This window comes from Pseudonaja textilis, chromosome 2 (assembly GCF_049901715.1).
Source record: "Pseudonaja textilis isolate UNSWEBS1 chromosome 2, rPseTex1.2, whole genome shotgun sequence".
Classification (NCBI taxonomy): Eukaryota; Metazoa; Chordata; class Lepidosauria; order Squamata; family Elapidae; genus Pseudonaja; species Pseudonaja textilis.
In genome coordinates, this window is record NC_141991.1 from 100,108,286 (window position 1) to 100,369,834 (window position 261,549).

Below are 261,549 nucleotides of genomic sequence, written 5' to 3' on the forward strand. Positions count from 1 at the left end.
AACAAAGCTATTTATTTTGTGATATTCCCAAGTCACCAGGCAAAGGCACCTCTGCCCAGGAAGTGATAGATGGTTAGCTTTCCTTTAACCTAAACAACAGCCTTTCAGCTGGCAAGAGTCCATATGGGTTCCTAGGCAATAATGCCAGCTCCTAATTGCTGTTAATTTGCAAATGGACTCGTGGTATTCATCACTGGGCTGCAAGGAAGCCCTGCTCACACAAAGACGGACGGATGGTGCCTCCTTGTCTGCCCATGAGCAGAGCAGAGAGGCAGAAGCAAAGGATCCAGTGCAGATTCTCTTCCGATCCAAATTGGGTTGGGGGGAGGGGCGTTCTACAAGACAACAAAACCATGACACAGAGTTTTAGTCAGGACAACAGGACTTGCAAGTTTTGTGGCACACCCTTCACAAACTTCGGACAAGACGGATTACAATCCTGTAAGTATGCCATCCATCATGCAGGTTATATCAACAGATGTGACACAATTTTTGTCCCGTTCCACATGTTCCTGTCCTGAGTGACACCAGTGGAGTGGCAATCCCAGTGATTCAGCTCTTGAATCACTCCCAAATCTTTGGTCTCTGTTTCCTATAACAATAACTCTGATGCAAGCGCAGAAAATCTTTTTTTCTTTCTTCCCCCAACCAGGTCCAAGCTCTTTAACTGCAGCCTTCTACTAATGATTGGAAGTTCCGTGCAGAGACTGGAGGAAATATCTCATTAAGCAGATGATAAAGGATCTTCTCAGTTGCTTCCTAGTAGGGCAGAAAGCCTGCTGAGCTCCTGCTCAATAATTCAGCAGCTGAGCTGTAAAGTCAAGCCATCTGAGTGCTGCCTAATGGGCCTCTCCAGTGCACCCCCCTGCCACCGATCAAGCAAGCAATCACCCCCAGGCTTCCTGCAATTCCCAAATCTGCCATTGCTAGGCTGTAAGGTAGCACCTTTCTCTCAGTTCCTGGTGCTTTCCATTTCCTTTATCAGCTCCAGTACCTGGTCATTAGCAACATTTTTTCTCCATAGCTGTCGATGGCTAGATTGTGTTCATGGCTATAGTTCTGCAAAATACAGGGCAGAAGTGGATTTGGAAAATTCAGTGTACATAAGCCCTTTGCCCCCCAAAATAATTCCGATCTTACCCCCTGACTAATGAATTATTGGACCCAGGATGGAAGAGGGAGTGGAAACTAGATTGGGAGGAAGGACAAATAATGGGGAACTTGATAGAATCTATGCAATCGCAGAGGGAAAAACAAGTGTCCTTTTCCCACAGAACATTGGAATATTCACATCATTAGGAATCAGTAAGGTTAACTGTCAGAAAATTTGGGACAAAGTGTACATCTTTATATGTTGCAGAATTAAATGATGGTGTTCGTTGTCCCAATTCGTGGCTATATGTTAGTATAAATAATGTTAAAGGGGGGGTATTAAACAACTAATAAATAAGATTATCAATGGCTTATCCATTTTTATTTCTACTCCAGTATCCTTCATCCTTCTTCTTTTTTCACCAAAAGAGTTATTTTCCCCATGCTTTTTTTCAACAGTATCCTTCATCCTCATATATGCGTATTCGTCTCGTCTCTTCTTATCTGTCTTTTCCTTTCACAGTGGTGAATGCAATTAGTTCTTCACATGCAAGGGACTCTTTCTCCTAACCTATACAATCACGGTAAAGTGCAGTGTCCCTTGGAAAGGGACTGTATTTGGAAGAGCGGCAAACTTGCCATGCAGATGCAACAAGGGAAATTTTGAATCATTAATCCAAACATTCAAGGTTGCTTGTATCCGAATGCAGAGAGGTGCCCAAGTGAGCAGAATTCTGCTGAGGGGTCAGCAGAGACAGCTTGTACAGCTGATGGAAGATAATCCAATCAGTCTGGCTGACTAGGAGAGGCAATTACCGGAACAGCAATGACAGTGCTGCGCTAAGCTGGTTTTTCATCGATTGAATTATAGGCTATGAATTGGCCTTAAGGAGATTAGGTCTTTTCTTGAGATGAACAATTTATCAGCCCATGGTGCTGAGGATATTGATCTTAAGAGTCATATTATACACGTATGCATGAGCTCTTTAGATCGCGGATTCATATGACACACGCTAAAATGACAGACTAGAAAGCAACATGGTGTTTAAGGTGGGCTTAGCACAAAGGTTCACTAATTGCCTGCTTGTGTAAGATGCATTCCTAAATTTGCTACTCTTTTGTTTCTTCACTCTAAACCAGAGTGGGACCTTGTGTTAACTTTTCGCCAACATATTGTAGCTACTTGTAGGAATGCCTAGAGTCATTTCCTCAGCTTCTCAAACATTCCTCCATTATTAAGCAAGCATTGATTATGTATTTAATGTCAATTAGAAGAAGAAGAGATTATGATCAAAATATCCATTTTTCTCTCCCTATGCCCTCCACCCGCTTAAATCCGAGTTGTGGTTATTGTAACAATACACTAGCACCACCTTGTGGCTTCAGAGACTGCTGGCAGATATTGTATATTGGTGTAGTTCAGATAAGAATAAGCTACAGAGATGTGTATCTATATAGTATGACTATGGCTAAAGTGTGATAACATTGTGGAATCTGAAAATCAGAGGAGACAGTGGACTGCCAGAAGATAGATAATGGCAATTGTGAGATGGCTAAGACAACACTATACAGTTTTGTTTGCTGATTTTAGAGTCCACGTTGACTTTGATAGCATGTAATTGATTACTTGTCCAGTAATTAAATTATATGATTTGATGAACAGAACAAGGTCATTCAGCATTCAGATGTCACTTAATTCAGGAATAACAAAATAACTTGGAACAAGAGCTGCTGAAGAAGACTTGTTTAAAATCCAAGACTAGAACCAAATGTGTGTGGAGGGCGGGAGAGAGAAATGAGTCTCACCTTTGCCATTCTCTCAGGGTCTTTTCTCTGAAGGGGCACTTTCCTGAAGAAATCATGCAATCCTTTCTGTCACGTGGACAAACAGGAGGCAAGAGCTACTTTACAGCAGAGAAGAATCCTCTCTAACTATAGACCATGACCTTTCCGATATATGCCAGAAGTACCAAAGCATTTCCATGGCAAGCAAAGTGGCTCTGTACCCATAAAAATCTCTGTGGGCTATTAGGAAGATAAAAACAAACAGATGAATAGCCCCCCGCATAGTTCAGAGTCAAGTGTTCCTTGACTCCAGAGTCAATCCCCAGGTAAGGTTTGAAAGGCAATGCTGCTCATTTGTCTTCAGTCATTTTATACTTTGGATGTGAGTCCACTTCTGTGCAATCTTTAGCAACCGTGAAAATGTTCTTCTTCTTCTGGTGGTCCTTGCAACTATCACAAGTAATTAGACACCATGCATGTGTGTGGGAGAGCTATCTCTTGTTACCTAGCACTGAAAAAATGACAACAAACAGCCGGTCCATTTCATTAGTTCCAGACCTTTACTGTGCAACCAGTTTTTATGAAATAAACCCATGTACAGAATGTCTATGCTTGATGTAAATGTCCTACAGTTGGAAAGCACACAGTACCCATTTTAAATAAACAAGGAAGATTTTTTTTCCTTCCCTTTCTTTATTAAACTTCTTCTGCAGTCAGAGAAAGTCAGAAATCCAGCTGGCCAGTGGTGTGATTCAACCAGTGTAACAACCGCTTCGGTGATCACACACTTTGAGCGCGTGCACACCATTTTAAAAACTCCATTTTCAGCTAGAATACTTACCTTCTACTGCAGCCCCGGTGAGTAAAACAGCTGATGCACGGCAAAACTGCTCTGCTGCGTGAATCAGCTGTACTCCAAAACAAGGAAAGAAAGCACAGGAAAGAGCGGGGTGGGGTGGGGGGGGTGGGCAGGACCAAATGATTACTGGAACTACTGGTTTGCCTGAACTGGTCCGAACTGGTAGAATACCACCCCTGCAGCTGGCCTCCTAGAAGAAAGCCACTTCCCTAGCATTATTTGGAGGTGGGATTCTGTTTTGCTGATGCTGAATAAGATATAGCATATACTTTATGTCAGGGGTGTCAAGCTCGCATTGTCACAGCATCATCACGTGACATTTTTCCCCTTCACTAAACCGGGTGGGGGCAGGGCCAGCACATGACCCATCTGGTTCACAGCCCACGAGTTTGACACTCCTGCTTTATGTTATTGAAACACCCTTACCAAGACTGGTATTCTTGCAGCATTATTCTCATTGGCTGGCACAGACAGCACTTCTGGAAGGCAGCAGGTTGGGGAAGTCAACACTCTAGACCAGGCGTGTCAAACTTACATCGTCACAGCGGCATCACGTGACGTATCGGAACTTTTTTTTCCCCTTTGCTAAACCGGGCATGGGCATGGCCAGAGCGTGATGCATCCAGCCTGTAAGCTGGGAGTTTGACAGCCCTGCTCTAGATCTGGGGTGGGGAGAACTATGGCCCATTTATGAATGTGTGGACTTCAACTCCCAGAAATCCTTGACTCAGGAATTCTGGGAGTTGAAGTCCAGAAGTCATTAAGGGGCCATAGTTCCCTAGCTCTGATCTAGACAGTATTTAAAATCACTGAGCAATTTAGCTTTATGCTGAGTAAAATGCTATCAAAATGCATCTTAAAGAATGTATTTAACAAATGTAGGTGGCCACCCAATTCATCCATGGTTTACAGCATTAAAAATCCACAACATCAAACCTTGCCTCCCCACCTCCTCCCCAAGGCAGCAGCCTGTATAATCACACCAGCCACTTGACCACTCCATGGTAGTCTGGGCTCCACAGACCTGCTGACAGAACAACATCTTCAGGTCCTTCCAGAAAAGTAGCGTGGTGGAGACCAATCTTCTCTTGGAGGGAATGATATTTCACAGGGAGGGAGCCACCACTAAGAAGGCCTTTTTTCTTGGTCCCACGAGATGTACATTTCCAATAGATGGGACTTGCAACATAGCTTGTTTTTCCTGGTAGATGTAACTAGAGAGAGGCAGTCCTTCAGATAACTTGGCTCCAAGCCATGTAAGGCATTAAAGGGGATAACCAGCACCTCAAATTGTAGCCAGAAGCAAACCAGCAACCAATGCATCTCTGGCAACAAAGATGACACATTCAGATGACACAGGCTCTTTGAAGAGAAATGTAAACATTGCTTTTATCCAGGATTAGAGAGAGAGGAGAATTATGATCCAAGGCAGTGGTAGCATTTAAATTGTTTTACTACCAGTTCTGTGGGTGTGGCTTGGTGAGTGTGGCTTGGTGGACGTGGCAGGGGAAGGATACTGTAAAATCCCCATTTCTACCCCACTTCACTGGAAGGATACTGCAAAATCTCCATTCCCTCCCCACCCCACTAACCTGCTTTCCAGCTCTGTTCTCCTGTGCAGGGCAACAAAAGAAGAGCCAGCCGATCAGCTGGGACACGGGAGGCAGAGATGGGTCATGGCCAATCAGAGGTAGTATTTATCAGTTCTCTGAACTACTCAAAATTTCTGCTACTAGTTCTCCAGAACTGGTCAGAACCTGCTGAATACCATCTCTGATCCAAGGTTGATTTCTCATAGAGTTCATTTCAAAACCAAGTTTTGTACAAGGTACATTAAATGGAGAGGGGAATGGACGAATTAGGCCTCTGTGTTGTAAGGTCAGATCAGAATTTCTAAGAGCAGCACGTGAATAAGTGCAGATGCCCTTGAACTTTGGTGCAGCATAGTAAAAAAAAAATGAAAACATCTTCCGCCAGCTTGACAACAGGCAATGGAATAAAACAACCACTCCAAAACCACAATATATCTGCTATCCCAGGGCCCCTTCTAAACTTAGCATTTAGTGGCTTGTGCTTTTAAAGTGCCTGCCATATCTAGCATCATTTCAATGATCACCTTGGAATTCTTTGAAGAGTTGTGTTTCTTTGCAGATTGGGGGGAAAAAACCTAATCTGAATGCAATACTTTCTGAACCATGCAGTATCAACAAGAAAACTTGATTAATACATAGTAGTGCCCATGGCTTTTTGAACACTTATAAAATCTCCATGTGCAACCTCGCTTTTTTTAGGCCCAGCTTAATTTCTTAGTGCTTTCATAAGTACTTTGGCCAAAGGATTATTCCTATATTATTATTCTTGTGAATCTTCAGCAAAATCTTACAGTTTTCATCGCAGTACAGGAAATTTTCAGGACTATGATTTGCAGGCTAATTGCTGTTACAGTTGATGTCAAAGGTATATATTTTACTTGTCAAATCAGAGGAGTTGGTGTTGAATGGCAATTGGAGAGCACAGCAAGAAGGAACACGATGTAGCTCCCTTCTCTTGGCTTGTGAATTTCTCAGGCAGCCATTGCAGGGGTGGGATTCTACAGGTTCGCATCTATTCTCTAGAACCGGTTGTTAACATTCTAAGCAGTTCAGAGAACTGGTAGTTAGAAGAAATTACTGGCCTAATCCTGTAAGGAAGGCAGGAAGGAAACATTCTGGTGTTGCTTACAGAAACTGCCTCTCCGTTAACCCTTATTACATTCTTGGCAGGACTAGAGTTCCTGTCTCAGGAACGGCTCAGGAGTTTTTTCCCCCTCCTTTGCTGGTACTTTGCTTGTGTGGAGTGACCATTCAAAGTTACAATGGCACTGAAAAAAGTGACTTATGACCATTTTTCACACTTACGGCTGTTGCAGCATCCCCACAGTCATAAGAGGCCAGGCGAGGAGATGCATGCCTTGATGTGAGTGATATTGAGTTGACCATGTCCCGCCAATAACATGACCACCAAGCCATGTCCACCCAGTCACATGACTACCAAGCCATGGCCACCAACTAAGCCATGCCCACAGAACCAGTTGTTAAAAAATTTGAATCCCACCCCTGAGCCATTGCCTAACATGAGAAACAAAATGTTGAACTAAAAATGTTGATCAGTTCTTGTAGGACTCTCCTGATAGTCATACTACTGTATATCTTGCTGGTTTCTAGTCCTATATCAAACAGAGGAATAAAGAAGTATGGAGAAGTCATTCCTGGATCCCATTCTTAGATTTTAGGAACCTTTGTCAAGAATCCTTTGCTATCTATAGACCAAGTATTTTGACTTGGCTATTTGCTATGCTTCCAAGTGGCAACAGCCTGCACTTATGTTATACGGAATCCAAGCACCTTCTCCAGTATGGAGTTAGCCCTCTCCTATTAAAAGTGGAACATTTAGAAATTGTACCCAATTGTCTGTATGGTGCTTATCTCCACTTCTTTTCCCCCTCTTAAAAAAAATGGTGTAGCAGGATTTTGCTCCCTATGGAGCTCATAGTATTTATGGATATACAGGACCATGTTATTGCTGAAAAAACATCTTTTCAGAATTTCCTCATTCTCTCAGAAGCCATTTGGGGGTGCATGTTCCTTCTTCAATTCTTTTTAAAGTCCTGGAAGATCCCATTTATACCTTTCCCACCCCAGCTCTAGTTTAGTTCTTGGCAACCATTTGACATCCAGGTTACATATTCTGATTCATCAAATGATAACTTGTAACTTACCAAATGTGAAAACTTTAGCGTTTCTAAAGGTATTTTTCATGTTCGTTTTAAGATGAAGCCCAGGATTTGCTGGGTAACTCATATTTACAGTACTCTTTACAGAATGTCTGAACTACTAGCCTTTAAAAATACTGCATTGTTTTTAAAAGGACATGTATGGTATTAGGGAATCAGTGTAAGATATTTGACTTGGGATAACAGTTGTGTATGTTCTATGAACTCCTCAATTTGTTTTTACTTTATTTTGCAATTGAATATTTGCAATTCTAACCACAACTGAACAATTCCTTAGATCACCACGGCGACTTCGTTTCAACATACACCACAAATATCACATGCATGTAAAAAGGAGGGGGGGGCTTCAATTGCCTGGTGGCACCTGCCATTATGATGGCAACACACATGCACAGTGCAGTTCCCCAGCAGACTTCCCAAATTTGGTACTTTCTAACATACTAGGACTACAACTCCCAGGATTCCTAGCTAGTCTGGAGTTTGCCTGGGTGGGGAAAGCTGACTTTGGAAATTATACATGTGTTGTTCTCTTTACTGCCCATAAGGGGCGCTTATTGACTATATATTCAACAGTGAGATTCACAAGAAGGAATTCCCATCTAGGCAGGTTAGGAAAGACTTTGACAATAATAGGCTTTGGAATAAAGAAAAGACAATTTGGTAAAACTGCTCTTGAAAACTAAAGTAGACCATCTGCTAAAGCTGCAGCCAAAATGGAATTATTTTATTAATCTTAGTTGTAACAATTATCAAAAGTAGAAAACAAAACTCAGAAGCTACAAAAATAATATAAATCTAGCTTTAAAATATCACAATGACTGATACTTTACACATGTAGTACAGCAGTAGGTAGCCCACCACAGCATAAGAAGTGATCATTGGCAATACAGCATTGTACAGAAGGCATATCTTGCTCAGACCTGGCTCAACAGCAGCCCAACTAGTCACATCTGCACTGTGCTTTTGCCTTGAGAACAGAATAAGCAATTTCTATGCTGGTAACATAATGAAACATCTCAAAACATCATTTCTGCCCAATTATATTTGTAGATTATATAGGCTTTGCTGGTCTACAGGATAAAAATCCCTTTGAGTTAATATTGCAGAACCATCTGATGGGAGAGTTAGAATTTGAATGGAATAAGCCCATATTTTGCATTACTGCCTAGGCTGCCATAAACTTCTGTTGAACAGGATAGTTTATTTAATTACAGTGGACACTCAAATGAAAGGTGGAATTAAGTAGGCCGGAACTGTTTGTGAAGACCATCTCCCTGTGCACAGGATTCAAGGTGACCTCTAGAGGCAAATGACATATAAAGACTGTTGACAGGAAAGATTCTGGAACAGCAAGGAATGTTATTAGATAAACTTGAGAAATATTTCTATCTCCAATCTGATCTGACCTCATTGGGAATTGGAGAACTTTCATAAAGCTTTGAGCAACTCAGAGGAAGGGCAGATAAGCAGTTACCATATAACTAAGATCATGAATAATTGCCTTCCTATATCCTCCCTCACCTCAGCACTGTCCAAATAGATCAGATTACAATATCAATAATCACTAGCACAGCCATTAACCTGTTGCCTGGATGTCATGGAGTTGAAGACCAATACAATCAAACAAGAGGATGCAATAGTAATGGAAGTTACTCAGTATAAGGATCAACCATTTCTCTTGGTGGTCTTCCTTGCATCTCTGAAGGAAGGATACTGTTAACTCTGACAAGGGAAGAATAACACTAATACCATTTTCTGCAATTTTCAGTTCCTTCATAGACTTCCCATCCATCTGGACCCTGAAAACATTTGGGCATCCATACTTGTACAGGTAGCGACGAGCAATCTTCATCATGGAATAGTCCCAGCTTGGAAATGGAAGGATTCACCCAACGTGTTCATTCATTATTTCTCACCAGCAAAAGCCAGGGAAGTACAGCTCCCAACAGAGCAACAGCAGAGATAAGGAAAACGGCCATCATAATAGGTGACTGGAAGCAGCCCATTCCAGGACATGTTTGTGATTCCTCTGATTCAGGAGCAGCGTGATCCTGAGCTATGGTAATATAGTCCTCTTCAATTAGCGGCATTCCACACTGAGTAATAATGAAGATATGAGATTCATGTTCCAGGCCACTGGGCCGTACAACGGAGTCCACAGTAGGATACCTCTGCAAACTTTGGCATCTGTCAAAATTGTGCAGTGGCAAGAGGAAATGGCCAGGAACCACCAAAGTATTTGCAGAGCCGGGTAGCACTCTACAGGGGAGTGGCAACGAGGAAGGGGAGAGAGGCAACTCCAAAGAGGATGGACTCAGGGCTGTCTTGGAAGGCCAGCAGTCCTTTTTATTGCAGAGAAAGGTCACAAAGCGACAGATGGGACACGTAAGGGTGTTTTGCAGGTGGCCTTCTTCTTGGGACAGCAGACACTTGACCAAGCAGTCATGGCAAAATGTGTGGCCGCAGCTCAGCATCCGGCGGGACACTTTTGGAGGCTGAAATGTTTCGTAACACACAGGGCACTCCCCCAGGGTGGCAGCAGCAGGAGCTTCTTTGCTAGTGTTATTCTGAGACATCCCTGCCCTCTTTGATCACTTCTGAGAACCAAGCTGGATGAAAAGCAAAGCAAACAGTTTTGTAATCAAACAGCTACAGAGTGAGGAAGAATATGGAACGCCCTACCCAACTCCATTGTTACAGCCTCAACCCCTTACAGCTTCAATCTCAAACTGTCTACCCTGGACCTCACCCCATTCCTAAGAGGTCCTTAAAGGGGGCGTGCGTAAGTACACCTGCGTGCCTACCGTCCCTGTCTTACTGTCCCCATTTATCTGTATTTACTCCCTTTGTTCATGTTTATGTTCATATCTATACTTGTTATCTTGTACATTTGACAAACAAACAAACAAATAAATAAAATGTGAATGTAAGACAAGACTTCATTCCAAGCAGTTGGGAGGAACTGCTGTCCCAAACCCAGAGGCTTCCTGTTCTACCCATGTGTGGATCCACAGAGGTGCTATTTAGACAAGGCTGTACAACCTAATGTAACCTGGGACAGTATTTGGTCCCACAAAGCCTTGTACGTAGCCCTTACAGCCCTACCAAACTGGCAAAACAGGGAAGTCATTAAATTCATGGGTAGGAGTCACATCAACCGTATTTCATTAATCTAATTTTAAAACCTTTCTGTTTGTGATTGTTATACACACACACACACACACACACACACACACAATTTTCTAACTCACTTGCCAGCCAAAATAGTTTCACGTAACCCATCTCTTCCTATATCCAAGTTAGCTAACAATCAACAACATAACAATATAATATAAATTACCAGCACCACCTTTCAAACTGCAACATTTTTTAAAAAAAATGCAGGATAAAATACACATTAGCTACCCCCAATATAGTACTGCATTATTTGGTTGGTGTGACACCAATGTGTTACATAGTAACATACATACATATCAAAAGATGCTCAGCTATGCTTCATCCATGAAGATCATTTAAAGGAGATCGTTTTTTGAGGCTCCAGTGATGTCCCATGAAGAATGTCCTCAGAAATATATTCTTCCCAGGCACCAAGCCATCCCTAAGCACCTTTCCATGGACTCAACCGTTCTAGGTCTGATCTTCCCAGGCAGCACCCTAGAAATCAGCTTGCCTATATAACTAGAGAGGGTTGCTGGGTGGCACACATTAGAACTGTGTTGCGTCTTGCACCAGATCTTTAAGAAGAGCAAGTGACCTGAAGGGAGGTTCCCAAGGAGTGAATGTGGAGGAACTTGTTTGTGAACTGAAGTTTTCTCCTTCTCTGTTTGGGACTTGGGGAGGAGGAGTCAGCAGGATGATACCATTTTTGGGGACCTGCTGTACCATGCCCATTAGCTGTAATACAGTATACTAAAACTAACTTACTTAGATCCATTGTACCTTAAACTTGCTTATTTCTGACTTATTGGAGAGCTATAAAAAAAAGGAAAGTCTACACAGAGTAAGATCTCTGGGGTGCAAAAACTCAGATGGAAGCAGTTATCGTTAATTTAATTAATCAACATTAGTAATCTTGGGGTTGGTTAGTGCCTTGATGTCCCTCCTCCCACTTTTTAGTTTCTAACTTTAATTATTCTATTCCTGTTTTAATTGCCTTCTAGAAGAATATAATATTTATACGATCTTTATCTTTTAATTGTACCCTGGCCAGAGTTGCTCTGTTGAGTGAGATGGGCAGCCTCCAAATTTGATATATAAATACATAAATTTTCAGGATCTTAGTCCTGAAAGACTAAGATGTATTGACCATAGAAAGGTTAGTTTGATATTTGGGGAAGCATGAAGAAGAGCCCAGATACAAAATCACAGATTTTTTTTAGTAGAGTTTGAAAAACTGCATGAATCCTCTGAAAGTAAATGACTTCTGATGTCACTGATTTGGGGTTCAATACAAAGCAGATTACTGCATCAGGTATATTGCCTGCAACAGTTCTAAAGACATGGATGAAGTTCATATGTAATGTGTTGGACCTGACTTGGTGGGATGTTCCAAAAGAATAGATGATCTATAGATCAGGGTTGACCTATGAAGTTCTTGGCACTCTCTGAGCTTGGTTGTTTACTTCCAGTCTTTTCATTATCCAATCAGGTAATAAGACCAGTGCTGGGCTGATGTTATCTAGAGAAGTTAATGAAATGTCTGCAAGCAAATAACCAAGCTTAGTGGAATATGTATGAACGTGTGTGTGTGTGTGTTTGTGTGTGTGTGTGTGTGTGTGTGTGTGTAAATCATAGGTTTGGCTGGCTTACTATTAGATGATAAATGTAGCCAGTTATGACTGTTCAGTATATCATGATGGTTAAATAAACCATAGTTTATCATGATGTACTAAATTGTATATACAGTTCAGGAACTTCAATTGCTCTAGAATGCAGCAGGTCTTTGCCCAATGGATTGACCAATTGGCTCAAGTTACTGTATTTATATAAGTAAAATAATTGCTTGAACTTTTGTGCCTTAATTAAATCCTCCTAAGTTAAGGAAGAATTACTGATTGGGAAACTTGGAAAACATTTCATATTCAAAACAATAAATGAAATTATTGAAGATTAGGAGGTATCTCCTCCCATCTTGACATTAAATGAGACCTGGTTTCAGGTACTTGGTCATCCACATTTAGATTGGCATGTTCTAAGATGTGGTAAAAACTGCCATTTTTTTGCCAAGGCCAATGGATGAATTTGGACAGTCCTTTGAACAGGATTTTGGAAAGAACATGGAATCTTTGTCAAATAAGTGGAGGGAATTTTTACACAGCACCGCTCCATGTACTTTATATTCCTAAATTTGGTTCTTTGGACATCGTAATAAACAAAAATTAACAGGACTTTTTCTGCTTGATAGTTAGTCTCCAGCCCATAATACATACGCTTCACCAGATGTAGGGTTAAGATAATTTGGGGACTAAATCCTTTTAAACAGGAAAGAGAGCCTTTTCAAGCCCAACCTTTTAATCCAACATGGTACTGAAACAAACAAACATAAAGAAAAAGCAGCAGCAAATTAAAAACATCACTTCCATTCCTACCCAACACTTTGATATATTTTATATCTGGAAACATATTTAATGCAAAGGAAGATTGCATACATTTGAAATATGAATTTTAATATTTTTATCCAGAATGGCATTTGTAAAAGCAATCTATTAGAAAAGACTGACAATATACCTTATGAATCATTGTAGTAAGCTTGTTGACTTTTTTGATGGGGGGGGGGGACTATTAGGTTAATTTTTCAGCCAAAATGAAATCTCATATATTTAAATACTTCTAAGCCAACGAAAAATTAGTTTTCCAGGTTTCTGCAGCAACTGACAACAGGAATTGAATCAATTATTTGTATTGCATTAATTTTTATACTTGGGAAAATTAATCATAAAGCAACAGCAGGATTGATTGTGAAAGTCTGTTGAGTGATTTTTCTTGATTTCTTCATGAAGGATTTACCAAAAGAATGATTAACTGGGCATTGTGACCAAAGATGACAATAAGTATTCATATGTTTACAATCCCGCCAACACAATCTAGCCATGATCTTCTTGATAGTATTGTGACACTGCTAGGATTTTATAAATATGATTCATAAATGAACAATGGTGAAGTAATTCATATGCTACAACTGTCACTCTTTTTTGTTTCTTGTCACTACTGAAAACAAACACTGTCCCAATTTTAGCCATCTAGGAAGATTTTTAAAGTGGGACAATAGTTTCTATTCTTTGTGTTGCAATATTACTAAAATCTAAACCCAGGAAAAGTCAAAACACAGCAACACTTTAGATAATAAAGGAAATCAAAGTTGAATGAAGTCTTAGCAAGTGTCATTCTGACTCTTTTATGTCAATAAGAAGTTGCACAATGACAACAACTGTTGTGTGGTGGTGCCATCCTTCATGGAAGAACCAAAGTGTATGGCTTGACTCAAGAAAAGATCCATAGATATTTTTCTAGCTGATCTATTTTGATTTGTTAATTTTAATTAAATATGGGTTGGGATTACCATGGCATTTGTGGAAAATATGTGTTCCCTGTGCTACTTTTTACAGGTCTCATTTTAATCCTATTGAATAAAATACTGTATCCATTTCCCCAAACCATAAACTGAACATTGTGTACGCAGTATAAATCTGTTTTATTCTCTCAATGCTTGCAGGAATAATTTTCAGTGTTCCCTTAACCGATTTGCTATGAAAATATATTTCAAGAACCTTAATGCAGCAATTTATAGGTCTGGAATATGACCACAATGTAGTTTACCATTCTCACATAGAGCAGATGAGAAGAATTTCACATTACAAATGCTCACAAAGTATCCTTGACATCTAATAATGTTTTAATATGTGCCAAATGTACACTATCCAATCATATTTCCACCCAGTCTCATGCCCATTCCTTCATGTCTATTATTTGCTATGGAAACAAAGACATTATATTCATACAGTGTATATAATTGGTTTAAGGTGTATATGTTGGGAGGGTGGCGGCAAGAGTGATGTGTCATCCAAATACATAATTCAGCACCTAGGATTAGAGAGACAAAGTTATTATTCAAAATATTGATGAGTTTGTGTTGATTTAATCTTACCCAAACTGATGTCACCTTGCAGTGGAGTTCCAAGAGTTGAAGTGCACACGTCTTAAAATTGCCCATTGGGGAGGGGGGGGGACTGGTTTAAACTAACCTCCTTGGGGAAAGGTGTTCTCCAAATATAGGAGGAAAGAGAATGAATCCTCTCTTTCTGCTGTCAGTATGAGATAAGTTGTCTAGAGGATTCCCACAAAATCTGTATTTTTCTCGGGACTCTCTCAAAGGAAATGTGCTTAAAAATGAAAACTCTTTCATTTTTATACACACTCCCTATAGCTGCAGCTGGGAGATGAATGTAGGATAGAAAGAAGTGGGGATGAACATTCCTTCCCAACTCCACTGTAGCTCTGATCCCAATTGTGCCATCACAGGAAATGACAACTTCCCGGGGCTCTTTGTGGTGGTTAGACTTCCTGTAAAGATGAGCACTCCACATCAGAGAGTCACATCACCTTACAATGATTACTTTGGAATAATGACAAGCAAGGTCAACTCTGGAGTGTGAGCGCATTTATTCATGTTTTGATGTCAATGAGTCATGGGCCAAATATAACTTTTTGGACCAGACTGGATCTGCTACTATGAGGAAACTCTTTCTGGCTGTTTCTCAGCAGGGCCACGAGATGAGTTGCTCTGAAAAATAAGCTTCCTTAGCATCTCCCACTTGAGAGCATACGTGAAGCATTTTAGCTTTAAATGCAGCCCACGTAACATCATCCTAAAAGCTAATGTCTGAAAAGGAAGGGCAATGTGTAAATCTAGTATGGATTTTCTTTCTCTTCACACAACTCTATGTAGGATGTATGTATTAAACAAATTTATAAGGCTGGCCAACTCATACAGGTGAAACTCGAAAAATTAGAATATTGTGCAAAAGTTCATTTATTTCAGCAATGCAACTTAAAAGGTGAAACTAATATATGAGATAGACTCATTACATGCAAAGCAAGATAGTTCAAGCTGTGATTTGGCATAATTGTGATGATTATGGCTTACAGCTCATGAAAACCCCAAATCCACAATCTCAGAAAATTAGAATATTACATGCAATCAATAAAACAAGGACTGTACATAAAACAATATCGCACCTCTGAAAAGTATAAGCATGCATATGTACTCAAGACTTGCTTTGGGCCCCTTTTGTAGCAATTACTGCCTCAATGTGGTGTGGCATGGAAGCTATCAGCCTGTGGCACTGCTGAGGTGTTATGGAAGACCAGGATGCTTCAATAACTCTTCTGCATTGTTCGGTCTCATGTCTCTCATCTTTCTCTTGGCAATGCCCCATAGATTCTCTATGGGGTTCAGGTCAGGAGAGTTTGCTGGCCAATCAAGCACAGTAATCCCACCGTCATTGAACCAGGTTTTGGTACTTTTGGCAGTGTGGGCAGATGCCAAGTCCTGCTGGAAAATGAAGTCAGCACCCCCACAAAGCTCGTCTTCAGAAGGAAGCATGAAATGCTCCAAAATCTCCTGGTAGACAGCTGTGTTGACCCTGGACTTAATGAAGCCCAGTGGACCAACACCAGCAGATGACATGGCTCCCCAAATCAACACAGACTGTGGAAACTTCACACTGGACTTCAAGCATCTTGCAGTGTATGCCTCTCCATTCTTCCTCCAGACTCTGGGTCTTTGGTTTCCAAATGAGATGCAAAAGTTGCTCTCATCAGAAAAGAGGACTTTGGACCACTGAGCAACAGACCAGTTCTGGGTTTTTTTAGCCCAGGTAAGACGCTTCTGACGTTGTTTTGTTGTTCAGGAGGGGCTTGACATTTGAAGCCCATGTCCAGGATCCGTCTGTGTGTGGTGGCTCTTGATGCACTGACTCCAGCCTCAGTCCACTCCTTGTGAAAGTCCCCAACACTTTTGAATGGCCTTTTCCTGATAATTCTGTCCCCTGCTGCTTGTGCACCTTTTTCTTCCACACTTTTCCCTTCCACATAATTTTCTATTTTTGTGCTTTGATACAGCACTTTGGGAACATCCAACTTCTTTTGTAATTAGCTTTTGAGGCTTTCCCTCCTTATTGAGGGTGTCAATGATGGTTTTCTGCACAACTGTCAGGTCAGCAGTCTTTCCCATGATTGTGATTCCTCCTGAACCAGACTGAGAGACCATTTAAAGGCTCAGGAACCCTTTGCAGGTGTTATGGCTTAATTAGCTGATTAGAGTGGGACACTTTGAGCCTAGAATATTGAACCTTTTCACAATATTCTAATTTTCTGATATTGTGGATTTGGGGTTTTCATGAGCTGTAAGCCATAATCATCTCAATTATGACACATCACAGCTTGAACTATCTTGCTTTGCATGTAATGAGTCTATCTCATATATTAGTTTCACCTTTTAAGTTGCATTACTGAAATAAATGAACTTTTGCACGATATTCTAATTTTTTGAGTTTCATCTGTACATAGGTGACTCTGGGCAGCTTACAACATTTAAAAACCAACCACATGAAAATACGCAGTCTCCCATGGCAGCAACAACACAATCAAATCAGCCATTTGAACGATTCCTTCTCCATTTGTGATTCCCCGGCCCACTGACAAAACTATGTTTTTAGGCCTTGTCATGCCCTGGTGGAGACTGACTCTGAGCAGTCAGAGGAGGATCCAGGCCCATTCCCTATCCACCCTAGGGCACGCAGGGAGGAGAGGATCAGGGTAAAATGTGGTCTACTCAGGTATGAGATCTGCATAAGAGTTTGGACCTGAGTGCTAACAGACGCTAGAGACTATTTAGTGTTTTATTCAGGGGTGGGATTCAATTTTTTTAACAACTGGATCTGTGGGTGTGGCTTAGTTGGTAGGCATGGCTTGGTGGTCATGTGACTGTCTGGGTGTGGCCAACTCAACATCACTCACATTGAGGCACGCATATCCTCGCTTGGCCTCTCATGATTGTGGGGATGCCGCAACAGTCGTAAGCATGAAAAATGGTCATGTTACTTTTTTCAGTGCCATTGTAACTTTGAATGGTCACTCCACACAAGCAAAGTACCAGCAAAGGAGAAAAAAAAACCTCCAGAGAAGTTCCTGAGACAGGAAGTCTAGTCTTGCCAAGAATGTAACAAGGGTTAACGGAGAGGAAGTTTCTGTAAGCAACACCAGAATGTTTCCTTCCTGCCTTCCTTACAGGATTAGGCCAGTAATTTCTTCTAACTACCAGTTCTCTGAACTGCTTAGAATGTTAACAACCGGTTCTAGAGAATAGGTGCGAACCTGTAGAATCCCACCCCTGGTTTTATTCCTAAAGAAGGTTTACCTTGGTTGGTGTTCTTCCAACGGACTTTACCTGGTTATCTTCCTGAAGTTGGCAATTATCTATCCTGGTCTGTCATGGAACTTTATTCAGTGCGGTTTGTTTTTGGTTTTTGCTTTGTTATTGGTTCTTTGAATTTAAACTGTGTTTCTTTCCTTTGAAATGTTATTTTGAAAATAGTTTACTCCTCCACTGTGAATAATTAAACAGTGAAGCCAAGTTGAAGGCATTAAAGGACTTTTATTTAATTATGTTTTGGTTTTTGTTATATTTCTGATATACTCTGGGTCATCACGGGCCTTTCGATAAAGCAACAGGGTGAGGGCCAACCATGCTTAGGGGAAATGTTGTTTCATAGAGAAATAGCAACCACTGAGAAGTCCCTTTCTTGGGGTCCTGCCAAATGTACATCATGTTTAAATGCATCTGACATTTTTATATGAAAAATAACAGGCTATCTCTCATCAATTGCTTGAAGTAGTAACATCCAGAAATGCCAGTGCCCATTTTGTAGAATTAATATTTGGGAGGTACTAGAAGAGATACTGCATCATTGTCGACTCCATTTTATGGGAAAAACTAAAATGAGCAAAAAGAAAAAAACTGTCCTAGGCCAACTATCCTTAGGTGAGAAATTGGATCTATCACGGCCTACTAAAATTTCAAATTATGTACAGAGCCACGAAAAAGACATATTCTACCCTAGTAAGAGCTACATTGCTAAGTCATCTCATATTATGAACGTGTGATTCTTAGGCACCACCTACTTTTACTTTAAGTGCCACTCAGTTAATAATCCAACTTTCAGCCACCTACAGTACTTCCAACTTTAATCCTAAAAATTAGCAACCATGGCAACAGGGTTTTCTGGAAACTGTAGACCGACACATCTAAGGAACACATTGTAGTTTTCACTGAAAGTACAAGCAACTGTGTGAATTGTCCTAAGTTATAGGTTCAGAAATGAAAATGTGTTTTCATAGGGTGAAACTTTTTATATGCCAGACCACTAGAGTCAAGAGAGAACAGAGGTTGGACCTTCTTCTCTTTCATTTTAAATTTGAAAGTAACTGGGAAGAGGTTAAAAATGTTTCTCCCATGACCTCCTTTCTATATAAATTCCTTCCAAACTTGCCCAGTCTCCCAATTTGTGCCACTAGAAAAATCTACATACATGCACACATACATATATACATACACATTCATAATTTAGCTCATACAGAACAAGCATGTTAAGGAAGAGATTAAATTAGAAACATCCTCCTGACATACCAATTTTATGTATCACTGGAATTTTTTTATGTGGGCAGGGCCAATGGCCTTTTTGTTTTGTAAATATCACCTGCAGTCCAAAATGGTGCAGTCCAGCCAGAGAACTACAACTCCAGTGAGAACTGGGTCATTTTGAAATGATGAACTCACCTTCCCATCTATATATAAATTCTGGCCAAACAGGCCAGTCAGCTCCTGCTACTCTAGTAACAGTGGAAACCTGATGCTTTAGCAGGTCAAGCATGTACCTTGATTCAACTGCCTAGATTGGATTATGTTTCCATCCTCCAAAGTGTGAATGCATAGACTCCACCTCATTGCTGGCTAGCACACTTGCAACTTTGAGGGACACAATTAAATCAGACAAACAAGTTACTAACAATTCACCAGCTGATGTTATATGAAGATGTTTGCTCCAGCTGTCCCAGCCTGATTTTTTTTTCTCAGATATGTTGGGAGCACAAGACCCCAAATCTGTAGCCAGCAAGAAATGGGGATGATAGGACCTGTAATAGAAATACCCCTAGGAGAAGCAGGTTAGGAAAACCTCAAAATACCGTGCCTTGACAGGCACATTGTCTCATGTCACTGCACTTAGCACATTTTTATGAGAGAGTTTGAATCTTCTTCTTCAAGTCTTAGGTATCGATAAAATAGTGAGAAACATTCTGTAGATGAAGGGATCCCTCAGGTAACAGTGAAACCTACTTTGCATATATGATCTTTTATAGTAAGCTCTGATAGTCAGTGGTTCTCCAAATATTCCTGAATTCCTGGGCAGTCAAACCAAGAATGGATTGTGATGTGACATACTGGGAGCCTAACAACATATGGAGAGTCACCATTTCTCCAACCAATTTACAAATTCAAATTATATATGTTATATAAACAGGGCCCTCAGCCAAGTATCCTATCTCTGATCATGGTTGATCTTAGTTCAGTGGTTCTCAACCTGTGGTCCACAGACCTCTAGGGGAGGAATGATGTCATCACAGGGGGGGGTCCGCACCATGATCTGTGACCACAAAAGTTATTTAATGGGGGTCTGTGGTGCATAAAATGTTGAGAAGCACTACCCTAGTTTACTTTAGTCAGACCTTAACATAAATTTGGATCACTTTACAGGATGATTCTTTTATCAATATACCAAGTCTCCCCCAAATTAAGACCAGTCTTATTTTCTTTTTGGCCCCCAAATAAGCACCACGTCTTATTTTGGGAGGAATGTCTTACCTGATTACCTTATGACCACCACAGCCATGCCCCCCATACCCTGACACCTGTCGTGCTGCTGCCCAACTTTTTCTGTGACCATTCACAGCCAGATACAACATGGCTTGTCGCATCAGTGCCACAACTCGTGGCAGGAGGCTGCATGGCGTGTTGTGCTGTTGTGCATGCGAGTAGAGGCTCTGATGTGATGAGCCTCACCACGTTCTGCCATGAGCGGCACCACCAGCATGATGCATCACTTGGCTTCAGGCCATGAGTAGCCACAAATGGCTGCAGAAGAAGTCGGGCAGCAGCGTGACAGGTGTCAGGGCATGGGAGGCCTGGTTACCACAGTCCTAAGGTATGTGGGTGTGGGGTGCATGAGCAGCTCCACACCCCCACCCCACCCTAGCTTGATTTTTATGCCTGCACCTCACTCCATCTGATGGTGGGTGGGGCTTAACTAGGGTTTATTTTGGGGGTAGGGCTTATAAGGTGCAGGTGTGAAAATCGGGCTAGGGCTTGTTTTGGGGGTAGGTCATATTTTCAAGTAGTAAGGTTCAGATGATTCTTAAGGCAATACAAAATAAGACTGTGGGCCATTTTTGTGTCGGTCACACTGACCATCATCCCCATCTAGCTTTGTGGCTGAGAGACCAAAGAAATGTCAGGGTGAAGATGATGCACTGTAAGAAAACACAACTTGTAAACACTAACATTAGTCATTGTTATATGATTATGGGATACATTTATTAAGGGAGTTAGCCTTAGCTTCTCATATTCTGGCATATAAAACCTGAGAAAAAATTAACCAGTCTTAACATTGGTCTTAAGTCAGTGAAGGTTTTTGATTATTATTGAGTATTTGAATTTCTCTAAGTCTGTCCCATCTGGATGGCAAAAATCCCATCCATCCCTATGGGAGATATATACTGTAAGCAACTACAAATTATTTTCTTCCATCAAATGGTCATTATAGTTATTGTGGTTTTAATTACACTTATAATGCTTATTATAGCTAGATCTGATAGCTGTAATTTTTCTAGGTCAAAGTTGAGAAGTGTGATTCTCTAGAGATACTGCTGAATGGCAAATTACCAACTTACCTCACCATTAGTCTAGGGAAGAATCCTAGACTGTAGCAGCTAAGTGGTAAAATCTAACAGCAGAAGTGTTACACCTAAGCACCATTTAATCTTTCTAAATTCTATCCAGTGAAATCCATCCACATTTTTGAACAAGTAATGTTCCAACCAGATTATTTATTTATGTGGTAAATTCAACCATTTGGTGAATTTATATAGTCTGCCCACCCATTTCTACAGAGCTGCAAAGGAGACCCTTAGATATCAGCAAAATATTTTTTCCCCTAATCTTTTCTGCCTTCTACTTGTCTTCCAAATTTTAACAACATAGATATGGTAGCCTTAAGTAATGGCCATATTGAAAATCACCTCTAATCTTTTGTGATACCTCTTCCTTTTGCTTCCCACCATGGCATATAAAATTACCTTTTGGAAAAAAAGTGGATTATTTTGATCCGTGATACCTAGTTATATCTGTGATTTCCTAGTTTATGATTTCCAAAACAGCTCAAAGTTAGGCTTCATTTTCTAACTGGCACTGCTCCTTACTAATACACTGTCTGGGCAGATTATGACTGTCTATATTACCTTGATATACTTGATCATGCTAGTAGTGTGTTGATTGTGCCAATAGACAGTTATATCCATCAGCAAGGACCTCATTGTAAAGACTATAATAAGACTTTTCTTCCTACATTTTTCTTCTTGGTTTTTAGTCTTTTGCCACAGATAGAATAGAAAATGCATTGAACTGAGAGCAAAACTCAGGTTGGTTCACATTGTTAAACCACAGGTGTCAAACTCACCACATCACATTGCCATCACATGATGTATCATGACATTTTTCCTTTCATGGAGCTGGGATGGGCATGGCCTACATATGACACATCCAGCTCATGGGCCGCCAAGTTTGACATACCTCTGTTAAACAAAAAGGGCAGATTTGACCCTAGCCTGCCTAGTGTGCTTTAAACTACAGGTAGTCCTCTACTTACAAACATAAGTGAGCCTGGAATTACAGTTGTAAGTTATGTGGGTCATTAAGTGGGTTGCCACATGACCACACCAGTGTTTATGACCTTTTTTGCAAACATCCATTAAGTGAACGAGGCAGTTGTTAAGGAAAATCATTTTAACCAATAGGGTTGTTTTTTTGCTGGAAACCAGAAATAAATAAATAAACCAGCATGCATCATAAAGTACAATCACATGACTCAGGATGCTGCAAACAGCCATAAAAGCAGGCTGGTTGCCAAGCATCCAGAATGAGATCACAGGACCGATGGCGAGAGGGGTGGCTATCAGAACTGCAAAACTGAATTGTAAGTAGGTCTGGGAAAATCCACCATCATTTTGAATAGGCACTAAGTGACAGGTTACAAGTTGAGGACTACTTGTATAACACTCTGAATTCCCAGGCAGCATAGCCAATAGCCACTTTACTGGACATTTTAAGCTCAGGGTCAAGGTTCCCCTTGCACATATGTGCTAGTTGTTCCCAACTCTAGGGGCCGGTGCAATAGGTAAATGTAAAGGTTCCCCTCACACCTACGTGCTAGTCGTTTCTGGCTCTATGGGGCAGTGCTCATCTCCGTTACAAAGCCGAAGAGCCAGCGCTGTCCAAAGACGTCTCCGTGGTCATGTGGCTGGCATGACTAAATGCTGAAGGTGCACGGAACACTGTTACGTTCCCACCAAAAGTGATCTCTATTTTTCTACTTGCCTTTTTTACACGCTTTCGAACTGCTAGGTTGGCAGAAGCTGGGACAAGTAATGGGAACTCACTCTGTTACGCGGCACAAGGGATATGAACCGCTGAACTGCCGACCTTTCTGATGGATGAGCTAAATGTCTTAGCCACTGAGCCACCACATCCCTTTATTTCGCTGGACACTTCAGGAGTTTGTTAAAGATTTGGCACCAACTGCTCCATTTCTATGAGTGATTTTGATGTAAGGCAGCATGCATGCAATATTTTAACTTACTGTGTACTAAGATAAAATTAAGTCTACATTTCTGGATAAATATAACCAAAAAGTATTGTCTTTTTTTAAAAAGGCAGCTTACAGAATTATTTTAAAGACTCAGTTTAATATATCAGGCTACCTACAGTATATCTGGGTATTCTGGGGTGGGTGGGGGGAATTCCCAGCTCTGTTAAGCCTTCCTAGGCTATGTCTGGTTAGTCATAATGCATACCGATATAGCAAGAGGCAAAACAAGTCAACACCAGAACTGACGTTATGACTGAATCCAAAAAAAAAAAAAATCCTCTTGTGTATTCTTACAAAATGGGCTGCAAGCCAACAACAGTTGTTTCAGTTTTGAAATGAAATCCTTTCTCATTACAGAAGCTCCGTGGAATGCTCTTGGTCACCTGCTTTGTTTCTAGCTTCCCTTTCTCAATGTTTGGCACTTCCTTTGTTCCACAGGAACCCAATTTTTTACATGAATATAGAACCAGCCTGACTTGGGACAGAACATAGAACACAGAAGACTAGAGTTGGAAGGGGCCTTGGAGGCCTTCTAGTCCAGCCCCCTGCTTGAGCAGAAGACCCTGTACCATTTCAGATAAAACGACTTGCTTTAATTGTCTTTAAGAGAATTTCTTCTGGTCTCTTTGATCCACAAAACCACATGCAGCAGTTTTAAAATTGTATTCATTGAGAACAAGAAAACTGGCATTGGGTTATTACATGATTTCACAATCACACTGTTTTCACAATTCACTGAATAAACACCTTACTTCCATGATGATATTAGTGTTTATTCATGCATTTTTGCATGAATAAATCTTACATATTGCCCCCATTTTCTTAAACAGGTAAATAGAAAATAGTAAAAGAAAAGTATTCACTTTCTCTAGCCAAATGTCAGATTTAGTAAAGCAAAACACTGGAAAATTAAAATATACATTTCACTGGATTTTGTTATTTGGTTTACCACACCATTAAACTGTACTACCTTTAGAGTTCAGTGTTTATACCCCCTTAATATTATAATCAAGCCAAGAGGTCAAAGACACAGATTAACTCTTTTCTTCTAAATCAAACTGACATCTTAAGCACTAAAACAAACCTATCAGGCATGTCTAATTGGAAAAAGGATCCCAGTTTGAGGCAATCAAGGCATCTTCAATAGCCACTGTATAGCAATTCTAATATAGCAACAGGAAATTTAAAAAAGATGAAAGAAAATAATATTAGAAACAACCCAAGGATGATCTTAATTAAGATTGGGCAGATATCTGTCTCAAGCTGCACTGCTGCTGACTGGGAGAGCAAAGGTCTGATGCAGCAAAATGATACTTGTGTAAGTAACATTGCCAAAACCATGAACCCTGAGTCACTTAATTTATAGTCAGAACAATTGCCATATGCTATTCCAGGATTCATCCAATCTTTCACTAATTCAAACAAAGCTTGGAAAGTTCTCACAGCACTATCAACTTTTTGGCCACACTTTTACCAGAAAGAAAAGTAATATTTGAATGCAGTTACCTGGCTCCAGCCTTTCCCTCCTTTTTAAAATCTCTTTCAGACTCTCTCAGTCTTGATTAATGCCGTGTCCCCAGTATTTCCAATTTGTCTCCAAAGTAGGTCTGCTTGGATTAGCAATATGTTTGCCTCAGGGAAGAAATCTCCTATAGAAAAAGGATGACCCAACCTCATGTTGGAGGTTGAGTCTTGGGTGTGGACGTCAGCATACCTGAAAGTGGGAAGCTGACCTGAGCGATAATTAGTGAAGCAAGTTTTATAATTATGACATAAAGGGTATTTATTTACAGGAGTGCACAATAGGCAAAGCCTTGCACCTAATGACGTTGTAGAAGAGAGTCAAAAGATATGTACTCTGAATGCAAATGCCAGAGAAGAAAAGCAGAAGGAAGAAATATCAATTAGCAGTTTCTTAGAAACTAGCAGAGCGTGTGATGGACTAAGAAAGACACAGAATATATCCTTTACTCTCTCAACACCTCACTGCCCCCTTGTGGTTGGAAGATCATGAAGTGCTGGAGAATCAGTGTCTTTGCATCCACCCCTCCAGGGTTCTCCTCTTTTTCTCTCGATCAGTAGCCAAATTCCCTCAGGATATTTACAGAGAGGAACTGAGCTTTATCCCTCATTTACAAGTCTTTTGGTTATCCCAAAGAGAAAATCTTTTGACCTGTTTGAAGCCAGCCCTACCCACTCCATCGCAGGTGAGTCTAGGACAACTCGATCCTGTTAACTCACCATGGACAACTCACCACAGGACAACTCACTACGGGATAAGAGTTACACTAATATGGAAGGGATGGTGAAATAGAATCATTTAAAAAGGTTGCTGAAGGCAGGGCAAATGGAAACATGAATGACAAAAAAATAAAATGTTTTAATTATTTTAAATAATTAAATTGAATTGTTGAATTATCCTGTGTCGAGTTCTCCCATGGCAAAATGTCCATGGCAAGTTGGCACTAGCATGTTCACTTTCATTTTCTAGGCACACACCCAGTGTAAAAGGAACAATGCCTCTTAACCTTTCTCTCACCACTGCAGCAGAATGCAGAGATGGCCTTAAAGAATAAATTTGATGACTGTTATGTAAACATAAACTTAGCTTGACAGCAGGAGGGGTAAGAAAAAACACCTCCAAGACTGTCCTGCTTTGATTCTTTTTAGTATAAGGGTGTGTGTGGGTGGGGGGGTAGGTATGTGTGTGTGTGTGTGATTCTCTTAGTATAAAAGGACATTGGGGGCGGGGAGAAAACTGTCAGGCTTTCAAGATTCTCTTGCTAACCCCGTAACAATAGAATTCCACTAGTTCATGTGGTGTCTGTTTCCTGACCTGATCTCCTCAAAGGGTTGAAAGCTACTCTCTTAATTCCTTGCCTTCCTCTCATTGAACTCATTGTATTCAATAATCCATGCGTTATGCAGAGGCAGGGAAAGGAATGGAAAAAAGATAGCAGCAGGCACATCAGCTGACAGCTTATCTAAAAAAAAAAAATGACAACTTGGGCCAAAAATAATTCCTTATACTTAAAAAGTTCCACCTTAAATAATTCATTATAAATTATTTTTAGTAAGCAAAAGTCAAGAACCCAGGGGCGTAACCTTAAACTGACAGGGGAAGGGAAGTTCAAAAGTAACGTTAGAAAGGATTACTTGACAGAAAGAACAATGGAAACTTGAAGCCAACTTCCAGCGGAGGTAGTCAGTCAGTCATCAATAACTGAGTTTAAACATGCCTGGGATAAACACATGTCCATCATCCAACAAAAATTTAAAAATAAAATAAAGTTAAAAAAGAGAGTCAAAGGGTAGGCTCAATAGGCCACTAGGTTTTTTCTGCCATCAGTTTTCTATGTTTCTAGGAAACTGGGAAATTCCTATTATGGTGTCCAAGATTCTGTGTTTATCTCTGCCATCATGCGGCTATATCCACCTTGGGAGCAGATTATTAATTACAGTATACACCTAGTTTATAGGAGATGACATTTACTACATTTATTGCTGTAATAAGATGCTATATTTCTACTGTTTGTAATATTATTTTTGATTTGGTGATACTGTATTGTCTTATGCTGTATTACTATGTGAAAAGCATTGTGGGAGGGAAAACGTGGACTACAGGTAAATGCTGGGACCATTACAGGTCCTCGACGTACAAGAATTCATTTAGTGTCCATTCAATGTTACAATGGCACTGAAAAAAGTGACTTAAAATCATTTTTCACATTTACAATCACTGCGATCCCCATAGTCATGTGATCCAAATTTGGACACTTGGCAATTGGCTCAAATTTATGACGGTTGCAGTGTCCCGAAGTAATGTGATCTCTTTTTATGACCTTTGGACAAGCAAAGTCCATGGGGAGGAAAGATTCACTTAACAACTATGCCACTAACATAACAACTGCAGTGATTTACGTACAAAGTGTGGCAAAAAAAAAGGTTGTTAAAATGGGGCAAAATTCATTTAACAAATGTTTCACTTAGCAACAGAAATGTTGGGCTCATTTCTGGTCATAAGCTGAGGATTACCTATATTAACCTCCAGGGTTAACGATGGGCATACAAAGTGTACTTTGCAACACCCCTCCAAAACTGGCATGAATGCAACCCTAGGAGATGGATTACACTGAAAGGCAGAAATTGGCCTAAACTTTTCATAAGAGTTTTTGGATGGAAAGGATGTTAATTCGGATCTTTTAGTATTGGAGCATCCTGACATCTAAGACTGAATTTCAGTGGGTTGGCAAGCTACTTTTAAATAGGCACTTCTAGTGGTTAAAAATATTAATTTCTGCTTGCCCATCAGTCTATTTGCCCTTGGAACAGAGGTGGGCTGCACATAATGTAACAACCGGTTCACCTAGTGCAGAACCGAAAATGTGAGCGTGATTTCATGTGTGTGGCAGCCATGGTGAGTAGAGCTGGCGAGGCACAAAAATCAACTGGGCTGCATGGGCTGGGCGAGCGAGCCAGAGAGTGAGATATATAGGACGGGGATAGCACCAGGGCAGGTGGGTGGGCCCAGCCAGGGTCAGAACTACTGGTACAGGCAAACCGGTCTGAAGCAGCTCCCACTACTGCCTTGGAAAACTTTGGGAGCATAATTAAGAGATAAGGGAGGATGTTCATGATAACTGCATGCTGTCTTCATCAGAATAATTATTTACAGATACAATTTCTTATTTCAATCTCTATTTCACTCCCAGTTCTCAGAAATCTGCCTTTAAACTTTCCAAAATTCATGAAGAAAGGTGAATATACTCTACGTGTCCCAGGATAGTGTTGCAGGATACAATCTGGGTCGGTCAACGGGACTACAGGTTATGTCTTCCGAGCTTTAGGGCTCGTTCCGGAGCCCAGCCTCAGGGATTCAGAAGAAGAATTGGCATCCTTCAGTCTCAAGAGACTATGGTATCGTGCTATAAAACCGGTAACTGCCACTTTTCGTGTTGTTTCAATGCAGTATGCAAAGCTGGAGTGTCCTCTCCAGAGCCCGAGGCCTGGGTAATTTAATATGGAGGATAAACTGTTACCCAAGCAGCAGATTCCCCCTCTCCACATCACTGAAATAGTCTAATGGAATGGCAGAGCTGATACAATTTATTTATTTATTTATTTATTTATTTAGTCAAGCAATTATAAGATAACAGGTATAAGTATAAACATAGTTATGGATACTTGAAATGGATACATATAAGGAAAATAAAAAAGAAACAATTAGTTCCAGCTGCATCGCAGGAGTTACTAGACTGTGATTGTACACAGTCATAAACTGCTTCTGGAATTCTGGCTCCAGATTTTGCCTCGAGGTTAACTCCTGAAGCCTTTTCCAATAATAGATATAGCCACAAGGCAGCGGAGGTTTGAAATCAGAGTTTCCCTTCTCCTAGAAGATGGTTCTACCATTTTATCTGCTGTTGGGGCATAAAGCCCTCTTCCGCCTTCAAAACTGTTGACCATCTTCTCCTGTAACCCTAGAAAGGGGCCCTTACAAAGTGCTACCAGCCAGGCCAGCTGGACCAAGGTTTTTTAAGGAAGTATTACTCCTCCAGACACAGTGATCATTCCCACCATAAATCTCAGTTAAATTAGGGAAGGCACAAATCTTAAGGAACAAACCATGTGGTTACATAGAAGACAGAGAAAGAAACAGGCAGCCAAACAAAACTCCATGTAATCCTGTTTTTATAGTCCCTTTTCTTTTAAGTACCTTTATTTAGTCAAATTGGTCTTCCTGTGTCAGCCTCAGGGAACTTTCTGAAGATTTCCAATATTCTCCTGCACAACCAGATCTGGATTTATTTATCTTGAAAATGGGCTGGTTTGGCCTGGTCTGTTATCTGCTATCACATTTGTAGCTTCAAATACACTGAGGATCTCCTTGGTTTGGAATAGTTCAGGAGCTGAATGGCTGGCCTTGTTCAGTTATAGGTTTCCCGCTTCTTCTGAAGCCCAAGTTTTCCTCTTATTTAACAGACACTTCTTTCTAGGCTTTTTTTACACAAGATCTGTCATTTGGTTTTTGTATGGCAAAGTAATGAATTTAATTATACAAAATGCAAACAAAATAAATCCAAATGTGATTCTTGCTTCATTACACGTAACAGTGATTCATTATTAAATTGGGATTTGTACAAATCCAGTGGTTTTTTTTAATCTGTTCTGTACTACTTTATGAATTTTCAGCCACCGCCTGCTTTCACTTCACTTTATATTGTAGACCACAAGATGGCACTACAGATTATCATTTCTTCATTATCAGTGTACACTTTCCAGCCCTAACAAATCCAGGAGTTGATACTTACCATAAAAACATTTGACATAACAATATTAAAAATAGTCTTTTAGTGATATTTCACAGTAAATAACAGCAGCAAGAATAACAACATTGGCTATATTTGACTCTTCAAGACCACCAGATGTCATAACTACATCCAAAAATGTCAGAAAAAAATAAAAAAGGCTTTCACTTGGTATTTATGGTCTCTTTGAGCGTTCTACAATTGAGACCCCACCAAAAGGAATCTTTTGCCCATATTATAAGGACCACTATAACAAGCCAATCTTGAATATCTTAATTTCTCATTAAGCAGAGTTTTAAGCTGTTTGGACTTTAATTGTCCCAAACTACTTGGGACAAGAAGCAAACATAACAGATTTCAATAACAATCAGTTAGCTGTTTAGTAACTGTTTTCTTAACCATATTTATCAGCTTTCCCACACAGGATAACCAGTATAAAAGTCCCACCCAAGAATCAATAGATAACTAGATTGTGGAAATGTTACACCAGTTTTCGCGGGTACTTACATGTATGGTATTCAGCTTTGTTTGGGTATTTTCCCACGTCATTATAGTTGTGCTTTTAAAGTTGTAGCAACGTTTTGTACTTTTTTTATCTTGATTGGCTGGCAACATTGTGTTTCCTGTATTGGAGGAATGTATTTCCTGTATTTCCTGTGCATCATGCCCTGCCACATACATTGGACAGACCAATAGAAGAATAAGTACCTGCCTAGATGAACACAAAAATGTAGGAAAAAAGCTGTTTGAAAGCCACAGGTCATAGCATCGACTTCAATGGCACCAAAACCCTAGCCACTATAGAAAACCCCAGCTACAGAATTATCAGAGAAGCCATAGAGATTGAAAAAAGACCTGAAAGCATGAATAGAAGAGATGATTCCACCAGACTGTCAATTATCTGGAAGCCTGGAAGACAAAAAAAGCTACAAAACAGACAGAAGATATTAGAAACACCAATCAAGCAGAACACAGCAAACTCCAAAACCAATAAACACAGACCAAGACTCCCAACCAATCACAATGAAGAAAAAACTATTCTGACACAGCAGTAGGCTAGCACCAAATTTAAAACAGAAAAGGCTGTGAAAGTCTGACTCACAGACAAACACAATACAGAAGCCTGATGATGGCAGATGAGATTCTGCCGAAAGGTTGCTACAACTTCAAAAGCACAACTATAATGACGTGGGAAAATACCCGAACAAAGCTGAATACCATATATATAAATACCCACAAAAACTTAAGAAAACAAATATCAGACCTCTACGGGGAGGAAATAAACACCAGACCAAAACTTACGAGAAGCTGGAAGTTAAAAGAGCAGGAATACTATGTGACCTAAAATTCCTACGCAGCTGTAGAGACAACAATGCAACACCGACCTGCTTCAAATTAACATTTCATCACAGTACAGCAGCTACTAAACGTATCCTGAAAAGAACTGAAATGGCTCTACTCAGGAACGAACTCCACAGAAAGAGATTCCAACTCGATCAGCTAAACAAAGATCTTCTAATTCTACACCTGGAATTAAGCAACAAAATCCACCCTCTACTTTGGGACAGGATAAAACAACTTACAACTTGGAGAGCTGAAACTGAAAAAACTTACAAAAATGACAAACTCCTGAAGAAACTAAAGAAATTAGAACATGACAAGAAAGCCCCCCCAAAACTCACAACAACACCTGAAACAATTAGTATACAACGTTTCCAACAGAGAACTCACCAAAACAAAAACAGACATCCTAACCAAAGGATTCAATTATGCTATAGTACCCAAAAAAAATCCCCACAGAATCCATCATATGTGGAGTGGAATCCAGCCTAACTAAATTAAATACAGATGAAGCTGACAGAATAAGACACCAAGTCACTAATATCCTATGCACAAGCAAACCACCCAAAAGCAACTTGCACAAAGAGGAACTAAAAGCCCTGCAAGCCTTAAGGAATGACAGCAGCATAATCATACTTACAGCAGATAAAGGTAGTAGTAGTAATGGACAGTAGTAATGGATAGAAAAGACTATGGAACAAAATTGACAGACCTACTCCAAGACTCCACATACAAACCCATAAACACGGACCCAACCACGTATCTGGAAAAAATAACCAAGAAGAAAATTATAACCAGCCACATGAACAAAGAGATCCAACAGACAATCATCCCAAGAGAAAAATCTTCCAGATGCTCCAAACTATATGGCCTCCCAAAAATACACAAAGAAGGCATACCTCTCAGACCCATAGTCAGCTCCAGAGGAGCACCACTACAAAACCTAGCCAAACACCTAGCAAAGCAGCTACAGCCCCATGCTGAAGCAGCAGCTTCACATGTACAAAACTCATACCACCTCTTGGAAATGATCAAAGATCTACACGTGGAACAAGAAGATCTGCTTGTAAGTTTCAACGTGGTTTCACTATTCACTCAAATCCCAATAAAAGAAACTCTCAAAATCATCAAAAATAAATACCAACCACCCAAACACCTCATGGAACTAACAGAACACTGCTTAACCAACACATATTCCATATACAAAGGACAAAGATACAAGCAAATTGAAGGACCCCCTATGGGATCACCACTGTCACCCGTCATTGCAAACCTGTTCATGGAAGAATCTGCAGAACACAGCAAACTCCAAAACCAATAAACACAGACCAAGACTCCCAACCAATCACAATGAAGAAAAAACCATTCTGGCACAGCGTAGGCTAGCACCAAATTTAAAACAGAAAAGGCTGGGAAAGTCTGACTCACAAACGAACACTATACAGAAGCCTGATGATGGCAGATAGATAGATAGATAGATAGATAGATAGATAGATAGATAGATAGATAGATAGATAGATAGATAGATATATCTGCCATCATCAGGCTTCTGTATAGTGTTCGTTTGTGATATATATATATATATGTTGTGATTGGAAGGATCGGTCCTGTTAAGAGTTTTGAATCTGATGACTGTTAGATCGTGGATTGACGTCAGAACCAGGAAACGTTAATCTGAAGGGCAAGCCAGTTAATTAGCACATTGCCTTAATGGGTATAAAAGGACACAGCTGAGCTGGTGCCTTTTGCCAGAAACAAAATGACTATTTTGAATGAGGACGTTTCTGCAAAGAGATCTCTGTTTGTTTGAATTTTGAAGAGGAGTTCTAACCGTTTCTGCCAGTCGTTATCTTGTTATTTTCCTTCAGTTTGATTTGATTGTGAAACGGCTGCTTTGTGTTTGTTCGTTTGAATCTCCAAGAGGAGACATAACATATATATATATCTGAACTTTTGTTCTTTGCATTTATCTATCCAGGAATGTATTCCAGAATATATATATATTCTGGAATACATTCCTGGATAGATAAATGCAAAGAACAAAAGTTCAGATAATTTGGAATGGAGAATGGGACTACTCTCTGCTTTTAGGATCGTTGTCAGTCAGCAAGTGTGATACAAATACTGCAGGCAAAAGAAAGAATTTAGTTCTGATTTTAAATACAGAATGTATTATTTATTTGTTTGTCAAACATGTACAAGAAAACAAGTATAGTTTTGAACATAAACATGAACAAGGGAAATAAATACAGATCAATGGGGATAGTAGGCACAGTGGTGCATTTTATGCACGCCCCCTTTAAGGACCTCTTAGGAGTGGAGTGAGGTCCACAGTAGAGTTTGAGATTGAAGCTGTGACGGTTTGAGGCTGTAACAATGGAGTCTGGTAGGGCATTCCAGGCATTGACCACTCTGTTATTGAAGTTGTATTTTCTGCAATCAAGTTTGGAGCAGTTTACCTTGAGTTTGTATCGGTTGTTTGCCTGTATTACTGTATTACTGTATTATTGTTTGTATTATTGTGATTGAAGCTGAAGAAGTCATTGACAGGCAATATGTTATAACAAACAACATTGTGAACTATGCTTAGATCGGACCGGCACAGTTCTAGATTGTCCAGGCCCCAAATTCCAAGCCTGGAGGCATAAGGGAATTCTATTGTGAGTGGAGGAGTGGAGGAGTTTTCTTGAGAAATGCCTCTGAACCTTCTCCATGCTGGCTCAGGAATTCTGGGAGTTGAAGTCCACAAGTCATAAAGGAGCCATTGTTTCCCACCTCTGATTTAGAGCACGGGCTAATACTTGCTGCCTTCTCGAAAGTTCTGCAGAGAAAATGGAGGCTGGAACTGGATTGGCAATACCATTAAATGTATAGTCTAACATGGATTTTCAATTTGAGGTGGGGCTTCTGAGGTTCAGCTTCTACGGTTCTGTTTTTGCTCTTCTTAGATTGTTTTTATTTGGCATGAAGGTAGATAGCTGATTGGTTTCTTTTGATGTTGTTTTGTTTCATTTTGGCTTATAGAAGAAATGGGTCTCATGTCCAATTCAGATTCAATTCCAGTTTAGGCATTAACCAAATCTGGTGAGATAACCAGCTGAGCCGCCTCAAATCACTTTTGAACAAGTTTACCAGACATATATTTGACTAAAGAACATAGCTATCTTTTCATAACCACAATGACAAAAGGATTGTAATAGCATTGTGTCAGATGTTCTGCCCTACTATGGTCATGTTGCAATGTTACACACAACTTATGGAAGGCACATAACATTTCATCACCTCTACCTCCACTTGTCCTCTGGGTGCTTGTTGTAAAAGTTCATCTACAATGAAACATATAAATAATAATCCAATACTTATCTGAAAAACTATCTCTACCTGCTTAGGTCTCCACCTAATGGAAACTTAAAATATAGTGATAACACTGGAGGCTATATTAAAGTAGAGGTAAATAGGTCTGTGACACATGATGAGTGACAGCATGTTTCTGCGATGGCAAGGATGAAATAGGACACGGCTACACTATCATGCAAATTGGAGTTGGCAGTCCTAGCAAATTGGATGCTTGTTGAAAAGCCAATTTGACAGGTCTTGTCTTATAGGGCAAGACCATTTTTATCATCTTGTTGTTGCACTGACTATGGGTTTTTATTTCTTGCCTCATGGAATCCTGATTACCAAAGAATAGCTTAAAATCGTAATTTGAAGTTGCCGGCTATTTCTCACTGTAACATTTATCCATTATTTAAATGTGGGTCTCTATATAGGTTTCTAGATCAACACTAGAAAAAGTGCAGTCTGGGTATGTAGCTTACCAGCAACTCTGCTATTGCCTGCCCTCTGAAATATTTGATACCTTTTGGTGGGGGGGCGGGGGGGTATTTGAAGGGGCTTGCTGGGAAGAGGGAGAAAAATACCATAGCTGGCAACATTTCAAGGTACATATTTTACCTCATAAAACTCATGTAACTTTTTTCTCAGGATGGTTCCTGGCCCCCTTCCCTTTTGAAGTATACAATCAAATTACCCTGAAATGATTGATGAGAAGCAGCTAACATGTAGGAGAGGGAGGGAGGGAGGGAGGGAGGGAGAGAAATTCCAGTTCTCCCCACTTTATAAAAAGTGCACATTTCTACTAAATAGTTGGCAACCCATAGTTTGTGGGTATCCGTTTTATGAGGCAGCTGAAGCAAGAAGAACACCCAAAGGTACTAGTTCTACTTTATTGTAAGGTTACACTAACAAACCTTGCAGGTCCGGAAGTGCATTTCTTGCCTGTTACCTTTATCGGCCTCTTCTGAGATGTTAGTCATGCCCACATTCCTGTTGTGGGTTAAACTGGCTCATATCTGACTGTTGTCTAATATGTAGCTCTTCCCTCTATCTCTCAATGTCATTCCCACATATTATTACAGCAGGCCAAATTCATCTCTAGTGAACATGGCCCCATTTGCCACATAGACCTGTATCCCAAGATCATGTTGCTTAAATGTGGTCACAGAAAGGATAATTTCTGAAGGTGCAAAATTGTCTCTTAGCTCACTCAATCTGGCAGTAAAAATATATATTTCTATTTCATGCTTACTCTGAACTGTACAGTAGTATCTGTTCTCCTCCTCTTAAAACTCAATTTCCCTGAGTGCATTTGGCAAAGCCACATTCCTCCAATGGCTTATTCCATTTTTAGAATTCAGTTATTTTTCTTTACCTTCTTTTCTCATATATTAGGGAACTTATTGTCGGAAGTTCGATCTATTTATTTGTTTATTATCTAATTGATGCCTGCTACAATCAACTACATTAGACTCTCAATAGTTTACACTTTACAGAATTAAGAACGTAAAACAAGAATTTCCTACTAACATGTCCAGAATAGATAAGTAAAGTATGTCAATTTTCACCCAATTGACCTATATCATTTAAATCTCTATTCCTTGTCTTTTTCTATTATTGCCAAGTTTCATGGCATTTAGTATCATCTTAGTGTGAAACATAAAGGTCTGTCCTTATCCATTTGAACCTTTTTTCTCTGGAAGCAATAATTTCGATTCCCCAGTACATTAACTTGGCATACTTCAGGCTAATGTAATATTTTTTATATGGATTTATCTAATGAAAACATTTAGGCACTGAAAGCTGTATTCCATCATCTTGGGTGGCCTATAGTTACAAGAATAAATTCACACAAGGAAATTCTATGATACTTTTTCAGACACCAATAACTAAAATGCTCCTTTATTCTTAAATAAATATTCCTTTGTTTACAATTTGATATGTATTGTCTTGAAATTTGAGAGGCCCTGACTCTTTCTTTTTATCTAAAACTCCTTTGCCAGATTATTTCATGCTTTAAAAGAGATTCATGAATACAATTTGAACTTAAGTGTTAAACAAGCTTTGAGTTGGAAAAGACAGTAAATTCTTTACAGAGTAATAGTGCATGCTCTCCAAAACCATCATAATGAAAAGAAAGAATGGATAAAGACAATTTAATATTTAACTAAACAGGAGAGCTTTTATGAAGTTTTAGAGTTTTAAATTAAGCGTGCAAAAATCCTGATATCCTGAGTATATATCTTCTCTGAAGTAGCAACAGAAAATATAAGAATACAAAAATACTAACTCCAGAGCCACAAATCAAGAAGTTGCTCTAAGATCATCTTTGCGTATTGAAACATGACATTGTATTAGATGATATTAGGATGAAATTTAAGTGGCATATTGTTCTTTTCTTCTGAGTAGTAAAAGATAATAGAATTGATATAGAAAGTTTTAAGAGAGTTTCCAAAGTTATCTCAAATCAGGTACTTCTATGGAATTACGATCAAGCTTTAATGGAAATTTCTAACTTACCTGCCTGAAAGCAAAGAGAATGAATCATTTAAGAAAAATGATGGTATCTCACTAAGGATATACCTTATGCCATACAGAGCTTGCCATTGATGCCAGCTGGAATTTAGGGCTGGCAGAAAAAAGGAGCCGCAGGCTATCTTCATGCTACAGCAAATCCCTACAAAGTTAATAATACAGACACCTGTTTCCAGAGGCATCAACAATAGTTGCCCAGTGATTTTCAGATGTGTTCCTGTCTATTGCATGGGGTAGAAACAGCTGAAAGACAAGATTTATGCCAGTTTTTGGCCTGGAACTTTATAGGACTCCATGCAGTGTTGACATGGGCACTTCCATCATTACTCCATGCATGATACTCTTTATATTATGTATCTCTGGGGCTTTTCCTACAAAGAAGTACAAAGAAAGAGCTAATATGGAACAACTGCCAGGGGCTCTAGCTGTCCTTATTGTTTACAGGCAAGCCCATTAAGCAGAGGATTCATTTACTCATTTCCCCAAAGGATGAGGAATGACACAGAGGGTGTATTACACAATCTTTTCTGACTCCTTAGTCACCACTTGACGAGGAATTATTCTGGTTGCCCAGGAAAGATAACTGCCATGTAACCCAATATTTTATTTAGAAGCACTAAAGGTATAAAAAAACATTAGCTAGGTCAAAATTATGCCCAGCTTGGCTGAATTTAAAAAATGCAACATTTTGCATGCAGCCAGAACCATTGCTTATTGTACTTACTGTACATTGCAAGAAGGCAAAGCTTCTGAAACTGTAGAAATGTTAACACTAAGCCTGGTGTTTACATTGGTCAGAGTATGAGTAAGAAAATAGAGTCAGTGAGAGAGCAAGAACTCTAAAAATTTTATCTCAAAAGGCTATCCAACACCACGGTAATTGCATTACACACTTAAATACTTTAGATATTACACAGAGTAGCAAGTCTTTTCTGTTCATTACCATGCAAGGTTTTGGGATATGAATTCCAGTTTCTTATTCTCATTTGGAAAAAGAATGGTAGCACTAGAATAACATTTATAATTTTCACACATTTCAACCCCCCAGCATCTTGAAGTAAAATCAGAAAAAGGTAACTATTCCCTCAAATCAAGCTTCACTCTTAATGATAACATGTACATTTCCATGGAGTTTTTCAGACTATAATATGGTGAAATGTCCAAGATGTTATATAACTTTCCTAAGTTACCCTACGGCTCTGAGATTTCCTAACAGTCTACATACAAAGTAAAACTGAGGTAAAATTCATGGTGGCAAAAGAATTCTGAGAGCTGAAGTTAATTTATCTTGAAGTTCCCAAGGTTGAGAAACACTGGTGTATATAATATTCAGTTAATAATCAAATAATTTGGTTTCCGCTTCTCTCTCTGACTCTGGATCATATGGGGGCTGGTTTCAGAAAAAATTGTAGCTAGTGCTTTAGTAGAAAATTTTGTTTGGCTATGTTAGATTTCAGATTAGAGTAGTTGTAGGATGTAGTTGCATAAGCTACCCAAAACTACTGTAGGTTAGCAGCTGCTGCCTTGATTTAATTCCATATCTGCAAAATAAGACATGAAGAAATGCACTTCAATAGCAGCACTTCATTGCAGCAAATGGAATGAGGCTCTTAGTTTTCAAAATTGTCCAGTGCTTTTTTTTTTCCAGAGACCCTAATATGTTTCACACATCTTCTCTATATCTATAAAATATAACAATATAATTTTTGCACCTAGAATAATAGAATAATAAGTGCCTTACCCATTCAGAATGAATTGTATGGTAGTTGGGATTTATAGGTAGTCTTCAACTTACCATAACTGTAGGGAAACAGTTCCTCCGATAAGGGTTGAGTTAATCTGTAAATCCAGCATGCTAATGGTTACTTTTTGGAGATTGTACAGTCACAGAATTGATGCTTAGTAGGTCTCCTATTCTATGCTGGTCAGAGAAGAAGGCTTAATGCAAAGCGTATCCAATTGTGTGCTTTACTAGCCAGCCCTAGCATATGCTTCAATGGCAGATGCTCCATACTTTTTGCTCTCTGAAATTCATGACATGGAACGACTGAAGTTTACTTATGCTTTACTTTACTTTATGCTATTGGGAGAGAAATCCAGTGCCAGCCATCCCATCCCATCAGGCCATGTTTATGTTTATTGATAATGTAATGAAGTACAATGGAGGCTAGCCCTTCAAAATCAGACCCATTGTGTAAACTTGATAAAAGCACTTATTTCCTCTCTTCCTCTTTGCAAATAACATGTTATTTCTATGATTGTCCTATACTCAATTTATGACAAATAAATTATATCGACCAAAGTGATCAAGCTTGGTTGCTTTTAGGGTTATGAATGCATGTGTGTCTGTATACATAACCACACACATAAAAGTAAAAAAAAATAAAGAATATACCAATCCAATTATTTAATCCATCAGCACCTGCTTTTCCAAACCCTTATGACTTATCCCTGGGCAGCATGCCTGTTGCTGCATGTTGGCTGAACAAGGTGGATAAGAATGTAGCATCTTCCTCCATTTTCTCACCTGTAGTACTTTTTCTGGAGGGACTATAGCAAAAGTGGAGTTGCTTCTGCTGAAGAAATAAAAAGGCCAATGAAATCTAATGTGTGAACCAGCACACTGGAAAACAAAAATAAAAATGGAAATGATTTGGGCCAGCATGAAAAATGGACTGAAAATTAAAAATGAAATTCAATAGGCACAAATAAAAAGTGGGACATTTAGAAAACAGAATTTGAATGTATAGATACAGGATAAGGGATACTTGGCTTAGTAAATGTATTTGTGGCAAGGATTTTGAAACAGTACTTTCTTACAAACTGAGTTCAGCGTGATTGTGAACACATCTTCAGAATTGTGGGAAAATATCAGATCAATTAGATTTTCTATGAAAATCTATGTTCTTTCTACGAAGCAGGACATGTGATTTATTTGGCCCCATAATCTATCCTAGAACTATGTGTCTGCTCAGTAGAACATTCACAAAAATAAAGATTGGGGTTCTGAAAAAACTGGCAACTTGGTTCTCCTTCTTCCTTGTTTCCTTCTGGTCTCTTCTTCTGTACCTTTCTACATCTGTGTATTCATGTACCGTAATTTAACGTGGTCAACAAAATTTTCCCAAGGCTTAGATGGTACTATCCCTGATTATTTAGCCAGAAAAAAATAACTCCAGTTAAATCAGTATCTAGCTGAACACAATTAGGAGTCCCTTCAGAAAATCTAGTTATTTTTGCTACAGGAGCAAATGAGATTATTATTGGTGGCTGCGAAGAAGCTGATTGAACAAGATTCACTCTGGTGGGGTGGGGAGTGCTTCCCTCAGCATCAAATAAATAACCAACATTGTATTAGCCACTTCATAGCAACCCAGCAGCATTTTTTAATACTTGAAGACAGATTATAATAATAGAAGACAGGCTTCAGGGCAGAGATACAGATTCTTAGGATATATTCACCTTGCTATTCCAGTGATCTGGAGAAACTGAGACCTACAATTGTTCTTCTTGGCACTGTTGCATCTTATGAAGGTTCATTTGCTTTCCAAACCTCAAAATAACTTCAGATAAACATAATTGGCATTTCTTCTCTTCTCCCCCTCACCCCCGCCAAATAATTGAAATTTAATTAAGATGCTGTAAAGATTAAGGCTTTGTCCTTATTGTGTTTCCTCTGGAACAAACCATAGCAATCAAACTATTTTAGGGCAATCTTTAATAAACATATACTATATGACTTATAATCTGGGTGGAGTTCAATCTCTTTGCTCTTTAAAAAGTGGAGAAGGTCCTTGGGCTGTGAGCTTGGCTATCTGTCGTTCTGGATCCATGGCTCTCTTCGCTGGTTAAGGCCTCCTAGAAGATGGCATGTAGTTGAGCTCAAAAAATGATTAATGCCTATTTGGAGGTGGAGACAGCACTTCCTACCCTGCGTGCGCCCCACTTCCCTTGGACCCCACAGAATTGGACAGTTTTCATCCGGTATCCAATCTTCCTTTTTAGGGAAAGTTGTTGAGAGGGTTGGTGTACAGCTACAAAGGAGTTTGAATGAAGCAGATTATTTGAACCATTTTCAGTCCAGCCCCAGGCAGAGCACTGAAACAGTGTTGGTTGCACTTGTTGGTGAGTGGGGGGCTTGGGATGGAAGTGGTGCAACTATTCTGGCCCTCCTGGCCCTTTCAATGGCTTTCAAGACCATTGACCAGCTGTCCTTCTGGAACAACTTCAGAGGTTGGGAGTATGAGGCATCATGTTATGGTAATTCTCCTCCTTCCTCCATGGCTAGTCAGTGTCAGTAGGAGATGAGAGGTCAAGTCATAAACCCGTGTAATCCAAAGTATCCCAGGGCTTGAGCCTTTTCCAACTCCTTCTTACCATCTATATTAGGGCTGTCAAACTGGTGGCCTGGGAGTCAGATGCGTCAAGTGCTGGCCACACCCATGCCCAGTTTAGCGAAGGGAGAAAGTTGCAATATGTCACATCACAATGCCGGAACAACACGAGTTTGATACTCTTGATCTACATGAAACTTCTAGGGGAAAACATTAGTCAGTATATGATCTGATATTGTCAATATGTTGATTATACAGTATATATCCACCCAAATCCCAATGAGTGATGCTGTGGCTGTGTTAACCAACTGTCTGGAGGCTGTAAAGGTCTGACTTCGATTCAACCCTGGCAAGACAGAATGCCTATGGGGTCTTTGCCCCTTAGGCCCAATGATATTTCATCTTTGATGCTGGAGAGGATGGCACTTCCCCAGATGGAGCTGATGAGCAATTTGGGGGTCCTCCTGGACTCACAATTCTTGCTTGGGGAACAAATGGCAGCTGTAGCTAGTGGTGTCTTCACACAGATTCCTCTACTCTTCCTGGACCAAGAGGTCTTGCTCATAGTCACGCATGTCTTGGTCACCTCCAATTTGGAATGCTACAGGGGCACTTTACATGGGGCTGCCCTTGAAGACCACTCAAAACTTGGCCCAGAACTTGGCAACATGCACAGTGATGGTGCCCCTTATCTTACCTATATAACACCTCCATTGCATGAACTGCACTGGTTTCCAGCCTCCTTTTGGGTGCAATTTAAGGTGCTAGTCAACACCTTTAAAACCCTATATGGCACACGGTCAGGTTATCTGCAGGACATCCCTTACCAATCCAATCAAATCATGTAGGATAGGCACATTCTGAATTCTTTCCCTTAAATATTGCCATGGATGGGGACTAGGAAGCATGTCTTTTCTGGGGCAGCCCCTGCCCTATGGAATACCTTTCCCCCTGAAGTGTTCAGCAGGCCTCCATCCTTTTAGCCTTCCATAAATATGAAGACTTGGCTGTTTCCCCAAGTCCTGGGATAAGATGAGGTGACTGCATATTGGAAGCTTGACACGGTGCCAGGTATTCAATCGTAATGTGTTTATTTTTTATAGATTTTTTACAAATGTGTTTTAATTTTTGATTAGGAGCTGCTCAGAGTTTGTTGTAGCATGGGTGGCTACATACATGTTTTAAATAAATAAAGTGTAGAAAGACAGCAGAAACAGATTTTAAAAGATACAAAGAATTCTACTATTTGGGCTACCTTTCAAAAATATCCTTCAGCAGAAGTACCAGGAATAATGTTGTCAATTGTCAGAGAGAACCACTGGGGCCGTACTTCAATTATTTTAGTACAACCAAACTAAATACTTCCATTTCTGCTCAGAAAGGACACAAGGACTGTTTTAATCTCTGCCTTTTGGGAATCAGTTGGGTCCTCTGTAGATCTGAAGAGATGGATCCAAACAGATTGGAGACTTAATTGCTGCCCCTCACACCCCCTTCATTGGTGCAAAGAGTGATTGCACTAGCTGTGCATTGCTTACAGACATTGTTGCCCAGCAACAGGGAGGCTCATCTCTCTGGCAAAATCCCACAACCATTCCTGTGAACTGATTTGCATGTGAAAAGTGAGCTTCCTTCCATGGCTAGAATATCAGTGGGTTTTGAATCCATTATGCAAGCTCTGAAATTTCCTTGCCTGGGAACTGGCATTCTATTACTCTGAGTTGGCCTATGCTCATTGGTCTTAGCAATAAGCGGCTCTCGTGCCATATGGTGACACAGGAACCCCACCAGAGGGTACAATTAATTGTTTGTAGGCTTTCCCTTTGTAGCAACGCTTCAGAGAAGCACCCACTGACTTTTATCTCAAGGCCACGTGCTTAGGCACCACATCCAACTGGCATAAAGCCAATGATATTGAGACTTCTGCAGCTTTCCCCTTCTTCACTGGAAACCAGAGAAATTAAAACAGGCTGTGGGAAGTTTTGGTAGAAGCAGTTTCCTGTAGGAAATTGAATCCTATACCTAATCAGAAATGCCACTCCATACAGAGCTAAGCTGTCCAGTAAGATTTACTCTCCTGGGAATAAGAAAACAATTTAATTGTGTCCAGAATTTGCTTTTTATAATATATATTACATTCCAGTTCAGGAACACAAGTATTAAACATATATATGCTTAATTCACAAGAAGTGGCTATTTTAAATAGATTATTGTTTTTCATTTTATGATACATGCAAGCTATAAGGAAAAAAGGAAATGAGAATGTATGCATGTTGCACATGTCTTGATTTCCATACATTTTGCTTAATTAGCAACTCATTAAATATAGTAAACGTTAATATGAATTAGCTATTTCAGTTCAAGCCACATTTCTGAATGTTGCATAAAGAATTTCCAAAAGGGTTAAAAGAGACTTAAAAACACTGAAACCTAAATCATAAAATACGAATAACAGTATTTGTGCTTTTGGAAGTTATAATGTTGAACTTCGTAAACTAGGTCTATCATCAGCAATGCAAAATTAGGCTTCATGTTTTTAAACTATTTATTTGAAAGTAAGCATTCTGATCTGATAATAGTTTTCAAAAGCTTTTTGAAGTTTGGCTCAAGGCTCATGATTAGAGCGATCGCTGGAATCCTGACATTTATATCAAAAGATATTGTTCGTTCTGGCACAAAACCTTTTCATATAATGATCTGTTTATTAGGATTCTTATTTTGTAGGCAAATTAACATTATGGTTTACTACTAATTACGAGTGAGCCCAGAATGGATATGAAAGTCTATGAAAATGCACTGGAAGAATGGAAGGGTTAAAGAACCAATACTTCCACTGCAACAGCAAAACCTACTTCCTGAAACTGGAAAAAGATTGATATTAATATTCCTGTGAATTTTGATATGGAAGTTTTAGTCTGGTTCTTTCTCAGTGGAATTTAGGTCTGATTTGTTTGTGTTTGGTAGATTAACTAACACAAGCAGCCACCCTATAAGTAGCTTCAGATCTTATAAAAATAATAAATATATAATGACAGTATCTTTTATTGAGCTACTTCAAATGCAGAAAGTGGAATTTGGAAACTTTGGCAGGAGGAGCTGTGACGATTTGCTCCAGCTTCCCAAATCTTTTAGAAAACTAGATCAATAACCCACTATCAAAACTGGCCCTGACATAAGATAACATTTCAAACAAACATTTTCTTATCCATTTGGCTCCTGTACAAGAATGAGGGGATGGGCAGGATGTCTGCTCTGAAATAAAACGTTTGGGATTAGTTACATTACATGAAACAGCACAGTAGTGCAGATCCTATTAGATGCATCACTGGAAGACAGGAGTGGGATGCAAATATTTTTACTGCTAGTTCTGTGGGCGTGGCTAGGTGAGTGTGGCCATGTGACTGAGTGGGCGTGGCTTCTTCTTCTTTTTTGCCTTCTGAGCCTCAGGGAAGCCTCCTGACCGAAGTAGTAAGACAGTGAGAGGGATCCCAGCACAGACAGATCATCAGAACTGCTGATTGTCAGTTGGAAAAAAAAGAAAAAGAAATACTGTAAGGAATGACTGAACAGGATGGAGCAGGTGAGGGAGAATGTAGTCAGCGATGCGTGTGATGTCGTGCATGCGTGATAAGGACTGACTGGGTGGGGAGGGGAGGAGCAAGCAGAGAGGGGAAGGGCCAGCCAGGGGCACAATTTGCTGGTTCTCTGAACTGGGCAGAATCGTAACAACTGGTTCTATAGAATGGGTCCAAACCGGTAGAATTCCACCCCTGCTGGAAGACCTGAAGGACTAAGATGGGAACAGTTTGTGATTACTAAGAGTCGACTCTGATTTGAAGACCACATAATCAATCAATCAACCACTGATCTTTATGTCTTTTATATCTTGGAGACTTTATGAAAGCGTTCCTAATATTGGTGCAGTATTCCTACTTCACAGTTGAAATTTATATATCACTGTTCAAAATAATATCTTATGACATAAATATAATATTGTTCTTAGCACTTCTGACAATTCAAGAAAAAGCCAATACAATGCACGTGATAGTGGGAAAGGCAAACTTATATATAACTTCCAAGAATGTTTTTTTTCACATGCTAACTTCAAAGTAGATAGATGATTGTGTGCAAACTACTTGTAGTTACAAGTAGGCAAACGGTTGCTATTTTGCAGCATTCCAATCTCAAGATGCCCACATATTTAAAATCCAGTTTGCGGTTAATGACGTTGAAAGCCAAAAATAAAGTTGTAAAATGAATGCTAAGTAAAAGCATCAAGTGTTTCCTCAAAAGTAAAAAAAAACAACAACTGTAAAACATCCGTGAAAGTGTCAGCAGACTCTGAAGGCATCATTTCCCACCGGGCTCCGTTCTTCATGTAGACATCCATGAGAATGCAACAGAGGGGGGCGGGAAGCTTTGTGAGACTCCTGACCCCAAATTTCATGAGACACTCCTTTATTTCTGCTCTCAGGCCACTCTGCATTCCTGTTCACCCCACCCCATGAGACTGATCTCCCTTCAATACACCCCATTATGTCTCTTTTCTTTGGACTCCTTTTCAGTGACTGACTTGGCTCTGCCTGGGAAGAACAGCCTCACCGTGGCTCCAAGGCAGCACTGGCTGCCTTGTGCAGGAAACAATTAATGCTAAGTGACTGTGTCTTTGTAAGCCCAAGGACTCCAAACCTGTTGGGAAGGCATGGGAACAACCGCAGATTGCAACAGGGGCAAGCAAAAGAAAATAAAAACCTTTCCAAACAAACACCGATTTTAAATCAGTGTTAACCAGACAGGCAGCCTCTATAAAGCCAGTCTGGAAAGAGAGGCCCTAACACTGTCTCTTTGTTAAGTCTATGAAAGCCCTGTCAGTATTGGACAAAGACAGATTTGCAAAGGATGTTGCCATGTGTCAGGTGCAATAGCTAAGTCGGGGGATGCAGGGGGAAAAAAGTGAACGTAACCTCAGAGGAAAGGGACATGTTACATCAGCCCTGCCTTTCCTTAGCCATGGCTCCCTTTACAGCTGGGCACAGGCACAACTGCATTCATGCCATTTCCGATCTGGCAGGGAGAGCTACCAAGCACAGGAATGTAGTTAAATAGAAGGCAGGGATGTTCTTACAAACCTTAGAAACATTGTAAACAATTAATTGGCATTAATTAGGCTGGAGCTTTTCAGATGCTTGGAATTAATTAAGCTCAGATAACTGATCAGCAAGGAGATCACTGAGAATGCATCCCACAGTGACAAGGTTATTAGAAAGTTGCCCAAAGCCTGAAGCCGTTGCTTCCATTAGCTCACAGGTTCCATTGCAGCAGGTATTGATTCCCAAGTAATCCTCCACTTACAGCGGTTCGTGTAGTGACCAAAATTACAGTGGCACTGCAAAACAGTGACTTATGACCATTTTTCACACTTATGACCGTTGCAGCATCCCTATGGTCACGTGATTTACATTCTTGAATGACTGACAACTGGTTCATATTTATGACGGTTGCACTGTCCCAGGGTCATGTGATCATCTTTTGTTATTTACTCAACAACCGTGTTGCTAATTTAACAACTGCAGTGATTCAATTAATGACTGTGGCAAGAAAAGTCATAACATGGGGCAAAACCCACTTAATAAATTTCTCATTTAGCAACGTAAATTTTGGGCTCGATCATGCTCACCAGTCAAGGACTACCTGTACTGCTTTTATTCTACTTGGAATGCAACACCTTATTTTCTGTATCTTGTACAGAGGTGGATTCATAAACTGTACAGATGCAGAGAGATAACTCAACAAGACGTCCATAACAAAGAGCATTTATTGATTCATCAGGTATCTTTATAACTCACGTTTGTAAGGAAGTTATTCTTTAATGACCAATCCCTTTGTATATCTGCCTTGTAGTGAAAGATGGTTATCTCCTAACCCATCTCGTAGCGGTGGAAAAGGTGCTATCAGTTCATGAGTCCAGGCAAGAATGGAGGGAAACCTCCCCCAACCCCTCAAGGGTCAATTTAGTGACCAATCAGGATTACAGATGTGGCCATGTGACATGAACTACATTTCCCAAGATACCTTTAGCTACATTTACCATGATACATTCCCTTAAGGGAACAGCTCACAATTCCTAAGTGACTATCCAATTCCCATAGACTGGCTGGGACAGCACACCTTATCTTTTTACCTTAATTAATGATAGCTGTTCATAGAAAAAAGTAGGATCAGGAGCTCCTCTAGGTAGGCAGTGTCTAGCTTGCAACTGTTTTATCAGCTTTCCCCTTAATCTCCTTCATAACAAACCAGCCTTTGAGCAGGGCTTGGATTGCAAGGGTTCTGTACTTGACTCTGCTGATCTTGACTTTGATCTAGGCCAGATCGGCACAATTCGTAGAAGTTGAAAGGCCACATGATAAATTGCTTGTGGGTCACTAAGAAATAGCTGGTGTTCTAATCACCTGTTCAGCAACCAGCAGAGAGGTGGCAATAATAAAAGCTAGTGACATAGGTGAAGCCTGGAGTAATGGCAGTACATGCTTTGGGGCAGGGCCTCAAATCCTTTCTGGTGGTGTGATGGTTGGTGGTGGTGAATTCATTTAAAAAAGAAAAACACTGGTGGGCCACACAGGAGTGCTTGATGGGCTTCCTACCATCACTATGTTCTACAGGCCTGATCTAGTCAATGGGCTAGATAAAAATCCCAACTGGTTAAGCAGACAATCACAGATAAACCTTAAGACTTTATATCAGCTGGTAGAGGGGTCTTGGGCAGCCAGAGATGATTCTTTTGAACTAAAATAAAATAAAATTATTTTTGCTCCTTGGGCACTTCAGATTTGCCAGTTCAATCTGAACTGGGAGCTCTTCATGGCGAGGCAAATGGGCAGATATTAAAATGTCAGTTGTAGCTGCATTAAATTGAAGCAGCTGCTCTGCCTGAAATGGAAACTCTGCATGGAGGCTCATATGAGTGTGCAAGAAACTCTGGATTTGTTTATGGCAAGACTGCTTTGGGAAGGAAAATATAGGCAGAACAAAATCCAATAGCAATTCTCCTTCATGTGCTTTAACCTCATAACAAGCCTACTGTGATTAAAGAGATTTGGAAGGGGCCTTGTAGGTCTTCTAGTCCAACCCCCTGCCCAAGCAAGAGACCCTACACCATATCTGACAGATGACAGTCCAGTCCAGTCTCTTCTTGAAAGCTTCCAGTGATGGCGCTCCCACAACTTCCTAGGGCAACTTCTGTTCCATTGGTTGATTGTTCTCACTGTCAGAAAATTTCTCCTTATTTCCAGTTTGAATCTCTCCTTTTTCAGTTTCCATCCATTATCCCTTGTCTGGCCTTCAGATGCTTTGGAAAATAGCTTGACCCCCTCCTCTCTGTGGTGCCCCTCAAATATTGGACACTGTTATCATGTCTCCCCTGGTCCTTCTCTTCACTAGACTAGCCATGCCAAGTACTTGCAACCATTCATCCTATGAATGGGATCAGCCACAACTCTTGCACTGGAGCAAGTGTTCCCCTTTTCAGTGTTCTCAGTGCTAAATACTGAAGTCAAGCTGATCAGGCTTGTCTTGGATAAAAGAAATGTATATTGATCCTGAAAGCTGCATTTCCACAGAAAATATTCTAGATGGTTATGGCAGCAAGTCCTTGGAGTCACCAGTCCTATCCAAAAACAGGTTCAGGAGAACAACTGTAGGTTGTTTACTTGATGGTAGACAATGATGTGTGGGAGGAAGAAAAAAAACAGGTATTCTGCCAATTACTGTCCCACATTGCATTACAGTGCAGGATATTCAGACAATAATGCTGAGTGGCCACATTGCCAGAGGGAGGTAAAGACAGGTTGTAGAGACAATACCTTTCATACCAGCATACTTTTCTTTTGATTCAAGAATGGAAAGAAAACCCATTATGCCAGATAAGGTCTGAATAAAACAAATTAAATGGAGGCCTGTATGAATGGAATTTATGCAAAAACATGTGTATAAAGATGTAAAGAGAACGTGAATCATTTATGTGCTTGTGGGATCGATCAGAATGAAATATATAATTATGGGAAAACAAAGTGTACACTGTGTGGAGTTTATATTTGGGAGAAAATGTGTTTTTGAGAAAGAAGAGAGAACATATATGCTACATGTATACCTGGGGGGGGGGAGTATTTTGCAGTGCAATGTCTTCGAAGACATGCAGCCTCCAGCATTTTTCCTCAAAGGAATTCTTATATTTACTCAATTTACTGTGTCGCACAATAATTCTGGACATTTTAAGGCATGAAGCAGCAGTGATTACTGAAGGAAACTACAGGTAATCCTCAACTTACGACAACAATTGAGCCCAAAATTTCTATTGCTACGTGAGACAGTTGTTAAGTGAATTTTGCCCTATTTCATGATCTTTCTTGCCACAATTTAAGTGAATCATTCTAGCTGTTAAGTTAGTAACACGGTTGTCATAAGTCATTTTTTTCTATTTTATTGTAACTTCAAACTGTCACTAAATTGAGGACTACCTCTACAAAATTGGGAAATATTAGCTCTTTGCAATTGAGCAGAGATTCTGCCCATCCATTCTGGAAATCTTCATTCTATGGCAAACACTCTTTGAACAGCTGCACAGTGAAAAGGATTAGAGTAGACAGTAGGATTACATGCCAATAAAGAAAGGCCAAAGAGGAAAATGTTGCAATTGACAAACAGGAGCCACATTTGTGCAATAAAAATCAAATAAAACTACCCTGCTTCTCCAACAATACGGCCTCCCCCAATAAGAAGTCCCAGCATGTTTTATAAGCATGAAATGAAATTAAGCCCCTCCCCCAAATTAAGGCCTATATTAAAACATGCGAAATGGGGGGGAAATGGTGGGGGGGGCTTGCCGTTAGGAAGTACTTTTGTTGCACACCCGGATATGGTACTGCCTGCGTTGACCCTGATACAAAGTGCCCCACCAACGCCGAGGTCAACATCCAAGCCGTCACCGCCCACCTGCCCAAAGATGCAAGGGTGGGGGAATTAAGTCACTCCCGAAAAGACGGCCTAGCCATTTTTTCGGGGCTCAAAAAAAAATAAGACCCGGCCTTATTATATGAGAAACACGGTATGGATCTAACAATATTAGGAACAATCCAGCCCTTGCTTATCAGTGGAGACCAAGTGGAGCAAGTGGCCAGTTTTAAGTTTCTGGGTGTTACCCTAAAAGAGAACCTGACCTGGGGTGCCCACATTGCAGCCTGGTCAAAAGGGCCCAGCAGAGATTATACTACTTGAGACTTCTCAGAAAACAACAACTGAATGAAAAACTGCTGGTGACCTTCTACCGCTGCACCATAAAGAGTATCATAACTTATTGTACCTCTGTATGGTTTACCAATTGCACAGTGGCAGATAGGAAAGCACTCCAGAGGGTTAATGTCATTGCCCATAAGATCATTGGTTGCCCTCTCCCCTCTTTGGAGAGCTTTACAGCTTCCGCTGCCTTAAGAAAATTCAAAACATTCTCAAAGATCCATCTCATCCTGGGAACCCTTTTTTGAACTATTACCATCTGGCAGACAGTACAGAATAATAAAAACAAGGACAAATAGGCTGAAAAACAGCTTCTATCTCAGGGCAGTAGCTCTTTTGAATTCTGTTGTATAGTGCACTGTTGGTGTGGTGTCGAGGGTTTCCGGTTCAATGTGTAGAGGGTGAAGGATGTGTGTTTGTGTTTATTTTCATGGTCATGGTCAGGATGTGCACTGAAGATGGTGTTTGATTTCGTTGTACAAGGTGCAATGACAATAAAAGTAAAAAGTAAACTAAAACTAATGATAATGGAAGAAAAGATAGTAGGTCTTGCATTCAAAAGTATTGTCTTAATTCTCCCAAAATTTAGCCAATTTATCCCACTCTTGCTAAGTCACCTGCCCATTCCAGATGATAACTTAGGTTTGGCTGAACATCCATCAAATCTTTGGGGAAAATCTCAAGGTCTCTTTGGAAACCCATTGGGTCCATCAATCACTTCCGGTGGACTGAACCTTGTGCTGTGGAAGATTGTGGTAAAATGACACATAACCCCCAACACCCATCCATAAAGAACTGAATTAGCATTAAGTCCCCAAATCCAGCTTGTCAGCCATTGTATTTCAACAAATGCCATTTCTTGATTTCTTTTATTTTGGATATGCATAGCATAGCACTTTATCTCACTCACAGGAACACTTTGCTGCATTCAAGAACTCTGGAGATAGACACACTTACAAAATACTTTCTTAGTCTGTTTCCTGTACTCCTTCCGGTCTTCACTTCCTGTGAACAAATCAGCTCTCCCACACAGATAAGCTTGATCCCCTCCCCCCGCCCTTTTTTTTTCTATAGTCACTGCTCTCTACTCATGATGCAGACTCCTTTCACTTTGGAGAGAATTCTCAGACCTACATGGGAAAGCATTATCTTGACATATAGCTAATTCAAAATAATGTGACATTTTAAGGGGCCATTGCTCTTTAGAAAAATCAGAGACATGAGACTTATAGCTATGCATGCTTCGTCCTGTGTTATTTAATACACACAATAAAAGTGCCGAGTATTCATTGCAAGACATCCTCAAACATAAACGCTGTTTACACACATCTGAAAAACAACCAAGGACCAAGCTTAAGAGTTTAAAAAAATATCTAGGCGCCATCACTAAGAACCTGATACAACTACAGGTAGCCTTCGACTTACGACCACAACCGAGCCCAAAATTTATGTTGCTAAATGAGAAATGTGTTGAGTTTTGCCCCGTTTTATGACTTTTCTTGCCACATTTGTTAAGTGAACCACTGCAGCTGTTTTAAGTTAAAAGCAAGGCTGTTAAGTGAACCCAGCTTCCCCATTGACTTTGCTCATTAGAAGGTTGCAAAAGGAGAATCCTATGACTTCGGGAAACTGCAACCGTCATGAGTCAGTTGTCAAGCATCTGAACGTAAATCACATTAACTATGGGGACACTGCAATGGTCATAAGTGTGAAAAATAGTCATAAGTCACTTTTTTCAGTGCTGTTGTAATGGTCACTAAACAAACTGTTGTATCCTCAACTTATAATCATCCATTTAGCAACCATTCAAACAGTAGTGGTATTTAAAATTTTTACACCACGTTTCATGGCTATGGCTTGGTGGGCATGATGTGGCTTGGTGGGCATGGCAGGGGAAGGATACTTCAAAATCCCATTCCCTCTCCACCCCACTAACCTGCTTTCCAGCTCTGTTCTCCTGTGCAGGGCAACAAAAGAAGACCCAGCCAATCAGTTGGGACTTAATGGGAGGCAGAGTATAGATGGGAATGGGGCCAGTCATAGGGGGTATTTGCTGGGTCCCTGAACTAGTCAAAAATTTCCGCTACCGGTTCTCCAGAACTGGTCAGAACCTGCTGAATACCACCACTGCATTGAAAGCACTGAAACAGCATTGGAAAAAAGTGACTTATGGCCAGTCCTCATAAAAGTCACTGGACGAAATGCCAAGTCTGGCTTTCTTTACAAACATGTCACGGGCTCAAGGTTGCCTCAGCCTTCCATCCTTCCGAGGTCTGTAAAATGGGGACCCAGATTTGCTGGGGGCAATATGTTGATTCTGTAAACCGCTTAGAGCACTGTGAAGCGGTATAGAAATACTATTGCTAAAGTAACTATTGCTAAAGTAACACTTTCATTGCGTCCTTAACTTTTTCTCATTACAAAATCTATCAAAAAACTGTAGTTGAACGCGTGCTTTTTGAAGGGCAAACAGGCACAACGAGAAACCACATTTTGCATGCTTATTCAGAATAAAAGCCCATTAATTCATATTTCGCTTCTTCCCAAATATCAGCCCACCGACGACGAATAAGCCTCTCCAAAACAGTCCGCCGAAAAGCATCTCGCGAGAGGCGAAACCGCTGCGCAAACAACACGCGGCGGGTGTCACTCAGCGCCGCCCCGCCTTTAAAGGGGGCTGTTCTCGTCTCCGTTGTGGCCTCGCCCTCTCTGTGACGTGTTTTTGTTTTTTTTCGTTTTTTGCCGGTGAATGCCCGGATGAGGCAGGGTTCGGAGCTGTGTCAGCGAGTAAGGCGATGTGGCTACGTTGGCGGCGGGAGCAGCAGGAGCAGCCGTGACGGAACACACGGGACGGGTAAGGAAGAGCGCGAGGATTATTCCGGGGTGGGTGGGGGGGCATGGCGTCGCTCCATGCACGCGCCCAGTGCGTTCCTAGCTCGAGGGAGACGAGGTACTATAAGGACCAAGTGACTCCCCCCCTCCCCTCCCCTCCCCAACGCAAGCCCACGAGTTCGGCCGCTTCAACTCCCTCACGCCGATTGGCTGCGAGCTGACAACGGGGCAGATTTCGCCCGTCGGCTGGTTTTCCTATTAGCCAGAGCAGGAGTTCTTGAGCGGCGGCGACTGGCTGAGGACTGTGCGTGTCACTCAGCGCGTAAAGGAGCGGCGGGCCGGGCCGGGCTCCCTCTCCCCTCCCCGAAGGAGCGAGGAAGACGCGTTACTTTTCTCCCCACCCCACCGCTCTGTGGTCGTTTGGGCGGGTGAGGAAAACGGCAAGGGATTGTAGGTCTTTTCGGAAGAGGGTCGTTGTCTCCGGGTTCTTTCGGACACCCCACCCCTCAACAACCTCTCGGCCTGCGCCTCCCGGTGAAGGGACACTTTTCGGCGTCTTCTCCGGATCTGCCCTTCTTCAAGAGCTGCATAATCCGCCCTCTAGGTCTCTTGTTAATGCTGAAGATTTCCGGCCGTTGTCCCCGTGACTCGCCTCAGGGCCCAGGTCTGTTTCCCCCCTCCCCTCCATTAGTCCTTAAGCCGGTTTCTCCCCCCCCCCCTTCACGGTGTCTGGAAAGCTGCTTATCCACCTCCTGGGCGAGGCATCCTGCTACCTCTCTCTTCGTGTCGGCATGGTTCCCTGACAGTCAGCTTGCTCCCTTAAACCCGTCCTGTATCGGTTGCAGATTATGGGTTTTCTCTTCACTTCGTCTTTTGCTTCTCCTTGGATCTAACGAAATATATGTATGGTTTTCCTATGAGTAACATGTTAGTTAGCTCTTTTTTTTTTTACAGTTAAGGTGACATGACTACAAAAAGCATGTTATATTATTTATGCTTATTTCATATTTTATATATGTAATTGGAAATAGGCCATGCAAATCAGCATTCTGCTTTCCACAGATACCAACCGGATGTCTGGGTTGGTTTAAGAAGCAGCCCCTGGCTTACAGGTGCTCAAACCACACTTTCCCCACTCATCTGGTTGAAACAGTTCTACCTCTGATGCGGCAGGGTCTGATTTGTAAAGTCATCGTGGCCAGCGTTGCTTCTGATGTTTTCCTTCCTTGGAATGGCTAATTTCAGCTTTGAGCCAGGTCAGATGGGTTATCAGCTGCTTTATGGCACATCCTGTGTAGTAGCTCTCATCTATGCGGATCAAATCTTAGGCGGCTTAAATTCCTTCCGGTATTGAAGCCTGCTTGCATGACTAATTTTGAATGTGGTTTTCCTGTGAGTAACATGTTAGTTTTGTCAGAAAGGAGAAGCTCTTTTTTTTTTTACAGTTAAGGTGACATGACTACAAAAAGCATGTCATATTATTTATGCTTTTTTATTGCAGTTTTAAACTTTGACTTTATATTTTTAGAATCAAACACAATGAGAACACCCTCATTTGTTTGTTTATGAAGGTGCTTTTGGTGTTTGTAACAGATACCAGAACAATAACTTTGTTTTAAATCCCAAGCGCTAAAGATCTAGGTTTTGTTCCACAGAGCTCTTCTGTCTTTTGCTCTGAAATATGGATTTCACTTTCATTGTTCATTATATGTGATTGGGTCAGAGAGCAACAAACATGGCTGCTTCCATCACATTTGATTGAATTCAGAGCATACCATTTTCATCATTCTTACTTGTATCTTCCAATGTCTTTATATTCCTCTCCCAAGTAAAAGGGAAAACAAATGACATGTAAATTAGAATAGGTTTGTATCTTTTCATGACTATCTGCAGGGGAGGGGACACAAGGGGCAGATGAAGAAATGCACATGAGGATAGCATGCAAATGCTATTTATATACTTGTATTAGACGTTGGGACACAATATATTATAGTGGTATTTATTTGATAAAATTGCATTCATATTGTCATTTTGCAGTTTGTGGGCACTTTAAATCTAAAGTGCCATTGCTTCTGATGCCTAATAAAAATTGCTTTCTAGGACCAACTTGTTGATATTTAGAATCCTCATAATATTCTGTCATGTTGGGAAAAGGAAAAGTGTTTTGCTGTCAGTTGGTTGCTAAGATACACAAATATACTGCTGATGTCAGAAGACTTACATTCCCCTGAGTCACTGAAACAATTTGCAATTGCTTAGGAAGTAGTGACAGGTACAATATTGTTCGATACTGAGTTGATGGAAGGTGATTATGAGAAATGCTTATGATGTAAAATATATATCAGCAAAACTAAATTAACCTAAACATTCTCATTATTTAGCATACCCATACTCTAGCTTTCTTCAGTCATTAAATGAGTATTTATCTACTTTTTATTGCCACCCCACTGGTTCTTTTTGTTTCTTAAAGTCTGTGTGAACATGTTTAGCTTTTAGTTGTTTGTGTAGTAGTTTATGGTAGCTATTTCAGGATCTGGTATATTTTTAAAAGTGTAGGGTTTTGTAATATGTACTTTAAAATGTCAGAGGTCATTCCTTTAACTTGCTGCTTGGAAATAATTAGAGCAAGCCGGGAAGAGTGCCTGGCTCATTCTGATGTTTACTCAAGAGGGAATGAGCCTCTGTAGATCTGAGGTCACATGAATTAAACTTGCATCATTCACAGAAAATCTGTTTTGCTGGTATTACTTACATCCATGGAAACCTTGAATACAACCACTACATTTGTAAATGGACACAGTGTTTCTTTGATTAATTATATTAAGCATTACCATTTTGTTAAGGAGGGAAACAACAGAAGTATAATAATCAGATGCTCTTGACATTAATCTGGTCCATACAGTCATAATGTAGTTTCATTTGGTTCTGTGGTTTGTACAAACCCAACCAATTTATAATCCATGGTTTCTCACTATGTGTTTTAGGCTATTATAGTAGTTTGTGAATAGTAGTAAAGTAGAATAACGAGCTGTATCTAATAAACCAGGTGACTTACTGGTATCTGGTGACTTACTAGTTCTAGTTCCTTTAAGAAGATATGTATTAACATGATTGTATTGTTTTGATTAACTTGGCAGTAAGAAACTTTGCTTCTGCTTCTTTTTCACAGAAAACTAAACTTAATCAGTTTTATGATATGATATGTGTATTTATCAAATCTCATAAAAAGCAACTCTAGGTGGCATACAATAAAATAAAACAACACCTATATAAAACAATCCATATAAGATATAATATTCCTTATTAAAAGATAAATATTATAGAAGCATATAGTTTAAGACTAAGTGTACATTTGATATGTTTTAATGCATTCGTGAGTTTTTAATCATTTCATGCTTTAACTGGTTTATATATATATATATATAAAATCAATGAGTTTTTATAAATTTGTTAGGTACTTCCTAACTATAGTAGAGCATAAGGTGATATATTTTTTCCATTTCTCACACTGGGAGGAGTTCAGAAGAAAATTATGAAGGATTCCATACATGTACATTTAATTTTTATGTGAATTTTCTTTTTAGAGAAAAGTCTGCAACAATGGCAATGTTCTTACTGGGCTTTATCAATAGATCCAATTTAGCCATTATTCTTGCCAGTTACAGATATACCCTCTGCTTTCATCTTTTCTTATTAGTGTATTGTTAGCTATTACTATTGTAGCTCTAGTAATCACTAAGCATAGGTAGACTTTAAATCAATACTGAAATTAGAAAAATGTTTTTATTTTCAAATTTAATCATATTAAATAAGGACTATGATTTGCTGATTTAGCATAGGGTAGTTAATGTTAATGTTACCCCAATTCCTAAATCAAGATTTTTGGACTGGGAATAGCAGATGATTAACTCAGTCAAAGACCTATGTAAGCATGTAAAAATAGAACACTGTATTTAAGTACAACTACCTCTGTAGCCAGATGAAATAACAAAGTAAGTAATTTAGTAAATGATTATTAGCAGTGATGAATGAACAAATATGTCTGTCCACTAAAAGGAAAATGCTTTCTTCTTCCAAACTATTACAAAGAGGCAATGTTAGATTTGTCCAAGAAGCTAAATAAAAAAGGGAGCATTAGAATACATGTAAAACATTATCTTTCTGTCTCTGAACAAGACCCATAGGTAGGTGGGGAGATAACATATATCCCTGCTTAATTTGATTTGAGTGAGTTAATATTATCATTGAATCAGACTTGACTTGCAAAAATAACAATAGGGATATGTGATAAACTGTAGGACTCTCAGTAAGATTAACACTATCTGGGAATGTGCATGAGATAATTCTTTTCTGCAGAATATGAATCCCCAATATTTACAACTGCATAGATTCTGAGGATATTGTACCCAAATAATATTTGGAGATCAAGGCCTAATTCAATGCAGCATAGATTTCCTGTTGTTTTGTGCACTAAAGTAATTTTTTCCCCCATAGTAAATACATTTTCAGAAGAGAGATTTAAGTTTAGAAAACAATGGGCGGAGAGTCATATACTCTTATGTAGTTACTTCTGTGTTAGAATATTTTGGGATTGCTATGTGAGAATCCAATACATTATGGACTCTTCTGTTTGAATACTACCGAACTGCACATTACTATCTGTGTTAATTCTGAGCATGAAAAATAGTATAGAAATTGGTTAATTTCTTGTAAATGGAAGTTAGGTTTTTGAGTCAAGAATAGTTTTTCTACTTGGCTGCTTTTCAGCAGCTATTTTCCATGCAAAAGAATGTACGCATGCTAGCTATGGAACAGTGTTAGGTCCAGACTTTATTTAAATAATAAATAGAAATAAGAGATTCAACAAACTAACACAATTAAAAGGTTCTTAAGAGACTACTGGTACATATGTGGGTGTTCTTGGTCAATATTAATTACAGAGGTGAGATGGGCAGTGTAGAAATTTAATAAATATTTTTAGTGTGAAACCACTATAATATTTGAATATTCAGTATTTCCGTTTTCAGTTGTGTTTGATGCTACAGGAAATCTCTGTAGAGAATGAAACATAGTAATAGCTTTTATTTTGTATATCAGTTATATTCTTTACTGTATGTACAATATTTAATAATTCTTTGATACATGTACTTGAAGGGGGGGAGATATTAGATACTTGAATTCTTATTTTGTGACATGCAAAACTCAAGCAATTTTTAGCTGAAGATTGTTTTTTGCCCAGTTGTAGCAAGTGGTTATTTAAAGGGTGAACTTTAGATAAATTATTTTGATAGGTCTTTTAGGTTCTACAAGATTTGCATTTTTCTTTTAATGAACATCCACTGTTATTGTTACACCCTCATGTAGAATGAATCTTTTAAATGGATCCAGATAGTGATTATTCTCTTTGTTTTGCCCTAAACTCATTTCACTATGTTTCAGAAAGCGTAATATATATTCCCTTTGGTTTCTTGTCAGTTTCATGTTACTTTTAAAAAATAATACGAAAAAGCTCTATTTTGTTTGGAATTTTTAATCCAAGCCATTATATTTTTTTGGCTTTTTAACATAAGCAGTGTTAATATGGTTTCAGATTTCATTGTCATATTCATTTCTAGGGTGTAACATTTAACTGTTATTTCCGGACCCTGTGATTGAGTTTATATTTTTTGCTAAGCCATACCTTAGTGAATGAAAACAATTAGTTTCTAATATTTTAATATTTTAGCAAAAATCCACAGCTAAAAATATTAAAATATGACAAATGACTTTATCTAGATTCAAATAATATCCTGTATTGTGGTTTGTTTGTTTTTATTCAGTATACTGTGCAAACCCACTTTTAGATACTTTACTGAAGGCAAATTAATGTTGCGCTGCTTAATTGTATTTTGGATTTTTCTGTTGTTACTGCCTTGGTACTATTTCTTTAAATTGCAAATGCAAGTAAAGACCTTGGGGATAAAAGCAGAGCTGTACTGTAGTGATTTAGAAGCACTGTTTAGAAGGCTGTCAGTAGTTTGTTTTTAGTATGTGCAAAATGCTTTAAATAGCACTTTGACTAAGAAGCACTGATACTACTATGTTAATTAGGAGGTAAGATTTATCAAGTTCAAAGGTTTTACTCAACAATTAGAACTTTCCCTGATATCTGTTTTACCTTCTGTGCCCTCTCAAAGCAAGATTTGTGTTCTAGTTCAGGAAGTTTATATTGATTTGTTTAGACCATGTACAGCATATGTAACTGGAAGGAAAATGGCAAAACACAAACATTCACTACTTCTTTTCACTGTTTACCTGAAAACTATTTACTTATACTGAGTTCAAAAGCTACTAACTATACTGCTTTTTTGCTACAGTTTCAACTTTCCTTTTTTGGTTGTTTTCGGGGAGGGGTTTGGACATTTCCACTGTTCAGTCATGTACAATAAAGTATCTAGTGTTTGTCCTTCATTGCTTAAATAAAAAATGTGGGTCACAGAATTGAAAAGTGCTTTCTGTCTGAAGGGGAAATAGCTTATGATTATCAGAAATCACTGTTCTTTTTTAGCTGAGATCTTTAGCTTTCATGACGATGTGAGATCTGAGGAAGTCTGTAATTCTTCTCTAAAAATTTATGGTGAATCTAATGTATTTTTGTTTATGTTAAAAATTGATAGAATGTTTAGGAAAACAAATACTAGCATTACAGTATAAGATCTGGGCTTTTTATTCCACTGCTAATATTCATTTAGCTAGCCTTGGGATCTGCACAATTCTGTGGAAAGAGGCAATTAGTAATGTACTAATTATTTGACTGATTTATTTTACAAGCTGGTCTGAGTATATAATTGAAGGGCAATGGAACAATTATAATAAATTAAAAGAATAAGCTGCTGCTTAATATCTTTGAAAGTGAGATCAGTGTGTGGGATATCTATGAACATGACCCCCTATTCTTTTTTTCAAAAGGTCATTAGCAATAGGAAATTTTTGGTTCAAAATTGTAGCACACAATAGATTGTAACCCTGCCTCTCCCTCCCATAGCACCCCTAGTTTAAATATCTCTCTAGCTGATACTATATGTCTTGTAAAAGGAAATGTCTGGTAAACATTTTTGTAAAACTAATAGGTGCATGATTGAAACTGAGGAAATAATTGATACCCCTCTTTAGATACAGTGGTTCTGATTTATTTTTTTCAGATATTTCAATGCATGCACCCAGAAAGTTTTTGTTTTAATTTGGCTGGGCATGAGAAAAATATAATACTTCTGGCTGTTATTAAAAGAAAGTTGGATTTGCTTGTTAATTATTTCTGGAGATGGAAATTAGTATAACCATATTATTCCTGTGAGGTCATGAATAGAAGATCTACTTTATAGCTTTGACAAACTGACAAGAGAGCTTACCTGGGACCAAAAGGACATCTCATGATTTTATTAATTAAATAACATGTCCCTTTTTATAGGTAATTCTTATCATGGATTGTGAAAAAATTCCACAGTTTTCAACTTCAGAGGAAGAAGCTGCATACTGGAAAGAGCTGACTTTAAAATATAAACAAAGGTATGATTCTGATACTGGATTATTATGAGTTTTATTCTGATATATGAATGCATTAACAATGTGCTCTTTGTGATCCAGAAGCCTGCAAATAGAAGCCAAGTATCTCAAAAATAGCATTATACTTGAATTGAGTAGACTTAACGCTCTAGGATACATGAATAGAATCTCTATTGGAGGTGACCTTGCCCTATATGGAATCTCTTTTTGCAAACAATGGGGCCTTTATCACTTCTGAAACACTGCTAATTCAGACTGTTGTGACATTTGTCTATCTTAATGGGGGTTTTCTTTTCTAAAAGTTCTGCTTTTATTGAAGTAAGGAAGGCTATCCAAGGCTATCTACTTTTTATAAACCCATTCTTAGAGACTTTGCTTCTATTTTAAAGGCAACTGGGGGGATCAGCGTTATAAAGCACCCCGTGTCTATCTTCTAGTATAGATTTCCACTAAATATCCAAGGTGTGTTCCTCTCCAGCCACTCTTGGGAAAATCTGCTTGGATTTAATTTGTTCAGAATTATCTCTTTTAACCTGACTTTACAAAATTTCAGTAGTGGCAGTTTCTTAGATAAATGGCAAAGGGCATTCCGAAGAACTAATTTTACATTGTATATATCTAAAATTATATATGCAAAGTTCTGATCAGCTTTAATAAAAAACATAATTAACACCTGTACTATCGTTGCAATTGATAGAGAAATGGAGTGCTTAATATATTGACAAGTAGCAATATTGAATCCAAAGTCTAATAGATACTTGGATACATTTGCAGCATCTGTTGATACTGCCATAAAGAACTATGCCTTTTCCTGGCTTGCCAGCAGCCTTGAAAATGTACATTGGAATTAAAAATATAGTATGCCAATAGAATGTGACAAGGTGATTACACCCTCTCACTATTGTCTTTATTCCCTTGCAAGTTCGAAAAAAGATGCACCTTCATTAAGAAGGTGCCAGTAGGTCCAGTGTGGGTGCCTATGTCCCCTCAAAAATATTTTTTCTGCTTTACAACTAAATAGCCTCATATCTGTATTAATAATAAAAACATCTTCCTGGAAAAAAATTCTATTCACTACTATTATTTCTATTATAGTTTTCAAGAAGCCCATGAAGAGCTGGCAGAATTTCAGGAAGGCAGCAGAGAACTGGAAGCAGAGTTAGAGGCCCAACTGGTACAGGCTGAACAAAGAAACCGAGATTTACAAGCAGACAACCAAAGATTAAAACAGGAAGTGGAAACCTTAAAGGTACAGCTTGGGAAGGAAAAATGTCTTTTGCTGTTGTATGATTCTTTGCTGTAGAACAGAACAAAATCCTAAAACGAGTGATATGCGCTTAGATATGCACAATCTAAGTGCATATCACTCTTGTTTTAGGATTTTTGCAGTCTTTGATAACATTGAAAGTCTGCTAATTTCAACTCAAATCAGCAGGTTGTTGAAGAAGTGAAGTTTCCTAGTTCTTGTCTTGTAACCTTAAGAGGTTCAGTTAACTGTTTCCTCTTCAGTTTAACTGTTGTTAACATGAATATTTAATGCTAAGTCCAATAATTGTTTATAGCCTGAGTCTTCCAGAGCAATTTTTTTCTTTGAGATCTAAAGCACTGCATAGCTATATTCAGACAATAGCATAGAAATGTATTTAAACTTCTTGGATTAATTTCAGAGGTATAGAATTTTTCATGTCCTATATTTTCAGGAAAAACTTGAACACCAGTATGCACAAAATTATAAGCAAGTGTCTTTATTGGAAGATGATTTGAGCCAGACTCGAGCAATTAAAGACCAATTGCATAAATATGTAAGGGAGCTAGAACAAGCCAATGACGATCTTGAACGTGCAAAAAGGTAAGTAATATTGGTGATTGCCAGTTATCTGACTGAAGAAAACATGTATTGCTCAGGTTTTTATTTCTTTGGTGCTATAAATGGTTACTTGATATTGATACAGTTCTGCAACTAAAACGAAAGTTTGTCAGACTCCCCAAACCACTTTCTTCTGAAACTGAATTTTGAAATGTTCAAAAAACCATGAATATTAAAAAAAACAAGCATCATTTTCCTTTGATCTTTATTCAAATTTTACTACATAGTTTTTTATTTAACAAAGCTTAATTATTGAGTAGACAGCAATGTTTATGGATGATATTGGAGTACTTTCTCCTAACTAATATTCAGAACATTATGTAAGAAAACTAGTCAATTGGGTTAGTTTTTTAAACTATGGGAGCAGATTTTATATGTACCAAGGCTTTGACTACTTTCCTATCTAAAAGTATCTCGCAAGTAGGTATATATGTGTGTATTTGATATATACTGAGAATAAGACTATTAAGTAAGATAATGGCTTAATTTTTTTAAAGTTCACTGTATACTTATTAGTGGCATGCAGAGCTGCCATCTTGTTCTGCGTTATCTTTATCGACCCAACTAACTCCTGGGATGACTTATATTTTGTTTAGTAATTTTCTGTCTTTGGCAGATATTGAATCCTTTGTTTCTTGATGTTTCATTATCTCCCACAGTTAAATGTCTACCAAAGAGTTTATTTTTTTTATTTCTAGGGCCACAATAGTTTCTTTGGAAGATTTTGAACAAAGGCTGAATCAAGCCATAGAGAGAAATGCTTTTTTGGAAAGCGAACTAGATGACAAGGAATCTCTGCTAGTTTCTGTGCAAAGACTGAAAGATGAAGCTAGAGGTACTACTTAATATATAGCTGCTAATTAATGTTGTAATAATGGTGAACTCTGATTTTCTAGGTTATAAGAAAGTTGCAAGATAATTTTCTAGTTCTGAAGCACAAAGTTCAAACTAATGTATTCATATTTTTATGGCTATTTCATGAACTGTATCAAACAAGCATATATCTGTTTGACACATTCATTTAGGCTTATTTGACATCAGATCCTGAGATCAATCCATCCTCATCCCTGCTTAATCTGTGAAATCAAATCAAGCAACTACAGGCCTCCAATTTGGTGTTGTTGACCTTTTGTGAGGCAGTGTCTCAGGAATGAACAGAATAGTAGAATGAATTGACCGGGGAGAGGGGAAGGGTTTTTATACTCATAGCTAAAATACACAAGTTTGCTAATTTTTTTCTTAAAATTTACAGATTTAAGGCAAGAATTAGCAGTACGAGAAAGACAACAAGAAGTAACTAGGAAATCTGCTCCTAGTTCCCCAACCCTGGATTGTGAAAAGATGGATTCAGCCGTCCAAGCTTCACTGTCACTGCCAGCAACACCTGTTGGGAAAAGCTGTGAAAACAGCTTTCCTTCTCCAAAAGGTAGAATATATAATGTATATTTTCTGAAATACTGAACGATTATATTCCAAGTAGAAATTGAGCCAGGTTTAATTATTTATATCCCCATATATAGCAGTTTTTTTGTTCTCAGAATATTGGGTCAAAGAACAACATTTGAATAACATAAGGAAATAAATCTATTTTATCTATAACTTTTTCCCTTTTCAGCTATAAAATCTGACCTATCTAAGAGCAATATAGGTTAGGAATTTAGAACATGAGCAGTAAGAATTTGGTGACAAAAAAGCCCAGAGAGGCCCACCCTTACAATGTGGCAAATTGTGATCATGTGACCATAGGATGCTGCAAATGGTCCTGAATGTGAGCCAGTTGTTAAGTGCCCAAATTGTGATTACATGAACACAAGATAATTTCACAGTTGTAAGTGTGAATACTGATTGCAATTCATTTTTTCCAAGGCCCTTGTAACTTTGAACTGTCATTAAATATACAGTCATAAGTCAAGAACTACCTGTATTTTTATCCTTGCATTACTGGGTAATATATATGTTCAGCCTTAGAGGAAAATGTGGGAAGTGGTTTTAGGAAAATAAGATTTTATGTAAATCAGTTTTATATATAGCATTGTTTTATTCCTGGCCATCAAACTTCAGACAGAATATATTGCTACTACACTTACTCATTGAAACATAAAGGATCTTGGTGTGGGGTTGCTCTTTGTTCCTTTAGTTATTGTTGTAAATGCTTTAAGTTTTGGACATTGTAATTATGTGATTATTCTGTTGTGTTTGTGGGTTTGTTGCAGCTATTCCCAATGGCTTTGGTACTAGCCCCCTTACTCCGTCTGCCCGAATATCAGCTCTCAACATTGTAGGTGATCTTCTAAGAAAAGTGGGGGTAAGAACTATGCTCTGCATCATGCTATCTTGCTATGGCTGTTTCTAGATGCTATCTATGTGATAAACAGTGCAATTCCTCATATGCATTGAAATCAAATGTTTCTCTACTATTATGATACTAAGGAGAATTGAACTCATTGGGGCTTATTTTAGAGAAATTTAGAATTGTGCTATTTGCACAGTTTGAATGACTACATGAAGCAGAAAATTTGTATATGCAAAGGAAGGAGGGGTTACATATGTTTATTTGGAAAGAACTGGCCTGGGAATCAAGCATGTCCTGCTAGATCAACAACTCTGTAGTTTCATGTAGGGAGAAAGGACAATAAAATCTAGCCTAGGAAGATTAATATTATTTATAGAATTCAGCATCTTGAATCTTAGCTTTTACGAATTCTTTTTTTTAAGTTCATGGCTGTCTTAAAAGATGAACAATAAGTACACAGTGCGTGAAATTTTACAAATCTCATAGCTTACAATCAATAAAGAAGTACATATATTTTCAACATTTCATTCCCAATTCCTGTACTGCAGATATTTGTACAAATACGTCTTGAACTGGCTATTATCATTTTTAATGTTTTCTTAAAGTATGCAAGTTGCAATTTCCACTACTAAAGATAGTGAAACAGTAAATAACTGGTTGCTGTTTTAGATAATTTCTGTGTGGAAAAATATTTGAAAGCCAGTTTCAATTAATGAGCATATTTTTAAACTCAGTTCTTAACCAAAAATGGATGTTAAGAGCACTTGTATTTCTTTGCAAATAATTTTGCCCCATGTGATTCTTTATACTTTTCATTGTGATGTGGTTCCTAATAATTTAACTTTCACTAATCTTTCACCCAGACTGATAATACATTCTGTTTTTTTCATTCCTTCTCAGGCTTTAGAATCCAAATTAGCTGCTTGTAGGAACTTTGCAAAGGACCAGGCATCACGTAAATCATATGTTGCAGGAAACTTAAACAGCAGTATGATCAACAGCAATGGCATGAAGTTCTGTCATCCAGGACACACAACATTTTATGACAAAGCGTAAGTTTTGTTTTTTCATGAGGTTTTAGAGAGTTATTTTGCATAAGGTTTTCCCCACTCTTTGATTCATAAACATCTTTCTTTTTTTCTTTTTTATTCAAATAAATTCTGACTCCTTGTGACTATAGTGACTAGTCCCTGCAGTTTTCCTAACAAGATTTACACTCATGATTTGCAATTGACTCCTTCTTAGGACTGAGAGTGAATGACTGGCCCAAAGTTACCCAGTTGGCCTTTTGCCTAAAGCAGGACTACAACACATGGTCTCCCAGTTTTTAGCCTTATAAGACATCAGGCTACTGCATCAAACTGACTATCTTTATTTTAGCATAGACTGAAACTTTGCTTGCTACACCTTTTCCTTAAGGAATGAAAAATTGGAATTTATATACCTTCCATTTGACTGTATTGCAAGAAAGATGACAAGAGAGCCCACAACAACTTCATATTTTGATTCTGAACATTTTTATGAATGGGAGAAATGTTCCTAACAATAGGAGTCATCTTATTCAAAAAAGAAATCAGAATTGCTTGACTTACACTATACTTTTGGCTTCCAAATATAAGTAATATTTAAAAGTGAAGAACGCTGAAGTCTCAACTGCTGTTCATTGAAATTGTAGAATACTGTTTTTATCTACCCAAGAATTAGCCACAAGATTTAAAAGATTTTGTGGCTGTGTCACTTTCTTTATTTGAATTGACGGTTTCCTATATTTCTTTATTCTTTTCTTTTTTTTCTTACATCAGGATCAGTATTTCTGATATAAGCTTATTGGAAAAAAATGTAACTTTGGATGATTCCAACTATAGCCATCCAAATAATTAGGGATAACTGGAAGCAGTATTGATATCTTATAAATACTGTTTAGGAATAGTGTTAAACATAGCAATAGAACAAGCAAATGATGGAGTGAAGGGAATAAAATGCATATTGGATGAGAGATTCCATTCTCTCAATTATTTTTCAAGGGAGCTTCAGTTTTGATGGTACTGCAAATATGGCTCAGATTGATCCTACTCCTCACAACTATTCTTCAAATTGTGGATTTCAGTACATCTTAAAGACCTAAGTTGCTATTTAAAATTACCTGGGGTAATAATATAGAGAGTTTAAAGCTGAAAGAAGTACTTTACGTCTGACTAAAGACTAGACTAAGAATCAGCCAAGAAAGTTACTTTCTTTTAAAGGTAGTACCTCACAGACTCCATAAAAGCAGTAACATTGGCACGAATACTTACCTAGGACTGATGAATAATAAATCCATATTAAAAATTGAGCTCTTCAAAATATTATAAGGAAGAATTTGGAGAGACGTTTCTGTAGGCTCTTTTTATGCCTGGCCAAATATCCTTGCAGAACAAGGATATGTCTTGGCTATTTGCACATGGGTAGGATAGAAATGATTTATTCATACAATTACTGTTAAAGTCAATTCCAAGTCCAGCAATTCAGACTAGCAGAGTTTCCAATCTTGAATTTGAAGCACAAAATTAATAACAAAAAGGGTTTTTTCCCCTTGAACCATGATATCAACATAAGTGAATTATAAGCTAGGAAAAGCTCACTCTTATCAGTGACTTCTAAAATCTGTTTGCTGGATTGATTTTTTTTCATCAAAATTATACAAGCGGCAATCAATGCATCAGAAGCATTCAAAACATATGTGTATTTCATATTGTTCTTTTGCTGCAGCCTCTTTCTTTAATCATCTTTCCCCTTCATTCTGCATAAAGATCTATTTATTTTCATGACTCTTATACTTTCTACAATGTTGATTAGTCCAGCTTCTTCTAGATCTCTCTGTGCCCTTTGGAAAACCTCTCCCTTAACTTGAAGCATGTATTTCTGCAGCCACTAAACATTTTTCAATCTGTCAGTAGTCAGTCCCTTTTCTTATTCACTCTTGATGTTCTATATGAGAAGTTTGTGCTTATCAATAGTCAGCACACATTTAGAGTAAAAGAAATATATTGTACATTGCAGTAGATAATTGCAGTTCCCTCTTAAACAAATCTCATATGGTAAGCAGAGATTATTTAAATAGATTTAAAGTTAAAACAGCAGCAACTGAATGTTGTAAACATCTTGTTATTTAAGTGATCTGGAAGCATCAACAGCCATTTCTTTGTACTGCTTCTGCTTTTGGTTAGTGTTGAAATGTCCTGGTATTGTGTATCATGTAGCTCTTCCTGTGCTGCTTTCACTTACTGCCTGTCTTACCTGCTGCCTCCACTCCCAGCCCAGAACATGTTCATAAATTTGAGCATCCAAGTATGAATGGATGAAAATCACTGCCTCGGGCTGAACTTCTTACAACAGGCATGCCCGTTCTTCTCCTCCTTCCTTTTCTTTCTTTCTCTCTATAGCCCCTGTAGTGTTCTCCCTGCCCCCAATTGTCGCTGGATCCTGAAACAGCCACGTTTGCTTGTGGACCCAACCCAATCTGCTGCTGCTGCTGCCTTATGAATGGCCTATAGTTGGGTGGTGGGACTGACTGAGGTAATTTGCTCATTGCTGTATTGCAGCCTTTGCTGCTATTGTGTTATTTGCTTTGAATTCTCTGTTGGCTTTCTATAGTTACATGTTAGCTAATTCAGCATGATAAGACGTGTACTAAGCTGATGTCAGAGTTACAAGGAGAATACACTTTGCATAGGAAGTTTATTGAAGTTGATGACAGAGCTGTTGAGGCTTGGAACTAAGAAAATTGAGGAGGAACTTGAGGTGCATGTTTGAATTAATTAATGGATGGTAGCTGAGATACAATGAGCTTGCTTGTTGTAAAAAGAGTAAAAGGACAAAAATATACCTTTTAAACTATTTTTCTATCTCCCCCATATGTTTAGGTCAGATTCCCTACGTATTTCATGGGTAATTGTACCTGGTTTGGTGTGATGAGCTTGTCTTTATGCTTGGAGATTATTGTTTATGTGTATTGTCCATAATGGATTTAGAATTGACATTATTAGTCTAATAGCCTCTCTTTGCATTTAATTTTCTAATATTTATGAGTTTGAGTAATAAGTTCTACCTTTGTCTTGATCCTTTCTATGCATGTTACTTGAATGGAACACAAGGTATATATTCAGTTGAACTGTATATGATATAAAAATTTGGAAGGCATAAAATTTGCTTCTTCAAAAGTGGAAATTCTGTTGCAAAATAAATGCTTCTTACACATTTTAAACTTGGAAAAAATTCACTTCCTATAAATCCACATAATTCATATACATTAGTGCTTAAGCTGGACAAATGTCATATAAATTTATATAGAGTTCAGATAATTGCTACAAATATATCATAAACTGAATAGTGAACTACTGATTCATTGTTTTTAAATATAGGCTTGTTTCTCTTCCGCCTTCTTGATGAAATAAGACAAAAATGAAATTTAAAAGAGAAACCAAGATTTTATGATAAAATATTTTATTACTTGATCTGAAACCATCTCTTTTATACAATCAGTGCTACCAAGAAATTTTCCAAAAAATCAGCACCATGAGGTAACAGTAATTGAATGGTGAACATACCACAAAGAATAATTCCTTTTACAAGCTGATTCAAAATTTTCTTCAAAAGAAAATGTTAGTTGAAGGCTCAGCCATGAATAAGATTATTATTTTATGCTAGCATTGAATTGTATAGTTACGATCATTTATTTATTCATTCAATTTAAGCACAACCTAACTCCAGACTAACACTGGGCAAGTTGCAAATAAAATTAAACAGACAGAATGTATAAGATAAATAAATAAAAGATAAGTACAAGGAAAAATAAAAGAACAAAATGGCAAGCCCAGCCAACAGTATCCACCCATACAAACATCTGACAGGGCCCCAGCTGCTCTAACCCAAGGCCTGGGAGAACAAGTAGGCCTTTAAGGCGTTCTGGAATGCTACCAGCAGAATTTCACTTCGGAGGTCAGATCCTACAACACAGAAGGGACACTTCCTGGGTCCCAATATGTAACACTGTTTAATTGAAGGGATCTGAATCTTGTCAACCTTATCAGCTCTCATCATCCACAGAAGATAGGCAGTCCCTCAGGTAAAACAGGCCCTAGGCCATGTGGGGCCTTATAGATCATAACAGCAGCTTGAATCACTCCCAGAAGCATAATGGTGCTCTTTGTGGACCAAGGATCACATATGGGCATACTGAGGCATGTCCTTCCCTGCCCAAACCACTGGATTCTGCAGCAGTTGAAACTTCCAAGTGGTCTTCAAGGGTGGCCCCATATAGACACATAATTGCCATAGTCAAGCTGCAAGTTAACTAGGGTATAAGTAACTGACTAGCATGTGGAAAGCTCGTGTAATTAATTATTGCAGAAGTTGGAATTGAATGGGCATTTAAGTAAAACATTGGTTTTTTTGCCTTTGCATGTTTTGCTTGTTTCTTGATTTAATTTGTACTTCTAATATACTTTGCTTTGTCACTAGTTGCAAACAATATAGGCATCTAAACAAACTTTTGAGAGATATTTAACTGCTTGCAGCACATTTTTTTTAATAGGTTACTAAATTATAGCAGTAGAAGAGTATAAGGCATGACCAAATCTTTAAAACATTTCATTCATTCTAGAATCAAATTATTCATAAGGATTTCTTTTCAGTTTTCCCCCAAATGACCATAATTTCCACTGAATAAATCGGAGATCTGAGGGATCATTTGTTCTGTCTGTTTTTCTGATACCATACCTTGTGTTGCTAGCAGTCTTTATTAGCATTGTTGCCTGCCATAAATTGATTGGTATGGAATCTACAGTATTAAGTGTATATTGGTAGGTGTTTTCAATTGTAGTTTTTTATTTCAGTTCGTTTCTTTCTTTTTTGTTTGTGTTTCAGTTCTTGGCAATTTGTATTGCTTAACAGTATGGTTTCCTCAATGTTTAATAGTAAGAATGGATCTTTCTACCTTTCTCAGGATAACTTTAGAGTACCAGCAAAATAAAATAAAAAAATCTTCAAGAGTTGTATCACTGTCATTTAGCTTGTTCTGGGAAAACTCAGCTGCTCTTGGATTTCATTATTATTACTTGCTAGATTTGATTATTTATAGTAGGTGAATTAGAGCTGATGAACAACTGACCAATAATAGTTTTAATTCCAATCCAACCTTATTTTATGAATTTCCTTACTTGAGATATAGTTTCTAGCTGCAATCTTGATGAGAATAGGTAGGGTCCAATTAATATAATGTTACTGAGAAAATGTTTTTTGTCAGAATTTAGAGTCTCATTTCAGTGATACATTTATCTTTTTGTTACATAGTTGTGCAATGCATTTTAAAATTTGAAATCTCAGACCTAAAAATAATACCAGATGCAGAAGAATTACACAAACTATTTGTTGTTTGAAATAGGTCAGACTGGGATCCTGGAACTTCATAATATAATCATGCTGGAACTTTGGAATTCATTTTCCAGATAAAATCTCACATCTTTGTTTCTGTTCTTGAAAATACAGTTTAAAAATTAGTCATTCTGAAAAGAAAGAATAAAAAATTAGACAAAAGGCAGTTATGCTGATTTGTTTGAAATATATAAGGGTTAGAAAATGTAATACTTTTTCATAACCCCACAATTTTTTTTCCAAAGGTTTCAATCCATCTTCCTTAGCATAGCTTGCTGCAACTGTATATATCCAAAGTAGTTTTTGTATCAAGTAAACCATTTTACTTACTCTGCAATCCTTCAATCATAGCTTTGATCTACAACTTTGTAAAGGGTCAATTATGAGCATCTTAGTACTCCACTAGTCTTTTTAAATATTCTTTTAATATTGTCAGCCTGAATTGGAGTAAAAAAGGTTGTCACAAGGTAGGCTAGCTTTGGGACTGTGTCACATTTCTGTATCATCTTTAGCAAACTGAATATTGACAAAGCAATGGAAAACAGCTGGTTTGGCTAATAGGAGGCCAAGGTTTCTAAGGAAAATGCTAAACATACTAAAACAAGTTAGCCTATTTCGGTTGTGACTAGATGACCAGACAGCAGTATTTCCTGATGAGCCAAGGATTTATGTATCTCACATGTTCACAGTAAAGCAGCCCCGAACATTGACATTGTTGTTTTTTTAATGGCTTTTCATTTGTGTGGAGTGTTATCCTTTACTGTAGTTATCTCTCTAGAGAACTTGCCATATATGGATGGTTTTGGTTTTTGAGTTCTGGGAGTTAGTTTTCTTTGCTGTCTTCATAGGACTAACGTAATCTTGTTAGAGAGGAAGTATAATTTGTCAGTGCTACTTGTTAACATATTTGTTTTCTTATTTGTCTTGTAGGGCAGTCAACGGGTTTGACCAAGGCCCACCACCAGGTTTAGGAGCATCCAGACCATCATCTGCACCTGGCATGCTTCCTCTGAGCGTATGAATGGATTGCAAAGCTATGATGGGACTTGGGTTTTGTTCTTGAAGGAATAAGAAAAAAAGCTGCTTGTGATAGTTTTCTATTGGCACCCCCTGCTGGAGCTGAGTGGGTGTTGCAGAACGCAGAAACTGCCCAGAAAACCAAGCACATACAGAGCACTCCTTGTTAATACAGTCTATTTTCTTCTATTTCCATCGTGGACATTCTTAAAATGGTCACCACTGATGTCTCTCTCACAGGAGTTGCACTTGCCCAAATTACTTTCTTTTTTCCACCACCTCTGTTTTGTATGTTGGCTAGCTAGGGACTGCTTTGATGCTGGGTATCCTATGTCTTTTGCATTGTACACAGGATCCCTGCTCTCCCCCCCCCTTTTTTTTTTTTTTTTTATTTCTGCCTAAGTCAATACATTTTCAAGGGAAGTTTTAGAAATCCTCTGGCCAGTGGAGGGATTTGGAATGAATTTTTAACAAGTTTCTGTGATGGGTCTTGGCACCTAGTAGCACCCGCCAAAGATCTGGGTCGTGGGTCATGGAGAGTATTTAGATGTGGCATCTCCCTATGGAGCATAATACCTTATGCAGTTATGCCAAAGTTGTTCTTTTCTAAAATGGAGACATACCCTCAGTTCAGCAATTCCTTCGCAGTCAGTTTTATCCTACCAAGTTGGCCTTTCCTATTTTTATTTCAAGAAAACTGTGGATTGGACTTTAGCTGCTTGGTGACAATTGCCCAAAAGCAAAGAAATGAGAAAGGAATTAAAGCCAGGAAAGACTAGGGGCACATTGCTACCCATAGCTTGAATTTTGTCATCCCTTTCTTGTGTTCCCTTTGCTGCATTAACTGTTTACATTTGTTTTATTGTACATAGATTTGTAAACATATTTGCCTAAGATATTTGTATATAACTTGGGCTTTCTAACTTTATTTATTAAGACATCTGAGGCATGTTTCCCCTAGGACAGTATGTCAACTTTATGTGGTGACTACCATCCTGTGGTTTCACAAGAGAGATGGTCCTAAAATAAAGATCTTTTAATGTGGACATATTTGCTTTTCAGAAAAGATGCTTCTCCTTTGCTTTGTTTGTGGTCTAGTATTTTGATTCTTGAAATTTTGTATTGTACCTACACATACACAAATACCTAATTTGTGTCATTATCCTGATGAAAGTTACAAACAGTGGGGCACTGGATATCCACATGTATTTATTTATGTATTGTTGATACATGCTCTTCACAATGTAAAAAAAAAATGAAAAGTTTTCTCCAGATATGACTGGCTGCGGAAGTGATTTAGTGCCAGCTAAATAGGCAGAAAAAAGCTGCATCATACTTGTCATGTTGAAAAAAAAAAAAGGTTGGTCAGGAGAAAATTAATTGTCCTTACCTTAACTAGAGAGCTGCAATTTTAGAGCTAATATTTGTGCTTCATGTTTTGGCACTTATATCACTCTGCTGTATTAAGTAGAAAGTGATTTCAGGACCAGTCATACTGTTTTACTGTTTCCACTGTTTTCACTGCTGTGACTGTTCAGACATTTACTTTATTCTACTCTGATAAGTGCTTCCTGGAAAAATATATCAGGGATGTCACATGACACATTACAACTTTTTTCCCCTTCGCTAAACTGGGTGTGAGCATGATCAGTGCGTGACACATCCGGACTGCGAGTTTTGACAGCCCTCATCTATATACTACTAAAACTCTTTCCTATAACTTTTAACTGGTTAAAATGGTCCACCATAGGGCAAAATATTTTCAACTAAGGTACCTCAAATGGACTAACTTGCAAAAGATGATCAAAATATGGGCTTCATATTAAAATTTGACAAATTGTATACATTTTTATAATACAAAATTACTATAAAGCAGTTTTATGTAATACAATAGGGGTGCTTAAATCTGGCCCATGGGGCCAGCCTGGAAATAGCAGAAGACCAGCCTGTGGTGCTTCTGCTAGTGGAAACCGGCCATGGGGGGGGGGGCACATGCAGCCCCCTTGTGCCACGTATTCGGCCTGGACAGCCTCCTGCCAGCCAAAATGGACTCCTGAAGCACCCCATTTGGCCGGCAAAGTGCTGCAGGAGGCATCTGTCCTGCCTTCCCCCGCGCAGCAGCTGGCCCATGGAGGAGAACTACAATGCTGATCTGGCCCTTAAAGAAATCCAGTTTGATACCCCTGTAATACATTTCACAAAACATTTCCCATGTTAATGTTTGACTGTCTATGCAATTCAGCATGGGCAAATTTTACCTTTGACTGGATCTCAACTTTTCCAGGAAGGACGTACATTAGAAGCTCTCGCTGTTTAAAAGCATTGAGGAATCTGGTAAGGAAATATAGCTGAAAGTATGGCCCAGACAGTCATGGTTGTCCATTAGTCAAAAAAAAACTTGATACAAAGAATGTCTCTCAGGAAGGTGTAGTGGATGGGTAGGAAGCAAAATGGGACTGCTAGCAGGAAGAGAAGAGATAATTAAGACTTTGAACTGGACTTTGGAGAAACAGAAAGGCTGGTTGGCACATCATGTTGGACTTGGCAACTTTAGAACAATTGAATACTTAATGGTTCCAGAGCAGAGTTACCCAGGAGAAGACTGATAAAGAACTTCAGTGTGTCCCAAAGATCACAGATGGAGATGGGAGGAGGTATGTCAAGGGATTATGTTTCAGATGAAAACAGGTATCTGCCAGCATGAGAAATTGCCAGCCAAATGCAATTAATGCCATTTATGTTGGGAGAGGGTTTTTTAAGAAATAGCCATTATCTATATATAGTTTCAAAATTAAGCTATATTGCAAGTAATAATTTGAAAACAACACTGAAATATTGGGAAGGTATATAACAGGGATGTCAAACTCTATTTTATTGAGGGCCGCGTATAGTTGTTTGGCTTCAGGGGACTGGGTCGGCATGGCCAGGGTGGGTGTGGCCAGCACGATGTCACTCATGTCGGGGGCACCTGTGGTGGCTGGGGGAATCCTTTGTCTCCAGCAGAGGACAGTGAGACCAGGAACAGCCAAACCCTTGACCTCCAGAGGAGCCTCGCCATCCCTCAGGCCACACAGAGGACCCCTGGATGGCAGCCACACCATTTTCCTTACCTGTTGTCCATAAAAGGAGAGAAAGATTTGGGTGCTGAGAATCTGATCATTTCATGGGAATCCTAACTCTTGTGACAATTGACTTATTATGAGATGATATTCCTTCCCCTCATTTATTTTGGAAGAAGCATCCAATCCTATTAGGCTGCCATCTAATGGCACTTAGCTCTCGATGTCTGCCTAAACTAGCTGCTGATGGAGAAACTGCATTAACTGCTTGCATTGGGTCCAGTGCTGCCTTACAGATAGGCAGGTAACAGGAATGAATTAATGATCGGACTTCCGGTTTGAGCTTCTTCAGCGACAGACCGAAATCCATGATTGTGTGCGGTTTCAATCCGTGCTTGCCACTGGAGCGCCCCAAGCTGGCTGGTTTCGGGACTAAGCCATCCCGTAGAGGTGGTGAAGAGGGGGGAGACCGCCAGCAGGGTCGAGGAGAGCAGCATCTCTCCTCAGCTGGCCATTACTCCCTTTCCCGAAGGCGGTTGCAGCGGTGGTCAGAAATGGCCACCTCAAAGAAGAACTCGACCAAAAAAGAATGTGCAGGAGGAAGAATGTGCAAGAGGAAGGGAAAGGATTTGGCTTTTTTTTTCTTCCCTTCCTTATATTGACAGCTAAGAGATTTAAGTAAGAAATTGACAAAAATCCACTGACAGTAATAGGCATTTAAGCTGAAAGTAAAATGTCAAAGGGATAATAAAGACTTTTGGATACTCAAAAACCTTTAAAAGCAGGAGAGAAAAGAAAAGAATAAAGGGGCAGGATCTGGAAAAATGGAGGAGACTGCCTGGAACTAAAAGGAACTTATAGTGAAACCTTAACAAGATTCCTAAAAGATACATTCTAACTGAAACTTTGTAACAAAATAATAGAATCCCAGGAAGAGAAAGTAGAAAAAAGAAGCAAGAACAGCTTTGGATTACTTGGTGATTTTTGGATTTTTGGCTATTGGATTTAAATGACTAAAATCAATTGGGTGGTTGTTTAAAAGTATTTAAAATGGCATCACTTTTAGAAGAACTGAAAATGGAACTTAAAAAACAAAGAAGATGCACAAAAAGGAAGAGGTTTTTTTGGCTTCGTATTTCAATTTTTAGAAATGGAGATCTGGAACTATGAGAAACAACAAGAAACGCTTGTAGAACAAGAAGGTTGGGACAAAGAAGAAGCCATCTTTAATGATCAAGTAATTTTATGTGGGTAGGGGGGAAAGGAAAGCGGGGAGAGAGTGAAAAGTTTAAGATTTGAAAAAACAACCAAAAAAAGAATAGTTTGAAAAATAATTACAATATTAGGAAGCAACAGAAGAGAAGATCACAGAAGACAGAATTAGTAGTAGAGAGACAAGGGGGCAAAAAGGAGAGGGAGAAGAAAAGGGGGAAGAAGGAAAGGAAAAGAAGTTATAAAAGACAGAAACAAGATAAAGAGAAACAGGGAAAATGTATAAAAAGTATAAGCCTATTTAGAGATAATGGCTGAAAATTTAATTGAAAAAAGGATTCTGCAAAGGTACATAAGAGAGTATTGTTATATTAGAAATAGAAATAATTTTAGAAAATATGAAACAATGTATGATTAAAATGATGGATAAAATACTTATTGTAATGCAGTATAACGTTTGTTAATAAATAAATGAAGTCAAGTGAATGTCAATGAAATTAGGAAAGGATGGGACATTTTAATTATTGATGATTTATAAAAATATAAGTGAAATATGGAAAAAATTAATTATGGAAAGTTTATAAGTGTTCACAAGGAAGTATGATATTCAATTGAAAAGAAATGTTAGATGTTAAGATTCTATATATAACAATAGTATATATATCAATAGTAAATAAAACACTCATTCCATTCCAATTCAATTCTATCATTAATATTAAAGCTGAATACCATACACACACACACACTCTGTATATGAACATAGTGTGTATTTTAAGAATGTACCAAGCAGAATTGGATTGGAAGTTATGTACTATATTGAATGTTATAATTTTAAAGGCATAAATTGAAATTTAAATAAGAGTTGAATGGATAAGAATTAAAAGATATAAAGGTGTCATACTCCAATTAGCAACTACAGGGGTAAATTTGTTTAATGAGAAAAGATAATATGAAATTGAAACAGGACAGACAAAAGTATAAATATAATGATTAGAAAGACATTGAAACTTAGAAAAAGATATACAATTGAATTTAGATATAATTAAAAATAAAGTGGAGAAAACCAAGGGAGGGGAAAGATTATAGAGAAAATATTAAAATAGTAATAAGATATGGAATAGAACACAAAGATGAATATGAAATTGAGTCTGTGTCTGTATGAAGAAGTGATAACCCGGGATCACGCTATTCTCAAATAAAGATATTTTATTTGTATTGTTTTTGTGAAAACCCAAATAAAATTTATATTTTTTTTAAAAAAGGAATGAATTAATGATCAAAGGGAAGTTGACATAGCTGATTGTCTATGAACACAAAGGTTGGCTACATTGGTAGTCCTTGACTTGTGACCACAATTACAACTGGTATTGCTACTGTTAAGTCAGTGTGGTCATAATGCAAGATGTCATGTGAGCACGATTACAATGCAACCCTCTCTCCCTTCCCCAGGGGTTCATTATTAACCAATTATAAGTTGTTCTGAGTGCTCGCCTCAATCCAAGTTATTTTGGTCTTGGTCATCCCTGGCCCTGAATTTCAATAAGTTAAGGAATTGCCTCCAACTCTGCTCACCTACCCATCTATCCCCTTCTGATCACCCTATACCCTGACCTGCAGGGCAGAAAGCAGCCCCAGAACTGCACAGCTCTGCAGCTACTTGCCATGCCCAAGGAAGCCTCAGCCACCCCAGCAAGTGCCAGCAAGCATTCATTTGCCCAGCCAAGTTAGAAAATGTGTCCAACCCAATCACAATTCAGGTGCTTGGCAGCCCACTGCACTTATGACCATAGGGGCACTTCAACTCCAACCTACTTTATCTCACCTATCTCTGCCCTTTTGGCCAACCTGCATTGCGCTGCCTCTGCCAGCCCTGGGCTTCCCTAGCCTTGCACTCCACTTATCTTATTGCCCTGTACTCTGCCTTCCGCATGCAATTTGGACAAGGCCCTAAGGTGGCCTCAGGAAGAAAGGCTGGCATGCCCCTCACTACCTTTGTGAAGGGCTCGGCTGGATGTACCTTGTCAAGTGGTAGAAAAACAGCAAAGGTTAGCTGAGAGTGGCAGGGCAAGCAGAGGATGGGGTTGCTGAGTGTAGGATTGCCAAAAAGGCAGAGATGGAAGACTTGGGGGTGGGGGTGGGGGGTTGAACAGGAGACAATTTCTTACCTTACCAAGGCTTGGAGATGGAAGGGACCAAACGGGGAATGAGTTCTAACATCCAGTGGGACTTGGTTAACACTGGTGACAGGGACTGCTGGGATAGCCACCACTAAGGAATGTGGTCATATGATGTTGCAGTTTATGATCGCATTGCTTAACAATGAAAACTCCAGCCCCGCCTTATCATAGCAACCTGAGGACTATCTATATTCAAATTATGTGATACTTCAGTCACTTGTATCTCTGCTTAACAGTATTCTGCTGTATATTTATGGCTGTCTCTTCCAGTGTGTTGCTTTACAAATAAATTCACTTTTTTTTTCTAATGTTAATAAATCATTTAGGAATGGAATTATTAAAATAACAGATTTGAGGTAAATTCAGTGTTGGCTAAAACTCACTTTGCTCCATAGTCTTTAGAGAAGATGTCACCTCCGAAGTGCAAGAAACAAACTTCAGAGTGTTTGGTATTGCTCAAGGCCATTTTTATTTTAAAAAAAACAAGCAAACGTTTATGAGTCTCTAGAATGAATAAATTTATTGTCTTTACAAAAAATCATTGTCTAAAAATATGGGGATACAAAGAAACAAGGTATTTGCAGTCAGATGCCTGGTGGTCAACAGCCAGTTTGAATAAGAAATATCCAAATGCACAAAAACAAAAGCTTTGTAACATATGTTAAAGCTTTTAACCAAAGAGAAATAGTGTTTCAAGCATGTTGCAAGAGTTCAAGATTCTGTAGTTAACACTGATTCATTCTTATCACTGGAGATTGATAATACACTTGTACTAGGAGATGCAGCATGATATGATCAAAAATCAATACACTGAATCATTGTTATAGGCAAATTATATAGGAAACATTGTCTTAGTACTGCAGTGTCTAAGGCACTTTCTGTAAATGTCAATTCTTAGCTAGGGCAAAAATGACGCCAGCTAAAGCATTTCACCCAAGTGAAAGCTGAAAATGGGGAGAGGGTGGCTCCACTGGTTATGTTCATTTACAGGCAGTGTCCATTTGCTAACTCTAGCAAATATATACTGATGGGCACCAAGAACGCTGGCAAGAACGTCAGCTAGCACTCCTATCCCCAGCCCTTCAGGAAGAAAACAGTTGCTTCTGGGAGAATTCATTCAACTTCCATGCTGAGGCTATCCAACTTATATGGAATATTATTTCAGACAGAAAATCATCAGCATCCTATCCAGATCAACCGACTATTCATGATGTCCGGAGCAGGAAGACATCAATTTGCCAAGGTGGGCAAAATGCCCCATTAAGTAGACAGAGCAAGCAGTTGGCTTGTTATAATGTGAACTAAAGCTCCTGAGGACATTTTCAAAGTCAGGTGATCTTGGGTCAGCCACAAAAATGACAGGAACAAGGTCTTGCAATAAGTAGGGAAGATAAGGGAATGCCACTGCAAGGTAGCTATGCATGCATAGCAAAAAGGCATAGCCAGCTGCCAGAAGTTTCTGCCTGGGACAGAGGCCGGACCCGCTTATCACTCAGTGCCTTAGAAAAAATGGCTTTACAATGTATACCTTGAAACAAAAAGCACTGAACAGAGATATTTTAATACATATAAGTAGTGGGTACCTATATCCAAAACAGTTTACAATATGGCAAAGCCAGGCAGCAATAATGCTTTGAGACTGACCTGCAATACATGACCTAACGCTATGCCAGTTTTGCCGAAGGCAGATCTAGGCCACGAAAGCAATTTGGTGGCCAGCTTACGTTCTTCTTTCAAAGGTATGGAAAGAAGTCACACTCTGGGAATGTTGGCAGTTTTAACATAAGCGGGGAACACTCTACTCAGTTTGGGCAGCTTGAGGTTCATTGATATCACTCCCCTTACTCTCTGCATCGTCATCTGAAAGCTCCAGGGAAGCTCCTTCAATGTGCAGCTGGCGCCTTCCAGATCGGCTGGAGGAAAAGGTGATTGGGCCGCCTCTCCTGCAAGAGCACAGAGTAAGTGACTGCCGCCACACAAGGTGTCCCCCCCCCTCTTTTTTAAGGGAGAAAAACTCAGAAAAACTGCTGTAAAAATTGACCACACACTTAAGTTCCCATCAGCACAGATCAACCCCCTCCCACAAACATTTTTTTAAAAAAATCACAACATTATGCTCCTGCATAAAGGTACAGCATTAGGGTAAACAATTATTTGGATTGGAAACGGAGCTACAAAACCTTCATCTGCGCTTATAAATAGCTGAGGACATGGGAGTTCTACAAATGCGATGTCACTTAATGAGCGGCCGACTTCCAGCACATGAAGCAGCACAAGCGAATTAACAAATCTTTGGAAGCACGACACTCCCTTCTGGTTTAATAATAGCACTGCATTTTAAGTCATAGGCCAATGAGGACAAAGTATCAAGAGAGGGGACCAACTGGAAATGATTAATATAACCTTTTACTGCCATTGATTTCTGATTTGAGCTTTTCCTGAAGTTACACAGTGGTATATATACCCAAATTCCTTTCTTAGAACTCACCTTAGTCTGTTCTTCAGAGTGCTGACCTCTCGGCTAAGGCCTTCACTGGCTTCCGTAGCATCATCTAATTCACGCTGAAGTTTACGACGTGATGCATTAGCACGTGTGGCTTCCTCCTCTGCTTCTTCTAGTTGGCGCTTGAGCTGTTTCATCCTAGCATTAGCTTTCTCCATCTAGAGAAGATCACCAAAACAAGGGATTAATGAAACACTGAATAGCGTTCCACTTTCACACTGCCATTCAACAAAGTGGCCCAAACGCCTTAAGAGTAGGAACCTTTGGATCTGTAGCCTTCATGTCGTATTCACAGGACTTGTTAGGGAATTTGTCCAGTGAAAGTGACTATTCAGATGCCATGGGCTGCTCATTCAGTAACAGCAGGAAAAGGTTACCTCCACTTCAGGTAATGTTTGGGAGTAGCAGGATATCCCATAACTATTCTGCATAATCTATGCAATGTGATATATTTTACTGCTAATAGGCTTAGTTGTAACACCCACTCATAACCAGATGGAAAAACATTCAGGTGTCTAACCTAGCTCCCTTGCTTTTCAATAAAATTTATTAACAAGTCTCTTGCTTCTGATAAAATTGACTACCAAGCATTTAACATTAGCTTTCCTGCAAATTTCTGCTGAAGAACCAAAGGAAAAAAAACTTATAGCCATGCATACTTTTCCATGTAATATTACAAACAAAGCGTGCTCTATTTTCTTTCCTCCAAATTCTCACTCCTGATCTGTGTTAGATCCACATGAATCAGGCCATTTCCATAGTTCTGGATCAGTTGGCCTCTGGCCATGCCCAAAAAAGGTGCTTCAAACAACTTACTAAATATTTCTTTTTGCATAACAAGAAATGAAATGAAAGGTTTTTTTCAGTAACTGTGGTTCTAAGCAGAGCTGGCAGCCCCTCACCTGTTCCTTGTATTGGTCTGCATGTCGGCGCTCGTCTTCCACCTGCATAAATACCTCCTTCAGCTTCTTCTCTGTGCGGCGTACTAGCTTGTTGGCTGCTGCCCTCTCCCTAAATAAATTAATGAAAGCAGAAATAACGCTTTTAAGATGAACTAAGTTATCGAATTTCATGGCTATCAACAGAAAAGCTTAAATATGAAAACTATAAATTGTATCTTTAGGAAAAAATAAGGATTATGCAACTTTTTGACCACACGTATATTTAATCATTTAGTCTCTCCTTGCACTTATTTAATATTGATTCTTTGCTTTTGTACAATTTTTTAAAAAAATCAAAGGAATTAGTACAGGTACTCCTCGACTTACAATCATTTCTTTAGTGACCGTTCAAAGTTACAATGGCACTGGTAAAAGTGACAAGGCCATTTTTTGTACTTAAGACCACTGTAACATCCCTATGGTCACATGATCAAAATTCGGAGGATTGGCAACTGGCTCACGTTTATCAGTTGTCATCTCCCAGGGTTGTGCAATCCCCTTTTGCGACCTTTTGACCAGCAACGTCAATGGTGATACAAAATACACTTAGCAACCTTGTTACTAACTTTAACAATTGCAGTGATTCATTTAACAACTGTGGCAAGAAAGGCTGTAAAATGGAGTTCATTTAACAACTGTCTCACCTAGCAGCAGAAATTTTGGGCTCAATTGTGGCCATCACAATACCTGTATTAGTAAAGTTATGTGGGAAAGCTTAAGTAAAGGAACAAAGTAACCCTTATATCAAACACCTATGTTCCCTGTGGGAAATTTATTTGTTTTTAATTAATTTGTGAGAAGAGGATGAAATCAGTGTTGATAGATAAAAGTTATCTCAATAATTATATCCCTCTGAAGTGAGAAAGGAAACAACAGGAAGGACTTGTTCTAGGAAGATTTTAATACATTTTAAAAACCTCGTTAGTCTCCCATGTTAAGCAAATAGGGGGTAAAATCCACCTTAAATATTTCCACAAAAATAAAGGAACAAATGTGATTTAAAGACTCTAAAAATTCTTACACCATCCTCAAAGCTTTGACAACCTATCCCCTGCTGAATCATCTAGGTTACCTAAAAATACATTGAGTGGTGGAACCACATATATTTTTGTCCTAATTTGAACAGTTACTTTCTAGAATTCAAGGTTCCTTCTTCTGAAAGCTCTTTTTTTTATAAACACTGCTTACTTTGCCTCCTGCTCCAGCTGTTCTTCTAGCTGCCCGATCTTTGCTTCCAGTGCTGAAATGGTTGCCTTGAACTTGGATTTGACTGAACCCTCCAGCTCCTGAAGCTTCGCTTTCAACTCTTTGTTGTGCCGTTCTAACTGCTGACGGGCATTCTCGCTCTTCTGGGCAGCACTCCGCTCTGCGGCCAACTCAGAATTCAATGTGTCAATCTTCAGGAAGACAAGCACAGCTATTTAGAAATATAGCCTCTTACCTGGAGAAACCAACAAAATGTTTGACCAAGACTTGCCAACCAAAGAGAGCACCTGAAGAGTAGTTTTGCGGAAGCGGTCATTGAGAAGCTCCATATTGCTTTGCTCTTCTTCTAGTTCCTCTTCCAGTTGTGCAATTCGGGCTTCCAAGCGGCGTTTCTCATCAAGCAAGGCAGACCTACAGAGACATGGAAGCGATAGGCGGAACTACAAACTTAAGCCAGGAATTCTCCCACTTTAATCAATTTTTCCAGTGCAACAGGCATCAACACACATCATTTAGGGTCTGTAGTTGCTTCATCTAGTCAACTTACTTTCCAGAGGCACTGTTAGCAATTTCATCAGCCAACTCATCCCGCTCTTGCTCTGCATGTCGCCTGCCTCGTTCTGAAGCAGCAAGTTCCTGAAAAGACAATTATTGGCATCTCAGAAACCTTGGCAAGGAAGGACATTTTCAGGTATTTTGATAGAGCAGGGGTCGCCAACTGTTTGAACCTCAAGGACCACTAAACACATAATTTTAAATCCCGTGGACCAGAGACCCTGGGAAAATCCCCAAAAAACTTTGCAGGAAAATTCCCCACCCCGTTTTCCTACCGATCAATCATTCTTTATTTGACATCACAGGATACTGTCTCCAGCTCTGTTGTCGGGGAAGTGGGGGAGAGAGACTTTTGGCTTCATGCAAGGAAAGCAGCAGAAGTCTTTCTTTCTCTCTGCCAAACTCTGCCAGAAATGAGTCTTTGAGACTTGTTGTGCCGATATAGCCTCTTAGAGCAGGATGTCTTGCAGGGTCCCAAAGACTCATTTCTGATGGAATCTGGGAGAGAGAAAGACTTCTGCTGCTTTCCTTGCGTGCAGCCAAAAGCATAAGAAGAAAGAAGCAAAAAGAAGCAGCCTAGTGGCTAGACGAGGCCATGAGGCAAATTCCCCCCTTCCGCCCTTCCCCCCCTCCCTTCACTACCTCGTGTTGTTCACAATGCAAGCAACACAAGCCTTGTGTTCCTGCAGGCCATGTGGGAGACACAGCCTTGTGTTCCTACACAGCCTGAATTAATTGCTTTGTGGGGTGCTTTGTGGGGTGACATTTCTCTGTGGACCACCAAAATTTTCTCGTGGACTACCAGTGGTCCCCGGCCCACTGGTTGGTGACCACTGTGATAGAGAGCTACTACAGCATGCTCAATGGCTCAGAATCCAATATAATTACTGACATAAATACATTCTTCTCTGGTGCTTAACTATCACAGACATCTTGTGCAATTGGGAACTAGTTCCTTCAAAAATGATCCAATAGCAATAGCAATAGCCTTATTTACCACTTCATAGTGCTTTATAACACTCTCTAAGCATTTTACAGAAACATGTTCCTTTTTCCAGAATTCTATCTTACAGAATAGGGATGCTAAGATTTGGCAATTTTTCCAGAATGAAGCACTTAACCTCATACCTCTTGAAGTTGAAGAATTTCTGCTTCAAGACCTTTGAGCTTCTTTTCATTTTCTTTTGATTGAGCAAAAATTTCATCTCGAGATGCGCGGGCCTCTTCTAGTTCACGCTGATAATCTTTCATTTGAGCCTGGAAGGTTTTTAAAAAAAGTGTTTTTCCCCCTGAATCTTGAGAAGCAAAACTACATTGCCTCAGTCTAATCTATATACCCAGATATATAGTATCTATTGTTATCACAAAATATATTCACATAATCTCACCCTTCTATTAAAAAAGACTAATACATTTTTCAGAGAACATATTCATAAATTTAGAGATTCCCTTGTCCTTTCAGATTTTAAGAGTTGCTTTGTTCACCTGCAGTTTGCGCAACTGCCTGATGGCTTCATCGCGGGCCTTGTTTGCTGCCTCAATCTGAGCTTCCAAGTCTTTCAAATCTGCTTCCATTTTCTTCTTGGATGCCACAGCCAAAGCCCGCTGCTTCCTTTCATCTTCCAATTCTGCTTCCAGTTCCCGAACCTACAAAATTAAGGTCACATGGTAAGATAAACTTCTGAATTCAAGATTAACCATGAGTTGAAACTAATCAAAATGGATGAAGGAAGTTCAAAAAATATATCCCTGAACTTATATAATTGTGCAGTAATATCAACTGTAAGTTCCTTGATGCCCTGTAAGAAACTACATAAAGGGGAAAAATAATTTTTTAAGAAATCAATATTACTTAAGGAAAATAGCCTGCCCAAATAAAAACTTATTAAAAGTGTATTTAAATAAAATGATCAGCCATAATTGTTAAACTTCATAGTGAGGTCAATATAGCATGTGTGTTCATGGTACACCTGTTTTCAAATTAAGATAATAAAGGTTTATGTCATCCTATTCATTCTTCAAAGACAAACTAAATTTATGATCAATTATGCAAAAAACAAAACCCCTAGTCAAGCAATGATAATGGCTTAATAATGTAACTGCAAATAAAGTCTCTGAACAATTTTGAGCCCATAAATGGGCTATTCTAACTTCTCAGAAGCTGAGGGGCCTAATCCAGCAAATTGCTAACCTTAAGAGCCAAAGGGCAATCAACTACTTGAGTCTGTGTACTGAGGTGATTTTGAAGAGCAAGGATGACAATGAGACCAGAGAATGGCAGAGAATGGACATCTGCTGGAAACAACTCACTACCATTAAGCTTGCATTGTTGCATCCCTGCTTCCTGCTCTGGTCCTAGACCCTGAGTAATACTATCTAAGCTGACTTATAGTATTCTTTGGTGTTTATTTCTTACACTACTGCTGACCATGCCTGCCTTTCTTCCACTACTCTTCTCTTTTCCTAAACCTGCACTACACCTAGATATTCCTAAACCCGCACTACACTTTCTTGTCCCACAGCTTGTCTCCCTTGGTATGACTACACTGGACTCTTTGCTGCTGTCCATGCTGTACCCAGTTAACATGTATAACTTTGCTCCCAAATATATATATCGCCTGAGATGCAACTCAACAATAAACCAAATATAACTAACTTCATTGTATTTCTCAAGCTGAAACAGGATAGCCATGGCCAATACATTGCTTATTCAATTCAATTCTGACTTGTTCAGAAAAAGAGTGCAGGTAGCATAAAGATTAAGGTAGATAAACATCTCAAGGCTACTGCAGATGCCTGGACATTCTGAAGCTAAATAGAAAAATACAACTACCTATTTCGGCAATGCTTCATGCAGACTATATAGCTATAGAATCTATATAGATATACAGAATCCCTAGCCTACTTATAGTTTCTGGACTATTTTTCAATTTAAGGGTGTTCACAAATAGCATTCAGACATGTGCTAGATATCATGCTTACAAGTGCCTCACAAGAATATTTTGTGCCAGATACCATGCATATAAGTGTCTCATAAGATATTCTTCCTTAGATTCTTCCATGGAACTTCCTTGGAATCAAAAGGAATTGTCATACATCTGGCTGGGGAGCACATTTTACTTCAGTGATAGGCAAAATATTGTTGGCAAGCACCCCAAATACAGGTGAAACTCGAAAAATTAGAATATTGTGCAAAAGTTCACTTATTTCAGTAATGCGACTTAAAAGGTGAAACTAATATATGAGATAGACTCATGACATGCAAAGCTTTGCATGTCATGAGTCTATCTCATATATTAGTTTCACCTTTTAAGTCGCATTACTGAAATAAGTGAACTTTTGCACAATATTCTAATTTTTCGAGTTTCACCTGTATGTATACCTCCCTCCCTTAAGAAATATCTCACTGTGTCATTGAAATTCATGTTTTAAGACCTATAATATGTGGCATATGTATGACACTCTCTTCTTTTCAGGATTTTTTTCCTGGGTGTCTGATTTTTATAAAGAATGTTATCAGTTCTTTATTTTCTAAATCAAAACAATATAGCTTTTGAGCATTTGCCAGGAGAAACTCAATAGCAATGTGACTTGTAGAAGAAACATGAATCTCTACTTGTTTTACAAATTTAAATAAAATGAACATGTGTTCATGAATTTTTATTCAATTATATCTATCTTAATTCACCTCAGATACAGCTAAGGTATATAGATCTGATAGGATTTGGATGAAAACAGATTATTACAAGCATCCTAACAAGTATACATACATACAATATTTTAAAAAATTAAGATTACATGCCATGCCATCTATTCCATCTCATAGAAATTCTGATACCAAAAGACCATGAAGTGTTGTCCCAGAAGCATTTTTGTAATGGTGTCTCATTAAAACTGATTTCATAGACATTTATAGTTATCGGAATTTCTTGCCAGTTAAGATTTAAGACAAATTAAGATATGGATAAAATAACATGTAAACTGCAAAAGATTTGGAATCTGGAGAAGGTTTTAATTATTGCTAGTTCAAAGGAATGGACTAATGACACATATACATGGGAAACGTTTAACATAAACATTTGTATGATTGAATATAAATGTTAAACTACATGTTGGTAGCAGAGGAACTTTTGGTGCGGGAGTAGAAATGGATTTCCAGAGGAAAAATTGCAAACTATAGGCACCAGGAGACTCAGGTGACCCCGAGGACGCAGATAAACTTCCAAGTGCTTCAATGATCCTCTAAAAGGATGCAAATGACCAGCTGTCTGCAATGAATATAAATCCTTCCATTCCTCACTATCCTGTCACAGCTGAAGAAGCTTCTTGGATGAGAAGTGAAATGACTTCAAAGAAAAAAACAAGAAAGTCCAATTGCCTCCTGAAAAGGCACCCTTGGGAGAGGGGAACTTTGGTTCTAAAAATTAAAAGTTAAAAGATCAATTTTAAGTTTAATAAAGCCTAGGATGATTCAAAAAATCAGAAGGGTACATATAGTTCACCTGAACCTCTGATCAACACCAAATGTATACTTTACTACTGAAAGCCTTACTTGTTTTACTAAGAGTCTCTTCTTCTCCTCATTCTGCTCATCTCTTGCTTGAAGATCCCTCTCAAACTGTGCTTTCATGGCTTGCATGTTCACTTCCAGGCGCAATTTGGCATCTTCTGTGGCTTGCAACTCATCCTCTAGTTCTTCTAACTGTGTTCGCATTTCTTCCACTTGCTGCTCCAATGTACGTTTAGATTTTTCTAACTCATGAACCTGCAAAGTAAAATATATCCCCCTTTGATATTATCTTGATAATGACAACCGAATCAATGAAAATGAGAGAGAAAACACAAATCCTACTCCTAACAATTCAAATTGTGTAGGTTTACTGAAAATGAAATGCAATGCAGCTGCTAAACCACAGTCACAATGCTTTACAATGGCTCCTGCCTCATTTATCTGCCTTCAGTAAGCACACAAACAAAAACACTCAAATGGAAAAGCATCTGAAGGCTATATGAATAAAGTGAGACAAAAAATGTCAAATGCACACATACATACTCAACATCGTCAAGTACTTCTGTTGCAAGCGGTTTACAATGCACATAGTTGACACCTGTTCAGAATTTTTTAATTTTCAATCCAGATTCACATACGTTATTAAAGTACTTCCCCACCCACCCCCAAACCTTCAGTATATAAAAAAATAAGACAACTCACATTTTTGCCAACATCATCTTTGGAGCTCATCAGGTCCTCCATTTCTGTTCGGAGTTGCTTATTTTGTCTCTCAAACTCTTCCTTGGCCTCTAAAGCTTCCTCCAGGGCTCGTGCCAGAGACAGTGCTTTGGTCTCTTTTTCTCGTGCCTCAGCTTCGGCACGGTCTCTTTCTTCTGCATAACGAGCGGATATATTCTTCTCTTCTGCCAGCATCTGTTGATTTCAATAGGCCAAACATGAAAATTTGAATTACTTACAACATCAAATCTTAATCCTGTGGAAATCCAAGCTGTTGTAGAAGGTTGGCATTTTGGCTTTCAGCTCTATTAAGTCCTTTGCTTTGAGGCATCCATGCATAGACAGAAATGCACCTATTCTTAATTTACCATAGTGGTCAATGTTTGGTCAAAGCTATATGTTTTTATGAGTGGCAGTTCCATACTTCACAGGTGGACAATGAAAAATACCCACCTGATAGACAGGTATTTTAAAGAACCCTGTTAATATTTGCAAATATGAAAGGCTTATCAGGAAATAATGAACTGCCAGTTATTACCTTCAGAAGAAAGCAACACCATACCTGATCAAATTTCTTCTGCTTCTTCTCCAAGTTGGAAACAATTTGACGTTGATGATCAAGGTCCACCATTAAATCATCCAGCTCTTGTTGAAGGCGGTTTTTTGTTTTCTCCAACTTATCAAATGCCATTGCTTTTTCTTCTAAACGTTGGCTGATAATTTCCATGTCCTTCAACAGTTTCTTCTTACTCTCCTCCAGCCCTTCAATAGTCCCTAGGTCATCATCAACCTTCTTTTTGGCATCAGCTAGCTATAATGCAAAATCAAGCTTTAATATTTTTTTAATAACATTGGTGAACTAGTTTTATGGCTGCAGAACAGTCAAATTCATTCTAAGTTGGCAGAACCATGTCAAGTTTATTAATGCAGTTGGTGGCCCAGTGATTATTCATCCATACTATACCTCTACTACTATACAGCAAAGAAGGTGTCTAGACTAGAATCATTCCTTCTAATTCCTTTTCAAGATGTGGAAAATATATTTAAAAAATCTATTTTCATGATGCGATAAAGTTCTCAAACACGCAGGTGCTTAAAGAAAGTCTCAAATGATACATACACACATTAACTAAACCAGGTCCAATTTACGTTCACATATATATCACTGATGAGACAAACTTGACTTTCAAGGACAGCCGCATGAAAATTTATTCACAAAAAGTAATTGTCAGGTGAAGCAAAGATTCTTGAAGGCTTTCAGTAGTTTATAGCCCTATCCAAAATTTTACAAGTGATTTGTGCTTGCTACTGTATTGGAAAACAGTAACTATTAGGGAAAAGCAATTGCAGTTTAACTGATCTCACATAAGCCCAGGTCAAAATGAAATGCTGCACAAAATGATGCAAAATGATACCTGTCATGGCTTCTCACCTGAGACTGCAGAGCTATCACATGCTTCTCCAAATTCTTTCTTGCTTCTTCCTCTTCTTCCTGCTGGTCTTGCAGATTGTTCTTCTCTTCTTCCAACTGCCGAATCCTGCTACTCAAATTCAGTTTCTGGCGTGTCTCCTCTTGTAACAGTTCCTGTTATAGAAATAAAAAAGCGTATATGCATTTTACCACTTGTCTGAGGTAAATTTGAACTTAGTCTACTACATCTATTTGTTCAATAGGATATTTGTTTGCTGTGAAGAGTTCTTAAGCATGGTTCATCCAGGCTGACCTAAAGACATTAAGTCATTCTACTATAATTTGATAATGATACATCATACCAGACCTTAAAGCAGTTAATTAAAAACTAGTACTAAAGTCAGAAAGGTCACTTGTCAAATAAAAAATGCCTCAGACAGCAAGTTATTGTGAACGAACAATATGGTATTAATATGTTTAATAGCAGTAATCCCAGAAAAGATGAAAGAGCACCTTAAAATCAGCAGAATTGGTTACAATTTCATTGCCCATCATTGAAAAAGTGGCCATTATTATTACTATTATTAACCAAAGATTTTTTTAAAAAAATCCTTCAAAAGGAGGTTGAAAGTGTGATCATAAAAGCATTATACCAATCTCATGACATAAAGAGCTTTTAAGCATCAGGAATTTTGTGCTCAAACTACTGCCAAAAAAGGAACTTTTTCATGTGTACATTAGAAACATTATCCATTCCTCTTAAAAAAGAGAGAGATAACGATCAGTAATTTCTTCTCTAGAATTAAAATTAAAATTAAGTAAGGTATTAAAATTAAGAAACCACCCAAACAGCAAAAGATTTAATGAAAACCATGTTGGTAGACAAATCTTAGATGAAAACTGTTGATCAAACAGAATAAACAAACTATTACTTGAAACATGAGGCTAATGCCTATAATATGCAGGATTTTAGCTCTGTACTACAGCAATCCTATATAGCCAACAAACATGTAATGGTCAAAAACCTTATGGAGCCTAGACTTGTTCTATTCTTATTAGCTTTCCAACAGACTTTAAAAAACCACTTCTGCTTTGCTGATGCTTTCAATCTAAATTTCTTTCCTAATCTGTGTATTATTTATAAGCATACATTAATTACCTTAATTACCTTAAGGTACCAATGGTGAACTTTAAGTATTTTAAAGCTATATTCCAAAATTGTAGATATACCTGGGTATCTTGTAGTTGAGAGTCTAAATTTGCAGCATCTTTGGCAAATTTTATGCCTTTTTTCTCTGCTTCTTCCAGGAGACTTGAAACATTGTCCAGTTCATTCTGAAATTCAAAGAACCTAGATATCATACCAATACTTAGTTTGTAAGGATGAGTGTTCTTCAGAGATTTGAGCAAAAATTATGATATCCAGAGTAATGTTATGGAACTTCAAGGAAATTTTGAAAGTGTTGTCTATTGCTATTCAGTAATGTCTATACTAATTTATAAGGGACTCAACTTGAGAAAAAAAAAGAGAGTGTAATTTTCAGTTTTTTCCATGGTGTTTCTCAGTATTTAAATTTGCTACATTGTTTTGATCCTTAAAAGTAGGAGCAACAGATCTTTTTATGCTGCTATTTTATAATTATCCAGTTGGAGGCATTCACTTTTCAGGGACATTTGCTTCAGATTCTTGCAAGATTTTCCATTCATAATTCACCACAAAACAGTGTTTATTTATGCATATCATATTTAGGAATGGAAAGATTCCAATTTAATTACATTACAATAAATTGGATTTGGCTAGTGCACAATATTCTAAGTACCTTCTACATAACTGCTATTTATATATTCTATGAGGGTTACAGCTTCAAGCTTAAATTGGCAATGACTTTTCAAAAAAGAAAAAATAATGCATACTAGGAAAAAATAATGCATTCCTTTAGTAACGGGATATATTTATAGGAAAACCTAAAGGTTTTAGGGAAAAATTTGTAAGTTCTCCTCCTATTGTTAGCTTATAGCCTCGATGGCACATTGGTTAGAGTGGAGTACTGCAGGCTACTTCTGCTGACTACCAACTGCCTGCAATTTGGCAGTTCAAATCCCACCAGGCTCAAGGTTGACTTAGCCTTCCATCCTTCTGAGGTGGGTAAAATGAGGACCCAGAATTTGGGGGCAATATGCTGACTCTGTAAAACTGCTTAGAGAGGGCTATAAGGCAGTATATAAGTCTAAGTGCTATTGCTATTATCAATTATACAGATTTGTGTCTGCAGGGTTTCTTGCAATCATGACTTAATTCTGCAATATTCTTATTGGTACTATATTTGCTAATAGAGTATATGATTAAAAGAGGATGCACCATTTGGGATAATTGCAATTCACAGAATAGTATAATCAGCATTATTTGTATGCATTTCTAAACACTCCTTTATTTTAAAAGCATGTATGAACAACAATCTGCATGTCAAAAATAGTGCATATTTTACAAGCATATTTTTATCATTTTAAAGTCAGATAATCCCTAGTATATTTCACCTGGCTCAAGGTTGACTCAGTCTTCTAGTCTCCCGAGATTGGTAAAATGAGGACCCAGATTGCTGGGGACAATATGCTGGCTCTGTAAACTGCTTAGAGAAGGCTGTAAAGCCCTGTGAAGCGGTCGGTATAGAAGTTTAAGTGCTATTGCTATCAGCCAAATGTAACATTATTCTCACTCTAATTCATTGAAATGCTTTTTCAGAACCTCATTGTTGTTTATTTAGTGCAGGAAAGAAGGCAGATTATGACATATTGAGAATGTGGTCTACTACAGTGCTATCCATGAGTCATTTGCTTTCAAGTTTCAAGAACCCTAGTAAGAAGGAACATACATTTGGAAGCCAAAAATCTGCATTAACTCTCTAATATTCCCAATCCAAATTTGCCACTAGCAGCCTGCTTTGTCTTAATTCTGCCACTTCAAAATAAAATACTGTCATTTAAAATATATATGGAGTAACCGAAGAAAATGATTTCAGAAGGATATGCACAGCAATGTACTTTCCAATGAATGTTTAATAAGTTATTACATTATACCAAAGTATTGCAAATTTAAATCTTTACCTGAAGTTTGTTTGCTTTTTCTGCCAGCTCCGTCCTCAGCCTCTCTCCTTCTACAACCTTGGCCTGCAATTCCTGCACCTGACCATCGAGCTTCTTCCTCTTGTGTTCTGCCTCAGATCTAACCTGCTGCAAGACTTTCACCTCACAGGCCAGCTCTTTGTTATCTGTTTCCAAACACTGTTTGTTCTTTTCAAGATTTACTTTGAACTAAAGAAGCAAGAAAGCCAGTTAGTGCATTTCATCAGAGCTACATCAGGAACACAATATGGCAACTAAGCTACAAGAAGTTGCATTCAAAATACCATATATTAAACTTTCATATATTCCGTTCTTACATCTGCTTTAGCTCTTTTCACATACAGACTAAATATGTTTTACAGGGCATTGTAATTTAAGTATAAAATCTATACTAAGAAATGTCAGCAAAAATTATTAGTGCTTCAGGAGATTTATGTGATTAAAGCTACAATATAACACTTACACTATTCTAGAATTATAAATTTGAAAATTATAGTATAACTTTTTCTCAATTAAGAAGTGCACCTAGGCAGTTATGTCAAGTGTTTCCCATTCAAAAGATATTATTTGATGTGAGGGGAGCGGGAGAGAAAATATTTCAATTTAATATGATAAATCATGTGTTTCATAATTTTCTGCTTTTCTACATAAAAAGTTCTATTTTAGTAACTTTCCAATTTAAGAGTCTCTGGAGACTTCACTGGAAGCTTTCATGGGCTGAATGCAGTCCTGAGGCATCCAGCTGTACACCTCCACTGATCTATCCAATCAAAATTAGGTGTTGTTCACAATGACTATAAATCACTATACAAATGCAGAGTAGATTACAAAAAAACTTTCCTTTAGTCAAATAATTTAGAGACACAGTGCTACTGCAGATAAATACGGATGTGCCCTCAACTGTCAATTTCAATTTACCTGTCTATGGTATGAAAATTGTTTCCAAACTATGTAAATTGCCACATTATATTTGATGAAAAATAGCAGAAACTGAACTACACATCAAAATAGCTTGAATTCTATAATAAGGAAACAAAAATGGCAATATGTGTGCCACCTAAGGAAGTATCAGTGTATTGTATTTGTCCTAAGCAAAATAAACTATCAAAAAATGAAAGATTAAAAAGAAAGCAGCAAGATTACTGAAAAATCATTCTGAAAATTTCCTGTAATTAGGAAAATTTCAACTATTTCAAAATCAAAAGTTTGTTTGAAATATGATTTCTGTTTAAAATTCAGGATTTGAAAGTGCTTTCAAAATAAGAAGCGATCAAAACAGTCCGCTTTGAGCACAAATGGGTCCTTCAAACTTCATATGCTTGAATTTGAAATGCTCTGCATACAAGCTAGTTTTAAATTATGCCTTCTTTATACCGATGTCCTGTTTTGCTTCAGTAGATTTTCACACGTAAATAAGATTCATGGAGTTTTTCCCATTCATATGAAATTCCTCATGCTTAAGTGAATGTTCTACTCACTCTTTTGGCCTGTTCAAGCTGTTCTGAGATCTCTTCCAAGGCTGTTGCATGCCTCTGCCTAATATCCTGAATTTGGGCTTCATGATTCTTTGTTTCTTCCTCAAGGGCTTTCTTCAGTTCAGCAACTTCCTGCTCACGCTTTGTCCTAAAGAGGGAGCCAGCAAGACAAAATTAGCTTTCAGCTTTCTATCATTTTTAAATGGAAAATAAAAAACATATAAACCACAGTAACATCCTGAATTAATGGTAGGAAGAACCCTGTTTGGACAAAATATCTGTTTGGCTGTTTCACTATATTCCCTTCCCCAAGACAGTGTTTCATGATAAGGGAGACACTTTTAAATACAACATACGTTTTTCATTAACCTGGGCCGTCCGTCAGCCCTCCGATGGAGAGTCAACAGCCCCCAGGTCTGGAGGAAGAAGAGGAACAGCTGGGTCCAGTGCCTGACATGCAGATGCGCAGAAGGCAGAGGAGAGGAAAGCAGTGGAAATCTTTGGGCCGATCCTTGGGAAGAAAGAACCACGGCTGCTAGCAAAGCCCCACCCTAGCTCTGGAGATAAAAGGCAGGGAGCAGAGATGAATACACGTGGCAGACAACTGTTCATCTCTCTGCCGGATGGACTGGTTAGCGGTGAGAGAAAAACTTTTTGCCGAGACTGTTGGTGCTCCTAATGAAGGAATCTTTGAGTTAACTTCAGAGGGTTTGTCATGTTTGGGGAGCTGGGTCAGAACAGTAGGAAACAATCTAGATTTACTATTGGCTAAGAAATGTTTTCAGCAATTTTTCTTATTTTTTAGAAAATGTAAACTAGTACAGTAATACCTTGGTATTCAACTTCTTTGAAACTCATTGAATTTGGTAGTAAACACGTTTTGTTACAAAATTTTTGTCCTGGTACTCATCGTTTGTTCAGGACTTAATGCACAAGTTAGAACTTATCAGTATCGGCTGCCTTGTGATTCACTTACATTATTCTTTATGGGGAAAATTGTTTTTTGGTACTCATTGCACCTCCCAGAACCAATGAACAACGAATGCCAATGCATCATTGTAATGCTGTTTTGATTCAATGTAAATTTTAAGTACTTTTTTCTTTGATTGCAATTTCCAAGAAGAAGCTAATTTTTTTTAGTTTACCAAGACAGAACATTGCTCATTTTGGAAAATCTGTTGCATCTCTGCTCACTAACCTGAGCTCTTGCTGAGCTGCAGTGGTATCCAAGGTGTCTTCCAACTCTGTCTTCAGTGCTTCTAACTCCTCACTCAGGTCTCTTTTCTGCTTCTCTGCCTTATTGCGTGAAGCCTTTTCTGATTCAAGATCTTCCTGCAGCTCTGCAATTTGGGCTTGCAATTCTCGAATTAGTTTTAGTGCATTGTTTTTTTGCATCACTTCTTCATCTCCTCTGCAAGCAACATAGAGTTTAACAGTGAGAGTGACATAAAAAGTAAAGTGAGTGCAAAAATGCTATTCTTGAAGTAGTGAATGAGACCAAACATTCCGGATATCCATATGTTCACAAAAGTATTAAATAGGACTGGTGATACCTTCATATCAACAATGCAATGTAAATGTGTGAAATCAAATAATCCTAATCTGGAATAATTTGGATTTATAAAACATCACAATGCAACTTCCCGAACAATGAGTAACTAACAAATTAAAACAATTACACAATTAGTATAATTGAATATAGTCGACACCAGAAGATTCCTGGTGTTGCAGAGTCTAGAATTATAGTACTCAAAGCCCAATATCCTAAAGAGTGCAATAATTCTAAACAAATCCAACATTTCAAAACAATATATCTGATGTTTATATATTTGACATCTGCTATGCCTTGGTTATTTTTTCATGTAGTAATTGTATTTCAAACATACATTAATATGATGAAACTGTTCCAAGAACAGTTCAACAGTAGACTCACAAATTACATGGAAAAGCATCATAATTAAAAAGGAAGACAGTGGTATTGTATATCTTATATAACAATATAAACAGTAGCTATAATAGAAATGTTTCATTCCACAGAACTATATATAGGAAAAATAAGTTGGCCATATTAGGTCACATGAAAGGCATTGGACTTATTCTGGTCCACTACGCAAGCCATGTAATCCTTACATTTTTGAAATAAATGCTAAAAGTAAAGTGGAATACAGGTAACAAAATATCCAGAAATCTTAATCGTATCATCTAATACTGTTGACATAATCAGCATAGCAACTTATGACCGTAATGGAGATTGGAATTTCCATCATGTAGCGAATCATAAACAATTGTTAAGGAAATCTAGCTTCCCCAATGGGTGGGAAAAGTCACATATCTTGATTACATGACTGTTGGAGACTGCAACTGTGATAAATGTGAGCTGGTTGCCAAAAACCCAAATTGCTAACCTATGACAAGGGTCCTGTGACAGTCGTAAGTGTGAATGTAGATCATGTCACTTTTTTCCCAAGACCATTGTAACTGTGAACTCTCGTCAAACAATTGGTTATGAGTTGAGGACTAACTGGATGTAATGGTAGTCAGTATTCTACCTGGCAAGGGAAGCCTGCAGTTCTTCCTCTTTCTTGGCAAGTTGGATTTTTAATTCCTCTATTTGGGCTTGCAGTTCTGCAATTTGGTCTTGTAAATCAGTGGTTTCTCCATCAAGCTTCCTTTTCGCTTTTTCTAGCTCTTGGCGAGTCTTTTCTTCTTTTTTCAAGCGCTCTTTAAAGAAACAATAATGATACAGAGGATTTATTTATTAGGTGTACTGTCCTGCTACAATCAACAAAGATTCTTGATGGCACACAATAATAAACATAATGTATCAAGCAGGGAAGAAAAATACATTTTAAAAATCTCAAAACAATACAAAGTGCCATACCCCCAAATGGCCTCTGGAAAAGCTTTTCCAAAAGTCAAATAATATTAAGGAAAACAAACCTCCAGCAGTAGGCCATTTAAGAAGGCTAGCCCCTATTAGACAGACAGACACACTCACAAAACAGTGGTTCTGGGCTTTGACTCCCCCATCTCTCCAAAATGGGGGTCAACCAGCTGTTTCCCTCAGCACAGTATAAGCGATGGGGTCAGGTTTATCAGAGAGATGCCATCCCACAACCAAGTATAAAGAAAATAACACAATGTACAAAACAATGCAATATGTGAAGATAAATGTGCGGTCAACCAACTAAAAATGAAGTAATCAAATTGTTAATTCGACGGAGTAATATCAATTGCAAATGAAGATGTTAATGAATGCTACCTAGGTAGTAATCTAGGAATTGGGATCAAAGTTGAGTCTTTGGTTACTTTAAATAGGCAGAGGGCAAGGATGTGTCCCACAGGGGAAAAACCCTGCAAAAAACCCTGTCCACTTCCTCAGTATACAGAAGATCAAAGGAATGACAAGCAATCTTGAAGGTGGTTACCCCAAATAATGATTTTGTTTTTCCTGCTATCTTTGACAAAAGAGAATTTCACCAGCTTTAAAAAAAATAGTAATTGTTCAGTAGATCATATTCAGTATCCACTCATCTGAAATACTTCTGTTCTAAAATCATGCAGGAAGGGGTTTGGAGTAAAACTTGAATACTTGGCATGCATACAGTGCTGTACCCTCTAAGGCACAATCCTAGTCTTTGAATCCAATTTTATTTCCTCGTGTTAGACTCATGCTTTCAGTTAAACAGCCTATCAAGCATATCGTTCCCTTTTTACCACCCTAAGCATCTTCCTCCCCAAACATAAAAACATTAAAAAAATCCTCTGCTAAATGTATAATGCCTATTCTGTTTCTAGAGAAAAAAAACACTTATTTTTCCCTTGGAAACCTGCCTATCCTGACCCCAGGACTTTCCTGCTTCCCTCACCTCCTGGCATATTTCCTTCTTCAAACTCTTCAAGAATGCAGCAGTTTGTTTCCATGCCTGGTTTATTTTGTTTTCTTCAACACACTATGGCAGGTGACTGAAAAGTATCAGAGTATATTCATGCATCGTTACCTTTTTCCTTTCCAATTAATGGCCAAGTAGAACTTGGATAGTGCTTCTTTGCTTTTTAGTCTCACAAGGTTGTTTTTTTTAATTTCCCTTTTTAAATTGGAGGATTAGGCCCCTGCCAGACATTTTGAAGTGTCTGGATGCAATGTGGTATCCATATATTAAAGGATAGGTATTTACCTAATAAAGCCAAACATGGTGGTATCATATTGGTGTTTAAACCACTAGATTTCAATAAGGGAACTCATAAAAGAAGTTGAAATGGGAATGAGGAAAAGCCCACTGCTTATATAGCTGGAGTAGAATCTGGAAGATAAATTTTAGCATTCCTGATTTTGCTTTTCTTGATACTTCAAAGAAAAACATGATCACATTCTGAAAAATATTGGATTCCCTTCTTATTTTATAAATTGGCAAGGGAATATAATAGTTTATCCCTAGCTTAAGGTCTTTTTATATTTCTGTATTTTTAGAAAGTATGGTTCATGCCAGTTGCTGTTAATCAGTTTTAGCCTATTTGGCCGGAAGTCCTAAACAAACATTTTTATGCAATGAAATCATTTGCTCATAATTCTGGCCAACAGAATAACTATTCCCAAATTAGGAAAAAAAAGTCCGCGAACACATAAAATTAGTAGTTTAACTATTAAATTAGAATTCCAAGTTATATGTTACGTAGACAAAAATTGTGCATCTCAATCCAAAGGGCGGGGGGTGTTACTTGCACAGTTATGATAAACATAACTGTAAATATCTGGATAAATATTTCTTCTCAGAACATGATTTACAGGGGAGTGTCAAGAGCAGCAGGGACTTATTATAAACAATAGAACTAATAAAATGAACTCTATTCAAGAATACATGAATTTTTAATTTTTTTCTGATGTCGAAAAGAACTTTGCATCATTTTGGTATTTTCCGTAAGTATGAGCTACATGACATTTTTTAAATGCCGACTTTGGAGTAGAACAGAGGAAGAGGTTAACACCATATTGGAAGGGACAAATGAGGCAATTTGGGTAACCACCTTCAAGATTGCTTGTCATTCCTTTGATCTTCTGTACACTGAAGCAGTGGACAGGGTTCTTTGCAGCAAGATTTTTGCCCCTGTGGGACAAATCCTTGCCCTCTGGTGTCTAAAGTAACCAAAAATAATGCCTCATTGAGGGAGGGGTCTTTTTCCCCATCCAGACTCAACTTTGATCCCAATTCCTAGATTACCCTCTTTAGGCTTCAGAGGGACAGTTACTTTACTACCTCAGTGCTGGCACATGAGAAAGGCCAAAGGCTGAATAGCAATAATGGGGAAATAAAGTACCCTGATGAACAATTCGTGAGTTTTGAAGATTGTAGGAAAAAAAATAGACAGTGCTACTGCTATAGAGTTTGAAAACAAACTGAAGAAGTTTGATGGACTGGTGATATTGCCACCAATTCTGTAAATTCTAGGATGGCTATGAGAAGACAGAAAAGAAAACAAATGGAATGAAAGTATGTTCCAAGATAACAATAAAATGAAAACTATTCTAGGAACATATTCACTGAAATCTTTTCCAATATTCGTAATTATTGATTACAGTTTTTACAATGCTTACTGTATGGAAAAAAAAGAAGTTATCTAATACATATTTTTGGAAATTAGGATTAGACATTGCTGTTTCGGAGTACAATTTCATAGGAAAAAAATAACCCCCTCTGTGATTGTTAGTTTTGCTCTAAACAGCTAGAGAACTGAGTAATTGAAGTTCATCTTTTTTCATTTAATGTTATTAAGTTATTTTTTGATCACTTAAAACATCAGAATTTAAAAGACTATGCTTGACATATTGGGGCAATCATCTTAAAGCAATTTTCATAAATCTATCATATGAGAGCAAATCAGAGGAATTGATCCAGAATCCACTCCTACTCTGGTAAGGAATTTGACATTCTTAATGAACGCTCAAACTCCTGACCTAAAGGCAGCTTTTCAATTGTGGTATTTTTCAGTGAAAACTGAAGAACATTCTAGGTGCTTGGGAATTCTAATATATTTAGCAGAGCTGATTTTAGGTACATGCTTTATGATCTATATAGGAATCTACTGATTTCTTGCAACCTTTTATCTTTGCAATATTAAATCAAATTTTATTGTATTTGTTATTACTTGAATATGAGTATTTGAATAAAAATATTATCAAGTTAGCATATATTGTGTAGTAAAGGATGATTCTAATGAATTTGTCATCTTAGGAGTACATCTTGTCTAAATGTCCCACAATAAGTTTCAAAAGTGACACTACGGATTTTATCTTTTGATTTGGATAATATGCACTTATTTCTACACTCCATGTAGGAAGTTAAAACTTGCTTCTGTTATTTGGTACCAGGATATTTTTGGCTTGTCCTATGATTAGGCCCATATAGAAATCTTGTAACTGCTAACCTTCCAGATCTGTGATCACCATTTCCTGTTTGTTTCTCAGCTTTGCTAAATTTTTAGCTTTTTCTTCTTCTTCAGCCAGCTGTGAAGTGCATTCTGCAATTCTGTCCTCCATTAATTTCTTTTCCTAATTGAGTAAAAAAGCAAGAATGGAGTAATATATACATGGGAGTCAAAGAATCAGATACAAACTGTATAGCTGTCATTCCAACCAATCCAATTATAAAGAATGGTTATAACAAAGTAAGATTCTCCACTATTTAAAAACGTTTTGAATCTCCTCACCCTTTCTAGAGCAACTTTACAGGTTCACAGCAAATATATTTTACATTTAGTTGTTAACAGACATCTAAATTGTGTTTATGTTCTATGTTTAGCAGATGCAAATTATATCACTAACAAAACTTCTAGCATGTTTTATCTTAATTCAATTGCTATCACTAAAGTGATCCTTTCCAGATGAATTGAGGCTTTGTATCATTCTGGTTAGGAAGCCTAGATTTTTAATCCAATTATATTTGGAGTCTAAGGTTGGAGAGTTTCAGATCAGGGAAATAATGTCCTGGGTTTTCATTAAATGGGCTTATTCCATCAGTAAATTGGTATGTTTGAAGCATTCCAAGCTACAGCTAGCAATCTTGAAGGTTCTAAAATTATCTGCCATAAGTTTTTAATAATCCATAAAGTTTTGGGTAGAATCAGAGGTGGTATCCAGCAGGTTCTGACCAGTTCTGGAGAACCAGTAGCGGAAATTTTGAGTAGTTCAGAGAACCGGCAAATACCACCTCTGACTGGAGATTTTACAGTATCCTTCCCTTGCCACGCAAACCAAACCACGCCCACAGAACTGGTAGTAAAAAAAAAATGAATCCCACTATATAGAATCAGTAATATTAATAAATGACAAAGCCTCAATTCATCTGGAAAAAATCAGGTTAGTGATAGCAATTGGACTGAGATGGTCATTACCATAAGAAGTCCTTAATTCCACATGCTACACCTATGATAAAACTTGGTCAAATTTTTTGTATGGTTTGTGGTACCACCATCTGAAGCATAATGACATTTGAGAATAGCAATAGCACTTAAGACTTATATACTACTTCACAATGCTTTACAGCCTTCTCTAAGGGATTTACAGAGACAGTATATTGCCCCAAACAATCTGGGTCCTCATTTTACCAACCTCAGAAGGATGGAAGGCTGAGTCAACCTTGAGCCTGATGAGACCCGAACTGCTGGCAGTCAGCAGAATTAGCCTGCAATACTATATTCTAGCCACTGTGTCAACATGGGTGGTGACATATGATTCTGAACATCAAATATCAGCAATCAACTATTCATTAAGGCTAAATGCTCAGAGGAAAAAAAACGAAGAGAGAACAGAGCAGAGCAAAACAGAACAAAACAGTTTTATTGGGAAAATGATTGGATACACAAGAAATTTGCCGCCAGTGCATAAGCTCTCCGTGTACCTACAAACAATGAAGTAATTTAATCATAAGATAGCTATAGGAAAAGGTACTAGAAAAAACGAGAAGAACTTATTGTCTAATAAGTCAGTGCCTAATAAGTCAGTGCTTCCTAATATCAGTGGTTTGGGAGATGAGAAAAGATAATGTAATAGTGATAGGATCCTGCAATAGCTTTAGCATTCATTATATTATATTATATTATATTATATTATATTATATTATATTATATTATATTATATTATATTATATTATATTATATTAATTATATTATATTATATTATATTATATTATATTATATTATATTATATTATATTATATTATTATATTATATTATATTATATTAATTATATTATATTATATTATATTATATTATATTATATTATATTATATTATATTATATTATATTATATTATGTTTATTTTATTTATATTGCCGCCTATTCGCCCATGGCGACTCGAGGCGGCTTACACAATATAAAATCATATTTAAAACAAAAAAATAAAAATAAAAACAATAAAAACTAACAAAAAGAATCAAATAAATTAGTAAAGTACAATAGAACAAAATCTGGGAAAACAAAAAACAAAACAAAAGAAAAACAAAAACCAACTCCCACCCCACCCCAATGACAGCAGATCACACGAGCCATTTGATGGGTTCCATCCCTCTCTGGGTTCCCCAGGCCCGCTGGCAAAACCAGGTCTTTAGTGCCTTTCAGAAGAGTATTAGTGAGGGGGCCATTCTAATCTCAGGGGGAATGATATTCCAGAGAGATGGAGCCACCACGGAGAAGGCCCTTCTTCTGGGTCCCACCAGGGGTGGGACCCAGAACATTCCTTGCCTCCTTGCTCTAATGGGTCAGGTAGATGTCACTGGCAAGAGATGTTTCCTCAGATAACCCAAACCCAAGCCATGAAGGGCTTTAAAGGTGACAACTAGCACCTTGAATTGCACCCGGAAGCAAACTGGCAACCAATGCAGCTCCTGCAGGAGAGGTGACACATGTGCACACCGGGGTCTGCACAAAATCATGTGGGCCGCTGCATTTTGCGCTAACTGGAGCTTCCGGATGCTTTTCAAGGGCAGCTCCGTGTAGAGCATGTTGCAATAATCAAGACGGGAAGTGACCAGGGCATGAGTGACGATGAGTAGGGACCGCTGATCCAGAACATATATTTAATGCACAATTCTTTTACTGGAGTAACTTGCTTCTTAAACGTAATGGACAACCAGAAAGAACTTTCTTTCAAAAAACAGAAAGCCACCCATATTTAGCTTGTGAGTTTTGCAGTTCCCTTTAGCTATTAAATACAGTAAACATGCCAGATTCTAATGTTTCAACAGGAGTAGTTAATCTAATACAACAAATTTATGTCTAATCATTGCAGGCTACTTTTCTCAATCTTAAAAACGGCCAGAGATAGCATGTTATCTGTAGTTACCATTGTTCATTTACTACCTAATTTTGGCCACACTCATGCATAGGAGAGGAATAGCCATTTTTTTCTCACCTTAAGAAATTTGGAGTTCTGGTCCTCCAATAACAAGATTTCTTCCTCCATTTTCTTTATTTTTGATTCAGCTGTTACCTTCTCAAGCTGCAGCTTCTGCCGAGCACCTTCTTCCTCATCAAGTTGCTCCTCTAGATCCTGAAAAACAGAAAAATGGTCATAATTGTATTGTGTTAAAGGAAGAGGCTAACACTCCCAATATTTAGGCAGAGTTTCTAATAATCCCAGCATCACTCCATTGAGAAATACCTGTATGTGTGACTGCATTTTTTTCTTTTCATTCTGAAGCACTTGATTCCGTTCTTCCTCCTCTTCTACCCGGGATTCTAAATCATGCAGAATTTCTTCTAACTCTTGCTTCTTGGCAGCCAGGCGAGCTCTCATCTCTTCAGCCTCAGCAAAGAGTTCTGTCTCCGCTTGCAACTGTTCGGCAAGAATGTTCTTCTCTTCTAACAACTACAAAATGACAAAAAAAAAATTTTTTTTACCATGCTGTCAATCTTGAAGGGGTCCTTGGTTCTTTCTGAGCTTGTTTCTTTGCAGACATTTCATTATCCAAACTAGATAACATCACCAGTGCTAGTAGCTGATGTTACCTAGTTTGGGTAATGAAACATCTGCAAGAAAACAAGAAAACTCAGAGAGCACCAAGGACCCCTCATGTCAACCCTGAGCTACAAATATTCTCCTTTATTAGCTCAACAATCTATCAAAATTTACCAGCTACTGGAATTTGATAGTTTGCCATATTGCAAAAGCATTGCTAAATGATATCAATAGCTCTCACAAGCTAGCAAAGGTTTTGAAGCATGTTAGTGGATAAAGTGTTTGTTAAGGTATTGGATGTAGCACTTTCTTGGAATTATTATTAAGGCAGAAAGAAGAGAGGGTAACTTTGGAAATAACTGATAAGAAGGAATATATTCTGCAAGAAATACATTTTAGTCTCCTACTTTCAATATCCATGTTTATTTTAAAATGCTTTGGTTATTTGTGGAAACAGAAGTCATGTGCAAGATGAAAAATGATGATGCACTATAGATTGGGATTGTAGCTGCATTTGTGCATAACACACTATATAGATTGGGATTGTGGAACACTGAAGTCCAAGCTTCCAAGCCCATTTTTCTAACAAGAACAGTAAAATAATTTTGCTGTGTTTATTTAAATATATATATATATATATCATAAAACTGCTTTCTATTGTATACCATCTAAAGTGGTATCTAGTTAACACAGCAAGTTAATATGTCATAATAATTTTGCTTAACTGGACAATCAGCCTATGCAACCAATTAAAATGGTAAAAAGTTATGTGTCACTAAAAGTATTTTCTCTGCTGTAACTTATGTTCAATAAATCACATACGCACGAGATATAGGTCCATTGCATTGTATAAATCAGATTGTGTATAATGACCTGCTGATGCTTTCTTTCCATCTCTTCTAGTTCTCCTTCCACTTTACTCTGTTTCTCCTTCACCTTTACCAGTTCCTCATCTTTAGCCTGAAGTTCTTCCTCCTGACGAGTAACCTGAAGCAGAGGCTTCACCTACACAATTAATAAAACGCCACAAGACCAGCAAGTTAATGTCAGTTCTCTGCTATTAAGAATTCCACTGCATAATTTAGAGAAGAAAAACAACAATCTACCTTTGTGAACACTCTCCACCACTGCCAGTGCCTTAACTTCAAATATGCAGCACAATTTCTTTGTAAAACTTTTAATGCACTCAGCTGCTGCTGCTTCTTAGCAAAGGCTCTAAAGAAAAATAAAGAAATATTTTTATATAAAGCAGTTGAAAATTTTGGCATTTTATCAATTACATTAAAATATTAGTTTTATAACAAAGCCTGATTAAAGTACAAATTGATAATATTTCTATATAGAAGGAACTATAAGCATTTGATGAGTAAATCATGCATATTACTTTAAATGCAATACTTTTGATTAACCAAAATCCTTTAAAAATTTTCTCCAAATCTTGTCCATGAAGATTAAAATAATATTACTACATTAACTTACTTTCTGGCCAAATATCCCCTACAAACAGCTTGGAAGAATATAATGATGTCTGTTATCTTCAAATCTCTTTCTTCTTCCAGATGTGCCAAAACACCAGCTCGGAAAAAAATCTTGCTCTGACCAATTCTGTACAAGTTAGGATCCAATTCCAGTGCTCTGATCTATGCAAGAGCCAAATCCATTTATTTAACACAGAGAATGTCAATGATGAAGCTTTCTAGATGTATTATATTTCTATGTAAAGGCTCACCATTCTCTCACAAGCTTGTTTTCCATCCATAAAACCCTTAGGGATTGCATTTGGAGTCAGGATCTCATACCTAGAAACCAAGCAGAAAACAAGTAGATGTTGGTAAAGTTACAGAGATCTATTCTTCCTGGAAAAAAAGACTAAATGTCCAACAACAAAAATAAAGTTATTTGAACAAAATGATCTCTGAAACATTAAGACCAGCTGTATTAAAGTACCTCTGTCTAAATTCTTGGAACACTATCCTGTTTGGAAATCCCTGTCGACAAATCCGTATTCCTTCAAGAACTCCATTGCAACGGAGCTGGTCTAGAACAAGATGGGGATCCAGCTTTCCAGCCTAAATGCACAGACATTTCTTTTAGCATTTTTTCATTAAAGAAATATTAATTGCTAATCACTCAAAAATCAAAGTGCTCTTCAGTATCCATGTACAACATAAAAACAAAATGTTTCTATATCAGCAAGTAGAGATACATAGTATGACCAAAAGTATCAGTTATTGTATCAAAGTCAAACACCATCCCTGTAACAATACATACCCTCTTTTCATGATTTGGAATGATGCAGCGAACAAAATTTGGGTTAGTATTTCGTAGTGTGGCCATTAGTTTGGTGAGTGATTCTTTGTATAGCTGTCCTACTGTACGGAACATCCCCTTCTTGGTCTTGTAAGTTGAGCCAAATGCAGTCTCTGTAATTCCAGTGACTTGATCTAAGCCCACAATACGGTCCACTGCAGGCAACAAGAATGTACAGTTAATTGGTCCATATAGGATTCATAAATAAAGACAATCAGTATAAATAAAAGATGCAATAAATGTTCTGTAAGACAATATTGAAAGGTGCCATCTGTGCCAAAGCAAATAGGTATGCATGGAAGTAGCCGGACTGAAAGCAATGTGCAAGGCAAAAATACCGTAGCTTTGACAATTATGAACTAGAAAGAACAAAACAAAAGTTACTATTTTGCTTTTAGGAGCACTATAGCCATTCCCTTTGTATAATTAAAATAATTTTTTGACAAGAATCAAGTGCGAGCACAGAATGAATAATGTTGAAAATTTATTATATAGCCAAAGCAAATGACTAAATGAATTAAATTCTGCATTAAAGACAAAATATTACAGTATCTTTGCTTGAAATAAAGTACAGTATTTCCCTATAAAACTGCAACATAAAATATGAGTTTTAAGCTTTTTCATTATATTTTCCTACTACATCCCAAAATACTAGTTATGTGGCTTGTCATATTGTCCTTAATTCAGATGAAATATCAACAATTTTCTATGAAAAATAAAATGTGGAAAAATTGATTTAATCAATCCATTCTAATAAAATTAACCCTAAAGACAACTACTGCTCAGAGGAGAAATATCAAGCAACCAGAGAGCCATATTTTGGGCCAGAAATAAAGCAGAAATGAAATAAAATAGCTGGGGTGGAGACCATCACTCTGTCATTCTAAAGAATTGAACATGCTGTAGCCTAGCTTTTTGTGAATTACACTAGTCAGGGTATTAGCAATCTTTTAACATCTCACTGTCTCAAAAATCTGTGCAGTTAAATAAAAATGTACTTATAAAAATGTACTTAACATGTTTCCTAAATAGAATGAAGAGTTAAGTATCTTTCCTTAATAAATGAAATGCATTTGTTGTACATGGTTAAAAGAAATAGAGGGGGGAGTAAATTACAATTAAAAAAACCTAAAATGTATATATCCTAAAAATAATAGTTGTGCTGACAGGATAGCAATTCATGGTACTAAAGAAATTTATTCTGTAACTTTAAAAATTCTGTCTGATTTCAAATATATTAATGCTATGCTTGATCATGGGAAAAATCAACTCTGCAATGTCAAGTTAATCAAAGCTAAAATTAATTAATAGCTTAAATTTCAAGTTTCATAAAATATTTGATTTGTTTTGCATGTAGATTTCAGAGGCCATAGCAATTTCAAGTACAACACATAAGCAGATGTCATTTTTATCAAGAAGTCACAATTCCATACTTTGGATCTGTCATAATAATTTAATGCAATAATGATACATTCAAGTTCATTTACATTCCCTATAAAATAGATTATAAGACTACTATAAAATATTTCATAAGATTTATAAAGGGTTATAGTACCAAGGCAGTTTTGTTAATACTAATTTTTATTTAAATTTAATATAGGTAAATATAAGTTATAAATATAGAAATCAAGCAGGCTATGAAAGGAAAGGCAAAATATTGCATGGGGGAATTCTAGAGCTAATGGCATGAAATTTTTATTTTCCCTACACTTTCTGTTACTAATCCAGCACACTCTGCCCCACTGCTTTCATACATGCTTATATTTGAATAAGTGTTAATTCACACTCCAGATGGTCTAGCAGAAACATCACTGAAGAAAGGTGTCAATATATCTCTGGTTCTCAAATGTGCTGATTAACTGGACTGTGACTAGCATATTTGTTATAACAAAAGCAATATTTAACTGTGCCTCCCTGTTCTGTTTTGAATCATCGAGGAGAAATATGGGTAGCTAGACTCCATTTTGCTCAGTCCTAAGAAAGATAACTGGTTATTTTATGGATTCTTATTTTGTCTTCATTGAAGCTCTAGTTCAAGAAAAACCTATATTTAGTTAGGTTTGACATATTCTGTATTCCAGAATTCCTCATCCTGTCACTATTTCAATGACGCTAAGATTTTTATGGGATCAGGACTGATATGTATTGGACCTAAAAGCTATGGCCTTTCTCATCTCCCCTAATGTTATAAACAAGGTTCTACTGTCAACCAAGACTGGAATATTAATTTACAGCAGAGCCAAAATTTATTTATTCATTAAAAAACCATGTATAGTGATAGTGTCATGGGCATCAACACATTTGCAATACCCATTGACAATATTTGTAGAAATATTTTTATTAGAACCCGCGCATATAGATATACACACATAATCCAGCGGTTCCCAACCTATGCGGGTTGGTGGCCCCGTGGGGACATGGGGAACTGGCCACATGGGCTGGTGCACATGCAGCTTGACTTATGCAAGTGGCAGGCTGGTGTGCCCATACATGCACGCAGTTCAACTTGCACAAGTCGAGCTGCGCAAGCATGTGTAGGCAAGCATGTGTAGGCACCAGCCCACTGCTCATGCAAAATTGAGCTGCATGCGGATGCATGCACACTGGCCTGCCACTCATATGGCCCAATTCTAAATAGGCCCCGATAGTAGGCCCCAGCAGTTGGGGACCCCTGACCTACACAGATGGCCAAAAATTTACAATATACAGTGAGATTTTGGTATTTTTGCAACAAATCATAGGAGGCATCAGACACGAACATCAAAATCACTTGAAATTATAACTTTCACATTTAAAGTCACATAATATCTTGAGAAGTGAAAGCTAATATTTCATGAGATTTCTTTTGCCAAATCTGAGCCTTCTTCTCCCCACCCCCCACCCTCCGTTTTTCTTCATTGACTCCCCAGATAAAATGCTATTAGCCTCCTGAGTAGAGGTGTTTTTTGTTTTGCATGAATCAGATTTGTTGGTATTCTCCACAGGAACCATTCAGTGATTAAAGACGCCTGCTTATTCACTGTTTTAAAATTAGCAAAATATTTTTCTTCTTTAAAGTAAACAATAAAGAAACTGAAAATATTATTTTAAGCAACGATAAACAGAAAGCTTAATAATTTAAGGAAGAAATAAACATTAAGAAAATATGAGTTAGCAATAGTGTACAAGTGAGGCAGAGACAGAAAAAAATATCTAAGTAGTATCAGATGTAGAGACAAAAATGTAAATCACTAATGCTCAATTCAAATAGAGTACATAATATTTTGCTGCACTTCGGTTAGTGGCCCTTGAACTGTCCTGGCAGGACTGGAAGCCAGCCAGATCGTGTAGCTTTCATTTTAATTTTCCAGAGTACCTCAAAGCAGGGATTCTCACTGTGATTCATAACCCAGAGAGTTATGAGCAATAAGCTACCATTTTTTTAAAAAAAAATCCAGATTTTATTTGTGCAGTTTAAACGCTGTCGAAATGTGCTCTAGCTTTGCCTATGCAAGGCTCAAAAGTTTGACAACTCTGATGATATACACATTAAATTATTAAATTGCTACCTTTGTGAATGGAAGGAGGGATGAGTACGATATCAGGGATCAAAATAGCAAACTTTGACTTAATGGCATGTGAAATTAAAATATTTCTGTTTGCTATACAACTTTTCAGATGTAGCACACCACATAAAGACAAATAATGCTGTTTTATTTGTATAAATATAACATAGGCAAAAAATTAAGCCAACAACACTTCTAAACTGAAATATCCAAAATTATCAAATGTGTCAGAAAAGCAAGCTCATGTTTTAAAATGCAGCTACTCACTTGCCAAGCTTTTTCAAAGTGCAATAGAAAAAAAATGAGACCATTTGATGCAGTAGCAACTGAATAGTATGCACACAAGAACACTTGCCTTGTGCAGGTAACACTTAAGGCTAGGATGAAATGAAAAGTTCATGCTGGCCTATAAGCAAAAGGCAAAAAACAGGATTTTTCCTATAGATTCAAGTCCTGCTTTTAGGAGCCCCGTTCATACATTCACCTGGTGCATCAGGAAAACCAGGAACATTGTCATAGAAAGAGGCTCTCTGAATATTGTGAATGTCTGTGGCACAGAAACAGCAAAAATAAAAAGCAGATATAGAAGATAATCCAGTTAGTAAAAAACCACCACTCAGAACTTCAATGAAGCTTTAACAATATACTGTATATAGTCTATTATAGGTATTAGGAATGGTGTATTCATTTCAGAACTCAAAAGACTAATAGCTGTTGCAGCAACAATTATATATGAGTAAACATTAAATTGTATAAAATGGTCATCTCAGATTTTTTTGATAAAAGGTTTAGTGCAAAATATCAACATATATTCAAAACCAATTCACAGGCCTTCAACATGAAATAGTTAGCACAATGAGGCATTTAGACCAGCATCCTATGCTTATAACATGACATGGCCATACATGAATATACCCAACACTCATGAACTATCAAGGAAATGGAAAGATAACACAAGATGGATGTTATAGAATTCACCATATATTCATGCCAAGTGCAAATATTTTGGCTGTTTCTAACATACAAAATCTTTCCAAATGGCCATTCATATGAAAAATGCTATAATTATTAGATATTCATGAACCTACCTTCTAAAATCCGTGTTTGAAAGCAATCTTGGGTGTATTTTTCTTAATTAGAAAAAAAAACCTGTACCATAATGTTTTAACAAAATATGCTGCATGAGCAGAGTATGTGACACCTATATTCCATTGTTGTCATTACGTCTCAAAAGGATATCACAGAAATGAACACTTTCCTTTTCTGTACCCAGTTATCAAGAGACTAGAATTACCTTAAAAGGAAAGATTGTAACATTTCAACTTTTCATCTTTGGAAGTAAAGGAATCAATATGATAGGCTCTTTTGGAAAGAAACCAAGGAAAGAAATCTCTCCCACAATCATACTAGAACTTGGGGTTATTTCATTAACTTGAATAAGAATGATAAAGGTCTAAGAAAATAAAGTATCTCATATAGCATAGTTGACCTCTGAAACTCAGTACCGCAGAGTGGTTTAACAGTCACTGAGTGGGGATTAGACAAATTCATGAAGGGTAACAAAAGGGATTAGACAAATTCAAGAAGGGTAACAATTTCACACATGATATGCTAAGCTACCCCAAGTACCAGAAGAAGCATGCAATACCCCCTTATGTTCATATCTTGTTTATACCTGGATGCTATATAAGGAGGACAGTAGATAGTGGCTATTATGAGAAGGATATTAGAAAGACTTCTGGTGATACAATAGGATTTTTGTGCTAATAATGTGACATAAAATTAAGTAGCAAAATTATAACTGCTACTCAATCACATTACTTTATAAGTTTGACAAATCTAAAAACTACTGTCAAAGCATGCTTGTGTTAATCATGTACATTACATGTTAGCAATTTATAAAATATCTTAGCATAATATCCTGCACTCCAATGGCTTAGAGAGTTAAATGTAAACACAACTTGCAGCCATCTATTTTACAGCAAAACTAGGTATTTTTAATTAATAGTGACTGAAACAACAGCTTTAATTTTTGTGATTGTCATAAAGGAGCAAAGGTAGTTAATATGTAATGGAATCACTCAGAGATTAATCTAAAATAGTGAGCAATTCTGTTCAAAAACATGGTATCTAACAGTTCAATGCATGAACAAAAAGTGCAGCTAAACATAATGACACAAAGATAAATGAAATAATTTGTATGGTATGAGCAGAGTATCTAATTACAGATAGTCCTTGACTTACAGTGACCATTCAAAGTTACAAAGGCATTGAAAAAAATGACTTATATATGGTCCTTACACTTATGATCATTGAAACATCCCTACAGTCAGATGCTGCAATTTGGAGACTTGGCCAACAGCCTGTATTTATCATGTCACATTACTGCTTGAAATGGGTGGCACATAAATTTAATAAATAAATGATAGTTGCAGTGTCCAGAGGCCACATGATCACCATCTGCAACCTCCCCAGCTGACTTACAACAAGCAATGGGGAAAGCTGGATTTGCTTAATCATTACACAAATCATTCAACCACCTCAGCAAAAAAGACAATACAATTGGGATGGTCCAATGTTGACTCTCTTTAACAGCCACATTGCTTAGTGATGGAAGTCCTGATCCCAACTCTGGTCATAAATAAGGAGTACCTGTACAAATTTTGGTAAGCAATATTTGAGCAATCACTAAGTAGCTTGGCTACATAGAACTGTATCTTTCCTGTGTCTGGAGCAGATTCTTACCATCTTTCCAAAGTTCTGCAACAAATCTGTCAGAAGACTGGTGCAGAAGAGTTGCCACATTATCATTTAGTGGGTCCATATTTTTCATTAGCCATTCATCTGCCTTGTAATCCACCTGGAATGAAGAAAATGGGGAACTAAGTAAACCCCCAGAAAACTAAACTGTTTCTACTTACATCAGTAGCTTCAAATGCCTCTATTCATTGGGGTCATTTTCAATGAAATCATTTTAGGTTAATAATAAATGCTTGGCTATTAACAAGGTCAATGGAGGGAGGTGAGCATCATTCCATTATCACATATTATTAAATACAGTAATTGATATTCTAAGGATTAGTTAGTTTGCTGCAACAGATCTAGAAATCTTGTGCTATTTGTCAACCACATTTTTTTTAAAAAATGTTTTAATTACTTTTTATAATCATGATTATGTAAGCAAATTAGAAGCTGTATTATATCTAAATTCCAACAGTCGCTTCAAAGGGGAAGTCTGAAGAATGGTTAGACTATACAGTGATTATTTCTTACCCTTCCTGCATAATGGATAATGCAGAAATCTGCCTTGTCCTTCAGCTGCCGAGGTTTTTGGAATTTGGAATGAGTACCTTGCTCTTGGACCAGTTTTTCTACAAATGTCTTGTCAGTTGCTTTCGGGAACCAGCATTCTTCATCCAGCAAAGCCAATACACCTGGAGGGTTAGCCTAATTAAAAAAAATTAAAATACATAGACTATTACTAGTTATTTATTTTCTTCTTACATTTATCATATAATGGGGAAAAATACTGCTAAAGCAGAAAAAATTGCATGTATAAAAATCAGAAAGATTTCTATTTTAACAGGTGATAGAGGAAATAAGATTAAAGTAATAAATCCAAAGAGTCCAGTAACAATTTATTGTAACTCTTATTGTAGCTATAAAATTATTTGTTATAGTGTATACTATATAATTAAAACTGTCAGAACATAAATGGTTTCATTAATGCTTCATAAAACACAAGTAGTACATAAAATAAATTATTGTGAAAATCTTAACTTTTTAAACTCAATTTTACAAGTGATGATACTTTGTGAATATGAAACCAAGTACAAAAGGACCACATATTAGAATAGCTACACTTTGGATCACAAGACTGAAATACAGATTTGATATAAGTTTAGTTTATACTATTTCATAAATCATTACGAAAGATTCATTTTGAACTAAACAATCTGAATATGTTAAAACATTGTTGTAGTCTAAGGCAGCAAATCTCAACCTTTCCGGCTTGGTGGACCAGTGGAGGAAGGAGAAGGGATGGTTCCATGTGAGCAGCAGGCATGCGCAGGAGCATCACTGCCCACCGCTTGCATAATGGATCTTTGCACGCACGCACACACATGCACACACGCCTGCCATTTGCGCGGCCCAATTCCGGACAGGCCATGGCCCAGGGATTGGGGACCACTGGTCTAAAAGGCCAGACTGCTAATTTGTTAATCAGGCAATAAGGGAAATGGGGTGATAAAAAAACTATGATGGAAATAACCCATATTTAGCAGTTGAGTACTTACAGGCCGTTCAATTAAATCAATGCAGGGTTGTAGATCCAGTCCAAAGTCAATAAAATTCCATTCTATGCCCTCCCTTTGATATTCTTCTTGTTCCAAGATAAACATGGTATGGTTGAATAACTGCTGCAGTTTCTCATTCGTGTAGTTGATACACAGTTGTTCGAAAGAGTTTAACTGGGAAAATAATCAAGAAAAGTAAATTTTAGTTGTGTAGCTTTAATATTTGCTATATTGTAAGAAAATTTTAGAGAGCATATTATTTATTGTTTTAACCAAACATCAGACGGAGGAGTATGTATAAGGAAAATGACAGATATGTAAGCATGCAAGCCATCTCACTGAAAGTTTCCTAAGTCAGAATAAGAGCCGGATCAAACTTCAAGCCTCTAAGAAATGTAATCACATATGGTATGCAGATTTTAATAGTGTATTGCAGCTCATGTTTAGCATAAAAAACTGTTGCAGAAATTTATAATATGATATACACAACTGATACTACGAATGGATAATGATTGACACAAGTTAACAATAACATTCGATAGGTACTGAAGGAGTTTGGTTTTGCTTTGCTTACCTCAAAGATTTCAAATCCAGCAATATCCAAGATGCCAATGAAAGAAGCTCCCTGCCGTTTAGTTCTATCCAAAGCTTTGTTAATGCGGTGAACAAGCCAACGGAAAAGACGTTCGTATGTAGCTTTTGCCAATGCCTCTACAGCAAAATCTGCCTTTAGAAGGGAACGTGAAGAAATCACAGTTTACAACATATAAAGATGAGAATTAATATTTTACTGCAAAGAAACCTAGCACAATATTTTTTGAATACAAAAGGTAAAAAAGGAATTAAGTTGCATTAAGCAAAAATGATATAAGTATGAACTTTAGGAAAAATGTTATCTAGCTTTGTAATTTATATAGCTCTTATATAAAGTAACTAGCTCTATACCCGTGCTTCGCTACGAAACTATGTGATCGGGCTTAGATTGGGGAAGGAAAATAAAGGGAAAAAACTGTGCCTCTGCCTACCAGCATCCATCGGTATTTATCTGGCTAGCGTCCAGTCAGTGTGTGAGAGAGTTGAGGGCTGGTTGAAAACCGAAACAGTACTTGCTCTGTGAGCAAGAAGAGACAGCAAGGAGCCTGGGCATGGCTTAGCTCAACTGTTCTGTACTAAAGCTGCTTGGTGCTCTGAAACTGAAACTCCTCTCCTCTGCTGGTGTTTTGCAGATTTCTTTTCAGGTGGGGAGGGGGAGTATAACTCCTTAGCATCAGAGCGTGTTAATAATATACGAAAATCTAATGCTCTGATGGTCATTTCGAAAAATCCTTTCTTACTGAGCACCTAGAACCAAATTTCAAATTTTAGGCTTTATGGTTCTGGAGATTTTGTGATGATGTAGGAGTGGTATTTCGCTTTTATATATATAGATTGGTTCGGATAAATTCAGAATCAATACTGGACTATTTTGAAACTGTTCAGAAACACATACAAAGACAAAGTCAACAGATAGGTACTCTTAAGTTTTTGTACTGAAAACTCCAGCATCCAAAGGTGGAAGAAAAAAAAAGCCTCTTACATATTTCCAGTCACAGTGCTTTTAAGAGAGGAAATTGAGAAAAGAAAATTTTGAGTTTTCAATGCACTTTGCGTGGGAGAGGGAGCACAGAAGTAACAAACTGTTTCAGACAGCATGAATTACAGATGCCTGTTACAGGCGGTCATCATTTAATTCCCACTTATTCAGCAATTGTTTCAACTTTATGACAGTACTGAACCAGAGGTAATTACAATCAGTCCTTGTACTTAGTCCTTGTACTTATGGCTGTCGTAGCTTCCCTATGGTTCTGTGAGTGTGATTTGTAACCATCCCTGCCAGCTTTTGACAAGCAAAGTCGATGGAGAAGTTGGCAGGAAGTGGCAAGCCATGATGTCCTCACTTAACAATAACTTAACAAGGATTGATGAAACTGCTGGCTCTAAGCAGCAGTCACATTGCTTTTTTTCTTTTTGCTTGTGCCTGTGTTGCTAAATGATGGAGTTTCTGGTCCCAATTTACACTGTTAGTGAGGACTACCTATTTAGTTCACAGTGCTGCCCAAACATATTCACTTATACGATGTTTTAATGAGTAAACTCTGAAACATTTTGTCACTAGCTGTGGCAAAGGGAGAGGAAGTGTGTTAAAGGTAGCGCCAAACTGAAACATATAAATGGGAAAATGTGTATGAGCTCCAGACAGCAGAGCTGGGGAAACAGAACAGAATAGTTTTGTCACTGTTATGGTATTGGTTAATGTAAATTCCAGTATGCAGTTATATGCTTTTGAAAGAAAGGAAGGCACAATCCCTTTGTTTGAAGTAATTTAAGAAGAACCAGTCTGTGTGAGAGAATGTGTCTGTGAATGTGTATAATGAGTGTATTATGATAAAAATAGCCTCCATCATAGCAGAAGGAAATGATCCAATTCCTATCCTTAAAACGTTAAAATCTCTTTGTGCAACAAACTTTTTGAAAGAGAAGCTATGTGTGAAAATAGATGTACAGGATAGATTTTTAAAACTCAGCCGGAACTATATTCCTTTTCATGCCAATTATAAACATTAGTCATCTGACATAAAATTCCATAATTTATAAATTGGGTTTCTTAGTTCTGCCCAAATGCCTTTTTAAACATTCTCAGCTGAATAAACTTCCATCAATGCTAAATTTAAAGTGCTCTTAAAGGCATGCCTAAGAGCTGCATACATATAAATCTTGCCTCCACTATTCAGTCCCTCTATCCAAAACTGCTTTTGCTGAAGTTACTAAAATTCAACATAGAGGCACTATTTGAGAAGTCGGAGACAGCTACTTCTGGAACACAGAGCAAAACTTTAAAGCTCCACAACAGAAACCTGATACAGTCTTACTATAATGTAAATGTAAATTATATCCATCATCTTCACTCTTGCCCCTGCCTCCCAGGATAAAGGGAAATGCTAAATATGTTAATTGGAAGCAGACGGGTACAATAAGATCTATCATTCTGTATTTTAGCTTACTTGTTCTTTGGTTTGGGCTTTTTGGACATAGTCCCTGCCAACTTTAATGCGTGGAGTGAGTATTGCTCGAGTAAATTCCATTACATTCATTCCCAACAGATGGCAGAGCTTCTGTGCAACTACAAATAAAAGCAATGAAGTCAGTTATCACAATTCTCCTTCAGCAACTGCTTGCACAACGTATAAATACTCTAGTGTTTTCAGATTATCTAGCATCAGGAAAATATTTTCAAGTAAAAATGAAATCCGTATCTCTGCTGTCAAATTTTTGTATATTAAGAGATTATAGGGAATGTTCTTAGCGATCTACATTTGGGCCAACTGTGCATCAATGACAATCTGTATATATCAAGAGGGCACCCTCCATGAACCTAGCATTTCCCTTGAACTATACTTTGCAAATATTCTTTTAGCAGGAATATGTAACCTGACTCTCAGAAAAGCTATTTTTCCCATTACTGACATTCTCAGTGGGATATTAAAACAACTGAGGAATCCCATGATTATCCACCATTTGAAATGTACATCACTAAATTAAGTCCAGAATAACAGTAAATTTTATAGTCCAGCAAGCAAAGATAGACTTGGAAAAAAGTGATAATTTTAACTGCACTCATCCATTAGTATATGTTAACAGTTTCACACATTCCTAATTACCAAATTACTTGCAGAAAAAGTATTTCTGAAAACTGGTGTCATTGGTAGCTTCAACCATGGAAATCAAATAGTAGCATGAGTAAAATGCTTTAATCCCTCTTCCCTACTAATCCCAATGCATACAGACAAGCTGTGCAGAAGCGAATTGTGGAAAACCAAACACATGTTCATGGAAATACTTCTGTGTACTTTTCAGGTAGTCCTCAACTTGTGACCATAACTGAGCCTAACGCTCCCCCACGTTTCTGGCAGCTGGCTCCAAAAGTCTCCTGCTGCAAGTGCCCCATGCAAAATATCTTGCTTGGATTTGGGGACAAATCTTTTTCAACCATCCCCTCAGAACCCAGAGCAGGCAGCTTTCAACCTTCCCTGCTGGTTTCCCTGTTGACTTTCTGAGGAAGTCAGCAGGGAAGATTCCAAATAGCAATTACTGTACATGATGCCAGGCTCTTGGCAACTTGTCGTATGTGTGACTGCAGTTGCCAAGTACCCAGACTGCAATCACATGACCGTAGCGATGCTGTAACGGCCGTAAGTTTGGGCACAGAGAAATAAATCGCTTTGTTCAGCGCTGTTGTAATTTCAAACGATTGCTGAATGAATGATCCTTAAGCGAGGACTACCTGTTCATATGAATTTGTTATGTTTTCCAATCCACTACCAAAGACAATTTTCCCTATGTCCTTTCAGCAGAAACATTTCAACACCATTCATGTCACTGATACTTTCCTTTCTTCTAAGGAAGACCTAAAATCAGGCAGCCAGTACAAAATACAGAACTTTTAAAGTACGCCAGGTGTTTTTGGTACTAGAAATTGAAATAATAATTTAGAAACATGATAAAATTCTTACTATAATTCCAGAGGACTTTCCTTTGATTGAGTTGTTGAACACATACAATCTATCAATTGACCATTATTCACGATCTATAATTTCAATCATCAGTTTAATCCAACATATAGAGACATTATATATATTCTCATTTTTAAAAAAACACTAAGAAACTGGTTAAGAAACTGAAACTCATGCAGTTACACATCACATTTTTCCTTGTATTTTAGAAACCTTGCTAATAAGTCTTCCATGAGATCATAGTTCAAATACTTTTTCAGAGAACTGCCTTGATATCAGAATTCAAAAAAACAATTTTGAAAGCTATAATATGGGCATGCTAACAGAGTATAAGAATTGTACTTTGTATTTAAACACTTAATATTATTGTACCACCAAAATTGCTTCTGTTTATTCTACAAATAAAGCTTAGCAAATTATTTATTTATTAAATTAAATATCAGATATCAGATATAAGATATACACTGCTCAAAAAAATAAAGGGAACACAAAAATAAGACATCCTAGATCTGAATGAATGAAATATTCTTATTAAATACTTTGTTCATTACATAGTTGAATGTGCTGACAACAAAATCACACAAAAATTATCAATGGAAATCAAATTTAGCAACCCATGGAGGTCTGGATTTGGAGTTACACTCAAAATTAAAGTGGAAAAAAACACTACAGGCTGATCCAACTGCGATGTAATGTCCTTAAAACAAGTCAAAATGAGGCTCAGTAGTGTGTGTGGCCTCCACATGCCTGTATAACCTCCCTACAATGCCTGGGCATGCTCCTGATGAGGTGGCGGATGGTCTCCTGAGGGATCTCCTCCCACACCTGGACTAAAGCATCCCCCAACTCCTGAACAGTCTGTGGTGCAATGTGGCATTGGTGGATGGAGTGAGATATGATGTCCCAGATGTGCTCAATTGGATTCAGGCCTGGGGAACAAGAGGGCCAGTCCATAGCATCAATGCCTTCATCTTGCAGGAACTGCTGACACACTCCAGCCACATGAGGTCTAGCATTGTCTTGCATTAGGAGGAACCCAGGGCCAACCGCACCAGCATATGGTCTCACAAGGGGTCTGAGGATCTCATCTCGGTACCTAATGGCAGTCAGGCTACCTCTGGCAAGCACATGGAAAGCTGTGCGGCCCCCTATAGAAATGCCACCCCACAACATTACTGACCCACTGCCAAACTGGTCATGCTGGAGGATGCTGCAGGCAGCAGAACGTTCTCCATGGTGTCTCCAGATCCTGTCACGTCTGTCACACGTGCTCAGTGTGAACCTGCTTTCATCTGTGAAGAGCACAGGGCACTAGTGGCGAATTTGCCAATCTTGGTGTTCGCTGGCAAATGCCAAACATCCTGCACGGTGTTCGACTGTAAGCACAACCCCCACCTGTGGACGTCAGGCCCTCATACCACCCTCATGGAGTCTGTTTCTGACCATTTGAGCAGCCACATGCACATTTGTGGCCCGCTGGAGGTCATTTTGCAGGGCTCTGGCAGTGCTCCTCCTACCCCTCCTTGCACAAAGGCAGAGGTAGCGGTCCTGATGCTGGGTTGTTGCCCTCCTACGGCCTCCTCCACCTCTCCTGATGTACTGGCCTGTCTCCTGGTAGCACCTCCATGCTCTGGACACTACACTGACAGACATAGCAAACCTTCTTGCCACAGCTCGCATTGATGTGCCATCCTGGACGAGCTGCACTACCTGAGCCACTTGTGTGGGTTGTAGACTCCGTCTCATGCTACCACTAGAGTGAAAGCACCGCCAGCATTCAAAAGTGACCAAACCATCAGCCAGAAAGCATAGAACTCAGAAGTGGTCTGTGGTCATCACCTGAAGAACCACTCCTTTATTGGAGATGTCTTGCTAACTGCCTCTGCTTTCCACTTGTTGTCTATTCCATTTGCAAAACAGTATGTGAAATTGATTGTCAATCAGTGTTGCTACCTAAGTGGACAGCTTAATTTCACAGAAGTTTGATTGACTTGGAGTTACATTGTGTTGTTTAACTGTTCCCTTTATTTTTTTGAGCAGTGTATATAATAATAAGACATAAATAATTTAAAGTAAGGATATCCTTTTCCTGTAAATACTTTTACCTGTATTTTCTGGCATAGATGCCTGATCGGTGTTTCTCTCTTTTTTGAAGGAAATATTCCCAAACTGTAGTACTGAGGATACTACTTTCAACATAGCTAAGACATAAAACAAAATATTTAATAAAAAGAATTAAGGTAAATGTTTACTCTTTTAATTAATAGGCAGTCAAGAAAAGACAAAGATGGCTTTAAGAATCAATATGAACTATAGGAACACCTGGATTTATATACAGACTACAAGCCAAACTAACTGAAAGGTTCATATGGCAAATGCATGTATTTCTGGCCAATATATTTATCCCAGTTGCCATATATTCTGTAGTTGGACCAAATTGAAAATATGTAGAAAGATAATGTCAAGCAAGTCCAGGAGTTCAGAGTGTTCAAATGAATATATAGGCTTATTGCAAGCTTAAGCTCGTTACAAGAATCTGAACTACTAAGAGTCAAAGAAAATGTGTGGCAAATAAGAAATAATTCAAGGTGGGCTGGAACTCTAGAAGGGCGAAGGGACTCGAGACTAATGGCATGTTTGACCCCCTCCCTTAGGCTCATCCTGGTCATATCCTACAGATAAGCACATACAAGAACCCAGAGCATGGTACTGGCATGACTAGACCTTTGCGGGGGTAGAATCAACAACAGTCTATCAAAATCTTCAAAAGCTCGTCTTTGGCACCTCATACAAAATTTTGTAAAATTTTAAACTAAAATGCTTAAGATGTTAAATTCAGTATTCAGAATGCCACATACCCCTAGGTATGATAGTTTTATTCTATTTTTATTAGTTAAAAAAATAAAATACAGGTAGTCCTCAACTTATCACCACAACTGAGCCCAACATTTCTGTTGCTAAGGCAGCTGTTAAGTGAGCCACATCCCATTTACAAACTTTTTTGTCACAGTAGTTAAGTGAATTATGTGATCATTAAGCAAATCTGGTTTTCCCCATTCATCTTGCTTGTCAGAAACCTGCTGGAAAGGTTGCAAGTGGTGATTACATGACCCTTTGAACCTTCATAAATACATGCCAGTTGCCAAAAGTCTGAATGTTAATCATATGATCATGATAATGCCACAATAGTTGTTAAGTGTGTGAAGTAGTACAAGTCACTTTTTTCAGTACCATTGTAACTTCAAACAATCACTAAATCAACGGTTGTAAGTCGAGGATGTTGTAAGTCAAGGACTATTTGTATATATTTAGGAATCAGAAAAATAATAGCCTTTTAAAACGTACCTAATATTTCATCATGAGAAAAGCCCATTATATGCATGGCCTCCATTGTCTCCTGGAAGTTGTCTTTATCTTGCTGGCCAGGAATGGGTATGTAGCCATTGGACAGAAATCGGTAGTTGTTAAACCCTTCAAGGAGCAAATCAGCTGTAATGGAAGAAAAATGAAAGTAAATTGTTCATTTCTATCGTAAACAGTCAACTCCTCATTGTTGAAGTTTTCTAAAAATCTTGAAGCATGTTGCTTTAATATCAAACTATGTTTACAGAATAAATTGGAATAAGCAAATAATTTTTAAGAAAGCAATTCTTAGTGAATACATGCATCTTTTTATATATTCAAGTGATGTATTTAAATATTTTACAGTACAATATTGTCAATAAGAGTTGTATCACCATAAAGAAATGCAGATTGGCTATTCAAGACAAACTGAAACAAAGAAAATGTCTGATGGATATTCAAATTTGCATACAGTACATTTGCATGTGGTGTTTCTGTGTATTACTCTCTACATATCTTGAGAAAATTTGTGCCTATTCTACAAAGCAGCTGTCTGTGCTAATCCCAGCTAGACTGATCTTTTTTTTTGTCTAGTGTGGATATAGCAACTGCTGTCCTATTGTGTCAATTGAGTTTTGGTTTAAATGCTACATTAACCATCTAATCTCTATACATATTAACTCACCTTTCAAATGTTCACCGGCCCCGGCTAGAAGCTGATAGAAAATGTGAAAAGTCCGTTCATCTTTGGCTTGACGAACTGCACGTGATTTTTCTAATAAATCTTAGCCAGAGCAGTTAAGAATTTTATGAACTGCATATTTTATCATGTAACTGAAACTGTTTTTGAAAAGAAAAACAGCACCAAATGGCTGTTCCTAATAATTTAACACAAAGTAGAATCAATAAAGTTGTCAAGGGTCCTATAATTTCTTCTACAGACAAGTCTAAGTATCAAAGTAAAAGTAGTCTAAATTCTTTGGGTCTTAAAAAAAATGCTAATATATAAAAGACAAATTCCAGGAGCTATGTCTTAAACTGAAGCTGACAGGAACCAGACAGAAAAACACGTCGTAATTTAATAACTTGTAACACATAACTGATTAAAAAAATAGGGCTAAATGCAACTGGTGAGATTCCTGCCCATAATTCATAACTGCATCAAGTAAAACTAAACTAAAAATGTAATTCTTTTCTGTCAAGATGGCCTGTCATCTTTTTGGAGATCAGTCTACCTTTGGATAAGTACTGTCTAAAGTATTTTAATCAAACTATCATTGTAAATTTCAAATTGGATTAGAGTTTATAATAATTGTTGTTGAAAAAAGGATACATGTTTCAATGTTGGCCCCAACAATATAGCCAGTAACATCAAAATTTATTCTGATGAACTTGCCCTGAAGAGAAAACAAACTAAAATTTAAAATTCATTTTTAGAATATACAAGTTATGCCCAATCTAAAATATTTTAAACTGAACAATTAATACTCCTAGGATATCAAAAAAATTAAACATGTATGTTTAAACAAATATAAATTAACAGTTATTACAATTAGATTCAGGGTAAAATCTTAATTTTAAACTGTTGGAAAAATATAAAGTTCAACCATTGCTGTATTCATTAAATCAATATGTTAATGTATTTTGTGATAGCACTATACTTCAGTCTGATAAAAATTCAGAATACATTAGGGAACAATCCATCTCCTATTTAGTCCAAAAGTTAAAATCCTTACTACTACAGATTACTTTTATGCATAAAGAAACTACCATCTGGATCATATTAAAGTATTCATTACAAAAATACTGCCAAAGCAATTGGAGTGATTGTGTTTACAACATCAGTACAGATTTAAGGAAAAATGTAACAAGAAACAGATGCAAAAGTCTTTAAAAAAATGAATGTTCACATAATTCATATAATAGAATTGAACAAAACCAAATTCTGAACAAAGGACTTATAAAGTTAACAAATAAGCTACTTATTGGAGTTTGAAAAAGTGTGGCTGAGAGCTCCCCAAATTCTTGCCATTCCATTCCACCTATTATTTTGATAGTACTTGGTTTGACCCCCTCTTGTTGAAAACTTGCCCCTCTTTAAAATCCTGCTCAGAAATATTTCAAACTACAGTATATTATTCCTATACTAACTATAAAATAACCCTTTTAAGATTTTCATTTGAATGTGAAACACAGATTAAAATAACTGCAATTGAGATTTTTTGCTCTTTCCCCTACTTTTGTATAGCTAAAAATATTTTGTGCGTGACAGCTGCATTCAAGAAGTTGCCAATCCTCTTTTGAGCAGAAGTGGATCAGAGTAAGAAGAACCAGGTCAAATCTGATTGAGCACAAATAAGAACCTTTATTAGGCATTACCTTGTATTAATAAGAGCAACACAACATACTTATTATTTGCTATTATTGTGTATGCAGACAACCAACCAGCAAATCTATCGCATGCTTGGTCCCTTCTGAAACTAGGAGAAGCTCTGCAGGATCAAAGTATGTATAGTTTGTTTGGTTATCTAGAGAGTTTGAACCTGTTAGTACTGAGAGAGGGTCCTCCAGGGGCTTTAGAGTCCGGCCATCTTTATTTTAGATCCATGTGCCTCCTGATTGTTTAAGACTTCGTGGGAAATTTGATAGGAATCATGTGGTGAATCAGTGGTGGTATTCTACCGGTTTGGTCCGGTTCTACCAAGCCAGTAGCGGCGATGAGCAGTGGAGACCAAACCGTTTCTCTCTGCTGCTCTGCTGTTGGATCCACCTGACTGTCCGGGCTCCCATACTCACCTTTATCCTCTGCTTTTGAAGCGCAGCTGCTTTGCGCGGCACAGCAGAGTGCCGCGCGGAAGCTGCTGAAGCAACTGGGAGAGTGCAGGCTTGCAGGAGGTGAGTTGGAACGCCTCTGCACCTGCGCAAAGTGCACATTTGGCACGAGCACAAAGTGTGTGCATGCATACAAAGTGCGTCCACCAAGCCACGCCCACTGAACCAGTAGTAAAACTTTTTGAATCCCTCTGTGGTGAACGTTTTATTGTGGGAGAGGAAGATACTGCCTACTTTACAAGAAAGCAAATAAATAGTTCCCTCTTCAAAAAGCCAGCACTGGATCCAACAGGACTGGACAATGTTTATGAATACCAATCTTTTGTTCCAACCAACACTCCTTTCAGGGGATGAACTGATTGCATTTGGGGATAACCTCTGATGGCTCAGGACAGCATAATTCTAGCCCTTCTTGGTGTTTCACTGTCCTTCAATAACATCAATTCTGGTACCCTTCTGGACCCATTTATGGATTTAGGAACGGATGCCACAATGTTGCAGTGGTTCCCTTCTTCCTCTGAGTCTGGTTAGAACACTTGATGGGAAAGGGTTGCCTCAGGGCTAAATTCTCTCCCCACTCCTATTTAACACTTATATGAGTTTTGGGGTTGCTTTAATCTGGAGAACTTATATCTTTAACTGTAGATGCAGTACAACTTCCAAGACAGATTTAGTGCACTGCTTGGAGTTCTTGTAAATTCATGGCTCTTGCTCAAGGAACAGGTAGCAGTTGTGGTCATAAAGAACTTTGCATTAATTAATTTGTACACCAGTTGTACCCATTCTTGGGTTAGAAGGTTCTGCTCACAGTCTCTCATGTCTTGATCATTTTCTGGTTGGACTACTTCAATAGGCTTTACATGAGTCTGCCCTTAAAAAGCATGCAGAAGCTGCAGCTGGCATGGAATGTGGTAGTGGATGCAATTTTTGGTCCAGCAAGATACACTCAAGCAGTATCACTGTTGCATGCACAGCCATTGCATGACTTCCAGTAGACTTCATGGTACAATTCAAGTTTCTGATTGCCACATTTATAAGCATGCATGGCCCAAGGCCAGTACTTATGTAATTCTATACTGTCCATGTATTGACTATTAAACATCAATTAAATCATATGCAACTTTCTAAAGTTTATACATATAAATATAAAAGCTTTGGGGAAAAGTTTTTATTGCTTATTTCCTTCAGAACATACATATCCTTTTAAAAAACAGCTTAATTTATTTTTCCCCAGGCCCCCAAATCTATACACCAATTCAAAGGAGAAAAGGCTGATTTAGATTTTAATTGGTACCTGTAAGCACTTAAAAACAGGGAATGGGTTAATGGAAAATCCAGACAACAGTCTAGAGTTTGTATATATGAATCAAAATAATTTAGTTGTACATAAAAGTGATCACTAAAAGCCTCTGAGTTTCAAAATTAATGTTGATTTCAGCAATTTCATCATAAAAATTTATCTATGAATAATGAATTAATAGTTAAATAATTAAACAGACTTACAAAGCGGGAGGAATTATCATTTTTTACAGTTTTCGCATTTCCAAAGGATTCCAAAATAGGATTGGCTTGTAGAAGCTGACGCTCTAGTTCACCCTGAAACATACAGATATGAAGTTATGACAACCTAATTTAAAAGCAGTAGGGATCCCAAATGCAATTTTTAGTTATTCTGACTGTATCTTTCTCTCCAGTACAGTATCTTCAGAAAGGACTTAATGTTGTTCGGCTGAGATTGATGGGCTATGAAAAATAAAGGTAGTTAAAGAATGCCATTGCTACAAAAATAGTAAACATTCATTAAAGTTAGGATTCATGATTAAACAGCAACTGCCACCTTACACATAAAATGCATTTAGTTAATGTAGGCCTTGTTCTTCCACTGCTATCACTGCCCTCAGAAGTTTTATCTGATATTTATCTTATCAGCAACTTGATATGAATCAGAGGTATGCAGAGATAAAGGAAAATACAAAGTGTGAATTTAATATTTTACTTCACAAATGCAAAAAGCAGTATACCTATCAGCAACTCCTGCTGTTAAAGAAAGATTTCTGCTTTCGTATCTAATAAGCCACTCTAACCTTGGTTTGGGTTTAAATGACCAACTTTGTTGAATATTGAGTCTGTCCCTTGCTTAGGTATTATTCTCCAGTTTAGAATCTGCAAATTTTGTAAGCTGATTTTAAAACTTTAAACCTCAGAAAATGTGTCTGAATCATTAGATCAGAGGTCTCCATAGTTCTCAATTCATGGCAGCCTTGTTCCCTCAATAATTTTTGGATTGTATAGAATATTCTGATAGTTATTACATATCCCTCCCTGTAATCACTGAATACCAGGTCTTAAATAGCTCTTAAACTAATGCATGGTATATAGTACATCTAAAGTGCAAAAATCTGCAAGTTCAATTCCCTTTAGAATGTTTGAATCCTTAGAATAGCATCTGGCTATCCTTCTGATGAAGCTCCAAAAGACAAAATCATTTGCGCCATGCATCCTGGTGATCAAAGTAACTGAATTCCTTCATAGCCACTTACTCATTGGATTTCATTCACTGGGATGGAAGTAATTTCAACATTCAAATTGATGGAGCCTAAGAACGTTTAACATTCAACAGACCGTGCTGTTTATAAACAGCTATATAGTAAAAATGTGTACTTTTGAAGTTATCCATCTTAACGCTTACTAGGATTTCAAGCATCTTTGAGTGCAATTTATATAATGCCTTTTTTGTTCTGCTTGAACACTTAAGACAGCACACATCTTAAAACAAACTAAAAAAAACCCTCACAGAATAAAACTTGAAAAAATGTGTTTTCTTACATTGATAAAAAAATTTCACTTAAAAAGCCTTCCAATAAGAAACTCATTATTTCTCTTAGAATTTTAATTATGTGCAGCTTGCTACTAGCTCTAGATTTCTCACAAAGTCTGAAAAAAAAATTATTATGGGTGGAATCAAGCCCTAACCAGTTAGTTTATTCATATGAAAATTTAGACTCAGCTGCATAAAAAGGTCTAATCTAATAAACAGAAGCAATCTTCAATGTTTTACAAACAATATAAAGTGTAATAGTGAATATGGATGCACTACAAGAGTCTAAAGCAGGGGTGTCAAAGTCGCGACCCGTGGGCCGGATGCACCACATGCTGGCCCCGCCCCCATCCGGTTTAGCAAAGGGGGGGAAAGTCCCAATACGTCACATGATGGCGCAAGTTTGACACCCCTGATCTAAGGTATCTAGTCAAGAATAGGAAAGATCTTAGTCTGGATAATTCCGAACCTCTAAAAAGTCCTATCAGAATTATTTGAAAAAGAAACTCATTTGCCCTCCAGATTGTTAAGTATATTACAATTTTATCTACTGATGATTTACTCTATGAAATGATGCCTTGAAATGCATGGAATTAGTTACTTAAATATCCATTAAAATATGTTTGCATTTAATTTCTACTAACAGGGCCCCATGATGTCCAACATATTTTCTTATTTTCTTTGGCATTATATATAGTCCCATTTGTGAAGTATTCTATTCTGTAATATTTCAAGGAAACTTTAAACTGAAGGCAAGATTTACACTAATTTGCATATATTCAAAATTATTTTGAAAAAGGCATCCAAAGTATTGTGAAAGAGTGACAACATGCAATCTATTCATGCAAATCAAGTATGTAATGACAGATTAAGAAGAGAGATAGTGCCCTCCGCATCCCTGTGATTTGGCTCATTGTGAGTCAGCAAGGTGACAAACTACAAGAACTATTGCTACTCACATACAACGAGGATCCACTCTGCAGTTAAAAAATGACAATGAAACAATGTTAATAGTTATGAATTGTGAAATCACCAGAAACACAATGGGATTACAATCAAGGATTTTAAAAATTATTGATTTAATACATCTCATCTTCCTTATAAAGGAAGTGATAATACAGGATAATTCATATATCATTTTGTTAGAACTGGAACAAAGTTATACTCTCAGGTTTATTAAATCAGCCTATTACTTATTACAACAGCAATCTTGACAATTATAAATGCATTGCCCAAGTGCCATAGAGCCAATATCCATCTGTTTTGTTTTGCTTCTGTTTTTGTACCAATGACAGGTAATCCCAATGCTCTGCAGATGTAAGGAATTTCTAACAAGACCACTGGGAAGAAATGTAGGAACATCTGGAAGGTACCAGGTTGTTCTATGCTTCCCAATGCTTTTTGTTGCCTATTGACAGTTAATCTACATCTACCATAATGATCATATATAAAGATTTCCATACCTCCAGAGTTTTCTAAAAAAAATTCTAAAGTAAAAATTGTTGCTCCTCTGTGTGTGTGTGTGTGTGCATATGAATGAAATGGGAAGAAATAATGGTAGAGATAATTGACTTTAGGTCACATGTTGGATTAAAACATGTACACTAATATATCACCTAGAAAATCATGGACTACCCCATCTCTATTTTTTAGCATTCTAGTGCTAAGCCGGTTCACTTTTCCATTATATCAACACAAAAACTGATTAGAAATTAAGAAATATTGGGAAATTCATGAGTCCCTACTTTTCAAATAACTTGAGCAATATGGCCATACGGTTATTTTGTGTTTCTGTGTTAATCCAAAATAAAATTTCATCATTCGTTGCCTGCCTGTACTACCTTTATACAATGTGTTGAGAAAAACCAGATCCATAAAAAAGGCATTGTGCTTCACCAGCTTAGGTGATTGTTGAAATAAATGATAAAATAAATTCACATGTTAGCACATAAGACCTTTCCTCATTTCCACCCATTTCTGTTTCATTCACATTTACGTAATTTTATGATGCTTTGTTTCAAACTTCTCCATGAATTAATATTAAAGCAGGAAGAACAAATTGGAATGGATGCACTACCTTTTATCGCACTGGGGTGGGTGGACACACATGTGCATGAGTAAGCAATATCCAAACAGTGCACTTGAGCCCTGAGGCTCCATCAGTGTCAGTCAAACTGCACATCTTCTGAACCTAGAGTTGTGTTCTGTCTTCAATTTCAACAATGTGCCAACCAAACCCACCTCACAAGATTCTTGTTTTAGGGAAAACTGAAGGTAGGACCATTATGTACATATGTCACCTTGAGATGATGACCAAACATAAAAGGCATGATAAAAACAAAACAATCAATCTGTATATCTGTATCTACGGGGGAGAGAAAATTCTCAAGGAATACTCAAATTTTACATCTGGGTAATGAGAGAATTAAACATTGATTTTATGACCTTCTCATATATGCATCATTTTGTATTAGGTATTCTCTCGCTGAATACAAGCAATAGCATTTAAAAGCTGAGAAAACTCTCCAAATTGGCTGCCATGATTCCTGGTTTGTTATGTCATGCAATCTTCAGAATCCTAGGATCTTGTAACAAAGCTGAAAAGATGATAAAGATTTGAAGAAATTGGGCGTTGGTAAAAGTTACCATGAACGCCCTTTCTATCTATGCTGCAAGAGAGCCCAGGATGGGTTGACTCCTTCCTATGACGTCATTTAGCTGAATCTGTACTAAGATATAAAAGCCAGCCCCCGGGAGAGACCCCAGCTTTGGAGAAGATACTTGACAGACTGAAAGCTGTCTCTGAAAGGGATGACTTAGAGAGATGGAAGGAACGACCCCTGCCCCCCCGAAAGGGCCGTTTACCAAAAGGTTGTTGCCTGCCAGATGCTTCCACACGTTAGTCTTGGCGTTGGGAGTACGGCTTCTGAGAGCGGGGGAAGCGGGATGAGGTCTCTGCTCGGAAGGCAGGAGGGCGATAAGGAGCTGGGTGATAGTCAGCTTTCTTCCCAGAGGAAGAGAGAATTTTACGTTTATCTCTGGTTTCAATGAAATAAGGTTCCAGAGTATCGCCAAAAAGCTTATTGCCTGCGATTGGAACTGAAGCCAGCTTCCATTTTTGGCATGACTGCATCTGCCAATTTCGGAGCCATTAAAATCTTCTTGCTGCTACTAAAGATACCATGGCCCTGGATGCAAATTTGGCAGAATTGAGAGTGACATCCGCAGTGAATTCCGCTGCTGCGATAATCTTATTAAGGTCTTGGTGAGACCGAAGGTCAGAAGCAGGCAATCTATTCTGGAGTTGGCGCAGCCCCTGTAGGTATGCCCTCATGAAAAAGGATGCTGCCGTTGAAGCCCGAATAGCCTATGCAGCGGCCTGGTGATTGCACTTGAGGATCTGTTCAGAATGTTTATCATCCGGTTTCAGGATATCTTCTGGCTCCGTGGGAGTGCCAGAAGATGAGAACGAGGCCAGAACCGGAATGTCAACAGAAGGCATGGCCAGGGCATTGTCCAGAGCTGTGCTGACATTGTAGAAATGCTTATCCAGAGAAGATGGGCGAGGACCTGCCGAAGGAGAAGCGCACTGTTCTTTGACCATGTCCAGGAACAAAGTGGGAGAAGGCAAAACCTCTGCATGCACTACAGGCTTGGAGAAGAGCGAGTCTCCTTGGCTAGAGAGATTTCCTCATGGCTCAGGAGCCACTTCCTCCGGTGACAGCTTGGCAGTGACCAAAGCCTTGCTGAGTCTGAAGAGAGTAGGTTTGAAGACCAGTGCAGAGGATGTCTGCTCTGGGAGAGAATCCTCTTCCTCTGAAAGATTTTGGTCAAAAATCTCATCCTCTTCATATTCTGAACAAGAGGAGTAACTGTGTTCAGATGGTGAAGCCCTTCCTTCCTCATCAACCTCCTCCCATTCTGGTAGAGAAGAATGGACCCTGAGGTCCTGAGGCCTCTTTAAATCAGGGTGATGAGGCAAGGAACTTATAGATTGAGAAGGGAGAAGAGCCTGAACCCTTTCCAGAGGTCGAAGAATTTTCTTGAAGCCTTCAGCCAATCCTTGCCTAATGGCCAATGAGACAACATCGTGAATATCCCCTCGTCTATGCTCAAAAGTAGAGGCAGGAGGCCCAAGGCCCGCTGCTGTGGGAGTGAAGGTGGCTTCAGGCCTAGATTGAAGAGAGGTTCGAGGCCTGGAGGGAGTGGGAGGAACATAGGGCCCTGAAGCCTGTTGGAAATAAGGCCCAGATCTGATGAGATCATCCTCCAATGAGATTGTTCAGCAAAAGCCTCAGGAGACCAGGGTGGAGGATGGAAAGGCTCATAACTTCTTCTCCCCTGGGGGTGCTTGGCTGGGGCTCAGGGGTATCACCTGAAACATGCTGTAGTTGCACTCCCTTCTGTTGAATAATTCTGTTGAATTACCTCTCTAGGGCCGCATGTCTCCACTTCTCTGCCCTCAACTCAGCCTGAGTTGCCTCCTTAGGGGCTAGAGCCTTAGCTCTGATTTTAGCAGCCACCTCCCTCTGGATTGATTGGGTGCATCACCTACATCATTTTCTCTTGTTCGGCTTAAGAGACTGTTCCACTGGGAGGGGGGGAGCTCTGCCTGAGCCTTATCTTGCTCCATTTGTAGAATAAAGGCTCTTGCATTGGAAAGAAGCTGTTTAGAAATTTTTATTAAGTCCTTTAGGGTATAAAATGGCCCCCGGGCTTACAAAATGGCCGCTCACCTCGTGGTGGAAGGCTTCAATCCAAGATGGCCACTAACTAGGGGAAACAGGCTCTGAGATCGAAGAATCGCTTCTTAGGCTATAAAGAGCCCCAAGCGAAGTCAGCAAAGGAAAACACAGCCGCCGGCCACACAATCAGCTGGCTTGCGCTCTTATCGGTTTGCCGATCGTTTTTATGATCACTCAAGACCGTGGGGGAGGTCTACAGACGCTGCCCAGCTTGCCTGCACAGAGCTCTGGTAACGCTGCTCCCAACGTTGCAGGAGAGAGCGCCCTGCTGTCCTGAAAGAGCAGCTGCCCAGATTGCTGGGAGCTGCTTGAAGTGAGGAAAAAGTACTGAAGATCGCGGGTGAGTGCTAACTAACAGAACGCTTTCAGAGACACAGCTACTGACTGAAAGGAGCTGAGTCAAAAGCTGGAGTTTTTCCCGGGGGCTGGTTTTTATATCGTAGTACAGACTCAGCTAAATGATGTCATCCTGGGCTCTCGATGCAGCATGGAGGAGAAGTAATTTCTAACAGATTTTTAAAAATTCTTAGCTGCATTGTTACAAGTTTATACTGATATAGTAGAGTGATGGCTTAAGACATGTAACACAGGATCAGAGGTGGCATTCAGCAGGTTCTGACCAATTCTAGAGAACCGGTAGCAGAAATGTTGAGTAATTTGGAGAACTGGCAAATACCACCTCTGACTAGAGATTTTACAGTATCCTTCCCTTGCCACACCCACTAAGCCACGCCCACAGAACCGGTAGTAAAAAATTTGAATCCCACTGGATCACTTCAAATCTGCTTCTGTATATCACAAGTAATATTTTGCTAATAGAAATATATAATCTGAAGACATAATCAAGAGAATATAAGCATGGGGTAGTGGATTGAAAAGAAAAAAAATATTTCAATAATATGTAGAGCTAACTAGTTTTATACACACAAGCTCTGAATAAAAATTCACATTATCAGGAAGACAAACTGAATTTCACAGAAATATTTTATTATATCGCTATTCTTTTGGGTGTTTGGGATTTCCCAGCAGCACCTCTAATAAGACAAACACAAATGCCTACAAATTATTTCCAAAATTTAGATGACCAATATTTCAACAAGTTTTATATTAAATGATTTAGAGCTGACACTTCGAACAGATTATCATACTTATTTGCAATATCAATAAAAACAGATAATTAAGCATGTTAAATGAGATATTGAAACTTACAGGAATATTATGGTCCTTTCTTCCTTTATGTGAGGAAGCAACATGAGCAAGATACTGAATAACTTTCTTGGTATTTTCTGTTTTCCCAGCACCTGATTCACCTCTGCAAAACATAAATTATTGGAGTTAAATATATTAAAAAAATAATCAAGATATAATAATCATAATTCAATATCAGAAAAATGTGGAATTTGCCATTGGAATAAAAGTTGTACAATAGTCTTTAAAATAGAAGCAATACTAAAATAAATTATTATTTAACATCGTGCTTATAGATTGTGGGGTGTCAGCCGTTAAAGACACTGGGCTTGTCAGCTAGACAGCTGACAGTCTAGGTTTGAGACCCAAGCTCCGTGCCATGGGGTGACCTCCTGTTATTTGCCCCCGTTCCTGCCCACCCAGCAGTTCAAAAGCATGCAAGTAGATTAATAGGTATCACTTTGGTGGGAAGATAACAGCATTCTGTGCGCCTTTGGTGTATAGCTATGCTGGCCACAGGACCAGGACAAAGTTGGCATCATGCTCTAGAGTCAGGCACGACTTAAGGGAAATCTTTACTTTTATCTTTTTTTGCTTGTAGATTAGACCGTCAGAATGATTTTAAATTAAATAAAGAATTTTTACTCTCATCCCATTTAATACAAAAAGCAATGCTTCTATGATTAGTTAGCCCATTAAAATTCCACTTATACAATTTTAGTGCTTTAATATTTCAGTGCTTTAAAATCTTTACTATCTATTCTCATGCTAATCCCTTTAAATAGTTTACAATGGTACATGTCTACTGACTTCTTTAAATAGTTACTATAAAATAATCACTTTCTCAAATCTATTCATTCAGCCAGTGAAATATTGTAATCCCATTTTCAGATCTAAATTTGCAAATCCTGCATAGTATAATCTATGGAGTTGAATATATTAATAATGTAAAGCACGCATATTTCTATCCAATGTTATTTTTCTACTTGTTCTGTTAGATATTTTGGCCAAAGATGGGAAGATAAAACTTACCAAACTCTATTCAGGAGTGCTCAGATTTATACAATCTATTTCAATATATCTTACACAACATTCTTTTTGATTTAAGACAGTTAGGAAAAGGACTAAAACGCAGTTGCACATTTTATTTAGATTTTTCTATTTTTTATATAAACATAATCTCCAGCATTTTACATACTGAAAAACAATCTAAAACTTTACAAAGCTGCTGTCACACAATGCACATGAAATTAAACTGAATCAATAAAAGGTATGACTATATAAAAAAGCTATCCCAAATATTTTACATTCTTAAATATTAGCCTGAGCAAACAAAAAATATTTTTAAGAACTCAATATCAGTCTAATTTTAAAATTGGGGCCTTGAAACCCTTCCTAATTAAATACAGTGAAATAATTTTCCCTGTGGTTATTTTTGGAATCTACCTAACATTTAATGTCACATATGTAGTAATTTGAAACAGGTTAAAAAAACAGATTCAAAACAAACAGCATAAATGTTCTTGACTCCATCAATCTGACTCTAGAAATAGAAGCCAAGATAAATAAAAGAGTTTACATATTCTCATAAACGAGTATATAAGGCTCAGCTTTCAAGTTTTTGGAGAGTATGATTTTTAAAAAAATTGTATCAAGAACAGAATTTTGGATGATATAGAAAAGTTTAATATTGATACATTTTTTTCTGAAGCAAGAGGAAATCTCAATTTGCCCGTATGATGTCTGTTCTGCCAAAAACATTCTCATATTTCAACACTTCTTTCAACCTGCACTTATCAATTTGTTTCTTAGTAAAGAAAAAAAACCCCTCATGTATTCAATTTTAATAGTGTTCACTTATCCAGAGAATAAAATTCTAAACATCCATCTCCTTCAAAGAGTCAATTGCTAGTCCCTTTACTACAGAAAGTCAGTTTAAAAGAGAGAAGCTATTCACCTCTTCAATATCTTCACTATCAAATATTAACACTTGTCCTAAAACATTATTTTGAATGTAAATGTTATTCTGGATATAAATATTGGTGATTGATATATTTCTATATCTTACGATACACACACAAAACTTTCTAGTTTCTCAAAGGATTATTTTTCATTATAATTCTGTTTTAGTGTACATTCATTTTGCAAAATAAACACACATACAAAACACACACAGAGAAATACAAGGTTATGTATGTCTTATAACATTTAGGTAATTTAAAGAGTTTTTTTAGATACAGAGTAACTGACAACATCCAAGGCATATTAGTAATTTTTTTACAACGTGGAGCCATTTAGATAATTGAGTCTAATTTCCCAGGTCAGCTTAAGCTTTAAAACATTTAATGAAGAGATTTCTGCTTATGTGTCCTTTAGCAGTCAAGGTATTTATGTCTTTATGCCCTAACTTCACTGTAATTGGAATTGGCCTTCCTGCAAACTAAGTTTATCATTGTGCCCTACTCTCTGGAATGCCAGAACACTGGCCTTTATGTGAGTCCTGAAAAGTGTTATTGTAGTCACGCTTCTCCTTATCTCTTCTCAAGACTAAATATGGCCACTTCCTTCAATCTCTCCTCATAAGATTCTAGTCTCCTTATCATGCTCATCACCCTGTTTCTAGTTTCTCTAAACCTTTCTTAAATTTTATGTCCAAAACTGAACATATTACTTAAGATGGGTTTGACCAAACCTGAATACAGTGGAATTATTCCCATGATTTTAAAGTTATATTTTTGTTGATAAAGCCTAAAACTACACTTGCTTTTTAAGAGATCTTATCACATAGCTAATTCATATTCACCTTCTGATCAACTATAACTCCAAGATTCCTTGCAACAACCAATACAGATACCTTCCATCCTAAAATGAGATTTCAATTCTTTATCTAAGTGAAGGACTTTCCACTTCTTCTCTTAAACTGCAATATATTCTTTTTAGGTACTTCTCTTGACTATTAAGGTCATTTTGAATTCTACTTCTAGCTTCTAGAGTGTTTACTGTATCTACTACCCAAGCCAGTACTATGTCAGCTGCAAATCTGTAAACTTTTCCTCCAGCTCCTTATCTGTGTCATTAATAAAATGTTCAGGAGCACTGAGCTTAGATTCAAGCTTAATATTCCACCATTCAAGCATGTGTGAATCTAACATAGATTTCATTCAAGCTATACATAACTAGCTTGCTAAGCAAAATGTCATGAGACATTTTGTCAAATATTTTGCTGAAGGCAATGAATATTATCTCCACAGCCCCCACAACCTACTAAGGAAGATAACTTTTTTAAAAAGTGAAGCAAATGTAGGTGATTCATTGCATGCAAACGTAGGCGATTCATTGCATGCAAACGTAGGCAGAGCTCTAATTTGAAAGATCAGTTCTATACACATAAAAGGTGGCTGGATAGCTAAATATGAAATTAATTTCTCCATATAACCTTATTAGTGTCTGATGACTATATGCAAGGTTCCAAGAAAATTAGTATGTGATGAAAGTAACAAGTCTCTCTATATCATTTTATGATTAATCTAGATTTTCACATTTCACACTACTGAATAGATTTAACATGCACTGGAAATTTACAGTTATTCCGACAATTAATTATACATAGAAACAACAGTATTTTTAAAGTTGGAAAAATCTGTCAAATTTGGAAAAATAATAACCTGAAAACACCATTTCCAAATTAATTTTGCACCTCAATTAGAAATTGATTTTGGAATATATTTGCAACCCGTTTTATTTATTCATAAATGTAAATTGAGGAACTTCTCATTAAAATATTAAACTAATTTGTCACACATCCCTATTTTTCTCTAGAACTTTATTATCTGTTTTATTATTAACTAAACTGTCAACCAATCTTTAACTGAAAAATTGCAAGACAAAGAGAAGATAGCAATGATATAAAACAATTGAAAACAGCTTGCCTGAAAAAGCACAGATGTCAGTTGACTTTAATGTGCTGTTTTGTAATTATTAATTTTTTATTATAAATTGTCTTTCTGCTAGACAACGTTGGAGGTTTGAAAATGGGCTGGAGATAAAGCAAACATGGAATAGAGAAGTATGATTTATAGAATCTGATTGTTCTACTATTAATTCTTTTTTGCTGCTATTATTAGTGAAAATAAATATGGGCATTAAAAGTATAACGGAACACTATAGTTCACCAGAATGGGCATTGGTAGAAGTTACCGTGAACGCCCTTTCTATCTATGCTGTGAGAGAGCCCAGGATGGGGTGACTCCTTCCTATGACGTCATAGCTGAGTCTGTACTAAAATATAAAAGCCAGCCCCCGGGAGAGACCCCAGCTTTGGCAAAGATATTGGGAAAATGAAAGGTGTCTCTGAAAGCCCAAAATAAATACAGAAATAAGTCTTACCCTCTCCGGATGAATCAAGGGAGGGGCTGGGCTCTCTCGCAGCATAGATAGAAAGGGAGTTCACGGTAACTTCTACCAACGCCCATTCTCCTCCATGCTGCATCGAGAGCCCAGGATGGGACATACCAAAGCTTGCATGTCCACGGGCGGGTCCTCGTCTGGCTCATCACACTGACTGTGGAACCACTCGTTGAAGCACCTGTCTGCCGAAGGCTGCAGTCGCCAAGGCGAAAGCATCCAGATGGTAGTGTCTAATGAAAGGAGACAGGGATGTCCACGTGGCCGCACGACAAATCTCCTCCAAGGATGCTTGGGTCGCCCAGGCAGCAGAAGTGGCCGCACTTCTGGTAGAGTGCGCCGTCAGATCACGGGGAACTGGAAGGGCCGCAACTTTGTAGGACTGCTCAATGCAAGACCTGACCCACCTGCTAATAGTAGAAGAGGCCTTGTGCCCCAAGTGAGAAGGGAAAAAGGAAACAAACATGGCTTCCGACTTCCTAAAGGAGGAAGTGCGCTTAATGTATATTCTAAGAGCCCTTCTTATGTCTAGCGTGTGCCACTGCCGCTCTAAGTCATGGTGCGGGAGAGGACAGAAGTCAGGCAAAACAATGTCCTGGGACCTGTGAAACCAGGTGTTAGCCTTCGGAATAAATGAGGGATCCAGACGAAGAACAACCCTATCATCGTGAAAGGAACAAAGGTCCTGTCTGATGGAAAGAGCAGCAAGCTCGGAAACCCTCCTGGCAGAAGTGATGGCAACAAGGAACACTACCTTCAGCGTCAGGAAACGGAGAGACACTGTTCTAAGGGGTTCAAAGGGGGGCTTTGTAAGGGCATTAAGGACCAAATGAAGGTCCCAGGAAGGATACCTGTGAACCACCAGAGGATGCAGGTTGGAAGCCCCTTTCAAAAACCTCCTGACTGAAGTGTGATGGGATAAGGAAGGAAGCGAACCCCATGAAAGGACCGAGAGGGCCGCAACCTGCCTGCGAAAGGTGTTAGGGGCCAAACCTTTCTCCAGTCCATGCTGAAGAAAGCTAAGAACTCTGCCAACTGGGCTGAAGCAGGAGAAAGACCTTCCCTGAGGCACCATCGGGGAAAAGCCTTCCAGGTGGCAATCATAGATGCGCCTTGTAGAAGGTTTGCGAGAAGCCAGGATAGTGAGGATGACCCTTTCTGGAAGATCAGCCTCCTCCAGCCACATGGTCAGCTTGAACCACTGGGGCTCTGGGTCGAGCAGGGCCCCCTGCTGAAGGGAGATTAGATGGGCAGGGATCCTCCAAGGAGAAGCTACCAATAGGTTGACCGCAAACCAGGGCCTCCTTGGCCAATAGGGTTCCAGGAGGAGGAGCTCCGCACGTTCCTCCAACATCTTCCGAATTACTGCCGGAATGATGGGAAGCAGGGGAAAGGCGTAGAGGAGACCCTTGGGCCATCTGCACCGAAGAGCATTGCTCCCCTCTGCTCCCTGGCAAGGAAACCTGGTGAAGAATCTGGTGACTTGGGTGTTTTGAGGAGTGGGGAAAAGATCCACCTCCGGTGTTCCGAATCTGAGGGAAAGATCCCTGAATAGAGACGGAGGAATGGACCATTCTGCCTGGTCGACTAGGCTCCTGCTGAGCCAGTCGGCCTGGGAGTTGTCGACCCAAGAGATGTGGTCTGCCGAGATCAACAGGTGTTTCTCTGCCCATAACCCCAACTGTAGAGCCTCTCCCATGAGGGCTTTGGACCTCATCCCCCCTTGCCGGTTGACCTTTCCGGCCATGTTGTCCATAAGGACTAGAACATGAGAGCCAGTCACTGGTTGCCTGAAATGTTTGAGAGCCAGAAAAATGGCACTGAGCTCTAGCCAATTTATGGGAAGGGTCTGCTCTGACCTGGACCAAACGCCCTGAGCTATCTGGCCCTGCATATGGGAACCCCAACCCAGGAGGCTGGCATCGGTGGTTATCACTAGCCTGTCTGGGTCCCTGAACAGGAGTCCCCTCCAGATAGATGGGGAATGCCACCAATTGAGAGATCTCCGGATTTGTGGCGGGAGTAGGACCTTGATGGATGAGTGGCTGGTTCCTGCTCATTGGTAGGGAAGCAGGAACCATGGGAGGGCTCAGGAGTGGAGCCGAGCCCACGGGACAATGCCAATACAGGAAACCATCTTCCCCTGATAGGGTGCGTTGCCTACGTCTTTTTCTCCTATTGGGCTTAAGAGACTGTTCCACTGGGGGGGAAAGCTCTGCCAGAGACTTATCTTGCTCCATTTGTAAAATAAAGGCTCTTGCGTTGGAAAGAAGCTGTTTAGAAATTTTTCTATTAAGCCCCTTTGGGTATAAATGGCCCCTGGGCATACAAAATGGCCGCTCACCTCGTGGTGGAAAGCTTGAATCCAAGATGGTTGCTGACTACAGGAAAACAGGCTCCAAGATTGAAGAATCGCTCCTTAGGCTATACAGAGCCCCGAGTGAAGTCAGCAAGGGAAAAACACAGCAACCAGCTACACGATCAGCTGGCTTGAGCTCTTATCAGTTTGCCGATCATGTTTATGATCCCTCCAAACTGCAGGTGTGGGGGAGGTCTGCAGACGCTGCCCAGCTTGCCTGCACAGAGCTCTGTAAAGCTGCTCCCAACGTTGCAGGAGAGCGAGTCCTGCTCTCCTGAAAGATCAGCTTCCCAGATCCCTGGGAGCTGCTTGAAGAGAGGAAAAAAGTACTGAAGATCGCTGGTAATTGCTATCTAACAGAATGCTTTCAGAGACACAGTTACTGACTGAAAGGAGCTGAGTCAAAAGCTGGGGTCTCTCCCGGGGGCTGGCTTTTATATCTTAGTACAGACTCAGCTAAATGACGTCATAGGAAAGAGTCAACCCATCCTGGGCTCTCGATGCAGCATGGAGGAGAACAAGATTATTAATGTCTGAAAAGCTATTATATGCAAAAGAAGGTAATTCCAAGTGTTACTCATAACTCTGTATCCAAATACCTCTTTGCAATCTGATATATAATCAAGACGACAAGGGTGTCTAAAAGATAATGAACTAATATCAGTGGTTCACTAATTAAGAAAAGGTAAGCAGTTTTTATTTAGGTTAAGCAACCAACTAGATGAATTATGACCTTGAACTGAAAACGATGTAAATCTTAATTTAGGCTTGAACATACTTGAAAACTGCATTTAATTCTATCTACACACTGTTCTGAAAAATGTCTTACATTATGATTTACAAATTTCTACATTTCTCCAGTACAATTAAATATCACAAGCAGCCAGGGCCAGGAAAGCAATAGACACTACAACATCACAATTTAAAATTCTGTTAAGTGGAATCATATAAGTATTGTAATGGGTTAAAGAACAATTGCATATTTATTATAATACTAGACTTAGCCTTAAAAATCAGACTCCCACTTAAAAGAGGAATAAAGCTTTAAAAGTTCTTATTCTAGAACAGCTGAGAGGAAGAGAGTAAAATATTCTGGGAATGAAAAATAGTCTCTACATGTTTCAAGTGATTCTTTGTAAGGGATGAATGTGTCAAACAGGTTTAAATATTTGATTGCGATAATCTGTTCCCAAGACATTTCCTTTATGAACATCAAAATTAAAAAAAATATTTTTCAGAAGCAATATTCCAACTAGTTGAAAAGCTAGTAATAGCCCTTGTCACATGCAATAATTTTAAAAAACTGCACAAATTATATTTACTTACGTGCAAAGAATTGATTGGTCCTCACGATCTGTACAAAAAAAAAAAAGATTTATAGTTCTGCATGTCAGCTACAGAGAAACCAAAATGTCACTCTTTCCATATACTATCTCCTTAAGGTGTCACTTTTTCCAAAGTATCTATTAAGGTTTAAAAAAATCTTCATCTTTAAATAAAACAAGGACACACACATATTGAACTTGTGTTTTCAGATCAAGCTTTTTAAAAATTGAGCTTCATATTTTCCTAGTAGAAAGATACTGAATAAATCTTGTGGGGTTTAATCTAGTTTTCTCTATCTATTCTATTCTATTCTTCTCCAATCATTCAAATGAAATTAATGTCTAGGAACCGAAATATACACTATAAGCTCTACTATAAAATGTTTTGCCTGAAGATTAAGAGCATTTAAAACCATGTGTCTTGGTTTGTTAGTAACTTTTTATCAACAAGAATGAATTAATTAGAGAATGCAAGTGACCAATTGTCTTAATTCGTACACTTTTGCATTTAGCATATGTTGCACAGAAAAAACAAAACAACAGTAAAGCAGTAAGAAATGGGTTTACAGTTCTGCTCACAGAATAACTGCCCTAGGTGAGCTCCATTCTTTTGAATTTTGCAGCTACTTTACCATCTCCTATCCCATATTCCCCTACTACAGGATCCAGTTGGAAAAGGATTATTTCCTCCTCTCCTTCACTGATGTAAAACACACACACAAACAGGACCATGCAATAGTCCTACTAAATTGAGTCAAAATTCACAGACATAAGAGGAAAAAAAGGATTTATACCTAACTGCCTAGATCAAGTCTTCAAGGAATTAGGATTTTCCCATTGCTCACGTGATGACTATTAACACACTTCTTTTAGCTATGATAAAGCACATCCATATTGCTTACATGTAGCCACTTCTGATAGGATTTTCATATTCACAGTCTTCCAAAATGTTTTTTGAAAATAAGGAATTTTTTTATGGATATCAAACAACTGCTTTGGAAATAGTGGGCTAGTTAAATAAACCCAATTCTCTTCTTGTGTCCTACCGCAAAAGAAAGTTCAAGACATTCTACATACATCTAAAGCAGTGCCCCTCAACCTTTTTGGGCACTAGTTACCAGTCCTGTGGAGAGAGGTTTTTCCGTGGAACGGTGGGGCTTGATTTTGTATACTGCCTGCATCCCGTGGATGTAGCCTTGTTTATATGGACCAGGTTTTTAAATGCCGCGGACTGGTGCTGATCCATGGACCAGAGGTTGGGGACCCCTGATCTAAAGTGCTATAAAGAGAGATACTTGAACTCCCTTTTTAAACGTTTCTTTTTTTTTTTTAAGATGTAACAGACAGCATATTGTGCATCTGCTAAAGTTGATAAAAAGCTAGCATTTTGGGGTTTCATAGTTTCTTCTCTTTTAGAACAGAAAGTTGCAACATTCTAGAACAGGGGGGTCCCCAACCCAACAGCCTCAACTCAGTACTGGGCTGCAGCCCATTTGAAACTGGGGCCATAGAACTGGTAGTCAAGTGTGTACATGCAGCTCCTCTTGCGTGATAGGCAGGCGAGTGTGCCCACTGTTTGTGCAAATTGAGCTGCACACGTGCTTGCCTACCATTCATGTGAAACCATCCTCTTTTCCCCCACCAGTCTGCACAGCTGGAAAGGTTGGGGGAACGCTACTCTAGAATATATTACAATGTGCAGAATCGCTGTTAAACCTGTGATCAGACTTCTACGTATCACTAAAAAGTGCTTAATTGGGGCATTATAGCATAGCAGTTACAATGTTTCATTTTGACTTGGATTTAATGCAAGATAACTTTCTATTCAGCAAAGGATGGCCTGATTTTTGGCTATAACGCAAGGCTTAGATTTTTGCCTCCCGTTGAACTCCAGCTTTCCTCTTTTGCCTTCTATAGAAAAAGGTTTTTAATCTCTTGGCTACAATTGGACTGGGGGGGGGGTTTAAAAAAACATAATAGAAACTAAAGTGAATTTTTTAAAAAGCGAAGAGAAATATTGCAATTGTGACTTAAAAATCTCTTTCCTTTCAATAAAAGAGCTCCAGCCACTCAAGAGTTCACAGGGGGCCATCAGGGTATCAGGAAAGAAGAGCTCCTCTGAAAATGCAAATCTGTCCATCCATCTTCTGCTAAAAGTAGAAGGTTCTGCCCACACTACAAGCCCTACAAAAGCCTGCATTGTTAACTGTAGTGGCAGCTCCGCTGAGTGGGCTGTTACAGGAAGGGAGGTGCTTGACAAAGGCTCAGCAAACTGACATACTCCCTGACATATCGGTTGATCCTGTAGACAGTGTAACTCTTTCTCTAAATCACCTCACTTATGAACAGGTGTAATAGCCCTCCAATCTTTCAAAGAATACTCAAGGTAGTTTCTTAGTTTCCTACACTCATCTAACAAGATCTCCTGCATTCAGAATCCAACATACAACCCACCTTATATATTCCTTTTCCTCAACTAGAACGGGTGGGGTAGGGGAAAGTCTGTAAACAAGGAGGAGCTGCCTGCCTAAGGAGAGAACATTGAAAAACTATGTTTACTTTCATTGAAATGGGCAACTGCAAGGAGAAAGCCACCGAACTGAAACCATGTATGACAGAGAAGGAGCCAATAAAAATCAAGTGTAGTTTTATATGGATGTGAGGAAGGTAAAAACTTAGTGGAAAACAATGCCAAGTTCCTTACAGAAATCTTAATGCCTTGTCTTTGTACTCTATATCTGCTATACATTTCCATGCAACTTGGCAAAATCGAACTGTTCTTTCAAGGGGAGCTGTGCCATGTGTCTCTCTCAGAGAAAATCAGGATTTTATAGGACCACAGAAGCAGGGGATTTACAGAACAAAGCAATGCATCTCTAAACTGCTTGAAAGGAAGACGTCGATCAAAAATGCAGAGTTGTTATACACAAATTCTGGACACAAGAACAAATCAAGCCAATTGTCCTGCTGACAGGAAAAACAACAATGCAGCATAGAATTAGTCTAGGACTGCACAACATATGTGAGACCCACCAAATAGCCATGCGCAGCCCACCAGTTTTTTTTGAAAATTCAACAAATTATAGGATCTGCCACTGCCTTTTTACAGCCACCTTTGCCTTGAAAAGTCATGCTGCCAAGAGCCTTCAACACCTCCACATCTTACCAACACTGCCAGCTATATCACTGCTGCCAAGCCAATAGTTACTAAATAGCTGGTTGGCATGCCAGCTATTCCTTTGAGGCCTGTAATTATTTTTAATGTAGTAATGTGGCCTTTCCCCGCTAACATTTGTGCTGGATTGCCTTAGTCTTTTTTTATTCCCCCGTTCAATTTCAGGTGATAAGACAGCAGCAAATAATTATGAATATGTGTTAAATGGAGCATGAACAGAGTCCTAATCTAATCTCTGGTGACTAAACCCCTGTGATGAAAAATGTGATCAAGAGAGAATTTTGCACTGTCCAGAGCAGATGATAGCTCCTTGCATGGAATAAAATGAGGCCTCTGACTGACCTGGTCTGTAACCAACAAAATGGCCATGTAACCTTACACATCTGAAAGAGACGTGTAATAAAATCCAGGGAAACTGTGTCTCATAGTCCAGAGGGAGAGGGGAGTAGTTACAGAAAATCAGCAGCAACAGCTTTGAACTAGCCACAGATATCTTCTGCCACCCTTGACCGCCGTGACTCCCTGAAGAAAAGGTCCAGCTTTTTGAACACCTCCCTATGACTTGTACTTGATATTCATGGCAGAATTGCAATACATCCTTCTTGGAAAGAAGAGGAAGAAATAAGTCACCACTGCAAAACAGCTGTCCTTCAGTCACAAAAGAAAAGAAGTTGTATATGATACTTCCCTGAGGTCATCCATCTGATTTCATTTTAATGCTGTTGTGCATACAGGTAAATGACAATAAGAATCTGCATACAGGTAAAGAACAATAAATGACAATAAAGATTATCTTGTTTTATCTTATTGTAGGTAAATCCAGTTAACAGATTTACTGCCAGGCTCCCTGACAAAATTATCAGATGTCAAGTTCAGGGTAGAGGGGGAATAGACTAGGAATGTCAAATTAGGGCTTGCACAATAAAGCATCTGGAAGTTTATTTTCTGTGCTAGGAACATAGGTGATATAAAAACTGAATTGGGAGAAAAACTTATGTCCCACCTCATCTGATATTAACTATAGGTCAGTGCTTCATGCAGATGCTCCAAATTCTTGCGTCTGTCCACCCTCTCCAAGAAATGTCATTATTGAAATGCTTTATTTTTATGTATTTAACTAATGCATATAGTTCCTTTTTCTTACTCAAGGAACTCTGGATGGTGAATAGAAATAAAATATAATCAAACTATACAACTCCAGTTTTTTAAAAATTGCATTGAGGCCCTCAAACGTTTTATTATCAACATATCAAATAAAATGGGGCCTTGGTCTGACCTATAATTCAAATGTGAACTCTTGCCTCCAGTGAAATCATACCAGAAACTGTACAGATTAAAGCATTTGAAATATAGAATGAAAAGCAAAAGAAGACTCATAAAAATCTAGACAAAACATCTAAAGGCTTTGAATCATTGTAGCTGTATGGTATACGTATGCATCGTGAAGCACTTAAGATATAGTTTTAGCTTTTAAAAGCTTGATGACAGTGGGGATGCATCTGCTTTCTTTGGAATGAAAAAAGCTCCTAATTATCTTGACACTATTTTTGGTTTTGGTAGAAATTATTTTAATTTGTTTCCGCCAAATTCCAAAGGCGTCAAAATTCACACCAAGACATTTGAAAACAGAAGCTTGCTGAAATTTATTGTCTCCAATTTGCTATTCACATTTATAAAATTCTGGTAAGGCTTGAAGACTTCTCCTGAGGCCCATCTATATCAGCAAAAGCATACAGCAGTACTGGCAAATGCCTGTCATTATGCTTAGGAGGAATTCCTTTGCGGTTAAGGCAGCTACAGTGCATTCACATGATTAAAGCAGGGATAGAATGCCATCCTGTTTCTCTCCTTTATGGACTGGAATGTCTGCAGCAAGGTAGCCAGCTCTATTGTATTTCTAACTTGTATGAGTGAATTTTCATATCACCTCCTAATTAGGAAGAACAGCCACAGATCAACAGATGTGTGGAACAGCTTGCATCAGAGTCTGTCCCTTGGAATAGAATCAGATGTAGATTTTAAGCCAATGAAAGCAGTTTTTTCCTGCATGTGCAGCTCTGTATTAGCAACTGTTAGATGGCAGTGATCAATTGTAGATCTGAGGTCTTTAAATCCTGCTGATCAGCCAAGTCTCTTGATTCATCTAGCAATTTGTAAGAAATAGGCATATAATTAACTAGGTACATTTAATAGGCTAACTGGCTGATAGCGTGAAGAGTCTGTGCTGTTGCTGTTTCTTGGGATGGATAGTTAAAATCTGGATCCAGTCAATTGGCACCTGGAGTGCATTTCCCTTCAGTAACTCTGATAATATCAGATCACAACTGCAGGTTTTTCCATCTTTCAGTTTGTTAATTTAAGAATCTCTAAGTGGGAGAGTGATGGCCAGGTAGGGATGCTATACCATGCTAACCTTCTAGTGCAGGTGATCATGTGATCAAAATTCAGATGCTTGGCAATTGGTTCATATTTATAAACGTTGCTGTGCCCCAGGGTCACGTGATCACTTTTTGCAACTTTCTGACAAGCAAAATCAATGGGGAAGCCAGATTCACTTAACAAGCAGGTTACTAACTTATCGACTGTGGTGATTCATTTAGCAACTGAGACAAGACTTAACAAATGTCTCAGTTAACTACAGAAATACTGGGCTCAATCATGGTCATAAATCAAAGACTGTCTGTTCATAGTAAAAGAAACAAAAAAAGTTTCCACTAGTTCTCTCTGTGGAGCACCTGTCCTTCTTAAAGGCACTTCTCCTCCAGTTATAAAAGAGCCTTAAGTCACACTGTAACAATTGTAACTTTTGTCAGATGGTTTTTTTCCACTGCACTTCAGTTCATCAGTGTCCCATAAAACAAAAGATTCTACAAATGGCCAGAAATGTTGGCTTCTCAATCAGAGGAAAAGTATATACTCAAATGAAATGAAGTTTTCAAGTGCAGCACACATTAGAGCACATCTTCTTTAAACACTGGGTGCAGCTGTTTAACATTATGGAAAGATGGTTTGTATGCATTCCTATAAGGAGTTAAGCTGGTGAAAAGAGGGTTTACTTTCCTTAATAAAGTATGCTACATCATTGACTGTCCAGGTGCTTTGTAATATTACAAAGAGACAATTTGCCAGTTCTTTCCTACATATTTAGGAAGCTTCTCTAGTTCCAATCCATATTAATATTTAACTGAATCTTTCAGACAGGTTCATTTACTCCCATAGCAGTCAAAATCCCATCAGTTGAAGTGAATGATAGATAGTCTGGTAATTTGACCGACTAACTGTTGCAACTTACTCTCCTCAAAGGACTGTTCTGGTATAAAAAGCTAAAGAAACATAAAGAGAATAGCTGAAGGATTAAAAGAAAAATAGCACAACCTTTAAGGCTATAGAAAGATATTGGATTGTTTTTTTACTACTATTACATTCTGTAAAAATGAAAAATGCCTGTCTAGCCAAACATCATGTCAAAAAGATGCAATCTAACATCCAACAAAAGTTTCCATTATACTTCCAGATTTCCTGACAATTAACTATACTGGCTGCAGTTTATGGAATTGAGGTGCAAAATATCTGAGAATTCTTCATTTCACAATGGAAGGTCATTTACCATCTAAGAATTTAAACCAGTCTGATTTTTAATGACTGAAGGGTATAGAGATAATGACTTTTATTATGTTACATTCTTTAATGTTAATCTTCTATTTACTTTGTAATTCTAAAATGCTAAACACAATGTCAGTATATGACTTTTAATAAGCAAGAGTCTTACCTTGCAACATGCATCTATATGCAGATTCTGATATTGCATAAATATGTGGAGGCATTTCATGACGTTTCTTTCCCCTGTACATCTCAATGATATTTTCAGAGTAAATTGGAAGGTTCTTGTATGGATTTATAACCACACAGAAGAGTCCAGAGTAGGTCTATAGGAAGAAAAAAAAAAGCTGTTTATAGTCTTCCCGATCCACAATCAAGAGATTGTTTTCTCTGGAAATAATTCCATCAAACTGGAGACTTAAATATTTTAATGTTTGTTTAGAAAACAATATCAATGAGCTGAACAAAATCCTGGTTCAAAAAGGATATACAGATAGGTTCCAAAGGGATATTATAGATAGTAATGGAAATTTTAGCTACAGTAAAACTATTGTCAAAAATCCACTAGGGGTGAGATTTACCTTCATCTATTTTCTTTTAAAAATACTGCTGAGAAGAGTAATTAAAAGAAGATAAAGGTAAAAACAAGTAGTATGTCATTTGCTGTAAATAAGTTCAAATGATCATAAAAATGCTTAAAATAAGCCACCAAGCTTCAAAGTGTAAATCAAGTTTAAAAAGTTCAAAAGACTACAATACCAATGCTTGCTATTTCAATAACATAAAAATAGAGCTAATAAATAAATGAGCATGTAGGATTTCGCTGAACTTTTCTTCCTACCCTTGCTCTTCAAATCTAACATGATTAAATCAAGATGAAATCTGAATGATCAAGGGAAGAAAGTGGCTTGAAAGTAGAAAGACAGAGAAGTTCCTCCTTCTCTGGTCACTGTCTCAAAACCGCTCTTCATTTAAAACAAAAACAAAAAATCTGTAAGCAAAGAACCAGAAGACTCTACCTGTCACATATGGTTTAGCTATTAGAATTCTTGCAATATTGGAAATGCTACCTAAAGTTGTTAATTTTTATACCATGGTAAATTGACAGCACTACATTCCAAACAGAAAAGAGGGTTGGAGTAAAATGTACAATTGTCACCCAAGATTTAAATTTGGATGCCACGGTGGTTGTTTTAGTGTTGAAATGAATAATGATACCATTATCACATCAATCGTCTCCTGCCCTACAATGTGTTTTATACATAGTTTGCTGTGGTGTGAAGTAATCAAGTAATTTTTTCATATTTTGGACTACAAAACAAAAATAGAAATATCCAGGACTTTGCTGTTTTAAAAAGCAGATACTTAGCATTTAATTAAAAATAAAAACCTAGTTTGACACCTATATAATGGTTTTTAAAGCTAAAGAAACCCAATGCAGATAATCTTTGGTTAACAATGTTAACTGACCAAAGCTAAGTGATGCAGTCATAAAGCACAATGTCATGTGATTGTGCACTTAGCAATGGCAATTCTGGCACTCTTCATTTCCTTCATTAAGGGAATGACCATGGATAATTAAGCAAGGATGTCAAATGTTGGTCACCATTTGCAACTTCCTACCATTGATTTTGCTTTTAGAAGCCAGCAAAGGTGATCACAAATGATACATAGAAGTACAAACTATATTGTTTTACAACTCAAATTGGTAGAAGACTCCACATTTTAGCCTATATTACATAAGAGAACATAGCAGTTAATAAATACCAGAAGTTAAAGAATAAAGTAATAGATAGAATGTACTATTTACTAAACAAAATTTCTGAGCCATTCTAGTCCTAATGGATTTCACAATAGCTTTTTTAACTTGATCAATAATTAATAAAAATGGGATCTCCTGAAGATTCTAGTGTTTTAAAATTTGGTCATAAATCATAGTGATTACTGACATAGATAAATTTGTTATAAAATATAATTTAGGATAGCTGCAGCAAAAAAGGACAGTTCCAAACAATCTTTAAACTTGCTGCTAATCTAAGTAGCTGTGAAATTCATTTATAAAATACATATATAAAATATATAAAATACATAATTCATTTATAAAATACATACCTATCTCACATAAAATTACTCTGGTCAGCATACAAAAATTATCTACACTGCTATTTAGATTAAAAATGCAAGGCAAGATAAATGTTTCTAAAATAAAAGTTATGAAGATAAAATAATTAGAAGATAAATTTAGCATTAAGATTAAAATTAAAAATGAAAAGTACTGATAAGATTAAAAAGTTATTTTCTTAGTTCTCATAAGACAACAAAGTCACTAATATGGGGGTAACTCTAAAAAAACAAAGACGTATTATAACTGGGGAGCTATTCAGACCTATTCCAAAATAGTATGCACTTCAGCATGCGCTCTACTTCAGCAGATGTGACAATCGAAGGTATCAAAGCTCAGAGAAATAGCAAATAAAACATAATTTGGTGATCAGAATTAAAATGATAGTATTAATAAACCAGTAAGAACCCAAGCCTACATTTTAAAATCAGTCTACCAACTAAAGCAGCACTTCCTTTTTGAATATTTGCAACCAATAAAGTTGATTTTTTTATTAGGAGATGTCAGTCCAATAAGTATTACTTACATAAATGAGCCCAGAATAGTATCGATCCTTCAAATTATGAAGAACAGAGGCTTCATTTAAGCAGGTCAATTCTGCCATATCTTCCACTTTAGAAAATTTGGGAGGATTCATTTTTTGAATATCATCTTTGTTGACAACTGCTTTCTTTCCATTCTCAGCCAGTTCAACCAACACTTCATCTCCCCTCTCTTCTTTGATGCTGGCAGCTTCAAAGCCATGACGTTCTGATGGAATCCAGACTAATTTTTTAGCAGTCCAGTCAGCCTGGGTAGCAGGGTTGTAGATTACTGCTCTGTCCACAAAAAGGTACCTCTCAGGGTCTTCCTGCAAAGTCCTCTGAGCCATTTTTAGAGAACTATCCCACAACAGGAACCTAGTAAATGTAAAAAATGTATTAGTTACCAATAATTGATTATTTATTAGAATATGAGAACATGATATAAGTAAACATACACACACAAAATCCACATAATTACATACAAAACATTTATGAGGGAGTAGCCTCAAAACCGGATGTCTAATTTAGCTATTCAAGAGATTACTTCTGGCATGATTTTGTGCAAATCATTTTAGGGAACCAGAGAACATATGTTATGGCCAATCTTGCACAATATTTTCATAGTTTGCATACTGGCACCACAACAAGGGGAATCTTTCCATACCCATTGATACAGGGCAGAAGCACTTCTTGCAGTATCACACTTAATTCTGTTCAATTTCAACCAGACAGAGCGAGGCAGGTCAAAACCAGGGGGTTTTGGTAGAGGGATCATGGATAGTCAGGCCACAAGGAGGTTACGTTAGACCATTTCACTCTCTAGGCCCGTGTTGGCAGACCATAGCACACAAAGCCCTTTCTATGGGCATGCAAACCATCACCCCAGATGAACTCTGCTGTGCATGTGCACGCCTCCACTGGCCAGTTGGTCTTCAGGCCTCTGCCACGTATGCAGGGGCAGGGCACATGCACGGGAGATGTGTTTGCGTGCACAGGAGATGCATGGGGGGTACATGCATGGGAATGTGTGCGCATTGCATTTTGGGAATGCACACACACACTTTGGACACTCCCATCACTGCTCTAGGCTTTCCCGAGTTAAATTAAGTAGATGTTAAGTGAATAGCTGTTTCTCATGTTTCCCTACAGGGTTTCAATCTTGTGATGGGCTTCGCTTTGTCCTGGTGAAAAGGAAGGGCCTTCTAGTTCAGCATCCTTGACCACAGCCAAGCAAAAGCTTGTCATCTTTTAATGCAAGGCAGTATCATATTGCTAAGTACTGGTAACCAGTGCACAGGAGTGGGATGCAATGTGGCAAAGATGATATGCATTGCCTGGTGGAGTTGGACAGCAACCATTTGGGTGTGGATGCTGTTAAGCCACACAACAGTCTTGGCTTTGGTTTATTCCACAGCTGAATATTGTGACAGTGTGTGGCTTAACAGCACCCACATCAATAAGTAATAAACAGCAACTATTTAGGGTAAGAATTTTGGACTAGGATCTGGGATCCATAATTTAATCATTTACTCAGCTATTAATTTTCTTGGGTTATTTTTTGCTATATCAGCATTTTTCAGTGCAAGGTTTGGAAGAGGAGTAAAATGCACATCACCTTGAGAACTTACAATAACAACAAAGGTGAAGTAGTAATTAATTCTGAGATTGAAGCTCTTCAACAATTTTGAGGAGCCTAGACAATTCTAATGACTATGGAAAAAAACAGGCTACAGATGAAGTTTTAGAGCGTAATCTATAACTCCTTCCAGAATGCTGTATTGCCCAGATATAATCCTATACCAGTTTCCCTAAAATCTCAGATGTGTTCAACCATCATGCTTAATCTCATTTAAACACAACTATATCTTCTACATCCAAAAATAATTGTTTCTGTACAGAATTTTACTTTATATATGAAATACATTTTCTATTAAGGAATCTGCACTTTTTTCAGTAAAAAAATAGCTGTGAAATTATTTTAGCTTCTTGCCCAATTATAATTGTAATACCCACTGAGAGCCCTAGAATACTCTTCATAATGCATGTTATTATTAAGAAAGTAGATTCACAATTGCTTTTGAATTTGTGGAATACAATTTTTTACAATCAAGTGGCTCCGTATGCTAGTCTAGACCTAACCACTTCTCAGGAAAAAGGCATTAAAGCTGAAATGCCACAAAAAATACTAGAAATATTTGTCCCATTTGCCTGTTCCTATTAAGTGCAAATGTTTTTGTTACTTAAAGCTATAGCTTGAACACAGTAAAAATATTTAAGACTATTATAACCTCATTCTTAAGGATATGATTAGTGGTTCACAGTGACAAATATATTTTTATAAATATGGCTGCAATTTAATGTATGCACAAAGTTTGTGGTATAAGAGGACATACTTAACAAAAAAATATTGACAAAACAGCATTTTTGCAATTATTTAAAGTCTTACTAATGTAAATTCCCAATTAAAAATACATTCCAGAAAGGTATCACTTTAAGTAGTGTAAAGCATAAGTATTCAACTCTTTTGTTAAATTAGTTTTAAAGTACCTTTAAAAACTAAAGTCTAAAACTAAACTATTAGTACATCAAATTCATCAAGTCTGTAAAATGACCAGGAATGAGCCCAGGAATTTAATTAGTTTTTGAATACTACTTTCTGTGATGAACAATTGGTTATATCCTAAGCATTTATTTAAAAAAAATTAACTTCTTTCATTGGGTAACTTTTATTCAGCCCCACTCAAAAGTTAGTCAAGTTAAAATAAGAAAGTTTTTTCTTTTCAAAGATAAATTATACTGTGAATGTATAATTATGGGACAATTTCTATATTCAGCAGTTTGCTAAGATATTGTCATACAAAAGCATTTTATTATAGGAAAATGAGATTATAAAATATTAATTTTCATACTGGTAATTTTTTAGAACAATGTTGATTTTACTGCTGCTGAACACTTAAATAAGTAGATTACTGTTCCAGCACCATTTTCTGTAGATTTTTTAGAAAATAACACCTGATCCAGGCATTCAGAGTACTACTTGAATCATTATGTGACAGACTAGTTATCAGCCTGCCAGAATATTACCCACCTATCCAGATAATGAACAATTCTTAATATATGTAGGGATACAAATTACTCACATATGGGACATTTTAAGAACTATGCATTTCAATGACTACCGTCTTTCAAACTATCATTCAGTATGTTATAGTATCTACATTGATATGCTAGCCCAATAATTAAAGCTTAACAAATATAAAGCAAGTATGAAGTCATTCATTCCACCAGAGGGCCATAAAGCAGCCTGCTTCACTTATTTCAGACTATAGTAACTAAATTCACATTACAGCATTCATTAGAGCATGGGTTGGCTACAGAAAGCACAGCTAAAACAGACTAGGAACCAAGGAAGAGAAGTAACATGTATGAAGTTTTTCCCCTTCAACTAAATACAATATTTCAGGCAATAATGAGAAATATGAGAGAGTTTTATTCTAAGACACAAATCTGGAACCAAGGTAAAATCTTCAAGACTAAGGATCATTTCAGCAACATTTTATTGTCATGTATTTCAAACATTGTAGTTGTCTAGCATATGTTTGTTATTTATAACAGTTATTAGGATTTCTCTTTCCCTTTATCCCCAAGTGTTATTCTGATGCAAAATTCCCAGAATGCTAGATCTGCAACAAAAGCAACAATGTTGAGAAATATGTATAGGCCCAGTATTAAGGCCTGGAAGAACGTAAGTAGGTGGTTTCAATTTCCCCCTCACTAAATTATCTAATTTAATTCAGACACATTGCTCCTAAGGGAATCTGCATTTAGTTAGACATCGTTCCCCCAATCAAAGAAAAATCATGTATCAAGGTGCGTTTTTCATTTCCTATTCCCGAAGCAACTGGAATGCAAAAAATGCAACGCTAACAATATTTGAGAGGCCCTTCCCTACCCACTGCAATAACACGCAGCACACCACATATACCCAGATATCCCCACATGGAAGGAGAGGGAGCCACGCGATGACAACCGGTCGAAAGGTGAACGTTTCTCTCACGGTTTAAGAGGAACAGGCCAGTAGTAGATCCGGCGCGACCGCCAAGTTTGGAACCGGTTTTTAACCCAAGCGAAAGGCAAGAGAAATGCATCACAGTGAATCGGGAGGCAACTTTCAATGCTCGTGGTTTAAGAGAGGAACCGTGATAGAAAAACGCCAACATCTTCCTTACGGCGGGGAGACGGTCGCTGGGAGGATGGGACCAAGCAGATCCTGGCGATCCCGCACAAAGAGCAGCTCCAACGCAGGCTTCCGCGGGGCTATCGGTTACACACACACCCCCTTCCCCAGGCGAGTCAAAAGGGCGCCTCTGCTTCCTTCGCTCGCTTCCCCCACCTCCCCATTCATCCGACCACCTCACCCCTTAAACAAAGAGACACGTGCGCTTGTTTAACCCGGCCACAGGACCCTCCGTCCCATCCCCGTCACACACCCCCTCCCCCGCGGGAATAGACCACGTTTAGGGCGCCTATCCCCGCGAGGCGGAGACCGCAGCAACAACGACCCCGCTTCGCCCAGCCGAAGGAGGCGGCGCTCCTTTCACGCCTTTCGCACGGCTCTCTTTAAGGGAAGGGAGGTGTGTGTGGAAGCACCAACATGGGGGGACAGGTGGAGGAGACGGCCGAGGGTCCAAGGGAGACTCCAGCCCGACTCGAGGCCCTGCGACCTTCCTTCGCCCACCCGCCTTCTTCCCCAGATAAGGCGGGAAATAGTAGGCGGGTGGGGGGGGGGCTGTGGGGGCGCAGAAGCAGAGCCCCCGCCTCTTCCCCCACGTCTCACCTGAATCCAGCCAGCGCTGGATAAACTGCCTCGATAAACCTCCCGGCTGCCGCCGCCGCTGCTGCTGTTGGGCGCCGTGCTGCTTCCCCCAGCACGCGCTCGCACTGAATCCGCACTAGCCGCCCCGCCCCCGCTTGCGGCGCCTTTAGCGCCACACCGAGCACTCCCCGCTGGTCCCGCCTTCCCCTCCCCAAAACCCTGCCAGGCTTCCACTGGTTGTTCAGCCGACCCATCGGGGTCCTCTCTCTCCACCTATTGGCCCTTTATCGCTCCGCCCCAAGCCAGCCTCATAGCAACCTTCTCAAGCTTCGCCGCCGAAAACGCCCCCCCTTGCCTTTTCCCCCCCACCCCCACTTTTGCCGTCCCGGCTGGGATTGCCATTGGCTGGCTGCGCCTGCCTGTCTAGCGAAGGCTCTCCTTTCAATGGCGTTTTCGTGACGTCCGGAGAGTGAGGCGGGAGAGAGAACGAGAGGGGTGAAGGTGCACGGCTGCGGTCCTTCTGCTCCCTTTCTTTCCCCCTCCCCCGAGCTTTCCCGTGGGGAGGAGTGGGCGTGGAAGGTAGCCCGGGGGTCAACGGTGGGGCGTGAATTCCAGGAGAGCGTTCGGGGAGGGGGGAGTTATAAAAACAGCGTTGGGGTACATCGAAATGCGTTGGGGTCTCTGGTGTGCAGCCTGCAATACCCCGCCCATTTTACACGGCGTGTAACTGAACTGCGGTAGTCGTAGCGCGCTCCTCTTCTCTGTTGCGTGGTAACCTAATTGGGACGTTTACTGCTATTTAGTTTGACACGGGAGATGCATCTACCGCTGGGGCCGAATAAACCTTGCTTAAATTGGGTGTGCCGAGTGCTGCATCCCTCTGCAGGGACCCTTTTGACACCCTTACTTGCTCTCTTCATAGAGTGCATGTACTCTTAATCTATTCCATTGCTAATACAAATACTTTTAATATAAATATTTCATTGTGTTCTATATATATTGCACTCTTCTCTCCTTACAACTTATTTGCTTTTATATAGGGCATGAGTCGTGATACTGGATAGAAGAATTTTAAATTACAAAGTTCAATTTACCATCCACACTGTGGTCTCCAATGTGTCTTTGGTTATTGTTCAGTTGAACAATTTTATTTAGAGCTACTATCTATACTAGTAAAACTCATTGTCATGACCTTTAGGTGGGCAAAACAGTGCATTGTAGGGCAACAATTTTGAACCAAGGCACTTCATACAGTCTAAGTTACAGAATATTAAAAAAAAACTGTAGGAAGTACTGAAACCACAAGTACTGGTTGGGTGCCGGCCATTGTCACTGTTGTATGAACATTCTGTAACAGTGTCCCAGGCACTCTTGCAATTCCTTGCTCCCTTCCCCACTCAACAGCAGATATTTATCCTGTTGGCAAGGAAAGAGATCCCCATATATGCTACCCGACTTGCTACTACCCATTCCCCTTGACCTTCACCACCTCTGAACTGCATCACCCTGACCATGTCTTGCTCATTCATACATGCTCACTTTAATCCACATCCCTTCCCCAACCCATGTGACCCCTCTTGCATCCTCCCAAGCACTCTTCCATGCACCATCCTATCTGGTGAATCTTTTGACTTGCATTTATATTGACTTGTGGTCCTCATGCAGCCTACTTGACCAACAAGCTGTCTCTTAAATACCTTCATGACCCAACCCCCACATACTATCCTTTATCCCTACACCCACTCTTGTCACACATTCCTCCCTACCCACTCATACACCCTCCCCAAGCCATATGGCATCTCTGACACATACTTACACACCTTTCCTAACAAACATGGCACTTATTATGGACCTCCACATAACATTACTGACTCAACCCATACAACCCTTCAATCCTTCCCCCACCCAGCTGCTGCCTCTTACCTGCCTGCTAGTCCTGGCCTTCAATTTCCTATTAGCTTCTCTAAAGGCCTTCTCCCTTCCTGCTTCCAACAAGCAAGTTAAATAGGAGACCAGGCGGGAATTGGAGAGCTGGAGGGAGGAGCAGTGAAGCGGGTGGGAGAAGGTGGGGGGAGGAAAGGAAGGAAGAAAAGTCATAAAATATTAAGAAGACAATCTTTGGAATCTTCACCAGAAGCTCTCAATCTTGCATTCTAAATTTCTCACACATTTTCACATTTGCTTTTGCAAATATGTTTGTGGATTTGAGGAAAGAGCCATTCCCTTTGTAGGGGTAGATAATTTGAAGAAAGAATGAAAAGCCCAACTTCTCATTACTGTATAGCAGTCCTAATCTTCTGATTAGGATTATTCAAGATACTGTAAAAACAAACATTTGCAGTTTCAGAGCAACCCTAACCCTAACCCTCTCCAACAGAAGATACTTATGCTAATCATAGTATATACTACCTTTTCCCCAAGCTATCAAATGTAACTTGTAATTTAAACACTGAAACTTGATTTCTGCATTAGCTGGTTTGGCAAACAAACAAACAAAAACTTTATGTGAACCTTAAACATTATGTTGTTGAAATCTTAGCCCCTAGAGAACTGATGAGAAAGAATCAGTCAAGGCATGTTGAAGAAAACAAACTTAGCCAGATCACAAAAACCTATCTAATCTGTGAACTGGTAGTGTGGAATAGCCAAAGCATCAATCTAAAACACACATTTATTGGTGATGAAAGCGGGTGGATTTTGGTTGCTTGGAAGATATAGGCAGTTTCAGAAGAATTGCTAATTGGAGAGAGAGGGTGAGAGCAGAATGATACTTAATACTGCCAGAAGCTCCACCTTAGATTTACACATCTTCAGGTGAAGGTGTCCCAGGAACAGGTGAAGAAACAAGATGTATTGAGAATTATATGTGCAAGTAATCAAGAATGCATACCTTTAAAACATTCAGAAAACAGCCAAACCACACCAGCCTTGTTACAAGGGCTAATAACTTCTACTAGAAACAAAGTTAGCCAAGAAGCTTTTCCATACTCATTGACTGCACTGAATCAGTAGAAAGAGCAACAAAGCACTAGTTTCTCCTAATCAAATACACACCAGAGTTACTCAGCTAGGAAGGTAATAAGGAAATTCCTGCTTTTAATGAAGATTTGACATAATTGATTAGAGGTAATGAATTGATACCCCCCTACATGCCACAACTCCCAGCATGGTCAGAGGTGAGCAATATTTGGATTCATACTGTAGTTCGGCAGTGATCTTAAGGATAAAATACAGTATGGCTAAGTGTACATTTTAAAATTTAAGCCAGATTGTTCTTGTATGGCATATTACATTAACTTCACATATCATTCTAATATGCCAATAAACCAAACTGTAGCTTACGATGCTGTTTAAATTGACCAATATACTCCCCTTTTTACAACATGGTCATAATGCTGATTACAGTATAGTCTGTTGCAAGAATTACACTATGAGCATTATGCTTAATAATTCTGTTAATATACCTCCTGAGGTTTCTTTGCATTTCTATAAATCTCAGCATGATTTTTGATGGAAATGATTGTTATTGATAGAGCTAGTGGTTTGAACAGGAAAGAAAATGGACAATGCAAGGGCTCTGCTTTTCCATTTTTATTTGCTTTTGACATATTTTTTTGATTTTTGAAGTAGTTTCTCTCTTTTCCAGTTGGAAAAGAAGCCAGCTGAATTAAGTAGATCAATCAGGATTAAACAGAAGAGGCAGAATGGATTTATTATTTCCTTGTAGAAATGGATTTGGGTTATATTTATATAACATTACCATGGATTTAATTTTAGGCAGGATGAAATAATTTTCTCAGACCACTTCTTTTGACTGGATCCACATTTTGTGGTAAGCTATCATTTCTTTAAGCCTAGTTGTTGAAATAAAAATCAATAGATTTGCATTTAAGTTTTTAGGTATAAAAGTGATGATGTAAAATATTACTTATGGACTGAGTTTTGATTTTCCATTTCCCCCAGAAAGTATTTATTTTTAATTTTAATTGTCTAAACTCTACTGAGGAAATAATTTTGTCAACTATATTACTAAATTTTGGAGAGGATTTTTGAAACCTGCCCCCTTTTTATATAAACCATGATTTATAAATTTCAACAGCTGACATCACTAAATGTGCTTGGTTAAGCCCAAAGAGATCATATATTGGTTCAGTTGGATATGCAAATCATTTCTTGAATGGAATTTTCTCTGTTGGATGGCAAATTAACTTAAGCACCAAGCTATTTTGGTGCTTGGAGAAAGAATGTTTGCTTGTCCTCTGCAAACAACTTGTTTTGGCTAGCCATCCCAGAAAAATGTTTATGAGGAAATTAACCAAATAACTTTTCCAATTTACTAGTGGATACACAATTCCGTCTTATCACTTTTAGTGTCAAAACATCCTGGAATATATTGGAGATAAAGGACTTAGAAAAGCATGAGGTTGCCAAGTTTTATTAAATGTCTTGTGTTGAATTATAATAATACTGTTTTGCAAAATTTGCTTTATGGAGCGGCCAAAACTCAGCCGATAAACACTGCAGCACTATTCCCATCTGCTTCTACTGTGCTTTGTCCATAATTTTTTCCAAATGCTTAATCCAGGGCTGTCAAACTCATGGCCTATGGGCTGGATGTGTCACACGCTGGTCACGTCCACACCCAGTTTAGCGAAGGGGGGGAAGTTGTGATACGTCACATGACACTGCCATGACGATGCGAATTTGACACACCTGGCTTAAGGAAACACAAATGCCACAAATAGTGGTATCAAGATCTCCCAGAAAGGAATAGACGTTATAGAAGAAGAGCCATGTGGTGTATAGTATCAAAAACCACTTGTATGTGCTGAGACCTGAGATTGCCTGAAATCTTTTAATGTATGTGAGTTCACCAATTTTTCAGTCAGTGGTGCTGTTTAATTCATGATAATGATGATGGTGATGATGATGATGATGTCACTTTGAAGTCTGCTTTGAAGTGTCCCTGGGAGGTTGAAATTCATTCATACTACTTTGTTCTTCTTTTGAGTCCTGATGCCAAGCTTGTTAATTTCACTAATATATGATGCAACACATTACATTGTATACAAGTGGACATCTGCCAGCAATTCTCCTCTGGATTCTACATAGGACAAATGGAATGAACTTTGCACAAAAGAATTAATGAATATAAATTGGTGTAGATTTTAACATATCACAGTTGTTAATTGTTAAGGGGCTGGTCATGTGTCTTGCTTGTAAACTACACCTGCATAATCAACTCAGAATAGAGTAGAGCTGGAAGAGACCTTGGAAGTCTTCTAATCCAAACCCCCGCTCAAGCAGGAGACCCTATACAATTTGAGACAAGTGGCTGTCCATTTCTTAAAAATCTCCAGTTATAAAGTACCCACAACCTCTGAAGGCAAGCTGTTCCAATGGTTAATTGTTCTCACTGTCAGGAAGTTAATTCCAGGTTGCTTCTCTCCTTGATTACCATATTTTTCAGACTATAAGACGCTCCGGACTCTAAGAGGCACATCAACTTTAGAGGAGGAAAACAAGAGAAAAAAATCTGCTTCTGCCTCCCAGCATCCATCCGGTATTCATCCGACTAGTGTCCTTGCAGCAAACAGAAAACAGCCTGGCCAGCTTCGGCATGTTATCGCAGCCCCAGTATGTGGCTCGTCAGGGCTCCGCTCCATTGCACCCACCATTGGTCAACTGAGCTGAGTTGCTGCCACCAGCGGGGAACTCTGGAGTCTTCACTGCTGAGCAGCTGATTGGCGATTGGATTTGCCTCCCAGAATACCGCCAATCAGCTGTTCTAGGTGGTGGGGATCACCACGGGCCATTCACCATTTGCCGCCACCTGTTTGCTGCTGAGGCCCGTTCACCCCCGTTGCCGCCATTGCTGCCCGTTCTCCGCCACCCATTCACCGCTGCCTCCCATTCACCACCGATCGCTGCAAATGGGCAGCAGCAAACAGGCAGCAGCAGCGATCCCCACAATCTAGAACAGCTGATCAGCGCCGCACCAACCCCCTCCCCCCCCCCCGCCACCATATTTGCTCTATAAGACACACAAACATTTCCATCCACTTTTGGGCATGGGGGAAGTGCATCTTATAGTCAAAAAAAATATGGTAGTTTCCACCCATAGTTTCTTGTCTTGCCTTCTGGGGCTTTGGAAAATAAATTTACCCCCTCTTCTTTGTGACAGCCCCCTAGATACTGGAATACTGTGATTGTGTCACCCCTAGTCCTTTTCTCTAGGCTAGCCATATTTCAACTGTTCTTTATATGTTTTAGTCTCCAGGTCTTTAATCATCCTAGTTGCTCTTCTCTGCACTTTTTCCAAAATCTCAACATCAACATGTTAAGAGATGTTATTCAAAAATGTTCCACACCACCTTTTCTTTCTATTCTAAAGTATAGTGCCATTTAATGATTTAGTAGCTTAGGAGTTTCTGAATTTTTTTTTCTAAATAAATCATTATTAAAGTCCCAGATTTGGCAAGAAGACAACAATCATAAAAACAATTATAACAACAATGCAATATATAATAGATTAAATATCAATGAAAACCTGAAAAAGCTAATTGGTTTGTAAAAGGGACCAAATAGAGGTAAAAATCATTGTTCAAAAACAGCATCAAAATGATATCTTTGTTTTCCTATCCTAATTTTTCCTGAAAAATAAGTAATAGACCAAGATTTGAACAAGCAGTCAATTCTCTTCCTTACCTCCTCCTTTTCAACCATTGCCACAATATCTAAATCCAGAGAACAATTCTGCCTACTAAGAAAGACAAGCTTTATAAACTCAGAGTTCCTGCTGACTTATGCCACTATATTCTGGCTTGTTTACAGTGGGTTTCCATAGTCAGTGTCAATCAAGCTGTGATGAGCTTTCAGACTAAATTATCAGGGTGCAGTTTTTCATCAGGAGCTTCGGCTGCCATCTTCAGAGCGCAATTTTTATAGTTAAATTTGTTTTGTGAAAAAGCTACTCCTCCAGGGAGCAAGGCCTGCTGTTTTTCTTTCTTAATATGAACAGTAGCTCATGACAGAAATGTTTCCCCTAACATCATATGCAAAGCCATGCAGAGTCATGCTCTTCAGACCTTGTCAAACAAGCTAAAATAACCCAGTGGAAATAACTCTGGAACTCAACAGGCATGGACTGTCAATAGTGCATTGTAGTCGAGGCTTCTGTGGAGGTTACAAATAGAACTGAGGGAGTCAGGATCCTTAGCTGTAGCCTTACACCTTGTCTACATGAGTCTATACGAGTCATCTCATATGTCTGTCCCAGAGCAACTCTCTCTTCCTGGGATACTGAATCATGAGTGTTAATTCAATACTATGCACAAAGTATTGGAATGTTTCCTTGATAGTGATTCTATTTTTAATGATTAAACACTTCACGGTCGTGCTCATTCTAGGCAAAGTCTGAATGGCCATTTTTGGCTTCTGAAGTACACTGGTTACCAAAAGGTGATAGAGAGGCTGGACACTAATGTTTGTGGTATTTGTAAAAGCATATATATACACATATAACGGCATGTAGATACATTGGGGTAAAAAAGAGAGAATGGCTGGGTTTATGTTAATTTATGACTTTTTAAGAAAGATTTTTTTCTTATTGCGTTATTACAAATCTTGATACATTATGTTATTTCGATATACTGTTACTTATTTGGTGTAATTAAATTCTCGATATTCTGTTATTTAGATACCTCAAAGTATTGGAAATGAAGAACAAAAGTATATATTCTGGCAATATTAATTACAATTTATGAGCATTATAATTTTTTAAATACAAATTTAAATATAGTACTGGAAAGACAGAGATAACCTGCTAGGACATACATTGGGGTATTTGTTATGTAATAACGGTTTCAGTCTTAAGCTAAATTACTTGATATTGAAATCTCCATTGCATTGTTCCTTGGTATATTTGTTGGTATGTATAAATCTGTATGTATTGTTTGCCCAACATCAAACAATGTGATCATTTATCATACTATGGGAACCAAACTGTATGTGTTCCTAGCCCATGTTAAATCATAATGTAACTTAGTTTAGTTTGATATGTTTTGGGAATTTAGGCTGCATGTATCTGTGTGGAACAAAAAACAGAAACATAATTTAAAATCATAGGTTTGGAAAGAATGAAATGCAGCAAAAAATGTCCCACCTCACCAAATAAAAGGTTCCCAAGTTAAACCTAAAAACTATGAACTCTCTTGTGGATGAATGTCTGGCATCACATGTTATATTAAAGTAAATTACTCTTGGATATCATTAACTTAATTCCATAAATTGCACCTACTGAGTTTAGCTTTAGGCTATGTATCAAGACATACATATATTTTTTAGTTGACCTCCTAGGTCTTATAGGACAATGTATCTGTCTGAAAAGATTGCTTCAGCTGCTGAAAGTTTGTACAGTACTACAGCTCCAGCAAGCGTGAATGCTGTTATTCTCATTTAATCCAGAACTTGCACAATAGCGGCTGAGGAAAACTGAGGTCAGATCAGCAAAAATAGCTGGCGGTGCAAGTGGAGAATGAGTCAGGATAGAAGCAGCAGGGGCCAGAGCTAGGAATTTCATTGGAGTTATTTCGTCTGTGGCAAAAGCAGTCGCCCAATGTTGGAGATCAGCTGCCCAGAGTTGAAGATAAATGCCCAGTTGGAGCCAATTCCTAGTGATACATTCACAACTAATGAAATATGCTACTAGCATGCCTGTACAACTTTGAAACTCTCCTTCTTCTCATGCTGTCACGGGCAAGATAAATGGCCACCAGCTCCTTATCCATAGAAGTCCCCCTCGCTCCCTCCCTCCATCCCTGAAACACTGGGTTGTCAGTTCAATAATGTGAACTGATTAGATAAGGACTCCCCAGATAGCGCTGACAAAGATAAGCCAGCCAATTTTAAATTTAATATAGGTTACATAATTGATTCATGGGTAGTCACTTGCCCCCAAAGCCTTATTAAAGGGTCAGTATAGATCATTTGTTCTGAAATAGCAGTATTACTGCTAGGTTAACCTTGCTTAGATTTACAGTATTAGGTCACTGATACACTTTTGCTGTGTCTGAGCTGGTCTCTGTCCTGATATGTCTTCCCAATATATAGATTGATCAATATTATTTTATAAAGCCGGGTTTAATGAAAAATTAAGCTGAATGATTTTCTATCATTTTCTAGTATGTTTTATTCTTTTTTTGTACCAAATCTGTTGGGACTTTGTGTTTTTTCTTATTTTAATATTTTATAATGTGGTGACCAAAACTGGATGCAGTATTCCAGGTGTGGTCTTCCTATGGCGTTGTAAAGCTGTCCTAGTACTCCACATGATCTTGGTTCTGTTCCTTTGTTAATGCATCCTAGGATTGCATTAGCTTTTTTTGCTGCTGTGGCACACTGCTGGCTCATATTTAAATGATTGTCCCCTAGGACCCCCAAATCCCTATCACAGTTATGGCTATTGAGTTAGGTTTCCCCTAATCTGTAGCTGTCCTTTTGGTTTTTCTTGCCTGAGTATAAGACCTTACACTGAATTTCATTTTGTTGGATATTTATGTTGGTTTCTAAGGTATCTGTCAATATTTTTAATCATTTGACAAATTTCAGGTCAAATTAGTCGATTTATGTGATCACATATCACAACATAGGTGATAATGGCGATATATACTTATAGATTGATCTGATTTTGGGGGACAATATTCATCTTCATTATGTAAAAGCTTTATGCAATGAATTAACTGTTATATTACTGTAATAAAACTGTATCGATCAAGGACAGAGATTTTCCTCTCTCCTTCCAAGCATTCCTGATTTCTGTTCTAGGAAACATAGGGGACACTCTGGAGCAAATTTGGAGTGCTTGCAGGAAAAAATGAAGCAAAGAGTCAGGGAAAAAGCCCCTGGAAATCTCCTTGCATAAAATTCCATGAGGCCAATCTTTTCATGCTGTTAATCTTTCTAAAACCATCTTTTTAAAAAGAAGACAGCTGTATAAACAAGAATATTATTTTGAAAACAGGTTTTAAATATGAGATAATATTTCAGAGAGATGAACATTCTAAAAAGAAATTAATTTTGAGAATCATTTGTGTAAAAAGGAATGATTCTTTAATTAAAAAATAATTAAAATGGAATGACGTTAAATTTTAAAAAGCTATTGCCATCGGCTTTAAAAACCAAACAACGTAACATATTTTTTTAAAGTGTTGCAGCCTAAAATATTATACTGTCTGCATTTCCAGCTAAGAAATGGACTTCTTATTTCTAGCTAAAATGGGGAAAGGACAGGAAAGGGAAGGGAAGGAGAAAGGGAAGGGAAGGGGATGGTGGGGGATTGTGACAGAAGGATAATCCCCAATAGGCAAGAATACTTGTGTTATAGATATTTGAATCATATATGTGGAATTTGTTTGTATCTGCCAGCTAGAACCCTTTTATGATGTTATCAGTCAAAACACACTACATGGAATAAAATATAGCAAGTGTTTATTTTTCTATTCCTATACAAATGATTTGTACCTATTTGTACGTACCTATACAAATGAGTAGCCAACACCTCAGAAGACAGGCTCAAGATCCAGAATGAGCTTGATAGACTAGTTCGCTGAGCCCTATCCAGCAAAATGAAATTCAACATAGATAAAAGCAAGGTTTTATACTTAGGCAAGAAAAATCAAAAGTACAAGTACAGACCAGGTGAAACCAAAAAAGCCAGTGTAATCCTTGGTTGCATTAACACAGGGATAGAATCAAGATCCCATGAAGTATTAGTACCATTGTACAAAGCCTTGGTAAGACCACACTTAGAATACCATCCAGTTTTGGTCATCCTGATACAAAAAAGATGTTGAGATTTTGGAAAGGGTTCAGAGAAGAAGAAGAAACCAAAAGAGCTCAAAAATGATTATCAGCCTATGAGCTAAAACAAATGAAGAATGATGGCAGGGACTAGGTATACCTAGTCTAGTGAAAAGATGGACCAGAAATGACATGACAGCAGTCTTCCAATTCTTAAAGGGCTGCCACAAGGAAGAGGGGGCTGACTTATTTACCAAAGCACCTATAGGCAGGACAAGAAACAATGAATGGAAATAAACCAAGGAGAGAAGCAACCTAGAACTAAGGAGAAAATTACGAACAATGAGAACAATTAACCAATGGAACAAATTGCCTTCTAAAGTTCTGAGTGCCCTGTTAATGGATCGCCATTTATCAGAACTAGCATTGTATAGGTCTCCTACTAGAAGAGGGAGGTTGGAGTAGATGACTTTCAAGGTCCCTTCCAATTCTATTACTGTTACTGATTTTCCTCAAAACTATATATAAGAGTTCTCATGGAGTCCTTAAATAGGTAACTAGTCATTTACTTTACCCACCAGTTCTTCCGTACCAAATTCAATGGTTGCAGCGGATGGTCCATCATAACTACAAACCGGAGTTAAGCATCCCAGAAATAATGACATAATAATATTTTTCTTATTTGTTTTCATTTAAATAATTATTTTAAAGTTGGAAATTGGCATGCACTGGCCTCTTCACACACACACACACACACACAACACACACACACACACCGAGAATGGCCATATTACTGAACTCAAGCACAATGCTGGAACATAACTTTAAACTCCTAAATAGCACAAGAGCCAAATTTATGAAGGAAATGTTTTCTTCCCTATTAGCCTGTCTGTGCCTTAAAATAGGCTAGGGAAGCCCTATACTTAGTTTCATTGTCATGAGTTCTGCATTCATGGAGGACAGGGCCTTTTCTGGGAAGCCTACTGTACAGAGAGCTACAACTGGCATCCATTGGTTTTTGCTCAGACATGTTAAATTCTTTATAGCTGGATGAAAAATCTTTGGTTTTTCTCTCTGGATTACAATATATTGTGATCAGTAAACCTTGATCCAATTTACAGTATTAAATTACTGCAAATTACATAAAATAATTATTTGTTAGATTTCTTTTACCACCTTATCAAGACACTTAAGATGGCACTGTTTGTTTTAAATGTTATTTTAATATTATTTGATTTTAATGTTTATCTCCCTGAAATCCATTTTGGATAAAGGCACAGCATAGCGGTAAGTAAAGTTAATAATTGATCCTTTTTTATTTTTCCTTTTCTTCTCAGCCATTGCTAGAAGGATTAATGCATACTTAAACTGGGTGATCTTTTTAGTCATTTGCCAGGTCCTTTTTTTAAAAACACAACAAGTCCATCCCAGGATAAAAATCCAGCTAAGTCTAAGAGATAGTACATAGGACCTTCTCAAGCTGTACAGTAGAAGTCTTTTACAAATTCAATATAATTACAGAATTTCAATTATTTAACCTGATGTGTTGAGACATTTTTAAGGCCATTCATATGAGGCAAACCTGAACATTCAGAAGCTTTAACTGGGCTATTTGAAATGTGAGATTTCCTTTAATTCAGTTTAATTATTTACTGGAAACAAATCTATTAATTTTTAGCTAACCAGTATTTGGCTCTCAGCTGTTCATTGGCTACAGCATAGTTTAGATCAATAATAGCAACTGAGAAACAGAATCAAACTTTATTTTACCAACTAAGAACAGTTACACTGCAGAATTCAACCTCAAACATTTGAGCCTGCACATTTTTCTTTCAGACTGAACTATTAAAGGGCTGGCCATAAAGCAAAAATTCTTAGTTTAGGTCAAGACCTCTTGCTAAATGAGCTAAGAGCAAAGAAAGTGATTTGTACATCAAAATATGTAATGAGTGTGAACAGTTTTGCCACAAAGGAGAAATATAAACTTAGTGGCTTTATCATGTTACCTTACAGTCTTATTTTTTAAAATTCTTTGTCATTAGAAATACAAACACAAATACTGGAGTTAAGTTGAATTACTGGCAGGTTTTGATTAGTGTAGTAAATGAATCTCCCAAAATGGTTGAATTTGCATTATTCATAGTGATACTTCTATGGAAAATATGATAATTGGTTCCAGTTCAATGTAAAAAGAAAATGAAAAAATTTAAACGTAAATTTTTATATAGATATTAATGAAATATTGCAGTAAAGGATGGAAAGAATACACCTACACTTTAAATGCATGGTTAACTAAGTCAGAGAATAGTTATAGAAAATAAATAAATAAATCAGGCATTCCAACATCTTGTCCTGTTTTAAGGTAGCTGTGACCCTATTTATATTGTCCAATTACATCAAATTTTTGCTCTAAGGTAATATTGACCCTCCTCTTTTTCAAACTTACACAATTTTCCTCTGAACATCCTCTAAATCTTATTTTTCATCATTTAGTACGCACTGAAATTACACACATATTTCCTTTTCTCCATTTTGTACACAGCAGAGTCTAAAACTGCAACTGCAACTGCACACTTGACAGCCTCAATTCTACACAAGCTAGCCCTACATTAACTGAATTTGGGGTTGCATTAAATGCAACCTGGTATCAGTTTCAAATTCATGCTAACTCAAATATTGCATTCAAATGTGCACTAATCACATTCCATCTGTGATAAAGTTTTGTTTTACTTTTATTTTATTTCATTCAACTTCTGACAACTTTGGGTGATTCACAACATCACCCAGATGAAAAGAGGTAAACAATAAATCTACGAACAACATGTAACAATAGTATAGCAAGATAACAGAAGCACTCAACAAGACAACATGTCATATACACACAAGGGGCTCAAACCCCTTTAGCCCAAGGCGTGGGAGAAGAACCAAGTCTTTAAGGCAGGGTTGGGATTTTACTGGTTCGGACCAGTTCTATAGAACTGGTTGTTATGATTCTGCGCAGTTTGGAGAACCAGCAAATCATGCCCCTGGCTGGCCCCACCCCTCTCCGCCCACCCCTTCCCTCCCCACCCAGTCAGTCCTTATTGTGCATGCACGACATCGCTGACTGCATTTCCCCCCGCCCTGTCACTTCTTAAGATATTTCCTTTTCCTCCTCCCTTGTATTGTTTTCTATTTGTGTTGTTTTTAACTGTGTAAAACTTATTTAAAAAATATTTTTTTAAAAAATTGAACCCCACCCCTGTTTTAAGGTCCTCTGGAACATCATTGGGGCAAGAACCACCTGGATCTCAGGAGGAACCTTATACTGGACGGCAGGTTCTGCAACAGCAAAGGCACATTTCCAGGATCCTAATAGATGGCACTGCTTGATCAAAGGAAGGCAGAGCACCCCAACCCTTCTAGATTGAATTGGCCAGGCTGATACCATAGGAAATGGCCCCTCAGGTAACCAGCATCTATGCCATGTAGGGCTTTATAGACCAGAATCAGGAGTGTTAATAAAAAAGCAAAGGGAGATGAGATGGGGTTTTAAGTCATCAGATTTCCAATATATCAGGTTTCTAGTTTCCACAAAGAATTGGAAAGGAGTCTAGAGGCTTGGTGAGTCAAGAATGAAATTTTCCATTTTCCTATTACCCATCCCAGCCCTGCTTTTCGAGGCAGAGTCCAGTCATCCTATTGATCAGCTATCTTAGTGTTAGGTTTTGACAGATGGCTAAATCCATAGCTCCAACCATCTGTCAAAGCGTGCATCCTCCCCCATCCCCATCCCATGTTAAGAAGTGATTGGTGTTCCGTGACGGGAGGGGAGCCAGGGGGGATCGACTAATCCCTTCCTGTAGGTTGACTAGCATACAGCAGGTAAGGAAGTGAAAAGAACTGGTGCACAATCCTGAATATGTCTCCTGTTCAAAGAGCCGGTAGCAGCCATGACAAGAGGGCTTTTGCAGAACATTTTGTGTACCAGTTATACTCCTTCCTGGACTATGGAGCATTGCTCATGGTGGGTCACATCTTAGTCACCTCCTGAGTTGAATGGTGCTAGGTGCTCCACATAGGGATATTCTTGAAGACCATCCAGAAGCTGCAACTGGTCCAAAATGTGACACTATAGGCAGTTATTAGCCCCACCTTTGCTCTGTGAGCTGCAGTGGCTTCAAGTGTGCTTCTGGGTGGATTTCAGATTGCTGGCTGTATCTTTAAATTCCTCCTTCCCATGGGGCCAGGTTGCATGACTGCCTCTTTTTGGTTGTTTCTACACATCACACCATGTTTGATGGGAGGGCTGACCCCACTTAATGAGGGAGCTGGTCTTTTCTGTTACTATATCTGAACATTGGGACATCATAACCCTCAAGACCAGATTGGCCTCGACTCTGCTGGCTTTTTATAAAACACTGAAAACATGGAAGTGTCCAGAGTATGAGGTTTAAGAGTTAAATGGCCTGTGCCTAGGTGTCATTTTGCTGATTGCTTTGGGTTTTATTCTTGAGGTAGGTTCATTATGTTTCGTGGATATTTTAAAATTTGTTTTTAAGGAATTGTGAGCTCCCCATCTATGAGATGGGCAGCTATATAAAGCAAATAAATAAATACATGTTGAAATGGTTGTTGTCACACAATAACATAGTCATTGTGGATAGGTAATGGGTTCAGTAAATATTAAGCTAAAGTAGCTTTCTATCCGAATGGGTGCTTGGAAGAGCTCAGTGAGATGCATACCACCATGGCTTTTTCCATGTTGTTTTCAAAGCTGTTAATGCTTCTTTATCATCCAATTGTTTACTACATTAGTGGGGTTGTTGTCATTGTTGTTGTCAGAAAAAGGTAGCATGATGAAGACAGTTGCTTTGTGGTAAGATGGGCGGTAAACAAATTTAATGAATAAAAAATAAACCATCAGCAGGAAGTACCCAGTTCTGCAACAGACCTTGTCCTACCTTAGCATAACATTTATCATTATAGCTGAGTACCAAAAAACAGAACTATTGATCTTTGTTAGAAGAAATGAGTGGCATTTCTTTTCAATAACCTCCGGTGTCTCAAGAATGTTATTTTCCCAGTTTTATGAAATTTAATTTAAATTCTCTGTGAGAGTCCTGAAAAGCCATCCTTAACTGAACATAAATGAGATCTGCAATGAATTACTACTGAAAACTATAGCTAACCATTTTCTGGTAACTTTAGAGCTTGGCTGTAGTCCAGATCTTGACTCCTAGACAGGGACAGCTAAGTTCTGACAGGCGTTTAAGATACAACAAGAGATGGTTGAGACTGAAACAAGTTTGTGGGGCTACCACAGCAGCAACATCTGTGCCCAGGAGTCAGGTTATCCTCCCCCAGGAAAGATCCATGTGAAGACAACCCCAAAAAAGAAAGATTGTGTTTTGCCAATGTTGTGGCAAAGCCTGAAGGGGCATCAAGCAGTAATCATCCATAGTCCATAGCCATCTTTGTCTCTGAGTCAAGCTTTCGCATGTAAGAATTTCTTTTTCAGACTTTCTCTCTCTCTCTTTTTGTGTGTGTGTAAATTTGAATGATGAGCACCCCTTCCTTCTCTATAAGTACTACAAAAGCAGAAAAATGTTGTAAGTAGATGAATCCAACTTTACACAGTGATGGGCAAACTGCCACACACGGAGCTCCTTTTCTACAATATCCCCACCTCCCCCAACCATGTTCCATTGACAAAATTGGACAGCAAAAATGCTAAAAATTAATTTAGGAATTACTTTCTCTGGAGGGTTTTTCTATGCAAAAAAAACGTGAATTAAACGTGCACAGAATGAGATTACGTTTCGTGTAGTGGTTAAGGCACCAGGGTAGAAAAGCATGAAACTGCCTTAAGCACAAGGCCAGCTGGATGACTTTGGGCCAGTCGCTCTCTCGCTCTCTCTCTCTCATCCCTAGGAAGAAAGCAAGGCAAACCACTTGTTGCCAAGAAGACTGAATAGACTTGTCCAGGCAGTTGCCTGGAGTTAAGACTGAAACTAAGACACATACTCAAGTCTAAAAAGGCTGAAGACATCTATTTTGCTTTAAAATAAATTCAGTACAATAAGCCAACTTGAATTCCCCAAAGATATCAGCATCTCAACACTATTTGTCCTGTGCTGCTAAGATAAATAAGATAGATGGATACAGGAGTGGGCTGCTACCAATTCACCTCAGTTCGGGCAAACCCATAGCTAGTTTTATGGCCAGTTCGATGAACCGGCAAATCCCACCCTGGCTGGCCCCACCCACCCACCATGCCCTGCCCCTCCCAGGAGTCCCCATGCAGCCTGTTTGGATGCCAGGTAAGTGCAGGGCCTGCACAAAGGCTTGGGGAGGGTGAAAAATGGCCCCCCTGGAGGCTCTGGAAGGCCAGAAATGGGCCCTGTTTCCAGCGTCCCCAGGGCCTCTGGAGCCCAGGAAAGGCCGTTTTCACCTTCCCAGAGACTCAAGGAAAGCCTCCATAGGATGGGGAGGGCAAAAACGGGGCCCTCGCCATGGTGCAGGAGGCCGACTAGGCCACACCCACCATAGCCATGCTCACCCAGCAACCAGGCAGAGAACCGGTTGCTGAAATATTTGAAGCCCACTCCCAGAGAGAGAGAAGAGAGAGGTTGCAGAGGGGTTGCCCTTTCCTGTTTTTAAAACTAGGATATTTATGTTGGATATTGAACTTTGGAAGTTCTATTTGAAATCAACTGCTGGCAGTTCCACAGAGCAGGTTATGTGATTTCACAAAAGGACCGAATAACTATAGTTCTGCATGAAACAAGAACTAATAGACTAAACCAGCTGGTTGAGGAATTCTGGGAGCTGAAGCTCTTAAAAATCTTAAAATTGCTAAGTTTGAAAAACCGTGGACTGGGCAATCCCATTCATGTTACTGCCCAGTTTCGTTCTCTGCATGCCAAGGAAAGGGTGAGATTAAGGCCACTCTTACGGTGCTCAGTTCCTCTCTGAATGGAAGGAATTTTTAATGCAAAGAAACAGAATGTGTGCAGACTTCTTTGTGGCTGTGCAAGCGTGTTCAGAGGGCATGATCAAAAAGGTCAGAATGGCAGCTCTAGGGATGCCCTGGAAGTTCTGCCTGTTTTTTATATGCATCACACATTAGAATTGGAGTCTTGATTGGACCATCACAATTGCCATCTTGATTATTTTTTTTTACTACTGTATACTCTGCTGACACACCTGTAGCTATGTGTCTCATTCTACCAGGCAGATTGAAATGTGAACTTCTTGGTACAAAAAAAATGGCATAAAAGTACATTTTAGCAAATGAACTTTAGCAAGCTGCACAATTTTGCCAGAATTTCTATATGAACTGGCACAAATCCTTTGGTTTCTTTGACCTCTAATTTTCTTTTCAAACAAATGGAATGCTATGAAGCCTCATCTTAATAAGTAATGGAAAATGAGACTATCAAATCTGTACATCCAAAGCCCTGCTAAATTCATAGTAAGAGCCTGAAATGCTCCACCAATCACACAGTACATGCAATATTATTCCATGTCATCCACAGAGATCCACAAAATATTTGTCACAGAATCATTTAAAAGTTATTGGGGCAGGTTGTGCAAAACAACCATGATTTGCACACATTGCAGGCTTTGCTATATTTGCAACCACGGCTTGCTTGGTTACACAACTCTCCCTTTCTTGAACAGTGACAGACCATTGTCGGTCATCTTATTTTCAAATAACCCTGTTATCACATTTCCCATCTGGATGCAGCCGCTTTTCTTTACCTGTTAGTTAAGACAGCACCCAGGAAGCACTGCATAGCTCCTAACTCTCTTAACGTGATAGCAAGGACCAGGTCTACTGCTATGTGAATAAATATTTGCCATTTCACATCCCTGTTCAAGGTCAGCAGCCATCAAGCTCCTCTGTCAACGTGCAATTACTCCAAATTCCAGCCTGATTAACGGCTGGTCTCCTTTGTCTTGGGAAAAGGCAGCTGCTTAACCCTTCAGAGGTCAGCTCTAGCAAAGCCTGCAAAGCGCTGGTCCTAAGAAGGGTTACAGGGAAGGGTACAATATTGAAGGGGTTAACCCTTAAGGAAGCATCTGAAGCTGATTTGTCAGTAAGAATGAATCGAGGACTTTCCATTTATTACAGGGAAACATTACAGAGCCAGGTACAGCCCCAGACCAGTGTAGAGCAGGCGGCACTAAGTCTGGGGCAAGGGAGGATCCTACCAAATTCTTTTTGCTATACTGAAAAGCCTTCACCTACAGACAGGATGCCCTTCAGTTTTCCAAGATCAAGGCCTTATTTGAGAAAGCAAAGCAGACGATTTTAACTGTCCCAAGTCACTCTACTTGTTCAACAGGAGCTTCCAGTTTGCCTAGTTTTTGTTGTTAGAGGAATTTCATGCAGTTTATTTACATAACATCGGAGATGGACTTAAAAAGAACAAAGAAACAGCCCTGGGATTTTTATGCTCTGCCAACTTGGTTTAAATTTACAAAGATGGACTGCATATTCAGGATGCCTCAGTAGTTTAGGAATATCTGGTCTAGGTCTCATCATCATACCCTCTTCCTTAAGAAACCAAGAATTGCCACTTTGAATCCCTCTAAAATCTACCAGATATTAAGAGGTCGATTGATATTAATCATTGGTCTAATTTACCCTCTGCTAACCTGACCTGAAGCGCTTGTGCTGCTGCTAAACATCTTAGTGTAAGAATGTTCTCCCAGGGAAAACTTGACCGGTGCTTATGTTGCCTTCCTTTTGGTGCCAGGGTGGGAATATTTTTGTTCTCCCACGCCTGTTTAATGCTTGCTCTTTCAATAAAATGAATGATGGTTTTTAGGACTACTTTTGAAAGAAAAGGTTTGCTCCTTTTATTGCAATGGTATTCTTTTTTTTAATCCGTGTTTTATAATGCCTAAGGGTTTTATATGGGGTTCTGATTGGTAATAAAAATAGTAATACTAGATATCATACCAGACAATTTTATCAGGATAATTTGAACATGAATTAGAACAATAATTGGATTGTGTTAGTACGCATACCTTTGAGATTTCCTGGTTTTAAGAATGTTTTAAAAATACAGTTGGTTGAAGCAGGTTAAATTTTAACAGCTGCCTAATGGTATTTTTTTTCAGTGTAAGTATTATGGTCTTGCAGTATTATTGTTTTTCCAATGCAACATTAGGAAATAGTAGCCAGAAATATAAATCTTATCTTTCTAGCCAGCTTCATGCCATGTACGTCTATGTACATGACAATATGAAGTGTTTGAGCTGCAAAAAGACATGGCAGCAAAAGGATACAGAAAAATCTAGCTCTTTGCAATCATCCAGTAGTTGTCTAGATTTCTGCATTCCATGTATGATTGCCTTATCCTGTATGATCATGTATGTTAAAAGGCATGGGGAAAGGAGTGAGCAGCATGGGATATCTTGTGCTTGCAGATTTAAGGCAATTTGCCTCCCTTGCCTTCACTATATTTATGACACACTTCAAGGAGTCACATATAATACCCACAACTGAAAAGATATTTGTTCTGTACACTACAGTCTTACAGGTATACATTATTTTATTTATTTATTTATTTATTGTTTGTTTGTTTGTTTGTTTGTTTGTTTTGGTGTCTTTGTATTGAGCTGTCTTGATTTCGGGCAATTGCTTCAACTAGTTCTTGCAGTTTTCTTGACAAGGTTTTCCAGAAGTAATTTGCCCTGTCTGCTTCCTAGGGCTATGAGAGGGAGAGCTAGCCCAATATTAATGCACTAACTATTAACTCATAAACACCATATATTGGGGGTGGGGAGAAAATCATGATGTGGTTTTATATTTGTTGTGCAATTACCTGCCAACTGAGGTCCATCTCCATTTGGATTATTATGAGTCATAGTCTCCTAAGTCTATCGATTGTGTCTTTATTAATCTGAATTTTTATACATACATTCTTGGATTTCTTAAAGGCTTATTGCTGAGCTACTGAATCTAGGATCACTTTCTTAGGAATCTCTGGTCAGTCCAGCAGAATGCAGACCAGACTGATACCTCTTTTATTTTGCTATGGTTCCAAAGTTCATTTTTTTTCACCTCCTCTTGTGTTTTGGAGTATTTTTATTTGTGAGGGAAAAAGAGACCAAAGTGTTGCTTTGCCTTGGGCAACATAACACAGAAACTTGGAGTATTCTCTATCTCTTTTATGTACTCTTCCAGGTATTTGTTCACTGCTTTAACATCTCAAACTTAGAACATAGAATAATAGGGTTGGATGGGACTTGGAGGTTTAGTCCAACCCCTATTCAAGGATGTGAGTAGGGGTTGGACTGACAAACAGCTGTCCAGTTTCTTCTTGAAAACCTTCAGTGATGGAGCACCAACAACTTCTGAAGTAAGCTGTTCTGCTGATTAACTGTTCTCATTGTCAAGAAATTTCTCCTTAGTTCTAGATTTGATCTCTCTTTAATGATCTGCCACCTGTTTTGTCATGCCCTCAGGTGCTTTGGAGAATAGGTTGACCACTTCTCTGTGGTGGTCCTAAAGTACTAGAAGACCGCTATCATATTATCCCTAATCTTTGTCTTCATTAAACTAGACATATCTAGTTCCCTCAATCATTCATCATTTGGTTTAGTCTCCAGACCTCTTATCATTTTTGTTGCTCTTCTCTGCACTCTTTTCTTGTTCTATTTGAGAGCACTGGGGATTAGACCTAGCAGATTCTGGTATTGATCATTGCATTGGTTCCTAGAAAATGGGAGATGGAATCCTTGACAGTTGCATACTGTATGCATATAACAGAAAGAGAGATGTCTTGCCCGTGTTTTTTTAAAGCTATTGACATGATATGTATGGGGCAATTAATGGCCATCTTTCCAAAAATTTCTCATTGGTAGGTTCCCCCCCCCCCACCCGCCAACAGAGTAGATGGGCACTATCATACCAAGTTCCAAGTTTCCTTCAAAGGAATCATATACAGGTGAAACTCGAAAAATTAGAATATCGTGCAAAAGTTCATTTATTTCAGGAATGCAACTTAAAAGGTGAAACTAATATATGAGATAGACTCATTACATGCAAAGCAGGATAGTTCAAACTGTGATTTGTCATAATTGAAATGATTATGGTTTACAGCTCATGAAAACCCCAAATCCACAATCTCAGAAAATTAGAATATTACATGCAATCAATAAAACAAGGATTGTACATAGAACAATATTGGACCTCTGAAAAGTATACGCATGCATATGTACTCAGGACTTGGTTTGAGCCCCTTTTGTAGCAATTACTGCCTCAATACGGTGTGGCATGGAAGCTATCAGCCTGTGGCACTGCTGAGGTGTTATGGAAGACCAGGATGCTTCAATAGTGGCCTTCAGCTCTTCTGCATTGTTCGGTCTCATGTCTCTCATCTTTCTCTTGGCAATGCCCCATGGATTCTCTATTGGGGTTCAGGTCAGACGAATTTGCTGGCCAATCAAGCACAGTAATCCCACAGGTTTTGGTGCTTTTGGCAGTGTGGGCAGGTGCCAAGTCCTGCTGGAAAATGAAGTCAGCATCCCCATAAAGCTCGTCTGTGGAAGGAAGCATGAAGTGCTCCAAAATCTGCTGGTAGACTACTGCATTGACCCTAAACTTAATGAAACACAGTGGACCAACACCAGCAGATGACATGGCTCCCCCAATCAACACAAACTGTGGAGACTTCACACTGGACTTCAAGCATCTTCCAGTGTGTGCCTCTCCATTCTTCCTCCAGACTCTGGGTCCTTGGTTTCCAAATGAGGTGCAAAGGTTGCTCTCCTCAGAAAAGAGGACTTTGGACCACTGAGCAACAGATCAGTTCTGGTTTTCTTTAGCCCAGGTAAGACGGTTCTGATGTTGTTTGTTGTTCAGGACCAACTTGACAAGAGGAATACGACATTTGAAGCCCATGTCCAAGATCTGTCTATGTGTGGTGGCTCTTGATGCACTGACTCCAGCCTCAGTCCACTCCTTGTGAAAGTCCCAAACACTTTTGAATGGCCTTTTCCTGATAATCCTCTCTAGGCTACGGTCATCCCTGCTGCTTGTGCATCTTTTTCTTCCACGCTCTTCCCTTCCACATAATTTTCTATTAATGTGCTTTGATACAGCACTTTGGAAACATCCAACTTCTTTTGCAATTAATTTTTGAGGCTTTCCCTCCTTATGGAGGGTGTCAATGATGGTTTTCTGCAAAACTGTCAGGTCAGCAGTTTTTCCCATGATTGTGATTCCTACTGAACCAGACTGAGAGACTATTTAAAGGCTCGGGAACCCTTTGCAGGTGTTATGGCTTAATTAGCTGATTAGAGTGGGACACTTTGAGCCTAGAATATTGAACCATTTCACAATATTCTAATTTTCTGAGATTGTGGTTTTGGGGTTTTCATGAGCTGTAAGCCATAATCATCTCAATTATGACACATCACGGCTTGAACTATCTTGCTTTGCATGCAATGAGTCTATCTCATATATTAGTTTCACCTTTTAAGTTGCATTCCTGAAATAAATGAACTTTTGCATGATATTCTATTTTTTCGAGTTTCACCTGTACGTAGATTGAAACATGGCAGAAAAGAAGAGAAGAATGCAGGTTTTTAAATAGCGATATGTTTTCAGTGCAGGTCAAGCATTTAATTCATTCTGGATGATCTTGAACAAACTAAACGGAGTTATAACTCATGATTATTTGAATGGAGACCACCAGAAAATCTGAGGGAGGAATGCCAGATTAAGAAATTGAAAAATATGTTGTCATGAAAATTACATACTAGGTTCATGTAACCTTCAGGAGCTGAACTTGACTTGTAGGAGACTACCTTGTTTAGTCTATGTGATGGAAGTTTTTAATAAAAGGTGGATGGGATGGGATAAAATGACTTTTTGATAGATGAGCACACCTCAAGAACACTCTCCCCATATTCCTTTTTGTTTTTGATTTCATCTTTTAATTATCAAAAAAGCCCTATCATAACATGGGAACATATGTGAAAAACAAAGCCAAGGGCAGAAAGGATACAAAATACTGAGAGGGTTGAGGAAACAGCCACCCATTGCCCCAACATAGTAACTGGTTTATTTTTGAAAGTGAAAAATTCTTTCCATGTTTTGCATTACAAAATAGTGAAAAGGGAATTCACTATCAGACTGTAATACATAGTATGAGATGTGGTAAGAACGTGATCAAAGCATCAACCAGGGAATGAAAGCCTTATCACTCTCTATACTAGAGCTATGAAGAAGATATTGGTTGAAGATAGATGGGATCAGTGGAAACTAAAGTAGGAGGTGGGTCAACCAAGGTAGAACTAAGGAGAAATTTCTGACAGAACAATTAATCAGTGGAAGCTGTGGGTTCTCTGACACTGGAGGTTTTTAAGAAGAGATTGAACAACCATTTTCTGAAATGGAATAGGGTTTCCTACATGAACAGGGTTTTGACTAGAAGACCTCCAAGGTCCCTTCCAATTCTATTATTCTGTCATTCATGGTATGAAGATTTCTGAGAGAGGAAATGTGAGAAAGGGAACTTCTCTCCTGATTTGCCTTAGAATTGCATAAGTTTCTTAACTTGTGGGTGATGGGCACATTTTATTGTTTATAGTTTTCAAGCACATCTCTATGGAGATTTTCAATCGTCCAGGTCATGACTGTCCCAAAAGTGTTTTTCCCAAAAGACAACTGGACTATATATTGGGTTTTTTCTTTGAGAAGCTTCTAAATGTTTTCAAATAAAAAACGGTTGTCTTTTGGAAAAAGCACATTTGAGACACATCTTGGAAAGTTCTTACCACATCTCATACTATGTATTATAGTATAATCTAATGGCGAACTCCCTTTTCACAATTTTGTAATGTAAAACACGGAAAGAATTTTTCACTTTCAAAAATAAATGAGTTACTTTGTTGGGGCAATGGGTTGCTGTTTCCTCAACCCTCTCAGTATTTTGTATCCCTTCTGCCCTTGGCTTTGTTTTTCTTTCTTTTTTTTTAAATAAAAGTTTTTATTTTTTAAGACAAACATATACAAACAAAACATAAAAACATAAAACCATCTTCCATTTTATATACATACAGTGTGTCAGTTGGTTACAAATCTTTTGTGCTAACCTTTCATAATCATTACTCACAGCCTACATAAATCTTCACATTGCCAAACTAACATATATGGCTTATATACGGCTTTGTTTTTCATATATGTCCCCATGTTTTGATGGGGCTCACCCCTGCTCCTATGGTAGAGAACACACAGAAGTGGAGATATATTGCCCCTTTGTTCTCATTAGGTCAGGGGAAACACTTCAGTTTTGATTGAGTCCAGATGTACATTCTTTTCCTCAGACTATTGTAGCCAGTCAAAAGAGTATTTTTAAAGAGGCACCTATAATAACTGAAATCATACAAAGTAGACAGTGTATTTGACAGGGGAGTTTCCTGTTAGGCGGAATCACTTTTTTCTCGCTCAGCCAGAGAAATCAAGAGATTTAAGGGGTCTTCGTTTCACATACAGGAATGCACAAGAATTTCCCTGGGGCCTTGAAGATCCAAGCTTTCAAAATATCAGTATCAAACTTTTGTCAGAGTTCTGAAATAGATTATGGCAGCATGTTACTGCCTCCACTTCCTCATAACTGTGTGTAAAACGTACACAGACTGCATGTTTGGAAAGAAAAGAAATACTTCACTATCACCCTTCTACTCTAGATGACATATTCTGAATGTGTGGAGCGCTGATGCATGGGATCCAAGAATGCTTTTCTGGTGTTAAATATTCTCCTAGAAGGAAATCAAATGTTCCTGTGATTTAAAAAAAAATCATTTGAGATCTAAGAATACTGTAGTGGATTTAAGTGAAAAAAGTGACAATTCTATAACAATAGTTTTGCCCTGTTTTTTTTTTTAAATAGTTCCATAAAAATGAATGAGAGCAGACTCCTGAACAGTGGTTTGCATTCTGTCTTCATTTGTGGCATTATCCTGGATGCATTGTTAATATATATGATTCAGAGCTGCTTTTTTTCCAGTTTGGCTGTTGTATTAAAAGGATTGGTGTTATCTTACTCTTGGAAATATACCATACGGTGCTTACCTGGGAGGGGTGATGCTGCCTTGATCACAAAGTATACCATTAAGTGGATTAATCCCAGCTTCCAGGAAACTCACCTGAGACATAAATAGCACCTGTCAGCACATCCCTGTAAATGTTGTGCTTAGGTTGATTCACTTCATCTTCTGATTGCAGAAACTGCTGAAATTTCGTAGAAGCACATTTATTTATGTATGTATTTGTTTGTTTGTTTATTTAGTTATTTGTTTAAGTCTTATTTATTTGTTTACTCCAGTGGACTCTGAGCAGTGTACAGAACTGAAACTACATAAAAACAGAGAGAAACGGGTAACCCAGACTAAAATATTCTGCTAACAAAACAGAGGCCATTAAACAATCAGTTGAAGAGTTACATTTTCAAGGTTTTCTAGAAGCCCAGGTGAGAGGAAGCCATCCTTATATCCAAAGGGATGCTGTTTCAGAGAGTGGGGACCACAGCAGAGAATGCCTGGTTCATAAGTCCCACAAGCAGAAACATTTAAATGTAAAGGACCAGGAGCACACCATTCTGCTAAAATGCAATGGGTGGACAGAAATGATTGGAGATAAATGACCTCTCAGCTATCCAGGCCCTGTACCATATGGTACAAGTGAAATCACTTTGGTAAGTTCTTATTTCCTCTTTTTACCCCAACATCTCAGAGATACATAAGTCAAACTGAAACAGGAGTTAGTAACAACATATTTACATTAATATTAGTTCATACGTAAAATATACTACACATTGGTGAGTATAATAGGTGTATTATGTTATAAGCTGTAGGGCTAAAAGTCAGAATTAAATACTTTACATGGTATGGTGATAGAGTTCTAAATCTCTTAGTTTTCCTATTCTTTTCCATATGGTTTATTAAAAATAAGGCTATCAGGGCTGCAAGAATGGGATTGTCATTAGATAGTAGCAAAATAAAAGTCTTTGTTACCATCTAGTGGTTACCTGGATTTTTGCATCATATACATATAGTCCCTATTTAAAATGTAGTACTTAAGATATTGTCTAGGTGACAACAAATTCCTTAAGTTAATACAGAATCACATCAAAGCAAATACCAGGGGCTATTATTGTTTTGAACATTGGCATTGAATATGAAGCATTACAGGAACTATTATCCAGTGAAATACCATACAATGTTCCATTTATAGCTAAAATGCTCACCTAGGAAGTAAACTAAATATTATTTTATGAGACAACTAGTGGTTTTCAGATTAATTGAAATTGCAGACATGCAAATGCCTAGGTCTCCCTTCTGACAAACTAGCCAAGTCAGTCTTGTCCCACTCAAGATATTCCCAATCATAATTGAAAGGGTCTGTGCAGACTGAAGAGCCAATTATTACTATTTTTATACTTTTTATTATTTTTTTATACTTTTACCTTTATCACTTTTTCCCCCAAAGAAGCCCAGAGCAACGCTCAAAATGCTCAATACAAATTAGTAAGTAAAACGATACAAACATCGAACATAACATGTTAATACTGCAAAAAAATAGGGGGAAGGAGGGAAAATAAGAATACAACAATTGAAACCAAGACCTGGAAGAAAGAAAATTGAAGAACAGTGGACTTTGGTATGCTTTAATTGAGAACTTGCCAGGCATGACCATTTGGGGGAAAAAGTTTAGTTCTTGCAAAAAAATAAATTGCCCAACTTCAAAAGAAGAGAGAAATGGAACTATATTAATCATCCTGTAGAGGTTGGTGGGTTTATCCCAGAATGTGGGCCCCTAGGCAATATTTTCATTCTAATCTAATACATTCTTGGGAGAGATTTATTTCTTGTAGAAGGCATTAAATGTAGTTTGTGATACAAGTATTGACTTGAATCTGGATATGTGATACTTTCGCACATTAGATGATCTAGAGACTACCAGGATTGTTTTATAGAAATACTTGAAATGAATGTCATAATAATAGAACATAGATTTAGAATATAGCACACTCAGCAGCTTAGGCATAACATATGGTTATAATCATAGACTTGGAGCTGAACAACCTGACTCTTGTATAGCCTGAGAGTCTTACCTGCAACATCATTGTAATGGTACACAATTTTACAAGTATCAAGGGCAATTACACAACAAAGCAGAAAGTCTCACTTTATTCAGGCAAGTGAGCACAGGATTGTTACTTGAATAGAACACCATTTCATTCTCTATAAGAATCCTATAAATAACATATTCAGGCATTCTAGCTTCAGGGAAATTACAATCCTGATCACTTTGGGTGGGGAATAAGAATTAAATTTCCCACCTTTCCAAGGAATAGAGTGGAGAGTTTGGAGAACTGACATGATGTAGGAATAAATCATGCATGTACGCACATGCAAACTACCAGGCAGCAACACATAATGACCTTGGGGCTCAAACAGGTGCCAGCCCTTGTTCTCATAGATGTTAATAGCCAACTACTAGGTTAAAAAAAAATAGAATTGTGCATCACTTGTATCCAGTGTGGTTTTTACTAGATTTGGGGGATGTTTTTCCTCTTTCAAAGAATAAAACCAACCTCCCCCCCAATCTTTCCATCTTCATCTCCATCTTGGACTTCAAGCATTTTGCAATAGAACTCTATCCAATTATTGTTTTCAAAGTCCTTCACCCCCCCTCCCCCCAATGGAGGCATGTAACAACAAAGTCAGTGATCCCAGAACATACAATAATTTTATGTTATTGTCTTTGAAGATGGCATATTCCTGATAAACAGTGGTGGGATTCAAAAAAATTTTTACTGCCGGTTCTATGGGCGTGGCTTGGTGGGCATGTAAAATCTCCAGTCAGAGGTGGTATTTGCTGGTTCTCTGAACTACTCAAAATTTCCACTACTGGTTTTCCAGAACTGCTCAGAACCTGCTGAAAACTACCTCTGCTGATAAAATGCCTCCAGGTCATGCTACTATGGCAGGGAACTACCAGTAATATGCATACTGTACCTATAACTCACTGGAAAAAACAGCTTCATTCTGAACACTTGTTCATTATTACTGAGCTTTTGCATGTAACACACCTGTTCTGCAATTTGTATATCCCTCACCTTCTACTCTATAATATCCTTGCAATAACCCTTTAAGGTAGATTTGGCTCAATGCTGCACGGCTAATGGATCTGGGTGCAAAGGTCTGGAAGGCGATTTGATGGCAGGAAGGAACATATGCACACAGTTCTAATGCTCTGCTATCTTATCTGTAAGTATGCATATCTTTTTTGCAATTTATATGTTGCTGAATCTCCCGAGAGAGTTCAAGTGACTAACAGATTAAATTAAAAATACCATTTAAACATTATATAAAAAATTAAAAACTACCGCACAAACCAGACTATAACTACACAACCCATGTCCCATTCCATTCAAGAGGTGACCAAGGAATAAGTAACTCTAAGCAGTGGCTCCTGATGCAGATGTGTACATAAGTGTCATATAATATGGAGACATACCAAATCCCTTCTAACCACATTGGAATGTAGAAATCTCATTGGCTTCCAAACTCATATCCATTCCATTTTACTGGAATTGAATGTAAGTTTGTTTTTTCACAACCTTACATCAGGTTATTTGCTTATTTATATCATTTGTACAGTTGCCTAACTTGAACAAGGCAGCATTTAGTAGCCTATAGTAAACCATTAAACAAAAATATCAAAAACAAAATAAGCAATACCAGATAAAAACAAAAACAAAATTTAATTGGGATCAGGAACATATTGCATTCTTCCAAATAGTAACTCTAATCATTCTGACCCAGATGCCCAGCCAGGTTCTTGCTGCTTCCCTAAAGGCCTGCAGGATTGGCTAAGTTATATGTATTTCAGCATTGACAGAGGAGGCTTTGTGGGGAGCCCAGGGTTCAGATGCTAATAAAATTATGTGATTTGGTTGTTTTAGATGAGCCAGGTTTTGGCCACAACAGAGGTTTAGGCTTAATCTATCTCCCCTAATTATCAGTGACTGGAACATCCCTGGAGGAAATGTGAGAACCAGTGTAACACAGTATCCCTGACTTCCGTGTTCAGAACCAGTCCAGAAGGATGCCATGATTGATGGTACTGAAGGAAAATGAGTAATGAAGAACCCTAGGATCAGGTGAGTCACACTCTCCATCCTGCTCCTAGCATAGGTCATCCTCAGGAGTGATCAGTGTGGTGTTGGTGCAATATCTCACCTGAACCCAGACTGGAACCGATCCAGATAATTCATCTCCTCTTGGGCCCTTTGACATTTCAAATCCACCACCTTCTCAACAACCTACTCTAGAAAGAGGAGGTTGGAAGGGATTGTTTGGATTTACAACCTAGTTAGGACATCTTCATACAATGAATTTCCTAGCTAAATTAAGACTGAATTTGAGTGCAGATCACCTAGTTCTAGTGCATTTATTTTAGTTCAGCCTATTAAGCATTACAGCACTTTGGTTTTCTCTTAACTTTTTAGAGTTATAACCACAAAGTATATAACCCATTAAATGGTTATAACAGAAGAGATTACTAATAAAATCTTTCTCTCCCCCCTCCTAATTTATTGGCTTAAAGAAGTTTTTATTTAATCTTAATTAGAGAAGAAAAATCAAAAGTACACATATTGACTGGGTGAAACCAGGCTCAATAGCAGGAACTGTGAGAGGGATCTTGGAGTCTTAGTGGACAACTAGCTAAATATGAGCCAGCAGTGTGCAGCAGCAGCCAAAAAAGCTAATGCAATCCTAAATTGCATTAACAGAGGGATACAATCAAGATCAAGTGAGGTATTAATACCACTCTATCAAGCCTTAGTAAGACCACACCTAGAGTACTGCATCCACTTTTGGTCAGCATATTATAAAAAAGGATGTTGAGACTCTAGAAAAAGTACAGAGAAGAGTAGGGGACTGAAAACTAAAATATATGAAGAACGGTTACAGGAACTGGGCTTGGCTAGTCTAGTAAAGAGAAGGACCAGGGGAGACATGATAGCAGTCTTCCAATATTTGAGGGGCTGCCACAGAGAAGAAGGGGTCAATCTATTTTCTAAAGCCCCTGTAGGCCAGACAAGGAATAATGGATGGAAACTGAACAAGGAGAGATTTAACCTGGAAATAAGGAGAAACTTTCTGACAGTGAGAACAATCAACCAATGGAATAGCTTGCCCTCAGAAGTTGTGGGAGTGCCATCACTTGAGACTTTCAAGAAGAGACTGGACTGCCATTTGTCAGAAATGATGTAGGATCTACCGCTTGGGCAGGGTGTGTGTGGACTAGGTGACCTTCCAACTCTGATTATCTGTTATCAGGAAAAAAAATCAGTTCATTGACAAAACAGGCCTGTTTTTTGGCCTCCGAAGTCTGCAGAGGCTTCCCTTGAGCCTCTGGGAGGCCAAAAAAGGCCTCAAATGGGCCAAAAATCAGCTGGGAGGTGCACGCATGCGCAGTGCAGGTAAGTTTGGCTGGGGCTCATGTGCCATAGGTTCTCCATCACGGCTTTATGTCATTTAAATTATCATTTTTCAACAAGAATGCTCAGCATTTTTTCCTCTTTGTTTCTCTTTTAAATATGTTTATAGAATTTTTTTAAAAAATATGTGAGAAGATTACTTTATCAAGTATTCTCCAGTTTGGGGGCACTGATTTTTATTCTTACTTCTTTTTAATTCTGTTAGTGTAGTAGGAGAAGGACTGGCGGAACCTGAGGGCAGAGTGAAAAGAGGGATCAGCCTAGAATTGTTACATAATCACAAGTGAATTAAGTCCAACCCCTACTCCCTGAGTACCTTTGGCTCTTATAAACTCTTACAGGTATTGACCGTTAGTTGAGAAGATTCCTGTGCATTGGCTTTAGCAATAAATCAGTTTAACTGAACCTTCAAGGGTGGACCTGGACCTGGCAGGTTATTAATAGGCTGGTTGTAGAAAAGTAAAGTCCAATGAGGAACCACTAGACAGCTACTTTGTTGTCTTTCTAAACCCCAAATTATTGGGTGGCTATTTTGCCCTTTCTTACTTAATGGAAAGAAATGGAAACTATCAGAAGTGGTGGTCATGTTATAAATGAGGAGGATCAACATATTCACTGAAAAACAGGGCAAGGGTGTCAAACTGGATTTCTTTGAGGGCCAGATCAGCATTGGAGTTCTCCTCTGTGGGTCAGCAGAGGGTGGGTGCAGGGAAGAGGGAGAGATGGGACGGACGCCTCCTGTAGCACTTTGCTGGTCAAAGTCGGGTGTGGGGGTCATGTGCGGGGCCCCTGTGCCCTGTTTTCAGCCTCCACAGCCTCCTGCAGCACTTTTCTGGCCAAAAACTGGCCACGGGGGGGACAGGCGGACACATACCCCTCCATGCCCCCTTTTGGCCAGCAAAGGTACCACAGGCTGGTCCTTTGATACTTCCAGGCCAGCCCCATAGGCCACATCTAAGCACTCTGTGAGCCAGTTCCAGCCCACGGGACTTAATTTGATACCCCTAATATAAAGTTAAACCTTTGGGAAACCTTCCATGCTCTCTGCCTAACATTACCAGATCTGTAAAAAAGCTATCTGATCACTAAGTGGCATTAGTAGTAAAAGAGATCTAGACAACTCGTTGCCACCATACAGTGGCAACCATGATTTTAACAGGCCACAGAGTACTTGCCCTTCCCTTTGGGAACATCCTCAGAAGATCCTTCTCCATTATTCCAATTCCAGGACTGCCCCTGTTTTGCCACATTACATTGGAAGGGCTGATACTGTGACAATGTCTGCACAGGCCCAATATCTCTGGAGCTCATTCTCTTTAATTGCAAGAGACAGCCAAATGCTCCAGGCCCTACTGTTCCAAGGACAGACAGGCGTACAAAACAGGAATGCAAACAATCTCATCCAGTGAGTCTTGGAGGCTCAGAAGGGGAAATGAAGGAAGGTGGAGTGAAAGTTACAGCAGCTCTGGGTTCTGACAATTATGGCTATAGAGACTAGTGTATTGCTGCAGGAGGCATATGGTCAGTATTGTGGCTGCTTCTCTTTGGAATGAGAAAAAGAGAGAATTTTTATCCCATTTTATGACAGCTGCTTTCCTGGTGCGCTACTTTCTTCTTGAGACAAATTTATTGAAGGATTTCATAGAAAACGGGAGGGGGGGAGTCAAAAGTTTGAATTTCCAGATAGGAAAAGGAGAAATAAAAATAGGACGCTAGCTCCTCAAATCCCACTTTAGATGTTCCTTAAGGAATCAGAAATCCCTTTTTCATCTTCTTCCTTTCCAACAAAACCAAACCCTGCATGCACAGTGTCATCAAGTAAATGCTATTTCCAAAGTCAACTCAGATTCAGAGAACATTTCCTTTGCAAAAACATCCTGCTTCTGGTTTATAGATTGAACGGGAGAAAGGGTCTCTCCAACAACCACAAGGCTATTACTGGTGGTTTGGAAGCATTTATTTCTGCACAGACATTTTCAGTTTTCCCAGTGAAATTGCCAAGTTTAAGAGGATTCCCATGATATCAGCATTTCTCCCTCCATCGCACAGCTCTGGATGAGCTATTTAAAAATTAAAATAAAAAGAGGCCTTTTGTTTCCCTTCCTTGTGGTGTTGGATTAAAATAAATAGAATTCACTGTTAAAGCAAGGCATGTTCAACTTCTCTGGCCTGTTTTGTGCTTGATCCTGGGCACTTAGCTGGCTTTGTCAGAGCACACCTGGAGTCCTGAATATCATGGCAGAAAAAAAGTAGAAAGATTCCAATTTGCGGAGAGGACTGTCTATGTTTAATTTTAGTAATACACTGTCTCTATCATTCCCTTTTCATCTAAATAGGAGTGTCTTCCTAAACAACTTGCCTCGACAAGTCTTGTTCTCTAGGAGACCTCAAAGTCTGAATAGGTAGTGGTACAGTTAGTAGAGTCTCCTCTTTTTTTGTGTGTCCTAATAGAATGCTCAATTGTTTTGTCAAAATGTCATAGTGGTTGTGAATGGGCTATGTATTTTAATGTGTATCTTAATATTTTACAGGTTGAAAATGCCTATTTTAGGTGCTGTTTTTCAGCTGCCTCCAGGTGAACTTCTCCTGCAATTTAACAAGGATTAAAGCCATGGGGAGAAAGGAGAACAAGCAAGGTTTTGCTTCGGATTCTGCTGCTAATTTTCACAGGGGAAACATCTGACTGGTAGTCTTGCCCTTGGTCGATGTATTCCTTGCACAAAGGTAGTGCAAGGTGAGGTGAGTATCCTCACTGTAGAACAACCAAAGGGCAGCAAATGTCTCTTATTGAATTCATTACAGATAACTTCTTGACTTACGACCATAATGGAGCCCAGAAATTATGTGAGTCATAACAGTCATAAGTTGAGGCATCCATGTGACCAAACCCGATTTTACAACTTATTTTGCAGAGGTTCTATGGGTTTTTCCTGGAAACTTGTTGAAATGGCCAGAAACCGGCAAAACAGTTGTAGTAGTTCGCAGTCATGTAACCGCTGAACAATTCAACCCTGCTGTAAAGTTGAGCCAGTTGCCAAGTCCCCAAAATATTGTCATGTGAATGTGGATGTGTGTGCAGCTGTTGGAACTCTGAAACTGGGTCATAAGCAGCTTGTCGTGGGTCATAACTTCAAACAGTCACTAAGCAACCAGTCCTTAAGCGAGGAGGACCTATACTGTATTTTTTTTTTTTTGTAATATGGGGAAAGCTTAGATTTTCTGCTTCAGACAAAATGCCTTTGACTGCTTCCATTTGAATTGCATGATTCCTGTCTCAAGATTTGGAGCAAAGCAAGAATGTTGATGTTAACAGTAAAATTCTGTATATTTTCCCTATCTGTATTTACAGCCTTCTGTTGAGGCAACTGGCCAGGAGGATTCCAGACACTGAAAATATACAGGATACTTATGTCAAAGTTTAATGGCTTTTAAAAAAAAATATTTTCAACAGACGTAGTAGAAAAACTTCACAATTTTTATGATTGCCAAAATTTAAGCTTGATTTAAGTTTAAATAAAACCAATATGTAAAATGTAGACAGTGGAAATTTCTTCATTGCTTTATCTTAAATATTCTCATAAGACATCTGTTAAATATAATTCAGTAGGGTCAGTAAAAAAAAGACACATGAAAACCCCATTTATTAATCAAGGCTACAATTCTTGACTTCTCACATGTTGAGTTTTGTCTTCAGCCCAACAGGTAAATGATTGCAAATTGTCCAATGGGTATATAGATCCAACGCAATCCATGTTCATGGAAGTCAGCATTATAACAGTCTTTAATCCTGTCTTCTTTAATTTGTCTTTACAGATCAGCTGTACATACAGATAACAGGTAATCAGAGTTGGAAGGCACCTTGTAGTTCATCTAGTCCAACTCCCTGCCCAAGCGGGAGACCTTACACCATTTCTGACAAATGGCAGTCCAATTTCTTCTTGAAGGTCTCAAGTAATGGCACTCCCACAACTTCCGAGGGCAAGCTGTTCCATTGGTTGATTGTTCTCACTGTCAGAAAGTTTCTCCTTATTTCCAGGTTAAATCTCTCCTTGTTCAGTTTCCATCCATTATTCCTTGTCTGGCCTACAGGCACTTTGGAAAATAGATTGACCCCTTCTTCTCTGTGGCAGCCCCTCAAATATTGGAAGACCGCTATCATGTCTCCCCTGGTCCTTCTCTTTACTAGACAAGCAATGCCCAGTTCCTGTAACCGTTCTTCATATATTTTAGTCTTCAGTCCCCTAATCATCCTGGTTACATAGACAGGATGTGCATGCTATCGGACAGAGGCAGGTAGAAGCTAAAGAAAACCACTCATTTCCTGATCTGATCCCACTCATTTCCCCATCTGATCCTATGAAATCTAATAAATTCATTTTTATTACCATTAGCTATCTTTACTTTGCTAGCTAAATGAAGTAAAAAAACTCAGATCCAGAGAAATAGCAATCAATATCTGTTCATATTAATCAACATACCCTCTAGCTGTGCACCAAGTTGGGGAAAATGGTATTTAGGAATTTTCAGACTATTGCTTACAACCCCATGCTGATCTTTCCAACTTTCTTTTCCAACCCAATCTACTTTCATTTGTCAAAACCTCTGGCTTAATTGATCAGCTAGAAAGCTGACAGAGGGTGATAGAAATCAGTCAAGTTTATTTATTTATTTGATTTATTTATTTGATTTGTCAATTGCTTACAAAATAATAGGTATAAGTATAAACATGAGTAAGAATACAGAAAATAGGTATGATTAAATGGAGACAGTAGGACAGGGACGAGAGGCACGATGGTGCACTTATGCACACAGTGTATCTGTATCTCATTGACTATGGAAGCTATCAGTGTCCTTGTACAAATGTATTTTTTGAAACTAGCTTTGCTACATATAGAAATGAAGAAAAAGGCCAGCAGGAACATTTCATAGTTTACAAGTTAGATCTGAAATTCCATAGAGAAATGAAGAAGTTATCAAAGCAGCTCTTAATCCCAGCTTCAAACTTAACCGAACAAGAATTTTTAGGCAGACTTTCTAACATTACATCAGGTCAGTCTTAAGATTTATGGCAAAGCTAAGAATAGCATTCGCATTGTCTGAATGCCACACTAGCCCTCTGTAACAGTGTCCCACCCTTCTCTGACCACTGATTCTTGATAAGCAGATTGCCTGCATAACTCTATGGCCCTTTGGCTTCGGTACAATATCCTGGTGCCCTGGCCTTAGTTGCTTTTTATCAAATAGCCCTTCCTTTCTCTTCCCTTCTTGGTTGTGTTGCAGGCTTCCAAAAGCATTTCTGATAAGCTACCATGCAAAATCCTCAGCAAAATAACAGCTTACTGTGAGAAATGTTAAGTCAAAGGAGTTAGTAATATGTTCTTTTATTGGAGCCAGAAAATCTGAAAGGAAGAAATAAATTCAGAGGTATTGATGGAAAACAGTAAGGATATAAGATTGGCAAGGGGATCATTTTCTTATCTCAGGAGACAAGATAGTTGTAAAGGATTAGACTAGTAACAGCATTTTGGTGTCTTTGGGGAGAAATGTCTTCTGCATGCAAGTTTTGTGTTATCCAGTGGAGAGCCTGGAGGAATTCAGAAGTGGGGTACCCTGTTGATCACATACTCAAACATATTTCAGTGGTAAAAATGAAGTCTGACCAAGACCAGTTCTGGTTTGAGTTGCATATTTAAAATCTACTATAAGGCCAGAGGTGGTATACAGCAGGTTCTGGTCAGTTCTGGAGAACTGGTAGTGGAAATGTTGAGTAGTTTGGAGAACTGGCAAATACCACCTCTGACTGGCAGTATCCTTCCCCTGCCATATCCACAAAGCCACGCCCACAGAACCTGTAGTAAAAAAAATTGAATCCCATTACTGTAAGGCTACTTTCCCATTAGTGCCTCATGGTATCTTTTAGAGTCGTCCAATGAAAAATAGCAGCAACAAGGATGGACTTTATGGTGTTATGAAGCCACCATAGGCCACTAGTGGGGAAATAGTACAAGTTGGTTGGGGTAGCTGCTATTTCCTTGCTTCTCTCTGGTCATGTCCTAACCTTGCAAATTGACTAAATTGTTTATTTGCTACTTATTCTCATCTACCTGGGCACGTTGAGTCTTCTCCTGCCCCAGATATTGTCATTTCAAAACCACCCTGTGTTCTTATTAGTGATCTAGTCATTTTTCTTCTTGTTTTATGTACTCCTGGTTGTTTCTGTCTATTCCTAGGGTCCCTTCAGAAATGGTATTCAGCAGGTTCTGACCAGTTCTGGAGAACCGGTAGCGGATATTTTTAGTAGTTCAGAGAACCGGCAAATACCACCTCTGACTGGCGATTTTACAGCATCCTTCCCCTGCCACACCCACCAAGCCACACCCACAGAACCGGTAGTAAAAATTTTTGAATCCCAACTTTTTGAAGCCAACTTTTTGAACCCAAGAACCTGCCAAGAACCTTGAATGAAACCCAACTTGTCCTCTACATGGTAGCTTATCTCAGTATATAACAGAACTAGCTAAACCAGTATAAGTACAGTATAAGGTTTTATTTTCTTTTATACTTCAAAACTTCTCTCCACTTTTTATATATATTTTTATATTAAAAAACATTGAACTATTGGTGGATTTTTATGCAGCTTTAAACAATTGCTCTCCCACACACTAAGATTGCATAGAAATGTTTTTCTATGCTTAGTTACAGTAAGTTTGCTTCAGAGCAGGCTGGATTTCATTCCCAGCCAGTTTGGTTATCCTGCAGTTTTGGAGACTCATCTGTGCCAGGATCAGAGGAAAGGGGGTGGACAGAATTCCTCACTATTTTAATCTCTTGTCATATTTTGCAAGGAGGTTAGAGAATAGAGGAAAAGAGACTGTATTTCTGCCATTACAGGAACACTGTTGAAGTATACATGTGCTTTATTTTACTTTGCTGGAGACTATCTTTCTATTTGAATAGCAGTCTAGGAAAAAATAAAGGTCTTAAAGTTGTCACTCTAAATAATAGTTGAGCAGGGAATGCTACCCCTTTGATCAGTATCCCCGCTGATGACATTATTATGACCATTATTAGAATTAGAAAGTACACATAATCAGTTCCATTTAGGTTTATGGTAGCACACAATTTTTTTTTAAATCCCATGCTTCAGTATCACTATAAGAATCAAACAATAAAATAAGTATAAACAATAAAACTACTGTGAATAAATATTAAAGTATATATGGTAAACTAACAAAAACTCAATGAATACTTTTAAATAATATAATTAAAGTCAGAAAGTGTAACATTCTATAATCATATAAGAAGCTCCAATTCACCAATAATAACCATCAGCAAGCAATCTTCAACCATTGAAGAACATCCAAAATAACTTGTTTCTTAATCCTTTCCATTAGAAGACCATCATGTTAAGTCTGAATGTGACATTGGAAGGAAGTTGTTCCATAGTGTCAGACCCAAAGAATAGTCTCCTGAATTCAGGTCTCCATATTTTGTAGAAATATGAGCTCAATAAATGTATAGAACGGATTGGCAATTCTAGATGAGGGTACCTTGGTGTTAAACCATGTAGGGCTTTATGGAACAAAACCAGCACTTCGTATTGCATTCAGAAACCTATTAGCAATCAATGTAGCATAACTGCAATACGTTGGTGGTGGTTAGAACTTGTCAGCAATCAGATTGCCGCATTTTATATCTGTTATAACTTCTGGATTGCCTTGTTACAAGGATTTCACAGCCCAGGTAAAGGCCAAAGCTGGGTGAAAGTTCTCTCACCAGAGCCTCCACCTACCTGTCCTTGATGCTCAGTTATCTCTGGATTCAGTAATAGCAGCAGCAAGTGGCAGCAGCAAGCAGTATGTTTGCCAGTTGCATCTAGAATGGCAGGCCATTCTTGTGTTGCTTAGATCTGATAACAGTTATCTAAGTCATGGTTACATCCTGACTTGACTGCCACAATGCATTCAAAGCGGGGTGACCATAGCATGGTGGCAGGAAACTTCAGCTGGTGAAACTGTGGCAGGCAAATTGCTAACCGATATACAATGCTGCAAAACTTATTATGTACATATTGGGGAAAAAACTGCACCAGTTCTCATTTCTTCTCCAGGCACAATTTAAAATGTTGGGATTCACTTTTGAAGTACTAAATTTCCTGGAATCTGTCTATCTGAATGGCTTCTTAAAACATCTGAAACTCCAAAATCTTAACAAGGCTCTCAGTTTCCGGAGGCTGATTATGGGACACATGGGAGAGGACCTTCTCATTGCTCCCGAATGATGGAATGTGCTTACCATGGGCATTGTGTTCAATCCCCACCTCTTTTGCTTTTAGGAAAAACGGCATGATTTTGCTCTTAGTCAAGCTTTATGAGTTTAAAGAAATTAACATGACTTCTGTTTTTAATCAGATTTTCTGTGTTTACTTTTTTTTTATAATTATTACTGTCGGCTGCTTTGAATGTCTCTTGGACGGAAAGGTAGAATAGAAATGCTGCACATAAACAAATCATCAAAGTACTTACAAGAATGAAAGACGCTCACAAAACTAACTGGATATAAAAAAAAGAGAGATCTCCGCCTCATCCAAAAATTATTTCAGGGAAGACAAAGAGCAAGCTCATGAGGAGCTAGGGTGTTTTGTTTTGTTTTTCAAAAAAGCAAGAGCACCCCCCCCCAAAAACAAAAAAACAAAAATGAGGTTTGTGTGCTGGAAGGCAAAATAAAAATGTTTTGCATATTTTTAGAGTAGAAAATAGGGATAAACATGTTTGAAACCACCAAATAAATAATTGATCTCTCTCTCTTTCTGATTGTCCCATATCTTCATTGAGATGGAAAGAGCAATATGAAGAATTCTAGTTGGAACTGCACCAATGGCCACACAGGTCGTGAATCTGGTTCAGGTATGTGATGTTCTGGCACATAACATCTATCGGAGGCCATCTTGAAGGTGCTTCAAGGTGCTTTTTTCTTCAAAAGGCAACTAGACAGTTTTTCCTAGAAGAGGAAGAGGAAGAGGAGGAGGAAGAAGAAGAAGAAGAAAACATTTAGCTTCTTATCCAAGAAGCTTCATCAGTTCTGGATTCATTCAATGAATCAATTCTTGGAGGAGAACTAAAATGTTTTCTTCTTCCTCCTGGTTCAGTTATCTTTTGAAAGAAAAAAAAAACACTTTTGAGACAACTATGACCTGGATGACTGAGAATTTCCACAGACATTTTTCTGAGGCCATGTAGCAAGTCATGAGAGAATTTGGAGTGATTGTTTGGGGAAATCAGATATTCTTTTTCCCTGTGTTTAAACTGAATATTGTGAGCTATTTTTCACAGAATGAGCGGGTATGTATGTAAGATCTGTCCCTCTATACTTTTTCATTTATTCTGCTGCCTGCATCCATGTGAAGGTAGTTCTGCATCCTGCATAAGAATTTAGATCTGAAACCTGCAATTTTACTAGTCAAATGATATCTCAATAGTATTCCTGTTTTCTTACCATTCTAAATAATCTTGCTATTTATGGCATCTCAGTCTAAAGACATTCATCTTGTGGATCATTGGGAATGCAGTTGACATTTCCTGTTATTTTGTAGACAGGGCAAAAAATAGATGGCAAGATTGAAGGAATATGTACAGACTAATAAGATAAAACGCTTTGTGGTTTAGCTGAGGAAGACAGCTATTGATGCTCCAATTCAATAAGAGAGGAACCCAAGGTGTCTGGTATGCACAGAGGAGGAGAGAGAGGAACCCAAGGTGTCCGGCATGTCCTAAGATCAGCTTATTCCAAGACTTGGTGAATTATCAGAAGATTTTAGGATTTAAGTGGCTATGGTGTGGATTGGTTACAGTCAAACTATATATTCTAAATAGGCTAGATTTAAGGATCTGAAGTGGTATGGAAATGATACATTGTTTGATTCCCTTGTGTAAAACATGGAAATGAAGCTGGTTTAAGAACTCCCTTTCTGGATTTCAACTTTTCTGCATGATCCATGACAATCACCTGATATTCTTAGGCTGCCCTGATATTTATCACAGCCCTAGACTGGCAAATTCCTTTTTTTTCTTTACCCTTCCCATCCATGCTGGGAGAGCAAACTCCTGTTGTTTTCTTTTCATAGTTGAGCTTTTGAGGACAGAGAGTACCCATTGATAGACTTTTTTTTGTAAGAGCTGCTTGGTAGATTGTCCTCTTGGCCAATACCTTTCTCTCCAGGGCAGCTTCTGGTGGATTAGTTATAAACAATTACACCCCACGCCCCCAATGGTTGATCATTTCTTCCTCATGTTTTTTCAATATCTAACTTTTTCACTTGAGTTAGAAGGGAAAGATAGCAGGACTCTTGTTAGTTTCACTCGTTCAGCAAAAGGAAGAGTAAAAGTCAGCCTTCTTTATTCTGTCCATGAACTTGCAAATAACCGCTCTCCCCAACTTTTCACCGCTCTCCCCAACTTTTCACCGCTCCACTGGTAAACTTTTATTTTTAAAGTGCTGCAGAGGCAGCAAGCAGTGACCATAGAGAAGAGGGCAAACTTGCCACAGCAACGAGGAGCCAATTTGAGCAAAACATGAAATGAAGTGCAGCAAGCAAACCCAGCAGCTCTGCTTCCAGAACAGTTGGGAAAACACTATTTTTGGTGCAAAGCAGGCAAAGAGGAGGGGGTACCTTTCAAGTGGGCTCAGAGGGGTAGGTGGGTAGAGTATGAAGTTGTGCATTTCTGCTCACACTGGGGAAAGCTGCTTGTTTAGACCAGCCATAAAAAAAAAAAACAGAAGACCATTCACAACATCTGGGAGCAACCCAAACATTCAGTGTAGGTGTAATCCAGATGGATTTGCCTGATCTCTTTGAAGAAACTCAGACCGGATTGAACAATTTCTTTCTTTAACCAAAGAACAGTGCAGGGCTCCCTCCCCTCCCCCCAAACCACTATGGAGCAATCCAGCGAACATCTGTGTCGTGGCTTTTCAACTCCTTTCCCTCTGAGAGAGGAATGCAGCTTTGCCAAAGGAAGGCCAGAATTCCGTTAAAAAATAGCCTTTTTGTAACTGTGTTTTCTGCTTTGGCCATTTTGAATTAATTAAGGAATGTGATAGAGACTATAAATACCTCCCTCGTGTATGATTGATGGTGTATTTGTGCTGGATTGGAATGTGCCTAATCTCTAATTGGGAGCCCACCATCTGGCTCTATTGATTTGCCTGCCAGAAGCCCAATTGTTCTCTCTGCCCATATAAGGGAAAATTAGGTACACGGAAGGCCAGCCAGACCCTCAGCCTACTGTGACATCACTGCTTGGCCCAGGCAGCTGAGAGTTTGTCTGCTGTCTTCGGGAGGAATTCTGTTTACTGATTGTGTGAAACTTTAACTTCCACTTCCAGGCCAGTCCTTCCCTCCTCCCCCTTGTTTGCTGGAGCCTCTCATGTGTCAGTCACTCATAAACCCACAATGGAAAAGCAGGAGCAGCTTGTCTTCCTGACTCCACTGACACAAATCAATGGACTGCAGAGAGTCTTATTGTATGACAGGGTTTTCCTTGATTTGGGGCATTCTAAAATAGAGGCAACACGGGATGATTCCTGATCAAAGGCTCTACTTCGATATGAATGGAATTGGATCAATCCAGACAGGAGACACAGAGTCCCTAATGGGTTAAGGAGATGGTGGAAGTACAATGTAATGCACCAGTAAAGCTGAATCACTTTAGCTTCATAATAAAAAAAAAGTAGTGCTGAGCAATGCTGGAAATGGTACTTTTAAAATAAAAAGAGGACCCGTACCGTTTCTTTTGAACAGGCCCCTTGATGTGATTTCTGAAGAATGGGCTGGTAAATAAATCTCCATCCTCCTGTTGGAATAGGCAATTGCTTTCCTCCAGTGCCCTTGGCACCCCCTTTTTGCAGTCCTTTCAACAGCGCTACCAATTTTCAATTTTGAAATGGGAAACAAACAGGGCATAGGTTCAAATAAGCTTTAGAATGATAAACATAAAAGAAACCCAAACCCCAGAATTTTGGAGGGTGAGAACAGAAAATCCTGCCATCGGCTATTTATCAGGCCACTACCCGTTTTGCTTCGCTGTCCTACCAGCTTCAGCCATCCCCACCCCAGCAAATTTTAAGCCAAGGAAAAACAAAATCTATTTGTGATCTTCCAGACATATCATCACTTCCAGTATCAACTGTAAAAAAGAAAATGCCTGGAGACCTAAGAGGAACTTAGAACAAATATTTCCAAAAGAAGAGAAATAGTTTAAATTATTAAATACCCTGCCCTAACATGAAGACGTGATTGTAGTTTTCTTGGCAACAAAAAGAAAGCAGTTTCCCAATGCTGCCTTCAACTTTCCATTCTGAACCACAAACTTGGGAATTTCTTAGTGGTCTCCTGTCTGAATAGTACCCACTGAATAGTTTAACTGCTTAGCTATTTAAAATCAGCCAAGGTTGGGGTCCAGTAGGTGCTGACCCTGCTGTAGGAGTCTTGAATTGCAGGAACCTGGATGGTCAACAATGGTACCGACAGTTTGTCTAAGGTTCCTTGTGACATGCAAAAGAATCAATGAAAATATTCCATGTGTTTTGCTAAACATGGAGAGCTAAAGGATCTGCATTTAAAATCAGCATAACTATAGGGGCAATCATTTTTTCATTCCCTGAGAGCAAAGAACTAGATTATTACCTCTTAGATGAGAGGTAGGGAGATTTGGGCAAGTATTAAATGAATCTGAATGGTTTTATCTCATTGGTTTTTCTGGCCTGGTATTTGTGAAGCCTTGAACTTAATGTGGATTATGGCTAGGGATGTTTTGTTGCTTGAAGGCGCCTAACTGTGGTTTTGAAAAATACTAAAAAATAGAAAAGGTGCACCATATCATAGTATCAACTATCTTTACTGTTGCTAGTACAAATGTATGAATAAGAAATTAGCCTTGCAGCTCTGGAATCAGAATAAACAAAAAAGCAGGATGGCATCCTAGTTCATTTGCTGAGAATTATTGATGCAATACTTGAAGTAGATTATATCAGACTAGAATGAATTATTTAGCCATTTGATAAAATACACATTAAATAGCTGCATGTACGCAGGTGTGGAGTTGCAAGTCATCCTTTTAAGAAGACAGGTGTGCTGGCCCTCTCCAGCTTCTCAGATGATAATTATAAAGCTGGGGGACCTCAGGGTTAGGAGATTCCTTTAGACAATTTGTTTTGTAGTAATTGTAATGAAAGGGGAGGAAAGAACAAAGTCTAGGATCATAGTGATGAACTACGGTCTTTAGCCTGTCTCTCTGGGTGATATCATGATATAAAAATTGACATCAACAACTCATCCATTCATAAATTTGGCCTATCAAAATATTTAATGCAGGCTTAAAAGTGTAAATGGGAGTGGTCTTCAACTCTCACAAGCACTGCTAAACCCCTCATGGTCACTCCCATTTTGTCTTTTTCCTGCTTCATAAGATGGGGCTGGCAATTCTTCACTGAAGCTGAACAGAAATTGTGCAGCTTTTTCCCAGGTGATGAGCCTGGGAAATGAAGCACGGAATCTCTATAACCGTTGCCAAAGGCTGTGAGGCACCATCCAGCACTTCACCAAGGTCACTCCCTCCCTGTGAAATCAGCCATTCCTCTTGCTTTATTCCTGCATTGCCTGGCAAACATACTTTAGTGTGACAATAGCTTTGTCATTTAGAAATTCACAATTTTACCCATAGACTAGCTAGAAAATTCCCTTGACCCATAAGAAAGAAACACTAAGAAAATGTGAAGGCCAAGAGAATGTCTTTGAACCTCAGCTAGATTTTTGGAATTAGTAGGTATAAAAAGCACTGTCTCTACTGACAGTTGACTGAAGAGAATGAACCTGTTAAGTTCCTCTGGGCAAAGCAAGATAAGAATCATTCCACACACTAAGGACTTTCCAATCATAGTCTTCTCTTTTAAGGATCAATCTATCTCTTTCTCTCTTCATCATAATGCATTGCACCGCAGGGGCTTGAGTACACATGAGAGACATGAGATATATGTGGTTAGGACTTGTGGAAAGGGAACTTCATGAAGACAGTAGTGTCACAAAAACAGTAGTGTCACCTTTCAACAGACTGAAGCAAGAAAACTATATCAGAATAGTGGAACAATCTGTTCAATATTCCCAGGGTTTTTGTAGAATTCAGAAGAGTTGATTCTGCCATGCAACAAAGTGAACCAACTGCATCAGGTGACAATTTTTGAGTGCTGCTGATCAGCAGTGCCCTGCCAACTTCTCAACCTCCAGCCATTCTGTTGGAGAGCTGTATATCTAGCACACATTGCCTGCTGCCCTTCGTTGTGATGGAGGAAGTTGCCTCATGGTCAATATTAAATAAACTCTCTCAGTCCACTTTGTTTCTTTGAATAGTTTGATAGTTAGGGGATATCATGCTTTGTCCAAAACGTGCCAAAAACAACTTCTTAAGTGTTTGATGGACTAAATATACAGAGGCCTTTCATGCTGCTTGAGATGTCTAGTTCTATCAGGTGCTGCTAAGCATATATTAGGGGATATATTCTTTCCCCAAACCTATTTACTTTTGATTTATTAGAAAGAAACTTTTGTAAACTGGCCTTTGGTAATCTTGGCTCCTATTCTGTAGGCAAATAGCCAACCTGAACCCATGTTTGATTATGATGCCCTGTCCTTGTGTTCAGAGATTACACTATCCTTTTGTGAGCCTGCCTATCTGTACTAGGTCCAGAATGGGCATCCATCCCCATACCAGTATCTTTCCATTTGCCCTGGCATTGCTAATATTTGCCAAGACGTTTTCATAGCCCATACACTTCAGTGATTTCTGCTGACAGGACGAGATAGAAACAGAAAGACGAGGAAGAGATTTATGGCATTTACTGTGGAGTCCTAGTGACACGGAGAGGTGACTGGCCCTTGCTGAAGCAAGATGCAATGGCATGCAATGTACAAAAGTGAAGGGCTACATACTGTGCACTGTGTAGGTATGGAAGTGGGTTTCAGCTTGTGGCAAAGGTGTCCATCCAGGAGATATCTAATCCGTACAATAGATCGATCCTACCTTTCAACCTTTTAGTACAGTGGTCACTGAGTCATTTAATTATGTGACATTAACCTTAACCCTTCCTCAGCAGAGCAGAAAGAAACATTACAAAAGCAATCTATTATTGCTTGGTCACTCATTTTATCTTCATTGTAGTTTGTAGTGCAGAATAATCCATCTATTAGAAAAAAATAGAAGACAGACTATTGATATATCCATTCATTTATGTCAAGTCATTTCTGGGGAACTTATGATCAACCTACCAGATCTAAATTGGATCAAATCTATTCCATCTGATCATGCTTTTCTCATATCCTTTTACTACGATGATCTTTTGCTAGAGAAAGAATACTGGAAAATGGATATTTTGATTTCTGTACCCAGAAAGGAAAACCAAGGGAGAGACCTAGTCACATATGTTCCTCAATGTCCATAGAGACAGGAATGCCCTTCCTTGTTCTGTGCAGGGGAGGAGGGGGAAGGAAAGGAGGGAAGGAGGGGCTGCTCAGTCCAACATCACACCAACCCTCAATCAAGCTACCTTAAAGCGTAAGAGCCAGTTTGGTGAGTGGTTAAGGTACCAGGCTAGAAAGTGGGAGGTTGTGAATTTAAGTTCCTGCCTTAGCCACGAGAGCCAATTGAGTTATTTTGGGCCAGTCACTCACTCAGGCCAATCTACCTCTCAGGGTTGTTGTAGGGAAAATAGGAGGAAGAAGGTGTGTTGGACATGTTCGCCACCTTGACTTATTTGTAAAATTAATAAAGGTGGGATACAAAAAAAAAATGAAACAGATAAAAATTAAATAAACAATACGATGTTTGAACACAGCCTATATTTATGCCTGCACTTTCTCACACTAGAATAATATTTAAATAAAGAAAAAGAACGACTAAAAATGACAGCAGAGATTTCTGTTGTTTGAAGACAAAACATTTGTACTTAAGAATTAGCAGTTAGAGATATTAATCAAATGTATAAAAGAGATAAATATTCCTTAAGCACCAATGGCTTCCTTATATACTGTATATATTACTCAGCAAGACAAAAATAAGTATTTAAAGTATGGTTTTTAATGGAAAAAGAATTGACTGAAAAGTGAAATCAGATACACACACACAAAATAAATGTCTATAAATATTGTACATTAATCAGAATTTGACAAATGAGACCTTAGAAACTAATATCAAAGTTTTTAGTTGTTGTTTTTCCTTTTCTCTCTCTCTCTTTGTATTTTTAAATAACAAATAATGGAGATTTTGGTACTAGCTTAGAGATTTTCATTCTAAATTACATTGTTATAATAATCTAATCTACTGAAATGTAATTTAATGCCTACGATTAACTTCTAATCAAAGATATATACGAGCACTAACGGTACAATCTTAGTAATTTCTTTGTTGGCCAGCTTTTACATTTCTGTACCACTTTCCCCCTTCTTTTCCTTTTCCTTTGCTTGCTTGTTTTTCTTCTAAAAATGATAAATAATATTGTTTTTAAAAAGGAAAAAAGAAACAAAAACCCCTAGTACAAATGCCCTTTCCATGAACAGAATGGTATTCTGATCACTTTCGGTTTTCTGAAAGTTTAGGTTAAATGCATTATAAGCATACATGCTTATACAGCAGTACAGAGAGTCCTCAACTTATGGCCACAATTGAGCCTGAAATTTCTGTCGCTAAGTGAAAATTTTAAGTGGATTTACCTCATTTTATGACCTTTCTTGCCACAGTTGTTAAGTGAATCATTGCAGATGTTTAGTTAGTAACCCAGTTGCTAAGTGAATCTTTCTTCCCCATGGACTTTGCTTGTCAGAAGGCCACAAAAGGGAATCACATGACCCCAGGACACCGCAACCATCATTAATATCAGTTGCCAAGGGTCTGAATTTTGATCACGTGACCATGGGGATGCTGCAATGGCCTTAAGTGTGCAAAATGGTTATAACTCACTTTTTTCAGTGTCGTTGTAATTTTGAGCAGTCACTAAATGAACTGTACTACCTGCTGGCCACAGCTACTGCTGGGGGCAAACATTGCTCTCCCTGCCTCCTAGTTAAGATCCTACTATTCTGCTCCTGTCACTCAGCTGCTTCAGAAGGACTAGATCTCTGCAGCAGCAGATTAACAGAGATGAGTGAGAGATCATTATAAATTGCCAGACTTTTCTTTTTCCCCCATTGTGGAGTGGATTGTAGCTGATCCATTGACCCCAAGACATGGGGACTGAAGTCAGAGGTAGTGCCTACAATTGCTGGAGAGAAAAGGAGATTCAAAAACCCAACAGCTGAACGAGGCATTCTTCTTTCATAACGTCAAGGGAAATGGATTCTGATCAGGCTGCTGGAGAATTACAGGCAGGATTTAGGTGAAGCTACACTTTCATGGAACAAAAGTGCCGATGTTCATGGAACAGAGGTGGCACTTGTGGCATTCCCTTTTTTAGTCTCCTCTGACCTCTAAGACATTGGGCTTCCTTCCTTCTCCTGCTTCGAGGAGAAGACAGGAAGTTTACAATGTGGAGATTGTATCCTGTGTCGGAAGAAAACACATTATTTGGAGTAAACCAGGTGTTTCCTGATTGCTGCATCTGGATTTTTGAAGATAATTCTTTAATATTAAACTTCTGGAAGGGATGTGGGTCATCTAGGATGTGGAAATGTTAACTGAACAGGTATCAGAAGGTCAATTTTAAGTCTCTTTTGGTTGTGTGCTGGGAACATACTACGTATCTTGAAGATACATAGGCAAATCCTAATTGGGCAGATAACATGACATGTGATGTCATGTTACATTAGGGATGTTAAACTGTACATACACTTACTCAGAGGCTTCTGTGTATCATGTGGCATTGCAAGAATATATATAATCTCCTGAACTTCAGCCGTTGCCATGCTATTTCCCACTTGTACAAAGTAATGAGAATGAGAAGTTGCTATTTATTTAGGGCTGCCAGATCTAGAGTGCATGAATCCAGATAGCTATCAGACAGAGACCCAGAAATCTCTAATACTTTGTTCTATCTGTGCTGGTTAGACCGTATATGGTTAGTTTAGGAATGAGAGCTTAAGGGAATGCTTCATGGAAAATGTAGTTAATGCCTCTTGGGAGATGTAGTTCATGTCACATATGTAATCCTGATTGGTCACTGACTTGAGCTCTGGTTGGGCTGGGGGAATTTTTGGGCATTCTCACCCGGATCGCAGCATCGTGCTGGAGTTTTCCTTTGCTATAATGATATGGGATGAAGAGCACCATCTTTTCACACTATTGAAGTGACTATTGAGGCAAAGATTGGATGTTAGATGAATCTCAACATAACTGAGTTATACTTTGAGGATACCTAATAAAACCCAATAATTTACTTTGCGTGGAAGCCTTTGTAGTGTTGAACTGCTTGTCTCATGCTGTCCCAGAAGCACAGGATAAGAAACTATCTGTTAGTCCCGGGGTGGTCAAACTGGTGGCCCCAGGCCGGATGTGTCACATGCAGGTAACACCCATCCCAACTCCAGGAAGGGGAAAAACATTGTGATACATCACATGACAGCAATGTGACACCATGCGTTTGACATCCATGGTCTAGACTCTAGATTTTTGCAACCTGAATCTGATGGTCTGAGTTCATCCACAAAATTTCCATCTTGTAGAAAAACAAGAATCCATTCCAAACCTCTTGAATTAGAAAGTTAATCCTCTGCTTTGTGACACATTTGCTTTCTACTCAACTCTTTTAAAAATAAAAATAAATATTTTTAATGTCAAGTAAAGCAAGGTGCTTGATAGGCATGTCTGAAGGCATATAGATATTCCAGGGCACTATTGTTGGTGATTACAGCCACAGGAAGAACAAATAAAAAGCACAAAATAATGGACAAGATAGTTAAAGCAACAAGTACTTTTTCTCAGCCTTCAACCAGCAGCTGCTAAGAAGAGAGAAGCTCAGGCTTATAGCCACATTCCAGGACAAAGCTGTTAAAACAGGCCTCAGGTGAGAGATCTCAGCTGTTCTCTAATTCTTTTTCCCCCTTTGATTTTCTTAAAATTGCAATCTGAATTATTCCTATTGTTTGTTTCCCACATTCCACTTCCTGAGTAAATAAATGCTTGGCCAGTGTTCTTGGCCATCATTAACATCTTGATTCATATTAACATTTCATAATGTTTTTGCTAATTTAAAAGTTATGTGCAACTGGCCATTTAAAATGGCTTAGATGGAGCCAATTGTTTTACCCAGCTAAATCCACTACAGTTTGTTTCTGAGTTTAATAGTACATTTGTTCAAAAGCTGAAACATTCTTAATTTCTTTTGTTTGTTAAATTCTTCAGTGTCTTTGAAAGGACTTATCTTATTTTGTCACGTGTCCTTCAACACTTTAATAATCCTGGATGAACACCCAAAGCATCCTATAGGAACATGTGAATCCTTTGTCAATTACAGATGAGTGCCCCAGTCAGCAATTTGTTAACAACCTTCATGGTGCTGAGCATGAGTAATGCAGGGGATGAGATTTGTAAAATAGAAATACAATTCATGCTTCTTCCTTGCTAGGTGGAGTATGACCATACTTATAGAATATGACCAAGATCCAAACTATTAAAAGGAATGTGAAAAAGGAGCCAGAGGGGCAAAGGAAAACGTTGAACGAGAGCAGAAGCAACAACAACAAAAAAGTTTAATCTGTATTTATTTATTTATTTGGAAGATGTATATGGCCACCCATCACTCTCAATGAATTTGGGTGGCTAAAAACAGCAAAAAAAGAGACCAATATAAAAGAATAAGAAAACAACAAATCCCCCACCCACCCACGTTAGTAGTGCAATTATTATATTGCTATTCTGGAGGACAAATGCATTGCATTTTTGCTGATTAATCTTGACTAAGAACTCACCATAATGAAAGGGTATTCAATATATCTCCTATTTATCAATATGCTAATCAATAGAAGGGCTGAATTCCAATCCATTTATTGTGTGCACTGACATCATCCCACTATTTCTTCATCAGACCCATTTTTTTCCATTCACTAAAAAGTGATACATGGAAACCTGGTTGAGACAACTGTACATAAATCCAGTGCAAGACCTCAAATATGCCTGAAGCAGTCATTCACTGTGGCTTACCTCTAGTCAAGGCCTGCCTAAAATACCATAATTTTCACGATGATATATTAGGCTCTTACCCAGACAGAGAACACTCCTACACTACATTTGAGGAAATCTTTCCCCCTCCCAGACACATGGTTACCTTAGATGGAATTTCTATCTCCCGACTTTATGAAATTGATTTCTCTTATAAAAAAGCAGAAAGATTCATGGGCCAATGTTAAAGGCACAGCCATTGGAGCTTCCCCATCTTGAACCACATAGAAAGCTACAATGATAGTAAAACTTGAGTATGATCTTGCTATATGTTCTTCATTTGGCAGAGGAGTTCTTAGACCAATTTCCTCTTGGCATGGCAAAATGTTCTTGGCTTCTTGTGAATTACCATATGTAATATACAATGTATGTCTTGCTCTTAGTGCAATTGTTCAAATATTACCAGTGGATTTGCAACATCTATCCCACAGTTTCAGCAGTGCTCTGGAGGAGAGAGAAGATACTTGTGAGCAGTACAACTTCCATCTTCTTGCATAACTGAAATAGTAATTCTTTCTTTTTTTCCTGGTAGATAGGCCAGCAAAGTAACATGAACGATTCAATTTGAAAAACATATACTGTGTCATAATAGACAAAGCAAAATGATGATGGGTGGATAGGTGGATAAGAATGTACAAGTATATATTTTCTATATTTTTGTTCTTTCCTCTGACTTTGCCCCCTATTTTAATTCCTTCCATGTGCAAAGGACATGCTAGTCTCCAAAATGTCCTGACACTGGGAAATGAGAACCAATACACTCTGTAAGCTTATGAACCTGGCTGGTTCTTGCAACAGGGAAGACAGTCTGATGACACTTTTGCAAGGTTTTAGAGCTGTGAGGCACTTGCCTATTCATGAGAACTCCCACTTTGGGGTATCTGGTAAATGGGGAGATGGCAAAGAGCACACCGGAAAGAGTGTTTTCTGCCCCTTCTTCTCTGGACAAAGCTAACATGGTGAGGCGAAAAATGAATTTAGAGAAGGGGCACTGGTTGCCTCAGTTTGTTATTCCTTCTGTGCTGTCCAGACAGTTTAGAGTTAATAGGATTTGGGATAGTTACTTAGGAATTGTGAGCTGTCCCCTTAAGGGAATGCATCATGGTAAAAGTAGTTAAAGGTATCCTGGGAAATGTAGTTCATGTCATGTGACCACATCTGTAATCCTGATTGGTCACTATATTGACCCTTGTTGGGTCGGGGGAGGCGCCCTCATCTTGCCTGTAACCACCATACTATACCATGCTTCAATCATCATGGGGTTGAGACATTTTTATCTTTCTACACTACCAGACAGATATGCAAAGGATTGGACATTAAGAAGAACTTCATCACAAATGTGAGTTATGAGGATACCTGATGTACCAATAAAAAAGACTTTGTTATGGATGTTTTGTGGAGTTACTCTGTTTGCTTTATCCCATCCAGAGAATAATAAGCAGAACAGTAGAAAGATAAAAAAAAGTCTCAACCCCATGACGATTGAAGAATGGTATAGTATGGTGGTTAAAGGCAAGAGTGAGAAAGCCTCCCCCAACCCAACAAGGGTCAATATAGTGACCAATCAGGATTACAGATGTGGTCACATGACACGCACTACATTTCCCAGGATACCTTTAACTACATTTACCATGATGCATTCCCTTAAGGGGACAGCTCACAATTACTAAGTAACTATCCCAAATCCCATTAACTCTAAACTGTCTGGACAGCACATCTTCCATAGCTTGGTTGGAAAGAATTCTGACTGGGGACCACGAAGAATGGAAAGGTGAACAGACTTGAGGATACCACAAAATGCTTGTTATACTGAGAGGAGCCTTCAAGCCCAATGGGCAATGAACACTGTCAATTTTAATATCTGCCTGGCTAAATCCTTTCTCAGTGAAGCTTAATTTTCACTGGAATTCTTGTCCCCAAGTCCACAATATTCTAATTTTGTCATGCAATTTTTTTAAAAAAGAAAAAGAAGAATGTGCCTGTTTCTCTTCATCTGTAGAAGAAACTTTGTAAGCTGGGACTCTACACACACCAGGATTTATTGAGCCAACAGGCTTATTTTGAAGATAAAATCACAGACTTGGATGACCCATCTCTACTCTACTGGAAGATGCCTATTAAAATAACTTGCAAGGTCAAAGAAAGCAGAAGAGGACGTACATTTTACTGTTGTGAATTGTTAGAACAGATGTTGATGACTTCTGATGATAGGATTCAACTATGTTAAGCAATAAACTGTGTTTATTACAACATTTACTAGGCATATTTGCATCAGTTCTTGGCTGAGGGTTATGCTTTTACAAATGTTTAACATTTTATAAATGGTTAAGAACTGTTTCATGATTATTGCTGCAGAAAAGATTCTGTTTTTTCATTTTTTTAAGTTGATCTGTCATACTTTCTGAATGGAAATTAAAGCAACGAAGAAGATTTTTTTGAGATATCTAAAACACAAATGGATTTACTGTGGCATAAGCTTTGGGGTCCAGAGTCATCAGAGACATGCTAGCTAGCCCATAAAAGTTTATATCACATCAATCTGGTATTATTTAAGATTCCTGTACTACAAAAAGGTCAGTCTAACTCTCTCTGAACTAAAGTTAATGGAAACTGAACAGCACCACCTCCAGGATGTTCAGGAATTTTTTTAAAAAAACCAACCCAAGCAGTTTTTCTCCTTCGTTCTTCCCTTTTCATTGTGTCTTGGTAAACATTTTAAAGGGAGTTGAAATCAGTCCTTCTAATTGCTGTGAATTGTGGATGTATAAATGGTTTGTTTTCAGCTTGGAGAAGGCATGCTATGCGTTGGGCCCACTGCTTTACTGAATATACTACATTTCCAGATCAGGCATGGTGTAAATCAATTCTAAGAGTGCCTTCAAATATTGTAGAACAAGGCAACATATATCACATAGGCCTTGTGCTCAGTGAAACAACTTGCCTGGTCTTCTGTCCCCTAGCCTAGGAGTTAACAGGTAGTCCCCGACTTACAACAGTTCATTTAGTGACCATTCAAAGTGACAACGGCACTGAAAAAATGACATGTGACTGTTTTTCACGCTTACGACAGTTGCAGCATTCCCCATGGGCACGCGAGCAAAATTTGGATACTTGGCAACTGACTCATATTTATGATGGTTGCAGTGTCCCGAGGGTCATGTGATCACCTTTTGTAACCTTATTGAGTCTGTCATCTGCACCTCTATAACTGTTTGGTTTGGTTCTGCAACCCAACAGGACAGACACAGACTTCAGAGGATAATTAGGACTGCAGAAAAAACAATTACTACCAACCTGCCTTCCATCCAGGACCTGTATATTGTATGAGTAAAAAAAAGGCTGTGAAAATATCTACAGACCCCTCACATCCCGGACATAAACTGTTTCAACTCCTTCCCTCAAAACAACACTATAGAACACTGCACACCAGAACAACTAGACACAGGACCATTTTTTCCTGAACGCCATCACTCTGCTGAACAAATAATTCCCTCAACATTGTTCAACTATTTACAAAGTCTGAACTAAGGCTAGGCTATTAATCTTCTCCTCACCCCTTATCACCCCTCCCCTCCCACTTGTGACTGTATGACTGTAACTTTGTTGCTTGTATCCTTACGATTTATATGGACTTTTTCCTGGTATAATTTGATTTGTTATTTGTACCCTATGACCAACATTAAGTGTTGTACCTTATGATTCTTGACTCTTGATGAATGTATCTTTTCTTTTATGTACACTGAAAGCATTTGCACCAAGACAAATTCCTTGTGTGTCCAATCACACTTGGCCAGTAAAGAATTCCATTTTTACAAGCAAACTCAATGGGGAAAGCAGATTCACTTAACAACTGTGTTACTAACCTTGAAGCTGCATTGATTCACTCATCAACTTCGACACAAAAAGTCATAAAATGGGGGAAAATTCACTTAACAAATGTTTTACTTAGAAACACAAATTTGGGGCTGAATTATGGTCAAGGACTACGTGTATTCTGCTTCCTCCATAGCAAAATGTATGAGAGTCTGTGTAAAATGTCAATACTCTGATAAATTAGCTGTCCCTAAGGCTAGGAACTTTCACTAAGGCATAGAGGAGAGTACTGGTCTCTGTGCTCCAGGCTGGATTGAAGAAGCACAACATTTCTAGGGGTCATATATATGCTTGTTCCAGGGAATTTGTGGGGGAAAGATCACAGGACAAGAATAGATTCTGAAGGAAGTTGTGTTTAGTTTATTAAACTCTGGTTGAATGTTTGTGACCCGCTTCATGTGTCTTTTTTATTTTGTGCCTTGCAATTTTAAATTCCAATTCAATTAACACTGTTTACATCTTCTCCTTTTGAAGCAAAACATCAACTGACCATTAGGGGAAAAAAAATATGTCATTGTTTTCCATACTGCACTGCATGCATCCTGGAAATACCAAGGCTCACAGTCTTTTCCATGGGATATTCCTTTGTAGGAGAGCAAGAAGGCATGAGAGGCAAAAACAGTTATCGTATTGGCCACTCACAGCCAATGAAAATGTTTTTTTGCAGGTATATAATAAGCATAGTCAAGGCTTGAAATGTGCTTTGCAGGGAGAAGCATAGCCAGGCTTTAAGCAAGAAATCTCTTTCTAAAAGGGGCAAGTGGTCCAGCAACCCAAGATGAAATGGCTGTGGATGGAAGTTACCAGGGACCAGAGGAGATGAGGTATCTCCACAAGGGCATTCTCTAGCCAGTCGGAGTGGAGGCATTCTCTACAGTGAAATGAAGCATCACAGACAAGATTGCATTGTACTACTTGTGCTAGCAGAGGGCAGAAAACCCTATTTTTGATACAAAGCAAGGAAAGCACTTCTAATGGGTTGGGGAAATGCGTTCATGGCAAGACAATTCATCCTCAAAAAAGCAAACAGTCGTCACACTAGATAAGCAGGATGAGCAGATGAGCTCCGAGCCAACTTGGGAATGTAGAAGGGAGGGACACCCATAGTCTCCTATCTAAGAGCCCGACTATGACATAGCTCATTTGGTCAGCCCATAGGAAATGGGGACAGGTAGTATGAACTGTCCTCTGTCCTTGGGCCTAAATATTTCATCTGCTATGTTTTTCTTCCAGATAAGAAGAACTGCACAAAGCTGTTGGCTGTGCCAATACTAAGAGCTCTCGCAATGCACCAGACAGCTAATCAGTGGGCTGGAGAAGTGCTCAGCCAAATCCCTCCCCAGCTTTCTCATGCAACTTCCCAGCCACAGCTCAGCTGTCCAGCAGACTGTGGAGGAGGGGAATTACTGGGTTTGGGAACAGCCAATTCTCTTGCTTACCATGTAATTCTCCATCTGCCTTTTCCTGCTTTAATCAATGTGGGAAAGCAAGCTAAACAGATCAATCATCTCCCTAAGCCAGGGATTTTTGTTGAGACTTTTGTCTCAACATAGGTCCACACAAAAATCATCACAACGATGGAATCCCCAATTATAACTTCAAAAAAGGCAACTATGATCTTTTAAACAACGCTCTCTCATCCCTTGATTGGCAATTTCTATTCACTGGATGCAATACTGTTGAAGACCATTACAACATATTTTTACTTGAAGTCAAAAGAGTCATCAAACTATATGTACCAATAACAACTCCAAAAACCAGAAAAAACAAATTACCCATAACAATAAGGAAGCTTCAATCCAAAAAGAAATCATTTGGCGGAAAAACAAATCTGTCAAAAGCCGATACAAAAATTTATGCCACCAGATAAAAACTGAATGTACCAATTATCACATTAGACAAGAAGAAAACCTTCTATGCACCAATTCCACCCACACTTTCTACAATTTTATAAACAACAAACTAAAAGACTCAAGGTCCATCCCACCCCTGAAAGGACCTGATGGTAAAGACTGCAACGATGGCACTATTAAAGCCAACCTCTTTAACACATTCTTTGGCTCAGTATTTGTAAACAGCAATGGATCATGCCAGTATTTCCTAGTAAACCACAGACAACTACAATGATGTAACACATATCGATTTTACAGAAGACATTGTTGAAAAAAGCACTGCGCAATCTAAAACCATCTCTATCTATTGGACCAGATGGAATATGTGCCTACTTCTTAAAAAAGCTATCCACTGCCATAGCCGAACCTCTAAGCATAATCTTTGAAAAATCTTTCAGGACCAGCTCCTTGCCAAAACTATGGTCACAAGCTACGGTCATCCCCATCTTCAAAAAGGGAGACCCCAACCTAGTTGAAAATTACAGACCAATCTCTTTATGCTGTGTCACCTGTAAAGTCATGGAATCAATTATTAACCAATCCATCATGCTCCATTTAGAAACAAACAACCTACTCTCTAATAAACAATTTGGTTTCAGGAAAAAACTATCATGTAATCTGCAACTCTTACACTGCAAAAACATATGGACTACACAACTAGATCAGGGCAAAGCAATTGATGCAATCTACATAGACTTCTGTAAAGCCTTTGATTCAGTGGTACACGACAAACTACTACTAAAACTAAAATCTTACGGTATCTCTGGACACCTGCATAACTGGGTAGAAGCATTCCTGTCAAACAGACAACAAATGGTCAAAATTGGGAGCATCCTACCAAATTCTGTACCTGTCAACAGTGGTGTCCCCCAGCAGTGTTCTAGGACCAACTCTCTTCATACTCTACATAAATGACTTCTGTGATCATATTAAGAGCCACTGCGTTCTCTTCGCTGACAATGTAAAGCTATTCAACACCACAAACAATGCTGCTACCCTTCAAAAAGACCTCAACTATGTATCAGAATGGTCAAACAAATGGCAACTTCAAATCTCAACAAATAAATGCTCTGTCTTACATATTGGCAAAAAAATAATAATCAGAAAATAAAATACAGGCTGAATAGTCAAGACCTTGTTGATGATCCAAACTCTGTCAAGGATCTTGGAGTACTCATCTCCAATGATCTAAGTGCTAGAGCCCACTGTAACTACATAGCCAAAAAGGCGTAAAGAGTTGTTAACCTAAGCTTATGTAGCTTTTTCTCTGGTAATATTACACTAATAACTAGAGCATACAAAATATTTGCTAAACCAATACTCGAATACAGCTCATCAGTCTGAAACCCACATTATGTATCTGATATTAACACAGTTGAGAAAGTCCAGAAATATTTCACAAGAAGAGTTCTCCACTCCTCTACTAAAAAGGAAAAACTGCAGGGCCTAGCCTATGCAGTAATCACCAGGAGTCAACACTAACTCAAAGGTGCTGCATATACAAAAACAAATTCACCATATGCTCCTAAAACTGCTATACTTTATGTTTCCCTTTCAAAATCTAACTAATAATCACACTTATAATCCATAATTCTTCCATTTCCATTTGAGCTTCTCCTATTTGGATAGCAGCACATAATTTGAGTTCCTTAATATTTTCTTTTGCTCTGCCATGAGTTGATCTGTGTTAGAACTACTAGATGTAGTATGTTGGTCTATAGGCCAAGTGATAAGTATAATCACTTTTTCTTGTTTTGTATTTTTATCATGTTGCATGTATTTTTTGAACCAAAACAAGTCCATTATCTTCCCTTATCATGAATTGGAGTGGTTATTGAAGTGATTTGTGTAACATTTCACATTTAGAAATAGTTATTTCTTGACCCAGTAGGTAAAGTCTGTGATGTTCTATATGTGCAATTCTTGCATTAAATGTTCATTAATGACACTTCAGTCTCTATAAATTATGCATGCACAATCACATATGTGAGTAAATATATATGCCAGCAGAAGGATCTTGTGTATCGATGTTGGAATAGATAAGATTGTGAATGTAACATTGTAGTCCAATGATCACAGCATGATCCACACATAGCAAGGTGGCAAGATTTGGATTGTGACTGCCATCTGGCCAATTTTGACCAGAATGGGACAACTCATCACAGCCAACTTGCCATGGACAATTTGTGGCAGCCAACTCATCACAGCCAACTTGCTGTTGGACAACTTGCTATGGGACAATTTAACAATTCTATTTAATTATTTAAAATAAATTTTAAAATATTTTATTTTTTGTCATTCACAATTCATTCTGTCCCTCCTTTTGCATCCTTTCTTTAATGATTCTATTCTATTCCACCATTTCTTTGATATTAGTGTAACTCTTGTCCTGTGGCAAGTTGTTCTGTGGTGAGTTGGCCATAGTGAGTTGGCCGTGGTGAGTTGGCTATGGTGAGCTGACCATGACAAATTGTCATAGTTCCAGTTTTGACTTCCTCCTGCAGATGCTTCTATATCCCTGGCCTCAAAGCACTGAAAACTTTGAAAGAAAATTCCTATTGCTTGCAACAAGTCATTAAACTGTTTAGTACATTGTTTTCCCAAGTTGTGGTTGCTTTTCCTCCTTCTTTTCCTGAAGGCTCAATAATTTAGCTTCTGCAACCCCAGTTAAGAGTGACAGCATTCCAGGCCTTTAGTTGGCATCATCAAATTGCCCAAGACTTTGATTGTAGACTGCATGTGACAAGAATTTACCTAAATTAAGCTTCAGACTTTAGCATTTGCCTTTGTTTTTGTAAGAAATTTGAATCTGCTGACATGATTGAAAGCACGAGATCTCTTGTGGCTTTTATAAACATGCCTCTTTGGGTAACATTCCTAGGTGCATATAACTAACATTCAGGTCTGTCTGAACTGTTAGTAATTTCAGATGCTTTTTGAATGATGGTCTGCTTTTTATGCAGTGCTGGAATTTGGACCTATGTGTAGCCAAGAGTCTACTGAAACATATTTTATTTTCCATTTCCATATCATTTGTCATGTCATGTATAACTCTTATTTTCCACCAGTGCTATAAACCTGTATCTATTCTTCCTGTTTCACATATGGGGAACAGAGCTGAATAGAGTTTATTCAAGGTTATAGTTTATCCACTCAGTTTCTCTACATGGTTCTGTCAGTATTGTAATTATTTTAGGATGATTGTATATACAGTGTGCAAAAACAAAGGCAGGCCATTTATGCCACAAATTCTTCCTTTCCCATATTTAAATGGGCTAGTAAGAGCACTGTAGACTGGTGAGCGGTTTATTGCTAATCTGCAAGAGTAACATATGTGAAGATACTTTGAAAATCCTTCCAAACACAAATACAGTATCTGTTTTACTGATATTATTTCCAGGCTAGACAAAGTTTCAAGAGCGAACATCAATTCACTGTCTGTGAAGCAACCATTGGAAGATACTTCAAAGGGCAAAGTCCAGTGAAGTGGTTTCCTCCAGTAATTCCCCAAAACTAGAAAAAGCTTCCCTTAGCTACTAAAAATGAAGGAAGAGGCCTTAATGGGACACAAAATACCTCACTAGGAAGGACTTCCTCAATTTAAAGAGAAACATTGCATCACTTCCATAGCACAAAGTTGCTGGTTGAGGCAAAACTATGCTGCTGTACCCATGTAAGCAAGATAAGACTGTTTGCACATATTCCAGAATATTTCCCAAGCATCCACAAGGTCCAGTTAAGTTGGGTTTCCTCATACAATCCTCAGCATCAATAATCCCCAATATTGTATGCCAGTGTTCCTCAACCGTGGTATCTTCCAATGGTTACTTCACAGACAGTGAATTGATGTTCGCTCTTGAAACTTTGTCTAGCCTGGAAATAATATAACTTTTTAAGATATGTGGACATGCTGGCTGGGGAATGGTGGGAGCTGAAGTCCACACAACTTAATGTTGTCAAGATTGAGAAACACCACTATATGAATTGCTGCTATGAGTGTTTTGCTGCTGAATTTGCTGACATTTATTCACTTTATGTTTCTGCATTTAACAGGGTGAAGGTTTGTAAACTGCCTTCAGTTTATTTCATTTCTTGAAAAGAAGAATACCAATTTTCAAGCAAACAAGCAAAGAGATGACATTTTCACTTAGGTAGAGAATCGCATAAGGTGAGCAGATTTTACACATCTCTGGTTTGTGTTCAGCATGCTTGTACACAGCCAATATGGTTTGAAAAACCTCAATTATGACTTAGTACAGTGTGTAAACCCAGACAGTTGTGGCTTATTAAATGCAAACCATGGCAGAATGTAATATGGGAAGTGAGTACAGAGATGTCAGTTGTTTTTATAAGTCTCCACAACTCTGTCTTTAACAGTAACTGATTAATGAGAAATGTGACAATCAGGCTGTTGCCAGTGTGCCAGTAAAGGCTTATTATCTTACACCTGAAGCTGATATATCTGGCAATCATACAAGTTCTGAAAATTTGATAAACTTCTAGTTTCTATCCCCTTTGGACTTTCTATCCCAAACAAAGAAAAATGAAATTATGATATAATTTAGTTTAATGACTAAAAGAAAAAAAAGCAAGTTACACGCAACCATAGAATAAGAGTTTAAATTTATACCTATAACTGTTGTAAAAGAAAATCAGAAGTACTTTCTTTATATATTTTTTCTTTATTTTCTTGCACTTTGGGCTTTGTTCTTCCTTCCTTCCTTCCTTCCTTCCTTTCTTCCTTCCTTCCTTCCTTCCTTCCTTCCTTCCTTCCTTCCTTCCTTCCTTCCTTCCTTCCTTCCTTCCTTTCTTCTTTTCTTTATCAGAAATGTTAGTTTTATTTTTCTTGTTTAAACATCTAATAGAGTTATGACAAAAAAGAGATAAACTTCTATTTTCTATCCATTTTTTTAAAAAAATCTCCTGGTCAGGTGGGTATGGTATCCTTAAAATATATGTCATTGTCTTTTATATGTCTGAATATGGGGGTGTGGGTGAAAATATATATATTTTTTAATAAAAAAGACAAGTTGCTTCTTACTGATAAACAGCAGAGGGCAGCATAGCGAACAATCTTCCTTTTCAGAAAAAAGAAACAGCAACACAAACCTCATTCAGAAAGATACAGCTAGTCCTCGACTTACGACAACAATTGAGCCCAAATTTTCTTTTGCTAAGTGAGAAATTTGTTAAGTGAATTTTGCCCCATTTCCCCCCACTTTTTTTAAAGTGAAATCACTGCAGTTGTTACATTAATCATATGATTGTTAAGTGAATCTGGTTTCCCCATTGACTTTGCTTGTCAGAAGGTTACAAAACAGGATCATGTGACTCCAGGATACTGTCATAAGTGTGAGTCAGTTGTCAAGCATTGTAAGTGTGAGTCAGTTGTCAAGCATCCAAATACAAATTACGTGACCATGGGGCTACTGCAATGATCACCAGTGTGAAAAATGGTCATAAGTCCCTTTTTTTTCAGTGCCTTTGTAACTTCAAACTGTCACTAAGTGAACCTGTACTCTGATCAAGCAAGACTGTGCTGGATGCAGAATGAAATTAGCACTGGCCAACTCTTGTCTTTGTGTAGGAAAAAAGAAACGCAGATTCTCTGTAACAAGCTTCGTTTGGATTTGCAGCTTATGCTTGTTAGGAGATGACCTGTAGGTATTCTATCATCTGTTTAGCACCGGAAGAAAATTTCCTCTTTTTGTCATTACTGTTGTGATAAGGGAAAAGACTCAGAAATTATATGAGTCAGAACTTAGCCAAGCAAAAGGTCTCCAGTGACTTGAAATATATGTCTACAGAGCATGGATTTAGTAGTTTATTTGGGAAAGATTCTCCCTTATTTCCTCCTTTGGCTATGAACTATGTTAGGGGTGTTAAAATCGATTTCATTGAGGGCCACAACAGGGTTGTGTTTGACCCGCCCCCACAGGGGGGCTGGAGTGTGCGGCCTTGAGATGTGGCCAGCTCGACATCAGTTGTCAAGTCTCTGTTTTTAGCCATGATGGTCTCCTGCAGCCCTCTGCCAGGGGAAATGGATCTCAGAGAGGCTGTACGTAGGCTACCCAGGCTCTGTTTTTAGCCATGACGGTCTCCTGCAGCCCTCTGCCAGTGAAAACAGAGCTTGGGGAACACTGTTTTTGCTGACAGTGGGCTGCAGGAGACTGTCATGACCAAAAACGGAGCCTGGGAAACCGACCTCTATAGTTCCTGGCAGAGGCACCATGGGCCGGTCCTTCAAGGGTTTCCAGGGCAGCCCTGCGGGCCAGATCTAAGCACCTCACAGGCCAGATCCGGCCCGTGTGCCTTGAGTTTGACACCTTTGGACTATGTGAAATGAAACATCATCTGCGGAGGACTTTTTTTTACTGTTGATTCTCCAAGCATCTTCAACAGCGACTGGCTCAGAAAATTCTCAAAGCTGCAAGCCCTCGATGGCCAAATTAGATAAACAAAACTAAACAAGGATCCTGAAAGACTCTTTCCTCTGCCGTTGCCACTCTGAGAATCCAAGACAGGAACCAAAGAGTTTCAGGAACCAGAGATTCACCTGATCCTCCAGATTTTTGGTACTGTCACACTTTCAGGACCAATACAGGTAGTCCTTGACTTAGAACAGTTCATTTAGCGACCGTTTGAAGTAACAAGGGCACTGAAAAAAGGTTACTTATGACCATTGTTCACATTTGCAACCAGTGCTTCATCCCCATAATCACATGATCAACATTCAGATGCTTATCAACTGACTCATATTTATGATGGTTGCATTGCCTTGGGGGGGGGTTGTGTGATCCCCTTTTGTGACCTTCTGACCCGCAGAGTCAATGGGGAAGCCAGATTCACTTAACAACTAGGTGACCAACTTAACAACTGCAGTGATTCACTTAACAACTGCAGCAAGAAAGGTTGTGAAACGGGGCAAAACTCACTTAACCAATGTTTCGTTTAGCAACATAATTTTTGGGCTCAATTGTGGTGGTAAGTCGAGAATTACATGCATTAGCCAGGCTGGTTGGGATTAAGGGGAGCTACCCTTCCAAACATTTAGAGGACATCACCCAGCCAAGGAAAACGCCCATTTGACCTAGTCAAGGGAAGAAAGAAAATACCATCAGCCTACAATAGGAGGGGGAAGGAGTATGAACATTGTTCACTGCCTGGAGCTTTTTATAAAAACAATAAAGGCAGGATAAAAATAAAATATTAAATTTAAAAAACATTGGATTGTGGCTGTGCGTATGAGAATGTGTGAATGTGGTTGAAAAACAAAACGATCTCTGTGTGGTTTTGATGCAATTGCTTAGCTTCGCGTTGTACACCTCTCGGAAGCCGAGGAAAATAAACAAAAAACCACAAAAGATAAAATAGCAACAGAGCGAAAGGAGCTGCCAAACTGTTTTTAACAAACAAAGGAAAAGCTTAAAGCGCAGACATTCAGACCCTCACCTTTTCGCCCTTCTCCTTGCAGCAGCTTGTATTCAAACGACAGTGGGCATGATCTCAGGGCACAGCAGCAATTTTGTTTTTAGAAAAGCTTAAGGTTCAGTGTTATCTTTTGTGATTTCATAAGATCTGGCATTGTGTTTATAATATCTAGAACCTGATGTAAAACTGGGTTTAGGACCAGGATATGTCTGCATCAGGATTTAATGGTGGAAAGCTAGCACCCTGTCAGAATGCAGGTAGGGAAACCACATTTATTTCAGTGAACTGTTATATTAAAAGCTTTCTAAAAATAGAAAGGAAGAGATTTAAAAAAAAATAAATGGTGGCGGTTTAAATTATTTTTCATCCGAGCAAGCATTCTTGTCTGCTGTTCAAATAGAAACCAAAGTAGCTTTTGACCATTTTGTTACCTCAGAAGTTTGTGGCTTCCTTTTCACCCAGCTACACATGGCCTCTTGCTGTAAAGCTAACAACCTCCTCACAACATCGCACCCCTTTGATGGGGCCAAGATGTAAAACACATCAACACAGTTATAGCTAAAAGAGACTTGCAGCATCAGGTCACATACTCTCATCCCAGAATTTATAGTCAGGGAAGACTTCATGTAGTCTGCCAGCAAGCTTGCCAGTTCCAATACTGTCAGCCCCATGTGAGAGGCACCATTAGATTGGGACTCCAGATGTACAAAGAAAAAACATTCCTTTTGTATAAACCAAAAGGAGTTTATGGGACCTGGCTTCAAGCCAAAAGTTTGGCTATCCTCTCAATGAACCTTTCCCTATGTTGAGGGTCCTGTCTTTATGAGAAAGTCTGTCAGCTGTGGAGGAGGTTCTAAACATTCCTTGGCTTGCTGGAACTAGCTAAAGCTGTCATTCAGACCAAAAGGAATGCAAATTATCCCCAGCTTCATATTCTGACTGGCCCTTTGCCAAGGCAGAGATAAGAAGGCAATGTGTCTTATTCCTTCATGAATCTGGGGAATATAAAATGTCAGCTTTATCTGACCAGCTGCTATAGAAACTGGGTGAAGAAAACTTTAGGCAGATTCTAAAAAAATCCAATCCAAAAGACAAAAGCTTGGCCAAAACAAATTAATGGTGTTGTTTCTTACCAGCCCACATGCCATATCCCTATCAGAGTCTGAATCCACAGCTGACAGAGAGTGGGAGTGTGGCTCTGTTGGCTGTGGAGGAAACAGAGGGCAAAGTCCGGTTGGGCAGAGCAGGAAAGAGATAAAACAAGGGAGAGGGAGTTCAGAGGAAGACCCAAACCCACCCCCTCTTCATCGTAGGGCATGCAGGGAAGAACGGAGAAGAGAGCAATGTGGGTTGTATGGCTTACAGGGGAGGAAAGGGCCCTGATTCCTTTCATTAGTCACACCTGGGAATGAGAACTTAAAAGAGATGCAAGCTTAGTGTGGTGTCTACTGGGAACAAACGTGAGTTTATCTTGTGTTGACTTTGGTTATCTGCATTCCTGGCATCCTCCCAACTGTGTTGAATTACTGCCATTCCTTCATGTCTGGAATTCCTTCTCTTGCCTTGCCGGACTAATTACCTCATCTTGCTTGATTGGACTTATAGTTACAGTTTTTGTTGACCATGTTTTGGACTTGATTCTCTGCAGCCAAAGGCTGTTCCTGGGAAAGTTTTTCTCCAGCCCAGAAGGTAACCAGGACATTGGGGGCAAAGTTGGAACTAATAAAGGGACTCCTACTGATTATCTGACTGTGTTGACTTTGTGCCACGCCCTGAGTCATCACACCACGTATCATTGTTTGTTGTTTTTGTATCAGCAGGGTCAGTATCTGGAACATGGATCAAACCATCATCTGCGGGTTTTCTGTTCTGAAAGAATCTGCCTGACTGACAACAGAAAGGAGACAACTTTTGTTGTTATTATTGATCTCAAACTGGAGAGGGGAAAACACAGACCAGTCTTCTTGAATGAGAGCATAGAAAATTGTAGATAGGCCAGTAGGCATTATGGAACCTATAACCAGGGGTGGGCTTCAAAATTTTTAGCAATGGCTTCTCTACCCGGTTGCTGGGTGGGCATGGCCATGGTGGGCATGGCCTAGTCAGCCTCCTGCACCATGGCGGAGGAGGGGGATTTTTGCCCTCCTTGGGCTTCGGAGGCTTTCCTTGAGCCTCCAGGAGGGTGAAAAAGGCCTCTCAGGGCTCCAGAGGCTCTCTGGAAGCCAGAAACGAGCTCATTTCTGGCCTTCCTGAACTTCCAGAAGGCCTGGTTTTCGCTCTCTTGAGCCTCCACGTGTGACCTGCAGTTACCTATATCCAAAATGGGCCGTGTGGGGACTCCTGGGAGGCAGGCTGGGTGGGGTAGCCAGGAGTGTGATTTGGGGGTTCTCCGAACTGTACAGAATCTTAGTGTTAAATCTGATGGTCATTTAAAATTACATTTCCAGCCTTAAAATGCTTTGAGAGTGCATACAGTAGAAATAAGGCCTGGCTGCTGTTGCTACTGAATGAATGCCAGGCAGTCTGTTCAGGTAGTCCTCCATTTATGACCACAGTCAATCCTAAAATTTCCATTGCTAAACAAGATAGTTGTTAAGTGAATTTTGCCCCATTTTATAACTTTTCTTGCTGCAGTTGTTAATTGAGTTACTGAAGTTGTTAAGTTAGTAAGATGGGTGTTAAGTGAATCTGGCCTCCCCATTCTGACTTTGCTTGTCAAAAGGTTACAACAGGTGATCATATGACCCCGAGATACTGCAACTGTCATAAATTTTGAGTTAATTGACAAGTGTCTAAATTTTGATCACGTAACCACAGGGATGCTGCAAATGGTTTTAAGTGTGGAAAATGATCATAAGTCTCAATGCCTATGGAGATTCTCACTCATCTGTATCTTGGTTGTAAACTGAAGAAGCTTCTTGGATGGGAAGTAAAATGTTTTCAAAGAAAAAACAAAGTTCAATTGCCTTTTGAAAAGCACCTTTGGAATGGTCATAAGTCTCTTTTTTCAAGCCATTGTAACTTTGAACAGTCACTAAACAAATAAATTGAGGATTACCTCTGCAGTTGATAAGTTGGTAACACAGATGTTAAGTCAATCTAGCTTTCCCAATTAACTTTGCTTGTCCGAAGGTCACAAAATGGGATCACATGGCCCCAGCTCATAAGTATGAATCTGTTGTGGTTAGCCGGCAGCAGTGAGGAGGAGGTTCCCGAGGAGCCTGTGCTAAGTACGTGTGAGCACAGGATGATTCATAGAAGAGAACAGCTGGAGCAGCACAGGTGACTTGGGAGTAAGAATGCAACATAATGTCCCCTCCCTTCAGGGAGTATAAGCCTGGTTTCAAAGGGTTTTTGCTTTTGCAGAAAGCAAAAATATTTGAAGGATCCAGCATTGTGTGTAGAGATTCCAGCTTATCTGAAGAATTCTGTCAAGGCTTTTCTGGTTGGACTAATTGGTTGCAAACCATCTTTTATCTACAAAGAAGTTTATTTGTAGATTAAAGCTGTGAAGGTTTGAGTTTGAGATTTTCTTGCTGGTAACTGGGTTGGGGTCAGAACAGAACCAGTTGCCAAGCACCTGAATTTTGATCACATGATCATGGGGATGTTGCAAAGATTGTAAATGTGAAAATTGCCGTAAATGACTTTTTTCAGTGGGGTTGTAACTTTGAATGGTCACTAAATGAACTGTTCTAAGTTGACAACTATCTGTGTGGCTTTAGCTCTTGCTAGTCGTGAGTATCCACCACTTTTAAGTTTTCAAAATGTATAATTTGTTGGTGTTTTTTTTTTCAGTATTACACCTGGGTTGTGTGTTTTTTGTTGTCCATCATATGAAGTCTACTTGGATTGGCACAGTGTACACATATTGCTCAATAACAAAAAACAGTTAGGACAGTCTGAGAAATAACTATTTGAATTTGCATACAGACACACTCAATAATTTCAGCAATAGCAGTGAGAGTTCACAACATTCAATGGGGTATGTCTGATTATTGTCTGTGAAGATATTTCTCTCATTCATTCAATTGTATGCTGGCTGGGAGACACACATCCGATATATAATCCTTGGCAGGTTTCACTAATGCTGTCAGTTAATGAATTTCAAGTCTCAGCATGAATTTTTATAAGCTTCATGAATGGAGCCTAAAGTTAGCTTTTGTGCTGTGGACAGAATTGCTTTAATGTCTACAGAGAGAACACAAACTCTTATATCTGCCGACCTAATTCAAATAATTTACTTTTTAAAGCTACTGAAGTTATGACATTGCAGCTCCTACCAGGATGTAATGCTGACATTACTTATTCCTTAGCACTGATTAGAAATTTAATTGCATGCTCTTATTTAATATCTTTAGCAGAAAAACAGAAAGGGCTTTTCTGCTAAAGATACAAGCAGCTTTTGAGATGATGGAGGGCACGCTTTGTAATTTCAACCAATAGTTACATCTGTTTGGCTTCCAACAAAAACATTCTCATTTAATGCCTTTTTATTTTCAAGATAAAGCAAATTATAGCAACATTTATTTAGATTTAGATGAGAGAAGTCCTAGTTCATGAAGTCATCATTAATGGAATTTAAATAACAAAGATCTTAAACAGCCAGGATCCTCCTTTCTTAATAGTACATATTACAGAAAATTAACATACTTTTTTCCTTTATTTTTGTTTTTAATGATTTTTAATGGTTTTGTTTTTCTTAAGCAAGCTGTAAGGCTTGCTGTGCTCTGCCTGTTGCCTATCCCACAATTTCAGAAAAGGGACAATTTAAATTTCATTAATTATTTGGATCAGCTTGATGAAACCTTCCATAGGAATAGGAATGAAAGCAGAATAATAGAGAGAACTATACATTTCTGGTGATGTTAAACATACTCTTCTTCTTGAGAGCTCAATGATTTTGGATTCCTTTAGATATACTGTAAATATATCTAATATTTGGAAGAGAAACACTAAGTTGTCCTTTGTTTAGACTTTAGCTCTTCCTGCTGGACCTATACAGCAAGATTATTTGCAAAATAATCTGCATTTCACAATTAGTTGAACTAGAAATTATTTGCTGGAAAGAAAAGGATTCTTGGGGTATTTATGTCTGCATATCCAAAAGAGTTATAAAAAATTCTTATCCTTTACAACAAAATACAGTTCTTAAATTTGGAGGGGGGAGAACAATGGTAGCAAATAGATAGGAAAATATAATTATTTGGTTCACATACTAAACTGCGGTTTATACAAAAAAATCACAGTTGGCTGGGCTGGCACAACTCACCAAACTATATACCATAATTTGCAAACTATTCTATGCTATGGCATTGGTTAGTCTAATCTGTGACTCATGCATGTAATGTAAAATATGTCCAAGAAAGTAATCAATTTTAGGGCTATGTTTTCTTGAGATTGAGGTAGAATTGTTTCTGTTGGGCCTGAGGAAGTGGAAGGGTCTCCTGGAGCAGGGGTCGCCAACTGTTTGGACCTCAGGGAGCACCAATCTCATAATTTTAAATCCTGGGGACCAATAATATGAATTTTGACTGAGGGTGGCTTGCTGATGTTGGTGTGTGTGTGTGTGCGTGTGAGAGAGAGAGAGAGAGAGAGAGAGAGAGAGAGAGAGAGATCTCACACACACACAAATACACAGAGGCAGGGGTGGGATTCAAATTTCTTAACAATCTGTTCTGTGGGCATGGCCTAATTTGTGGGTGTGGCTTGGTGGTCATGTGACTGGCTAGGTTTGTATGTAAATATTATAAATATTTATGTAAATATTGATTTTTTTATATAAAAAAGCAACTTTTACCCAAAATCAGGCAAAGCAGGCAGGCAGGTTGAGTTGGTCACAGAATCATTCAGTGATCTATCTATCTGCCATCAGCTACCTGAATGTGTCGCGTAAAATTTGCTTGTCATGAGTCTGCATTGAATAGTAGAACCTTCATTCCTAAGGAGATCTAAAGATTAGCTAAAGCAAGAAACCCGACAATTTCCTGCTTTCTAGTTAATCTAAATCTCCTGGCAGAGCAGAACAGCTGATGGTGTGTGGGGGGGGAATGAAAAATAGCAACTTAGCAGGCAAGTTTGTCAGGTAAGGAGTGAGTGGGTTGGGAGGGAGGGCCATGTGAGCGGCTCAGCCTTGTGTTCCTGTGTAGCCTGGATTAATTGCTTTGTGGGGTGCTCTGGGGGTGACATTTCTCTGCAGACCACCCAAATCTTCTGGTGGCCCACCAGTTGGCTTCCACTGTTCTGGACTCTGGAGAGCAAATGAGTTAGATTCATGTGCCTCCTTGCTGATCAAGGAGATATCATGTGGGTGGGTCCAAGTCATGATGAATTCATCCTTGATGGAGGGAGTGTTCCTGGCTCCTTTTAAAGAGGGACTGGTGCACCCTATCATTCTGGACATAAACTGTTTCAACTCCTTCCCTCAAAACCATGTTATAGAGCACTGCACACCAGAACAACTAGACACAAGGACAGTTTTTTCCCGAATGCCATCACTCTGCTAAACAAATAATTCCCTCAACACTGCCAAACTATTTACAAAATCTGCACTACTATTACTGTTGATCTTCTCATCACTCCTTATCACCCTCCCACTTGTGACTGTAACTTTGTCACTTGTATCCTTACCATTTATATTGACTGTTTCCTAGTATGATTTGATTGCTTATTGTACCCTATGACTATAATTAAGTGTCGTACTTTATGATTCTTGACAAATGTATCTTTTCCTTTTATGTACACCGAGAGCATATGCATCAAAGACAAATTCCTTGTGTGTCCAATCGCTTGGCCAATAAAGAATTCTACAGGTGAAACTCAAAAAATTAGAATATCATGCAAAAGTTCATTTATTTCAGTAATAAATAAAGGTCCAATATTGTTCTATGTAGAATCCTTGTTTTATTGATTGCATGTAATATTCTAATTTTCTGAGATTGTGGATTTGGGGTTTTCCTGAGCTGTAAGCCATAATCATCTCAATTATGACAAATCACAGCTTGAACTATCTTGCTTTGCATGTAATGAGTCTATTTCATATATTAGGTTCACCTTTTAAGTTGCATTACTGAAATAAATGAACTTTTGCACAATATTCTAATTTTTCACCTGTATTTTCTATTCTATTCTATTCTATTCTATTCTATTCTATTCTCCTTAAAAATCTATTGTTGAACCCCAGTTTTCTAGACAATTTTCATGTAGTCTTTTACCTTCCTGTTTTAGGGAAGGTGGTGCTGTTGCAGCTCCAGAGTATCCTTGGTTGCACTTTTAGATGACCTCTGGTCATCTCTGGAATGGAGGTGTGCATCCATTCTTGCTCTTCTTGACCTTTCAGTGGCTTTCAGTTCCATTGGCCATGGTATCCTTTGGGGCCAACTTAAGGAGTTGATGGTGAGGGCGCAGTTTTGTATAGATTGACTTTTGTTTCCTCTGAGACCAGTCTCAATCAATGTTGATACCAAAAGATCCAGCCTATGGCTTCTGCTTTAGGGAGTGCTACAGAACTCAGTGCTCTGTCCACTCCTTTTTAACATCTGATGAGTGTGTGTGTGTGTGTGTGTGTGTGTGTGTGTGTATGTTTGTTTTCTTAAGTTTTCGTGGGTACTTACATGTATGGTATTCAGCTTTGTTCGGGTATTTTCCCACGTCATTGTAGTTGTGCTTTTAAAGTTGTAGCAATGTTTCGGCAGAATCTCATCTGCCATCATCAGGCTTCTGTATTGTGTTCATCTGTGAGTCAGACTTTTACAGTGGTTTCAGTTTTAAATTTGGGGCTAGCCTACTGCTGTGCCAGAATGGTTTTTTCTTCATCCTGATTGGTTGGGAGTCTTGGTCTGTGTTTATTGGTCTTGGAGTTTGCTGTGCTCTGCTTGATTGGTGTTTCTAATATCTTCTGTCTGTTTTGTGGCTTTTTTTGTGTCTTGATTGCCTAGCAACATTGTGTTCCTGTATTGGAGGCCTTTAGTGCAGCTTGGCTCCGGGTAAATGGATGGTTATCATTTGTTAGGAAGCTAGGTTTCATCTGGGTGCCTGGTTGGGGTGTGTTTGAGCTGGAGGTATCAGGGGGATCTGTTTGTGCCCAGGTGTTTGCCTGGCTTGTGGTATGAAGATTTTTTTGTTTGTGAGTGCAGGCTTCCAAATGATTGACAGTCTGGTGGAATCATCTCTTCTATTCATGCTTTCAGGTCTTTTTTCAATCTCTATGGCTTGTCTGATAATTCTGTGGCTGGGGTTTTCTATAGTGGCTAGGGTTTTGGTGCCATTGAAGTCGATGCTATGAGTTGTGGCTTTCATGTGTTGGACTATTGAGGAAGCGTGTTCCAGCTTTTTTACTGATTTTTTGTGTTCATTCAGGTGGGTACTTATTCTTCTATTGGTCTGTCCAATGTATGTGGCTGAGCATGATGCACAGGGGACTTTGTATATGCCTTGGTTTTCCAGGTCAATTTTATCTTTGGGGTTTCTAAGGATGGCTGCTATTTTTCTGTCTGTTTTGAAGGCAGTCTTGATGTGATGCTTGTGTAGTATCTTACTAATTTTGTCTGTAGTACCTCTTATGTAGGGCAGGACAGCTGTTCCATAGGTCTTACAAACAGATGTCCTTTGGCTGCATTATCCTCTGCTTGCTGATGTTTTTCACTTCCTGAAGGTGTGCGGTGGTCTCCAAATGAATGAGGCAGGCTGGCATGAGTCATCCGGGCCTCCAGAGATGGAGATGCTTTCCGGCTTCACGCATCCCGGCTGAATCTGCGTCACCGATGCCACCTGATTGCACTGCAGAGCTGAGCAATGACGGCAGCAGAATACATTCAGTGCCTGCTGCTTTCTTACTCTCTGCTCTCTGCTGCATTCTGAGTGCTGTCCATGGGATAAGCGAGCTCATAGAAAAGCTTCCGTGCCTCTCTTGTGTTCTCATCACCGTAGCTTTCTTTGCTCAAGTCAAAGCACAGGGCATAGGAGGGAACCGGGACTCAGGCAGCAAGAAATTTCTCCGTGCTTTCCTGCCTTTGGCTCTGCAGAAATTGCTTGCCCCTTGCAGCTGCCTTGAGACAGCTTCTTCCGGACTTCAGCAGACCTCCCAGAGGCCAGCCATTCTCTGCTGTGCTATTAGTCCAAAGGTGAAGGAACCAAGCCAATATCTAATTGTTTTCTCCTCCCATTTAAAAAGGGGGACATTCCTTTTGCTTCCGCTTTCCTCCAGGCCCCCCTTGTCCAGTTGGCTTGTCATTCCCAGATCAGAAAACATTTTCAGCCAGAAAGACACATTTTTTTTGGTACTAATTTTCTAAGTTTTTGCATGCACCAGATCCATTTTAGCCACATCTACTTATGCATATTCACAGACACCAATATTCCTGTGTGCATTTTTTTTTAATACATGGCAAAGGAATGCCCTGGCCCTTTCTACTCAGGAATTCAGATTTTTTTTTTCTAAAAACCTTCCTGTTAGCCTGCTTTTATGAACTTAATGATCATACGTTAGTGTTGTTAGTTTTTTTCCCTAACAATTAGAATTGTAAATTTTCTCTTTGATTCCAAATGCAACGTTTTTTTTTCCCCACAGTGCCTTTCAGTGCCATTGTGCCACACCTTTTTCAGTGCCGTTGTAACTTTGGTCACTAAACAAACTGTTGTAAGTCGAGGACTACCTGTAGTAATTTTATTAAAAAACTCATACAAACTAAACAAATAAAAAGACAAAATTGAAAGGGCAGAGGAGAGGAAGAAAATATAAAATAAACCTAATAATACAGTAAAGAAAAAGAAAAGAAATATATTAAGAAATGACTCCCCTTTCATCATAAATAAGCAATCTTAATAACTTAAGATAACTTGATAACTTATAACATAATAACTATCTTCTCTTATAATGCAATAAATGATGTATTCTTTCCATATCCCATCTTTTATCCATAAACAATTCCTTAAAATCTGTCAGCCTTCAGACTATACAGGAAGTAAGAGTTAATTCTATTTTATTGTAAGGTTACATTAGCAAAATCTTGCAAGTTTGAAACTACTAATCTCTCACTGTCTCTTTACAGAAGTTGGGAGGGTCCTTGTCTCGCTCCATCCATTAACCAGCTGTGGGCTATGCCGCTATCACCCTGTTTGTGACCTTATTTGACCATTCCCTAGGTAGCATCTCTCTGCCCTGTTTCCCAAGCTCTTTCCCATATACCATAATGAAATCTTTTGCTTCAGTCCTGATCAGCAAAAGTCCTTAAAGGGCCACAGAGACAATAACCAATCTATTTTAACCTTGATCAGATAAACCAACTTCATATTCTTTCCTTTTATTTTTAACAATCTTCATCTTTAGTATCTTCAAAAAATAGAACTTGATTTTTCTTTTTCTTTTTTTTTCTTCATCCCTTCCCACAAAATCCTTCAAAGCTTTAACAATCTACTTTTGTAAATCCATTATAGGAAAATTGTCCAGGTCAAGAGTTTGTTATTTGTAGTAAATGCCCTTTCTACCCGCAACTGCAACATCCAATGATCCCCCCCACTTCTTTATTTTTGTTAATTGAAAGATTCTTACTATTTGGCTTCAACTGGAAGTTGATTCATTACTACTTTTGTTTGGAAGAGATTTCTATTCATTATTTTATTTATGTTACAGTGTAGATAACGTAAGACAATAGATTTATTTTACTTCATTTATAAAAAAGCTGGAAAACTGTAAAATGTTTGAAGTCCTGAAAAACAGCTAATTATGATCCATTTCATGTTTCCCTTGCCCATTCTAATCATTATCTATCCTTCTTTCAAAGGACTGTTTTTCGGAATTCTTGCACTAGATTTGTGTTAGGAAGTTAAAGTATATGGAGCAGCCAAACACAGTTGAGAAACCAAAATTTTAATTGCAAAATATACTCTTGATATCATGTAACTTTGTTTGGTATGAAAGAAAATAAAGTGGCTCCAATAATTACACTATAATAAATAAAACATAATCCCTCTCAAAATTTAGCAAACATAGGATAAGCTTGGACATAAGCTGTGTAAAACTTTGGACAGCTTTCCTCTATATATCTTTGGGAAACCCTGTTAGTGATCGATTTTGATCTTTCTTCTTCACTTCTCCCCAAATGTCTGATAGATCTTGGATAAACTGCTGGATCTGAAAGCAAGGAGGAGAAATGTCAGATTTGTACAATCGGGGTGACTCCCTAAGAGCACAAGATAGAATGTGCTGCTGCTTTAGAACTTAAGATTGCTGATATGGCGGATATCACCAGGGGAAGAGAAGCAGGAAGCATCTCTCTCCAAATGCAAATAGTCATCATTTAATGATCACAGTTGGGTTTGCCAATTTGGCTGTTAAGCAAAGTAGTCACTAAGTAAAACTGTAATAGTGACTGTGCTTACAATGTTACTTTGTTTTTTGTTTTACAGATCTGTGAAGTTCATAAATGCAAGAATTGGTCATAAAATTACTTTTTCATTACCAATACTTTCCAACTGACCACAGGACTTCTGTGGCTATTTCTCTTTGACTGCTGGGACTCTGCTTGAATCAGTTAAGTTTTGGGGCTGCGCTAATCAGGCCCTAAAGCTTTAAGAAATGATATCAGGATCTGATGCTTTGCCAGAGTGCCTTTCTGCCACCTTATCTACTTTCTGAATACTTTCTGGTAGTTGGGAGGTAGTTGGGATACCCAAACTGGAACAAAAATTGACAAAGTCCTGTATGGATCAGGATATGTGCTAAGTCTATTCCTATGTCCAAAGGGATTCCAGGCCCAAGGAGAGTTTTTCTGAGCCATAGGTGAAACATGCTTTCTGCCCCTCGTTTGGATAGTGCAGTAGAAGAAGGAAGAAAGGTCATCCACGCATACCATATCCAGCTGCCTGTGAGTGTCCTCCAGAGGCACCATTAAAGCTTCCTTCATCTGCTTGTTTACACTCTGGTAAAGATTCAGCGTAGCCATCTTGATGGTGCCGAGCATCAGGGTTTTCTTCGCAGCAGTATTCTGGATATGAGCCCAGCGGGACTCCTATAGAGGAGAGAGAGGCAGCAAAGAACACGTTGAAAGGATTTTGATGAACTCCACTAATTCCTGTCATATTATAAAATGGCCCTCAAACAACCATCAGAGGGACAGGGCACAGCAAGCAAAGGTACCAGGCTAGAGAGGCACTCTCTAAGCCTGCTGTTCAAAGGAAAGCATCCTCATGCATGGCACTTAGTGTCTCCTCTGGTAAACAGAATAGATGAAGCCAATTGTGGTTGGCCTGCTCTCTGAGCTTGGAACTCTGCCTTCTATCCCTCCTAATAAACCAGTGTTGAGAGCAACAGGTTGTTCTTGGCTTCCGAGACTATGGTTTGTTTTCAGGTTTCCCTGAGAAAGAAAGAAGTACAGGTAGTTCTCAACTTACGACCACAATTGAGCCCAAAATTTATGTTGCTAAGTGAGACATTTGTTAAGTACATTTTGCCCCCATTTTATGAGCTTTTTTGCCACAGCTGTTAAGAGAATACCCTGCAGCTGTTAAGTTAGTAGCACAGTTGTGAAGTGAATCTGGCTTCCCCATTGACTTAGCTGGTCAGAAAATCGTAAAAGGTGATCACATGATCCCAGGACACTGCAAAGATCATAAATACGAACCAGCTGACAAGCGCTTGAATTTTGATCATGTGACTATGAGACTGCTGCAATGGTTGTAAGTGTGGAAATGTTGAATGATCACTAAAGGAAGTGTTGTAAGTTGAGAACTACCTGTCTCCTTACCCCACCTGCTTACCCAGGCAATGACGTCACTACGGGCATGATCGAAGCGCAGCTGCAGGCGGGCCAGCTCATTGTTGTGTTGCAGAATCTCATCGTCTTTTTCCTCTTTGTAGCGGGCCAGGCGCACCTTGGCTTGTTCGATCAACTCCAGCCCCTCCTGGGCTGACTGCAGGAGATCCCGGTGCATCCCAACTAGAGTTTTATAGCGTCCAATGACTTCCCGGATTTCTTCAAACTGCAAACGATGCCTTAGGTTACAACTATCCTAAGGTGGCAATCCTTTTTTAACTGACAATCAAGGAAGGATAACAACTAAACAATAATGACTTAGACACCATGATGAAAAGTAGGGCATCTTTTCCAGAGTGTAAGGTTGATTAAGTTCAGAGAAAATGCACACACAGAAATGAGCTTGCCTATCACTCCTTCACACCGGTTGCAATTGAATGAAGCTGTACATTGGACAAATGCAATACACCCAGGGAAAATCTTCAGGATAAAAAAAATTACCTGCAGTACTCATGTAACTTTAGTGGAATACTTTTCCATGGCCTATTCTGTAATTCAGACTTTGCTGTTCAATAATATATCTTTGGCTGTGCAATGTTAAATGAACTATGAGTTTGACTTTGGGGAGAGTCAAATGCTACTAAAAATTCTGTACCAACCTACACTTGGTTGACCCAAACATTAAAGAAGAAAGGACAAATCTGTCACTGAACTAAGACAATGATTCCCAATCTAACCCTTTTTACATCTGTTGGAGATTGATGGGGAGTTAAGTGCACTGGGAGAATATCAGGTCAGGGAAACTGCCCCTAAGACTTTCCTTAGCAATTCTTTTCTCATACATACCTCAGAGACGTGCACCACCTTCTCCAAATACTTGTTGAAGATCGAGTATTGCTGTAGCTTGCTGTAGAGCTTTTGGTGCTGCTGTTTCAGAGCTGCAATCTCTAACTTGACCTTGGCGAGCTCCTTTACCCGCTGTTTCTTCAGTTCTCGTTCCTTGTTGGCTTTCTTCAGAGCTCGGATCCGTTTCTGGTCATTCTCCTAATAATCCCCAATATTGAATACATCTCCCACACCCTGATGACCCAGACAAAGTCAAATAACAAAGGCAAGAAGCAAAAAAGGGGGGGGGGGCAGGCGGCGGGAAAAAGGTAATTGGAAATGTTATGGTCTCCATGGAATATATGAGAATGACCATATTTTGCAAGAAATTGCCTTAAATCAGGTCAGGATAATGACCTAATAATGAATCTCCAGGACCTCAAGAAAAAAAAAAGCCCTAACTTTTTTTTAACTTTGTCTTTTTATTAGAGAGATGTGGTGGTGCAATGGTTAGAATGAAGTACAGCAGGCTAATCCTGCCAACTTCCAGCAGTTAGATTCTGACAGGCTCAAGTTTGGACTCAGCCTTCCATCCTTCCAGGGTCAGTAAAATGAGGACCCAGATTGTTGCGGGCAATAGGCTGACTGTAAACCACTTAGAGAGGGTTGCAAAAGAACTGTGAAATGATATATAAGTCTAAGTGCTATTGCTATTGGAGATTAAATTGAACCTTCAGTCTTTTGTATACAAAGTAAAAACAAATCCTGACTGAGATATGGCACCACACTGGTCCATTAGCTTGGGGATCCCATGGAAGTCCATTAAATGGCTAGTATAAGTTTAGAATGCATTCTTCCTGTCTTTTTGTTCTTATCATTTTAAAATTATTTTTAATGAATAAATTATTTTAAATTGCGTATGCCATCCAGAGTGAGATGGGTAACTATATAAATTATAAGTCTATAAGTCAGTCAAATCTTTGGCTGGTCCTAGTGTAGACCAATATGATATTTAAATCAGATCCTTTCTAAATTAAGGTGGCCCCTTCTTTGTTGATTTTTTCTAAAATTACTAAAAACCCAAAGATTTCAGAGCATTCTTCTGATTTGGACTTTCTCTTTATTTATTTTTATTTTTCTCATATAATATTATTGTGGTTCTACTTATCTTGCTCATTGTTACTGCTTTTTATTTATGACTAAAGAATGAAGATCTGAGCTGCCTAGCTAAAAAACCAGGACAGGACCAGGACTTGCCATCATCATACGAAAGAGATGTGGCATTGTTCAATGACTGTAGGTTTTGGGTTTTTTTGCTAAGTTGGGCCATAATCATAGTACCAATGAGGATCTGCAAAAGCACCATTCTGCCTGGTCCACTGGCAACAGATTAAAAACTTTCTGGAACAACATCTCACCAGCGATCAATATGATCCCTTACTTGGCCATGTTTAAAAAGTTTTTAATAGCCTTTGGGCAAGGCTGGTTGATGAACTCTTATAAGACTCTGTATTCTGGGTTGGATATTATTTCTCCTGTTTTTGATATGCACTGTTATTTTATTTGTGTATATTGTTTTATTTGTGTATATTATTTAGTGTATATTGCTGCCCAGAATGGCGTGATGACCTCATAAAGATGATAAATAACTAGATGAATAAATAAACTACTAAATGCCATTTCTTTTGCTATTGTGGAAACATATTTATGCCATTGTTAAAAGAGGAAATTATTTTGAACTGCTATGGATTTTATTACATGTATCTTGACTATTTTGCGTCTTTTCAATTTGACCCTACTATGCAACCTTTATTACTATACCTGACAGGAAAAGAAACAATTAGTATATAATGGGCATGGTTTCAAGAGAACCACAAAGAGAAATACTAGTTCCTAACTAGAACATACATATGGATCTCAACTTGCAGCAACAATTGGGCCAGAATTTCACTAGGCAATGCCATGGTTGAGCAAATTATCAGAGGACCAGATCTGATTTTGCAACCATCTTTGCCATAGATGTAAAGCAAATACTGCAGTCATTAAGCAAATCACACATCATTAAATAAATTACATGGTTGTTAAGCAAGTTTGGCGGCTCCTATTGACTTTGCTTTTAGGAAGCTGGCTGAGAAGCTCACAAATCTCAATCATACGACCACAGGATGATGCAACCATTGTAAATGCAAGCTGGTTGCCAAACAAATGACTGCAAGGGTGGTGTGTCACTTATGACTATAGGTCATAAGTAACTTCAGTGCCATTATAACTCTGGACTGTTGTTAAACAAATGATCGTAAGTCAAGGACTCCCTGTAGGATGGAGCTTAAACTAAGGTGTTGAAAATCTATAAGGAATCTGTACCTGTATGAATTGCTCAAATTTCTTAATATAAGCTTTCAGCTGGACTTCTTTTGTACCAAGCTCTTCCCATCTGTTGTTTAGGGATTCCATTCTTGTTTTAAATGCCTAAAGAGTATACAATATTTAATTATGACAAACTTTTTCTTCTGTGGGTAGTATGAACATTGTTAACTTCCATCAGGATACAAACTGGATCCTAGATGGGATCAAACATTATTACTATATATTATTATAGTGGCAATGGATGAATGAAAATGATATAACAGAATAACAGAGTTGGAAAGGATCTTGGAGGTCTTCTGCATGGAAGTATTCATTCTATGTATTTCAAGGGGTAAAAGATAGCTGTTATTCTTCCTTCCTTCCCTCCCTCCCTCCATCCATCCATCCTCTCTCCCTCCTTCCTTCCCTCCCTCCCTCCCTCCCTCCCTCCTTTCTTTCTTTCTTCCTTCCCTCCCTCCCTCCCTCCCTCCCTCCTTTCTTTCTTTCTTTCTTCCTTCCTTCCTTCCTTCCCTCCCTCCCTCCCTCCCTCCCTCCCTTCTTTCTTTCTTTCTTTCTTTCTTTCTTTCTTTCTTTCTTTCTTTTAATTTTTATCTTTGTAATTTTAAAAAATTGAATAAATTAAGGGAGGGAGGGAGGGAGGGAAGAGAGAGAGAGAGAGAGAGAGAGAGAGAGAGAGAGAGAGAGAGAGAGACTCGCCTCCTTTTGAGCTTCCATGGCCTGATGCACCAATTTGGCCTCTTTCTTCTTCTCCAGGAGTCGAATAGAAGGAGAGGGAGACTGCTCCTCTGACACTGGGAATTTCCTAATCAAAGAGTACAAATGTTTCTAATGAATAGCAAAGATGTATCAGGCCATACTGTAGGATCTATGAAGGTTGTTCAAATATCTGGCAAGGGCAGAGTTCTAACAGAATAACGTACTGTATTTGTCCCTAACTTTCATTCAGTAAAATGTCTACAGCTCCAGGTGGTGATCTACGTGGAAATAACATGCCCAGTTAATCAACGGACTTTGGGAGAAGGAGCTGAGGAATTAAAGATAAAGAATAAAAGAAGATAAAAGCAATAAAGGATATAGAAGGCAAAGGAACCTATGAGGAAAGGCAAATCAATAGGTGGTTGAGTGAGTCCATAGGAACAAATGCTGCCTTTAAATTACACTTTGATGGAGATTAGTACTAGTATCTAAGGTATAGCTCTTAGACATGTAGCTGTTGCTGATTAGTTAACAACATGATCCAATTCATCTGTGGGGGAAAAACAGTTGGATTTTAGTTTCAAAGAGAGAATAGTTTTTTAAAGGTGGTTCTTTACAAATAAGATTTCTTTTGCCCCTAACTGGATAAACTCCAGAAATAAGCTTGAAAGGGTATGAAAAAGTCCATGAGAACATGATCCTGACTACATAACGAGGTTTAGGAAGTTTAAAAAAAATCCAGACTTTTTCCCCTAAAAATGTAGAATCTTGCCTAGAAGTTGAAACTAAAGCTCTACCCATTTTATCACTAACAAGCTAAATTAAATTGCAATAGCACTTAGACTTTTATACTGCTTCATAGTGCTTTATAGCCCTCTCTAAGCAGTTTATAGAGTCAGCATATTGCCCCCAACAATTTGGGTCCTCATTTTACCCACCTTGGAAGGATGGAAGGCTGAGTCAACCTTGAGCCTGGTGGGATTCAATCTGCCAAACTGCAGTAGGAGTAGCTTGCAGTACTAGAATCTTTAACACTATGTTGGAAAGGTTGCTTGTGGAAGGTTCAGGCTGTGTGTTCTCCAGGGAAATCTCAAGGTGTTTTTTTTTTTTTTAGAATGTATGAATCTATGTACATATGTACTGTGTGTATTATATTTATTTATTTACTTTCATAGTTACTTTGAGAAGATTCCAAAATCCTCTTCACTAAGAGGTTTAAAATAAAACAGAAGCAAAATGACAGAAACAAATATTATTACCGTCCAACAAACAGAGCAGTAATCAAATACCAAATGTATATTGTTTGGATACTGGTTAGAGAATATACAGGTAGTCCTTGACTTACAATAGTTCATTTAGTGACCGTTCGATGTTATAACAGCACTGGAAATAAGTGACTTATGACCGCTTTTTTACACAATGGTTGCAGCATCCCCATAGTCTCATGAACAAAATTTAGATGCTCTCATATTTATGACGTTTGCAATGTCCTAGGTCACATGATCCCCTTTTGTGACTTTGTGACAAGCAAAGTCAATGGGGAAGCCAGATTCACTTAACAACCGTGTGACTAACTTAACTACTGCAATGATTCACTTAACAACCATGGTAAAAGGTAAAGGTTCCCCTCACACATATGTGCTAGTCATTTCTGGCTCTCAGGAGCAGTGCTCCTCTCCATTACAAAGCTGAAGAGCCAGTGCTGTCCGAAGGCATCTCTGTGGTCACATGGCCGGTATGACTAAATGCCAAAGGTGCATGGAAAGCTGTTACCTTCCCATCAAAGTGGTCCCTATTTTTTTCTACTGGCATTTTTACATGCTTTTGAACTGCTAGGTTGGCAGAAGCTGGGACAAGTAATGGGAGCTCACTCTGTTACACGGTGCTAGGGATTCAAACCGCCAAACTGCCGGTCTTTCTGATTGACAAGTTCAGCATCTTAGCCACTGAGCCGCTACATCCTTATGGTAAGAAAGTTCATAAAATGGGGAAAGCTTACTTAACAACTGCCTCACTTAGCAACAGAAATTTTGGACTAATTGTTGCCATAAGCCGAGGACTACCTGTGTTGTATCTCCAGTCACAAGGATGCCATATCTTATGACAGTTAATTTTGCTTACAGATGATTCAATTGATTATTACATATTAAATACTTTAAAATTTGTTCTACAAAGTCTTTTATAAAATGCATCTTGCACAGTTTTTAAAAACACATTCATAGTAACATGGTGGAGGGAATCAAATTCAGGCTACAGCATTGAGGAATAAATGAATTATCCCTCCACTGGATTTTTAGCTAGATGAAACCTTGATCTGATCTAATAGATGTCTTTTGTTAAAATGTGTATTTGGTTGGTTTTTGTGAGGAAGGATTCAGAAGGGAAAAGATTCCAGAAATGAGAGAGTAAGAACAGTGTTTGGAAAGGGGAAAAGCAGAGAAAAGTTTTTGGTGGGACAGACAACATTTCAGGGAATTGAACAGATACAATGGAAAGAGGAACAGATAACTTACATCAACAGTTTCAACAATTTCTGTCCATATTGCATGCGGAAATACTCGCTGAGATCCTCTTCATCCATGGTAGTCATGATGGCTGTCCACTTGCCAGGTACGTCCTGACCCGCTTCGCTTCTTTCTCTGAGCTTGGGAGTCAAGCAAACAGATTTTAAAAACTGCCAGAATCTGATGCAGTTGAAGCCATGGAACTTTCAGAGGAAGATACAGAAGATGCAAATGGTTGCTTAGCAACAGTAGGGATTTACTGCATTGGGAAAGATGAAAGTCCTTTGGGAAGTCATGATTCGCTCTGTAGGTGGTAGAACTTAACAAGACCTCCCAAATCCAACAGCCCCGTTCTTCCCATTTGGTTTTAACTGGGACAACCAGAGACAGTATAAAATGTTGTCCTTTAGTGGTTTGCTGCTTTAAAACTGCAAACATAGGGGAAGGCAGCAGCCATTTGTGCTAAACTGATGTCAAACACCAACGAATCATAATTGTTTCTGTGTTTATATGTGCACATGTGTATATATGCAGAACCATTCTAGAATCCACAATCAGAAGAAAAGTTACAAAAATCTGCTTTACCCTTTCTTTTTTTTAAATCAACAGCATTTTTCAAAGAAAATATAATCGAGGCAAACAGATCCAGCAGCAAAGTAATTTTGTTCACCAGTGTTATACTATATGTACTTTTATATCTTTCTTGCCACAATGCGTCATACAAAAAATATATACAAAATTTCTGAGGGGGTAGTAGCTCCATTCAGACCAACCTAATAATTAGAAAACTCATCAATAAGTTTTCAAAATCTATGGCTCTATTTATCAAGCAAGGTGATACAAAAAGGAGATTTGGCTGGACAGAGAAAAAGGAAATTAAAGCAAGCTAGCTTTTTTTTTTGCTTTTTTAATTAATGAAAATGTTTTGCATTTTAAGATAAGGTTCAAATGCCTGATAAAGTAATCTGGGATTTCTGTAATAAGAAATATCTGTCCATTTAGATTTTCATGGATTTTTCTTAATTAAAAATTAAATCTCCGTTTGCACACACATGAGCATGCTTAACTCCATTTGTGCAAGTGGCGAGTGCCCACTGCTCATACAAATGGAGCTGCATGCCGCTCACTCTCCTGCTTGGGTGGGGGTTGGACTAGATGATCTACAAGGTCCCTTCCAACTCTATTTAATCTGAATAATCACCTTCCGCTTGCATAGCCCAGTTCCAAATGGCTCACAGCCTAGTACTGGGCCATGGCCTGCAGATTGGGGATCCCTGTTTTAAAGGACATTAAGTCTGCAAACCTAAGTTTCTAATCACTTACAGAAATTGTTATGTAACCGCTTCTAAGCTATTAAAGAACTTAAGAAAGACAAGTTTGAAAACACTGGGGAAATCTGCCTTCAGTCCTGAATAAAAGAAAAATATTAGTCATGAGGTTAAAAATATAAAGAATCTGAAATAAACAGAAAAAAAAAGACTAAATAGGTTTTTGCTCTTAGAAAGTTATAAGGCTAAGGGTCCTGATAAAATTAGAATATTGAAACTTTTACAAAAAGATTTTGGAATTAATTTTAAAGAGCAAACCGTTTCCCATGCGAAATACTGTAGATCCTGTTTTGGGTTTAATAAGACACAACATAAAGAAGAAGTTTCATGATTTCAAAAACTGGACACTAAAGTGGACAAAAGATTTTAGTGAGAGGAAAGTTATACAGACCTCTAAGATGATGTAAAAATGTCAGGACAATAAAGATACTAAGACTTTTGAGGAATAGACTAGGAAAGCAGGAGCCACTACATATGTTATGTAGTTTTAAATGGGATTGTTAATTTTAATGTTTTAGGTAATAAAATGTTAAACATTTAATGGGATTTAAAAGGGGAGATAATTAATGAATATGTAACTTAGAGGTGGCACACTTAAACTGATATTTTAGGGGGGAAACCAATTTATAGAAGGAGTGTTATCAATCAGAATTTAAGAGGAATATACAAATGTGACAGTTAAAAATATTAAAGTATAATAATTATGAAGTTAATATATGTGAATTAAATAATGAGATAAGCATTTGGAATAATATAATAAAATAGAAAATGTATAAAAGCATTGTTATGACAAGAAATTGAATACAAAAATTGAATATGTAATTATGGTCATATTTGTATGTATATGTGAAACCTGTAATCATGCTGTTTACTAAAAAGAGATGTTAAACTGTGGAAAACTGAATAAACTTGTTTAAAAAAAGAAAGAACACAGGAGACATAATATCAACAATATCAATTATGATACCTGCTTCTATGGATAGATTAAGTCCAAAAGATGTTATGAAGAAATGTTATTAAGCCAGATGTAAAAAGAAACATATCTGACAGGATAGAGATGGTACTGAATGTGGATTTACAAATGAATATCTAAGAAAAGGATGTTTCTCTGGATCTATGAATAAAGCTGGCTGAAGTTTTAAAATTCAAAGGGGGGATACAAATGACAAAGCAACAGAGTAAACTAGATATTTTTTTCCTATTGGATTTATAAAAGAGGCTTGTTAAATCCTTGAAGAAATTTGTGTAATATGACAAAGAAGAAATGAAGAAAAAACAAATCTGACAACAATATTGGAATGAACAAAAAATTAAGACTGTTAGAATTAAAAGGAATGAATATAAAGTTGGTTTATTTGTTGAAGGTTAAAAGAAGATATGCTGTTATTTCTGGCAACCTTTTATGGACTTTGTGCTGATATCAGAATTGAAAAAAATGTTTTATAGATCTGTTTATAGATAAAAGATGGGACATAGGATGGAGAGATCAATGTTGGTAACCTTAGAGGTGGTAAAGACTAAATTCATGTATTTCTGTGATGGTCAGAAATAACTTCTTTATATATTTATTTTCTCTTTCTGTATTATGCTCTTACTTTTTTCTTTTTCTTTGCATTTTTTTAGTCCTTTCTATTTTCTGTAAGTTTAGTTGGTGCTAAATTTAATTTATAACCAAATATAGATATAGATGACAACCAAAGACAATGGGGGCTGTAGCAATTTCTGAAAGGTATCAGTGAGGGAATGGAAAGGAAAGGGATAAAACAGGACAGAGGCCACTAGTGCCATTAACTTGTCCAATCCTTGTTGGATACTTTCAGAAAGAAGGATTGTATCCCAAATCAGAAGACACTACTCCACGATTTAACTTTTTTTTCTTGAACATAAAATGTAACATCTCCAAATTTACTTTGAATAGAGAATTGATCGGTTTGATTGCAAATCCCACCCACCCCACCCATTCTGTGAATGAGATAATAAATGTCTCGTTTGGAAGCATCCTTATTCTGGGCATAAAGCTATGCTTTTGTGTACATTTATGGAAACAAATTTTAGACAGAATAAAGAGAAAGCGTATTTTTATGCTCCCTTTCACAAAGAAAGCAGAGCTTTTGGAGGAGTTGCATTTGTCACCGCTGAATGGTAGAGTGCACTTGACAGACCCTCTTCATCTTGTCCATGGGTCCAGATGTGTCCATAAAATCTCTTGAAGCATTTCCCAGTCATGTGTTTATTCTTGTGGGATCGTTCTGCAGATCCTCATTTAATTATAGTTAGACTACAGGTAGGAAAGTAAGGTTTTGTATTTCCCTGCTGAGGGCTCAGCAATATTTGCTTTGTAACTATGTGGAGAATAGAAATCCATGTTTTCTATTCTCATTTGTTTCTCCTGAGAGGGAAGTTAATATATTATAATCAAGCTAGATGTGTGGTTAGCCTTTCTGTTCTTAAAAAAAAAACATTATAGATTTAACCATGCTGGATCTATCATATGAAGAATAGGGTTTTTAAATCTTTCTCCCAAAACTTGCTATTTGTTCTTGTCAGCCATTTGCTTACAATTTCTCCTGCTGTGCTGCAAATGAGTTTTCACAAAGAGAAAAAAAATACAAATAAAACATCTTTTTTGAAAGTAGCGTAATCCTGGGTTACATTTCTTCGTACAGACACAAATTCAGGTTCATGCTCATTTTTATATTTATTCCATATCTTATTACTATTTTACATTTTCTGCATAGCTTCTCCCCTCTTTTAATTTTCTCAATTTTATTTTAATTATCTCATCTCAATTCAAATCATTGTATTTATATTTTTTGTCTGTCCTGTTTCAATTATCTATTATCTTTTCTCATTAAATAAAATTTCTCCTGTAGTTACTGATTGGCGTATGACAGCTTTATATCTTTTAAGTTTATCCATTTAACTCTTATTTAGGCTTCAATATATACCCTAAAGTTATAACATTCAATATAATACATAACTTCCATTCGGATTCTTCTTGGTACATTCTTAAAATACACACTATATTCTTAAAAAAAGAAAAAATTATAAATGTATGTAATTAAAACAACACATTCCATTCCAATTCAATTCCATCATTAATATTCATTAAAGTCTTAACTTCTTTAACATTACTTTTCAATTAAATATCATACTTCTATGGGGACAATTATAAGCTTTCCATAATTAATTCCTTCCCCTCTTCACTTATATTTTATAAAACATTAACTAATTAAAATGTTCCCATTCCTTCCTAATTCAATTTTCTCATTTATTTTATTTCACTTATTTTATTAACAAACATTTCACTAAATTACACTATTTTATCCCTCATTTTAATCATACATTGTTTCCAATTTTCTAAAGTTATTTCTATTAGTAATATAACAATACAATCTTATGTACCTTTACAGAATCCCTTTTTCAGTTAGTTTTTCACCCATTATCTCTAAATAGGTCCTGTTTCTCTATATTTTGCTCCGGTCATTTGTAACTTCTTTTCCTTTCCTTCTTCCCTCTCTTCTTCTCCCTTCCCTTTTTACCCACTTGTCTCTCTGCTTCTATTTCTCTCTTCTGTATTCCCCTTTTCTGTTGCTTTCCAGTATTATACTTAGTTTTTGAATTATTTTTCTTTTCTTTGGTTGTTTTTTTAAATCTTAAATTCTCCATTCTCTTTCCCCCCTTTCCTTTTTCTTTCCCACATAAAATTACTTGTTCATTAAAGATGGCTTCTTCTTTGTTCCAGTCTTCTTGTTTTGCAGACGTTTCTTGTTGTTTCTCATAGTTCCAAATCTCCATTTCTAAGAATTGAAAAATGAAGCCAAAAGAACCCTTCCTTTCTTGTGCATCTTCTTTGTACTTTTTAACTTCCATTTTCAATTCATCCAGAAGTGGTGCCATTGTATAATTTTTTAAACAACCACCCGATTAATTTTAGTCATTCAAATGTAATAACCAAGAATCCAAAGATCACCAAATAATCCAAATACATGCAAGCTGTTTCTTTTTGCTCTTTTTTTCACTTTCTCTTCTTGGGGTTACTGTTTAGTTACAAAGTTTCAGTTAAAATGTATCTTTTAGAAGTCTTGTTGAAGTTTTACTGTAGATTCTTTTTAATTCCAGGCAGTCTCCTCCCTCTTCCAGATCCTGCCCTTTCTGCTTATGAAAAAAAAAAAAATAGTGTCCAGAAATCTTTATTATCCCTTTGGCATTTTGTTTTATTTTCAGCTTAATTGCCTATTGATGTCAAAGCGGATTTTCCTGATTTCTTATTTAAGTCTCTTAGTTATCAGTATATGGAAGGAGAGAGAAGAAAAAAAAAGCCAAACCTTTCCCCTTTCACTTTCCTTTGCTGCTTCTGACTCTTCTTTGGGAGCGATGTTATTTTTTTTTTTAAGTTTAAATTTCAGGGTACCTTAATTGTTGCTTTTACAATTTAACCCGATCAGCCAAAACTTTCACTTCTTATCTTCCTCCCGCACATTCTTTTCCGGTCGAGTTCTTCTTTGTGGTGGCCATTTCTGACCACCGCTGCAACCACCTTTGGGAAAGGGAGTAATGGCCAGCTGAGGAGGAGAGATGCAGCTCTCCTCAACCCTGCTGGCAGTCTCCCCACTCTTCACCACCTCTACGGGGTGGCTTAGCCCCGAAACCAGCTGGCTCAGGCTGCTCCAGTGGTGAGCCCAGACCAAAACCGTGCATGATCGCGGATTTCTGTCTGTCGCTGAAGAGACTTCAAACCGGAAGGCTGCTGTGCTGCAAATGAGGACACCATATTGCCTGTCTAGTACTCTCCTCTCCATTTTCAATATTGTAAGAAGCTCAGCTTCTGGGAGGGGATAGGGTATAGAAACCCCCAATTCTAACTGGATTTTTTTTTTTTTTTGCAAAAATTAAATGGACAAAATGCTTCTTCTTTAGAATTATGACAAAACTTCCCTCTGAATGACCTGTTTTGTCCTCTTTGCCCCTGTATTAGACCTAAACAATCTGTTTCACATATTTACAATACCTCTTGGTTATTTCATTTGTTAGATTTATATCCTGTCTTTCTTCCAGGAACAAGAGGCTAATAGGTCCAGTAGAGATATTGGACTGTCACCTAGAGAAAACTTGGGGTCAAGTCCATCCCCAGCCATGGAAATGAGTTTGGGCCATTTGCTTTCTTTTAGGACAACCTACATTGCCAGATTGCTGTGAAAAATAAGAGGAAAAATGACACCTTCTGTCTTAAGCTCTTGATTAAACAACAGGATATATATCTAACAAATCTGTGAATATTTTCCATTGATGGTTATTATGATGTTCTGAACAATGTCAACAAGTCAGCCAAAATTAAGGAAAAGAGAAGAATAAATAAAAGGGCTAAAATATTAAAAATGAACAGAAATACATTGGACCTCCCACTGAGCTGATAATGGAATCTGAAACTGCAGGGAAGAAAAATGCTGAAGAAACATGCTGGTTAGAGTGATCAAATGAATAGTTTTCTCTCCCTTTAGCTTTATCTTTGCTTCCTTGCTGAATGCCTCTCTCCTCAATATATTCAGGGCGCATTTTTAAAAGCTTGTCTTCCCCCCCCCCCTACATTCTCCATGGTAACTGCATCAGCTATCCATGAATAAATTACTTCTGAGCTCTGACACAGCATCACTTATTAAAACTGAGGAAAATGCCAATTCTGAGTCACATTTTTTCTGATAGGGAGTTTACTGATGTTGTTTCCCCCCCCCCCATCCCACCCACCCCAATTTCTCTGCCTGGCCAGTTTCCTGTGTGATGAGAGCATGAAAATGGCATTATTTCTGGTGAGTGTAAAGCATCTCTCAGGGATCAAGATGACTCTCTATTCATACTTCTTCCAGGCTAATAAGGAAGGAGCATATGGCACATGGGAGCACTGCCTGACTGAAGAGTTTTTGCCAGATGAGGATTCTATGGGTGCTGCTTAACCTAAATCAATTCCACTTTACAATGGTCCCAGTTCATTTTGCCTTTCAAGGTTGATCTGCAAAAATATTATAGGGAAACATGTTTTCTTCTGAAGACTAAATCTTAAGGTCTTGATGAACCTTCTTTTAAAAGCTGATTGAGTCAACAAATAAATAGGCTCTATCTATCAATCTATCTATCAATCAATCAATCTACCTATCATTTATCCATCCATCCACCCATCCATGGCTGATTTCAGATGAAAGAGATATCAGCAATCTTCATACAATGATACTTTGGAAATATAGTTTAGCATAAATTTGGGAAACAATACAATTGAGGCTGAGGTAATTGCATTGAATTGCAATTTTAACTATGTTTTTTTTAAATAAATCACAATTAACTGATCCTCATTCTTGCTAAACCATACATTAATTAAGCCGTTCCTGATACATGATTTACCAGCTACAATTGACTTCATGCAAAATATTGCACTAGGCTAAAATCACACAAATTATTGTTTGACCTATTTTAATATAGTAGTGAGAGATCTATCAGAAACAGAAGAGTATTACAGTAAGTAAAAGTGAAAAGTGCAGGAGTACAAGAAGCTCCACTGATTCTCTTCATGCACCACCTTTCAATCCATCCCATTAAGTCTTTTTATAATGATTTGGGTATGAGCTTAGAAAATTGTACAGAAATTGTACAGAAAATCGAACAAAAAATTTCTCAGTTTACTCCCCACATCAACCAGTGCTTATTCCACATTTAAATTCTACCTCAAAAACATCTGAATAGGACAGCGGTATACATATTCACATTTATTTTCAGACCTTATTCTCCTGTGAGTTGAAAATCCCAGAAAAAGAACAAGGAGAGGAAATTAGAAGGAAATCTTGCAGTTCTAAAGATAAAATGAGCACTTCAATAACTGAGCATAATTAATCATAATCTCTAAGGAATGGGTAAAGAAGGGACGCCTTCATAGCTTGAATCTTAAGCTTCAGGAAGAGAAATCAATTAAAAACCGACCATTTTGGTTACATGTAAAAGAGTGTGTTCTGTGGGGGTGTCTTCTGTTTTGAGCAGGAATATGGCAGGTGGGTGAGGAAAATAGAATCCATAGTGTAATTCTCTGAGGAACTATGGAGATTCTCAATCATCCAGGTCATGGTTGTCCCAAAGGTGCTTTGGGACCACCATGACTTGGGACAATCATGACCTGGATGACTGAGAATCTCCATAGACTTTTAGGTATACACTTTGGTATAAACACCCTTTTGAATGGTATGGGAGTATAAACGGATTTCCCAAAAAATGGCAGACTGCAGGAACCATTTGCACTTCAGTTTGAGATGCAGACAACAGACTCATCCCCAACACCTTTGCCTGTTTTCATCAGTGAAGCAACACAGGGAAGAAAACTTCTTGCAGCCAAAAAGGCTCCACACCCATTTACATCACTCAGGTGACCCTGAGGATACGGTTAAACTTCCAATGGCCTCAACGACTCTCTAAAAGAATGGAAATGACCAGTTGTCTGCAAGAAATAGAAATCTTTCCATTCCCCACCATCCAATCAGAGCCGAAGAAGCTTCTTGGATGAGAAGTGAAATGTCTTCAAAGAAAAATGAGAAAGTCCAGTTGCCTCCTGAAAAGCACCTTTGGGATTTCCCTGAGGAACATGACTATGTCTCCCATCTCCATGATTCAACTCTATTTGTCAGTAGGAAGCAGGAAGCTCTTGACGTATGCTTTGGAAACATCACTTTTTCCCTCATTGTGGTTTGATTGCTTTAGCCAGCAAATCAGTGCTAATTATGGGAAGAAAGTCATGGGAGTCTTCAATAATATTTACTAGGCTTTCTAGGGAAAATGACTAAGAGGTTGTTTTTAGACAGCTCTCTTTGAATTCTCTGTAATTCAAATGTCAGTTAAATCTTTATCCATTCATTAATGCAGATCTGAATTTAAATTTGGATCCCTCCATTTATAAATAATTCCATAACGTCTTTCTGTATTCATGATCAAACAAATGTTGGAGGTAAAGAAATGGAAGCCATGACCTTTCCAGTAGTTAGATACTCAATAAAACTATAACCCAGGAGAGCATACAGTATACTGGGCTTATGCCAGTGGTAGGATTCATTTTTTTTTACTACCGGTTCTGTGGGCGTGGCTTGGTGGGCATGGCAGGAGAAGGATACTGTAAAATCTCCAGTCAGAGATAGTATTTGCCAGTTCTATGAACTATTCAAAATTTCCGGTATTGGTTCTCCAGAACTGGTCAGAACCTGCTGAATACCACCTCTGTTTATGCTACAGCAACAATCCTGTGCTTCACTAAGAATATTTAGTGTGGGTGGAATCCATATTATATTCCATGCCATAACACTGGGATGACTAGTACAATTAATATAATACGTAACTTTCCATGTTAGGGGAACAAGTGATTTTCTACATCACTCCAGAAAATGAAGAAATATTTGCAGTTTATAAAGAAAATGGTTTTCTGGGGTGAAGAAAAGACATGAAAACAGAGATAAGCAAATGGATTGATTGGGATGAGATATTGTTTTCTGTGTACTGACAAATATAAATACATAGTTTTGAAATTAATAGTCATTGATGAAAACAGTCCCTAAAACTCGGGATATGGTTATATCATTTCCATTATGCTACAGATATTGGGGAAAGTTTAAATGAGTATTCCTTTAATAATTTGTGATGTGTGAGCCATAAATGAGCTCCATATGATAAGAAAACTCTTAATATGATAAGAATCTCACATCCCTTGATGGGCATGCAAGGAGTAGAGTCAGCAACTAGAATCAAAAACTTCAAAGCATAATGTAAGAAATTTAAAAACTGCAGTAAATAGATGAATGGCAAACAAGTGGAGATGACCATACACAAAGATTGTGACAACATTCTAAAGAACTTCTTCCAAAGTACATTTTTAGAATCAGTACTGCCTACAGACAGCTCTGTTTGCCTTTGCATTACTCATAATCTCTCCAAATTCTTAACCCAAAAATTATGTGTGGAGACATAGCAGGTCTCATTGAATTACTAAAGATTGCAGCTGTCCTGATCCTTGAGCGTATGTTGAAGCTATTCCCATCATTTAGAAAAATGCTACACATGTTCATCAGGATAGTGTCCAATCCAAGACTTATCCTTTTCTGTCCTTCAGATACTTTGAATGGCCAATCCCATAATCCCATGCTACTGATGATGTTGATTGGAGCTGATGGAAGTTGAAATCCCAAACATCAGGATTATTATCCCAGGTTTGCAATTGGATTTTAAAAACCTCTATAGAGAAAGTGAGCTCTTCAGAGGTGACTAATTAGCTTCTCTAAGTTAAACAGAGTCAAATAATTGATGATCCAACTAGCTTGGTCTTAAGTGTGGTTCTACTACTTGCTGAAGAGATAAAATATTCTCAAAGAGTCATGTCTCATAAAATACCACAAGATGGAGCCATTGAAAACATAGCATTGGTTAATTATGTACTTATAGAAAAATTATACTATCAGTACAAATAATGACCAGGATTGAATTATTGAGAGAAATTTTTTAAAAAGAATGGTGATTGGGTGCTTCAATATGATAGGAGTTGCCATTTTCAAGATGTCTATCTTAGCTCCTCTAATGCAGGAGCAACAAATTGTCCTTTTTATCATTTTGGTAATTTTTAGGTAGTCCTGAACATTATTTCAGGGGTTCCTCTGGGATAAATGTTTAGAAAAGGTTATTTAAGGCATTCAGAGATTTGAGTGCTATTGTTTAAGCTAAGATATATCCAAGTAAAGAGAAGAATACCAGCGTACCTCACCAATAAATCACCAGCATTCAGTAGCAAGCCAGAATAACAAAAATTAGAGTTAGTTAGAGATTGACAATGGCAATGGCAATGATGTTTTGTGCCAGTATTACTTTTGTTTGAATAAATAGCACATTAATTCAGCAGCTGGGAAGGAACCTGAATGTGTGTAATTAATAATGGATGGTAAAATGGATGGATCAATTTCCACAGACATGGCTTTTCCTCGATGCTGAGTTAAGAACTATTCAATTATCATAGGTCTGGCAGAAAACTATACTGGCATGAAATATATTATTCCCATTGCCGATCCCTATCCTGCCTTTAGTGCCTCTATTTTAAGTTGCTATATCACCAATCTTCTCTCCAAAGTAATGGGTGACAATTCTAACAAGGTTTATACAGATGGAGTCTGCCCTTGAATTGTATCAGGATGAAGAGGAAATTACTACTGGAACAGCTAAGGATGACTTCAGATTTCATTTGTTGAAAGCCAAACAGTTGAGGAGCCTGTCAAAAACAACCTCACTCAGATAAAGGCAATGTCATGGAGAGATCTGACAGAATAAAGAGGTTTTCAGGGCAGGGTTGCACCATAATTAGAAAGCAATGTTACTGTTTCCTTCATCACTGCCTCAGTTTCTGGTTTGCTTGAATATAACTGGAAGTATTCAGAAGTATTGCTGGAAAATTACTCACAGGCTGGATCCCTCACTGCCAGTGTGACATTTCTGATATATTAGTCCCATAGAGAGTCTCATGGGACCAGAACTGATGGAAGTCCTGGGCATTGGTGGATTTCTAGGACTGCTTAGACATTGGATCCATGAAATAATGTTCATATTCATTAATGTCATTAAGATTGATAGCTATTAAGAACATGGAACTCCCTCAATTCTCTATTCAATAAAAGAAAATGTGCTACCCAGCTTATGTTTCTTCCAAGAAGAACTAAAATAATGAGCAGCTGCAATGAGGCTGGCACTGTTGTTTGTCTGATTATAATGATAGATACTGATTGGCAGTATTGGCTTGTTTGATTCTGTGGCTTGTTTGATTTTGGCTCAACAAGTGTATTATTGAGTCATTATGATCTATAAATACTAGTTTATGGTTTAGTGTGTGGTGTGGATCCAGCCACTGAGTTTTGCAAAGCATTGTTTGACGTAGCTGACTGGATTCAGCCAGCCTGTGGCTTTTTCAACAAATCATAATACAAGTAAGCTGTGATTTTGAGAAATATATAAACTCAATTGATAACATGGCATATCATGTGTGAGAGTGATCTTATTTAAACAATGTTTTCCCCAAGGGCAAATCCATCAGTAGTGGTGATGCAAATGTCACTATCATTCACAAATCCCTATTTACAATATATCAAGATTGTTAGTTGTCTTACTTGTTTGGTGTTCTCTATCTGCAATAGGACCTCCAACAGATTTTGTCATGTAAGATGCAATCTGGGTCAGTCACCAAGTCCAGAGTCTTCTGATTTTATCATTTGTTCAAATGGCCTCAGTATCTTATATCTCTGTAGAATTGAATACAAAACAAATGGTAGTGTGGATTTATTCTCTTTATTGAAATTAATGCACTGTTCTTGAGTAGAATTTCCTAGGAGTGCACAGGTTAAGCTGAGAAAGACTAAGGATTTCAGCTGATGATCTCTGATTTTAGCTCTTGTCTTTTTGACTTTGCAAACATTCACTTGTGTTTTATCAGGAGCTTGGTGGCCTAATGACACTGGAGATGATTTTTGCTCCAGTGGTTTGGGCCCTAGTATTGTATGGCAGGGTGAGCTCCCATCACTCACCTCAGCTTCTGCCCACCTAGTAGTTCTATATGAGTAGATAAATAGGTACTACTTTAGAGGGTGATGAGCTAGTGTTGTGTTCCCATCAGAACCTGAATCTGCGGAAGAGGATGGGACAGAGCTGGGCCTGATGAAGGTCAAGGGGCAGCCTCATTGGCTTTGGAGGAATATGGGGTGGAGAAGGACCAGGCAGCTCCAGATTCCTTGGACTTGGGGCAGCTTGCCAGCAGGGAGGAATGGGAGCAGGACGACCGAGAGAGGGCAGGCAGTGGAGATGAAGAGCAACAGAGCTCAGGCAATTAGTAAGGACCACCCCCTCCTGATCCCAAGCACAGAGAGTGGAGAGGAGGCAGGAACAGTACAGGCCAACCTGATGACTTGTGGGGAAGAGTGCCCCAGCCCTGTTCACAAGTTACACCTGGGGACTGAGACTTGTGATGCTGTGGGAAGGGGCATTTGTCAGGAACAATTGCTGAATTTTGGATTTTGGTGTGCCATTGCTGACATCTGGAGTTTGCAGGATTTCTTGCCTTGTTCCTTGCTTCATGGACTTCTTGCTTTGATGCCATTGTTCTAACAGTGTTGTGCTGGCCTCCTTGCAGCCAGAGGCTGCTGTGTGTATTTGTGAGTGCTTTGCTCCGGACTGCCAGAAATGTAGGAGCATTTGGGTTCAGTTGGAGCAATAAAAGGAAGTGTTGAACTATCAGCTGGCTGTGTTGCCTTCATGCCTAGTCCCAGGTCATCACAACTAGTGCTTCAAGCAGGTGGTCAGATTCCTGATGACTCTGAACCTTCCCAGTTGTGACATCTGTTTGCAAGGTGGCTCCAGTGGAGGGGAGGGGACCTTAAATGATGCTGCAGGAAGAGCCACTCATCTTTCTGGTGAGAAGCTAACTCACCCTCCTGAGGCACACCTGGGAAATACAAAAGCATGTACCACAAAAGAGCTAGTAAATTGGCAGCCAAACTCCTACTCTACATTAGTATTGTAGTCTCCTGGCTAATGTAACAATGCCTTACATTAATAATAATATTTGTGTTTTAATAAAAATATATCACAGTATATGTATTCACACAACAGCAGAGCCCAACATACTAGTGGACTGACTTTTAGGTAGCCATGAATTATAAAGCTAAGCTTACTGGGCCAATTGAACTATTTGAAATCTAAAATTTCTCCAACTTCTGCGCATTCCAAGTTTACTGTTAATAGTTTAAGCTGTCAAAGTCTTTCCTCCAAACAAATCTAAAATTATATTTTTTCCCTGATATAAAACATTTTGTTGACAAGAATCCTTAAGATATTTTCCAAATGTTAGGCATAAATAATCATGAGCACCCAATTCTATTGTTTTGGGATTAGGTATAATTAAAGCAAGCAACAGAATCATCTAAGCAAGCAGCAGAAGATTATGGGTAATGAATCAATTCATGCTTCTAAACCTGTAGTACAAACAAATCAAATGACATCAGAGGCGTTTGTCCTGAATGACCATTATGAATCACTGGTGATCTCTATTGATTCTGGAAAAAAATATGTTGTACAACTCAGATCTGACTTGACTGCAAAGGCAAACGGTAGATTATGGCACTGATCTCTGTGTTGATACTGCTCAGTAATGTGATATATTCTGCCTGCTTTAAATTGCAAATTCAGATCTTCACAATTACTGCATTGCTAATCTATGTTGTTGTGACTCTTAGGATTCTCATCAGCTTTAAGAATGTAAAAATCTAAATGGACCCAAAGTCCATCTAGTTCAGGGGTCTCAAACTCGCATTGTCATGGCAGTGTCATGTGACATATCGGGACTTTTTCCCCCTTTCCTAAATTTGGCGGGAGCAGGGCCAGCACGTGGCACATCTGGCCCACAGGCTGCTCAGTTTGACACCCCTGATCTATTTCAACATTCAAAGACAATCTATGCCAATGGGGTCTATCACACAAATCAATTATACATATTTTTGGAAAACACAAGCAGAAAGAAACTGCAGGTGATTGTATCCAACATCAAAGCATATGTTTTAAGTATTCAAATGTTGTCACTTGGGGGTGCTACTATGCAGAATGTAACTATTAAAACGTTCAGTTATGGTTCAGCTGAAAAACTGATCTTTCCTACATAAGCCAATCTCAGAGAGATCAGACACAATCAGATCTTCCATCCTGGTAGCAGAATTTAGTCATTTATTTGTCAAAGTACTATGGCATTGGAAACAACTGATGGGAGTGCTATATTAGATGCTTAATAGAAGGCTTAACATCTGTTTCACTAAGTTTTATTACTGTTTGCTTGAGATCAAGGTGAAGATTTTTCATTATAGCTACACCTAAACTCTGAATTGACTTTTAGCTATAAGAACTATTTGGCTTATAGAAAGTGATCTAGATTTCTGCCTGGTATCTTTAAGGGGATTGAGTCATTCACTTGGAGAGCTGAAGAGAAATGTTGAGTGCCTCGCAGAATACTTGGGAAATCTGATCAATTATTATAGAGCATTCCAAGGATCAAATGTTACCATGACTTTATTTTACAAGCTGCAGGAAGCAGATTTGTCAAATTACATAAATAGACATTGTAATTTGTTCTTTTCATTTCTTCCACATACATGTTAAAGCAATGGATGTTCCAATATTGTTTGATATCTGACAGGAGTTGGAAAGTCACCTTAACTAGGATGCAACATGAAATGGGTATTTTCTATGTTTAAGACTGTTTGGGAGATGTCATTTCCTATTCTAGGGTTAGGATTAGAGAATATGGATCCTATTCCTATATTTTTCCTTCATATTCTGCACCACTGGCAAATGAAAAAAAAGCTCTGTCACTTCATTTTAAACATGAACATTTCAGTGGTCAGTGCTGAAATCTGCTTCTTTAATGGTTCTTTTGGGATCTTTTATATTATTGTATCCCACTCATGATGGTTAAATTCTGACTTCTTTTGTGGATTCTGAGTTTGCTGGCAAAATAATATCTTAATTCTGACACTGTGATCCTGCAACATCTTTGGTTTTTTTGCTTTGACACCATGCAAAACAAATACTCTTGACTGGACTGCTTTTTATATGAGAGAGAGATGAGAAAGGCGATGAAAATCTTCTGATTTATTGGCAATTCACATGTTTCATGTTTAAACAAAATCTGTAAATGAATAATATTTTGACATGTGGTTCAATAGTTAAGTTAGAAGCTTGACAACATAGTAAAATTCCTCATTAGTTTATAAACATGTAGGAATAAAACAGCAATTAATATACAGTAGTTTCTTCCAGTTGGGTTTACATTATAGATACTTTGTCCATTTTGCAGAATCTACTAACTTGGAATGTAGCATGTTGCAAACATTCTTGGCACAGTAATTTATATTCCTCAATTTGCAACTGAAGAGACAATAAAACAACATATGCAATCCAAACATCGGTGCAGAGAAAGTTTATTCCATAATCTCTATAGTCGGAATGAAATAAGTTTCTTTGTCAAGTGTAATATAGTCAGGTCTTCCTTTTTTAACCAGTGATCCAACTGCATTATTCCTGATCTCTTTTGACAGAATATTTTGAAATTTCTTAAATCATATATAATCGAATCAGACAGACTTTAGTGTGAAAAATATTTTAGATATTTTAGAATATCCAATAAAATTAAATTAAGGGATGCCTAATGATTCAGATTTATTCTAGCCAGTTAAAATTTCAGCATGCAAATTATTTGCAGGGCCAATTAATTGAAAGTATCATAATAGCCCTTAAGAACTTAATTTTAAGAGTGTTGATAGAAGAACACTCATATTATTAAAGATGATTGCCAAATCTGATGAGACTAAACAACCCACCATTAATTTTTAGAAATAATTGTCAGCAAATCAATTTAATACATAAATAAATATCAAAGTGAGAGGAATAAAGAATGAGAGATCTTCATTTTGTCTAAATCAGTGTTTCTCAACCTTTTTTCACCCTTATCCCCCTTCTGACCACCCACTACCCAGGTCCCACTGTCAGATAGAAACCTGGGTCAGTAACTGGTGCATTTTCTAGCATAATAAAATAGTATTAAAGTATAATACACTTTACTTTTGTCTAGCCCCAGTTACATGTTATTCACCTATGCCCCTTTGAAATATTCTAGGGCCCCCAGAGACTACAGGTAGTCCTTGACTTATGACCATAATTGAGCCCAAAATTTCTGCTGTTAAGTGACATTTCTTTTGTGAGTTTTGCCCATTTTACAATCTTTCTTGTCACATTTGTTCAGTGAATCACTGCAGTTGTTAAGTTAGTAAGATGGTTGTTGAGTGAATCTGGCTTCCCCATTGACTTTCTTGTCAAAAGCTCACAAAAGGTGCAGGGGTGGGATTCTGCCGGTTCGGCCTGGTTCTATAGAACCAGTAGCTCCAAAGAGCAGCTGACAGCAAACCAGCTTACTCCGAAGATCTTCTTTTCTTTGGTTGGGCCCACCTACCTGCCTGGGCTCTAGGCTGTCCTTTATTCCCTGCTAAACCAACCTTAGTTGCTTTGTGTGGCACAGCTGAGTGCCGTGCTTCAGCAGGTGAAGGTTATTCCTTGCAGGAGAAGTTGATTTCCAAGTACTGCGCATGCTTGCGCTCACCAAACCGGTTGTTATGTCAGTAGGATCCCACCCCTGAAAAGGTGATCCCATGACCCTGGGACTCTGCAATTGTCATAAATACCAGTCAATTGCCAAGCACCTGAATTTTGATCATGTGACCATGAGCATGCTGCAATGGTTGTAAATGGTCCCAAGTCACTTTTTTTCAGTGCTGTTGTGACTTTGAATGGTCACTGAATGAACTGTTGTAAGTTGTGGACTATTTGTATAGTGCAGGCCCCTGCAATGCAACCACTGGTGTAAACCGCCAGAGACTGTTGATAATTTGAATATTCGCCATACTATCAGATGGTATCCATGGTCACGTAATATCTCCCTTGGAGCAAAATGACACAAAGCAATGAACAAGTGTTTGTCAAATCCCAGAATATGAATCATGTTTGTTTTTTCTAAACATATGCACAATCAAAATACAAGCTTCTGGTTGATTGTACAACTTTGAAATTAGTTATATGTAACTTGATATTGCAATTTTGATATATTCCTGGGTTAATAGCATTGTCTTGTACTTGAAGGAATGGTTTTTTGTAGTAAGAAGTTTTCAATCCATCTTATTTCCCATCCCAATGTAGAGCATATTGTCATGAGAAAGGAGTACTAAGACAGAACTGATGGTATACAAGCATTAAGAATTTAGATGGTGGCAGTGGCTTTGTCTTATGATAGATAAAAAACTAAGAAAAAACAGGAATTTATACATTATCATCATTATTATTATTATACACAAAAATGACAGTATACACATCAAACGAGATAACTATGCTGGGTTTCGTATCACCAATCACTAGTCGAACACTTCCCAAGTGTTAAGGACCGTGTGATGTATCAGCGGATTATGCGAGCAGATCCCAGTAAGGTGGCCTTCTGCAGCTGACCAATGGTGATCTTGTCAGTGCCAATTGTTTTTAAGTGCTTGTCTAGGTCTTTAGGCATAGCACCCAGTGTGCCAAATACCACTGGAATCACCTGCACTGGTTTATGCCAGAGTCTCTTAAGTTCAATTCTCAAATCCTGATATCTGGTGACTTTTTCTATTATTATTATTATTATTATTATTATTATTATTATTATTATTATTATTATTATTATTATTATCCTTTAATAGCACAGACCTTGGAAGATGCAATAAAAATGTTCTAACTGACTAGCATGCAAGATCTTATCAACTGGCTGTTCTTTGTCTTCAGCTATTGGTCAGAGAATTCAATGGATTGGCTGGTAGTTTTCAAGCAGTTCTAGACACATAGTGATTATACAAATACTCTCACAAATACTGCACCCAGATGACTACATAAATCTAGAAAGATTCAGAACAAACTGGATCCACCTAAGGTACACTGTAAAACTGATTTAGAGGAATAAGGGGACTGAAAGGCTGATTTCTGGAAACGTTCATAAATTAATCAGCCATCTTGCTATAGCTAAACTGCTCTGACTTTGCCCACTGCCTGTTAAGAAGACACCTGGAATATCATAGAAACCACCTTAAGTGTTATGATTCAGAAAACACGTAACATAAATGTACTAAATAAATCAACATAAGGGCAAAACTAGGAAAAATACTGGCCTGATATGGTAATTCAAGTATCTCTCTCAGAAAGCTGCAGAACCTGCTGAAGGATTTATTTTAAAAAATTGAATCACTAGAATAGCATTACAGAGTTTAGAATAGGTTCATTCTTCCTACATCCATATGTTTGCAAAATTTCATAGTGTCTATTCACTTTGAACCAGAAAAGAATTTTGCAAAGTTCTTTAGTTGAACACATAAGGTTTATTAGAAGACCCTTTATATGCGATGTCAGTAGCATGGGAATCATTCTTTTATTGTTTCACTTCATGTCACTTCTATAACATTCATCTCCATAGATTTTTCTTGTCACAGTTATCAATTCTGTTCTCAGATAGACAATATTCATGGGAAGAACAAAGGACAGTTATTCTGCCCACACAATGCTGGTCTTTTAAATATTTTACAGCAATAATATGGGGCAGACCCACAGAAAAAAATACAACTATATTGTACAAAACAGTAACTGTAGATAGGAGTAGATGCAACAAATCACACTTGCTTTGAGGGAGATTTTATTGTTTTGTCAGGTTTCACAGAGGGACTAAGTTGTAGGCACTTACAGATGAGGAAGGAGAAGCTCATAAGTTTTAATAAGCTCGATGAGTCCATCACAGTGATGTGAAGAATTCAACTCATATATATGAATAAGTCTAAGAAGAAATGGAATAGTATGGAGAAGGAGGTGAAGATGAGATAGGATGAAGATGTGAATGTGAATCATCTTGGGGTGCTAATAGCCTGCAAGCTACTTCTAAAATTACACAAAGTAAAAAATCATTATAAAGGAATTTGACAATACTAAATATTGACTTGAATCTCAATGGTTGGGTGGGGTAGGTATTCCTATTTTTTTCCCAGTACACTCCATCTTTCCAAATTAATTGATACTAGGAAATTCATTACTTAAGAGATTCCTGGGTTTCCTGCCAATGAATACCTTCCTTCATGTCATTCCATGCACCAATTTGGAGAAAATCAACAATATTTATATAGATGCTGAAGATGTCACATTTAAGTTGGTTGAATTTTATGAAATGAAATCCTGAAACCAAATGTTGGACGACTCCAGTTTGACCTCAATAATAAACATGGATCGAAAATCTTGGAGGCAGTGTCAGGTACATAGAATTACATAGGCATCAGCAGGGAAAGGTAAATGACTGTGCCCCTTGGAAATGTTTGGTTTTACGATAAA

The 261,549-nt window shown here is 38.4% G+C and overlaps 4 protein-coding genes across 19 annotated transcripts; 1 reads left to right on the forward strand and 3 right to left on the reverse strand.

Moving 5' to 3' along the window:
• Positions 1 to 8,222: 8,222 nt before the first annotated feature.
• On the reverse strand, positions 8,223 to 25,332 carry RNF222 (ring finger protein 222). Of its 2 annotated transcripts, none has more exons than XM_087924706.1 (2): positions 24,992 to 25,332; positions 8,223 to 10,117 (listed from the first exon to the last, which is right to left on the reverse strand). In XM_087924706.1, the coding sequence occupies exon 2, from the start codon at positions 10,082 to 10,084 to the stop codon at positions 9,407 to 9,409; it is 678 nt and encodes a 225-aa protein (XP_087780832.1). In that variant the 5' UTR covers positions 10,085 to 10,117; positions 24,992 to 25,332; the 3' UTR covers positions 8,223 to 9,406. The 2 variants fall into 2 exon arrangements, with proteins under 2 accessions (XP_087780832.1, XP_026551866.1); XM_026696081.2 differs by lacking the exon at positions 24,992 to 25,332 and adding an exon at positions 10,979 to 11,267.
• Positions 25,333 to 53,343: 28,011 nt separating this feature from the next.
• Positions 53,344 to 73,658, forward strand: NDEL1 (nudE neurodevelopment protein 1 like 1). Of its 12 annotated transcripts, none has more exons than XR_003373680.2 (11): positions 53,348 to 53,484; positions 60,910 to 61,007; positions 62,100 to 62,253; positions 62,705 to 62,853; positions 63,570 to 63,706; positions 64,124 to 64,297; positions 65,085 to 65,176; positions 66,065 to 66,216; positions 68,587 to 68,719; positions 69,067 to 69,091; positions 72,506 to 73,658. XR_003373680.2 is itself a non-coding variant. In XM_087924707.1 (10 exons), exons 2-9 carry the CDS (start codon positions 60,922 to 60,924, stop codon positions 68,684 to 68,686), a joined length of 1,044 nt encoding a protein of 347 aa, XP_087780833.1. In that variant the 5' UTR covers positions 53,348 to 53,484; positions 60,910 to 60,921; the 3' UTR covers positions 68,687 to 68,719; positions 72,506 to 73,658. The 12 variants fall into 12 exon arrangements, 9 of the variants coding, with proteins under 9 accessions (XP_026551987.1, XP_087780833.1, XP_026551988.1 ...); XR_015741776.1 differs by lacking the exon at positions 72,506 to 73,658 and adding an exon at positions 70,837 to 71,004; XR_003373681.2 differs by lacking the exon at positions 53,348 to 53,484 and adding an exon at positions 53,722 to 54,126.
• A 5,875-nt stretch (positions 73,659 to 79,533) lies between these two features.
• Positions 79,534 to 157,524, reverse strand: MYH10 (myosin heavy chain 10). Of its 4 annotated transcripts, none has more exons than XM_087924715.1 (42): positions 157,408 to 157,524; positions 152,573 to 152,945; positions 150,094 to 150,250; positions 143,151 to 143,178; positions 135,083 to 135,185; positions 130,088 to 130,105; positions 127,814 to 127,906; positions 124,812 to 124,875; positions 124,164 to 124,262; positions 123,482 to 123,625; positions 122,242 to 122,337; positions 118,628 to 118,746; positions 116,161 to 116,313; positions 115,587 to 115,760; positions 114,562 to 114,735; positions 114,034 to 114,148; positions 107,705 to 107,898; positions 107,381 to 107,502; positions 107,163 to 107,232; positions 106,913 to 107,073; positions 106,540 to 106,648; positions 106,307 to 106,438; positions 105,137 to 105,343; positions 104,888 to 105,025; positions 101,905 to 102,028; positions 98,031 to 98,202; positions 96,680 to 96,892; positions 95,485 to 95,629; positions 93,989 to 94,195; positions 92,117 to 92,221; positions 90,908 to 91,060; positions 90,038 to 90,286; positions 89,458 to 89,670; positions 88,798 to 89,010; positions 85,731 to 85,892; positions 85,374 to 85,502; positions 84,238 to 84,326; positions 83,978 to 84,101; positions 83,673 to 83,881; positions 82,446 to 82,554; positions 81,529 to 81,701; positions 79,534 to 80,983 (listed from the first exon to the last, which is right to left on the reverse strand). In XM_087924715.1, exons 2-42 carry the CDS (start codon positions 152,915 to 152,917, stop codon positions 80,839 to 80,841), a joined length of 5,949 nt encoding a protein of 1,982 aa, XP_087780841.1. In that variant the 5' UTR covers positions 152,918 to 152,945; positions 157,408 to 157,524; the 3' UTR covers positions 79,534 to 80,838. The 4 variants fall into 4 exon arrangements, with proteins under 4 accessions (XP_087780841.1, XP_087780843.1, XP_087780842.1 ...); XM_087924717.1 differs by lacking the exon at positions 157,408 to 157,524 and adding an exon at positions 156,800 to 157,192; XM_087924716.1 differs by lacking the exon at positions 130,088 to 130,105.
• Positions 157,525 to 233,083: 75,559 nt separating this feature from the next.
• CCDC42 (coiled-coil domain containing 42) lies at positions 233,084 to 241,329 on the reverse strand. Its single transcript, XM_026696148.2, has 7 exons — positions 241,253 to 241,329; positions 238,740 to 238,845; positions 238,041 to 238,145; positions 235,698 to 235,895; positions 234,856 to 235,077; positions 233,949 to 234,107; positions 233,084 to 233,230 (listed from the first exon to the last, which is right to left on the reverse strand). The coding sequence occupies exons 1-7, from the start codon at positions 241,327 to 241,329 to the stop codon at positions 233,135 to 233,137; spliced, it is 963 nt and encodes a 320-aa protein (XP_026551933.1). The 3' UTR covers positions 233,084 to 233,134.
• Between the last annotated feature and the right edge of the window lie 20,220 nt (positions 241,330 to 261,549).

Bases quoted from the DNA above. Each gene is read 5' to 3' on its own strand.
- RNF222 (XM_087924706.1), bottom strand. From the start codon at position 10,084: ATGTCTCAGAATAACACTAGCAAAGAAGCTCCTGCTGCTGCCACCCTG.
- NDEL1 (XM_087924707.1), top strand. From the start codon at position 60,922: ATGGATTGTGAAAAAATTCCACAGTTTTCAACTTCAGAGGAAGAAGCT. The intron at 65,177-66,064 runs GTAAGAACTATG...ATTCCTTCTCAG, and splicing joins ATCTTCTAAGAAAAGTGGGG to GCTTTAGAATCCAAATTAGC. The intron at 66,217-68,586 runs GTAAGTTTTGTT...TTCTCTCTATAG, and splicing joins ACAACATTTTATGACAAAGC to CCCCTGTAGTGTTCTCCCTG.
- MYH10 (XM_087924715.1), bottom strand. From the start codon at position 152,917: ATGGCTCAGAGGACTTTGCAGGAAGACCCTGAGAGGTACCTTTTTGTG. The intron at 124,263-124,811 runs GTATCCTTTTTT...GCTCTGGCTAAG, and splicing joins TGGGGCCAACATTGAAACAT to ATTTATTAGAAAAATCACGT. The intron at 105,026-105,136 runs GTATTTCTCAAT...TCTGTTTTTCAG, and splicing joins AAATGCAGTCACACATACAG to GATCTAGAGGAGCAACTTGA.
- CCDC42 (XM_026696148.2), bottom strand. From the start codon at position 241,329: ATGACTACCATGGATGAAGAGGATCTCAGCGAGTATTTCCGCATGCAA. The intron at 235,896-238,040 runs GTACAGATTCCT...GGGGATTATTAG, and splicing joins AATTTGAGCAATTCATACAG to GAGAATGACCAGAAACGGAT. The intron at 235,078-235,697 runs GTATGTATGAGA...CATCGTTTGCAG, and splicing joins AGGTGGTGCACGTCTCTGAG to TTTGAAGAAATCCGGGAAGT.